At 38.6% G+C, this 245,804-nt stretch overlaps 13 protein-coding genes, 1 long non-coding RNA gene and 1 other non-coding gene across 27 annotated transcripts in view; 6 read left to right on the top strand and 9 right to left on the bottom strand.

Annotated features, from left to right (window-relative positions):
- The window catches only part of LOC125225853 (glycine-rich protein 2-like), an 8,271-nt gene extending 274 nt beyond the window's left edge, over positions 1–7,997 (bottom strand). The window contains exons 1-3 of the mRNA XM_048129723.1: positions 7,856–7,997; positions 3,827–4,019; positions 234–516 (exon numbers count right to left, since the gene is read on the bottom strand). Coding sequence (XP_047985680.1) covers positions 234–516; positions 3,827–4,013 — 470 coding nt within the window. The 5' untranslated portion in view covers positions 4,014–4,019; positions 7,856–7,997. The remainder of the gene's footprint in view (positions 1–233; positions 517–3,826; positions 4,020–7,855) is intronic.
- Positions 7,998–24,385: 16,388 nt separating this feature from the next.
- Positions 24,386–143,950, bottom strand: LOC125225202. Of its 3 annotated transcripts, none has more exons than XM_048128803.1 (4): positions 143,744–143,950; positions 31,938–32,147; positions 30,096–30,240; positions 24,386–25,002 (listed from the first exon to the last, which is right to left on the bottom strand). In XM_048128803.1, exons 2-4 carry the CDS (start codon positions 32,134–32,136, stop codon positions 24,990–24,992), a joined length of 357 nt encoding a protein of 118 aa, XP_047984760.1. In that variant the 5' UTR covers positions 32,137–32,147; positions 143,744–143,950; the 3' UTR covers positions 24,386–24,989. The 3 variants fall into 3 exon arrangements, with proteins under 3 accessions (XP_047984760.1, XP_047984758.1, XP_047984761.1); XM_048128801.1 differs by lacking the exon at positions 143,744–143,950 and adding an exon at positions 34,750–34,906; XM_048128804.1 differs by lacking the exon at positions 143,744–143,950 and adding an exon at positions 34,750–34,905 and having other exon boundaries at positions 30,159–30,240.
- Positions 47,448–55,604, top strand: LOC125225200. Of its 3 annotated transcripts, none has more exons than XM_048128797.1 (4): positions 47,448–47,868; positions 48,989–49,177; positions 50,546–50,684; positions 54,015–55,604. In XM_048128797.1, exon 4 carries the CDS (start codon positions 54,016–54,018, stop codon positions 55,003–55,005), a length of 990 nt encoding a protein of 329 aa, XP_047984754.1. In that variant the 5' UTR covers positions 47,448–47,868; positions 48,989–49,177; positions 50,546–50,684; position 54,015; the 3' UTR covers positions 55,006–55,604. The 3 variants fall into 2 exon arrangements, 2 of the variants coding, with proteins under 2 accessions (XP_047984754.1, XP_047984755.1); XM_048128798.1 differs by lacking the exon at positions 54,015–55,604 and having other exon boundaries at positions 50,546–51,043.
- Trnap-ugg lies at positions 72,456–72,527 on the bottom strand. Its single transcript has one exon. It is a non-coding gene; the product is annotated as a tRNA-Pro (tRNA).
- LOC125225197 (solute carrier organic anion transporter family member 5A1) lies at positions 73,074–170,763 on the top strand. Of its 4 annotated transcripts, XM_048128791.1 has the most exons (20): positions 73,076–73,360; positions 123,894–123,942; positions 139,210–139,335; positions 144,838–145,005; positions 145,519–145,648; positions 146,323–146,539; positions 148,355–148,536; positions 149,220–149,361; positions 155,556–155,663; positions 156,876–157,109; positions 160,624–160,788; positions 162,814–163,015; positions 163,322–163,494; positions 163,984–164,212; positions 164,946–165,137; positions 165,522–165,670; positions 165,976–166,121; positions 166,711–166,932; positions 168,025–168,196; positions 168,378–170,763. In XM_048128791.1, the coding sequence occupies exons 3-20, from the start codon at positions 139,268–139,270 to the stop codon at positions 168,659–168,661; spliced, it is 3,183 nt and encodes a 1,060-aa protein (XP_047984748.1). In that variant the 5' UTR covers positions 73,076–73,360; positions 123,894–123,942; positions 139,210–139,267; the 3' UTR covers positions 168,662–170,763. The 4 variants fall into 4 exon arrangements, with proteins under 4 accessions (XP_047984751.1, XP_047984748.1, XP_047984749.1 ...); XM_048128794.1 differs by lacking the exons at positions 168,025–168,196; positions 168,378–170,763 and adding an exon at positions 166,981–167,537 and having other exon boundaries at positions 73,074–73,360; positions 166,711–166,808; XM_048128792.1 differs by lacking the exon at positions 123,894–123,942.
- Positions 169,156–172,264, bottom strand: LOC125225201 (peptidyl-prolyl cis-trans isomerase-like). 2 transcript variants are annotated; one of them, XM_048128799.1, is made up of 3 exons: positions 172,041–172,264; positions 171,399–171,964; positions 169,156–170,840 (listed from the first exon to the last, which is right to left on the bottom strand). In XM_048128799.1, the coding sequence occupies exons 2-3, from the start codon at positions 171,961–171,963 to the stop codon at positions 170,800–170,802; spliced, it is 606 nt and encodes a 201-aa protein (XP_047984756.1). In that variant the 5' UTR covers position 171,964; positions 172,041–172,264; the 3' UTR covers positions 169,156–170,799. The 2 variants fall into 2 exon arrangements, with proteins under 2 accessions (XP_047984756.1, XP_047984757.1); XM_048128800.1 differs by lacking the exon at positions 169,156–170,840 and having other exon boundaries at positions 171,299–171,964.
- Positions 172,265–172,400: 136 nt separating this feature from the next.
- Positions 172,401–176,825, top strand: LOC125225199 (mitochondrial ribonuclease P protein 1 homolog). The gene is made up of 5 exons (XM_048128796.1): positions 172,401–172,741; positions 172,927–173,147; positions 174,576–174,724; positions 174,831–175,197; positions 175,705–176,825. The coding sequence occupies exons 1-5, from the start codon at positions 172,606–172,608 to the stop codon at positions 176,068–176,070; spliced, it is 1,239 nt and encodes a 412-aa protein (XP_047984753.1). The 5' UTR covers positions 172,401–172,605; the 3' UTR covers positions 176,071–176,825.
- On the bottom strand, positions 176,186–186,967 carry LOC125225196 (death-inducer obliterator 1). Its single transcript, XM_048128790.1, has 15 exons — positions 186,730–186,967; positions 185,307–185,502; positions 184,544–184,789; positions 183,979–184,431; positions 183,370–183,705; positions 183,137–183,289; positions 182,936–183,060; positions 182,362–182,853; positions 181,984–182,270; positions 181,740–181,852; positions 181,122–181,330; positions 180,279–180,492; positions 178,918–179,089; positions 177,842–178,005; positions 176,186–177,385 (listed from the first exon to the last, which is right to left on the bottom strand). The coding sequence occupies exons 1-15, from the start codon at positions 186,777–186,779 to the stop codon at positions 177,209–177,211; spliced, it is 3,387 nt and encodes a 1,128-aa protein (XP_047984747.1). The 5' UTR covers positions 186,780–186,967; the 3' UTR covers positions 176,186–177,208.
- On the top strand, positions 185,938–186,394 carry LOC125225203. Its single transcript, XR_007176965.1, has 2 exons — positions 185,938–186,099; positions 186,343–186,394. It is a non-coding gene; the product is annotated as an uncharacterized LOC125225203 (long non-coding RNA).
- On the bottom strand, positions 186,966–190,269 carry LOC125225198. The gene is made up of 4 exons (XM_048128795.1): positions 190,236–190,269; positions 189,812–190,149; positions 189,086–189,247; positions 186,966–188,576 (listed from the first exon to the last, which is right to left on the bottom strand). Exons 2-4 carry the CDS (start codon positions 189,942–189,944, stop codon positions 187,057–187,059), a joined length of 1,815 nt encoding a protein of 604 aa, XP_047984752.1. The 5' UTR covers positions 189,945–190,149; positions 190,236–190,269; the 3' UTR covers positions 186,966–187,056.
- A 171-nt stretch (positions 190,270–190,440) lies between these two features.
- Positions 190,441–197,403, top strand: LOC125225789 (eukaryotic translation initiation factor 3 subunit E). The gene is made up of 9 exons (XM_048129641.1): positions 190,441–190,646; positions 191,009–191,125; positions 191,327–191,494; positions 192,092–192,214; positions 194,684–194,925; positions 195,512–195,646; positions 196,104–196,298; positions 196,744–196,978; positions 197,261–197,403. Exons 1-9 carry the CDS (start codon positions 190,551–190,553, stop codon positions 197,285–197,287), a joined length of 1,338 nt encoding a protein of 445 aa, XP_047985598.1. The 5' UTR covers positions 190,441–190,550; the 3' UTR covers positions 197,288–197,403.
- A 231-nt stretch (positions 197,404–197,634) lies between these two features.
- On the bottom strand, positions 197,635–197,869 carry LOC125225653. Its single transcript, XM_048129465.1, has one exon. It carries the CDS (start codon positions 197,867–197,869, stop codon positions 197,687–197,689), a length of 183 nt encoding a protein of 60 aa, XP_047985422.1. The 3' UTR covers positions 197,635–197,686.
- On the bottom strand, positions 197,635–199,226 carry LOC125225652 (39S ribosomal protein L53, mitochondrial). The gene is made up of 3 exons (XM_048129464.1): positions 199,038–199,226; positions 198,116–198,243; positions 197,635–198,032 (listed from the first exon to the last, which is right to left on the bottom strand). The coding sequence occupies exons 1-3, from the start codon at positions 199,181–199,183 to the stop codon at positions 197,872–197,874; spliced, it is 435 nt and encodes a 144-aa protein (XP_047985421.1). The 5' UTR covers positions 199,184–199,226; the 3' UTR covers positions 197,635–197,871.
- Positions 199,227–200,240: 1,014 nt separating this feature from the next.
- Positions 200,241–225,350, top strand: LOC125225083 (protein argonaute-2). Of its 3 annotated transcripts, none has more exons than XM_048128612.1 (15): positions 200,241–200,385; positions 200,546–200,901; positions 201,002–201,202; positions 201,579–201,822; positions 202,444–202,666; positions 203,446–203,691; positions 211,134–211,299; positions 212,066–212,187; positions 212,504–212,688; positions 213,134–213,300; positions 213,968–214,143; positions 214,953–215,130; positions 216,969–217,160; positions 218,470–218,658; positions 219,021–225,350. In XM_048128612.1, the coding sequence occupies exons 1-15, from the start codon at positions 200,367–200,369 to the stop codon at positions 219,138–219,140; spliced, it is 2,784 nt and encodes a 927-aa protein (XP_047984569.1). In that variant the 5' UTR covers positions 200,241–200,366; the 3' UTR covers positions 219,141–225,350. The 3 variants fall into 3 exon arrangements, with proteins under 3 accessions (XP_047984569.1, XP_047984571.1, XP_047984570.1); XM_048128613.1 differs by having other exon boundaries at positions 200,242–200,385; positions 213,968–214,116; XM_048128614.1 differs by lacking the exon at positions 214,953–215,130.
- A 698-nt stretch (positions 225,351–226,048) lies between these two features.
- On the bottom strand, positions 226,049–243,543 carry LOC125225378 (tumor protein D54). 3 transcript variants are annotated; one of them, XM_048129066.1, is made up of 6 exons: positions 243,231–243,543; positions 233,980–234,146; positions 229,716–229,819; positions 229,415–229,474; positions 227,501–227,663; positions 226,049–227,385 (listed from the first exon to the last, which is right to left on the bottom strand). In XM_048129066.1, exons 1-6 carry the CDS (start codon positions 243,247–243,249, stop codon positions 227,266–227,268), a joined length of 633 nt encoding a protein of 210 aa, XP_047985023.1. In that variant the 5' UTR covers positions 243,250–243,543; the 3' UTR covers positions 226,049–227,265. The 3 variants fall into 3 exon arrangements, with proteins under 3 accessions (XP_047985023.1, XP_047985021.1, XP_047985022.1); XM_048129064.1 differs by lacking the exon at positions 243,231–243,543 and adding an exon at positions 237,061–237,833; XM_048129065.1 differs by lacking the exons at positions 229,415–229,474; positions 243,231–243,543 and adding an exon at positions 237,061–237,827.
- Positions 243,544–245,804: the final 2,261 nt, after the last annotated feature.

The raw sequence follows: 245,804 nt of genomic DNA on the forward strand, positions 1-245,804 counted from the left end.
AGAGGAAAATTTTGGTTAAGGTGCATTAGGGTAATTCCGAAAGTCGCATAAAAATCACCTTTATTTACATTATATCAAGATTCCCCTTTCGGATTTACCAGAGCATTTCTGTCATTCGGAATTACCCTAATGCACCTTACCTACTACAGCAACTTTACTCATCCAAATGCTGCTGCAGTTACATTGTTGAAGCACACGCACGGCACATATTATTAAGTAAAAAGTGTAGGTACCTGTAGCCTCCATAGCCACCTCCGTATCCACCATAGCCGCCACCGTAGCTGCCTCCATAGCCGCCTCCGTGGTGGTAGCCGCCGCCGTAGCCACCGCCGTAGCCGTAGCCGCCGCCGTAGCCGTAGCCGCCGCCGTAGCCGTAGCCGCCGCCGAAGCCCCTGCCTTGCAGAGCGCCGGCCGCCAGGGCGCCGCCGACGAACCCGGCTTTAGCGCCGATCACACCAACACCGAGAGCACCGGCGCCGAGGAGGGCGAGACCACCGAGACCGGCGGCTCCTCCAGCTGTAAAGACATCATTATTTTAGGATTTATTGTATAACACAAATCACATATTAAAGGGCAGACAAGGCGTTTACGAATAATAAATCAGCCTATAAACAAGTGGTTAGTTGGTTACAGAAAAAGAAGCTCAGAGCCTATATAGAATATAATAGACAAATTTTTAAAAAGTGACATCCGTTTTACAAAGTGATTCATTTCAAAATGTATATAGCGGATTTATATAATATGGACGATTAAATCAATGTAAATACATATTATTATTATTTTAAAATAAATAAGGTAAACCTTACATCTGTCAGGTACCGTATGTTAATCAAAAATTATTAATTACGCATTTAAAACAAAAGGCGAAATTACTCTCATTATGAATGCATCACCCTAGAGCAGTATAAAAATTCACTTTTGTAAGGGAAATTGCTACATATTTGCTCCTTTTTTGCTAAATGACTAAACCTTTGTGTCGATCCGAAGTGCATTTTTTGATATTGAAATTTTTGGAGCGTTAGATAACTAACGAGTTTCCATCCGTTCTGACGTACCGAATATAACCATTCTACTATGCAGTTTTTGACGATCAATTTCTTTTTTTTATTTTGCTTAGTTAAAACTATAGCGTAGGATTATATTAATTACAATTTAAATCAAACAGCCTCATTAACATATTCAATCTTCTTTATCTAAATACCAAGTTCAAGGCTGGAAGCGTTTGGCACATTATGCGTTGGAGCCGAGCCGTGCTGAATTAGCATATTTCATAGTCAAAAACACGCACACGGTCTGATTAGCTCATCTATATTCCCAGTAGATAAAACAATCTACCATCAATCTCTGGGGGTAGAAAGTAAGTCGTCCCCCCGGGATCCTGATCCCACGTAATGTATCCGCGTGGAATGTCGCAGGCCCGCATATCAATGTCGCCATTCCCAAGCGGTAAACCTATTGTAAATACTAAAATGTATGTATGTAATTAATAGACTATTTGATTATTTATTTAGGTGAATTTATATTTGTTCTAAATTAAATCACGTCCTTTGAGGTTACGTAAAAGATACACATGACAAAAATAAATCTCACAGGCTATCGTAACTATAATCTCTATGTTAGCCTCTCATTTATTGGACTTCCTAGTAAAATTATAATTGCAGTAAAATTACGGTAAACTTTTATTTATATTTAGAGTTCAGAGTGCTTTATGAATTAAATCTACGAGGAAGAGTTATGGCAGTTTAGAAAAATTCAGCCATATAAATTACCCACTGCTCTACGCTCGCTCATGCCAGGTTTCGTTTTGATTAAGCGGGTTAAGCAATATGCTTACAGATTTTTTGTTTCATATCGTTAATAACCTACGTGTATAAGCCAGTCATTCCATACGCCTACATATAAGTTATATAGTTTGTACATTATGCTTGCAGCCTTTCATAACGTAATTACTTACTAAAAATTGAAGGCAGTTATGTTTTTACGTCCTGGTTATTGCGTTACGTTTAATAGTTTCATGTTTTCGAAGTAAACGGCTACGGGCTAGTCGTTAACCGTTTGTATTCTTGAATTTCTTTTAGATTTAAATAGTATTACTCGTATTTTCAGTCAGCGAATATACATGGTCGCTTGATTTTACAACTAACTAGAGGAAAATACCCAGAACAGCTCTACAAAAAGATCCGATACTGTTTCATTAAAATGCCACAATTTAGTTGTTTCGAGGATTATGAATGCATTAGTGAAAATATATATTATATTACTAATTTATTTATTTTTTGTTACTATACAATTAAATTACATATATACTTTTGCTAGAATCCGTTACACCACTTGACTAATATCAACATTAGGTACTTTAACTATATATTAGGTAGTTAATGCTAATGCAAAGTATAGAGATAGTTGTAGGGACCACTTTAAAAATCTAGGAATTCTGACATCCGTATCAATATATATCTATGAGGTATTATTATATGTGAGAAGAAACCAAAGTGAATTTGTATGTACTAAGGATATAAGTGCACGCCCAACAAGATATCCAGATGATCTGAGACCAGTAAAATGTAGATTAAATATTACAAAAAAATGTCCTAAGATAATGGCTCAGAAATTATATAATAAGCTACCAAAACGAACTAAAGCCGAAACTAATGTCAACACTTTCAGTCGCCAAGTAAAGAAATTGCTACTAGATAAAACATTGTACAGCATAAAGGAATACTTAAATAATGAATACTAATGCCACTGCAAAAATGTTTAAATTATGTCACATTGATTATATTGTATTGCAAATAAATGATGTCTATTGTATGTATTAATAATAATAATCTTGTTAATTATCAAATATTTAATAATTCTATATTTCTGACGATCTTAATATGTACTCATTTTTATATTCGTTTGTAATAAAAACATGTAATACTTATTAAGAAATAAATAAATCTGAATCTGAATCTGTTAGGTACTTATAGCAAGAACTGGAAACCCCAGAAACCTTGCTAATAACTCTTGTGTGATGTGCTCTTGCTCTTCAAATATTAGTCCCTGAGTCATGGTTATTTTTGTATATTATATCGTTGTCTAAGTACCTACCCACAACACAGCCCTGAGCTTGCTGTATTTCTTAAGACGATACGATACAGGTCAATTCTCCATACAAACGCTCTCGACTATTTCCTCCCTAGTTTTTGAAGATAGAGCAATGATTATTTCAACACAGATTATTATGTACTTATATATTTTTATGTGTCGGACCGTTTTGATTTATTTGCTATTTTTATTTTCAAAGACGCTAGAGCCAATCAAAAATTTCTAAAAACGGCCTTTCTTCAATATGGCTCAAAAAAAAGTGTGATACTCAAGATCGGTAACAATTAGCCAAAAAATCTAAACGGTCCGACACAGATTATTTCATTGTTATTCAGGTTCTCAAATTTCGTTCCGTTTAAAGAAGTTTTGAAGGAGGAAACAGTCGAGAGCGGAAACTCGATTTTAAAGATGTTTTCGCAATATCTTTTAACTGAGTTGTTGTTAATGGACATTTTTTTTTCGATAAATCTAGTTAATAACACTAGTATATTTAACTGAAATTCCCAAATTGAAAGGGGGACTCCTTTCCATTTTAGCATTTTCGCTCCTGTAGCGTCTTAACAAATGTGTGTAAGAATGTTACGGCAGATATCGGTACAGGCCCCGTCGACCTATATGGTGGAAAGTTTCGCTGACTATACATGCTTTTGGTGACTCAGAGGGGTAATCGACTTTTAAATCTATTCTAAGGCTAGTGTGTAAGAATGTCCTATAGATAGAACGTATGGATAGTTACCAAGCAGCAGGGATCTCTTCTGCCTCGGGCCCTGTCCATCAGCGGACTGAACATATACAGGGACTAGCTGTGTGGGTTGTTCCACCACCTCTCCGGGCTGCAGGGCTCGGATGAGCGGGCTGGGCTCCAGCGCCATCGCGGCTGCGCACGCCACCAGCACTCCCAACGCTACTGTGCACACCTTCATTGTGATCTGTTAAAAAACGTTCTGGTTATACTTATATACTAGATTTTGCCCGCGGCTTCGCTCGAATTAGAAATTTTCCATACAAAATTCCACCCCCCATTTTAGGGAAGTGAGGGGTTAGAAAGAGAAGAAATGTAACCTATGTCACTCCATCCTTTCAACTATCTCCTCATAAAAAAATATTTAAATTCGTGTTTCTGTTTTGCCGTAAAAGACGGAAAAAGAAACAGACACACACACTTTTTCATTTATAATATTATTCGTATTATATATAATACGAGTTTTGTGAAAACCCTAAAAAAATCCATATATCAGGGCCCTTAGTGCGTTTTCACATTATCCGATCCGATATCGGATGTAGGACCCCATATATTTAACCCGCGATCTTTGATTTTTGCCTTTGAAATCCTTCCGACATCCGATATCGGATCGGATAATGTGAAAACGCACTTAGACAATTTGTCAACCAATCAAGCTCCGCGCTAAACAATATAATAATCAACTTGAAAAATCCCGGTACTTTCGGTACTTTCGGGAAATACTTTTTAGTGACAGTTTTTGCTACAAAATGTATTTATTTCTGTTTAAATTATTTAAACAGTTAAAAAATAGGCATAGGTACAGTAAAACGCGCTTAATCACTATTTAATAGAGGGTGGCAGTGGCAGCCTGGCAGCCGTGGCCACCGCGATACCCTAGCTAGCCCCACTAGCCAGTTCAGCAGTCGAGTTTTGTATTTTTGGTGAAGGTTTGTTATATTAATTTGTGTATTTATTTTTTCTCTCTCAATGTCATTTCTCATTTGACTCATTTTTCTGCATATTATAAAACTGTGTTCGCGAATTTTGCGATAGACTTAAAAACTACTAAACGGATATTTATGCGTTTTTCACCTATGTATGAATAGAGTGATTCTTGAGGAATGTTTAAGGTTTTGTTATTATAAATTGATTATTAAAACATGACTATATGTGCTAAAAGTCGGTAAAAATCACGCTGCTTAAGAGCTTCAATCCAAAGCCCTGCCCGTAAGTACCGATCGACTTATAACGAAATAATGTATGGTGGAATTGTCGCTCTTATACATAAATTTAGGCCTAGAAAAAAAGTCGGCAATGGCTTATGTCTAACTTTAAAGGATAACTGCTATAAACATGCTTAACTTAAAAAAAAATGTTTACATATAATGTGGTATTACGGTATTCCACGGAAATTTCCAGAAAATGACTAATTTTCTCGAGAACGTTCCCTCTGACTGGCAAAAAAATTGTGCACCATCTTAAATGTTTTGTTTCCTTTAGTTTACATTCTTTGCTTTAAATTACATATTTGGGGAATTTTGTGAGGTTTTACTGCCGGTCTATAATCAATTATTATATTTCTTTAATAGTATTTTGTCTTATTTCTTTTACTAATCCATTAAACATCTCCCAGTAATAGCAGATCGCTTAATCGGGGCAATGTATTGCAACGGTAACCATTAAAGCCTATGGTTGCCAGATAGTCGGGTTAAAGCGGAATTATTCACGATTTTTTGCTTGTTCTCCCGACTCCCGTTTCCTTATAATAAGAAAGACATATAATATAATACGCCCATCGAAGGCGGTACGGTTCGGTTATGGTAATATAATAATAAAAGATGTGAAATGCCAAAAAATATGTTGTTTTATTTGAAAAAGCGAAAAAAATTGACCAGTCCCGAAAGTACCGAAAATCCCGGGAAATCCCGGTTCCATATTGCTTCGGTACCGAAAATCCCGGTTCTTTGAAACAGTACCGGTACTGCAATCCCTAAATATATAATACACTCTTTATAACGCTCATCCGTACTGGCGCGACACAGACAATTGCATAATCGTTTCACAGAACAAGTGGTTAAAATCGACTTATCTACTGCCCCAGAAACCCTACCTAAGTAGATATAATATTTACAATTCCTTGCTGCCAATACCCCCATATTTTAAAAGTCTTTGCTAAAATAAATAATCAATATCAAATGAGGAGGGAATTGTTCTTACGTAATAAGTCAATATTAACAGACCTGTCGTGTAAGGTGTTTAATGATCAAGTTTAATTACTTTACCTACTAATTAAGTCAAACTTTTAGAACTGTATAAACAAGACTGTACCTCTTATGTTGTTTGTGCTCATAATCAATTAGTTAGGTTCGTAAAATGATTTGTACTGGCTTATACGTTATATTAGGTATGCATTACGGATAACCTGTTTCGAACTTGTAACCGTCAGATTAAGGAAATAATATATGTACTTACAAATGATTATCGAGATAATTATATCATTAACGTTGATTCAACTAATGAAATACATAATCTTAATGAACTAATTCTTAACCGCCCAGCAACCTGTCAACCACAAACGAAATAAAATACGGCTAATAGTGGTTCAGGCAGACTCCACGTGTAGCAGGATATCACCCATAGCGCTCGAGTAACTTCTAAAATCCCCTCTTAGGATAGCTCAACTTCCTCAATCTGTAAGGGTGCTTGACACCCTTCTGTCATATTTATTGACAATGACTTGAAATTGGCATTTACTAGTACAGTGCCGAACACTACCAGACAAAAATAGCCATGAATAAATAATTAATTTTTTTTTTAAATTTAACGAAAATATGGACTTCATCCAAATATTTGACGTCATTGAATTTTCATAGAACTATTCTTAATTTTTTAAATCGAATAAAATACGGTACCTATGAGAATCTTTTTGATCACTGATACACTGAAGTTTAATAGTGCGTAATGTTACTCTTTTCGTTTGCTGTGTTTACCGGTTGTGGTTAGCGGGTAAGTTAGAGTCAAAGAAGAGAGGATAAAATATTGTAAAGGCCCCTGTACACACATGGCCAACGGTTCCACCAGCCCTTTGTGAAACCCCTTGGCCAAGATAAGAGCCGCTGTTTACACATTGGCGAACCAATCACTTGGCATTGGCTCTTCATGAAAGATGGACGTGGAATGGAAAGTCTAGGAAATTCTAGATCATAGACATTGACAGAAAAATTTGATTAAAAAATAATAACCCCGTAGTAAAATTTAATTATTTGATATATTAACAATTTTTTTAATATTATGATAAGAACATTTATCTTTTTTAGGAAATACATTAAACATTTGCAAGGTTATTTTATTTCCTAAAATCTACACTATTATTGACATAGATAAACTTATTATTTTCGTAAATATTTCACTACCGTCCTCTCTGACGGCTGACGACCAACTGAATGAAGCGCCAACGTGTAAACGCAGTTGGCAATTGGCGCCAAGATCCTTTGATGTGTGGACAAAAAACCGACACGAATCGGTTGGCCGGCAAGCGCAAGCGCCAACTGCCAACTTACGGCCAAGTAGCCCTCTACACACATGGCCAAGGGGGTTGGTGGAACTGTTGGCCATGTGTGTACAGCGGCCATAAGTCAACACTTTTTCTCTCTAATGAAATTTAAATTTGTATTAGATCACAGAGAAAACTAAAACTTTTTTTCTATATCATTGTTAGTTCACCCCCTATCCCATCAGTATTCTGCTAGCGCTCCTGAGCTCACATCCCTAAGACAATAAATAGGTACAAACATAAATTACATTTTTACTATTATTACCTATATTAAAATGTTTCGATACAAATAAATAAATGATTCGTCTCTATGGGAAATAGTGAGATGTTTACGAGATCCTTCCATCGAAACTTTTCGTTAAAGACACATATTTACACAGTTGCAAAATGGAAATTTGAAATCATCGTAATTTCAAACTTCGGGCACTAAAAAACTTTTTCGTCGCTCCATCTATATCAAAACAATATTAGAAATAAATTTGACGCACCTGTTTCAAAATCTGCGACTAGCACACACTCAAACCGGTACAAATCTTCTGCCCAGTGAGATCCTACCTCCGTCTTATATAGGACGAACCGGCGACCACACATACGGATCGTTGTCCTGCGAAAGATATGTCACCGCGTCACCCCACCTAGCCAAATACCAATATATCAACAAGAAGCCACATGATAATCAGCCAGGTGGAATCCTATATTCAATATTCATTAGGCTATATTACAGACATGATATTGTTGATGGGCATAGTTCCTAACTCGGAACTAGCTTCGCATGCGGCATCGCCACAGGTATTAATCAAAAGCTACTTTCAGTTGTTTGAGCTGGCTTTGCAACTAACTGTTTTGTATTTGTTGTTTCAATAAAACAATTATGCGAACAGTGTACGAGTATGCTCGACTAAATTAATAAGCTCCAGTGCACAATTCGGTATTAAGTGATAATTAGTGAAATTTCCAAATAATGTACCTGACAAATGTTCGGTAAGTCTCACTACGAGGTTATCCCTGAGGCATTTCCGTGACTGCGTCGATCAGAAATCACCACAGTAGCGTTGATCAAACAAGTAATTCGAAATACCTAGTCCTTAAAAATAAATATTTAGTCAACCAGAATTTGAACACCACTAATATTTTACCATAAACAATATTAACATTTCAATCATGATTTTTGTTATAGTCCGTTCTCTATTGGGCATGCTTGTATGGAGAGGTATATATTTTTGAGTACAGCATTGGCATTTGGTATGGGTATTATACACGTCCTCCTGAGTCAAATAAGACCGGTTAAGCAATAAGCGGTATCTCAAAATCAAATGCATTTGAAAACGGAACTGTCATTTAGAAAACTTAAGGTACATGTTTGCATTCAATTTTTATTTGGGATACCGCCAATTGCCTTATGAGGGCAGGGTAGCCACTTTGAACTCCGTGTCCGAAGGGGGGGAGGGGGGGTCAAAATATGGAGCTCCCGGTGCTCAGAAAAAAAAATCTGGCCGATTAGTTTGAACTTTTAAGTTAATTTTGGTGACTTATTTATGTAACTAGATAATGCTCAATTTATTCCCAATACTAGTTTTTTAGGGTTCCATAGCAAAATATTGCGCAATATTTAATATAATGAATTTTTAGTAGCCACGAAATGTAAACAAATCCTCATATTTCCATATTTTTGTACTAAACTTGTTTTACAAAAAATACCGTTAAAAGGTGCATTTTATGAGTAATCTAAAAACATAAACTTTAAATATAAAATGTATTATATTTGATACAAAAAAAAATGAAAGTACTGCAACGATCGCCAGCGCAGCATTATACTGCGCCCCGAGCGTTGCCCACGATGATGAAGAAGCGATGTGTTAACTTAGGGTATATCGTACCTCCTTCATACTTAACTTTATCAATATTTGTTAAGCCATTTGGGCGTGAAAAAGTAACAAATTAACACAGCATGCTCACCAACTTTTGCCTTTATAATATTAATATTTACTGTGACTTTGAATCCTCTTCAATTTAAAAACGAAGCGAGGTAACAGTTAAAAAGAAAAACATACAGTAATAGAATTAATTATCTTATTTACATCCACCTCCACAGTGACATAACTCTGTACATTTGAGCTGGCATTTGATACAATTGCACCTGAAACTGCAAGATTTAAGGCACCGGCATCTTATCAATTTTAGGCATGCTTGAGCAGCCATCGTACCATAGGTATTTGGGTCCACAGTGGCAAACAAGCTTCGTATTCCTTCTGCTAACCCCATTCTGATGGACAAGGGAGATTTTGAGGCATTGTCCCCAAACATAAACCGCCTGTAACACTGACCAGGTATGTTGTTTGAGAGCAGCATCTGTAGGTGGAAAATTTTAAAATTGTCTGTCCTTTTTTGTAAACAAAACCTTTCGGAACTCATTTAGCGCCTCGTAGGGGTATGATATTATAAAAAACATGTATGTTCTGGGTGAGTCTATCTCTTAAATATCGTTATTACCTGTCATACATTCCAGTCACAATTGTGAGATTTTTTTATACGCCTTCCATGCCTCAAATGCGGTTTTTTGCCTCTTCCGTTAAAAGACGAGGTGGTGCAATATCCGCTAAAGGAATAAAATAATGGCAAAACATGTGCTAGAAAAGTATTCAATTCCAGCATATCCTGTGCTGAAAAGGCACTCCAAAATAATGTTAAGAACAGTCGACACAGATGTCGTTATACTAGCCACATCTTATGTTCCAAAGCAAGAAGGCCTAAAAGAACTTTGGGTACACATAGGAACAGTGCGAGATCACCAATACCTGGCATGTCACACTATGGCTTCATGTTTAGGTAACGGACTTATTAGTACCCATATCAATTGTTTGACTCTTGATTTTACATACAGAATTGAATACTTTTCTTATTTCAGGACCTGAAATACACATGTTTTGCCACTGTTTAATTCCTTTACCAGATGTGAGTCAACCTCATCTTTTAACGGAAGTGGCAAAAAACCGCATTCGAGGAATGGAAGGCGTATCAAAATATCACACAGGGGCTTGAAGTACTGTATAGACGGGAAGATGCAAACTCTGAAATTCAAAAATTTGTGATTGCAATGTATGACAGGTAAGGTAACGATATTTTCCCCTTTCAGAAACAGATAGTAAAAACGCATTTCATCCACAGTAAACTGAATAAAGTCAAATTAATGCTTTAAAATTGATAAAAGAGTATGATTGATTTACCACCTTTTCAGTGATCATTTTTTTGCGTTGTAGTTTCCTCGCTGTAGTGAGGGGAAAAAATTTGTATTACACTCGGGTGCAAATGAGGCGCTAAATGAGTGCTCGTGGTTCAACTATAAAGTTTTCAATTTCGGCGTTAAAATACAACTTTGCCCCCTTGTATAACAAATAACTATTAAAATAGACTCATCCAGAACTTACATGTTTTTATGAAATTGTTTTTTTACCCCTACGATAAATGAGTGCCGAAAGTATTTGTTTGACTGACAAATTTAAAACAACATACCTGGTCAGTGTTACAGGCGGTTTATGTTTGGGGACAATGCCTCAAAATCTCCCTTGTCCATCAAAATGGGGTTGGCAGAAGGAATACGAAGCTTGTTTGCCACTGTGGACCCAAATACCTATGGTACGTCGTGGCTGCTCAAGCATGCCTAGAATTGATAAGATTGATAAGATGTTAAATCTTGCAGTTTCAGGTGCTATTGTATCAAATGCCAGCTCAAATGTACAGAGTTATGTCACTGTGGAGGTGGATGTAAATAAGATAATTAATTCTATTACTGTATGTTTTACTTTTTAACTGTTACCTCGCTTCGTTTTTAAATTGAAGAGGATTCAAAGTCACAATAAATATTAATATTATAAAGGCGAAAGTCGGTGAGCATACTTGTGTTACTTTGTTACTTTTTCACGCCCAAGTGGCTTAACAAATATTGATAAAATTAAGAATGGAGGAGGTACAATATACCCAAAGTTAACACATCGCTTCCTCTTCATCGTGGGAAACACTCGGGGCGCAGTATAATCATTATTTAAAAAAAATGTACCGTCCGCTATGCTGCGCTGGCGATCGTTGCAGTACTTTCAAAATTTTTTTTTACATCAAATATAATAAATTTTATGTTTAATGTTAATGTTTTTAGATTACTCATAAAATGCACTTTTTAACACTATTTTTTAAAAAACAAGTTTAGTACAAAAATATGGAAATATAAGGATTTGTTTATTTAGGAAAGACAGATTATCAAAATGACGGTAATCAATTAAATTTTAAAGGGAAATCTAAATTAGCACAACATGTTAATAAAATATTGAAAATTGTAAATGAAAAATATTATAACAGTAGCACTTTTTTATGAATAGTGACAACAAACTAGACCATAATAACATATTAGAACACAATGATAATAATGACATTCTCACTTATAAAAATATTTATGTACTTCATCAAAACATCAATGGATTAATTAATAAAGCTGATTTATTATATGTTAACCTACAAGAACTAAACGATTCTGGCAAACAAGTCGATGTAATATGTATTACTGAACATAACATGAAATGTGGCGATGAAGCTCACATAGCTATTCCAAATTATAAATTAGCAGCATACTTTACGAGAGATAACAGGAATGGAGGGTCTTGTATTTTAGTAAGAAATATTCACAGATTCAACATTATCTCTGAAATCACGAAAACCTCTATTCCTAATATCATAGAATGTACTGGAGTTGAATTGATTGATCATAAAATCATTGTTGTTTGTGTTTATAGAGTACCAAAAAACAACTCAGCTACAGTGTCATTGTTTCTGTGCAAACTGAATGAAATATTAAATAAGTTCTGCCAAAACAGCAAAAAGATAATCATTTGCGGCGATTTCAATATAGATCTACTCAAAACGACTGCTCACTCGGTCGATTTCAAAAGCTTAATAAGTAGTTACAACCTTGTGCCAGGAATATCAAAGCCAACCAGACTGTCCAGTCAAACTTGCATAGACAATATAATCCACAATATTAGAGGTAGTAAAGCTGAGGTTTTAGAACTAGCTTTATCTGACCACACCGCACAGCTGTTAAAGTGTCCAGTGAAGAAAACATGTTCCATTCCATACTGGTATGTAGAACAAATAGATTTATCAGAGCAAAACATTGTCAAATTTATAGATTGCCTTAGTAATATTAGTTTCAATGATGTATTTTTATCAACCAATCCAAACGAAGCATTTGATAATTTCTTTGACATTTTTGACCTATTTTATAAATTATGTTTTCCTAAAAAACGATGTAGATTTAACACCACTACTAAGCCTAGATGGATAACAAATGGTATTAAACATTGTAGTAAACGGAAAAGAGATTTGTTGTGGAAATATAGATTGACGCGAAATCCCGACCTAAAAGACAAATTAAAAAGCTATTCCAGACAACTCAAAGAAATCATAAGCAATGCTCAAAGATCCGAAAATGATAGGTACATTGAAAGTTCAAGAAATAAAACAAAAGCTACATGGAAAATTATTAATGCATCTAAGGCCAGATACCCCATCGAAAACATTAAACAAATTGTATCCAATGGAAAGACATTTACTCATCCTAAAGATATTGCAGAGGAATTTAACAATTATTTCATCGATCAAGTTAGTCCTGTTAATCCTCCTAGTAACACTAACAACAAAACTAACTATAAGAAAACAATGACATACTATGCTAACTCCATATTTATGAAACCGACAAATCCTGATGACATAAGGCTAATCATACACTCTCTAAAAAATACGAATAGTACCGGATACGATAATATACATACAAAAATTATAAAAAGAACATGTAACATCATCTCTCCTGTACTCAGTCATATAATAAATTTATGTATTGAACACGGTGAGTTTCCTACCAAACTAAAGATATCCATTGTTAGACCTCTTTATAAAAAAGAGGATAAAGAAGACATGAAGAACTATAGACCAATTGCGTTGATTTCTGTATTTGCCAAAATTATAGAAAAAGTCATATACAACAGTCTATATAACTACTTTGAAAATAAAAATCTGTTTGCAAAGGAACAAAAAGGATTTCGAAAGGAAAAATCCATAAATCTCGCTATTTTTGACTTAGTACAGCAAGTAATTAATAATATGGACAAAAAATTCCTACGTGTGCCTTGTATATGGACATGTCGAAAGCATTCGATTTCGTTGATCACAATATACTTTTAGACAAACTTTTTGCTTATGGAGTTCGCGGAAATGTTTTCAATCTAATCCGTTCATACTTGACAGATAGGAAACAAATTACACAAATTAAAAGAATATCCTTGACTACGAAGACAGAGGAAATCTACACATCTAGTTTTAGGAATATCTATTATGGGGTACCTCAGGGAAGTGTGTTGGGCCCATTATTATTTCTAATTTATATTAATGATATGCCTAAGGCCACGGTACATCCAATGGTTCTCTTTGCAGATGATAGCACTATTATTTTTTCTGGTCAAAATATAGAATCATATGAAACTGAAATAAATAATACCTTAGATACTATCATAGAATGGCTTGATAATAATAATCTTAGAATAAATCTGGACAAAACCAATATCATGACATTTAAGCAACGAACCAAATCTACTACTTTAAACATAAGTTACAGAGGGCATAAAGTAAATGAAACGGACTTAACAAAATTTCTAGGATTAAGCATAGATAATAAGATGACATGGAAAATACAAACTGACAATATATGTAACAAATTAAGTAAATACTCATACGCTCTATACAATTTAAAAAAAAGAGCAAACAAATCGTCACTATTAACTGCATATCATGCTTATGTAACTTCTAATTTAAGATATGGTGTCCTGTTTTGGGGAAACTCCACCAATAAAGAATGTGTATTTAAGGCTCAGAAGAAATGCATACGAACAATCTGTGGTATCCAAGAAGGAGGCTCATGTAAACCATCTTTTAAAAGCCTTAATATACTTACATTGCCAAGTTTATATATATATGAAATGGCCAATTTTGTAAATACAAACCAAAATCTATTTACTAAATTTAAGAGTGTACGACTTCAAAATAAAATAAAGTCTTCGCAAAAAGTACCAAGTAAGACTGCACTTTTGCAAAAAAGCATTCTAGGAATGGCGCACAAAATATACAACAAGTTACCGCCAAATATAATAGCATATAAGGACAAAAGTAATGTTTTCAAAGAAAAACTTAAAGTATTCCTTATAGAGAAAGCCTATTACACTATAAGAGAATTTTTAACTGAATTGTAAATTAAATTAAATTAAAATGAATTGAGATTATTATAATTACCTATTTATTATTATTATTTTTTTTTTTTTTTTAGAACATTACTTTGACATTATTAAATTATTAGATTGAATTGATTGCATGAGATAACCCTGTTTGAATGTTATTGTTTTGATATTTGACTGTGATATTTTAATTAAGTAGTGTAACTATATTATTAATATATTTGTATGCCAATAGGCACGACATAGTGATACTGAAAACAATTATTGAACATCTTGTAACTTACCTATGTTGAACAAATAAATCTTTGAATCTTTGAATCTTTGAATCTTTGTTCACAGAGATAAGCGTACATCTACATAATTATTGCATTAATGCTATTAATATGTATAAAGCTAATTACAATGCTAATCTGTTCCTTATTTCTATCAGAACGTGTCCCTTCGTCCATAATTCGCTGGCGCGGGTTTTGTTCATGTCTCCATTTGTCCCGTGTCACCATGACACGCGAAAAATAAAGCGAAGCACGCGTCGTAATTTCCTTGCCGCGTACGCCTCGTGCCGATGGCATACGGATTTTTGTCATGATTGGTCGGTCAACAAAATTTAAAATCGTGTTTATGATTATTTAGCTCCACGTATCTTTTGGGAAATACTTGTAGCTAAGTATATGTAAAAAATATCTTATTAAATGAATAACAAAGGTCATCTAACCGACAAACATATATCATCATCAAAATAAAATAATAGTCTTATCATGAAACTAAATACTATGCAAAATTCCAACTCACTCAAGAAACATAAATCACTCTGGTAAAGAATATCAAAATATATTCGCCAGTCGTGAATTCTGTATACTCGTACTCGTTGATAAAAAATTATCATTCAATACGATTGAAAATGAAGCCTCCAGAATATGTCATAAAAATGTCTGTGAGATTGAACCCCGGACAAGTAATGAGGGTGATAAGTATGACGTCTGGCGCCGGATGTCAGGTGTCAATAAATGATACATCGCTGGGGTGATTTTTCGATATTTTTGTCAGCGTATGACAGAACCATACTTGTAGCTCGCATAGCATAAAAATATACAATGCTTTCCTCATGTTATTGTTATTGCATTCAACTACAATAAAAATAAAAATATTTTTTAGAGTAAGTAACGCAGCTCTACAATTTTTTTTATGTTTTCAGGTGTCCAGCGGGCCGATTTTTGAGTCTCACGCGTTCGAATTCAGAAAATTGTCACTGAAAATTATAGGCAAGTCACCGTTTTCAATCGGTATTTTAGTGACAAAATCCCGTATGCGAGATAGACGTGTGCGCCGCGCCGGCGCGCCGCCGCCGCCGGTAATTTTGGCCACGCCGCCGCCGCCGATTATTAATCGGCGTGAAATCGGCGTGACCTTGGTGGTTAATAAATTGCTCAAACTTAGTATTTGATTACATTTTTAGACTTTTTATGCACTTTCCAATACATATAATTTACTTTTATTAAAATATTCCGTATCAAGCACTAAGAAAAATGTGAAAAACCGGATATAGGGGAAGATCTATGATCGTGACGACTTTGATCTGGCATACGACTTGACACAATTGTTTACAGCACTACGAGAATGCCACATCTGGAGAGCCAAGAACTTTCCCTGTTGGATCTTCTGCTATCTTTTCATCTAGATCACCATTGAATCCGTTCAAGATTTCATGGCTCCTCGAAATATTGTCCGTTCCAAAATACCCACGTGCCCACCGCGTCGGCAAATTGCTTGTAGCCGCTGTGTGTAAGACTGTAAATCAGCAAATTGAATAGGAGGCGATTGTTTTTTGCGCTTTACGCCCCCAGGTAACCCAGGTTTGCTTCAATTTGCATGATCCTAATTTCGTTGCTGATCTGGTTCTGCAGGAAATGAAGCTTTTTTTTCCATTCTCTGTGTGGTTCCAATAACTGGCAAGTGTCAAACTTCATTTGATAGAATCGTGTTTTTTTTAAGTAGCCTATTATGTGTCCCACTGCTGGGTAAATGCCTCCTCTTCATTCGTCCACTTATCACGGTTTGATGCCTGCTCCCGCCGTCCGAGTGATATCTCTATTTTTGGTCTGCCTTTCCCCGGCGAAGCTGCGGTAACCAACCATTCAGTTGCTACTTTAGCCCACCGATCAGGTGCAAACATGTCCTGCACGTATCGTATAGCACATGGAAAATTATTCAGTGGTTCCAAGACGCAAAAAACAGAACCGCATTTTCTAATAAACTGTCTGCGCCCAACTCAAAATGCCGAGACCAATATGCTGGACATTCGTTTCCAGCATAGTTCAGCGTGTAAAGCTCTTTTTTTTCCTCGACACAGATACGAGTAACAACGGTATCATTGGAATTTTGCTGGAGTTGTATTCTTTTGAGAGGTCATCGATGTAAATTCAGCTTTTTTACCCTTATGGCGTAGACCCAACCTCATAAAAATCAGCTTTGACGTGACCCGATCTACAAACAAGTCCGTTATCATCATCATCATCATCATCATATCAGCCCTTTTTACACCCACTGCTGAGCATAGGCCTCTTTTCTAGTACGCTACTTGTCCCGATCCTGAACTACTCTTATCCAGTTATGACCCGCAATTTTCCGAATGTCGTCCACCCAGCGAGCCACTGGATGTCAAGCGCTTCTTACATTTGTAAGCCGACACCATTCTGTTAAAATATTAGTCCACCTGCCATCGCTTTGCCTAGCAACATGGGCCCACTCCCAACTCCATTTTAGTTTGGTTTATGAGGAAACCCATGTCTTACACTGGCCTGCTCGGAAGGTTGGCATTCATCAATTCATGTCCGTGTTATACTACTCCTTCTGTACTACTCCTTCTATCTTCTGTCTTTTTAGTACATAAAAAGATTACGAATTGAAAATAAAGTAACCAACAAAACGATTTCTAGTTTATTAGTTTACATGGCACATCTTTGAGCACCGGCGGGCAAGTCAAAGGATGGCCAAATAAGCAAAAGGCATTTCCAAATGAGTTTGATACAGCTATAGCCGACGATCGCGTTTGGCACAAAGTTCTTCTTAAATTTCATCACTAAGCTCATCATAAAGAAAGAGAATGTTGTAGATTCATGATCACTTAGAGAAGGAATCCTTTGATGGAAGCCAACATTGATCAAAAAAGGTTTTGTGTCAGCAAAGGGTAACTATTTGGGTATACTCGAAATTGTTTTTTCCTATCCCGTGTTCACTTATATGTGTTATTTAACTCATATTTTATATAAAAGTGTATATAGTAGACCTGTATTGATCAAATTTTCAAGAATAAAAACAAATAAATGATTTTTTTATATAAGAAACATGAAATCAAGGTCACGCCGAATTCACGCCGAAAATACGCCGCCGCCGCCGATTTTTTGACAAACGCCGCCGCCGATCATTTTTTGATCGGCGCACACGTCTAATGCGAGATTCAAAAACCGCCCTCCAGATTACGAATATATTAGTGAAAGTTATCAATGTGCTCGTAATTTCATGATTATTGCATATCTTATAATATTGTTTCATACATACATACATACAATCACGCCTGTATCCCATAAAAGGGTAGACAGAGCACATGAAACTACTAAAGCTTCAGTGCCACTCTTGGCAAACAAAGGGTTGAAAGAAAACGAAACTGTGACATTGCAGTGACAGGTTGCCAGCCTCTCGCCTACGCCACAATTTAACCCATATCCCATAGTCGCCTTCTACGACACCCACGGGAAGAAAGGGGGTGGTGAAATTCTTAACCCCTCACCACACAGGCTATTGTCTCATGAATTGTGATATACTTATAATTTTGATTCAATAGATGAACTCATAATTTTGTTTCAAAATCATATTCATAGAGAGAGAGTAACAAAACCACTGTGGTAATTAATCTGCAAAAGTAGGTACCTACACGATACTTTTGTACTTAGGAATGTCATGGTCGGGCCATATTGTTTGTTGGATTAGAGATTAGATTTGCAAAACCGTACCGAATACTTGTGCTAATATTATGTTCAAATTAGTTACTCGGCATTCGGTGTAGATCTTGTTTATAAAAAGTCGAATGATACCTCGTGACGTGGATCCTATTCTCACCTCACATGCAATAAAGTGAATGACCTGTCACACGAAGCGATGGGTAGACAGCAGGTTTAGTCAATGTCGCGACCACTTGCGCGGGTCTCGTCGCGAGGGCCGATTCGGTAAAACTGGACAAAAACTTCCGCATTCCATCAAGCGAGACGATAAATTGCCACTTACCTTATTGGGTAGATGCCCTTTTCACTGATTAAAAACCGATGACGAGAGCATCATACTTCGTCAATGAAAATGATTGTATCATGAGATGTTTGACGTATCTCTTTTTTACGATTTACGAGACAATCACTTACTTACACTTTATAATTTTATATGAGGCTACTTTTTTAACGATATCTGAATATTATATGCTTATTAGTGAGGTTTTCTGTATTTAAGCTGATCCTCTATAATTTGCTAGATTTTCCAAGAAGTTTTTGAAGACCTGTATTAGTTTCAGAATAGCATCTACCTACCTAGGCGTGTATACTCTGCTTTTTAGAAACGCGTGCAACAAAACATTCTATTTAAGATAAATACCAATCTTTATTTACAAGATTTCACAAGATAATAGTGTAAATTACTTGATACAACTTTTCTCGTTTTAGTGACATCATCACCTATAAGAAGATAATTATATCAGTTGTTACTATCACATGCACACGAGAATTTAAACAAAATGATTAATTTACCTCAAAGATATTTTTCAGTACAGATGGTGTTTTTTTACGCACTAGTGCGAGAAGTGGTACATTGACGACCGGTCTGGCTCAGTCGGTAGTGACCCTGCCTGCTGAGCGGCGGTCCTGGGTTCGAATCCCGGTAAGGGCATTTATTTGTGTGATGAGCACAGATATTTGTTCCTGAGTCATGGACGTTTTCTATGTATATAAGTATGTATTTATCTATTTAAGTATGTATATCGTCGCTTAGCACCCATAGTACAAGCTTTGCTTAGTTTGGGGCTAAGTTGATCTGTGTAAGATGTCCCCAATATTTATTTATTTATTTATTTATTTATTATATGTCAGGTCGAATTTTCGGAGGGCCATCTGTACTGAAAAACGTCGTACGATACACGTGCGAAAAACTTTTTACGCACTTGTATCGTAATGTACTATTTCAGTACAGATGGTGTTTTTTTACGCACTAGTGCGAGAAGTGGTTCATTATAAGCCAGGTCGAAACTTCGGAGGCTCATCTGTACTGAAAACCGGCCAAGAGCGTGTCGGGCCACGCTCAGTGTAGGGTTCCGTAGTTTTCCGTATTTTTCTCAAAAACTACTGAACCTATCAAGTTCAAAATAATTTTCCTAGAAAGTCTTAATAAAGTTCTACTTTTATGATTTTTTTTATATTTTTTAAACATATGGTTCAAAAGTTAGAGGGGGGGGGACGCACTTTTTTTTCCTTTAGGAGTGATTATTTCCAAAAATATTAATATTATCAAAAAACGATCTTAGTAAACCCTTATTCATTTTTAAATACCTATCCAACAATATATCACACGTTGGGGTTGGAATGAAAAAAAATATCAGCCCCCACTTTACATGTAGGGGGAGGTACCCTAATAAAACATTTTTTTCCATTTTTTATTTTTGCACTTTGTTGGCGTGATTGATATACATATTGGTACCAAAGCTCAGCTTTCTAGTGCTAACGGTTACTGAGATTATCCGCGGACGGACGGACGGACGGACGGACAGACAGACATGGCGAAACTATAAGGGTTCCTAGTTGACTACGGAACCCTAAAAACGTCGTACGATACACGTGCGAAAAGGAAATTCGTAACTCGTGTCGATTTAATTTATCGCCACTCGTTTCGAACTTCCTTTTTTACGCACTTGTATCGTAATGTACTATTTTTGCAGGTGTGCACCTTATTTATTTTTAACCCCCGACGCAAAAACGAAGGGGTGTTATAAGTTTGACGTGTCTGTCTGTGTGTATGTCTGTCTGTCTGTCTGTCTGTCTGTTTGTCTGTTTGTCTGTTTGTCTGTTTGTCTGTTTGTGTGTGTGTCTGTCTGTGTCGTAGCTCTCGAACGGATGAACCTATTTTGATTTAGTTTTTTTTGTCTGAAAGCTGAGTTAGTCGGGAGTGTTCTTAGCCATGTTTCATGAAAATCGGTCCACTAGGTCGCGGTCGGGGGTTTTTTCAAAATTTTAATTATATAGGTACTTACACGTTTAGGTACTCGTAACTAGCAATCATAGAATTAATAGGTATTACCTAACAAAATTGTTTTATTAATGCTGTGTTTCATGACAATTTCCGTATCAAAATATAATAATTCTCAAGATAATGCAAAGAGGTAGGTATGTACTATTATACTATTTTATAAAAACATGTTTATACACCTTTTTGTGGAAAATTCGAGCAAACAGTGCTTTGGTATTCGTAGCTAAGGTCGAAGTGAACAGAGGCAAGAAAAAACTCTTGCGCTAAACTACTACGAGGTAACCCCTGAGGCATTTCAGTGAGTGCTTCGCAAGATTACACGACTCTTTTCAAACTTGTTGGTGCTTCGAAACGGTACTGTGCCAGTAGTGGTGGGCCTTGGGAACATTCCTGGATCACGGGATATTCACGGAGATATTCTCTTGTTCCCTGCTACCAAAGAGGATCGAGTATTATATTATTACGGAGTTATATATGTCTTTGCTGCTACGTATTAGCAAACAGGAATTCGTATTAACTATTTAAGTAATATTCCGTGTCGTGTTAGTTTAAATATTGTAAACAGGGAATCAATGAAAGATGAAGATGTTATGTAAATTGTAATTTTAATCCAAGCTAGTCTTTAGGTACGTTACCTATTGTTATAAAAAAATATTTTAGGTATGGAATCGTAGTCGCTAGGTATGGGAATATTCTAAAACATAATGGGAATTCATCCGTATTTTTTATGAGACAGAGTACTTAACTTAAACTGACATTATCGCTATTTTAAGGTCTTATTAAAAGTTCAGAGGCCCAAGTTTGGACGGAATCCCTAACAAAAAACCAAGTAGATACAACTTACGTATCTTTATAAGAATAATCTCACCTACACAATATTCCCGGGAACATAACATCACTATGTGCTAGTATTTCGTTCTACTAGCATGTTGTGTATTGTACGGATTGTTTTGGGAACACATTTTTATTTCTATTTAATGTCACAAACCGTACCCAAATAATAGATATTAGCGAAACAATAACATGTTGTAATAAATATTTTAAATTACATTTTATTGTACTTACGATGCAATATTTTCGTTATAATTATTTTCTTATATTGAGCCGCTACATAAAGAGGTATACAATACATACCTACTCCAAAACGGTATTTGGAGTCGGTATTGTATAAGAAAGGTCTTTTTCCAGATATTCTTTTGTGTCTGTTTCTGACAACAAAAGAAAAACCTAATTTCTACGAAAACAGTATGTAGTTTACTTCTGACAAATACACAACTTAATATTTGACAAAACCTGTTTGTTGTTTGTTTGTATAGGTTGTTGACATCGTCAGCATGATTACGGAATAAATAACTAATATTCAATATAATAAAAAGAAAATTGATTGCGATAAAAAGGCAGTTTTGACCATCAGCAGCCCATATTTTTAACTGTGTAATATAATTATTAAATAATAATCAGTGTCGCAACACTGTCAGTATGTATTAGCAAAAACATTGCAAAATTTTTGTTTGGGCAGTCGTGTGAAAACAAAGGATGATTCATATAGAATTTACAATCTTCATACTAAGAATCGTACCTCCATTTTTAGCACCACATATTAAATACTATCATAACTACACTGATGATGCCTACAATTTTTTTTTTCAAAATTTGTATTGAAGTGATATTATGATATTAAAATAGAGAAGCATGTAATTATGTTCTTATAAAAAACAAAAACACGCAAAAATATTTGGGAAAAATATGATTTTGGCCACTTCCAAGTTGCGGTCCAGCGCCATCTAGTTTTAAGCCTGAAAGGCTCAAACATTTGTGGGGTGCGCTTTTTTGTATGAGCTTTGTCTGTCCTGGTATTATATCATCCTTGAGCAAAAAACAAAAAATACCAGCAAGAAAGGGTGATCTGAAAGTTCGCATACAATTAGGAAAAAATACTAAATTCCCTTATCATAAGAAATTTAAAAAAAACTATCGGATGGAAGTTACAGTACTTGTTTAAATCACTATTAATAATTATGTATTCAAAAGGCACCCAATCTGTTTAGTCGATTCTCATTAAATTTGTTCCATTGACGATATATCCCTAAATCCCTACGCTAATACGAATAATGTAATAGAATGGAAATTACTGGAACCCACTTAATTTGGTCCAGTGGAATATGGCAAGCGGAAATTACGTGCATAATTGCATTATTTGTTATTTTGTTCGACGTCTGATATTATCTTAAAAACAGGTAGGTATATAAATACCTGCGTCGGCAACACTGAGGAGTCTGAGGACACAGTTTAGTTCTTAATGATTTGGGTTTTTCTTAACGATTATATTTCTATTTATGATAAGGTGTATGGGATATATACTTATGTTTTTTTATTGTTATGATTTCACACTTATTTCTATTAAGGTGCGTTAGTGCGTTTTCACACTATCCGATCCGATATCGGATGTCGGACCTATATCCCATACATTACAGGCGCCATCTTGGATTTTTTCCATTGAAATCCTTCCGACATCCGATATCGGATCGGATAATGTGAAAACGGCTTTAAGTGCGTTTTCACACTATCCGATCCGATATCGGATGTCGGACCTATATCCCATACATTACAGGCACCATCTTGGATTTTTTCCATTGAAATCCTTCCGACATCCGATATCGGATCGGATAATGTGAAAACGGCTTTAGGGTAATTTCGAAAGTCGTCTAATTTCGAAAGTCGCACAAAAATCACCATTATTTCCACCATATCAAGATTCCACTTTCGGAATTACCAGAGCATTTCTGTCATTCGTAATCATCCCAATGCACCTTACCAGTCAACGATTTTTTTAAATATTTTCCCATTCATTCACAATCGGTACAAGTTAAATGACAACATGTTATAGGTATTAATGGCTGAATAAGTTTTACACTATTGTAATTAACGAAAATACAAAGTAAAGTTATTATAAAAGGCTCACTTCAAGGCTGCAGTCGCAACTTACCCCGATTTTCGAATATTATACTTTATATTTGTACCACATTTTGTCTGGAAAATAACGTTAGCCGTGGAAAATCCCTCCACAACGCAAGGTAGAAGAAGAAAGAGGCTCTCTGGTGAAGTTCAATTAGATTTGATGGCACATTTGTTATGTAACCAAGTGGTGACGCTGCCCAAACAACATTATTGTGTTAACTGTGTTAAGGTCGTGTTGAATTGAGAGAGGTACTATCCTATATGTCTATCTATATTAGGAGTTCATTAGAAATTAAAGGAATAAATATATGGCATAGTTATGCTTACTATGTACTATCAGCTGCAAAAATGCATGGCGAAATTATGAATGAATTCACTTTTGCAGCTGATAGTACATAGTAAGCATAACTATGCCATATATTTATTCCTTTAATTTCTAATGAACTAATATAGACGTATTTTGTTTCACTTGTGTATTTTATTTGAGAAATGGAATAAAATAAAACCAACAAATATAATGAAATTATTTATACAAACAAATTGTAACACTAAATTACTAGAAGTAAAAGCTCAGCGTCTTGCTATAAATATTATAGAAAACGCCCAAAACCTTAATTACAAACAGTTGTAGCCTGGTGATAAGTTCGTATCAGTCTGTTCGACCAGCTTTCAAAATTTAAACCTTATTTTCAGATAATATGGCAGAAACAACATTTCAACGAGACTTTCTAAGAACCGTAGTATGTATATTAAGCAAGGGCACTGGTATGATACAGTGTACGAGTTTTCAAAAGAATCTCCTGATTTCAGACGACGGACAAGTCAATGTACGTACATTTATTTTCGATTGAGTCAATTTTCGCCCAAAAACCGAAGGCCCTATTAAAAACTCTGGTGCTGTAATTTGACCAAATATTCGTTACATCGGTTATGATACAACCACGGTTCAACTTTAGAGTATTACAAATCCGCGACAAAACTTAATACTCATTGAAATTACCTATTCATGTTCCAACAAACAACACAAAATGTACACAACTTAGCTAATTACTTAAGATGCTCTTCTCGTTTTTCTGGAGTACGCTTGAGGCGACATCAGAAAACTTGCACGGCGCGACTAACCGGACCAGCTGCGAAATAAAAAACGGTAGTGTTAAATATAAACAAAAACACATGAAAATCGTCACTACTTTTAAAAAATCTCGTATCTCACGCTGTTCCTCAAAGTTAAAACGCAGTAAGTATATATGCATTCCATACATACTTACTACAATTTTCTTTTCATTGACAGACGAAGATACAAGTTTTTTAAAAAGTAGTGACGAAATATACCTATTGTAAATCTGTAAGGGTCACTTTCACCACCGAAAATGGAGGGTTAACCCGAGGTTAACCCACCATTTTATATGGAATTTGACAGTTGACAGCCCACTAACCTTAAGTTAAGCGGGTGGTGCAAGTGGCCCTAACGAGAACATATATTTTATCATACAAAATAACAATGTAGTTGTGTACTTCAGTAATAAAATAAAATAATACTTCAACATTTTTCTAACACCGATTTTTTAATGGAAATGGATAAAATATAATTGTTAATCATTTCTAGTGGATAAGCTCGTCAATAATTTAATGAATTTGAAAAGTAAGTAATACCTTTTTCTAAAAATCTGATATTAGACTGGGAATCACAAAATTCAGTGCTTCTTTAATAGGATTGAAATAAGCGTTACTTATTTGTTTTCAATTTTGACATTTTGAAGTCCGCATTCCTTTAACGAAGCTATAAAATTGGGTTTTACCTAATCGCAACCGCCAGATGTAAGCTGGCTTGCTAAATATTCATATAATATCACCTCATGATATAATATTTAAATAGAATGGGCATTCAAAAGAAACCAGTTCGCTTCACAAATAAAACAAACACTTCAATGCCCTCGAGTGTCCCACCAGACGACATATTGAAAAAAAAACACATAATTGTATTTACTCTATTTTGTATGAGAGTCACGTACGGGAATCACAAACGACTTGTAATTATTTTTTTGCATCGGTTTAACTACCTAGTACATTAGGGTAATATTTTCAAGAATTAAATGTATGACCAAATGGATTATATAATTATATATCACTGCCCCACATCCGCGTTTCGAAGCAATAGCTATTTAACTCAATGATGATGGATGCAACAAAATGTTTTTAATTTTTTTTTTTAGAAAAACCATCAATCAACCCCAAGAGTTCAAACAGGATACAGAGATGTAGTGCGAAAAGGTTTTCCTTCGTATTTTTTCGGAAATGTTCGTAATTATTTGTCATGCTAGTTCAGTCAGTGTCAGTATCAGGGGGCCGATTTTTGAGTCTCACGGCGTTCGAATTCAGAAAATTGTCACTGAAAATAATAGGCAATTCACCGTTTTCAACCGGTATTTTAGTGACAGTGAGACTCAAAAATCGGCCCCCAGTACGTTTTGTACTGACAACATACGAAGGAAAAGCTTTTCACACTACATCTGTTACAACCAAACTAATATCTACCATTTACTAAAGGTTCTATAAAAGTCGTAGATAGTACGTACAACTTCTCAGGTTCACTCTGAAGTACCTAAGGGGCCCACTTTACTCCTTAATTTATGTATAAAAGAAAAAACAGGTTTAGGTGGGTGATAACTTTCCCGGGATTTTTACTTAAGAAGACCTCGGTAATAACTGTCCTTTCCTGAATTCTTGTCGTATAATAAAGTGTAAAGAGGAATATTTATTCGTCGCGGAGAAATGCGCGGGCAGACAATAGACTACTCGCTTGGAGCCGAGATAATAAACAGCATATTTCACACTAAACACTGAAATAAGCTACCAGAAAAAAGTAAGTATATTTTGTTTATTTTTGACCTTACTATAGTTTTAACTAGAAACTTTATTAGTGAATCCAACCATTTAAAAAACATATCATTGGCACTAAACGGAAAGACGGACGGTAGTCTCGTGGAAATGAAAACATACAGAAGTTTTCAGCAATAAGAGCACCATTAATATAATTTTTAAGAAAAAAAAAACCGCCTTCCTTTGGGGTTCTGGTGATAAATACTTTCAAATGTTGGATTATGTTATCAATTCGTCTGTATATTTTTTAATGTTTGTTATTCGATATCTCCGACATTTCTGAACCAATTTTGAAATCTGGATGATTCTGAAGTACTTACAGATGAGAATGATTATCAGAAAGGAACTCTAACCAGGGGCGGCTCACTCTTCATCAGCAGTTCCACTGCACCAAATGTCACTGTTCTGGACGTAAGTGCATGCTGTTCTTATAAAAATACCAAAGTCACTATAAGTGTGCCGTTCAGATTTGAGGAGTTCCGTTCTGACCACCATCAGCAATTCCACTGCACCAAATATCACTGTTCTGGACGTAAGTGCATGCTGTTCTTATAAAAATACCAAAGTCACTATAAGTGTGCCGTTCAGATTTGAGGAGTTCCATTCTGACCATCATCAGGAGTTCCACTGCACCAAATGTCACTGTTCCGTACGTAAATGCATGCTGTTCCTTTAAAAACACAAAAATCACCATATATATGCCTTTCAGATTTGAGGAGTTCCCTCGATTTCTCCAGGATCCCATCATCAGAACTGGGTTCTGAGAAAAATGGAACCAATCTGTATGCATATACATTCAATCAAAAAAAAAAATATTTCAAAATCGGTCTAGTAACGACGGAGATATCGAGGAACAAAAAAAAAACATACAGACGACTTGATAACCCCTTCCTTTGAGATTTGGAAGGCGGTTAAAAATACTAGCATTTGCCCACGGCTTCGCTCGCATTAAATTCATTCGAAAATTGCGGAATGCTCCATACAAACTGGAAAATGGGGGTTGGAAAGAGACAAAAGGTTACGTATGTCACTCTCCATCGATTCAACTATCTCCACTTAAAAAATCACGTCAATTAGTCGCTCCGTTTAGCCGTGAAAGACCGACAAATAAACAGACACACACACTTTCCCCTTTATAAAATGAGTATGGATTATAAAATATTAACATTAAAAATTCAGTTTCTGTTTCCGCTGTTTAAAGCCGATTTACAGCTCACTGTTCAACATGAATATGACAATGCTAAATAAAGAGCTCTTTTCATCTTATTGGTATAAATAACATATCTGTTTTGTTTATAACCTAATGCAATAAATAACAAACGAGATTGCACGTAGCATTCAAGTGACCGACTGTTTACCTTTAAAAGTCGACACACCGTGTGAAAATATTGATTAATGTTTTTTTTAATACCCTCGGCCTTTGTAGACAATAAACGCCTTCGACGGCGGTAATGGTTACAAAATTTGCATGACATTCAATGTAACCATTACTTCATTAACTTCTCTAGTATATGTCAAAGAGCGTGCAATGAAATGCATATATAAATAAAAATACTGAGTCATCCTCAAGATAAATCTCGATGTTTCATCGGTCAAGGTTTCCTAAATTTGAATACCAAATACGGAGGCTTTTTGGCAGATTAACCTTGAACTCAAGATGCAACTGTAATGCATAATTTACGAGTACTAAGTAGAATTTCCTGACTTCTACAGTAATTTAAGCTAAGACCTCATTAACAAGTGGTTAACGCTCACAGTCGCCTTGCTTAGAAGAGCATTAAGAGATTCACAAACTGTGCAAAGAGACATAGAGTTCAAATTAGCAGATAATCCCTTCGACAGTCAGACGCCGCGCCGGAGGATGCGAACGTTAAACCAATTTTAAAAATCGTATTAGCGTTCATGCAGGTGTTCACAGGGTAAGTGCATTAAGCTCAGCGGGCTAACTACGTGGATAAAATAAGGCACTTTGCCACTGCACTCACCTATGTACTTCTACGTCATATGAGGGAGCGCGGCTGGAACATTTAGTGACTATTTAGTACAAATGAATTGTAATAATCAGATTTATTCATTGAATAGTGAGCTAAATACACATTTCATATAGTTATTATGTAATATAAGAATAAAGTCACGGTCGATAGGTAATGTATTCGTTTGTTCAGGTCGTGCAGTATTTCGTGGCATTTACTTATCATATTTCTAATTATGCTGTAAGGTTGTGTAGTTGTTATCCTAAGGCACTCCAAAGGTGAAGAGGGCTTGAGCTTAAGTGCGTTTTCACATTATCCGATACAATATCGGATGTAGGACCGATATCCCGTACATTACAGGCCCCATCTTGGATTTTTTCCATTGAAATCCGACATCCGATATCGGATCGGATAATGTGAAAACAGACTAATAGATTTGCAGTGAGTTTGCTTTTTTTTTAGGTTTGGCTACATGTCATGAAAATGTCATAGGTACCTATTTACTAAGTGAATAGTGCGTAAAATGTTTTTCTATTAACAATCTACTTACTTTGTTGAGTTGACTGTGGTCTCTTTAGAACATTTTTGTTACCGTATAAAGCTATCGTGAACCATTTGCTAGTTATACCTTTGACATATATTATGATAATTTTACTCATATCGTATCGTATACCTACTTTACAAAAGTTGAGTAAACAAATTTTATAACTGACTTAAAATTCCATCGAATCCTTTTTGTATCAAACCCGTTCCCGTTTGATTAACATTTTTAAATTTTTTCGTTTGAAGCATGAATAGTAATTAATTGCGTAAAGCTATGAATGACTGCGCAAAATTAAGATCTGTGAGGTATCGTCGAATCATGATGAACTGTGATGTTTGAATTGAAATATGTGAAGCCTGGAAGTAAGTTCGTCTTAACTTATGACAGCTCGTAATATTATCTAACTAAACATAATAATAGGAAGGACCCACTAATCGGAGACTCCCCAAGTGAGAATCTTCGAGAAAATTCGGGGATAAAGCGATCATGATGCCATCTCTTGTGAAAATTGATAACAAACAGGTATGTCTTGTTGTTCAAATGTTTTTAAAACTTTTTTTCTTCTGAACTAGATTTTGAATAACAAATGGCAATGGGTTAGCTAAAATATTGCGGTACGTGTTCGAGAATAGGTACTATTAGAAGTATACTATCTGAGACAATAGACACTTTGGCATTTTCTTAAGACTTTAATGAAGAAGCAGAAATTGAAGAAGCTGACATTAAATAATATCAAAAAACGAGCTGTCAAAAAACAAAGTCGAACCCCGCTTCCGGATGAGCTGTTATTGTATTAGGCGTAGCGATGCTTGTTAGAACCAGTCACCTGTTATAGGAATACGAATGGCCGTGATGACCGGCGCTGACGACGCTGACGGTGGGTACTGACTTGTGCTTGCTCTTGAGCGCGATGGCGCCGGCCACTCCCGCGCCGACCGCGCCGATCTTGGCCGCCTTCAGCCCAAGGGCACCTGAAACAACGATGTCACAGTAATATTGAAAACTGAAAGTTCAGAGCAGGTAACGCCACTGACGCAAGTTCCCTTAACTGTCACTCTCTTTGGCTTTAGATAACTACGATACCCTACGGAGCGTCAATGATTACTATCTGAGCGTATTAGCCAAATGCACAAACGCTCATGAAACCTTCACGATAATATCTCTTTCGTAGCTATCTATCTCTATCGCTCTTGCGTATTGGCGCGACAGAGCCAGACTACATTTCTGCGGCATTTCCGTGACATTTCGCGTCGCAGAAATGCCATTCGGCTACGGTGCCTGATTAGAGGGCCTGATGATGGAGCTACAAAAGTAAATTGTACTAGAGTAAAGCTAATATTTTATTTGGACGATTTAATGCAAATAAAATACATAGTGGCGGTGGAATTAAATGGGCATAAAGGACATAAGTTCTGGTAGGATGCAGGAATTGCAGGATCTATGGCACTTCACTGTAAGTATGTTAGTTCGGTGTAATAATAAGGCATTTGTGCAGAGCTCAGAAATTCACAAGTCTTATGTTATGCAATCATCCGCATATAAACAAAAAGTTATAATAAAAGTTTTTGTAGTACAAAGATTAAACAATGCCTAATAACAGCTAAATTAAACAGGTACCTAATAGTACCTATTAACAATAATTTGATTCTCCTTAATTATGATTGCAGTCTTACGAGTTAACCTATGATTACAACTATTGGAGGGAATTTCCCGGACGAAGGTATTGAAAATTGAATATAAACGCAGTGACAATGGGTTCCCACACAGCATTACGTCGTAAACCAAATACATAGGTGCTAAATGGCATTGACCCGTACACAAATTCTCTTACCGGATTTCACCTTGATGTTATGTTTAAAGTTGATACCGAGTAATAGTGATGAGGTGACCGAAGACACGAGGCAAGGTCAATTTGCGAAATACCATTCGATGGCAATTAATAATGTCCCCCTATTGACTAGGACAATATTTATATACTTATATATGGAACAGATATTACGTATTCGATGAGTGCAAACAAACGCGACTCCGATATTTGCCTTAAGATTATAGGTCAATACGGATTTAGCAGATAGGGTTACTGTAACCTTGGATTGGTTTACACTGAACTACTGTGTGTAATTTCATGCGTAAACTAGTTACATTATCTGATTCCTGTTCACTGATTTATTATGAAAATAACAAATATAGTAAAATCTCTAGTTACGAACTAACTATAAAAGAGGATTATTTATCGTGCTTTCATCACAATTTACTTTGCATAATATTATGTATTTAGTAGGTATGTCAAACTCAATCTGAATAAAGAGGGTTTATTTATTAAACAGAGCATTTAGAATATTTGTAGATTTTCTATCCGGGGGACAATCATTATTACCTAATAAAGATTAAATTCATTCAAACTTTATGTTGGTATGCGATCACGATAAGTAACTTAAAATTTCTAAAAAGTCTACAAGTTCTCTCCAAACTTTGGCAACCTTTTCCGGTGCACGAACACGGACGCAACACTACAGGTACAGTAGCCATCACTATATCTGAGCGCTCGAGGTAGTCAGAAACATCTAAACAGACACTTAACGCCTTGACAAATAGAAGTGACCACCTTTGGAGCTCCCATATACCTGATGGCGACGAAACCGAATTCAATTCAATTCAAAAGTCATACCAAGCAGCAATTTCTTTTTCAAGAGTAGAAGGCCCCGTTTGGTCCTGTGACTCCTCTCGAGCTCGGGGGTGTCGTAAAGAGCCTCCTGGACCTGTTCGGGTTCTTGTAGCGCCTCCACTGCCGGGTATCGCTCGTAGTGGGCCCCCGCCACCACCACGGCCACCAGGCATGCGAGAACGATGATCGTGGACGACTGCATTTCTCTGGTTTCTGAAAAAGGTAAGGTGGTCGTGTGAATTGAATCATCATCATTGACCGCAGCACTTTTTGCAGATGATAGTTGGCGCAACTAAGGATTGGTCGCACCAAACCGTCTGTTACCTAATTTAGCGTTCACAATTTTTTTTGTAAGGTACAGCGGGGCAAATCTCGACTGGGGGGCAAATATAACTGGTCCATTTTTTCCATGTTTTACAATGTTTGCATTATTAAATAGAGTGTCCACCGGTTATATATGGTAAACGTGTTCAGTGGATACATGTATAACTCAACATCATAGTGTAATAATGGAAACAATTGATTAGTTGCCCCCCAGTCGAGATTTGTCCCGCTGTGCCTTATGGGAATTTCCGTAGACTTCTGCTGCGTGACATTGATGTGTCTGTTAACTGTGGTTGATGCAACTGGTCCTAGGGAGGTATCTTGAGGAGGCGGTCTACAGTTATGCATATACCTGATGGTTAAGGCCCTTTATGTCATAATATAAGGAGATAGTGAAACGCCTTATAGATACCACTTACGGACCGATAACCAGAGAGCTGATCCAATATTTTACCGAGCGATACAAAGGGCCATCCTTCTGGGCACCCTTCAAAACGATTATAGGGTAAAATTGTTATTTGTAAATGTTTTATTTATAATGCCACTGTTCACCAGCCTTTTGTTTTTTTAAATAAATCTCTCCTAAGGATCATTGCATAAAACATTGAAAAAAAAGTAACCATTAGAAAACCACTCTCAAAATTGATTGATGAAGCTAAACACAGAACAGAACCTTTCTTATGGCAACAAGTACATAATAGCGTTGGATACTTTGTACGGAACAATGATCGTGGTCGACTGCATTTGTGCGATTTCTGGGAACACGCGTAATGCCCATTATGGCTAGGGCTGGCACATGCCGGCGCCTGACGAGGAGGTCCATTGGGTGAAATAAGGTTTAGCCCCAGACCCAGTCAAATCAGGTTTAGAAAATTGTAGTGAAGGGATGGGAAAATATGGATTCTTCCGACACAGAGCAGTATGTTTACAAATTGACGTTAAAATGGTAAAAGCTCTATCAAAAATTTCATTCAAAACACATAAATGCGCTTACAGGTAAGTACATTGTACTTTCTACATATAGACGCGACTGAGTGTTCTCAAAAAGGCTTCTTGCAGATACCATACTTTGAAAAATAAATTACAAAAATATGACTCTTTATCAATCTTTAAAAAATGATTTCACAATTTGAATGTTGTATCTCAAACGTTATTCCCAGACCCAGAAAATTGTTGGAGATGTATTCAACAGTTTTAAAGTAAGTAGTATTGGTTACCTATTATATACATAGATCGGCAGCCCTGGTTACGGCTGATCTATTGAAGCGATTTCTGCGATTTAGTTACGTCTGATTGTTATGTTTGAAGTTAACTAATTAGATACTACAATGTGCGCTGAGTTAATTGTGCTGAGTGAAATGTAAAGTCTTCATTAAAGATAGAAATGATCTCGGATATTTTAAAAAGTAATTTGTATGTAAGAACACTAAGAACCCTATTTCTCACCTGATAATTTAGATTAGAATAAAATTGAATGAAAAAAAAGAGTTTCCAGTAAAAAGATTACGGTACCACTTTCTTTGTGTTCGTATTTTAATAGAGGTTCACAACATGAATCAAACCCTAGCTTAGTCCGACATGCTTTGCATTTACAGGCCACAAATTCTCACATATACATATCATTGCACAAATACATATTTGTGGCTACCAGGATTCGAACTCCGAACCTCCTAAGCGCTTGCAACATCATGATAATCCCATAGTCGTAAAGGGCTTACTAGGTAAGTGTGATATTTAACCTAATAATTATAATTTAGAACTAATTATGTCTTTACAATATACAAATGTTCCTTTGAATTATAAAGGTCGACCTAACTACTCAGGTGAACAAAGGGACTCTACTAACTTTTCTAAATCTTTAGTTGATTTTATTTTCCCCTTCATAATACCTATAAAACTACTGTTGGTTTTATAACTTTTGAAAGTTAAATGTACCATGTTCTCAGTATTGCTATAAAAATATTTTGAGTCAAAATATTTCCCAATGATATCTACTAGAATTCAATTTTTTAAATCCGTAAAACGTTCGAACGAACGTAAATACTTTCAGATAAAAAGAACGCTGCAAGGAAGCATACCTCCGGAAATTGAGACATTTCTATTTGGTTTTCGTTGAACATTTCCTAGCCATCTCCTTGGCGATCCGGTTGCGGGTGGCGCGAGGAAACATTTTCTATCAGCACCAATACAAATGTACTAGCGTCTCGCCGATAGGTACCTACACAAAGGTACCCTACGCGGGCTACAAGACTACGACAAACAAACACGAGGTCGACGGCGGCTATGATGCAATGACCTATGAAGATAGCTATCACAACGACCTTGTTTATTTATTATTGACATCAATTCATAATTAATCTATGTATTATAAACTATGCACAACAATTTTTTTTTATAAACCTAATATAGGGCTGAATCCGAAATAGAATAAAACCGTAAAACACTTTTTTCCGCAACAAAGCGACGAATTCTTAATATAGGTAGTAACTACCTTAGCTTGTTTGATTGCCCGGTACACAACACAGCACTGCAGTCACAGACACACAGATGACAAGGAATCGGTGTCGAATTCTTATATAGACTGCAAAAGCGATGTCCGAGGGGAGGGCGCATGGACGATGCATGCCTAATTGCTTATGGCAGAGTGAGCACGGAGGCACTCGCGTTACGTCGGGTTCAAGGAAGCGCTGGGCGGCATTGTGACGCCTGTGGACGCAGATAACTCATCCATTCATTGTCTGTACGCTCGATCACATTCACCAGACGATTTTCGGATTATTAAAGCCCAGCCGGCGTCGTTTATCATCTGTCCCCGGGCTGAATACTTGGTTAGAGTCATCTTCATAGCTAGAATTAAATTAAAGATGATTGATTGCAGTAGGTAATCACCTTGAAACTATCACTTTCTTTCTTTTACTGTGTTGATGGTCACTTAATGACGTGATATGACATTTAAAAAACCTCACTATTTAATTATCTCCGTGGTAAAGATTTTAATGCTTCATAATTACAACTTCCTCGTATATATCGAATCAATAAGAGACCCCAAAAAGGCATACTTGGTCAAGTCAAATTTATCTTAATTTTAATCTTATACCAGATATCAATACATCGTCAATTCATCGTAATATTTTTGTGACAATGAGGCTCAAATGGCTCAATTAAGTTAGACGTGAGACAGACATAATGACGAAAGTCAACTAATTCTCATTTGAAGGGCAATACACACACTCGTCCTAATGTGTGTCGAGACATGTTCAAATATTGACCATAATCTGAAGCTTTGTGGATTGTGTAGGTAACACACGAAATAAACCACGTTAAAAGCTAACTTAACATTAACAGTTTCGGTGCCTAAAGTATACAAACTGATAATATGTTAACGTTTGATGTTAACATTTTTCAATAAAATAAATATGACCAGATATTTTCAAACTTGGAAAACGGAAATAACATAAATCAGCATCAAGTAGCCAATTTAGTTGTCCAAATAACAAATAATTATAGGCACCTATACAAGAAAATTTACGTTTCCACATTTTAAAATGTTTCGAGAGGACGCACGTGCTTGCATCCGTACAATACAAAAAAAGCGATATCTCTACTAGAAAAAGAGTCGTAATATTTCCACGACACTTCCGACGTCTCTTTTATTAAAATAAGAGTTTTGGAAAAAAAATCACTCAAATGGACTGTAAAATAGGTAATTTGCTCAACATGTGTAATTTGTCTTTCCTATTCGAAACTAGAAGTTTCAGTCTCAGACTGTGAATGCCTTTCTGCCTATTAAGTATATTTTATAATATAGAGGAAGTGCGGTAAGAAAACTACAAAAAGAAGGTAGGTACACAGTATCAAAAGACAATTTATGTAAGTAGGTACGCTACAATACAAGCGATCTTTTCCAACAACCATCAGATTTTATCATAATTTTTTATATGATGTATTTCATGAATTATTGAGGATTTGAATGACTTTATTTAAAGTCCCTTAAGTTACTATAAAAGTCCTACACGACTAGAACTTACACTGTTGGAAATATTGCCAAGAGGCCAAGACCACAGTAGGTACACATTAAGCAACAATGGCAAAAGTAAACACGAGAACATTCAAGATAACACATTCTTACCGAAAGTCGTTAATTGTGATCAAACAACCTTCTGTGAACTTGTTCAACTGACGAATCAACTAAGTTTATGGCCTCTCCAGCAACTCAATCATAATAACTTACCTAGAAAAACTTCATGCTTATTTAAACAAAGTTCTATCTAATACAATCTACTTAAATAATTTATTGTAGGTACTTACTTAGTAAGTACATAAGCGAGTTCATAATTACGGAGCCCATCATTCCGTAAAATTCTATCACGCGAGTTATTGGGAACACTTACGTTTTTCGCCTACATACTTACGATTTATGACGTCTATTCATACTCATCACCTTATTGCGTCCTGGCATGATCTAACTCCAATTCAATTTGCGATTGTGTTTGATTGTTGTCGGTCTAGCCGAAGTGACAATCATTGACGCTACATGGCAACCGAAACGCAGTCTAGTTTGTCGCAGCACTACAGAAGAGTGATAGGGCTAGCTAGATACGAAGAGTAACAATTAGGTGTAGGTACCCTGAACTTCCATTTGCTTCAGTGGAAGTGAGCGTACGAATCAGTACAATACCAATCAATACTTGTTAGCTACCTCATGTTTTCATTGAAGAATAAATCATGCAAGACTACATTTATGCCAATACATTATTACGAAGAAGCATTTCGTAAGCAGCTAAACCAAATAATTAACAGTGTTGTAGTTAACGCTTGACCTTTGGCGACGCAAAAACATCCATAGACCTCAAATAAATTATTCAAACCGATGCCGATGTACCGAAATAAACATGTCACTAAGCCGTACATTACGTAACACATTAAAATCTACCAGGTGTGCAAAAAGGTTGACCACTGTGAAAAACAAAAACATATCTCTTTATTGTATATGGATGGTGATAAGCAATAATGTGTCAACCCACAAAAACTAAAAAAATGAGATTTTAATGCCATGTTATAGCTGGATTTTTAAACTTCTATTTGCAAAAATGACCTTTTCATTTTGAACATTTTTACTATGCCAAAAGTAAAAAAATAGGTTAACACAAATCCTTTATCGTGTGTTGCCTGTTTTGCATTAATGTGTCAAGAACCTTAACTTATTATAGTAATTGGCAGAAGACATATTTAAATTACAATAATGTGTTATGAGGGTTGACTCAACGATTTTTTTACACTTGACTCATTCTTGCAAAACGCAAAAAATGACATAGTTACCCACTATGAGACTTGAATGATTATTGCAAAATGATATTTTATTCGTTGTTTTATGCTACGACCCGTGTTATAAAACATAAGTCATTATTGTTAAATTATATTCGGGTCATAAATTGTTCGTTTTTGGTGTAAGTACCATGACACTATATTGTAAAATATAACTGTTCATATTAATTTATGTTTGAATAAGTTATGACTTAGTCCATTAGTATATTTTTTGCACATGAATGGTAAATTCAGTACGAAATTGAACATTTTAAGTCATGAATATACATATTCGTTATTATAATTTGCAAACATTTTTTACAAGTACGTGTTTATATAAAATCTAATATACTTAAGCTACTATTTTTTTATAATTACTAATTACATTAAGACGTGTTAATGAATGCATAAAAATATTGTTTGATTTTTGAATACTTACTGAATGGTAGTTTATTATTTTGTTAAAGATATTTTATGTTTTGTTCTTGTACAAGTCATGAGTTATTCATAATTTAAATGACTTAGTCTATTTCTTAGCGTAAAAAAATATTTTGTTGTATATTTTAGATAAGTAGTTTTTTTTTTTAAAGATGATTATTTGGTTTTTGTAACGATTTTTTGTTGAAAAAGCACAGATAATTTAAATATGTGTCTAGAAATGATCATTACTCTAATAGTTAATTTATAGTTAATTTAAAGGAGGTCAAGAAATATGAGTGGCGTACTTTCCACGAGTATTTTGGAGTCAGTTAAACACCATTGCATACAATACTTTTACAAAGACCATGCACTTAGTTTTTAATAGTTTTTTTTAAACTGTTTCCTGTACTGCAAAGGTTTGCTATTGTTAATCAAATACGTGTAAATGCTCCGAAGATGATTTATTGAGTGACAACTAGAATACAATGTCATGAACATCATGTCATATTTAAAATTATATTTAGAACATTGCATTCCTTATTCAAACATACACTGTAGATGGCGCTGCTGGATATTAAAAAACAACACCCCCACTATATCTAAGCATAGCCATCAGCATCATCAGCATTAAGCGAAACAGGTTTAAAACCAACTAAACATACCTACTACTACTACTTAGGCACAAGTCCTAACTTCTCAAGGAATCTAAAGTGCTTGACAAACCCTAGACCCTTAGTCAGCAAATCGGCTGGCATCTCAGCTGTCGATAAGTATTTTGTTTCTACTAAACCTTTAGCAACTATATCTCTACTAAAGTGATAACGAATGTCAATGTGTTTCGACCTATTGTGAAACACTGGGTTGGCCAATAACTTCAGAGCACCTTGATTATCATTGTATATTCTAATCAATGAAATTTTATTTGTAATTTCATGGTATAATGACCGTAAGTACATAGCTTCTTTAATACATTCAGAAATACTAATGAATTCCGATTCACAACTGCTCAAGGACACGCTAGTCTGTTTCTTACTACACCATGAGATTACACTTCCCGACAAAGTGAAACAATATCCTGAATAGGACCTCCTATCAAGAACATTACTGCCCCAGTCTGCATCAACAAACCCGGTAAGCTTTGAATCAGAATCACTACTATACCTGAGGCAATAGTGTTTTGTTTTCTTAAGATAACGCAAAACACGTTTAGCATGAGCCCAATGTTCTTTACCATGGCATTTATTAAACTGGCTCAGATAACCTACACTAAAAGAAATGTCGGGTCGCGTCAAAACTGCTAAGTACATGAGACTACCAATGAGTTGTTGGTAAGGTAATTCAGTATCACAGCACTCACCCTTATCTAAGTTCAACCTTTCCTCCATAGGAGTCTGAACAGTCTTACAGTCTGTCATATTGAACTTATGCAACAACTTGTCGACATAATCTTCTTGATCTAAAGTTATAACATTGTTTTCTTTATCAACACTAACATTCATGCCTAAACACTGTTTCACTTGACCAAGATCTTTTAATTTAAATTGTGAAGACAGTACCTGTTTCAAGCATTTTGTTTCTTCAGCGTTGTTTGAAAAAACAAAGAAATCATCGACATATAGAGCTACTACAGTCAAACCGTTATCGTTTTTCACATATAAACAAGGTTCTAATTTAGACCTAGTATAACCATGCTCGGTTAAACAATCATCTACCCTCCTGTACCACGCTCTTGAGGATTGTTTGAGCCCATATATGGCTCGCTTCAACTTAAGTACCTGCCCTTTACCTACAGGCGAAGGAAAACCTTCTGGTTTCTCCATATAAATATCCTCCTCAAGGTAGCCGTTCAGGAAAGCAGTGGTCACATCTAAATGACAAATATCTAAGTTCAACTGCACAGAGAGAGCAAATAAAAGTCTTAAAGTTGTATGCCTTACCACTGGCGCGAATGTTTCCTCATAGTCCACTCCATACTTCTGAGTATAGCCCTTGGCTACTAACCTGGCTCTGAACCGCACATTGCCCTCACTATCATACTTCTTTTTAAGCACCCACTTGCACTTTACCACACTAGAGTCTTTTGGAATACTGACAAGCTCCCAGGCCTGGTTTTCTTCAAAGCTATTCAACTCTTCTGCCATAGCTTGTCTCCATTGCTCTTTCTCTGGTCCGCGTAAAGCCTCAGATAGTGACAGACCACTGGCATCGTCCCTCGGGCTAGCATCTGAACAAAGATTTGAAATTCCATACCTTTCAGGAGCTTTTCTTTGTTCTGCTGTTCTCAGGACTGGCCCGGTTCTCTCAGGAGCAGGAACATTATCCGGAACTGAAACACTTTCCGCTGTGGTATCTGGATCCTCATACTCACTAGGATTGATCGAATCATATGATGTATCAGTTAAAGTTCTGGAATTATCTGGACTCTCATCCCCCACTGAACTTTGACATCCTACCTCAGCTTTCTTTTTAAATATGACATGATGTTCATGACATTGTATTCTAGTTGTCACTCAATAAATCATCTTCTGGGCCCATAACCTATTGTTAATCAAATACGTGTAAATGCTCCGAAGATGATTTATTGAGTGACAACTAGAATACAATGTCATGAACATCATGTCATATTTAAAATTATATTTAGAACATTGCATTCCTTATTCAAACATACACTGTAGATGGCGCTGCTGGATATTAAAAAACAACATTTGCACTGTCAGCTCAGCTGCCCAAAGCCTTCCCGCGCACGCACGCAGTGTCGTTAATGCAATGCGTTGCCATGATTACAGAACCAAACAATGCGTTTTCAGTTTTTTCGATACGCACAATCCTGTAAATGACAAATATAACAGTTCGGGAGTAGAAAAATCATTAAAAGGTTTGATTAATAAATAATGTATTGATTCCTACATACCTAATAACATAAGTGACCATGACTGATATGTTACTTAACACTTATAAAGTTAAAAATATGCATAGGTAGAGTATTTTACAACAACAATTTATGTGCTTTAACATGTTTATTTAAGACTCATAGATATTTTTAAACAATTAGCAAAAGTGGGTTAAGTATCATAACACAGTCTTGAAAAAGTTTGACGTCGTCGAACAATACGCAATAAAAGAAAAGGGCATTATTTCGTCAAATTGAAGTTTGTTTTGAAATTAAGCTACAATAATCACTACTACTGAACGTATTATAGCTGAAAATCACAACAATCTATATAAAAACATTTTTTTAAAGAGAAACACAAAAAAATGAGAAAAAATCTTTAGACGCCATTTTCTCAAAATGGTTGGCGTGTGGTTTGACACATTGTTGCTTATCAGCATCCATATATTTCTATGTTTAGTTAGGTACCTACAATCAATGTAAGTAGTATTATATATATATATTGGCCACAGCATCTATTGTAGATGTTTGTTGCGGCGCTTGTAGGTTTACGGGGGCTTGCATCTTTGTTGATGGCTATAGAGTCCTATAGCAGCGCGGCACTTCTTGCCACAACGACCACACACAAAACGTGAGTCTGCAGGGGGTGGTAGCGCTCGACGAATGCTTTTCTGTTTTAGATTTTCTAGCCAGTTACTATCATGTTGCGATATACCGACACTAATGTCATGACGCCATTCAGGTCTCATATCGGCACGTTTCTCCCAACCGTCAATCTGGATACCAAAACTGTTCATGTCTCGCTTACAGGAATCCTTAAAACGTAGGGCAGGACGTCCGACAGGTCTCTTTGCACCCGCTATTTGACCTAACAACACTTTTCGCGGTAGCCTCTCAGGGTTCATACGATATACGTGACCGAGCCAGCGAAGTCTTCTTTGTTTTAACATGGCAAACAAGCTGCAGCTATGCGTCCTCGACAGCACTACCTCATTGCTAACTTTATCTTTCCATGTAACATCGAGTATAGTCCTCAGGCAGCGCATGTGGAAAGCGTTAAGCTTCCGTTCTTGTTTCGCATATGTAGTCCACGTTTTTGATGCGTACAATAATACACTTAGGACGCAAGTCTGGTACACAAGGACTTTGGTGTACGTAGTAAGCATACGGTTTCTCCATACGCGCGCAAAAAGCTTTCCGAAGACAGTTGATGCTCTGCCTATCCGAGTATCTATCTCCTTGTCGTTAGATAATGACTGGGTGGTATTAGAGCCAAGGTAGCAGAAATGATCCACTACATCGAGTGCAACCCCGTCGAGCATGATTTTTGGAGACCTATTTACGCCTTGTACCATAATTACTGTCTTCCGAGTATTCACGCTCATCGAGAACAAATAACAGGCATAACCAAATCGCGTCACCAGCTCCTGAAGTTCCATTTCAGAGTTCGCAACTAGTGCAGCATCATCAGCATACAAGAGTTCTCTAGCAATAACGTCAAGGCGTTTATTTCTTGACTTGAGAAGACTAATATTGTACAGTTTACCGTCCTTTCTGGTATGAAGATGCACTCCAACGTCACAATCACCGAAAGCAGTCAGAAGCAGTGCCGAGAAGAAGATATTAAAGAGGGTAGGTGCTAACACACATCCTTGTCTGACCCCACGATTTACAGAGAAAGGCGCCGACTTTTCACCGTCAAATATAACTGAGGCATTCATACCATCATGAAAGGATCTAATAAGTGTCAAAAGCTTTGGAGGACATCCAATTTTGCGCAGTACTTCGTACAGACCTTCTCTACTCACGGTATCAAATGCCTTATTAAGATCGATAAAAGCCATATAGAGTGGTACATGATGTTCACGACATTTTTCTTGTAATTGCCGAAGAGTGAATATCATATCATTTGTCGAACGACCAGCTCTGAATCCACACTGTGACTCAGGGTAGATATGAGCGGCTAAGGAGTTCAGTCTTCGCAAAACCACTTTCGCAAATGCCTTTCCTGCAATGCTCAACAAGGATATACCCCTGTAATTGTTACAGTCTCCTCTATCTCCTTTACCTTTGTATAGAGTAATAACATCAGCATCCTTCATATCCTGCGGAATAGTACCCTCATCCCAACAGCGCAGCAAAAGAGTGAAAAGGGGGGAAGAAACGCAACCGATCTTCACTAATTCAGCAGGAAGACTGTCGAGACCTGTACTTTTACCCAGTTTCAGACCCTGGAGAGCTTCAACGAATTCTTCGCCCGTGGGGGGGTCGTCAAGCTCAGTCATCATGGGACGAGAACTCCAGTCAGCCAGTGCGGCTGGACGGATAGACACTTCTTGAGAGAACAAGTTTGAGTAGTGCTGTACCCATCTATCAAGTTCCTTTGCTTTCTCAGTAATCGGATTTCCATCAAGGTCCTTGATTGCGGCACGCTTCCGCTTAGTCGGGCCGACTGCACATTTGATTCCCTTGTACATACCCTTGAAGTCACCCACATCCCGACATTGCTGTATAGACTGGCAGAGTTTGACCCAGTACTCATTAGCGCAACTGCGACTGGTGCGCTGCACTTCTGCCTTAGCTGCCTTGTATTCAGCTTGTCTTGCAGGGTCTCTGGGATTGTTCAATATGTTTAAGTGAGCTGCACGTTTCCTCTCAATTAATGGAAGCAGGATGTGTTCATACTCCGTGAACCAGTCACTGGCAATCTTTTCCTTCTTGCCGAACACCTTTTCGGATGCCTGTGTTATTTCCCTCTTTATCAATTGCCACATCTCTTCAGCGTTTATAGTTGACTCCAGAACGTCTTTACTAAGTTTGCTTTCAATTAGCTTCTCTAAGTCTTTGCGTAAGCTCTTGTCCAGCATAGCGGCAGTGTTCAGTACAATTTTACAAGGCGCTTTCTTAGCAGAGTGAATCTTCTTTGGAATCAAACGTGTTTTTGCCATAATCAAGGAGTGGTCTGTGTTGCAGTTAGCACTGTGGTATGTACGGGAGTTAAGAATATGACGCAGGCCTGTCTTCCTTGTGATAATAAAATCAATTTGATGCCAGTGACCTGACCGTGGGTGTTTCCATGATACCTTACGAATAGGTGCATTCTTAAAGTAGGTGTTCGTCACACACAACGACAGAGACGCGCAGAGCTCCAGCAAGCGCTGCCCATTTTCATTGATGTTGCCGATTCCGTGATTACCAATGCATTCCGGCCAGTCTTCAGCTTTATTTCCTATTCTCGCATTAAAATCGCCAAGTAATAGAAGTTTGTCCGCAGCGCGGACTTGTTCCAGGCAATGGCGTAGATCTTCGTAGAAGTTGTCTTTGATATCGGCAGCAGCTTTTAAAGTCGGTGCATAGGCTGAGATTAGAGTAATAGGACCCGTTGCTGACATTAATCTTATCGCCATGATGCGTTCGGATACACAAGTGGGCGTTTCAAAACATCTGAGTAAGGAGTTACGAACAGCGAACCCAACACCATGCTCTCGCCTTTCCCCGTCATTTTTCCCTTTCCAGAAGAAGGTATAATTGTCTTCACAGATACTGCCCTCGTCAAGAAGACGGGTCTCCTGGAGTGCGGCCACATCAATACGGAGGCGGAGAAGCTCTCTATCAATGATGGCAGTCTTCCTGAGTTCCGGTATACCGTCGGCGGGAGATGTATCGTTGGCTCCATCAAGCATAGTTCTCACGTTCCATGTTGCGAATCGCATGATATTAATGGTGTTTATACGGTTGTTTTTTCTTTTAGTTGTTTCTTTGTCAGGTGCATCAGATACCCATCCTGTTTCAGGCACTGTGACATGCCTGCTGCTCCACACACCTATAGAAGCGCAGGATGAGAGGCGGACCAGTACCTTATTGGCCGGGGGCTGCCCAGCTGAGGCAGGCGGTAACTGGTCAATTAGCCGCGATGGACTATCCTACCGTCAGGAGTCACCCCTGGCGCTCGCGCACACGCCTATTAGCGCAAAGCTTATCACCGGTGACTGCGACTCCCCGTGTTGTAATCCGCACCTATATATGCACGGGTGGAGTGTCCTCTCCACAGGCGCCGCATGCCTGGGACATAGTTTGGAGTCACGAACTTGCCCAGCATCCGAAACCCCCTCTCGACCTTGCCAACTTGACCCACAGGAATGAGACTAGTCATTACGTGCAGAGTTGACTCAGCTGCAGGAGTTGCCGACTTGTTCAGGTTGGACCCTACTGTCGCCTACGGTACTCCGGATCCGTTGCCCCGTCCGCCGATGTACACCGTACCAAAGCCCTTCCTCTCCGATGACACCGCCGTTAGGGTCTTCACCCGTAACCCTGGGCAGGGGAAAGTAGTATTAGAAAACCTGAAATAAAGTCACATTATTTATTTACAAAAAACATATCTATAAAACCCCTTAGCCGCCTGATATGACCCACGGGACGAGATAGGGTGGTGCCATTCTTTTCTGCTCGAGTGTTTACTTAATTATAATCATCATCATATCAGCCCTTTGACGCCCAGTGCTTAGCATAGGCCTTCTTCTAGAAGGTACACCACTTCTCCCGGTCCTGAGATAGTCTCATCCAGTTGTGATGTGACCCGCAATTTTGCGGAAGTCGTCGACCCAACGGATGCCAGGCACTTCTTACATTTGTAAGCGGCCACCATTCATTAAAATTTTGGTCCACCTGCCATCACTCTGCCTAGCAACCGAATATGAAAGTGCTATCAAAATCGCTGCCTACTTGTACCTAGCTTGAACTGACTGTACCCGATAGACCTTGGTCCTAATCAATTGGGGTAACCTGTATAACCAAGTTGAACCAACGCCGTTATTCTCATTACCTCAAAAGCCGCGACAGAAAGACCACACAATCGGACTTCCTTGATGCCATACATGGCCGTTATGGGATTGGAAACGTTCAACAGACGCTTTTTATAAACTCTCATTTTAAATGACCATCGCGTGTCCCAAAATGGTATAGGCACTTGCCGTGATGATAGCTTGTACTTATCCATTTTTTCTAGGCATCCAAGCTATTCGTACCTACATACATAATTTCATAAATTTGTAACTAGCGACATGAATAAAATATATATACGCACTGCACACAAACTAAATGACGACTTGGCGAGTGAGTAGGTAACTAGGTTTGTTGTTGAAGATCGTGAATAAAGTACCTACCGACCAATAAAATAAATAGAGTTAGCAAGAGTTACGATTATAATATTATGGCCTATAACGAATTCCTATATAATTCATATTGGATATTTTGACCGTGAACCGGTATTGTGCGAACCGGTAAAAGTAACGGCTAACACTGCTTACGTCAATGGTAGCTTTATATGAAAATTTATTTACACGTAGCATCGTCTGCATTTCCATTAATAAATAAAATAAAAATATTTATGATCGTCCACGAACATATCCACTTGTTTATTATATAATTGTTGGAGGATCCAACAGAAATTAAACCTTATTTTTGTCTATGTAGCGGTTGCTATGGAAACGTTTGGTTACAATATAAAAAAATGTCTTCTTGAATACCTTCTTGATTCATACGTTGATGTGAGTACATAAAATAAATGGTTGTTCACCCGGCCACACATGGAATTATTATTTCTCGCCCACTAGAATCAGCTGCACAGCTCTACAACATTGGTCCTTCGAGAGAGAAAAAGGACGAAGACTTAAAATTCCGTGTTGCTTTTGAAAGGGTCGGCGATCGACGTGTTCAACATTTAAGCGACGCGAATAAATAGGAAATAACATGCCTATTCGTCGCATCACATTCATCGTGCATCAGAAGATCGCGTGCGACGCGAAATTAATATTCGTCGCATCGCGCTAGATCGCTAGCCCTGCGCTTAAATCCTCGCGGGCAGCGAATACCTATTGTTTTATACAAGAAGATCGCGTGCAACGCGAAATATATTCGTTGCATCGCGCTATTTCGTCAGCCCTGCGCTTGAATCCTCGCGGGCGGCGTACTTCTTTACCATAAAAGGAAAATACTTCGCGTGCGACGCGATTCCCATTCGTCGCATCGCGCTTCATCGTCGGTTCTACGCTTTCGACTCATCGTGGACCTACATCTCAAGACACTTCACGGGCGGCGCTAATTCATTCGTCGTATCGTGCAATTTTATAGTGAATTTTTACAGTTTTTATGCGTTTTATGTACTTACTTTATCTTATTTAATTACTCTTGCTAAAAATGTCATACGCCGCGATTTGTGAGCTTTTGTATTCGCCGCCATTGCCGCCATCATCGTGAACTTTGGCGCTGTGATTAGTGGCGCAACTTCAGGGCGCAGCCGCGACGCAAAGCAAGAAGTCGACCAATCAGAGCACCGGTCATCGCAACGTGATTGGAGGACAGCTGATATCGTTCGTTCTTTCCATTCTTCACTTCATTCATTATGCGCAATACTTCATTCTTTTATTCTCTTTGGCTTCGTTATTTTACAAGTTCATTTTAGAAAACGCTTTACGCCATTTTGATAAAATTGTATATTTCGTTTATTAACGCTTGAAAAAGTTTTTGCGCAGATGAAAGTTGTGTTTTTGTATAATTATTAATGTGTGAATCGTTGTTGTATGTGGCTGTTCAAAACCGTAGTCTCATCTAAGTCTGCTACAATGGCTACTCAAGAGCTTAAGAGGTTACGTACAGCGCGAGGCTATACAAAAGCTTCCATTACTCGCCTGTATACATTTTGTAATAATGACAGTGATGTAGCTAGCAGTGCTTTATCGGCGCTCGATGCCAAAAGAGCGAGGGTGACGGAGCTCTTCAATGAATATGACAAATGTAACAAAGAAATTCTGTCTTTGGACGAAGAGGATGCGGAGGATGTCGAAGACTTTGAGGATAAATATTATCATATACTGACAGTCCTCAACGAGGCAATTAATCGTATATCCTCGCCCTCGTCTGAATCTCCTGCCGCCGCATCATGTCAAAATAACTTTAAGGCTAAGTTGCCTACTATAAAGATAGATGTGTTTACGGGTAAGTACAGTGAATACACTGCTTTTATAGTGAGCGTCAGAATGGCGGGTGTACATCAAGCAATCCTGGTGTGGTATACGTCAGGAGTTAGTGCTAGCAATGTGCCAAATGTGCGCTAAAATTCGAGCAATGTGCTCTTTGAACTCCAGAGATATTTAAGAAATTAATGACACCCGCCATTCTGACGTCAGGTTGGCGGGTGTACTTCCAGTTCTAGCTAATGGCTCCTTACTCGAGGGTGAAAGTACTGCCTAAGGTTAGTGCTCGCAATGTGCTTCCACATGTATGAAACACACACTAATTCATAGAGCCGTTGAAGAGTAATATGGGATTGAATAAATATATCTATAACGCCTGCTGAAATAAAATAGCAATGTTCATTGCCTGCAATGCAGCATTAACATGCAGGCGCTTTTCACAAAAAAGTGATACTCATAGATATATTTATTCAATCCCATATTACTCTTCAACGGTTCTCTGAATTAGTTTGTGTTTCATACATGTGGAAGCACATTGCGAGCACTAACCTCAGGCAGTACTTTCACTCTTGAGTAGGCAGCTATTAGCTAGAACTGAAAGTACACCCGCCAACCTGACGTCAGAATGGCGGGTGTCATTAGTTTCTTAAATATCTCTGGAGTTCAAAGAGCACATTGCTCGAATTTTGGCGCACATTTGGCACATTGCTAGCACTAACTCCTGACGTATACCACACCAGGATTGCTTGATGTACACCCGCCATTCTGACGCTCACCTTTTATAAGCTTATTTAGAGCCATAATACACAACGATAAGTCACTTGATAAGGTTCAAAAGTTGTATTATTTGCGCTCATTTGTGACAAACGAACCTTTTGACTTGATTAAGAACCTTCCTCTGGTTGAGGCTAGTTATGACGAAGCTCTTAAGCTTTTAGAGGAAAGGTACAATCATTCTTTCAAAATTATCAATGAGCACATCAATTCCTTGCTTGACATAAATGCCTTGGTCAAATCAAATCCTGTAAATTTGAGACAATTTGTTTCCCAGATAAAACAGTCTTTGTCTGCTTTAAAAAACTTGAATGTTAATACTGAAAACTGGGACCCCATTATGTTAGCGATTTTGTACCGTAAACTAGATTCGTACACGTCGCGGGCGTACCAGTTGGAGCGAGATGACACCAAGGACCCAACTATCACCGAGTTCCTCTTGTACCTGGAGAAGCGAGCTTTGGCACTGGAGAACGCTGAGCCGTCCACGTCGGGGAAGTCTCAACACAAGGCTGTGGTAAATGTGACAGCGACTGCCTCGACTGCCTGCAACTATTGTAAGTCCAATCATAGATTATTTGATTGTAGTAAATTTAAAATGCTAACTAGCACTGAAAGAATAGCTTTCAGCAAGAACAACAGTCTGTGCTCTGTTTGTCTTAACAAACACAAAGGTAAATGCCGCTTTCATTTCCGGTGTAGTACTTGTAAAGAAGCTCATAATAGCTTACTGCATCCGGACTCGGCTAACCAACCCCAAGTTTCTTTGATTTCAAACTTGGGGCAAAATGGAGTGTTGTTACCTACAGTCAAAGTTAAGCTATATTCGCGGACAGGTAGTGAGGTTCATGTGAAAGCTCTCTTAGATTGTTGTTCACAAGGTTCTTTGGTGACCACTAAATTAATAAAGATTTTAGGATTGACCCCAAGCAAGGAAAACACCAATATAATTGTGAGCGTCAGAATGGCGGGTGTACATCAAGCAATCCTGGTGTCGTATACGTCAGGAGTTAGTGCTAGCAATGTGCCAAATGTGCGCCAAAATTTGAGCAATGTGCTCTTTGAACTCCAGAGATATTTAAGAAATTAATGACACCCGCCATTCTGACGTCAGGTTGGCGGGTGTACTTCCAGTTCTAGCTAATGGCTGCTTACTCGAGGGTGAAAGTACTGCCTAAGGTTAGTGCTCGCAATGTGCTTCCACATGTATGAAACACACACTAATTCAGAGAGCCGTTGAAGAGTAATATGGGATTGAATAAATATATCTATAAGTATCACTTTTTTGTGAAAAGCGCCTGAATGTTAATGCTGCATTTCAGGTAATGAACATTGCTATTTTATTTCAGCAGGCGTTATAGACATCTTTATTCAATCCCATATTACTCTTCAACGGCTCTCTGAATTAGTGTGTGTTTCATACATGTGGAAGCACATTGCGAGCACTAACCTTAGGCAGTACTTTCACCCTCAAGTTAACAGCCATTAGCTAGAACTGGAAGTACACCCGCCAACCTGACGTCAGAATGGCGGGTGTCATTAATTTCTTAAATATCTCTGGAGTTCAAAGAGCACATTGCTCGAATTTTGGCGCACATTTGGCACATTGCTAGCACTAACTCCTGACGTATACCACACCAGGATTGCTTGATGTACACCCGCCATTCTGACGCTCACATATAATTGGTGTCAAAGAGTTGACTACTGACACACAGTATTCTATACCTTTAGATGTGTACTCATTGACCAGACCTTACCGAGTCACAGCGAACTGTAATGTCATGGATAAAATTACATGTAAGCTTCCACAAGACAAGCTTAATCTAGACGCTATCAATATACCTGATGGGATCACTTTGTCTGATATTGATTTCCATCAGCCGTCTGAGATCAATTTACTATTAGGCGGGGACATATTTTTCCAGGTCCTGCTTCTGGAGCCGGTCCCTGGGCAGCAGCAGGAGTCAGATGAAGACCCAGCGAGTCCTCATCCTACAATTGTAAATACTAAGCTTGGCTACATCATCGGTGGTGCTTTATCACGACAGCAAACCAGTGACAAAAGTAAGGTAACACTTTTATGTACTCAATGTGACTCAAGTCTTAACGAGAGTTTGCAAAACTTTTGGAAGGCAGAAAGTGTTCCTGAACCCTTCTGTGAAGGCATGTCTGAGCATGAACAGTGTGAACGCTTATTTCAAGACACAACTGTTTTGAAGGACAACAAGTTTCAGGTTGATTTGCCATTAAAAGTCCCTTTGAGTGAAGTCAATGATGTGCTTGGAAGCTCATTTGATATGGCTTATTACAGGTTCATTAGCCTCGAAAAAAGATTGCACAAAAATATAAATTTGCTATCCGATTATGAAAAGTTCATCGATGAATATGTTGACTTGAAGCATGGGCACTATATTGATTTCAATCAATTGGATGTTGAGAATGATCCTCTATACGAGGTGCGGTCCAAATGTCTCCGGCCCGACAAATATGGGGGAAGAGTTTAAAAAAAGTATGGATATCATTGTGTTCGTCATTTATTCCACTTTTTTGGTGTATAGTTTCTTTAGGTGTCTGTTGGCTGTAGGTTTTTTTACGGTGTTTAGTGCTAGGTTAGTGCCCAAACTTTTATCGTGCTTACAGCGAGATGAGTGAAAAACCGTGAGTTCATGAAACTTGAGACCAGCATAGACACCGCGTAGCGAGTTTTTTGAATGCAATTGCTACTGTAGATGAAACCATGGTTATGTAAGACGATACTCTGTACAAAAGAAAATTAATGGAGTGACAACGTCATGGTGAAAAGGCGCCTAGAACAACCTCTGTCACAAAATGCACGAAAAAATAAAGGCTACGGTATTCTAGGGTTGTCACGAAATTCTAACGATTTACATAAAAGAAGGGTAGACTACGGTAAATAGCAGATGCTACGCAATATTTTTTGTCCAATTACGATAGCAGATTATGCAGAATAGTCTTTAAAAACTTAGCAGAGGCACAAGGGCATCTCCGCGACAATTTCCCCGTTCACGCTGCTTCATTTTACAAGGTTGCTATAACGAAATGTGTCTTCAAAAATATTCGGCACCTACCTTATATTCGAGACGTGACCCCAAGTGATTATTATTTGTTCTAAAAACTTAAGGTAGACTGAAGTAGAAAAAAATCTTCGTTTGACGAAGTGACCCGTGCGGTTTAGGGCGATTTTAAGGACAAAAATCTTTATTATTTTTATTAGGTGATGGAGAAGCTTATAAAGAGATTTGAAAAGTGCGTTGTGACAGAGGAAGACTATATTAAAAAATAAAAATAAAATTGTAAAGATATGTAAGCCCTTTCTTTGTTAGGCCGGAAACTTTTGGACCGCACCTCGTATTTTGCATCCCACCATTGTGTAATTAATGACTCAAGCAAAACTACGCGTACTCGTGTGGTTTTTGACTGCTCTTTGCAATCCAACAAAAAGGTGTCTCTAAATGATATTTTGCTAAATGGAGGTCCGGTACAAAAGGAGTTGTTTGACATAATGCTTTTGTTCCGGCTAGGCGACTATACTTTCTCCACAGACATACGGCGCATGTTTAGATGTGTTGATATTAATCCGATGCATGCCAAATTGCAAAATATATTGTGGAGGAGCAATCCTACCCAGCCTCTGAAATGTATACAATTAGATACTGTTACTTACGGGCAAAAAAGTAGTACATATTTAAGCACTCGATGCTTACTTGAGCTTGCAGATAGGTATGGAAGTGAGTATCCACTTGGAGCTTACATACTAAGAAATTGCACCTATGTAGATGATATGTGCTTTTCAAACTCTGATTTGAATGTTATAATTCAAGCAAAATTGCAATTATGTGAGTTGCTAAGTAAGGGTAGCTTCTATACACACAAGTGGGCATCCAATGATCAGCGAGTATTAGAGGGCATTCCTAATGATAAAAGGCAGTTTGATGACTTAGACTTCCAAAAAGATAATTTATATTTAAAGACTTTAGGTTTAAAGTTGAATATGCAAAAGGATTGCTTTGTTTTTTCCTGCCCTGAGGCCTTTAATAAGGAAAAGCCTACCAAAAGAGACATATTAAGTTATATTTCAAAGTTTTATGATCCGCTAGGTTTTATAGCGCCAATTATCATGAAGGCTAAGGCTTTCATGCAAAAAATATACGCTGAGAATATAGGTTGGAACCAGGTTCCTTCAGCTTTGCTGCTTCAGGAGTGGCGTTCATTTGCTTTTAAGTTATCTCAAATGGAGCCCTTCATTATTAAAAGGAACCTGAACATCCCCTCCAAGGCTCAATTGCAATTAATTGGGTTTGCTGACGCATGTAGCACTACGGGTTATGGTTGCTGTGTGTATCTTCGGGTGGTCGACAAACAAGGTAATGCTACGCTATCATTACTTTGTGCTAAGTCTCGCATCAACCCCCGCAATAAGGGTACTCTAAGCATAGCCCGCTTGGAATTGTGTGCTATGTTGCTGTTATCGAAATTAATCACTCGAGTTTATGATACGCTAAAGGCGCAATTAAATATACAAGATGTATATCTGTTTTCTGACTCGCAAATCGCGTTAGCATGGGCAAAAACAGAGCCCTTAAGGCTCCAAGCTTTTGTTGCAAATCGGGTGAGGTTGATTCGAGATCTTACAGATAGATGGCGCTGGCTGTACGTCTCCAGTGAAGAAAATCCTAGCGACTGCCTGAGCAGAGGTACAGATCCAGATGAGCTGCGTCACATACCTATGTGGCTGCATGGACCAAGCTTTCTACAGGACGGTAAATATAATTTTAATGATATAACTAGCCCTCCTGCGATCGATGACCTACCTGAATTGAAAAAGCAGCCCTCCAGTGCTAAGGTGACGCTAGTTACTCAAAAGGGTTCAGATCCTTATGATTTTTTAGAGAAGTTCTCTGATCTGAACAAAATGGTAAGGGTAATGGCTTATATTATGAGGTTTTGCTCTAACTTAAAAATGAAAGACCAGAAAAATCTGAAATATCTCTCCGGTAAGGAGCTTCAAATGGCATTATTTCAGATTATAAAATATGAACAAGGCATTTATTTTAAACACGAAATTGACAGTCTCAAGACTAACTTAGAAAATGTTAAAGGTTCACTCAACTCGTTACATCCATTTCTTGACAATCAAGGGTTGCTGAGGGTAGGAGGTAGAATAAAAAACGCGAGTGTGTCATACTCTCAAAAACATCCTGTCATACTTCCTAGGGAATCTCGCATAACAAAGCTTATTGTAAAGCACGAGCACCTTAGAATGTTACATGCTCCGCCCCAGTTATTGATGTCGAGCTTAAATGAGAAATATTGGATTGTAAATGGTCTTAGCTATGTGAAACATATTGTTAACAAATGTTTACCTTGTTACAGAATGAAGGCTCAGTGTGCGAAACAGCTGATGGGTTCTTTGCCACCTGAAAGGGTCACAGCCTGCCGAGCATTCCAGAAAGTCGGCATCGACTTTGCAGGTCCCATAACAGTGAAGAATTCTCGCGTAAGAAGAGCTCTACAGACAAAAGGCTACATATGCGTTTTTGTTTGTTTTGTGACTAAAGCCATACATCTGGAGCTCTCTTCGGACTTGACCACTGACGCTTTCCTTGCATGTTTCAAGCGATTTATAGCTCGCAGAGGCCTGCCGACCGACGTTTTTTGCGATAATGGTGGATGCTTTAAGGGGGCAAAGAACCAGTTAGTTGAGCTGTACAATTTAAGTTCTTCGCAAAATCATCAGACTCTGGTGCAATCATACGCGGCACAGCAACGTATTAACTTTCATTTCGTGCCAAGCTACTCACCTGTGTTTGCTGGTCTTGCTGAAGCTGCTGTTAAGAGTACCAAGTACCATTTAAAGCGCATATTGCAATCTTATGTACTGACGTATGAACAGATCAATACAATTTTATGTCAGATTGAGTCTACTCTTAATTCTAGGCCACTTTTGCCTGTAAATGCAACTGATATTAATGATTACAGTTATTTGACGCCGGGCCATTTTTTAATTGGCACGTCTATGACATGTCTCCCAGAAGCAGACTTGACCGAGTTACCTAGTAATAGATTAAAGTTCTGGGAAATCTGTAATAAGGTCAAAGGTCACTTTTGGAAGATATGGCATAAGTACTATTTAAATGCATTACAATGTCGTCCTAAGTGGCGTGATAGCCAACCAAACGTCAGGGTTGGATCCTTAGTAATCATGAGGGAGCCTAACGCTCCTCCCATGACGTGGCCTATGGCCAGAATTGTTAAAGTGTATCCTGGTGATGATGATAAGGTGCGCGTGGTAGACCTTTTGGCACCGAATAAAAAGGTGTACAAACGATCATTAAGTGGTTTCGCTGTGTTACCTATAGATTAATTTTGTTGTGTGTATTCTTATGCATTATATTGTAATTGTGCAGGTTAAGTTTAAACCTTAAAAAGGTTATTATTTTTTTCATTACAAACCCTCGAGTTGTAGGTATCTATCTTGTTACAAAACTACTCAGAAGTTATGAGTGTTAATTTATTGCTTTTTCTTGTTTCTCAGCTTATCAGGATTTTGCTGTTATTCTTTTATGGATGATCTTTAACGCTAATAATATCTTCTCTAGTTTGTAATTAACAAAATCATTTTAAGACTACTCTTTATTATTTAGTTTTGATTGTAAACTTGAGATGGATTATGCCATGATGCTGGGTTTACAGTCTATGCCTATTTAAGTAGCATGTTTTGGAAATACTTATAGTTATTTAAGGCGAAGGTTTCGGCCCCGCCCCAGCATGTTGGAGGATCCAACAGAAATTAAACCTTATTTTTGTCTATGTAGCGGTTGCTATGGAAACGTTTGGTTACAATATAAAAAAATGTCTTCTTGAATACCTTCTTGATTCATACGTTGATGTGAGTACATAAAATAAATGGTTGTTCACCCGGCCACACATGGAATTATTATTTCTCGCCCACTAGAATCAGCTGCACAGCTCTACAACAATAATTAACCCTTAGCAAATACCTATTTATGTTACACTGTGCAAAAAATTACAAAAGACAGCGCTTGTATCGAATGCTGATAAATATTTAATACGTACTTACAATAGTTAAGAGGATACGGTAGCGAAAATGCTAAAATGGAAAGGAGCCCCCCTTTCAACTTGGGAATTTTAGTTAAATCAAGTGTTATTAACTAGATTTATCGAAAAAAAATTGTCCATTAAGAACAACTCAGTCAAAAGATATTTCAAAAAATCTTTAAAATCGAGGTTCCGCTCTCGACTCTTTCATTCTTCAAAACTTAATCAATCGGAACGAAATTTGAGAATCTGAATAACAATGAAATAATCTATGTCGGACCGTTTAGCTTTTTTGGTTAATTGTTACCAATCTTGAGTATCACACCTTTTTTTGCGCCTCAATGAAAAAGACCGTCTTTGGAAATTTTTGATTGGCTCTAGAGTCTTTAAAAAGCAGAATATCAAAAATATCGGCCCGACATAGATAAAAACAATAAAAATCTGTGTTGAAAAAATCATTTCTCTATCTTCAAAAACCAGGGAGGAAATAGTCGAGAGCGTTTGTATGGAGAATTGACCCCTACCGTATCGTCTTAATTATGGTATGCATCGTATGCTGAGGCGGGACCATTTCGTGGTAAACGATAATTTTATATTATGTTACAATAATTAAATGTGTTTGTTAGTATTGTAATACCTATTTGTAATGTTACCACGAATAAACGATTTCTATTCTACTCTATTTTATGTTACCTATTTTTTTAAAGCCTGCACCCACTACTCTTTCTGTTTAGCCTGTTGGTTGACTGGTAGAGAATGTCTTTAGTCTTTAGCCATTAAGTCCGCCATTTGTACTTTATTTGTTATATTGTGCAATAAAGTTTAAATAAATAAATAATTAGCAAGTAAAAGTTACAGGGGATTTAATGGTAAGTACATTCACTACCAACGGTTTTATTTATGAGGGACTGGACAACTACCGAGTTAAGAATAAGGAAAATAAGTTGTAGGCCATGGTATTTGGCAAGGACCTTCAGAAAGCTGTTGACTGTTCTTGTTTACGCCTAGCCATAAATAAATAAGCTACATAAATCCATTCAAGGTACTTAAAAGTGCGGTAACTTTATTTAACTCAATTTGCATCATTATATTTCGCTCATTGCAAACCAAAATTACATTTTCACATTGTGCTTAGTTAGTATTTAATTAAGTTCTGAATAAGAAACTATACATGTTTCGGAAGTTTTTTTTTAAATAAAATACATAAATAACAGTAGATAATTATTATGTAGGTACTTACATCGTATTGTAGTAGCAATAGCATGGTGGTAGGTGCATTCACATACCTAGGGTTGCAAATAGAAATAAAACCAAATGTTTTCAGAATTATGAAAAAAAAACACGAAAAAAAACCAAGCACCATGTTTTTTTTTAAATATGGTTTTTTTTTTCAGATGATCAAATAATACGACAATAACGGTTTTTCGTGATTTTTAATGTTTCAATAACAATAAAGTGTATTTTATTTCGATAAACATTCAGTATGCAAACGTTTATTGGGGAATCCCCGATGCGGCGTGGAGCGTGGAGAGGCGGTGGTGTTGCCAACAGTCAATAGCGACAACTACTAACTACAGATTGTGTAAATGTTAGTTTTATAAAACCAGAAATTTTATATTTAACATAAAGTTTAATAGTTAACATAAAGTTAACTACAAAACCGTATAAAAGAATGAACTGTTTTGCAAATTCTGAGATTTCGTCCTTTAGAAGAAAAAAACATACCTACTCCAGAAAAAAAACTGGTTTTTTTTCACGGCTTTTTTCATGTTTTTTTTTTTTTTCAAGCCAGAAAAAAACGTTTTTTTGCAACCCTACACATGCCACGTTAATTTATAGCGTAAACGTCACAGAAAATGCATGTACTTACTTTTTGGTTATGTTTGAGGACGCACGTTTCCGTACAATGAATCTCATTTTACATAAGTACTGTTAACACTATCTAGAGTATCGAGTATCGTATTCTAAAACGTCAAACTCACAGTAAAGACTGGTAATAATAACGATTTCCTATTATTATTTACCTAGTGGAAGTTCTGAATTCAGAGCATACAATATTCAACCACCTGTCTGCCAGTCCTCCGTCAGGTCTTAAGCGTCTATTTCAGAATCCGAGAGTTATCAAGTAAAATATTAATATGTTTGCCAAGTATACCCCAACAGAAAGTAGGTAACAGTTTGGCCAAAAATGGGTTGACAAAACGTAAATTACTTTTTTACAATTGTACAATCGAAACTTTATCATGTTAGTTTTCAAATTGTACATTTTTAGGGTTCCGTAGTCAACTAGGAACCCTTATAGTTTCGCCATGTCTGTGTCTGTCCGTCTGTCCGTCTGTCCGTCCGTCCGTCCATCCGTCCGTGCGCGGATAATCTCAGTGACCGTTAGCACTAAAAAGCTGAAATTTGGTACCAATATGTATATCAATCACGCCGACAAAGTGATAAAATAAAAAGAGGAAAAAAAGTTTTGTTAGGGTACCCCCCCCCCCCCCCCTACATGTAAAGTGGGGACTGATTTTTGTTTTTTTCATTCCAACCCCAACGTGTGATATATTGTTAGATAGGTATTTAAAACTGAATAAGGGTTTACTAAAATCGTTTTTTGATAATATAAATATTTTCGGAAATAATCGCTCCTAAAGGAAAAAAAGAGTGTGTCAAAAGGAAATAGTTATTTGTTATACAAGTTGTATTTTAACGCCGAGTGTGGAATTGAAAATCGAGCAAGTGAAAGGTTTCTATAGTTGAACCACGAGCGAAGCGAGTGGTTCGAGAATAGAATCCTGAACTTGCGAGTTTTTTAACACACGAGAAGTAAAATACATTTGCACCCGAGTGTAACACAAAACTTTTCCCCTCACTATAGCGAAGAAACTACAACGCAAAAAATGCGTTTATCACTGCTTCCAGTAGTTCCACAGGTGGTAAATCATCTTTATTGCTAGATTCACCTACTTTTATCAATTTCAAAGCAGTTAATTTGACTTTATTCAAGGTCAAACTACTTTACCCACTAGTGGATAAAATGCGTTTTTGCCCGCTGGTAAGGACAAAACACCTGTTTCCGAGCTAGTGAGGGGAAAAAATACTTAATACGACTTTAAAGTCGTTAACTCCTCTTTAAGGCCGATCTGGGTGATTCCATAAAAATCGGTTAACTTTTGGACAGATTTTGTCAGAGGTGTTTTTTTAATGCTAATGCAAAAGTTGATCACCCATTGGGTAAGTATGACACCACGTACGATACATCCAAAAGGGCCAGCCGATATTTTTAGTATTTAAGGAGTTATTTACAATTTTCTGATATTAGCTTTCTAGGGACTGACGGCCGAGGATAGGGACTGAGGCTGAGAATATTTTTTTTAAATAAAACCACATATTTTCTGTTTTAAATGATTTTTATTATTACATTTTAACAGCTACAACAGTCCTGTAAATAATTCAGTGTAAAAATTCAGTCAAACGTACATTAATTATATTTTAGCCTTATCTTCTTTCGATGTCGAATTTTTCTTTTTTGGCGACATGTTCTAAAATTAATGTTATATAAATTAGATTTTTTAAATAATTTTGCGCAAATCATAATTATGTCTACCTATTAGAAATATAGTTTAGCCTAAATGCGAAATAAATTGCGTTTTGTTTCCACCTTTATCATACTATCGTCAATCCCTAGCCATAACGTCAGTCCCTAGCCAGTTACATAACCAGGGCCTGACGGTCCAGGGACTGACATATGCAAACATAATCGCTCATAGCTTATTCTCAGATATAAATGCGGAAACCTAAAGCTCACTCTCACAGCAATGCACACATCAGAATAACATACAATTAGGTAACGGGAAAATAACTAATTAATTTTATAGCAAATAACTTACCTAGGGACTGAAAAATCGACTGGCACAGCACGTGTTTACGCTCCAAGGACGCGAATCGCACCGGCGATAAGATGGCCGACGCAGAACACGTCGTGTTTGCGGCTAACTTCACGTTGATACTTTCGAATGATGTAGTGTAACAGAACGGGTTTTGCTCGAGTGCCGCGTATTTTTAAAATTTCTAAGTGGCTAGGTACTGACGCTAATTACGTATAACAATATTATAGAATAAAAATTATTATCATAAACGTAATTTTCTTCCATAAAACTGTTACGGGGTTTTGCATTGTGTAACATTACATTGGTTTAAACACAAAAAATCTAGTGATATCATTAAAACTCATGAATACTGAAGAAACTTAATCTGAAATTTGGAAATGTGACATGGCTAGGGACTGACTTTTAAGACATTTGATAATTATTTTCTATAATAAATAATGCAGTGATCAACACCAAATCGGATGACCTAATCAAACGGCGTTTATATTCAACCCCTATAACATAAGATACCTAATATATTTATTACAAATCTATTAAATTGCACTAAACACAAAGTTAACCGAATTTTATGGAATCACCCATCTACATCATTTGCGTTAACTTCGTTTCAGGGGCGCATATTTCCTTAAATAATTTGTTTACCTAAGTAAACAATACCAGTTACACAATATTTACACTCCATCGATTACCATGATAGTTTGTTGAAGTAACGCAACGCACCCAGCACTTCCTACTTGGGCGATTGGCAGATTCCCAATACTTACAAAGCGATTTAAAGGATCTGTGAAACTTCCAAAATCACATGTATCTGTGGCCGGCAAACGTCCCGGTTCGTCCCTGAGACTTTGACAGCTTATTCGTGTGATGTTACATTAGAAGTAGATTTCCTCCTTTAATACCTAATCGATAACGTGGGACATTAACGGGACGCACGGCGCACATATGATGGTTATACTGGTTGTCCTGAGCGCCCAACGGTTTGATTTTTCAAGCGTTTGTAATACCGCACATGCGTGTGAGCTTCTATGTAATTTATAATTACCAAGCGCATTGCGTGGCCGAAATGATATAAGAGTATTTGTAGTTGGCGTTTAGCAAACTGTGGAACGTGCGGTGCACGCGGAGACTGCGAATAAGGAGGTGGAGGCACAGATTGCATAATCCTTTCGGCGAACCAGACATGCCACTTTTTTGTAGCAGATACTGGAGAAGGAAATATTTTAAAAAATGGTATGAGAGGAATTTACCACATGCGATATTCTTCACAGTCATTATTTCTACACGATCTTGACTCTACCTAGTCGCGATTTCACACAATATTGTTTCCGCACAACTGAAGTTTACCACATTCGCTATTCATCGCAGTTATTACTTCTACACGATCTTGACTCTACCTAGTCGCGGTTTCATACAATATTTATTCCACGCAGCTGAAGTTTACCACATGCGTTATTTTTCACAGTTATTATTTCTACACAATCTTGACTCTACCTAGTCGCGATTCTACGCAATATTGTTTCCACACAACTGAAGATTACCACATTCGTTATTCATCACAGTCATTACTTCTACACGATCTTGACTCTACCTAGTCGTGACTCTACGCAATATTATTTCCACACAACTGAAGATTACCACATTCGTTATTCATCACAGACATTACTTCTACACGATCTTGACTCTACCTAGTCGCGATTTCACACAATATTTATTCCACGCAACTGAAGTTTACCACATTCGTTATTCTTCACACAATTATATTTCTATACAATTGTCGCAACCCTATTAATGTATACAACATCGGTCACATCTCTGATAGAAAGGCACCCAAATATGAGTACAAAGATAATAGAATTTCACTAAATATAGTTTACGGTGAAGGTTTATGGCCCCGCGTTTCCATGACGTCGATTTGTTGTTAAGTACTCTTTCTCTTCGAATAATGCATAATGTTTTCGATCACTTGTGTTGATTTATACTCAATAAAGACAATTATTTGTATATGTCGCAAGGAAATGGCCAAAACGGAGATTTGATCAAATCTCTAAGGGATATGATCAAATCACGCATGATGTCAAAATGGCGAATCCTTTCTCTAGAAAATTTCAGTCATTTGACTAAATCCCTTACACTGTTTAGTCAAATCACAAAATCGCCCAATAGACACGCCGCGTTACGTCATTTCACTAGATTTGTTTAGCGATTTGATAAAATTCCTGAACCACGACAGTAAGTTGACGAAACGAACTTACAAAGTCAATTCGTTTTAACATTTCGATAAACAAAATTAGGGAAATGATAAAGTCTCAACTTGTAAGTGATTTGAACAAATCTCTGAACTTGTTTCATGAAATGACGAAGTTAAGAATCTAATATATCCAATTAGATTTATTAGATTCTTGCCTTTTTCACTTGATTTGATTAAATCTCTTACTGGATTAGTGACATGGTAAAATAAAATGTCAAAATAGGTATCAAAGTTCTTTTTAAAAATTTTAATCAAATATTAGGTGTTTGTAAACTGAATCTTAATTATTTGTATGTCTACCCCAACACGGAAACCATAGGGTTTTCTGGACCTTTGGGCGACGTGCGCGAAGCTGAAGCCAACGATTAGAGTCCCTTTTGACACTTTAATGAAATGTCAAGGGGATTACGAGGAGATGCTGCCCTTGCCCATGTCATGGGACGAACGCAGAGGCAGCACCCGCCATCGTGTAAGGACTATTTGAGAGTTAATGGAATCTAAAATGAACTGGGTTATTGAGTGTGGTGTATGAGTGTATCTATAGATATATATGTCATGTATCATCCTTGTATTGAGTAGTCTGTAAGTTGCGTTTGAACAATAAACACATGTAATCGAGCTCCGTATTTTATTGATATTCCGGCAAGGGCAATACCGGTGTGAGAGCTCAAGGGTATCGAGAGCTGTACTTCGCTTTCTACCCAGTAGCTGTTAAGCCACTGTGCCAACTCGCGTCTTAGGCCATGGAGCAAACGACTTAATGTGCGAGCAAACGACTTAATAATTATAGTGCGTAAGACTAGTATACATCTTGTATATAGTTAGTTAAGTTTTGTTAGTTCATAAGTAAACAATATTTGTACGCCTGTCGGGGCAAAACAAGAATCGTGCTGTGGATATTTTTTTGAACACCTATGTATTGTATATACGCTTGTTTTATGCAAATAAAAAAAAAATCATTCATTCATTCATTCAATGACTCTGGACGGCCAGTACAGGCAAGCCACAGGGTAGAGTGCACTGTCCCATCCACCCACCTCATGGATAACAGAACTCCCCAGGAGCACTTGGGTACGTGAGGTCGCTGTTCCTCAACAGCTCGCCACAAGCTGCCCTGCATTGACATGAGTGACTGCACTGGTAAAATCAGTGGGCGAATTTTCACTGCACTCATTTTAGCTCGCTATCTGATCTGACCCATGAAGACATTATACTCAATTGAATCCGTTTTAAGAGTTTTTTTTTCAATAAATAAGAAAAAAATAGAATAAGTGAAGAAGCAAAACTAAAAATATTTTATTTTAAATTATTATATTATTTATTAAAACATTTTGTCTTTTCACTGAACTTGTTTAGAGAAATGATAAAACTAGTTGACTTTATAAACCCGTTTCGTCAACTTACTGTCGTGGTTCAGGGATTTTATCAAATCGCTACACAAATCTAGGGAAATGACGAAACGCGGCGTATCTATTGGGCGATTTTGTGATTTAACTAAACAGAGTCAGGGATTTAGTCAAATGACTGAAATTTTCTAGAGAAATGATGAAATGGATTCGCCATTTTGACATCATGCGTGATTTGATCATATCCCTTAGAGATTTGATCAAATCTCCGTTTTGGCCATTTCCCTGCGACATATACAAATAATTGTCTTTATTGAGTACTTATAAATCAACACAAGTGAACGAAAACATTATGCATTATTCGAAGAGAAAGAGTACGTAACAACAAATCAACGTCATGGAAACTCGGCCCATAAACCTTCACCGTAAACTATATCTAGTGAAATTCTATTATCTTTGTACTCACATATGGGTGCCTTTCTATCAGAGATGTGACCGATGTTGTACATTAATAGGGTTGCGACAATTGTATAGTAATATAATTGTGTGAAGAATAACGAATGTGGTAAACTTCAGTTGCGTGGAATAAATATTGTGTGAAATCGCGACTAGGTAGAGTCAAGATCGTGTAGAAGTAATGACTGTGATGAATAACGAATGTGGTAATCTTCAGTTGTGCGGAAACAATATTGCGTAGAGTCGCGACTAGGTAGAGTCAAGATCGTGTAGAAGTAATGACTGTGATGAATAAGGAATGTGGTAATCTTCAGTTGTGTGGAAACAATATTGTGTAGAATCGCGACTAGGTAGAGTCACGATTGTGTAGAAATAATGACTGTGAAAAATAACGCATGTGGTAAATTTCAGCTGCGTGGAATAAATATTGTGTGAAACCGCGATTAGGTAGAGTCAAGATCGTGTAGAAGTAATGACTGTGATGAATAGCGAATGTGGTAAACTTCAGTTATGCGGAAACAATATTGTGTGAAATCGCGACTAGGTAGAGTCAAGATCGTGTAGAAATAATGACTGTGAAGAATATCGCATGTGGTAAATTTCAGCTGCGTGGAATAAATATTGTCTAGAATCGCGACTAGGAGGAAACAAAAATGTCCGGAGCCTAGATGTATCCGAGAGATGGTCATGAACTCGCTGCACCTTAAACATTTTAGTTTTTTTTACTATACTTACTTGACTGGTAAAGAATGCTATGTGGCTTCAAGTCTGCCATTTCTACATTCTTGTGTTATGTGTAAGCAATAAAGATTAACGAAATAAAATATTGCACAATAATAGATATCAATTATTAACACTAATTAATGTTATGTACAAACAAGAGTGTTGTATCTGCTCAATTACATAATATAATCAGTGGTAGAGCCACCAGGACAACACGCGCGGAACAAGCGATAAAAGTCTGTTTGTTGATGATATTCGGGCTTTCAAGTGTGCCACAATTCCGTGGTTTCGCTAATAGACCATGGGCAAGGCGTAAAATCCGTCAATCATCGCCTCCCGTGCGAAAAGTTTACTAATGGTTACCGTCTGTGTATGAAATGGTATGACGATCCTCATGGACGTCAGTTGCTGCATCGTTGGTAGGTTGAGGAATGCCACACGTGGCAAACAATAATATGTAATGTGATCACCTCTCACCATTTGAAAAAAAGCGTCATATATCTGTGTCGTGTGGGATGACCATCAGTTACAGAGATCGCCTTATTATATGAATACTGAACCACTATAATAAGTTAATTTTTATTAAGCAGAAACGTCTGCTAACGATTCTAAACATTTCGGGTTCAAGTCCCGCCGGAAGCGTAAATTTTTCCATTTTTTCCTTTAATATAAAAACACTATAATAAGTGTTGTCTTTATCGCTCTAGATTTTATTGATCGTAGTAATTTGTTCGTAGCTCTCGGTCTATATTAGTTTTGAGTAGACTGTAGTTTTGGAAGACGAGCCGACGCACACGTTCCTGTTTTACAAATTAGAACTTACGTTGACAACGGTGAAATAGTACCGCATGCGTAATTTTGGCACGTAAAACAAATGAAATAGTCGCAAGACGTGTGAGCACCGAATCTGTTTAAGTACGGTGAATACGTAATAAAAGTAGCGCAACACTAATGAACTACTAGCACATCATAACTAATAGGTCAGACAAATACAATATTACATCTATACAACAATATAACTTACTAAACTCAATAAAAACAAAATGCAGTATTATGTACAAACTAAAAGTAATTAACTTAAAATATACAAATAAAAAAACCGGCCAAGAGCGTGTCGGGCCACGCTCAGTGTAGGATTCCGTAGTTTTCCGTATTTTTCTCAAAAACGACTGAACCTATCAAGTTCAAAACAATTTTCCTAGAAAGTCTTTATAAAGTTCTACTTTTGTGATTTTTTTCATAATTTTTAAACATATGGTTGAAAAGTTAGAGGGGGGGACGCACTTTTTTTTCCTTTAGGAGCGATTATTTCCGAAAATATTAATATTATCAAAAAACGATCTTACTAAACCCTTATTCATTTTTAAATACCTATCCAACAATATATCACACGTTGGGGTTGGAATAGCAATGCACGGTCGAGAAGTTTCCAAAGTTGCAGAACATTCCTCATGAGAATTTTCGGTAACTTCTGAGAATGTTCTCGAGAACGAGAATTTATCAGAATACTTAGTAACTTCTTAGTTTATACCATAATTTCGTCGAACTCAGCTAGTCAAGACGTAGTCCTGTGGTAGTGCGCTGGCTTCGTATGCCGATGTTCTCAGGTTCGATCCTGACAGCTATCTTTTTGTTTTTATTTTGTTTGTTTTTTTTTTGTATATACATATTGGCATGACCAAAAACAGGCATAAAGAAATAATAGTTCGGTACCTAATTTAAAAAAGTCAGGACTAAAACTGTCTGTCTGAAAGTCGAAATGTTCCCTGAAGTATAGTGATAATTTAAGCAACTTACGAGTATAGTGAGAATTTAGGTAACTTATCACTTATCAACAAAATAGCTAACTGTAATAGACAATATTATACCTATAATAACATATAGTTTTATATTATACCCATTTAAACATTATTTCAAGTATATTCTCTTGTTTAAATAATAAATTGCATGTTGCGGAAATGTTCTGCGAACATTCTCAAGAATGTTTCCGCTTTTTGGGAATGTTCTGCAATTTCTACATTACTAGGTTGGAATGAAAAAAAAATCAGCCCCCACTTTACATGTAGGGGGGGTACCCTAATAAAAAAAATTTTTCAATTTTTTATTTTTGCACTTTGTCGGCGTGATTGATATACATATTGGTACTAAATTTCAGCTTTCTAGTGTTAACGGTTACTGAGATTATCCGCGGACGGACGGACGGACGGACGGACGGACGGACGGACGGACGGACGGACGGACGGACGGACGGACGGACGGACGGACGGACGGACGGACGGACGGACGGACGGACGGACGGACGGACGGACGGACGGACAGACAGACATGGCGAAACTATAAGGGTTCCTAGTTGACTACGGAACCCTAAAAATGCTCCCCAGGTCTTCGTCAGCGGTAATGGTGCACAGTAGGCTGGCAGCGTTGCCTTTTTAAATGATGGCCAAGCTTAATCGCTGGCCAAAGTAGCTGCCAGCCCTCTGGTCACCAGACGCGTCAACCAGGCGTTGGGAAATCTCCTTATGATGAGATCTCTCCTCTCCTAGATGGTTTTAGCACTCTGGCCTCACGGTCCGAATGTCTCTACCCCAAAAGGCGCAAATATGTAGCCGTCGCTAAGTGCGTTTTCACATTATCCGATCCGATATCGGATGTCGGACCGATATCCCATACTTTACAGGCCATCTTGGATTTTTCCATTGAAATCCTTCCGACATCCGATATCGGATAGGATAATGTGAAAACGAAATTTGCACCTTTTGTTCGCCTCCGCTGTTGATATTAGAGGTTATACTAATAGGTTTAATAATTAAACCTATAAGTATAATAAAATTCATAATTATTATGAAGTATTCAAAGTGAAAATTTAATTCGCAGCCTCATTTGAAAGTTTTAGAATCTCTGTTAGTTGTGACGGTGGCTTTAAGAATTAACTACCAAAAGCAATTAACCACCAAATATGTTATTAATAATGCCAAAGGCACTGCATGGTCCCACCGCGAGCTAGCAAGCTATGCTATAACCAACAGCGACTTCATTCATACAGATATCCCCTAGTTGACTAATATAATTATAATATGAAAAATATATATATATATATAATTATATTGCTTACCTTCGATTATTTTTGAGTCAATTACCTATCTAACACCAAAAACATCACAAGTATCACAACAACCAGCTTCATGAAAAATTGCAACCAGGTTAGTTCCATCGGTTTTGTTATGTATGTGTAATTGGTTCTTGGAAAATGTTCGTAATGTTGTAAATTGCTAGCTATAGCTTTATACGGGCGATAAATTAAATCAGACATAGAATTTAAAAGAAATAATAATTAGTGTTATCATGAATTACCTAAGAGGTACTTTTAAGTTACTCTTAATTTTCATCCCATAATTAATTAAAAAAAAATCTCAACAGCAATTTATGTATTGTAATGTACAGTCAACAACACAGCTGTGTATACAGACAAAGTGCCAAAAATATGTATACACACCTTTATGTACAGGTAATAAAGTTCTGTATACATATTTTTGTCACTTTGTCTGTATACACAAGCTGTGTTGTTGACTGTACCTAAACATGATTGCGGTGGCGATGACAGTTAACGACATTACACATACGATAATACGATACAAATGATATGAGCTTTTAAAAGCAACTGTCGATGAGCGTTTAACGCGAGTGTGTTTGCATACTTTGCATTAACTTGCGAGCCGAAATATTTTTTATGATTTAAAAAAAAATCTAAGTACCTACCTAGGTATCTACTTTCCTAAATGTTATCTAATTTCATTCATGTGCTAACCACTGTTAAGAGATTCGCCCGTATAAGATTTACACACTGGATAATTTTACTTATATTATGACACTAATGAGTTATGTTATGACTATTGTGGCTACAAGGCGACCTGTCTGCTCGTTTGCATCCTATCCCATATATATGATCTACCTTTGGTATAGGTACGCTTTGGTACGCTGCGATGGTTAGTGTAGTTTTTTTTTTTTTCTTCTTTTTTTTTAAAATAAATATTATAGGACATTCTTACACAGATTGACTGAGGCCCACGGTAAGCTCAAGAGGGCTTGTGTTGTGGGTACTCAGACAACGATATATATAATATATAAATACTTATATACATAGAAAACATCCATGACTCAGGAACAAATATCTGTGCTCATCACACAAATAAATGCCCTTACCGGGATTCGAACCCGGGACCACGGCGCAGCAGGCAGGGTCACTACCGACTGCGCCAGACCGGTCGTCGAGTTGTTGTTTTTTTTTTTTTCAATATTCTGATGTGCAAGTATTGCCAGGCGATAAATGATAAAACACCAGCCCCTCAAGCACAACTTGCCTTGTCGCGCGCGAGTCCATACTTGAAGTCGCGCTTGATATATGGACTCACGAGCGACAAGGCAAGTTGTGCTAAAGGGTCAGGCCCCGTAGCCGAATGGCATTTCTCCGACGCCAAACGAAAGCGATACGCCGCTGGCTCTGTCGCGCCAATACGCAAGCGCGATAGAGATAGATATCTACTAGCGCTTCGTTTCGTGAGCGTTTCGTGAGCGATTGTGCCATTCGGCTAGCCACCCAGGGTGGCTATATCTATCGCGCTTGCGTATTGGCGCGACAGAGCCAGCGGCGTATCGCTTTCGTTTGGCGTCGGAGAAATGCCATTCGGCTACGGGGCCTGGCCGTCCCTATCGCACTATTTGTAAGTTCGATAGGGACGGCCTGATGTTTTATCATTTATAGCACGACCATGCTTGCCTGCCTGGTCTTCAGCAGCTCACAGAGCTACTAACACCTGTTTGTGTATTATACAGTATGTAAACTAACGAAAACCATTTACTGTAACCCGTAAATGTCCAGGTGATACTGAGAAACTTTTACTACGGGATCAACCCCGAAATCACGAAAATATCTTCTGACAGTTTCATAGGTAGTTTTATTTTTAACCGCCTTCCAAATCTCAAAGGATGGGGTTATCAAGTCGTCTGTAACTGTATGTTTTTTCTTTTTTTTTTTATGTTTGTTCCTCGATATCTCCGTCGTTACTAGACCGATTTTGAAAATTTTTTTTTTGATTGAATGTATATGCATACAGATTGGTCCCATTTTTCTCAGAACCCAGTTCTGATGATGGGATCCTGGAGAAATCGAGGGAACTCCTCAAAACTGAAAGGCATACATATGGTGATTTTTGTGTTTTTAAAGGAACAGCATGCATTTACGTACGGAACAGTGACATTTGGTGCAGTGGAACTCCTGATGATGGTCAGAATGGAACTCCTCAAATCTGAACGGCACACTTATAGTGACTTTGGTATTTTTATAAGAACAGCATGCACTTACGTCCAGAACAGTGATATTTGGTGCAGTGGAATTGCTGATGATGGTCAGAACGGAACTCCTCAAATCTGAACGGCACACTTATAGTGACTTTGGTATTTTTATAAGAACAGCATGCACTTACGCCCAGAACAGTGACATTTGGTGCAGTGGACCTGCTGATGAAGAGTGAGCCGCACCTGGTTAGAGTTCCGTTCTGATAATCATTCTCATCTGTAAGTACTTCAGAATCATCCAGATTTCAAAATTGGTTCAGAAATGACGGAGATATCGAATAACAAACATTAAAAAATATACAGACGAATTGATAACATAATCCAACATTTGAAAGTATTTATCACCAGAACCCCAAAGGAAGGCGGTTTTTTTTTCTTAAAAATTATATAGTAAGTATTTCCTATGGGAGAGTAAATTTTTATTTCGCGTTTTGGGTGTTGGTCCCATAGTAAAAGTTTCTCAGTATCACCTGGACATTTACGGGTTACAGTAAATGGTTTTCGTTAGTTTACATACTGTATACAATATAAAATTATAAAATGTATAAACTGCATACGGGAATGAATTTCCTGGACATCTAATGGACTTCCTTTCTTTATTTATTATTATTTGCAAGTAGATATTGATGCTACATTAATGTGCACTTACCGGTGTTTCATTATTCTAAACAGAGAAAAAACATTGAAACTACTTTTTAAATTTAAATTTTGTACCTATAGAAAATAGAAATATCTTGCACGCTTATTAGGGTTCTGTATTCACGAGACGAGAGACTGATTTTTTTTTTCAAATAGGACATGACATTGACCATCAAATATGTCGATGTTGAATATACTCTGTCAAACAAGTCTGTCACTAAATAAGAACAAAGAAAACTATAGGTATCCTTTTCTCTAGCACCCTAAAGAAAAGGATGCATATAGTTTTCTTTGTTCTTATTTACTGACAGACTTGTTTGACAGAGTATAGAAGATAATTGCTTCAGGAGGATCCTATTAGCGGGACATTTTAAAAATAAATATAATAACAACTTTTTATGAAATAAAGATAAAAAAAAATCTTATTATTTCATTTATTTCGGTTCTGTACTGTTTTTTTGTCAGGGTCCATTTAAGCCTCATTTGATACATTTTATATCTTGTATGCAATATTCGATACATTGTTAACAGTTTATTACTGGCTACAATTAATTGAGTCGTAATTAGTAACGGTTTTATTCAACTTGCCTTGTTAGTATGTTAGTGTGCGTCAAAACGTAGAAATCTAAATTTGACCCACTTCCCGGTTTCCGATTGAGCTGAAATTTTGCACACATGTAAATTACGTGACAGTGCAATATTATGGTTTTCATGGAGCTGATCTGATGATGGAGCAGAAAGGTGGTCATAGGAACTCTGTCAGGAAACGTCGTATCCCCATCGAGTAAAGGGTTTTTAGAAACGTCTCGGAGATCAGTAGATGACTGTTGAAAGAAAGGTACACATATATGTACAAAAAAAAAACATCACAAACAAAGGTATTAAATAACAGCAGGCGAATAAATCACCTAAGATATATTACTATTAGTTAGATTAGATCGGTTGAATTGGCTATACCCGTTTGTAGGGTTCCGTATCCGTACCAAAAAGGTACAACATCGTACATTGTTAAAAAATGTGTTAATGTTGTTACGCATACCCCATTTGGCCGGGGGTTATGTGGGACTGTGGGACTCCCATCTCCCGTGCCGTTCTCTTACTGACAAAGGAGAGAAACATCCTACTCACCACTAGAGATGGGCCGAATACGGACTTTGCCGAATACGAATATTCGGCCGAACATTCGGTTCAGCTGTTACCGAACCGAACATTCGGCCGAATATTCGGTTCCGCCATATTTTAAATCCTGGCTTAGAGTTAAAAACTTTTCAATGATTGGTAAGTAATGGGTACTAATGCTCTTAATGTTCCTATAATTTAATGCATAAGAAAATTTTGGTTTTGTATCCTAAGCTACGTTATTTTAATTTCTGACATAATTAATTAATTATTGTAGGTACTTTTATTTTAACGCATTTTTAACTTCCTTTGGTGGTTTCTAAGAATGCTGAAATAGGATGTCATTATCCGATGAATTACGAAAAAACTTACGCTATTTATTTACTTTGTTTATTCGGTAAATATTCGGCAATATAACCGAACTATTCGGCCGAATACGAACATTGAAAAACTTGCCGAATATGCCGAAAACCGAATATTTACCGAATATTCGGCCCATCTCGACACCAAACCCACATCGGTTTAGACCGCATTGCCGTGTAGGGAACGCCAAACGCCAAGGGATCGCTCGTATTCTCCCATGACTTCCCCCGAGAGTAACTAGGTACACCCTATACATTTACCCCCATATTCATAAACGTACTCAGTTATCAAGCCGATAAAATTCGTTTGTCCCTTTCCGATGTATTGGTGTGATAGAAAAGGACAAACGAACTTTATCGGCTTGATAACTTTAGAGTACGTTTATGAATAAGGGGGATAAACTATAAAAAGCAATAATGTTTTAGACGTAGACCAAAATTGTGGAATGGAACACCATCTACAGTATCCTTATGCTACCAGTGCGATAAGGATGTCCAGTATTCATTAATACCCACAGAAATTCGTCCTTCAAGCTGTACCACAATTAATAATAAAACAATAATAAATACTGAAAACTATAACAGATCACATATTATAATTTTCATTATTCCAAAAACTTCAAAAAAGTGGGCCCCTCCGGGATTTGAACCCGGGACCTCCTGCACCCAAAGCAGGAATCATACCCCTAGACCAAGAGGCCACATGTACAAGAGGACGAAATATCACGTCACTAACTTAGTCAGTATCATAGTATCAGAAAAAGTATGTTTATATTTTTAAACATCTAAACTACATAACACGTTTACATAAAACATGTAATCGCACGTCTCGTGGAGATTTTAAATTGATTATGTTTATCGCTGAAAGTTTGTCACTCCAAAATTACAAAATAAATAGAACTCTCCTAGACAAGGCCCTTTTGTGACCAATCTAAACCAAAATTGACTAAAAATAAAATCTTTTCATTCAATCAAGGAACAGCGCCATCTTGGTGCCAAGTTTAGAATCAAGTACTCATCACATTGCAAACTAGCGCCACCTACATGCTGTGAGCCAGATCGCTTGCTATTGCTACTAAGCTACCTAGTAGTCCACCTGGCCATCTGTGATTTATGTTAGGCACTAATAAATATCTATCAACAACATAGATGCCACTAGTTTTGCTAAATCAGCTGATAGATTGGCGTTTATGGCTCTCGGATAACTTCACACCGCTGACAATATTCTACAAGCCAGCCAACCAAAACTTACGAAACGTCACCTCCACCAGTAGAATTTTGTACTTGCCTGTGCGAGTGTTTCGAGTCGATTCGTTCTAAATATTTTGTTGACAATTTTTATTGACAAGTGAACATAGATTTGTTTATTCTTCTATATTACCTGTGTTTGTGGAAATTGTATTGAAGAATTATTAAAACAGTGCATTTACAGATTTTGTGTGACGTACATTGCCTTTCTCTCACAAAGGAAACACGGGAGTCCTCATCATTGTTTTGTGCTCATTTCACCAGGAGTACATTTACATCATATAACGTAAGTAAAAACCTCTCATTTCTCTTAAATTGGGACATTTTCATAACAAAATTAACTCTAACGTTAAAATTGTTCTTTGAAAGTGTAAGTATTTTGCTGTTGCGTTTATTTTGGGAAGATGTGAAAAATTTGCTGTCTGTTTAGTGTTGTCAAAAACAAAAAGTAATTACGGATAAAGCTTCGGGTAAAACGGGTTTATATAATTACGGGAACGAGTAAAAAATGGTAGGTAACACGCCATCACGTGGGTATTGATTTTGTTATTTTCGTTCTCTGTCCGTGTTTGGCTATCACAGCTGATTTGTCTTATGGTGGAAAAGGAAAACTCTGCGCACCTACGTTAGGTATTTATTAACTGAACATTTTATCAATGTTTTATTGAATAAAGTATACTACTAAAGCAAGTGATACACACAAAGCTATCATTTTATAAAATAATAAGGATAGGATAGTCTGTTATAAGTTGATGAAAGTAGAGCAGCTTCCAATTTAGAACCAAATACTGAATTGTTACTGTTAGTGTGAGCTTATCAGAAGGTATATGCAATGCAATGTAATTATGATACTGATGCTAGCAGGAAAACATGATCACTATATTGATAAATGTAACCCAGCCCAAGGAAAGTGTGAAACAATGTTTTTAATATCTAGTCCCTAGGTAGTTAGTTTCGCAAAACACTATCTATATTTACATTTTGATAAATTTCCTAATGTAAATACTGCTTTTGTTGGCATTCATAATTTAATTTACTGTGATGTCTGTGATTGATAAACTAATACCTACCCTCTTAGTTACTTAGTACCTACTTAAAAATAGTCTGTCATAGTAGACCTGGCAAAGTATTCTCAAAATGTAAAGTTGACTTGATTTTACATATACTCACACCTGTATTCCCAAAAGTGGTAGGCAAAGCACATTAAACTATGCGTTTTAGTGCCTCTGTTAGCAATTACGGGGTTTAAAGGGAACCAATTTGTGGCATTGCAGTGACAGGATGCTAGGCTATCACCCACACCACAGGGGCTGGTGAAATTCTTAACCCGTTACCACACAGGGCTTGATGGGCCTTGACTTAAAATGTATTTACAAGAATGCTTGCATTCAACTAATTGTAATGATCTTGAAACTAACTAAAATGTTCCAACCCACAAGCATAATGTCATTCAAAAACCTTTTATCAAAAATAATAACCATTAATTTCAATAATATTCATGTGGATTAGAATGTTGAGTAACTATGTTCAATTTAAGTTTTTCATAGATGCTGCCAATAGAGATTTTACTCGTAATTTAGTTATGTTCTAAAAAATTTAGGATAAAGAGAGGCCCTAATATTTCAAAATGAATTGAACACTTTCAATGACTGACGGATAAAACCTATGGTGATGCTTTCTGTGAAATACTAAGACGAGCCTATGTCATAATTCTTGTATATATTTGGAAAATAACATCATAGATTGTACTGAAGCATTAACCATCAATAAGTCAAGTAAACAGTTATTTTTGGCGTGTTGGCAGTTATGGCACTGCATATGTTAGGAGTATAATCTCAGAAATAAATTGAATCTGACAGATAACTCCCCAGGAGATAGAACCCAATAATTTCAACAAAATGCTATTAGAATAGGAATCTCTTACTTACACATCTTTATCCACCAAAACTGTTTCTTGGCTGGATTTTGATAAATATTTCAAGCTAAGTTATACTTATTTATGAAGTTTTACAGTTCAGGCTTAAGTAATTAACAGATGTGTGTACTAATTTAGATAGCCATTGCTGTCTGCTGATCTTGTACTTTAGGTAAACATGTGTAACTTTCTGTAATCTTTAATTAGAGTGATTTAATTATGAAATTAGCTTGTGGAAGTCAATTAGGTCATGTTCATGTTTATACCTAGGTATTAATTAGGAAAATGTGTATTAAATAACTTACAGTGAAAATTCTATATGAAATAGGAAGTACAGGTGCATTAGAGTAATTCCGAAACTCACCATTATTTCAAGATTCCCCTCTCGAAATTACCCGAGCATTTCTGTGATTCAGAAATACCCTAATGCACCTTAATTCAGTGCTTAGGTCATACACGTAACGATTATTAGGTTTCTTCCGCGTACGTTGCACCTTTTATTACCAAGGTCAGAGTATTGATTCATTGAATAGGTTAAACTAGTAAACGTCTCAAAGATCGCGATGCAATTGTTACTACCCACAGTGTGGGATCAGACCTCATTTTCGACCATGGTCTTTTTATTGTAAAAACCGGTAGCCTAGACCAAAACAATGCTACGACTAAAATTCCCGAATGTCAAATATGACTAGTTAACGAGAAATTATTTTTTGAAATTTAGGGCAAATGTACCCGAAAATTGACTAAAACTCAAAATATCCTGAGAACGGTATCGATTATCAAAAAACACTTTTGAGAGAACTTATAGAACTACCAATATACTATCTTATGGAATAATCAGCACGGTCCGAGCATCATTCATATCGGTATTAGAACCAAATTAGTAATTTTCGATTTTGATTTTTTTTCTCGAAAGTTCCTGTATATGAGCATTTTTTTTATTTTTTTACTGAAAGGTGATTAGCTTCCCTATATGCTATAATTTTTGCATTAAGCAATTCCATAGGATCTAGAAATTATGGTGCGCTTAATTACTCTATGGGGAAGGTCCAAGCTGGCGGCGTAGGCATAGAGCAGGTAGAGACTACCACATTCCTGGGTTTTGAAGTCGATCGAAAACTTACATGGGCCCCCCATGTAGATAAGCTGTGTAAGAAACTAGGTGGTGCATGCTTCGCGCTGCGTCGCCTCGCTCGAGTCATGCCGACGCATGTAGTGCGGACGTGTTATTTTGCAACCGTCCACTCCCTCTTGCAGTACGGCACAGAGCTGTGGGGGCGTGCCGCAGACTGGCAGCGCGCGTTCAGACTCCAAAAAAGAGCCGTCCGCGCTGTTCTTCAGCTGTCTCAGGATACCTCAGTAAAGCCCTACTTCAAGGAGCTTGGTATTTTGACCATGCCGTCTGTGATCATATTACAAATCGCCACGTATGCCTATAAAAACATGTCCCATTTTAAAAAACGCGCTGATTCGGCCCGCCTTCTTCGACATCCGAACAGGCTGTTACCGATAAAGCGACGACTCGCGAGATCAGACAAAATAACTCACGTTATGTGCCCTACTGTATTAAACAAGTTGCCAGAGTCAATCACCTCCGCTCCTTCTCTCGCTTGCTTTAAGACCCCTTATTCCTTAGAGCGCTCATCAATTTCACGAAACGGCCATCGATAGATGGCGTTGGCGATCGGTACGCGAGCACCGGCAACTCAACGCGCGTTTCAACGCAGACACGAATAATCTTGATAGTTTTGAATTAAATTGCTAATAACATAATTTTCAATTTTATATGGGGACTCTTTATTTAATTTCATATTCATGGTATGGTAGTAGTAAATAAGGTATATGAATGTAGTAAAAGTATAGTATTAGTCTACATGTACATATATAAATTCAGGTTTCCTAATTGATTGATTCAACAACCAACACCGCTGAACCGAAACTACGAAAGCTAGAAAGTCGAAATTTGTATAGATTGCATTAACAAAATTTCGAAGAGATAAGAATCGATTATGAAAATTTACACCGCTAGTAGAGGGAAAAAGGGGGTGAAAGTTTGTAGCGGGATCAATTTATTTTTTTTATTAGGAAAATTTTAGTTAGGAACTTGAAATTAGAGAATAGTTTAATAGTGATTTCTGTTTTTTAGGGTTCCGTAGTCAACTAGGAACTCTTATAGTTTCGCCATGTCTGTCTGTCCATCCGTCCGTCCGTCCGTCCGTCCGCGGATAATCTCAGTAGCCGTAAGCACTAGAAAGCTGAAATTTAGTAACAATATGTATATCAATCACGTCAACAAAGTGCAAAAATAAAAAATGGAAAAAAATGTTTTATTAGGGTACCCCCCCCCCCCCTACATGTAAAGTGGGGGCAGATTTTTTTTTTCATTCCAACCCCAACGTGTGATATATTTTTGGATAGGTATTTAAAAATGAATAAGGGTTTACTAAGAGTTTTGAATGATTCACGGTTATTTTCATTAGACTTATATTGACCGGGATATAGACCGTGATTACCTTTTTGATTTTTGTCGAGCTCCCGATATTTCGACGCAATTGCATGCATCATGATCACGGAAAACTGACGAAGGCGGGTGGATGTTAAAGTTGTATAGACAGCGCGCGATCTATCCTTCGCGCGCGTCGGCTGCGTTCACTTTCAGCGTTACCACTGGTCGCGTTCACACTCGATGGTCTGTCCAAACACACTACACTCACAGTGTCACTACGTTTGTTCAATTCTGACTTCACCGGTTTTTTACACAAACAAATCACTGGATTCCATACATTAGATAGTTTGAAGCCATCCTCACGATTGAAATTTTTATATTTGTGAATCTCAATGGCTTCTCTGAATGGCTTCTTTGGCCGGTGAAGTCAGAATTGAACAAACGTAGTGACACTGTGAGTGTAGTGTGTTTGGACAGACCATCGAGTGTGAACGCGACCAGTGGTAACGCTGAAAGTGAACGCAGCAAACGCGCGCGAAGGAGGGTAGATCGCGCGCTGTCTATACAACTTTAACATCCACCCGCCTTCGTCAGTTTTCCGTGATCATGATGCATGCAACTGCGTCGAAATATCGGGAGCTCGACAAAAATCAAAAAGGTAATCACGGTCTATATCCCGGTCAATATAAGTCTAAGGGTTTACTAAGATCGTTTTTTGATAATATTAATATTTTCGGAAATTATCACAGTTATAGTAACTTTCATATTTTTATAAGAACAGCATGCACTTACGTCCAGAACAGTGACATTTGGTGCATTGGAACTGCTCATGATGTGTCACTTTTTAACTCTCTTCTCAATTCGTCTGTATGTTTATTAATTTTTTTAATTTTTTTATCTTTGTTCCTCGATATCTCCGTTGTTACTGGACCGATTAAAAAAAATTATTGAATGTATATGAATACAGATAAAAAAAAGTAGTAGATAAAAAAAATATCTGTCCCCTCTTTACATGTAGGGGTACCCTAATAAAACATTTATTATTATTAACGACCTTCCACATATTTATAATGAGCCCAAACATGATGGGGTTATGATGAGGAGAATAGCAGTTCTGTTGACCACCTCCTGACTCCATCATGAGAACTTGGACCTCGTCTAGTTCGATGGTGCTCGTCAGCCCAAATGTAATGAGCCCGAACATGATGGGGTTATGATGAGGAGAATAGCAGTTCTGTTGGCCACCTCCTGACTCCATCATGAGACCCTGGACCTCATCTAGTTCGATGGTGCTCGTCAGCCCAAATCTAATGAGCCCAAACATGATGGGGTTATGATGAGGAGAATAGCAGTTCTGTTGACCACCTCCTGACTCCATCATGAGACCTTGGACCTCATCTAGTTCGATGGTGCTCGTCAGCCCAAATCTAATGAGCCCGAACATGATGGGGTTATGATGAGGAGAATAGCAGTTCTGTTGGCCACCTCCTGACCCCGTCATGAGACCTTGGACCTCATCTAGTTCGATGGTGCTCGTCAGCCCAAATCTAATGAGCCCAAACATGATGGGGTTATGATGAGGAGAATAGCAGTTCTGTTGACCACCTCCTGACTCCATCATGAGACCCTGGACCTCATCTAGTTCGATGGTGCTCGTCAGCCCAAATCTAATGAGCCCAAACATGATGGGGTTATGATGAGGAGAATAGCAGTTCTGTTGACCACCTCCTGACTCCATCATGAGACCTTGGACCTCATCTAGTTCGATGGTGCTCGTCAGCCCAAATCTAATGAGCCCGAACATGATGGGGTTATGATGAGGAGAATAGCAGTTCTGTTGGCCACCTCCTGACCCCGTCATGAGACCTTGGACCTCATCTAGTTCGATGGTGCTCGTCAGCCCAAATCTAATGAGCCCAAACATGATGGGGTTATGATGAGGAGAATAGCAGTTCTGTTGACCACCTCCTGACTCCATCATGAGACCTTGGACCTCATCTAGATCGATGGTGCTCATCAGCCCAAATCTAATGAGCCCAAACATGGTGGAGTTATGATAAGTAGAATAGCAGTTCTGTTGAACATCTCCTGCCTGACTCCATCATCATGAGAACCAGAACCTCATCCTGGTCCCAAAATATAATAATAATTCAAACTCTCAACAAACTTCACGTATAACTTAAAATCCAAAATCATATGAAAAGCATGTCGAATGCTAAAATTGCATAAGGTGTAAAAAGGATCAAGATTTGTTTAGTCGCAGTTTACGGCACTTCTCGGAACTATCGCGCTGCTTACGAAAGCTAGGTGCGCCGGACGATCAAACGCAGGTCCGTTGTCTTCGAGCGCTCGGCGCAGACTGAGCGGGCTCGCGTTAACACAGTGTCTTTTATTCGAATTTTAGGTGTTTTAAAAACATATCTATCGACAGAAAGGTATGTCTTATATGTATGATTTTTTTTTATAGGTCAATAAGAAGTTCTAGTTTAGGATAATATTATTTAAGAGTTACAAAAAATGCAGGAATCGCAGGAAAAATACATAATGTAAACCTCTTTTTATCGAAAAAATGGGGAGGATACGGAAGGTTATTTATCCACCATTTCAAGTAAATCTTAAAATGTCAAAGTATTAGCTAACTCGTACAGGATATAACAAATAGGATTGTGATCATTTATTACCCCAAATAACATTTTTAACAGCACAATCACGATTCTAAACGAGCTATTCCACTACGAAATTTGAAAACGTCTTCCGAAAAAACTGATTTTTCGGAAGTATAAAAAGACATATTTTAAAGTAGTACCAATTGACTTTCTAGCTTAAGATATGTACTTTTAGGAACATTATCATTTTTTTAATAATCATTTATAGTTTCTTTATAATTTTGAATGAAAAAGGTTCTATTTTGCAAAAAACGCTCGTCTTTAGGAATAAGGCCTCTTAACAGAAAATTAAAAAGTTGGCTTATCGAGCACACATTTTATAGCATAGACGATTTTTTAAGGCTTTAATATTAAATTTTATTAATCATGTATTTGAGTTAAGTATACCAATTTACTTACCTATGACATTCAGATTTTAAATTTGTACTTTTTGTAAATTGACATGTGATATTTTTTTTATTTTTATTTATTTATTTATTACATACACATAAACTATCAATAACAGGGCATCCTAATACGATAGTATGGAAATTTACACAACATTTTATACACTGCCGTAGCACAAAACATATAGCGTAGCCTTTGTGAATTCGTTCAGAGAACAAGAGAATATATCTAACTCGATCGCTACTCGATTGATGGTCCGGAGTGCGCGCGTGAAAGGGGCCTGGCGAAGGAGTTGCGTTCGAGCGCGCGGCTCGGCCAGCAGAGTCGGCCGCCGCCGCCGCCACACATACCGATCAGGTACGTTTAAACGCACCTCTGCCAGGACTCCAGGATTGCACAACTTGCCTCGTACCAACTTAAATATATACAAAGACAGTCCCAGTTCCCGTCTAACTTCTAGTTTATTGTATCCTACCATGCCTAATACAAACAATGTAGGATAGTTTAACGGGTAAAAAGGGTAAACTCCGTATAACTTTAAGTACACAAATCGAATGAATTTATTCTGGATGCGTTCCAACATTACCCTATACTTAGACTCGTGTGGACTCCAGATGGCCGCATTACCCTCTAAGTGACTCCTGACTATTGCCTCGTACAGGACGCGAATTGCGTTAATGTTGGTAAACGCGTGGGCCTGCCTCATTACAAACCCCAGATTTCGGTAAGCCCTTTTACAAACGCTAACAATATGGTCTCTAAACGTGAGGTCGGACTTCAGCAGCACCCCTAAATCCTTCACTTCTCCGACGCGCTGCATCGGTGTCTCTTTTAACACATACTGGTAGCAAAGTGGGTTCCGAGATCTGGTGAATGAAACGATGGCGCATTTTGACGCGTTAAAATGTAATTTATACGTTTCGCTCCATTTGACCACTCGATGTATGTCCTCTTGTAACTTAATACAATCGGAGCTGTCAATAACTCTGCGGACAAGCTTGAGGTCATCAGCAAAGAGTAGACAAATGGAATTTTTGACAACGTCAGGAAGGTCATTTATCATTAAGATGAACTCTAAAGGACCTAAATTGCTGCCCTGACTAACGCCAGACCTCGTGAAATACGCTTCTGACACGTGACCAGCACAATCCACATACTGTCGCCTATTTTTCATATAGCTGGCGAGGAAAGTTAGAGTATGTGGAGTGAAACCCGCGTCCGCCAGCTTCATAAGCAAGACGTCATGGTCTACGGTATCGAATGCCTTCCGGAAGTCGAAGTATGCCACATCTACTTGGTCTCCTGCATCCACAGCCGGCACTATGTTGACCATGAGATGCAGTAGGTTGCCTGTGGTACTGCGCGCCTTCCGGAAGCCATATTGAGCGTCAGACATTTGGCAGTTTACTTGGGCCTGAACCGATTGGTAAATCGCAGACTCGAATACTTTTGCTACCGTACACAGTACTGCCACCGGTCGATAGTCGCTAGCATTCGGTCCACCGCGACCTTTCGGGACAGGTACCACTCTGGTTAACTTCCACCTGTCAGGAAACACTTTCGATTTCAGACAAGTATTAAAAATATAATGTAATGGTACAGCCAGAACACTACGACAGTCCCTAAAAATGTAAGGCGGGATGCCGTCGGGGCCTGCGGACCTCTTGGGCTGGAGCGCTGCCAGGGACCGCTGCACCTCCGCCAGCTCCAGGCTCTCGACGTGCACCCGCGCGCTGCTTGCCGTCGAGCAGGCATCCGCCACTTCAACATCTAAACGAGCCGAATTTGGGTTGTAAACAGATTCAAAGAATGTCGCAAATTCCTTGGCACATTCTTGGTCCGATAGTTGACGTCCGTTTACTACCAACTTTCTTTTAGTCGTGTTCCCTCTCTTACTCCTTATAAAATCCCAAAAAGCTTTAGGTTCCCGTGATAAGTGCTTCTGTACGCGGTCCATGTATGCATCGTGAGCTGTTTTTATTGCCATCTTTACAGAAGCCCTACACTTAGAAAACATATCATAATTATAGGCGGTCCTGCTCATTTTATATTTTTTATGCAATGTATGTTTACGCTTGATATCGCGAATGAGCTCGGCCGTGTACCATTCAGGGTAAGAGTACCTAACACTTTCATGCCTTCGCTTTTTAATCGGAACAAATTCATTCATAACCTTGTTAATGCTATCATAAAAATAATCAACTACTTCATTAGGGTCGTCTATATAAAATAAATTACTCCATTCTAAACATGCTAACGAATGGTATAGCATAGGGAAATTAGCCTTATAAAAATTCCAATTATTACTAGGTGACTCTAACTCAGAGCCTAAATCTAAGGATTCGGGCTCGGGCGAACGGTCGCCGACGTCGACGCCGACGCCGGCGACAGCCGCCGCGACGCCGACGCACGCGACGAGCGGCGGGTGGTACGCGTCCACTGGTCGCATGCACTCGTCGTCGCCGGCCGCGCGCACGCGCACGGCGCCGCGCACGCCCGGGCCCACGAGCACGAGATCGAGTTGCCTGTCGTTGCAATTAGGTATTAGATTACTCTGTTCGAACTCACAAAAAGCTATTAAATATTCATAATACGATGATACATTATTGTTACAAGAGCACAAGTTAAAATCACCGAGTACGATGAGATTACCTTTATATTTTTTACATATATTTTCTATGAGTCTAAACATTGTAAAATATTCATTTTCATCTGTTTGAGGAGGTATATAAACCACACAACAAGCGAACATAAAATTACATCGCAAATAAACAGTAATACACACCATTTCAAATTGATAATCATTTAAGTTAACATCTGTTTTAACTTCACGTAGTTCATATCGTGGTGTGGCCACGAAAAGCACACCGCCTTGCTTGCGACCATCAGTCCGGTCACATCGCACAACATGAAAAGTAGGTGGAATTAATTCCGCGTCGTAAATCGAATCGTTGCAGCCAGTTTCCGTTATTGCGTAGAAATCAAACATGGAAGATTCCAAGAAACATAGAAAATTTGATGTTTTTGTCCTTAATCCTCTCACATTTTGATAAAAAATATCTAACGATCTACTTTCCTTCCGTTTCATATTTTGATCCGCGAAACCACAACCATTCACTGAACTGGGCTCCTTGAGGCCACACCTTCGGTTGATTTATAACATGGAACATATTCTCCGGCACTCCTATAACAAATGACGCGTAGTCCTTTTCATACTTGTGTTTTATTTTCTGAACTTTAACACAAATTTGTGATCCACACTCATTTAATACATGTGTCTCAACTTGTTCCAATGTTGTGTCGAGTGCTAACCTCCATACATGTAAATGTTTCTTGCGTTCCGAGACTCGAATTCCAGATGATGTGTTTTCACCCGTCATAAAAGACTTTTTCCTGCCAACCACTTTCTTCGACTTATTATCGACACTGTCACCCAACGGTTCAATACTGGTAGGCTGAGAATCCACGATATCCGGCTGAGTATCCACATGACTAATCACGACGAGCGGTGAAACCGCTGATTTCGTGGCCACACTCTTATCGCCGCTGACCGGTGTCGCTGTTGCCGGGGAGACTTTGCGCCGGCTACCTTGTTTTTTGTTGCTCATTACCGCGCCGGCGAATGAGAGTGCATGTTTGTTATTAGTACTTTCCGTGTCTATCGGCGGTTCTGGATGCTGTTGTTCCACAGATTGTGTAGTTGTTTGCAACTTAGAGGTACATATGTTTGAGATTTTTTCCTCAAGCAACTTCATATCTGTGAGTAATTCGTTTTTAGTGTCGATAAAAAGTGATTGAAGTTGTTTAAAATCATTGTCCTGTTTCTCCAGACGCGCCACTATTTCTTGCCTAAGAGCCCGCAATTCTGTAAGTAACTCACTTTTATTGTTTTCAAGTGGCTCAGGACTTAATGTTCGTGATGTCGGACGACTACCGCGCTGTGTGTTTACAAATGAGCTGGTGACATAGGTTTGGTTCATAGCTCCAGGGTTTCGAATAGGGGTGTTGGAATTATCCCCTTTCGGCTTTAAACAAGAACACTCTGGGCAGACCCAGGAATCTTTGTATTCCTCGGTGTAAGCGTCAAAGATCTCCGGCTGAATAGCGAGACATTTCAAGTCATACATTTTTTTACACTTTTGTTTTGAACACTCCATAAACTGTATAGTAAATATAGGTTCACCACAGCCGTTACACTTTGTTGACATTTTTGAGGCTAAATAACAGTAGGTAATTATGAGTCGTAAACCAACTTATGCGCAATAACACGTCCGTCCGCTTCGGCTAGCGCGCGCGTATATACGTTTAAAATATTATACAATAAATGATTATGATTATGATTTTATATGGGACGTTTAAACACACCATAATTTCTAGATCCTATGGAATTGCTTAATGCAAAAATTATAGCATATAGGGAAGCTAATTACCTTTCAGTAAAAAAATAAAAGAAATGCTAATATACAGGAACTTTCGAGAAAAAAAATCAAAATAGAAAATGACTAATTTGGTTCTAATACCGATATGAATGATGTTAGCACCGTGCTGATTATTCCATACGATAGTATATTGGTAGTTCTATAAGTTCTCTTAAAAGTGTTTTTTGATAATCGATACCGTTCTCAGGATATTTTGAGTTTTAGTCAATTTTCGGGTACATTTGCCCTAAATTTCAAAAAATAATTTCTCGTAAACTAGTCATATTTGACATTCGGGAGTTTTAGTCGTAGCATTGTTTTGGTCTAGGCTACCGGTTTTTACAATAAAAAGACCATGGTCAAAAATGAGGTCTGATCCCACACTGTGCTACCTTTACATTCGGCTCGGCATCACCACCACGGAGCGATTTATTAAGGGCCACACACAGCACTTGACATCCCAATACCAAGTTCCTTCCAAAATCGTTGGATCTCGTGCCACAGAATATATAATATACAACTCGTGCCCAGATTTTAATCGACTATCCCGTAGTAGCAGGCAGAATATTACGATACTGGGCCGAGGAATTCGGGTCCGAGATCCAAGTACCCTATCATACGTATCATAAGTATTTTAAATAGCACCATAAAACAACAAAAATAACACAGCAAGGCGCAAAGCTTTAATTGACTCGCACTGCAAAAATCTAACATTTTCTTTACAGTATAACCTTAAGTAGATATACATTTTTCAAAGGGATATTTTAATGTAAGCAAAAGTGGCCGAAGGGTTTTTACCATTTATTAACCATTGTTTGGATAGCGAGTAAAAAGCTGATTTATTTGCTTAATTCAGAACATCTGTCGCTGCCTTTTTTGTAGGCGGCCGAAGTTTCCTTCACCGACTTCCCTTTTGGCTTTTCCGGATTGCTTAATGAAGAATGCGTTGAAGTTTTTGTCCATTTATAAAATGAGACAAGACTTGGCATGAGATTTTTTGTAAATAGAGATACCTAATTACCTACCTAAGGAATGAATAGGCAGTTTGTCTATAAAACTGGCCCGTGCGACATTTTCTGAAGAAAAATATCGCCCCGAAGTCAAAAAAGTTTGGAAGACCCTGCATACACAGCACCCTAAAGCATCTGCTGTCTTGTATAAGGAGTCAATTAAGTTTCCGCAGAAAGGTAAAGACATTGTTGTACTTCCGAAGGCCAAAGATAATAAAATACCTATGTTACAATAATTGTTACAAGCCTATTCAGTCTGTGGAAGGTTGTTAAGACACACATCGCTATACTAGATGACAGGAAACACTAGAGCCTGTATGAAAAGAGTCTTGATAAGGTACTGGCTAGTAGGAAATAAAAATAATTAAACCTGTACAAAAATGTCAGGGTATTTGTGTCTCTGCGAGACACATAAAACAGCTCTAGTTCACAAGTTAGGTCCCGATCGATGATCAAACCAGGTTTTTCACTTGTGATAAAAGTAGAAGTACGTGACCGTTTCCAACACACGCGCCTGTGCTCCCCCACCTGTAAAGATTGTCGTCCCTCTATCATCAGTCATACCACCTATTAAATCAATTCGCACCCATTGAATGTTCATGATAATCTGATCGCCCCTCAACATAGACGGGAGCCAGTCTGCGAACCCCTTCATCGAAATAAATCATTGTTTAGGAAATCTATATCAGTATTGTCAAATTAAACACGAAAATAAACGCTAAATAAACAGGTTTGATAAGTTTTATATTCCTTTTGTCCTTTTATTTTTAAGAAATAATATTTTAAATAAGTATTCGATACTTGTGAGCATTTTATATTGCTCGGTGACGTTTTATTACGTTTTTGGCTATATTGTAAAGCATCCGTCGCTCTCCGTTATACAAAATCAAAATCTTTTCTGTCCATGGCATACTTGGCATAGTGACATTGGTATCATCCGAAACTTGTTATATGCATAATCTTCTAAAAATCGACATTATCGAAAACATTGAGCAATTCAGATTCAAACAATAACTCCGACCGACAGACTAGACAGAATACGGATATAACCAAAGCGCGCGTTCTTACACGTGATTCACGCGCATTACGAACTTGGAATGCATGCTCGCATATGTAAATTTTAACCTAAAATGATTCTATTTCGTAGCATATGACTGCGCACGCCAGCAGAGGAGCATCATCATCATTCGCCTGCCCTTATCCCATTCATTTGGGGTCGGCGCAGCATGTCTTCCGCTTCCATACCTCCCTATCATCCGTCATTTCATCATTCACTTGCTTTCGCTTCATATCATCTCTCACGCAATCCATCCACCTTTTCCTCGGTTTTCCTCTCCCGTTACTTCCTTCCACACTCATTCGCAATGCCTTTCTCGTCACATGACTTTCATCCCTTCGCATCACATGCCCATACCATGCCAGACGATTAGCTCTTACTTTTTCTACTATCGGTGCAACTTTCAGGGTTCCTCTTATATACTCATTTTTTATCTTATCCATCCTTGTCACGCCACACATCCATCTTAACATTCTCATCTCTGTTACATGCAATCTCTTTTCATCCATCACCTTTAGGGCCCAGCACTCTGATCCATACATGACGACAGGTCTGATGATGGATTTATAAATTTTACCCTTCAATCGAAGAGGCATCCGGGCGTCGCAAATAGTTCCCGTAACCTGTCGCCATTTCATCCACCCTGTGCTAAGCAGAGGAGCATGTGGGTCAGTAAAGCGCTTCCGCCTCGGCCGCCGGCGCAGAATGCACAGCGCTTGCCAACTATGCGCTCTTTGCTATAAGTGTTAGGTAAACAATTAATCAAATACTATTGTTCCTATCCCATCACAGCAGAACAACTTTATGTTGCGACGAAACCGAAACGCTTTTGCACTACTCCCGACACAGTCATATCGCTCATGCCGTCATTGTAGGGTGTTAAAACAACACGCTCTGTGTGTAAACAATTTATGTAGCGCGCGTGGATCTTGACCTGCTGAGTCTGCTGACCCGAGGATTCAATTATAATCAATTCATCAACCGAATTATCGTTCCTTATCTGCGCATCACGAGTTAATCCGACTCCTAATGAGGAAATGACTAAATGTCAAGGATTAAAGGGTCCACAACGGAACATGTATGTGCGGTCATGGTATATGTGGTACGGTTCGTTGATAACCTAAAAACCACTGGAAATAAATGGTTCATTTCATACACTACTTTATCGGTTATCGATAACAACTATGTACACTACCGATATAGTTTCACTGCATCTTTACGTCCCTAAAGCCCTCAGGCCAGTAGCCTCTCGACGAACGTCAAAGTGGCTTAGAACGGCTCAAATAAATGCACATAAAGTAGAGAGGCCCAAGTCCAACCGGGGCCGCGCCCTGACGCAAGCTGGTTGCGCAAACGCTCGTTGCCGTTTGGTCTGGCCGTTGCAACTCGAAAGCAGCACTATGTTCCTGCACGATAGTACTGTGGAGGTGGAATCAATTTAGTAACGGTTAGCAGATACCACTTACTACTATTATAATGGTTTTGGTTGTGGTAGTTCAGGTTGAGGGTCTTCAATTTTCTTGAAAGTTCAGAAAGGGTACCTCTGTGATTATACGTTTTTTCTTACGATATATAATTGTTTTCGTTATCTTCTCGACCTGCTGTGTTGATCTGCTTACCTTGAAGCTGGACAACCCGTAAAACATACGTATTTCTAGACACACTAATGCATACGTGATAATACTATAATGTAAGTAGTTCAGTTACTTTCAACTTCTTCCACACTGCATCGGTATAGCCTAGTTAGCCTAACCTAACCTAGGGGGGGCCACGCGGTTTTGCCTTTACGCGATTTGCATGTTTGATACTCGCAAGATTAACTTATACTCTTACTATGACCTTAACATATTCAATTATAGGTTTGAAAGCCTTGCCATTTCTGTTCCGTAACCAATCGTACAATAGTCGCTCTGCTCCATATAATGAAAGTAAATAACAAGGTCGGTTAGAACGAAACGATCTGTGCGGATAACATTGTTAACGCAGCAGAATGGCCTGCACGGCAGTGAAAGACATTCGATCACGAGTTCCGCTCAAAGACTTTTGCAAATGTGTTATTGGCAATAATATATCGTGAAATAAAAGCGCTAATAAGTTTTCCTTTATAGAAGTATGTGATTTGTTACTTGTTCTCTAGTAATTTTAGAGAGAACAGATTCTAAATTAAAGTGCCACTGAGAAAGATTGCCATCACTGCCATCAGTATTATAAAATGATTAAATATATCTCTCACGACAAATATATGCACTTCGTCGCCTTAATATTGGATTGGTAATGGCAAAACAAACCAATCCACTTGATGAGTAACAAATTCAAATATGATTTAAGACTTTTAAGAGACAAGCAAAAAAAAGTATGAACTCACCGGTTATAATGACATAATAACTAAACTACTAAGTAACTCGTCATTACAACGCGGCAATTAATTTCGGATGAATCTTAATTTATTCAGCAAGTTTCGTTTGATGAGTTGTCGCAACAGAACTTACAGTTTGTTAGGTAAGTTGGTCTCCACAGCGGAGGAAGCGGTTAGTTAAGGGCTCGCAATAAACAACGATAACCGCTTCAACGTGGGTAGATCTTAATCGCGGAGGTTACTCTACATTATCATCCTCACTGGTCTTGTTTATAGGTACTCTACTAGTAGATAAGATCAGAGTCTGATATGATATGAAGACTATAGACATAAGACATGAACAAATAAATAACAATGAATTTAGTTTACGGATAAAAAAGATCAACCTGTATCATAGAAGCCGTTATCCATTCACGCCAAATATTCGTTAAGCCTCTGCGAAGGATAGTTGTTGTTGCTACATGCTGATTTCTACAACCTACGAAAACGTTGACCTGAATTTAAATCTCTGTTTATCCAACAAAAAATCGCTATGCTAAACAGTTGCTTGTTTCCATACTGGGCATAGTGGGCATAGCTTTACATTTTAAAAGATCGGTGTTTTGGTTTTTGTTCCATTTCATGCCCTATTTGTAACTATGAAGCATTAGCCTGCTTTATTTAACTGTTTGTACCAGAATATTAGCCATTCTTTCCTAAGATTTTCTATTCATATTCATGTAAACAATGATTAATGCGGCAAAACATCGCGTATCCGTGTCAGAAATCTGAAAACGTCACATCATTCAATTCAAGCTTCAACATACAATGGGTGCGACAAGGACGGAAATACCAAATGCGGAGCTGTTTGCTGTCTAGCATCGCAGAACCGTAACATAACAACAGTTGATTGAATTATAACACCACTTTATTTTGTTGCAGAAGCACTTTGTTAGATTGGAGCTTAGGTGACGTAGTTTCTAGTAGATAATAAAATTGTAGGTAGGTACCTTTAAACAATAGCAAAGCAATCGTGTGCCTGATGGAAGCGTATATATAATTATAGCATTTTTCTAAAAGATGATGTAAGTTAGTCTAATTAATCGCAGTGGGAATATTTATGCAACCTCTTACATACCAAAATTTTAACAAGCCTACGCAGGTTTTTTTTTAAGGTATTGCGGGCCGATTTTTGAGTCTCACGCGTTCGAATTCAGAAAATTGGCACTGAAAATCATAAGCAAGTCACCGTTTTCAACCGGTATTTTAGTGACAAAATCCCGTATGCGAGATTCAAAAATCGCCCCCCTGGCATTGGCACATGCACATTTGACCGTTTGAGCAGCCGGCAACGGGTTTTTTTAATGATATAGGTAAGACTAATCTAATGATCCTACAAATATGAATATAGTATATTATATAACGGTAACGTTATGAAGGCTATAAAAGTTGAGTACCGCGGTTAGGCCACGAAGGCTTGCCGAGTGGCCTAAGTAAGGTACGAGACTTTTATAGCCTTCATAATGTTACGATTGTATACTATACTTTTTCTACGACAGCCACATACATACCTATTCGAGAATAATAAAATGGGTTAGTTACTTACTTCATGTAATGAATGGGAATATTTGGATGCTGATAAGCAACAATGTGTCAACCCACACGCCAACCATTTTGAGTAAATGGCGTCTAAAGATTTTTTCTCATTTTTTTTGTGTTTCTCTTAAAAAAAATTGTTTTTATATAGATTGTTGTGTTTTTCAGCTATAATACGTTCAGTAGTAGTGATTATTGTAGCTTAATTTCAAAACAAACTTCAATTTGACGAAATAATGCCCTTTTCTTTTATTGCGAATTGTTCGACGACGTCAAACTTTTTCAAGACTGTGTTATGATACTTAACCCACTTTTGCTAATTGTTTAAAAATATCTATGAGTCTTAAATAAACATGTTAAAGCACATAAATTGTTGTTGTAAAATACTCTACCTATGCATATTTTTAACTTTATAAGTGTTAAGTAACATATCAGTCATGGCCACTTATGTTATTAGGTATGTACATTATTTATTAATCAAACCTTTTAATGATTTTTCTACTCCCGAACTGTTATTTGTCATTTACAGGATTGTGCGTATCGAAAAAACTGAAAACGCATTGTTTGGTTCTGTAATCATGGCAACGCATTGCATTAACGATACTGCGTGCGTGCGCGGGAAGGCTTTGGGCAGCTGAGCTGACAGTGCAAACCTTTGCAATACAGGAAACAGTATGAATTTCGCGAGAATTATTTAAAAAAAAAATATTAAAAACTAAGTGCATGGTCGTTGTAAAAGTATTGTATGCAATGGTGTTTAACTGACTCCAAAATACTCGTGGAAAGTACGCCACTCATATTTCTTGACCTCCTTTAAACGCCTGTTGAATAAAATACTATAAATTAACTATTAGAGTAATGATCATTTCTAGACACATATTTAAATTATCTGTGCTTTTTCAACAAAAAATCGTTACAAAAACCAAATAATCTTTAAAAAAAATAAACTACTTATCCAAAATATACAACAAAATATTTTTTACGTTAAGAAATAGACTAAGTCATTTAAATTATGAATAACTCATGACTTGTACAAGAACAAAACATAAAACTAGTTTTTTAAAGGTGCGCGGGGCCCGAGGGCCCCGCGGTGTTCTTAATTGTCTTTGTCTTTGTGCCTGTCTTGTGCTTTTGCTGATTAGCTTTTGCTTGAATTGTATGTCTTGCCTTTGTTTGCCTCGTGCACAAACTGTACTTGGTAGTAACCGTGGTAAGAGAAGACTGCACACTGTCTGCCCGCAGCTCGGCCTGCGGCCTCGCGTGCTTGGGAGCCTCTCAGACACGCTCCGGGCCTTCGGCCCTCCGCGTAGTTACTGTGGGCGTTGTAGGGAAGTTGGAGCTTAAACACGACCCAATAGTAAAAGTGTCTTGAGAAGCTCACGACGGGCCTGCGGCCTGCGGCCTCCGGCCCGTCGTTTCGCTTCTCTAAGACACTTTTACTATTGGGTCGTGTTTAAGCTCCAACTTCCCGGTCCGCCAGAGAGCCGATCAGGGACGCTCCGGGCCTTCGGCCCTACGCGGAGCTCGGCCTTCGGCCTTCGCTGGGTTTCGTTTCGAAGCTCCGCGTCGGGCCTTCGGCCCGCCGCGTCGCTTTTTAGACACTTTGATTATCGTTCTGCTTGGGAGCACAGTCTGTACGCAGCTCGGCCTGCGGCCTTCGCGTGCTTGGGAGCACTCTGCCCGCAGCTCGGCCTGCGGCCTTCGCGTGCTTGGAAGCCTCTCAGGCACGCTCCGGGCCTTCGGCCCTCCGCGTAGTTACTGTGAGAGTTGTAGGTAAGTTGGAGCTTAAACACGACCCAATATTAAAAGTGTCTTGAGAAGCTCACGACGGGCCTGCGGCCTGCGGCCTCCGGCCCGTCGTTTCGCTTCTCTAAGACACTTTTACTATTGGGTCGTGTTTAAGCTCCAACTTCCCGGTCCGCCGGCGAGCCGATCAGGGACGCTCCGGGCCTTCGGCCCTACGCGGAGCTCGGCCTTCGGCCTTCGCTGGGTTTCGAAGCTACGCGTCGGGCCTTTGGCCCGCCGCTTCGCTTATTTAGATACTTTTTGTTATTGTTTTCTTGGGAGCACAGTCTGCACGCAGCTCGGCCTGCGGCCTTCGCGTGCTTGGGAGCACTCTGCCCGCAGCTCGGCCTGCGGCCTTCGCGTACTTGGGAGCCTGTCAGACACGCTCCGGGCCTTCGGCCCTCCGCGTAGTTACTGTGGGGATTGTAGGATGTCCGGCCTGCGGCCTCCGGCCCGCCGCGTCGCTTTTTAGACACTTTTACTTATATTTTCTTGCTTGGGAGCACTGTCTGTACGCAGCTCGGAACTTGGACCGGAGCAATGACCGTTGGGCTGTGGAACGCTCCCTCAGTCTGGTAGGGAAATTTGACTTTGTCCCCTCTCGCCGCCGTTTTTGACTTTTCCAAAATTTTTTTTCTCATTTCTATTTTTGGCCCCCGTTCTTTCCACGTGCCAAATTTGAACGCGCTCGGACCGAAAATAAAAAAAAAAAATTTCAAAGTCCGCCATTTTGAAATTTTGTAAATGCCATTCGATGGATCTCAGATAACTGTACAACATTAGTTCAAGCACATTTAACCTTTATCCTACCGTTACGGAGCTATGGGGATTAAAAAAAGGACCTCCATACAAACTGGTAGGGAAATTTGACTTTGTCCCCTCTCGCCACCGTTTTAGACTTTTCCAAATTTTTTTTTCTCATTTCTATTTTTGGCCCCCGTTCTTACCACGTGCCAAATTTGAACGCGCTCGGACCGAAAAAAAAAAAAAAAATTTCAAAGTCGGCCATTTTGAAATTTTGTAAATGCCATTCGATGGACCTCAGATAACTGTACAACATTAGTTCAAGCACTATTAACCTTTTCCCTACCGTTACGGAGCTATGGGGATTTAAAAAAGGACCTCCATACAAATTTCAATTGGCCTTCAAAGGGCGCCATTTTGAATTTTTCAAAATTTTCTTTTTGTATACTAATCTTGGGGTGGCTGTCTACCCGTGTGCAAAATTTCAGCGCGCTCGGACCATTTTGAAATTTTTCAAAAAAAAAAAGTCGGCCATTTTGATTTTTTTTTAATGCCATTCGATGGACCTCGGGTGACTGTATAACATTTGTTTGAGCACTTTTCACTTCTTTGTACCGTTACGGAGCTATGGTAATTAAAAGAAAAACCTCCACTCAAATTTCAATTGGCCCTCAAAGGCCGCCATTTTGAATTTTTCAAAATTTTCTTTTTGATTATAAATCTTGGGGCGACCTTCCAGCCGTGTGACAAATCTCAGCGCGCTAGGCCCATTTTGAAATTTTTCAAAAAAAAAAAGTCGGCCATTTTGAATTTTTTTTAATGCAACTTTTTTCTACTCGGATACCTGTATGACATTTGGTCGAGCACCCCCCGGCTATCTCTTACGGTTTAAAAGTTGCCATACAAAATAAAAGTGGCCAGTTTTCCCACATTTGTAGCACTTTTCAATTTTTTTTTATTTCATTCGAATCAAGGCCACTTGGAGATTCTACGACCAAAATTTGAGCACTCTACGATAAATTTAAAAAATTGTCAAAAAAAAAAGTCGGCCATTTTGAAAAAAAAATGGCGGCGTCAAAAACTGCCCAGGGTCCTCTATGACATTTGGTCGAACACTCCCCGGCTAACTCCAGCCGTTTGGCCAGGCCGTCCGACATTTTTTTACCCGGAACCGGTAGACCGACGGTCTGATCTATCCGGGGTCGCAGGACCAAACTCTATACGACCACACCAAACACTGCCACCTTCAAATCCCCCTTCTGCCTATTTTTTGAAAAATGTCAGTCGGGTTGTAGCTTTATATTATATAGACTAGTTTTTTAAAGGTGCGCGGGGCCCGAGGGCCCCGCGGTGTTCTTTTGTGCTTTGCTTTTTGTGCTTTGCTTATGCTTTTGCTTTTTGTTTTTGAGCTATGCTTATGCTTTTTGTTTTTGAGCTATGCTTTTTTGTTTTTTTGCTTTGCTTGTTTGATTAATTGCTTGGGAGCACTCTCTGCCCGCAGCTCGGCCTGCGGCCTCGCGTGCTTGGGAGCCTATCAGACACGCTCCGGGCCTTCGGCCCTCCGCGTAGTTACTGTGGGGTTGTAGGGAAGTTGGAGCTTAAACACGATCCAATAGTTAAAGTGTCTTGAGAAGCTCACGACGGGCCTGCGGCCTGCGGCCTCCGGCCCATCGTTTTGCTTCTCTAAGACACTTTTACTATTGGGTCGTGTTTAAGCTCCAACTTCCCGGACCGCCGGCGAGTCGATCAGGGACGCTCCGGGCCTTCGGCCCTACGCGGAGCTCGGCCTTCGGCCTTCGCTGGGTTTCGAAGCTCCGCGTCGGGCCTTCGGCCCGCCGCTACGCTTATTATGACACTTTTAATTATTGTTCTGCTTGGGAGCACAGTCTGTACGCAGCTCGGCCTACGGCCTTCGCGTGCTTGGGAGCACTCTGCCCGCAGCTCGGCCTGCGGCCTTCGCGTGCTTGGGAGCCTCTCAGACACGCTCCGGGCCTTCGGCCCTCCGCGTAGTTACTATGGGGGTTGTGGGGAAGTTGGAGCTTAAACACGACCCAATAGTAAAAGTGTCTTGAGAAGCTCACGACGGGCCTACGGCCTGCGGCCTCCGGCCCATCGTTTCGCTTCTCTAAGACACTTTTACTATTGGGTCGTGTTTAAGCTCCAACTTCCCGGACCGCCGGCGAGCCGATCAGGGACGCTCCGGGCCTTCGGCCCTACGCGGAGCTCGGCCTTCGGCCTTCGCTGGGTTTCGAAGCTCCGCGTCGGGCCTTCGGCCCGCCGCTACGCTTATTATGACTCTTTTAATTATTGTTCTGCTTGGGAGCACAGTCTGTACGCAGCTCGGCCTGCGGCCTTCGCGTGCTTGGGAGCACTCTGCCCGCAGCTCGGCCTGCGGCCTTCGCGTGCTTGGGAGTCTCTCAGACACGCTCCGGGCCTTCGGCCCTCCGCGTGGTTACTGGGGGTTGTAGGGAAGTTGGCGTCCCTCCCAGGGACGCTCCGGGCCTTCGGCCCTACGCGGAGCTCGGCCTTCGGCCTTCGCTTGGTTTCGAAGCTCCGCGTCGGGCCTCCGGCCCGCCGCGTCGCTTTTTAGACACTTTCATTATTGTTCTGCTTGGGAGCATTTTCTGCCCGCAGCTCGGCCTGCGGCCTTCGCGTGCTTGATGGGAGCCTCTCAGACACGCTCCGGGCCTTCAGCCCTCCGCATAGTTACTGTGGGGGTTGTAGGGAAGTTGGCGCCCCTCTCAGGGACGCTCCGGGCCTTCGGCCCTACGCGGAGCTCGGCCTTCGGCCTTCGCTTGGTTTCGAAGCTCCGCGTCGGGCCTCCGCGGCACTTTACTTAGATAGATAGATAGATAGATAGATAAATTCTTTATTCAACCACAAACTTACATGCTTTGCAACACAAAACAAAATAAAGAAAGAAAGACGAAATACTAAAAAGTACAATAATTAGGACACTTATTAATTTAACTGAAGTATTGGTCGTGGAATGTCAGTTGTGGTATAGAATAGGCGCTGACTCAGCATACATGCTACGGAAGCCGCAGCGCTGATCTTCCGTCAGAACCTTATAAACTTAAAAAATAAAGAAAGAAAGACGAAATACTAAAAAGTACAATAATTAGGACACTTATTAATTTAACTGAAGTATTGGTCGTGGAATGTGAGTTGTGGTATAGAATAGGCGCTGACTCAGCATACACTGAAGCCGCAGCGCTGATCTTCCGTCAGAACCTTATAAACTTAAAAAATAAAGAAAGAAAGACGAAATACTAAAAAGTACAATAATTAGGACACTTATTAATTTAACTGAAGTATTGGTCGTGGAATGTGAGTTGTGGTATAGAATAGGCGCTGACTCAGCATACATGCTACGGAAGCCGCAGCGCTGATCTTCCGTCAGAACCTTATAAACTTAAAAAATAAAGAAAGAAAGACGAAATACTAAAAAGTACAATAATTAGGACACTTATTAATTTAACTGAAGTATTGGTCGTGGAATGTCAGTTGTGGTATAGAATAGGCGCTGACTCAGCATACATGCTACGGAAGCCGCAGCGCTGATCTTCCGTCAGAACCTTATAAACTTAATACTAAGGGAACGACCTAGTGCAGCGCAAGTCTTAGTAAGTACTTATATTTTTAGACACTTTTACTTATATTTTTTTGCTTGGGAGCACTGTCTGTACGCAGCTCGGACCTCGGACCGGAGCAATGACCGTTGGGCTGTGGAACGCTACCTCAGGCTGGTAGGGAAATTTGACTTTGTCCCCTCTCGCCGCCGTTTTTGACTTTTCCAAAAAATTTTTTTTCTCATTTCTATTTCTGGCCCCCGTTCTTACCACGTGCCAAATTTGAACGCGCTCGGATCGAAAAAAAAAAAAAAAAAATTCAAAGTCGGCCATTTTGAAATTTTGTAAATGCCATTCGATGGATCTCAGATAACTGTACAACATTAGTTCAAGCACTTTTAACCTTTTCCCTACCGTTACGGAGCTATGGGGATTTAAAAAAAAAACCTCCATACAAACTGGTAGGGAAATTTGACTTTGTCCCCTCTCGCCACCGTCTTTGACTTTTCCAAATTTTTTTTCTCATTTCTATTTTTGGCCCCCGTTCTTACCACGTGCCAAATTTGAACGCGCTCGGACCGAAAATAAAAAAAAAAATTTCAAAGTCGGCCATTTTGAAATTTTGTAAATGCCATTCGATGGGTCTCAGATAACTGTACAACATTAGTTCAAGCACTTTTAACCTTTTCTCTACCGTTACGGAGCTATGGGGATTTAAAAAAAAAACCTCCATACAAACTGGTAGGGAAATTTGACTTTGTCCCCTCTCGCCACCGTCTTTGACTTTTCCAAATTTTTTTTCTCATTTCTATTTTTGGCCCCCGTTCTTACCACGTGCCAAATTTGAACGCGCTCGGACCGAAATTAAAAAAAAAAATTTCAAAGTCGGCCATTTTGAAATTTTGTAAATGCCATTCGATGGATCTCAGATAACTGTACAACATTAGTTCAAGCACTTTTAACCTTTTCCCTACCGTTACGGAGCTATGGGGATTAAAAAAAAGACCTCCATACAAATTTCAATTGGCCTTCAAAGGGCGCCATTTTGAATTTTTCAAAATTTTCTTTTTGTATACTAATCTTAGGGTGGCTGTCCACCGTGTGCAAAATTTCAGCGCGCTCGGACCATTTTGAAATTTTTCAAAAAAAAAAAGTCGGCCATTTTGATTTTTTTTTAATGCCATTCGATGGACCTCGGGTGACTGTATAACATTTGTTTGAGCACTTTTCACTTCTTTGTACCGTTACGGAGCTATGGTAATTAAAAGAAAAACCTCCATTCAAATTTCAATTGGCCCTCAAAGGCCGCCATTTTGAATTTTTCAAAATTTTCTTTTTGAATACTAATCTTGGCGCGACCGTCCACCCGTGTGCCAAATCTCAGCGCGCTAGGACCATTTTGAAAATTTTCAAAAAAAAAAAGTCGGCCATTTTGATTTTTTTTTAATGCAACTTTTTTCTACTCGGATACCTGTATGACATTTGGTCGAGCACCCCCGGCTATCTCTTACGGTTTAAAAGTTGCCATACAAAATAAAAGTGGCCAGTTTTCCCACATTTGTAGCACTTTTCAATTTTTTTTTATTTCATTCGAATCGAGGCCGCTTGGAGATTCTATGACCAACATTTGAGCTCTCTACGACAAACTTGAAAAATCGTCAAAAAAAAAGTCGGCCATTTTGAAAAAAAAATGGCGGCGTCAAAAACTGCCCAGGGTCCTCTATGACATTTGGTCGAACACTCCCCGGCTAACTCCAGCCGTTTGGCCAGGCCGTCCAACATTTTTTTACCCGGAACCGGTAGACCGACGGTCTGATCTATCCGGGGTCGCAGGACCAAACTCTATACGACCACACCAAACACTGCCACCTTCAAATCCCCCTTCTGCCTATTTTTGGAAAAATGTCAGTCGGGTTGTAGCTTTATATTATATAGACTAGTTTTTTAAAGGTGCGCGGGGCCCGAGGGCCCCGCGGTCTTTCTTGTTGCTTTTTGTTTTTTTGCTTTGCTTGTTTGTTTTTTTGCTTTGCTTGTTTTATTGCTTTGCTTGTTTGCTTTAGCCTTTGCGTGCTTGGGAGCACTCTCTGCCCGCAGCTCGGCCTACGGCCTCGCGTGTTTGGGAGCCTGTCGGACACGCTCCGGGCCTTCGGCCCTACGCGTAGTTACTGTGGGGGTTGTAGCGAAGTTGGTGCTTAAACACGACCCAATAGTAAAAGTGTCTTGAGAAGCTCACGACGGGCCTGCGGCCTGCGGCCTCCGGCCCGTCGTTTCGCTTCTCTAAGACACTTTTACTATTGGGTCGTGTTTAAACTCCAACTTCCAGGACCGCCGGCGAGTCGATCAGGGACGCTCCGGGCCTTCGGCCCTACGCGGAGCTCGGCCTTCGGCCTTCGCTGGGTTTCGAAGCTCCGCGTCGGGCCTTCGGCCCGCCGCTACGCTTATTATGACACTTTTAATTATTGTTCTGCTTGGGAGCACAGTCTGTACGCAGCTCGGCCTACGGCCTTCGCGTGCTTGGGAGCACTCTGCCCGCAGCTCGGCCTGCGGCCTTCGCGTGCTTGGGAGCCTCTCAGACACGCTCCGGGCCTTCGGCCCTCCGCGTAGTTACTATGGGGGTTGTGGGGAAGTTGGAGCTTAAACACGACCCAATAGTAAAAGTGTCTTGAGAAGTTCACGACGGGCCTACGGCCTGCGGCCTCCGGCCCATCGTTTCGCTTCTCTAAGACACTTTTACTATTGGGTCGTGTTTAAGCTCCAACTTCCCGGACCGCCGGCGAGCCGATCAGGGACGCTCCGGGCCTTCGGCCCTACGCGGAGCTCGGCCTTCGGCCTTCGCTGGGTTTCGAAGCTCCGCGTCGGGCCTTCGGCCCGCCGCTACGCTTATTATGACACTTTTAATTATTGTTCTGCTTGGGAGCACAGTCTGTACGCAGCTCGGCCTGCGGCCTTCGCGTGCTTGGGAGCACTCTGCCCGCAGCTCGGCCTGCGGCCTTCGCGTGCTTGGGAGTCTCTCAGATATGCTCCGGGCCTTCGGCCCTCCGCGTTGTTACTGGGGGTTGTAGGGAAGTTGGCGCCCCTCCCAGGGACGCTCCGGGCCTTCGGCCCTACGCGGAGCTCGGCCTTCGGCCTTCGCTTGGTTTCGAAGCTCTGCGTCGGGCCTCCGGCCCGCCGCGTCGCTTTTTAGACACTTTCGTTATTGTTCTGCTTGGGAGCATTCCCTGCCCGCAGCTCGGCCTGCGGCCTTCGCGTGCTTGGGAGCCTCTCAGACACGCTCCGGGCCTTCGGCCCTCCGCATAGTTACTGTGGGGGTTGTAGGGAAGTTGGCGCCCCTCTCAGGGACGCTCCGGGCCTTCGGCCCTACGCGGAGCTCGGCCTTCGGCCTTCGCTTGGTTTCGAAGCTCCGCGTCGGGCCTTCGGCCCGCCGCGTCGCTTTTTAGACACTTTTATTTATATTTTTTTGCTTGGGAGCACTGTCTGTACGCAGCTCGGACCTCGGACCGGAGCAATGACCGTTGGGCTGTGGAACGCTCCCTCAGGCTGGTAGGGAAATTTGACTTTGTCCCCTCTCGCCGCCGTTTTTGACTTTTTCAAAAATTTTTTTTTCTCATTTCTATTTTTGGCCCCCGTTCTTACCACTTGCCAAATTTGAACGCGCTCGGACCGAAAAAAAAAAATTTTTTTCAAAGTCGGCCATTTTGAAATTTTGTAAATGCCATTCGATGGACCACAAATAACTGTACAACATTAGTTTAAGCACTATTAACCTTTTCCCTATCGTTACGGAGCTATGGGGATTAAAAAAAAAACCTCCATACAAACTGGTAGGGAAATTTGACTTTGTCCCCTCTCGCCACCGTTTTAGACTTTTCCAAATTTTTTTTTCCTATTTATATTTTTGGCCCCCGTTCTTACCACGTGCCAAATTTGAACGCGCTCGGACCGAAAATAAAAAAAAAAAATTTCAAAGTCGGCCATTTTGAAATTTTGTAAATGCCATTCGATGGACCTCAGATAACTGTACAACATTAGTTCAAGCACTTTTAACCTTTTCCCTACCGTTACGGAGCTATGGGGATTAAAAAAAAAAGACCTCCATACAAATTTCAATTGGCCTTCAAAGGGCGCCATTTTGAATTTTTCAAAATTTTCTTTTTGTATACTAATCTTAGGGCGGCTGTCCACCCGTGTGCAAAATTTCAGCGCGCTCGGACCATTTTGAAATTTTTCAAAAAAAAAAGTCGGCCATTTTGATTTTTTTTTAATGCCATTCGATGGACCTCGGGTGACTGTATAACATTTGTTTGAGCACTTTTCACTTCTTTGTACCGTTACGGAGCTATGGTAATTAAAATAAAAACCTCCATTCAAATTTCAATTGGCCCTCAAAGGCCGCCATTTTGAATTTTTCAAAATTTTCTTTTTGAATACAAATCTTGGGGCGACCTTCCACCCATGTGCCAAATTTCAGCGCGCTAAGACCATTTTGAAATTTTTCAAAAAAAAAAGTCGGCCATTTTGAATTTTTTTTAATGCAACTTTTTTCTACTCCGAGACCTGTATGACATTTGGTCGAGCACCCCCCGGCTATCTCTTACGGTTTAAAAGTTGCCATACAAAATAAAAGTGGCCAGTTTTCTCACATTTGTAGCATTTTTCAAATTTTTTTTATTTCATTAGAATCAAGGCCGCTTGGAGATTCTACGACCAAAATTTGAGCACTCCACGATAAATTTGAAAAATTGTCAAAAAAAAAAGTCGGCCATTTTGAAAAAAAAATGGCGGCGTCAAAAACTGCCCAGGGTCCTCTATGACATTTGGTCGAACACTCCCCGGCTAACTCCAGCCGTTTGGCCAGGCCGTCCAATATTTTTTTACCCGGAACCGGTAGACCGACGGTCTGATCTATCCGGGGTCGCAGGACCAAACTCTATACGACCACACCAAACACTGCCACCTGCGAAAACTCCTTCTGCCCATTTTTTGAAAAATGTCAGTCGGGTTGTAGCTTTATATTATATAGATATCTTTAACAAAATAATAAACTACCATTCAGTAAGTATTCAAAAATCAAACAATATTTTTATGCATACATTAACACGTCTTAATGTAATTAGTAATTATAAAAAAATAGTAGCTTATATTAGATTTTTATATAAACACGTACTTGTAAAAAATGTTTGCAAATTATAATAACGAATATGTATATTCATGACTTAAAATGTTCAATTTCGTACTGAATTTACCATTCATGTGCAAAAATATACTAATGGACTAAGTCATAACTTATTCAAACATAAATTAATATGAACAGTTATATTTTACAATATAGTGTCATGGTACTTACACCAAAAACGAACAATTTATGACCCGAATATAATTTAACAATAATGATTTATGTTTTATAACACGGGTCGTAGCATAAAACAACGAATAAAATATCATTTTGCAATAATCATTCAAGTCTCATAGTGGGTAACTATGTCATTTTTTGCGTTTTGCAAGAATGAGTCAAGTGTAAAAAAATCGTTGAGTCAACCCTCATAACACATTATTGTAATTTAAATATGTCTTCTGCCAATTACTATAATAAGTTAAGGTTATTGACACATTAATGCAAAACAGGCAACACACGATAAAGGATTTGTGTTAACCTATTTTTTTACTTTTGGGATAGTGAAAATTTTCAAAATGAAAAGGTCATTTTTGCAAATAGAAGTTTAAAAATCCAGCTATAACATGGCATTAAAATCTCATTTTTTTAGTTTTTGTGGGTTGACACATTATTGCTTATCACCATCCATTTGTGTGGATCGTCGTAGCATTGAGTATTCTGTCCACAATGTTGATGGCGAGAACTTGTTGCACAATTCTTCAAAATATGCCAACAACGCCGTTTCAGAGAAAGTTGAAACATTTTTTTGCAATTTCCATGTCAAAACAATCATAACATTTTTGGTACGCTTTATCTGACTTTTCATGTAACAAATTGTCAGTCACTTTGAGCGCCCATAGCCTTGATTTCTTCGGAAGTGCATTTTTCACCAGAATCACTCATAATTACTTATGTTTTTGCACAATAACGTCGAATTAAAACAAACTACACACCACCGAAATAATTCAAATAGTTTCGTGATAAGTTTACAAATGTCAAACATACCATAGACAAGAGAAATAGAAAATAAGCCGGTTTTCAATTACGAAAAATGTGGTTGCGTTCAAGAATATTTAAATGTCGAATGTAAAATTATTGGATAAACTTATGATTTTTACCTTTGTTTTGCAATATCTAATATGTAAAACGCATTTAAGTTTATTTTTTCATCTTGATTTAAATTATGAACCTAAATATTATATTAATTATTAAAAGTTACTTATTACTGTAAATGAAAACATACCTGATAAATGGAAGTTGTGCTTTTAAAAAAAAATTAACAGAACTCCTATATTCATATGATTACTGCTAGCAGTAATCCTATGAACCTATAGACAAATAGACTTTCTCATCGTTACTCAAATGAACTTAATTTGGATACCGCTGACAATAATCTAATTGACAGATTTAAGTGCTGGAGTAGAAAAAATAAATTATATTACATATTGTGAACATATGCAAATGAACACCAGAATTAATAAGTTGCATTAGGTGCATTCATGCATTAACGCGTTTTGAGATAAGTAGTAGATGTAATTTATTATCAACTTCTTCCACTCTTTTTTTTTATAAATGGGCTTACTCTTGGCCACAGACTAGCCAAAGGCAAAGACGTGGCCTACGATGGAGTGAGCTCACCCAGAAGATGCCTGTTCACTCTTGATTTGAAGGTTGCCGGGTTATATGAGCTCGGAAATATAGCCGCCGGCAAGGAATTCCACTCCTTGGCAGTGCGCATAAGAAAATAAGAAGCAAAGCGCTTCGTGCGGATTCGTGGAATATCTATCAAGTAAGGATGGAGACCGGCCGTGCGTCTAAGAGTCCGATGGTAGAATGGGGACGGTGGAATAAGCTCGTGTAGCTCTTGAGCACACTCCCCGAAGTGCAACCTGTAAAACACCGACAGACTGGCGACTTTCCGCGGATGGGCCAAAGACTGTAGCTTGGCCGTTAGCTTCTTGTCGCCAATCATCCTCCTGGCTCTGCGCTCCACTGAGTCCAAAGCAGCGAGTTGGTATTTGGCTGAGCCGTCCCACAGGTGGCTGCAATACTCCATACAGGATCGGACAGCTTTGTAGACATCAGGAAATAGGTTATTCAAGTTGTGGTAATATGTACCTATTTATGACCAGACACGACGTATAAATGTATATTAGCATAGCCTTTAATGATCTCGTTTATAAAAACGCTCTAGCCTCTAACACAACGTAGCCATGTCAGGCCCTAAACAATTATCCAATTATGGACAGACAGGAATAAAACCTATGATTAAATGCAAACATTATGCAACTATATAGGTACTAGAAAGTTTTAGAGGAAACGACGTCGTAACACTCGTAACCTAACCTCTACACCCTGTTTTTATTGAGTTCTGTTAACTTTAAGGGAAGGTTCTTTAGATCAAATACAATTAATTTCTCTAGTTATCGAGTTATTCAAAAAATAAAGATAATTACTAAACATGTGTCTGTGTGTGACAGCCTTTACCAATTCCTAATGTTATTTGTTTTGACATGTGCCGTCAGTCACTTGACGCTAACTTGAATGTTATTCTTAAGGGTCTCTCACACTAATAAATTCATTTATTATGTATGAAAATGATGATATTTTTTTTTACGAATTTAACTAAAAGTGATATACAGAGTGGTTCCTGATAATGAACCTAGCTACGTGTCGAATTTAACGGAACACAAATAAAACACGGTGTATATAAATTAATGTTGAATTTAATTGACCGAACATCCTCTAAATAGTACTTTGACGGAATATCACCTAAATACAGTTTTATCATAATTGCAATCATGTAATGGCACATCAATGTAATTGCGGATGTTGGGGCCCATCATTGATACGAGCATAGGTATTTACAGGCAAATATATTGAAACTAATGTCAGCTTGGTATAATTTTATTTGAGTTATTGGTTATTTTTGCCTAAGTCGGAATGTTGTTCGGGGAAGCAATTTGCAATGTTCATTTCTAAGTTGTATTTGGCGTTAAAAATTGTGAAAGTGCCATTATAAACATCATAATATTATTATGTTCCGTAATTTGACATTTATGGTGACAGTGACACTTTCACAAGATGCAAAATCTGTGCAAAATCTACAGAGTTAACTTAATCTGACATTTAAATGTTTTACTTTACAAAATGTTGCACATAGGATGGGTTTAAAATTTTCCCATTTCGGTGTTTTGGTAAATACTTTGGTCAGCCATCAGTCTTTTTGTTTGTCGGTGTCGTGTCGTTCTACACGTGACTACTTAACTATCCATATAAAAATAAAATTATACTTACCACAGCTTCATTCCTAAACCCCAAATATTAAAAACTCATTCGTTTCAGTTCAATAATCGAGAAAACCAGAACGTAAACGTAAACAACAATGATAAATCTATTAATTACGTCAACAACACGAAATACCGCAATAAAGTTAATTCGAACGATTCAAATCAGTGTTTTAATAAATGTATTATGTTAGGGTTGTCGCTGTGACCTTGCAAGGTTGTAGCGTTTGTTGCCACAAAGTTGAACCCAGGGCGCATTTCCTCGCGGCTTTTTCCAAGCTTGTGACATGGTTGATTTATTGACATATCGATATCGATTCAAATGTTTGGGTAATGGACAGATTAGGAAAAAAAATCGTTTTATCGAATTTCCATGGAAAGACTGGTAAAGTAGACGGTTTCTACTCGTGCGATGAGCAATACAAAATCCAGTGAGAATAGCGAGAATACGGACTATATCCAGGGTGGATGGACTCTACATACAGCATATTTATGTGCCGTGCCGTAAGCAGCTTATACACCTGTCAATCAGTATTTGCGTTGCGTGCCAGGACTAGACTGTCGACCCCTTGCCAGTGCCGTACAATATTCACCTAGTACATATGCAAATTAGGGTATGCAAAAACCGGTTAACTTAAAAAACCGGTTAATAACCGAGACTTTTCCTTCAAAACCGGTTAACCGGTTATTAACCGGTTTTGAGGATTTTTAGTAAATGGCTGTACTACGCAATAATTACCATTACCTTTAAGAATTCTGATGTTGATGATATCGTAGCAGGTATTACTTGCACGATGAAGATCATTTTTATCCAGTTTTTGGAAATTTGGTAAATGCGGAAATAGCTAAAAAAGGCTTTTGTGGTTTGAATGTGATTCGTCAGTTTTGCGTTTTCTAGGCATGTCGCGAAGGTCTACAGCTCCCAGAGCCCCTAGTAATACAAGCAATTGATGTAAGAAAACCAAGATCTCCATTTTACCTTTCTTTTAAAAAATATAGTTTGAAATATACGGTAGACTTCGGTTACAACGACGCTCAAGGGACCGCTGATATTACGTCGTACTAACCGGATGTCGTACAAAACTGTGCGTACCTACTACCTAATACCTACTTAAATGATTTTCTATATGTCAGAACGGCGTTACAACGATAATTATGAGTATTTAGTTGTTTAAAATATGGTCTATTTATCAACTACGTAATATTTATATATTTCACTATATATTACGAGGGCTGATTGAAAAGTTCGCGGCTTAAGTATGAAATCAAAACCAAAGTTTTTTTATAATATTTTTATTTCTCTACGTAGTCCCCGTTAAGGTCTTTGCACTTATTCCATCTGGATTCCAAAGCCATTATACCACTTTTAAAAAAAAAATCCTCCAGGCCTTCAAAATAGGTATCCACTTCAGCTTGGACCTCGTCGTTGGTCAAAAATTTCTTACCACCCATGTGTTTTTTTAAGTTTGGAAATAAATGGAAGTCCGATGGTGCCAAATCGGGTGAATAAGGCAGATGCGGCAATAATTCAAACCCGCAATTATGAATTTCTGCCATTGACTTTAGTGACGTATGCACGCGTGCATTGTCCTGGTGGAAAAGAACTTTCTTTGTCAGCACTCCAGGTCTTTTTACTTTCAAAGTCGACGTAAAAGTCGACGTAATCGACGTAAAAGTTCGCAATAATAGTCCGAGTTTATAGTCGTACCTTTTTGGAGATAGTCAACCATTATTACACCCTTTGCGTCCCAGAACACTGATGCCATAACTTTATTTGCCGACAAAATGGCCTTTGCCTTTTTGGGTGGCGGAGATCCAACACGAACCCACTGTTTTGATTGCTGTTTAGTCTCGGGCGTATAGTGGTAGACCCATGTCTCATCCATAGTAACATATCTGTCCAAATAGTCTTGAGGGTCAGCTTCATACAGGTCTAGACAGTCGCGTGAAATTGTTAGACGAGTGATTTTTTGTTCCACTGAAAGGAGCTTTGGAACCCATCTCGCCGACACCTTGGAAAACCCTAATTCGTTAACTATAATATTTTGAGTTTTTTCACAGGAGATGCCTACGATGTCGGCTATTTCTCTCACTTTTAACCGTCGGTCTTGGATTATCATTTTGCATACAGTTGCCACATTATTTGGATTGGTCGCAGTAGTTGGCCTCCCGGAGCGAGGGTCATCTGCGATACTGACTCGTCCCCGCTTGAATTCAGCTGCCCACTTTTTTACCATCGTATATGATGGACCGGATTGCCCTAATGTACACTGCATATCTTCATAAATTTGTTTCGCAGTCAATCCTTTTCTATGAAGATATTTAATTACATCACGTTGCTCCAAATTGACCATTGTGAAAAAACTGCTTACACGTATTTTTAAATGAGAGGAAAAACTTATTTTAAAATATTGCATTTAATTAAAATTTCGCGGGATGACAACTAAATAATGACAGTTCAAAATGACGGCAGCATTATAAAAGAAACTAAGCATCTTTTTTTTTTTAATGGTCATGGCCTGTATGATGGTTTCTGCAATAAAAGAACTTTCTAAAACAATCAGCCCTCGTATTACTAAAACATTTCAATCAATAGGTTTATTTACAGGGTATTATTATCATAGTATTAATACCTTATTTTATTGTGACTTGTTTAGTTAGAAAAGTCCTTTTTAGTATGCGTGCTTGCTCATCATTTGTAAGTAAAGCTAGTTTTCCCCTCACTAGCTCGGAAACACGTGTTTTGTCCTTTAATACCAGCGGGTAAAAACGCATTTTATCCACTAGTGGGTAAAGTAATTTGACCTTGAATAAAGTCAAATAAACTGCTTTAAAATTGATAAAAGTAGGTGAATCTAGTAATAAAGATGATTTACCACCTGTGGAACTACTGAAAGCAGTGATAAACTAGGGTGTGCAAACCGGTTAACCGGTTAACCGAAAAACCGGTTAACCGAGACTTTTTGGCCTCTGTTAAAAACCGGTTTTTATAGTCTCTAACCGGTTAATAACCGAAACTGTATTTATTTCTCAAAATTTGGAAAATTAGGCATTAAAAGGTTCAAAAATACGTAATTATTTAATGTTTTGTAATAATAAAGATTTATTCATTACTTTTCATTGACAACATTATTATCTGTAATGATTTTATTTTAAAATTAGTCCCGAGTCTACTCAATTATACATTTTATACAATACAGTAGAGTCCGGTTAGTATAATACGGTTAGTATTTTACACAGAATCCGTCCGTCAAGTCCGGTTGCAACGACGAGCGACAAAGTTTTTAGTTTTACTAGTATATTGAGGAAACAAAGCTACTTCCACCCGAGCACGGCCCCCTGTCTTGCCTACAACAAGTAGCAAGATTTCATTGTGGCCATGTAACTTTTTGGAGTATTGCTTTTAAAATTTTAACAATTTGTTCGCCTCGGGTCTAATCTTATAAGCTAAATAGAACCCAATTTGTATTTTTCGATTGCGTATAATAGTTATTTGTTATACAAGGGGGCAAAGTTGTATTTTAACGCCGAGTGTGGAATTGAAAAACGAGCAAGCGAAAGAATTCTATAGTTGAACCACGAGCGAAGCGAGTGGTTCGAGAATAGAATCCTGAACTTGCGAGTTATTTAACACACGAGAAGTAAAATACATTTGCACCCGAGTGTAACACAAAACTTTTCCCCTCACTATAAGCGAGGAAACTACAACTCAAAAAATGCGTTTATCACTGCTTTCAGTAGTTCCACAGGTGGTAAATCATCTTTATTACTAGATTCACCTACTTTTATCAATTTTAAAGCAGTTTATTTGACTTTATTCAAGGTCAAATTACTTTACCCACTAGTGGATAAAATGCGTTTTTACCCGCTGGTATTAAAGGACAAAACACGTGTTTCCGAGCTAGTGAGGGGAAAACTAGCTTTACTTATGATGCTGCAGATAGAGGCCACAAAAGGACTCCACTCAGGGCTGATTGGAAAGTTCGCGGCCTGACCATTGAAAAAAAAACTTAGTTTCTTTTTCCTGCCGTCATTTTGAACTGTCATTATTTAGTTGTCATCCCGCGAAATTTTAATTAAATGCAATATTTTAAAATAAGTTTTTCCTCTCATTTAAAAATACGTGTAAGCAGTTTTTTCACAATGGTCAATTTGGAGCAACGTGATGTAATTAAATATCTTCATAGAAAAGGATTGACTGCGAAACAAATTTATGAAGATATGCAGTGTACATTAGGGCAATCCGGTCCATCATATACGATGGTAAAAAGTGGGCAGCTGAATTCAAGCGGGGACGAGTCAGTATCGCAGATGACCCTCGCTCCGGGAGGCCAACTACTGCGACCAATCCAAATAATGTGGCAACTGTATGCAAAATGATAATCCAAGACCGACGGTTAAAAGTGAGAGAAATAGCCGACATCGTAGGCATCTCCTGTGAAAAAACTCAAAATATTATAGTTAACGAATTAGGGTTTTCCAAGGTGTCGGCGAGATGGGTTCCAAAGCTCCTTTCAGTGGAACAAAAAATCACTCGTCTAACAATTTCACGCGACTGTCTAGACCTGTATGAAGCTGACCCTCAAGACTATTTGGACAGATATGTTACTATGGATGAGACATGGGTCTACCACTATACGCCCGAGACTAAACAGCAATCAAAACAGTGGGTTCGTGCTGGATCTCCGCCACCCAAAAAGGCAAAGGCCATTTTGTCGGCAAATAAAGTTATGGCATCAGTGTTCTGGGACGCAAAGGGTGTAATAATGGTTGACTATCTCCAAAAAGGTACGACTATAAACTCGGACTATTATTGCGAACTTTTACGTCGATTACGTCGACTTTTACGTCGACTTTGAAAGTAAAAAGACCTGGAGTGCTGACAAAGAAAGTTCTTTTCCACCAGGACAATGCACGCGTGCATACGTCACTAAAGTCAATGGCAGAAATTCATAATTGCGGGTTTGAATTATTGCCGCATCTGCCTTATTCACCCGATTTGGCACCATCGGACTTCCATTTATTTCCAAACTTAAAAAAACACATGGGTGGTAAGAAATTTTTGACCAACGACGAGGTCCAAGCTGAAGTGGATACCTATTTTGAAGGCCTGGAGGATTTTTTTTAAAAGTGGTATAATGGCTTTGGAATCCAGATGGAATAAGTGCAAAGACCTTAACGGGGACTACGTAGAGAAATAAAAATATTATAAAAAAACTTTGGTTTTGATTTCATACTTAAGCCGCGAACTTTTCAATCAGCCCTCGTAATGACGAATCACATTCAAACCACAAAAGCCTTTTTTAGCTATTTCCGCATTTACCAAATTTCCAAAAACTGGATAAAAATGATCTTCATCGTGCAAGTAATACCTGCTACGATATCATCAACATCAGAATTCTTAAAGGTAATGGTAATTATTGCGTAGTACAGCCATTTACTAAAAATCCTCAAAACCGGTTAATAACCGGTTAACCGGTTTTGAAGGAAAAGTCTCGGTTATTAACCGGTTTTTTAAGTTAACCGGTTTTTGCATACCCTACTCGGGACTAATTTTAAAATAAAATCATTACAGATAATAATGTTGTCAATGAAAAGTAATGAATAAATCTTTATTATTACAAAACATTAAATAATTACGTATTTTTGAACCTTTTAATGCCTAATTTTCCAAATTTTGAGAAATAAATACAGTTTCGGTTATTAACCGGTTAGAGACTATAAAAACCGGTTTTTAACAGAGGCCAAAAAGTCTCGGTTAACCGGTTTTTCGGTTAACCGGTTAACCGGTTTGCACACCCTAATGCAAATGCTCTATGTTCGGACTAGCCTATTTATTTACAAAGCCATTTAACCTATATAGCATTTTTTTGCGAATGGATACTTCTATTGTAATTTGATCCATGGATTAGTAAAACGACTGCATACTCTTAGGTCAGAATTATGCTGGATAGCCAATAGAAGAACAGTCCATTACATTCGTGAATATTGTTTCAAAGTAGGGATGTACCGACTAGTCGCCGACTAGTCGGGAAAGCCGACTATCCGGCCACATTTCTAGTCGGCGATTAGTCGGCGACTAGTCGGCAAAAGAGGCCGATTAGTAGGCACTTCATTACTGATAGAAAAACAGTACAAAACTAAATTATCAGCTGAAAATTATGGTTGCATTATGTACCTATTCGTAATTCCTTTCTTTGTCAAAACAACAAATTTCTGTAATCATCACAGAAATAAATTTCCTACCTAGGATTACAGATTTCATAGGCAGGATCATTACCCACTAAGCCAAGCCGCTTGTTAAAAATGGAAAATGTGTATAAATATTAGCATGAACCTTTGAACCTGTAAAAAATCATAAAAAGCGCGAACGTAGAACCAAATATGACATTCAAAATGTGAATTTAGTCGAAAATTATGTTTTGGCCGACTAGCCGACTAGTCGGCCGACTAATCGGCCACTCAAGCGCCGACTAGTCGGTAGTCGGCCTAGTCGGCCAAATCAATAGTCGGTACATCCCTATTTCAAAGGCATTAACGTTTGCAAACATTTGTATTCCAATTTACTTGAAAGGATAAACTTTGCATACCATGTCATACAAAACGCGAAAGTACATGTGGGAGGGGGTGTGGTTGGGTTGTCTATTGTTTGCCCGACAGTCATTTAACATAATATTCATTTGCCCGAATCTAACTTGCCTGAATTTTACCTAACCTAACCTACTTTCTGATAGCAGTTTCATTTTCCAGGGGTCACAGTTCTAACCTAACCTAACCTACTTTTCCAGCAGTTTCATTCTCCAGGGGGTCACAGTTCTAACCTAACCTAACCATACTTTCTGATAGCAGTTTCATTTTCCAGGGGGTCTCAGTTCTAACCTAACCTACTGTCTGATAGTATTTTCATTTTCCGGGGGGTCACAGTTCTAACCTAACCTAACCTACTTTTCAAGCAGTTTCCTTTTCCAGAGGTTCACAGTTCTAACCTAACCTAACCTACTTTCTGATAGCAGTTTCATTTTCCAGGGGGTCACAGTTCTAACCTAACCTAACCTACTTTCTGATAGCAGTTTGATTCTCTAGTCCTTCTAGTACCTATTATAGTAGTTTTCGATTCTGCCAAAGCACATTATGGAAATTGACTTTTCTGGACGCTAATTTGTATGACAAATGATGGTATGGAATGTGGTAATTACGGATTTCGATGATTCTGACAAATGACATTATGGAAACTGACTTTATGGGAAACAAAGTTTCTGGCACTAGATTAATATAGTAAACAATGATTATGGCATAAGATGTTATGAGAAACAATATTATGATTGTTGAATAGGATGGCAAATAAAATTATGGCAAATGAAATTCTGGCAAATGGGGGTATCCCGGTGTGGTTGTGTACTTGTAACCTAGCAAGGTGCCATATTCGACCCTTGTAGTTTGTAGTACAGCCAGCCGTAGGGAAAAGTAGATAAACCCAACTATTAGACAAATTAAACACAGTCAGTGTTACTATTATTTTATTTTAAAATTATAGCCTTTAAAAAGTAGGATGTATCGCTGCCGAAGCTTTACTCAGTCGGTCTACTCGACAGCAATTACATCTTCATGTCCACTTATTTGATGATCAGTCCTCAACTGTGGCCTGCACTGTTTTCGGTCCACTGTGGTCTTCAAATCTTGTATAAAAGAGATGCTGGCAATAATGGCAACGCACTTACCATCCCTCTACTTAAATGCTTACCACCATCGAATTATCTGCTCAGTAGTTTCGTATTATAATTAATCTTTTTATTAGACTTCATCAAGTTACACTTAGGGCCAGTTCCACTACAGTCAACAAATACATCAACGTCACGCAAGAGAAGTCTCTAGAAATTCCCATACAAAAAAACTTTGCAAACGCTAAATTAGATGTGAATCCGGCCTTCACCACTGGTGGTGCTCGTCATTTTTTCTTTAATATATGACATCTTATTTCGATTTTTAATTTATATATAGTAGTGTGACTACATAAAAAACACAAATCAGAATATTTGTTAAAAAATAATTTGATTTGTTCCCATAGTTGCGTATAGATGTGAAACGGTTTGATGCAAGTTGCAACCGACCCCTTTTTGAAAAGAAGGGCACTTTGCGTACAAGTGTACATTTTCTGTGTATTAAGTAGAGATATGCTGCAATAGCTAAGGTTACCGTGACCTTGCTGTACAGCGGGTTATCGATTTCCACAGTTAAATATTCAGCCAATTATTTTGTCAACCTACGTGACCATTGGTTTGATTTATTTTTGTCATTTTTGATGGCCTCCTAAGCTATACTTTGTTTAGCATTCGAAAAAAGGGTAAACAATGTTGACTAGTATTTTTGTTGAAAACGTTTGTTTTTTTTCCTATTAATTTCTTGTGTTCCTGTTGATCAGCAAGATTGTTAGAGCTCAACAAGGGTGCTGTGTATTAAAGGTCGGTAACGCGCATGTTATGAACTTGCAGATGACCATAAGCTACGATTGTTGCATTTGTTGCCAACCATCAGGCAGCCGTAGCATAACAAAAGTATTTTCATACAAAGTCAGCATATTTATTGTATTCATTATATATTTTTTAGTGTTCCTATTTTAGCACGTACACAAATCGTATACCTACGATTCTTGTACGTGTTGAAATAGGAATCCCAAAGATCCTTTTCTCGCTTAAACAAACACGTGAAGGTTCAGCGTCTGGTAATTGTGATACGAACGTAAACATCCCCGCAATCAAATTGAACAACTCCCAATGCGGCTCCGGCAGCTTCCGCAAACAATGACAGAATTACAGGACCGGGAGTTCCAGGCCCTTAGCCATGAAATACAAGGATGCCCAACCTTTTCTAAGAACAGGACAAATTTTGGAAAATGTATTGTGCGCGATTTGGTAACCGTTACGTATGATGTCACCTAATTTTCTTACCAATGAAATTATCACTGTCTTGGGCGAGCGAGACATGTACTCGCGGCACTAACCCTTGCTAGATGGCAGAGAGGTATAGAGACGTCTTACTATAACAGCGAATATATCCACCATATTATGAACTTTAGGTGCACCCTAGCAACATCTATCGTAAAAAAGTGTTTCGCTTGACAGTCTTGACAATTGTGCCAATGCAACTTATGATTTCATCGATCTTGTCAATTTATCTGAATGATTGAAGTTGCATAGTTCGTGGCCGTCGAGAGGTCATAGCGTCGATGTAGAAGAAGAGGAGATGATATTGAACGAAAGCAAGTTAATGATGAGATGACAGGTGAAAGAGATCGATGCATGGAAGAGGAAGACATGCTGCGCCGACCCCAAGTGACTGGGATAACGGCAAGAGAATGACTATTAGTACATTAAGGGTCTACTATATGCCTTCGTGGTATATAGTTGGTGCCGAGGAAGCGAAAACAGCAGCGCACTGCGACGATTCGCCGAGGTCATCGCCTCGCGAACTCGCTTATCAGCACCCGTTTGACCTCTATTAAATGAACCAATATTACGCCATAAATTATTATAAATTCGCACAATGTGTGTCAGTTTAAAGCGATTTTTTGCATCGAGCTAAACTAATCGAATCGTATGTTACCTAATAAAGTACTAATTGTTTTTAAAAAAATGTGGTTGTTTTTAATTACATACAACATATACCTCCAACTCGCACAGCAACAGCATCTAGACATCTCACACTCCGATAAGATTTCAGACCAACAATTTCAGAAGTCACTTTCCAAACATCCTTTGTCTGGCTCGTCTTAACCATTCTCTAATGTACCCAAAGCGATGCACTGCAAATGCGACATTATTCCAACTTGTACAAACGTCTTTTCACAATAGTCCAGAATTCCATTGTTCCTACTAGAAAGTGCAGGGCGAACTCGGATCACGGCTAGCATTCTAATTAAGCTACTCATTTGCTGGAGCCTGCTCCACGAAGGGAACCCTTGTACTCATGCATAAGCAGACGTCATCGTCATACGTAAACTAGTTAAATAAAGCCAATTCATTGGTCGAGTATTACCACGTATTACGTGGGACGGATTTAGTTACGCACGTGCTGTTCGGCTTACATTACTTACTCTGTACTTATGCCAATATATATTGCACTTATATATATATAATGTATAAGAGTACGTTTACTTGAAATAAACGCTCTACTTTCAATGTATCGTCCTAGTGAGTCCTGTCGTAAATATTAGAACGACGTGTATACTTTTAGACATAATCAATAATCCTACACCACTTTTAGTGTACGTATTTTAAATTTTATTGTACACGATAAATCGTGCTTAAGATATATTAGTGTCAAGTTATATTTAATACCCGTGTGGCGACGGGGTAAGAATTTTACCAACCCCTTTCCTACCGTGGGTGTCGTAGAAGTTAACTGTGGGATATGGGTTCCATTGTGGTGTGGACGATGGGCTGGCAACCTGTTATTACAATTTCGTTTTCTTTAAACCCCCTTAGTTGCCTAGAGTGACACTGAAACTTACAGTTTCATTTGCTCTGCCTACCCCGTTTAGGAATACAAGCGTGAATTTATGTATGTTATATTTAATTTATGTTGACTCAGCATACTACACCTATACCACACCTCGAACACTGGTGTTCAAATATATGAAATAGGCCCGTTCCTAACACACAGTCGGAGCTCGTGTAGGTGAACGCGTACTATGCTTGTATGAGTGAAATATGACAGGTCGACTGTTCGCGTTTTTGACATGCAGTAACTATGAGGTAACCAGAGGGGGTGGGCGGCACTTTCAGCGGGGAGCGGAAGCGGCCATACTGTACGATAGTACTCTTTATTAAACTGTGCCTATACTATACATACCCACCCACGTGTTTGAGTAGTAGGTAAATGTGTTAGCTAATGTAATATAACCTAACAATAGAGCTTACGTGTACGAAGTACCTGGTACCCACGTCATTAGCTTAACTGAGTTTGCCATTAACTGATAAAAGCATTATTTAATCTTGCACAACTGCACGTACCTGCTTTCATTAGAAACAAAAACTTTTTAACAAAAAATAAAACCGCCTTCAAAAATAAGCGCGTTACAAAACACGGAGAAACTAAAAAGCCAAAAATAATAAACCTTTCAATTCAGATTTCTTATCGTATTGCAATAAGCTAAACATCCAAATTATAAACAAATCAATTATTTTTGTAGTCGGTACCAGACCTGTTCGTCGCCTTGCTATTGCCTGTTTGCCCCACCCAACCATACACAGGCTGGTACCGACTCCAAAAATAATTGATTTGTTTATAATTTGGATGTTTAGCTTATTGCAATACGATAAGAAATCTGAATTGAAAGGTTTATTATTTTTGGCTTTTTAGTTTCTCCGTGTTTTGTAAGGCGGTTTTATTTTTTGTTAAAAAGTTTATTTATTTGTTGATTTTTAGTGGTTCCTAGTGATATTATATGTATCAGTCCAAATACATGTACAGTAGTGAAAGAATTATCCTTTAACTCCTAACCATTGAGGACTTGACCTTCCATCATCAGCTCAGTTGATTTTTAGTGGTTCCTAGTGATATTATATGTATCAGTCCGACTACATGTAAAGTAGTGAAAGAATTATCCTTTAACTCCTAACCATTGAGGAGTTGACCTTCCATCATCAGCTCAGCCACATAAAATTATTACCATCAGACGTAAATACTGGTGTACCTTTGAAAAATAGACTAAAAACATTACATGTGCCTATAACATTTGAAGAGTTCCCTCGATTTCTCCAAGATCCCATCATCAGACCCTGACTTGGTGCCAATGGGACCATCTCGGGGTTATACCGGTTCGATCAAAAAAAAATTTTGAAAATCGGTCCACGATTCTCGGAGATATTGAGTAACATACATACAAAAAAAAAAAAAAAAAAAAAAACATTCAGTCGAATTGAGAACCTCCTCCTTTTTTGAAGTCGGTTAAAAAATGGCTTGCGTTTCTAATTCGTTTCTCAATTTTATAGTCTTTTCATTTTTTACCTTGATTGTTTACGTTTAATCTGATTGATTACCTAAAGCAAAGAGGATCGAGTATTATAGAGAATTACTGTCAAAGTAAAACGTGTAATCACAGTGCATAGACTGCCATCTCTCGACACAGGCTTAAAACTTTTGAACCTCCGTTTTGACAATTTGGCCCATATTCTTAGCTTGATATGTGTTAAAATGTCAAATATTAATATTAGCGCCATCTAGCCGAGCGTACCCCAAAGGTGTATCGCCATCTAGCTCACCGTACCTTTTTCTGTATGGTTTTGAGGTACGTTTTTTTTCTTAGACTTTATCGGTCTATACGGAGTTATATAAGTCTTTGCCTAAAGCAATTTCGTACTTCTAAAACTAAAACCCTTCAAAAGCAGGATTGTTTGTCAACTTTTCTCTGTTCATATTTTATAATTATAATTGTGAGTTATAATTCTCCATGTATCGAGGTCGAATGTCATTACCGAGTATATTATATGTAAATCGAGGGTCATCGAATAGAAATAATTGCGCAATCCATCTGCGCCAGCGCAGATGAATCAGAGTTACTGCGTGTGCGACGATGACCGGCAAGTCGGTCGCTCACCTCCGCGTCTCCCGCGACGCTAGGCTGTACCCGGCATGTCTGTCCACTAAATATTTTGACTTCACTGTGACTCGTCCCTTTTGTCCTTCCCATAGGAAGGTCGCCGATGAGGAACGCTTAGAAAATAAGCCTTACTGATTCACCTAGGCCAACTTTGGTTGCTATTGTGGGTACTAAATGATATTTTGCTAGATAATTTTAAATGTGGAGACAAACAGCCGTGATATAACTTTTGCCGGACTCGGTAGGTCATCAGAATATAAGAACGTTCATGGAATAAATAGCCTCAAATCGTTTTATAAATTCAAAGTTAGCCATTGCAGCATTAATTACAGACTACGTCAAATTAGGCCAAGCTTCGTATAGTATGAATTTTTTGAAACGAACGTTTCTAAACAAAGGTATTGTTCCTTTTGTGTTGAGCGGGAGCTTCTGTATTTGCACGCGCTAAGACAACAAGAAAAATAATTGTAAGGTTCAAATATAATTTATGTTGGAAAAAGTCACCCATTAAATATTTAAATCTGAAACACGTATATTAACTGCCAACCAACAATATATTGTGGTGTATAAGATAAAGTCACCCTGCCAACTGCCAACCAACTTGTCGTGTATAAGATGTCCTTTCGTTTCACTAGCGGGATATTTTTTCGCAGGACACATGAATCGATGTCGTCGTGACTTTGAAATTGAAAACGCTTGATTATTCTTAAGATTTCTGTTATAGTATGAATTTTTTGAAACGAACGTTTCTAAACAAAGGTATTGTTCCTTTTGTGTTGAGCGGGAGCTTCTGTATTTGCACGCGCTAAGACAACAAGAAGCAACTGTATCCTGATAATTGTAAGGTTCAAATCTGTACAGCAGCAAATTTGAGATAGATTATTTTGGAAATGCGAAGCGATAGACCACACCGCTATAGGTGCGAAAATACAGCGCTTCTAATACTTTGATACTTGATGGTGTAAGTATAGTACATATAGTTATAATAATCATCGGTAATATGTCAGTCTGTATAATAAAAATAACACGTTTAAACAGCGAAACTGCCAGATTAAAAGGTTGATAAGCACCTGGCACCTTAAGATGTCATCGCAAAGTGACAATAAACACTGATAAGGTTTTTCAATCTGACCGCCATTATTGTTATGTTTTGTTATAAATACGGTTTACGGTTTGTTTAGTTATTTATGTTATTTTATATATCAAGACTTGTACCTAATATTTATGTAATTACTATTTATATATTGATATATACAATTGGTGATTGTTAACAAAATCATTAATATAGTACTGTACTATATTTTGGCCCAGCGTACTATATTCTATATGAAGCATATATAGTACGCAAAAGTACTATATTTTTGGGGTCCATGCCAGTGGCGAATTTACACTAGGGTCAAACCGCCAGGAGCGGCGTTTTGATAATGAAAAAAATTTCGCGCTCGCTCCGCTCGCGCTTTTATTCATATTTAACCTTCACTATACATTTCATTACTTCGTTCTGACCTGCAAATATTGCAGTTACGTATAAAGCCACCGTTGTTTGCAAACATTTGTATTTTTCCCATGATACATGAAATAACTACATTTCTTAAGGGGATTCTCCACTCCGATGAGCTTCAATTTGAATCCATTGGTATTATGAATATTACGATAGTTTCTAAAGCATATCATATTAACAGAATCGTCTTTAAACAAACTAGCATCCCATAATTAGGTACTTACTTCACAGCTCATTGATTCTGTGATATTTATCATCAAAGTTGAACTATTTTAGGACCGAAACTGGTTCTTTGGTCAAATTTTTTGCCTTAATTAGTTTTAAATTAAAATCGCTTTTGCATTTTTATAAAAGTCTAGATTTCATTGAAGTAAAAATGTTTTTAAAACTTCATAAAAAATATAAGTACTTATAATATGGTTATTTTTTTAAAATATGGGTCTTGTAAAAAAAGTAAGTAGGTAACTATTGAAATTAATAGTACATTGTGCAACAAGGGAGGTAAGGGGGACATTATAGACGTGTGTGCCGCAGGCAGGAGTGAATAATAGACACGTCTTTAATGTCCTTACCTCCTAAATTACACACAATGCTTTTCATCACATTTGAGAGAAAAATACAGAGGAAACAGTCAAAAGGCAAAACCTTCAACCAGCGGCGTTGCGACCAGTAGTGTATCTTGATCTACATCAGATTATTCATGTTAAATCCATTGTTTTTGATAACAAACACTTTTTGAACGAAAACAAACATGAAAATACTGCATATAAATTAAATGTAACGTTCAAAAAAGCATATAAATCATATAATTGAACTAAAATTTTACTTATTTTTCATTCATTTAAATATTTTGATCTGTTGTACTATCCGCTGCCAGGCAACGGTGGGTGTCTCGCGTATGCACGCGGTCAAGCGCGAGTAGAGAGCATATTGTCAGATTGTAAATTATAACAATTTATCTGAGTTAAATTTACTAAATAAATGCGAAACACACTGAAATAATCGTAAAAGATAAATAAAATGCATTTTTCATACCGTATAATATCTTTTAATTATAGCTTAATAGTAAAATTCTGGTTGTGCAATAAAAATCCTAGGTAGATTGAAATATCCTTTGCCTGAAGTATTGTACTGATTGTATTCATTTTTAAAACTAAATCCATTATTCCCTTGGGAATAAAATAGTACATTATGCTTCAGTACCTACACGTAGACGCAATGATACCTTTAAACAGCAAATGTGATGAAAATAGTTATTTGTTATACAAGGGGGCAAAGTTGTATTTTAACGCCGAGTGTGGAATTGAAAAACGAGCAAGTGAAAGGATTCTATAGTTGAACCACGAGCGAAGCGAGTGGTTCGAGAATAGAATCCTGAACTTGCGAGTTTTTTAACACACGAGAAGTAAAATACATTTGCACGCGTGTGTAACACAAAACTTTTCCCCTCACTACAGCGAGGAAACTATAATGCAAAAAATGCGTTTATCACTGCTTCCAGTAGTTCCACAGGTGGTAAATCATCTTTATTACTAGATTCACCTACTTTTATCAATTTTAAAGCAGTTAATTTGACTTTATTCAAGGTCAAATTACTTTACCCACTAGTGGATAAAATGCGTTTTTACCCGCTGGTATTAAAGGACAAAACACGTGTTTCCGAGCTAGTGAGGGGAAAAGAATATTAATAGGTATGTAAGTAAAAATTGCATACCCGACAATAAATTTAGAAAGTGATAGAAGACTCAATATTGCATATTTTTCGAAATACGCCATATATATTGTTGGTGTTCAATAAAACATTTGGTACATTACATACAATAAACAACTAGTTATATATTACGCTAAGTAAAACATTCGACAACATGAAAGTTTGCTTTTTTTAAAAAGGCCAAATGTTAAGTTGGTAAATGTGAGCTTGGCAAATAAAACAATAAGTTGGGAAATGAACATTCGGCGGAATAAATTGCGCGAAACGTGAGTTGGTAAGTGATATTCGGCCATACAACTTTCGACGATACTTAAATAAGAGAACCAATGCAACACAAAACTTGTCAAAAATCGATGAAAACCGAATGGAGCCCCTTAGTGTGGACAGAAAGCACGATCTCTACGACTTGGTTATCGATTATCTGTACCGTACTATATTTTATTTCGGTGTACTATATTTTTTAGATGGAATTTTCTAAAATACTATATTTCCCTAAAAAAAAGTTGGCAACCCTAGTGACGAGTGAATGTTTCGTTTCGTCGTTCATCAATTGGACGGTGTTATGGAATAGCGAACTAAGCGCCAAAATCCGAAAAAAAAGTTATGAATGCAGTTCGGATATAAATGTGATAATCTATAGTATTGATTATTTCTTTGTTGAAAAATCATGCTTACAGCCTTATTTTAAGGGGTAGAATCAAGCGACACGTTAAAATTTGTATGGCCCTGTGTACTAAGTCGTTACGTAAAAACGAATTGAACGCCAAATTTACTTTTACAAATTATAATAAGCGTATATTCTAAATCGCAAAATCGAGTTAAACGCCATAAAGATGTTATTAATTCGTTTTGGTTTAAAGTTTTGATGATTTATAAACGCAATATCGATTTAACCGCCCTGTTGGTGTCGTTTAATTCGTTGTTACATATTTGAAATTGCAGGATATTTCGCTTGATGAGAACTAAGTATCAAGAGATTTTGTTATATCATAATATCTTGTGTGTGTAATCCTGGCTAGTACTAATGAATTATTATTAGTTACAATGCCAATTTTGCCATATATGCTGATTTTTTTGACATTTATTAAAAAAAGTTGATTGCAGAACAAAACTAAATTGTTAGACGGATTAGTCCTAATCATTGTGGAGGAAAACATTGTTGTTATTTTATTTACAATAGCACTATTTACTCAAATATATGCAATTTTATTTTATTCCAGTATTCACTTTACCTCTAACAATTTGCATTAAAGAATCAAGCGACAAAATATGTCTCATAGTACGCTACGGCGAAATAAATTAACCTCATCGCAGTATTAGTTCAATAAAGAATCAAGCGGAAAAACGTTAATAACTTCGAAACTTGAATAGGTATGGTGTTATTTTTTTTATCAATTTAAATTATGAACACTTTTATAGGTTCAGTGTCAAAATTAACTTTTTTGCTTTATAAATGAACTTACAACAACAGATTCAAATTTCAAATCTTTCTAGCTCATTTTCTCGATTTCAACTAACTGTCGCTTGATCGCTTATTCCATAACACTGTCCAATTTCATCATCATCAAGTTATAATTCTAATATCACTTGTAGACAATAGTTTAAAGTTTTTTGTGGTAAATGCCCGCCAACATGGCATACTTGTAGTTTGTTTGTCTGTGATAGTGGAATCCAAAGCGTATATTGCGATAAGCCTGTTTCGTTTAGGCGTCACGGCAAATGTTTACACGAACTGTTTGTTTGAACGGCGATAACTGCGAGGCACTTTACGGGAGTCAAGTACGTGACTACTAGATGTGAACTATTCTTTCAATAACTTCACAATAATTGTACTTTTTCTTATCAGAACAATCATCACAAACTTATAAATAGGTGTGAAACACTACAATATTGGGAAATATACAAGATCAAACATAGGTACATATTAAGATTATGGTAAGTAATTACGTATCGCCAACACTAGGGAGTTTTAAAATACACACAAAGACTTCAAGATGATAATATAAAACCCAACTCCAACTTTATGTTAGATTGCGACTTTTTAGACATTAGCGTGACATGTGACCCTCTAAGCCCTCTACGTAAGATAAGTCAGAGTATCTAATACATAAATGTCACTATAATTGCTTTATCTCCCACTAGATAAAAAAATAAAGACAAGTTATTTCTTTGGATTCACAAATATACCCTTTACTTGGGTCAGTGTTATTTATTGGCGATGTGGGCCGACTTGTATTAGGGTATAGATGGGCCTTATCGATTTACAGTGACATGACGTAGTGTAGTGGCCCATATTTGAATCGGATGGCGACACGGGTCAGGAACTTTACCCGATTTATTACGCATTGTTCAACATCTATAAGATTTATCAGTCTGATTGCACCAATACCTATATTCTAGTATTGTGTAGTCTGCAACTTAATTCACCCAAATCCACTGATGCATACATGTAAGTAGCGTCATGAAAAATTCGCAATTGAAAAAAATGAGCGTAAATCTTTCACAACTCACAATATTGTCAACAATGGCGTTGTTATAACTTTTTTTAGCTTGTTATTCCTTCCTCTTCGGAATAAACTAAAGTTTCCGAATGTTACATAAATACATCAAGTTTTAAGTTTGGTTTTATTCTGTTCCAGGTTTTGGAATGAGAGTGAAACACCTGATACACAAGACGTCGCCGTAAAGGTATTGTTACCCATTTTTCTATGTCAATGTATAGCTATTTTTAAGGCACGTGTAGTACTTAAGTCATTTTTATGATTATTCACGCGACATGTTTTATTACCTGAGCCGATCCTAATCGTGACTAGAAACGTAGCTTGCACGACCTGATTGTTACATTAAAATCCCGGACCACAGGGTATCGACCTCGTTCCCGTTTCAAACACGGCGGCGTTAGTTGCAACGTGATGCATGCAATCATGTGTTGATTAGCTGCAGCGATACTTCGGCCGTGACAGCACGTCGCGTCGAGGCTTAGCGGTGTAGCGGAGAGGTGTCCCGAGAGGCCTTGAATCCAATTCGTCCTGTCATAGATACACGTGTAATTTATTCAGAGCAACAGACATGTTCTCTGATCCTCTCGTTGATTGATCCTTTTGAATGATTTGCGTTTCAAACGTTTTCTAGTACCAATGCCGTACCGTCCGAAACTATTTTTTGACAAGATTGAGGAGTATGATTATGTCTATATGATTTCCGCTGTTCCCGCTTCCGTCTATTCATCTTATTCCTCCCGTTATACCAGGAACGATTATCTCGCGTGCCGCTCAGCAAGTCTGGAGCTGTATGCAAACAATAGAGCACTTACAGGGACGTGGAGGGACAAACACTCCAGAGCTTTGCCATTAGCTATTTATAGTTCGCTTTCCACCCGCGACGTTGAATATTCTTTAAAGAAACTAAAAGCTCATCGTAAAGCTGATAAAGCAGCAGGTCTTTATTATTCTTGTTTTACCTTCCCCATACCAGGAATAGACAATAATGCCGAAGAGATCATGAAGTTTTTATTTAGTTAGTAAATCTGAATGGTAATCCATATCCCATATCATAACCAAAACAAAATAGAGTAAATGGTTATCAGTTAAATAGAGAGTTTTCGCAACCGCGTTCCAACGTGCTTTCGGCCTGTTTGAACACAACAGGAATCCTCTACAAATATTCCCGTGTTGGCCTTTACCAAACTGCCGCCGCATACCTGTGACTCAGCCATTAAAGCCTTCAAATTACAGACCTATTTTTTATGTATGGGTCATTCCAGAATGATTCATCCTTCCTTCGATTGAGCTGTTGCTCTTAGCGATCTCTGAGAACAATAATTTGACACGTATCATTCTCACGCACTGTTTAATGATACTGCTTCGTCTCAAACACGGCTCATAAAGAATCTGACATATTTTCTTATAATTGTTGTTCCGAATATCCTTTCCCCTCTTTATTGTAACACTGTTTTGTAATCGGGTATCCGTGTGTATATGACTGTATAAGACAGTGATATAAATTTGTAGACGTTTTAATACACCGCGCATACAACATACAACACATGCAGTTGATGTTGACCGACTAGGTAATGATTCACGCTTGTGCGGCTGCGACCGAACCGGTCCTGCCCGATCTGTATTCGTCCAGTCTCCGATTGACATTAGTCCACATGCGACATTCACTTCTATGTATACATATTTGTATGTACACATTAAATAGAAACAAGACATTGGCTTAATGGTAATGCTAATATCAAATTACTTGCGTTGTTTTAGCAACTTCCTGCTCAGTTTTTGTACTTTTTTTTTGGTTAATAATGTGCGAATGTTGTAAGCTCTTTTATTAAAATGAGATCCGTAGTATGTTTTCGCAATTATTTGATTATCTGCTCACATAACAATGGCTGTCCTTCACCCGGTTCTCGATAAACAGAACACACGTCGACTGCACTTCGGCAGCAGTAGGTAGGTTAATTGTTTACGTCAGCCATCTTGCTTCCTGTTTCTTGCTTGTTATTTATAATCGTGACCACTCCGTTTATTGATCTAGTGCACTGTTTCCCAAACTAGATATCGTAAAGATAGTCTAATACGGTAATACGATGAGGGAGTCTCTGTTAGTATTGTTATTGTTTGGCTCCTGAGTCAACAGTGACAGAAGTCAGTGGAACACCCGTTTCTTCGAGTCAATTGAGTTTTTAGTCCTCGTTTATGCTAAAGATCATAGTTCAGATAGGTTTTAAAACAAAACACGATATTAAGCAACCAGTGAATGTTAACCGTTATCTAACTTTTTAGCTCCTTTTTGTGATACATACATAATTAAACTTGACTACAATTTTGTAAGCTAAACTACCGCCCAGGATAAAACGACTAAACGTTCTACTTTCCTAATGGAGCTGTATCATAATTCATAATCATGATCACAAATCTCGAGTGACACACTAAAGAAGATTATTATGCGTTCCCTGTGATGAGCATTATGCAATGCTTCGATGCTAACCTAACGTTAAAGTTATAAATCCAAGCTAGACGATTACCAAAAGCTCTAACTTTAATACGATTAGATCACCCGAACAAACGTTAATAACAGCTTAGCCAGTCTGACCTTGATGTTAATATTGATTGTGAAGATCCTGTTAGTGAGGTTGGTATCGAAATGTGGTGTTTGGATCGATCCTAAGCTGCGGCCAGCGTCGCCCACTCGCGGCCTCATGCCTTTCCCTCCGTGACGGAGCTCGGAGGCCGTGCCGCGGACACCGCCACTCTTTTTGAAACAATGTATTAAGGACAGAATGTTTAGGTGACCTTACATTTTTGATACGTTGCGAATTTATTCTTGCTCGCTTTAGTTTAAACAAGATTTCATTCATTGCACTGGTTAACATTTGAAATTGTTGAATGACAGACAAATTCGACCGCAAAAGCAATTTTTCTAAGTATCACATTGAAACTCGTCGGAGCGTAAACACATTACTAATATAATATCCTCAAACAGCAACACCATTATGTTATAGACTGCTGATCGTTGTTGTATACATTTAAAATCGAATGTCACAGAATAATTATAACGAGAGGAGAGCTTTACTGCTCACTTATATTGATACCGCAAAAGTAAGACAATGCCACAGATGCGCCGACTCGGAAACACCAAACGTGACGCAACGGCGACGCAATCGCATCTGAAATCGCAGAACCTAACTGATTGGAAACAGGCAACAAGCGTTATGCTTTTTAAGGCGACTGAGCCAATTTTCCTGTCGTAATGTGAAGAGGTAAAAACTAGCAAATCTAGTAAAGACGTAGAAAGTATCGATCGCACGCATGGTTAATGCCTAAGTTAACCTTGAACGCACACCCTGCTTCACATAAATCTTGGCTTCGCATTCACTGCTCTAATAGACGCTGTCAGCCTAACGACTAGGTACGCCAGTGTTGTCACATCTACCTATTAATAGGTAGATCTACCTATTTTGCCTCCCGTCTACCTGTCTACCTATTTCGGTCCTAAATCTACCTATTTTCTAAAATATTACTATTGTAGAAAATTCTCCATGCGTGTTACGAAATTAAGTTTTACCTGTCTTATAATTACAGCATTTTACTTAAATCGGAACGTGTTTAGTGAATAATCTGTGGATGTCAGCTTGAAAATCTTGATGTTTGACAGTTTTGACACTGACAGCCTGGTAGTGACAGTGACAGTGTCATTTGACAATGACATGACACTGACACTTCTGACAGCCTGACAGTGGCAGCTCTCGGAGACGCTAGCTTGTGTTTAAAATATTTTAACAAAAACATGTATAAACACCATAAAGAACTCACCAAGTAAACCAATAAATATATTTTTAATAGTTTAGAAGCATTTTTAATCATTAAAACTGGACTTACCTTAGATGGTATTAAAACAGGTAGATCTACCTATTTTTCGTTTCTAAGTCTACCAGTTTCTACCTATTTTTTCACCCTGGTCTACCATTTTGTTCAAATTGTATGTGACAACACTGAGGTACGCCTTTAATGTCCTGTTTGATCGACAAGAAGCACGCTCTATCGAAATTTTCTTCAAATCACAGTAGATAACTAATTGGTATCCTACACTTAATACGGTCAGAACACTATCCATTGTCATGCCTTTCATTAAAATGTTTTTAGATATTTTATGTATATTTAGTAAGCTTTCCGTAAAACATAAACATTCTTTATCGTTTTACACTTTGCTTTGACGACTTTGATATGCGCTTAGATCTTTCGAGTCATTATATAAACATTGTTAATCGACGTGTTTTTACGTTGCTCAAATATGTTTGGCAGCGAGACATCTGACGTCTAGTTTATTTACCAAAAGTAGTAGGTATCTTTAAATATGCTTTTAGGTACTAAATTATTGCCATATAATCATAGCTGGGCACCGTTAATCAAATAGTTAACTTCGTTAATCGCTAATCCGTTACTAAAAAAGTTAACTTCGTTAATCGTTAAAACGATACATTTCAACCAATTTAACGTAAGTTAAAGTTAATCGTTAATCCGTTAACACGTGAAAAAAAAATGTTTTTCTTTAAATATTTTTCTCAAACATGGTATGAAATATTGATGTTATGTGCCTTATAATTGGCAGCGAAGTATGACGTTGCAGGTGCGGCTAGGACGATTGATAGATAATGGAATTTCATACAAACCTTGCAGGCCAAGGCCGGCAAAGTCTTCTTTTTTAATTTCCAAACACAGATAATTGTGACATAACATCCAGGTATTTAGCCAATTAAAAAAAAAACTATAAGGGGCTTTATAGACTTGCCGACTGCAACTGGTACGGGCCCTAGACAATATTTGATTTTGGGTGCGTTTTCATACAAAAAAAAATTTTTTCGTTTTTTTTTTAATTTTTTTTTTAACTCTTTGTTTTTTTATAGGCGTATACGGGGTATTAAAGGGGAACGAAAATTCGATTATTTTTGCGCAACGACGCACCGTTTAGGAGATACAGCCATCCAAAGTTACTATTTTCAGTAGACTTTATTTATTTCATACCATGTTTGAGAAAAGCACTATACATACCTCGGCGGGAAATGGGGTTGCCGGCCGAAGACATATAGACTGTCTGAGACGGTCTGAGGTCATTTGTCCCGGCCTCTGTAGTAATGTACTATAGTTGCATCAGTATCCACTATAACGTATTATATTTCTGTAAAAGGCCGAAGTACAGCTAGCCTATTGAACTCTAGGCTGCACGTGGAAGGCAGTGATCGCCTGAGCTACTGCCAAGAGCTGTGTCAGGAGAGATGCTGGCGGTGACGGGACTGTTGTGGCACTTTGGGCGGTAGAGGCTAGGGAAGCGAATGTGGTCGTAAATAGGGCTCGAATTTGCTGCCCTATCACTACAACAGTCGCCATGGTAAAGCTTAGGATTCACCGAATCAAAGTTAGTAAAAGCAAATCCACGTGAAGAATACTTTTTTAGGTAATATTTCGGACTTTTAGCAATCGACATCGGTAAAACCTAGGATTTACCGGCAAATCATAGGATTTGCCGTTCTTCGGGCTTTTATAGTAGCATTCAGAACGTGTTTTTCACAGTGCAGATGGCGCCTGTGCCCTACTAGATTAGCGATTAACGGACTCGGAGAAATTTAACGGAAGTTAACGTGTCCGTTAACATTTTTTCAAGTTAACTTAAAAGTTAATCCGTTAATCGAAATGTTAACTTCGTTAATTAACGATTAACGGATTAACGAGTTAATGCCCAGCTATGCATATAATGCGTTACGCCTATTTGCTAATCTTTTATAGCTAGCATTAAAACTTGTAGTTGTGGGAAAAAACTTGAAACATATACCTGTCATAAAATCATTAAGTCGCTTTCGTTGTTTAATTAACCAGATTCATTAAGATAAGGCTGCAAACATAGAAGCTAAACGGTTTAATGGTTTCCCGTAGTCACGTTCAGTCCGCAGCGGAGTTCGCCATTCACCCTGAGAAAATGTGCGGGAGTGAAATTTTGGCAACAGATCTACTCTGCAAGGTTACGCAATGTTGCAGGTCCGAGAGGAACGGATATTTGTCAGTAATAAGTGTTATAACTGTTCCTAATAACGTACCTAATGTTAGGTACAGTGAGCTGCGAAATTGCATGGCGAAATTATGAACCATCGCCATGCACTTTTGCAGCTCATTGTATGTAGAGTTTATTAAATTTAGTTCATAAATCTATCTGCGCAACTTCGTCAATATCGTCAAAGACATATGTAACTCCGTATAGACGGATAAAGTCTAAGAAAAAAATGTACCTCAAAGCCCTAGAGAAAAAGGCACGGTGGCCTAGATGGCGATACACCTTTGGGGTACGCTCAGCTAGATGGCGCTAATATTAACATTTGACATTTTAACACAAATATCAAGCTAAGAATATGGGTCAAATTGTAAAAACTGAGGTCCAAAAGTTTTAAGCCTGTGTCGAGAGATGGCAGTCTATGCACTGTGATTATACATTTTACTTTGACAGTAACTCTCTATAATACTCGATCCTCTTTGATATCGTTTAAGACCTCATTGATAAAAATCGCCTGCGTAAATGAATAACTATTATACAGGCGTCTAAAAGTTTCGTTGTGTTTAATAAATGTTATGTCCCTTGTCACCAACAATGTAGCATCATTCACACATGTTGCTAACGTTCGTTCTACTTCGTACCTTGTACGTGCAAAAAATGCCCTCTGGAACATGCCATTTAGTCCCGTTATTATGGGAGCATGACATGACTTCTAGGTACGAGTGCTAGGCAAGGTGTAACACAGGTGCTGCAGTTGACAGCTATGTTGGGGCACATTCTTGTCACGCTATGCGGAATGCACGATAGCGTCTTCTGTTGTTACGATTTTTAGTTATGATGACATTATCTTAGGTCTGATAACGGTGACCAAGCGGTAATCTGATTTTTAGGTTTAGACGGTTTAAGAACTTGTACTGTAAATATAATGAACGAGACCTAAAACTTAAAAGGGACGAGTTTTATTAAGTATACCATTTTTTGTCTTACTTATTCAATTATGTTAATTAATCAAATGTCAATTCAAAGTAAACTGTATGAACTAAATGTTAATTAATTTTATTATCATTCTTAACCTCACAACGCTGAGAAAAATATAATTTTGTAACTAAAACCTACTTTTTTAATTCAAGGCAACGTAAAAATTGCCAAACGAGAAATTGCTGAAATAAATCCGACCACGAAAAAGGCGCATTCTATTTTTATCTTTCGATTTTCCCTCTCCATAATCTGAAATTTCTCAAGATATTGTCAAGTGTAACTCAATAACAAATATAGACTGACACCGCGTGGGTTCGCAGTCGAAGACTAAATCTGCCTACGGAGTTTACACATGATTGACCCCCCGCTGTCGTTCACCCGTTCTAATTTTATCAATTGGTTTTATTGATAGGTTGTTGCTATACTTCTGTGATCCCAATTACACTCATATTGGCAGAATAATTCTTACCTATAATTATTTTTAAAATCGGGACTTAATCGCGTATAACTACATATTAAACTGACCTCCTAATAATAATAATTATGTGTAATAATCGTGAAAGTTTAAATCAGTGTAATTCTTACCTATTTACTGACGATGAGAACTTATTAACTCATTGGACCTTTACTTATACCTATACCTATTATTTTTCTGGCACGAACGAAGTGACACTAGTGACTTCCTTCCGATATTTAGTTCATCGATAACTTACATTAATTATTATAATTATGTCATTAATTAATTATTGACGTGGCACTGAATCTTGAGTAGTTTCTTGTGCTCTGCCTACCCCGTTTAAGGAATATAGGCGTGAATTTATGTGTATATAACATTAATGTTTTATACAAATGTCACATGTTTCAAAACAAATCGACAATAATAATAAAACGAACCATATTTTAATAGTTTACATAATTCCTTACGTGATTATTCTAGATTTTGGAGATTATTATTAAAGGTAAGTAATAATAACCGGGTCTATATTAATTCGCATAACTGAATACTCCTAATATGAATTGGCATACCGTTTATTACGCATAACGTTTAATACGCATATCATTATTTCGCATAACAGATTACGTATAATGCTAATGCGCATAATGTAAATTGGTATAACGATGAATTGGTATAAGTATAATAAGCATAACTTTGTTTCGTAGAATTATTAAATGGCATACAAGAAAAATATATTTTCACCACACTAACGGGTAAAGGCTTACTTTGCTGTTCGAAAACAGATATCAAATTTTCATTTTAGCCACAAGAGTGCAAAGTAATTTCATACAAATTTTAACTTGATATCTTAAGCTAGTTGTTTAGTATACAACCTTTTTATTTATATCGCTGTACTACCTCATTGGATTTAGTCAGGCTACTGGCCTGTTAACTTACCCCTGTGACCAAATATTAAAATTTTGAGGCCTCGATTTCGTCGCTCGAAAATCTGAACGATGAAATAATATTATTTAAATACTATCCATTTTCAATTTCTTTAGTAAGGTACAGCGGGGAAAATCCTAGACTGGGAGGCAATTGTAACTAATCCATTTTTTCCATTATTACACTATTTTCATTATTCCATTATTACATGTATCCACTATCCACTGAACACGCCTACCATATATAACCGGTGGACACTCTATTTAATAATGCAAACATTGTAAAACATGGGAGAAATGGACCAGTTACATCTGCCCCCCACTCGAGATATGCCCCGCTGTACCTTACTTGCCCCTATTTTTTTCATCCTTAGTAAGCGAGACAGTATAAAATTAAACACTCAAAATCGAGCGCTCGAAATTGGAAAATCAGCCCCTGATTGATCCAATCGCTTGCTCCATACAGTTAGTACCTAAGTATGGCAATTCATTTTAGGATAATTAAAGTTATACGTAATAGTAGTATGCAAATTTGAATTATGCAGATTCATTGTTATGCGAAATAAGAATTATGCATTTTTAATATTATGCCAAATCTGTTATGCGAATTCAAATTATGCGAATTAATGATAGGCGAAATAGAGGGCACCCGTAATAACCTTAAGTAAGGCTATTTATCGATAAAACGATTGTCGATGTTTTTATTCTGTCAAGCACTACAACCTGACGTTCGTGCCAGAAAAATATCTAGGTATACTTATACCATAGACTAAGCTGAGCTAATTTCTTAATCTTAACAACCTTAAAAACGCCGTAAATCTTAGAAACTGAACGTAAAAGCAATGAAAAATAAACAAAGGTGAGCTGTCAAATATCTTGGAAAGAATACTTGTAAATCGTTTTTTTTAGAAAAGCTCAGTCATGTTATTGTAATCAATTCGCCGGCTTTTGCCATGTCTTCGGTCATAATCTGCAGCGCCTACTTTGCGGTCTATCATCACTTCATCACGATTCATAAAGTTAACGGGGGATATGTTTAATCGACATACACACCTCACATGTTACGCGGTCATTGCTTCATGTAATTCGCGAAACTTTGACCACGCTCAACGACCGTTACTAAAACCCGTCTATACGCAGGTATTTTTGAACCAGAATTCATGGTGGATAGTTAACGGAATTTTCAGTGATAATAGTAGCCATGTCATGGATTCATGTGACAATAATTTAGTAATTTGAAAGCCCTCATTCTGGAGATAATAGCAAACTATTGTGTTATTCTATTCAACTAGTATCTGGGTTGCTGATGTAGCGAGTAGGTATCTAATCAACAAAAGGTCAGTCAGAGTAATGTAAGCAAATATGGGAAACATTGTACCTACACAAATAATAGGCGTGAAGAGGCAATTGTGTCAGATACCTATGACCAGCTTTATCTCATATTAATTTAAAGTGACACGACCATCAATCAATATCATCACTCATTATTGGAACTGAAACGGGACCTTATTTTAAATAACGACTTTGTTTTATTATCCAATCAATATTGCAATAGCACGAAAAATGTTATCCGTCCGTTTTTAAGACCAGACCCAGACCTTCCTCATTTTCTCAAGGATGAAACTTTGGGATAATGTAGAGTTCGTATCGACGTTTATTGTTTGCAGATATACCTAGTTCAGCCCGTCGGCCATTTTTTTTCTATAAGCTTTTTTTATACAAAACATTAACTTTCCTTAAATTCTCAAGGCTGATTTTTATATATGTAGGTATATGTTAGAAATTACGGTTAGGAATTGATAATCATCATTTCCTAACCATTTGCGACCGACAGTTCGACAGTAATCTCTTCAGACAGCAGTCGCGGTACACGTGAGTATCTTTGGTTTTACACAAAATAAAATATCTCTGTTTAATATCGTCCTTCCAGGCCATTATAGGAGATATACGAATCTCATTGTAGCGTTCCACCAAGGCGCATCAAACGAAAACGATCAGTCAAAATTATATGAATTGCCCTACCTTAGAAATCTTTGTAGTGTGTGCACTTTAATTTCCCCTTAGAAGCCAATTCAACTGTATTTGGAGGTCACGCGTGCCTCGTCTTGAATTAACACATATAGGTCGTATAGTGACGTCTTTATACGGAAAGCTGCATCATCGATAAGGATACTTCGATTTGTGTATGTGTTACTTAATTTACATACATATTGTATACACGTTATTAAATGAGTTATTACTATTGCCTCGTCTGGTACGTATGACAGCAGAGGTTAAGTAAACATAATTTTGTAAAGGCCAATTCTCATATTAATAATACGATACAGTAAAAACAGTAAACTGCATTATATGTAACAGAAATACTCAATTAAAAAAAAAAGTTAGTGCCAGTAACTTACTTTATAAATAACTAGCGACCCGCCCCGGCTTAGCACGGGTACTATACCTACATGTAAACCTTCCTCTACAATCACTCTATCTATTAAAAACAACCGCATCAAAATCCGTTGCGTAGTTTTAAAGATTTAAGCATTACATAGGGACATAGGGACAGAAAAAGCGACTTTGTTTTATACTATGTAGTGATAACGACTGCATATTTCCCAGTTATGTGTAAATATCTAATAAAAAGGCCAGACGTTATAACATTACACTCCATGCAAGTAAAATAATAACTCAATTGCGTGGTACCAATTTACATGTATCTAAATATATAAAAGAAGAAGCTGACTGACTGACATATCAACGCACAGCCGAAACCGCTGGTCCTAGAGATTCCAAATTTGGCACGTAGGTTCCTTATGTAGTGTAGAGGAGCACTAAGAAAGGATTTTCCAAAATTCACCTTCTAAGGGGGTCAAATGGGGGTTCAAAGTTTGTATGGGGAAACAAGATTAGTTTGACTATTTTATTCGAAACTTCACAGGAAGATTCCTTAAGACATATGACTGAATACGTGTTTCAGGTTTTTTGAAAATTTTACCCCTAAAAGGGTGAAAAGGGGGTGATAAAGTCAAAAAATCAATATGGGTATCGTTTTTATGGTTTATCGGGTCGCTGATCACGATAAATACAACGTTTTTAAAATCTAACGAGGCGGAAGTGAAATACCTTCTCTCCTGTTGTGGTGCAATGGGGTTTAAATATCAAAAATATATATAAAAGAAGATATTGACTGACTGACTGACATATCAACGCACAGCCGAAATCGCTGGTCCTAGAGATGTCAAATTTTGCACGTAGGTTCCTTATATAGTGTAGAGGAGCACTAAGAAAGGATTTTTCAAAATTCGCCTCCTAAGGGACTCAAATGGGGGTTCAAAGTTTGTATGGGGAAAGAAGATTAGTTTGACTATTTTATACGGAACTTCACAGGAGGATTCCTAAAGACATAATTATGACTAAATACATGTTTCTGGTTTTTTGAAAATTTGACTCCTAAAGGGGTGCAAAGGGGGTAAAGTCAAAAACACAATATGGGTATCGTTTTTATGGTTTATCGGGTCGCTGATCACGATAAATACAACGATCTTAAAATCTAATGAGGTGGAAAAGAAATTTTCTCCCCTGTTGTAGTGCAATAGGGTTAAAATATCCAAAATAGCCATAAGAGGAGCACTAAGAAAGGATTTTTCAAAGTTCACCTCCTAGCCTGATAATTTGACAGGGACATGGACAGGGACAGGGACAGGGACAGGGACAGGGACGTGTGTGTGTGGATTGAGTGAGCACCTTCCGAAAATAAAAATAAATATGCTGATCATTTAGTAAAAGTTCTAAAACAATTGTAAAACGAATCTCTGAATTTGTAAAAAGATAAATCAAAAGATACAGGATTAACATGTGCTCACTCAGTTCTCACAAAATACCAACGAAAACAGTGAATATATTCATTTAACATATAATATTTATATACTAACATTTAGTAAAAAATAGGCCAACCTACCTCTATAAATATTAGATCACCTAGTGACGTATTAAATTTTTTACAAATAGTTTTTTATGCTCACTCAATCCACACACTTTTGAAAAGCCGAATTTTGATGAAAAACATAAGATTTAGACCGCTATTATATATGTATAGTTTAGTAAAAGTGAAATGGGAATTTGTAAAATACAAAACGAACCACTAACGTGTCAGGTTTTTTTATAATAAATTTTTGTAAGTGCTCACTCAGTCCACACGTTTTGAGAAAGTTAAAAATGTAAATATCTTACGATTTGTAGCACCTAAGACACTCGAAAGTACTTCAACATTTAGTAAAAATTTTTACTAAATATCCACCATCTAATATTTTATATTCGTTGTCTGGTTTTAAAGATATTCAGACATAACTTTTCTCATACAAATGTATCAAGTAGGGTGACCACACTATGTCGGCTCCTGATTTTCCCCACCTTCCCATTGTCATATTGAGATTGGGGAGTTTCGTTCAATTTTGATAATAGTTTACCGGATTTGTAAGTGGGAGCGAGAAAAGAATAACTATTTCTCGCTCCCACTTACAAATCCGGTACGCTCATCTGTTAGCGCGATTAGATTACCAGGTTCTGGTTTCTTACTAGTGAAGTATTATATTCTTTGTTTCTTACCAATTATCATTCATGTCCTTTTTAATGCATGCATGTCGATATGGTTATTATCCTGACGTCGATAAAAATTACACAATACACATCATCACTAGGCCAAGATAATAACCTAAAAACAGTTTGCAGATGGATAATTAGTATGGTATTAGTTTAATATTATCAAAATTGAACGAACGAAACTCCCCAATCTCAATAAGACAATGGGAAGGTGGGGAAAATCAGGAGCCGACATAGTGTAGTCACCCTACTTGATACATTTGTATGAGAAAAGTTATGTCTGAATATCTTTAAAACCAGACAACGAATATAAAATATTAGATGGTGGATATTTAGTAAAAATTTTTACTAAATGTTGAAGTACTTTCGAGTGTCTTAGGTGCTACAAATCGTAAGATATTTACATTTTTAACTTTCTCAAAACGTGTGGACTGAGTGAGCACTTACAAAAATTTATTATAAAAAAACCTGACACGTTAGTGGTTCGTTTTGTATTTTACAAATTCCCATTTCACTTTTACTAAACTATACACATATAATAGCGGTCTAAATCTTATGTTTTTCATCAAAATTCGGCTTTTCAAAAGTGTGTGGATTGAGTGAGCATAAGAAACTATTTGTAAAAAATTTAATACGTCACTAGGTGATCTAATATTTATAGAGGTAGGTTGGCCTATTTTTTACTAAATGTTAGTATATAAATATTATATGTTAAATGAATATATTCACTGTTTTCGTTGGTAGTTTGTGAGAACTGAGTGAGCACATGTTAATGGCTGTATCTTTTGATTTATCTTTTTACAAATTCAGAGATTCGTTTTACAATTGTTTTAGAACTTTTACTAAATGATCAGCATATTTTTTTTTATTTTCGGAAGGTGCTCACTCAATCCACACACACACGACAGGGACAGGGACAGGGACAGGGACAGGGACAGGGACAGGGACAGGGACAGGGACAGGGACAGGGACAGGGATAGGGATAGGGATAGGGATAGAGATAGGGACAGGGATAGGGATAGAGATAGGAATAGGGATAGGGGTAGGGATAGATAGGATAGGGATAGAAATAGGGTTAGGAATAGGGGACGGGGACGGGGATAGAGATAGGGGAGGGACGGGGATAGGGATAGGGATAGGGATAGGTATAGGGATAGGGATAGGGATAGATAGGGATAGGGAGAGGGATAGGGATAGGTATAAGTATAGGGATAGGGATAGGGATATGGGTAGGGATAGATAGGGATAGGGATAGAAATAGGGATAGGGGACGGGGACAGGGATAGGGGAGGGACAGGGATAGGGATAGGGATAGGGATAGGTATAGGTATAGGGATAAGGATAGGGATAGGTATAGGGGTAGGGGTAGGGGTAGGGATAGGGATAGGGATAGGGGAGGGACGGGGACAGGGACGGGACGGGACGGGGACGGGGACAAGAATAGGGATTGGGGTCGGAATAATCGGTCGGCAATCGATATCTAGGCAGTGTAAAATGCAGGTGGCTCAGTGGGAAGGGATTAGTAAGTAGGCATCGGCGAGTATCCTGCATCCGTGATAACTATTATATTCAATGTGCTGTAAGAAGGTCGTTGTTTGCTTGCTTTTTATATGTTTACGTTTGCAATAAGTACAAGCAAAATGGAAAAAATTGTAAGCGATAATGCAAGGAAGTACTTTTTACCCTACCGACCATAGCGTCGAGATACTGGCTATGTGGGTTGTATGAAGTTTCCCCAGTATAAATATTTATATAGGTAAAATACATACATATTCGTACCTACCTACCTACGCTGTGGTCGCTGTGTAACAATTCTACAATCATTGCAAGAATTTCTTTTAAAACAATAGTACCTAATATGTGTAAGGTTACAGTCAGCCAGTCGAGAATTGCCCCGCTTTACCTTAATCGAAATAATCGCGGACAGATGTACCTACAAAGAAACCTACGGATCCAAATGAAAATCTTATTTTTTGTAAACGTTTCAATAAGAATACTTTTATTACGCGGGCGAAGCCGCGGGTAAAAGCTAGTGTACAATAAATATAAATTATAATACTTTATTTTAATTGGTATAGTTCATAATCCTCATTATTTAAACATGCGATTCCACGAGATTTCATCGTTAATCAATTCAGAAATAGCGTAGCAATAAAATCGACATTAACTATTAATTTAGTGAGAGTAATTACTAATTACCACGTAGGTAAAGGACTAAAACTAAAACATAATTCATATGTGGGTAACTGTAATTTTCCTTCTGTTTATGCTGCCATTAGCACAAACACGGTAAAAGAAACTATAATGTTGAGCATTGTAATCAATCAAAAATATAACCATTGAAACTCGTTTCACCTTGCATCCTTATCCGAGGCATCCTCAGACTGATGATGTTGACGGACAGCACCAACAGAATCAGACCTATTCTTGTTTTGGAATTTATTTGTTTATCTATATATTTTTGTTGTACAGGTGGAGCAGTTGATTGCAGTCGGTAATGGGCACGCGGTGAGCCTCGCGGGACTCCAGCATGACAGACGAACGGGCAGTGAGCGCGGGCGGCGCCAACGCCGCGCCGCAGCACAGGAAGGGCCACAGGTCTGTCCACCATTCATTACATCAAGGGATACATGAAGCTGTGGGGCACAGACAGCGATGAAAGACCGTTCACAGCACTAGCGGCAGACGTCTGGTTCTTCTGGAAGTCATCTATGGACCTTTAACCACATGTAATGTGCATGACGGACGAGCGGGTTAGGAATGGTCACATCACAGGTCTGTCAACATTTACGTATTACGTCGATATCATGCGGCATCCAACACGAATGACAGGATTTTAGATGCAAGTAATTTGCATCTGTTTGGTTGCACGAATCCTTTAAGGAGATGCCATGTGTTTTAGTTTAGACCTAGAACTGTTTCTGCCACAAACGAGAAATAGATAAATGGAGCGAGAGAGATCTAGATGATTTCAGTCGATTCTCGTAATTGAACCGTAAATTAAGCAATTTTTATGAAATGTAGCTCTAGGTAATTTAATTGTACTTTATCATACTGTACTCCTTAATAGGTGGTCCTGTCAATTAAGCGTTGGCTTGACTTCAAGCGTCGAGTACTCTTTCAAGTTTCAAGTGTCAAGTACTCGTAAGTAGCAAAATACGTAATATCGTCACTACTTTAAATAAATCTCGTATCTCATGCTGTTCCTCAAAGTTAAAATGCAGTAAGTCTATATGCATTCCATACATACTTACTACAATTTTCTTTTCATTTACAGACGAAGGTACAAGTTTTAAAAAAAGTAGTGTTGATATGCTTATGGCTATACACTTAGCTACTTCGTCTAAGTAAATACATTGAGATGCTTGAGATTCACATTTAAGTCTAGGTAAACAATGGAGTTCTCCGAAATCTTAGCATTTGTTTAGATAGGTACTTTAGATTTGTGATTATTATGATACACCTTTCAACTTCAACTATTCCATCAAATTAAACCGGTTAGCTCACATTTTAAATGTTAATACGAATTTAGATTGGCCTGTTTCAAAGTCAACTAGCTCCTAATATAATCATGAGATTGTTCCCTCGTGAGATGTGAGAGTGGTATTTGTCGTTTAATTATTCGAGTATCGGTTAACATAAGTAGTTCATGTTGTATCAAATTGGCACACTCATGAATATATCATACCTATTATGTATCGGTATAGCATATCTAATTGTCGGAATGTTGACAGTATTATTATGATATTTTTCCCCTCACTAGCTCGGAAACACGTGTTTTGTCCTTTAATACCAGCGGGTAAAAACGCATTTTATCCACTAGTGGGTAAAGTAATTTGACCTTGAATAAAGTCAAATTAACTGCTTTAAAATTGATAAAAGTAGGTGAATCTAGTAATAAAGATGATTTACCACCTGTGGAACTACTGGAAGCAGTGATAAATGCATTTTTTGCGTTGTAGTTTCCTCGCTATAGTGAGAGGAAAAGTTTTGTGTTACACTCGGGTGCAAATGTATTTTACTTCTCGTGTGTTAAAAAAACTCGCAAGTTCAGGATTCTATTCTCGAACCACTCGCTTCGCTCGTGGTTCAACTATAGAATCCTTTCACTTGCTCGTTTTTCAATTCCACACTCGGCGTTAAAATACAACTTTGCCCCCTTGTATAACAAATAACTATTACTGCTTGGCGTACTAACGTTGTCAATGTGTTTCAATTTCAATATGTATTCATATTTATTTACTGTTTTGTTTATTGTTGTTTACATACCCAATAATTAAGTTAATTGATTAATTTGTTACAAGACTATAATGACTACAATGCGCTCCTCAAAATTTACATCAATATAATTACAATGAAATTGATTGTTGTGACCTGCATTGATTTTAATGAACTGACGGCAGACTCCCGAGCTATCCAAATAAAATAAATATAGGATTTCTCTAAGCACTGAAGTAAGCTCCTGCCTCCTATCAGCTTTCTATTGACAAAAACCTATTTTCTTGACAGAGCAGACCTAATCAGCCTAATGTAACTAGGCCTCGCGATCTTCTACTGGTTTTGTCAGATTCGAAAGGGCTCGCGAGGCGTTTGTGACTTGTGGAGCAACTCAGGACCGTCATCTCGTTAATCTTGACATCGACATCTGGTCTCTGATAATGTTTAACGGTTCCTGACTTCAGCGATTTTACAGCGGTCGCAATCTCTGTTATCTGACCTTGTCGTCAACGCCGGTCTTATATATTTTTAGATAATTTACAGATATTTACCGACACTTCAAAATAACTCTTACCTTTTAAATAAAATTAAGTAATGTTATTCATAACGGCGCTACAAACAAACATAAGTAATTTTTGTCGGCCTTCAAACTTCAAAATTCGTTATTTTGTCTTAGGTATGTGTTAGTAAGAAAGGGATACAACAACCCCAAAATTTGTAACGTTTTAATCATAATCTATAATCAATGTACGACATTATTCTGATATGCTTTAAACTGTGCGTAAAATTTACGTGACATATTAACTTAATGATATGATATACATGGGGCCAAATGAGGTGGGTGCTCATAAGTTTCAGCTTCCGCTTGGCTTGGTTTTTCGGGGGATATCCGGTTGAAGTTAGTAAAAATTATATCATAATGATTTTTTTATTATTATCTATGTAAAACAGTGCGGTTTGTTAAATCTAATCAGTAAGGGTAATATAAAAACAGTCGTAAGTTACCTATCCTTCAGTATAAACCCTAAATTTAATCCAATAAGTATTATGTAGTATTCCGTGCCTAAAGTGCGGATCTGCAAAGTACGGATCATCTACTACTGATGGAATTTTTGATGAAAACGTCTTTATTGCACTAGGAGCTCTCTTGTTTTCAATGTAGGTACTTTATTAGATTCATGTCATTACATATAATCGTATAACGTATATGATATGATTGATATATCGGCGATCAAAACGAACGCCTTCAGCATAATACTCATCTTTATGCTGACTTCGTTAAATATTTCATTCCGTGGAAAATGTTTAATGTGCCGACGCTAAACGTTTACTGCGTGTCATTGATTGGGTTTCATTTCATGGCTAAAGTTCTAACATATTCATGGTTTTCTATGCTCGTGTAAGTAATACCTTACCCGACCGTACACATTTGCATTTTATTGGCCAACTAGGAGAAAAGTAGCCACATTTTACACATAATTTAAAATACATTTTGTAAAAGGATTAATTCTGGTTTCCGTGATGCCACAATAATACAATATAATAAAACTTACGTATTCTATCGTAGAAATATGCCGCCATTTACGTTGAAACACATTAAAAAAAGTGTAAATATGCACTTCTGTTATTTGTGAGTGTTTGTCCTCAGTGCTTATCTTATATAAGTATCACTATGATGCAACCAATCTTATCATTCTCAAATGTATTATTGAAGAAAGCCAAAGCTTCAGAAGACGAGATAGTGACAGCATCAATTGCTCGTTGACAAATTCCACACGGCCGTTTACCTCTGCTCCGAGCTTTCCAAACGTAATTTCAGCCTCTCCAAGAATATAGGTGAATGCAAAACGGTCATAACGAAGACAATAATACTTACTGTGATACTAGAGACCGCTTTATACATTATGTAATCTATGTATAACTGCAGCACACTTACGTCACTTACGTTTGTGTTTATTATAAAATACGTACCCCCCCTTATTCATAAACGTTCACTAAAGTTATCAAGCCGATAAAGTTCGTTTATCCCTTTCTATCACACCAATACGTCGGAAAGAGACAAACGAACTTTATCGGCTTGATAACTTTAGTGAACGTTTATGAATAAGGGGGTTAGTTTGTTACCTATATTATATAAGTATAATTGTACGTGATTTGAAATGGTTTGCTGTTGATGCTGATATGCATAATGCGTAAGAAATAATACGCTGTTTCCACGTGAGCATGTTATCGTATTCTTATTACGATGTTGATGCCACCCAGTGAGTCACCAATGTCATCAAATCAATTGATGGCCTAGTATAGGCTTACAATAGAATTATCAAATCTAATCTGCGCATGTCTATCTAAGTGTCAATCCTATTTATTTGTTCAGGAAAAGATAAGATATTGTTTTTAGAGCTCGATTTCTTAAGCTTTTCGGAACATATGTATTGTAGACCTTAAGATTAAGACACTCCTTCGACCAAGCCCACACTTCAGCAAAACAACTCGTAAAGTTTTATTAGGACATACCTACATAGCTGTATTTGTCGCACCTGTAACAATTTATTAGAGCCAATTACACCGCCAAACGTCTCTAGCTCTCCGTATTACTTTAATTTAATGTTTTATGTATGGAGTGACTAAGATTAAGGAAGTCGTGACTAGAGTCGTGTTTATTTAGGTAAAGTGTAACAATACGATGTAATAATGAGCTGTTTTTCGTTTGGATGTAACCTTAATTTTGTTCTTAGCAGTGAGAATTTGAAGCTGAGAAAGCGTATTGAAGGACAAACCCTATACTTACATTGGAACATGAGATCCATGACGATGACGCTACCGCCACGTGTGTCACCGCAGCACCCGAGCCTCCGGCCCCTTACCCGATAACTCATCGCCGTATCTTTGCGACACCTGGCCCACATTCACATCTTAATCGGGCGATATCACTTCTGACAACAAAACACCAGCTTTACTCATTCTCACATGGTTAGTAGGTTCGCTCCTCGAGCACGCGCGATACGCCTTCCAGACAAGTACTAAATTTGTAGGAACGACGCGCTCAATTATGTGCTCCAAAAGTATAAAACCTGTGTAAATAAGAGTGCCCCATTGTGCTTCGTTATTACAATTCTATTCGTTCGTTCTCCTTTGTTGTTGAAGCAGCTCGTTCATTGGCAATGACGGAAAAAACAGCGGATCAACTGCGTTGTTTGTTACACAGGTACTCATCTCCTGGGGCTTAACTGTATCATTAGTTCGTTTTTAATACGGAGCATGTTGAGGAAATGGTTCGATGTCAACGCTAATGTTTGCAGTTTAGCTAATGTCATTGTGCTAAGGCGAAACATGTGTACATAATTTTGACTTCGACAATACGATTGTTTGTCGTACGCGCTGATTAACAGAAGCTTCCCACAGTTATCTACCTACTTTCCACCATTAGGTTACAGTTAAATATGTGTATTGTAAAATTCTAAATGTTACGATAACTTGGAAGCAATATGGTTTGAAATTGGGTGTTATGAACAATAAAAACTTTGAGTGTGTCATAAAATTGCTATTCGATAAAACATAATGTCAGTTTCATACATTTTAACTTTTTGCAAACAAAATGTCAACTAGTATTTTCTGAGTTTTCTGACACAAAAATTGTAGGACTACTTAAACGTAGACTTTAGTCAGAGAATGCTTCATGGCATTAAGTACGCTTATTGTACATCGAGTGTTTCTTATATGAAATAAATAAAATAAATAGCCGCTTCCCTACAGTATGAACAATAATTTTAAATCCGGAGAAAACCTAATGATGGCTCAGAGCTTCATAAGTACCTGTACAAGCGTCGAAAGATCGATGGCACACAGTCCAAAACGCGTATTAACGTTATTCTGTTTGTTCAGGAGGCAAGAGTCAATGTACGCGATGACGGGACTGTACGCGGAGTCAGGAGGCGCGGAGGCCGAGGACGGGCCCGGGCCGAGCGCGCCGCTGCCCCCGCCGCCCGCGCACCCCCTGCGGGACCCAGTCAAGTGCCACAGCCGGAACCCCTCGGCCGGCATATGCGACAGGTATGCACTTCAAACACATTCTTCAAATCTTCACCCCAAACCTCGACGGATACAAAGCAGATTTTCATAACTGGGTCTGGGAGGCACAAATGTCAAGAACATTGAACCCTAATATTCACTCGCTTTTATAATATGATACAAGTGTGCTCCGCCAAACAAATGTGTAGTTTTCAATGAAAACGGTAACGGCACGGGATCTCGGCAAGTCGTCAAGTGCCACAGACGGAACCCCTTGACGACAGGTATGCACTTCAAACACATTCTTCTAATCTTCATTTCGAGGCTCGACAGATTCATAACTGGGAGCCACAAACGTCAAGGACATTTTAATCGCATTTCAATCTATCGCTTGAGTCGCTTCACATCGGTCCCGTTCTATGTAAAATTCAACCGCAGAGATTTTTATAACCACACTTTATATTAAGTTAAGGAACATAATAAACGATCTTCAATTACCGCTTCTTGCATGGTTCCCAGAAAATACAATGTGTTAAACATGTGGTTTGCTTACAGAGAACGCGAGAGAGAAAGAGAGAAGCCTCACCAGTTATTCCCAGAAATTTTGGACATTCCTCATGATGCGCGCGACTGCGGTATCTTGTCATGGAGACCGCTATTTATCCAGAGATTTTCTAGTATTAAAGTAAGTGTGTCTTTTACTTAATATTAAAATTTAGAGCATGTTTAGTTTAGTATCGTAAAATGTTAAAGCTACATACTTATATACCTAAATACAAAGTCGATGTGGGTAAAAAGTCGATAGACTTGGTATTTACAAAGTTTATAATTCGGTCGAAGTTATTCTTCGACGAAATTTTCAGTCATTATTTAATCAAATATTAAACAAGACTTATAACATGGCTTGAAATTTATGACTTACAAACTTGACTCATTATTTACTGCAAATATAAACAGTCGATATCAATTTGACTTTATTTTGACTCATGACTTGACCTAACTTCAATACGAGAAACTCGTCGAAATCAGTATAAACAGTTCTTTGAAGCAATGTTCCTTAGAGTACAACTGATATGATAAGATCGATCACACATAAGGCTACAACTGTTTGATAAGTCACAAACTGCTAGAAGTGACTAATACCACCGACACGCCTATCTTAAAATACCCAATGGACATACTTAGTTGTTGCAATCATTTGAATCTTTCGTTAACCAAAGAGAGTAGCTTTTCTTTTGGATCATCGCTTTTTGAAGCCAACGAAATTCTTACCAATTATAGGTTCAAATCCAAAATAGGCTAACTATGGTGGGTCTTACGAGGGTAAAGGTTGCTTCTTTAATAGCGTTCTATTTGCAGGTATTTGTATTTTTCCTCTCCATCCTCGTGACGCTGCAACAAGCGCTCAGCTCCGGCTACATAAACTCCGTGATCACGACCATCGAGAAGCGTTTCGAGATCCCGTCGAGCCTCTCGGGGCTCATCGCGAGCAGTTACGAGATCGGCAACGTTATTACCGTAATCTTCGTCTCGTATCTCGGCAGCCGACGGCACATTCCTGTTTGGATCGCAGTCGGTATGAAATTCTATGAACCTATTATCCCATTGAGTCTCGCCAATAGGGTGTTAATAGGCTGTTTTTGCTGTCATATTTTTATTACGTCATGCATTTTGATCAGACCTAACGCAGCTAGATTCGGTTTAGAAAATAAGTACCGTATGAAATAATTGAAATGCATACTCATCATAGTTTCTACTCATAGTTTTTACACATATCGTCTAGATTTTGTAAAAGTTTGACCATTTTGAAGCCTCGGTATTTGCTTACTATGGCAGTAGTATGGTGGCACCCGCGTGCACTTACTGTATGCAGCCGCGCTTGCTGACGGACGCCCTCAAACATATGTTGAGTAGTTTTAAAAAATCCCTGATACTTAATGACAATTTGATTGTCTAATCTATTATAATCTAGTAAGTTTTTTGACTAAAATGAAAGTTGGATTGAGCGGAAATTAGATAGATTTAGATAAGCACGTTACTTAGGTAAATAGATGAATCACGTAATTATTTTTAAAATCGGGACTTAATCGCGTATAACTACATATTAAACTGACCTCCAACGTTTCAAGGACGGCGTTGTCCCCGTGGTCTCGGAGAAGACTGGCTTGAAATGACATCAACACCTTCTGACAGCCGCGCGAGTATTTCGAACTACCCGCACTTGGTTTTGATTATCAACTTGAACTGTTTGCGCACTAGGGATGTTACTCTGTCGACATACAACACTGACGATATTCGATTTAACGACTGTCGATATTATCACACTGTTTACAGAAAGCCTACGCACACTGGCAGGTATTTGAATGCCCTTTCTCACCACCACCCGCGCCACCTGCAGTCAGTTGTCTCATCGCTGGTGAATAGAGCGTATGATCTGTGTGACCCTGAATATTTGAAGGATGAGTTGTCACATATTCAGGAGGTCCTTAGAAGGAACGGGTACAAGAATAAAAAGTGGCAACCTAGACGGAAGGCAAGGGGGAAACGTCCTGAGGTGTCCAGACAACCGGCATTTCTGCCGTATGTTAAAGGTGTGACGGATAAGGTTGGTACAGTACTTGGAAAGTACTCTAATATATAAAGACGGTATACACGCCATTATCCAAAGTTGCAGGAAGCCTAAGATCACCTAAGGACGTTATACCGTTTCAATCACCTGGCGTTTATAAAATTGATTGCAGTTGTGGTAGCTCCTACATTGGAGAAACTAAGCGCACCATAGAAGAAAGGGTAAAGGAGCACATTGCGGCTGTGAAAAATCGTCAGGTCAACAAGTCTGCCGTGGCTGAACATTTGTTAGAGTCAGGGCCAAACCACTGGATCGAACTACATGACCCTAAAGTCCTTTCCACGGAACGCCATTTCTACAGTAGAAAAGTGCGTGAAGCCATTGAAATCAAAAAACATCGCAATTTCAATCGGGACGAAGGTTTTAGGATCTCATCCACATGAAATCCTGTCATTAATAAGTGTAAGCCGAAAATAATATCGACAGTCGTTAAATCGAATATCGTCAGTGTTGTATGTCGACAGAGTAACATCCCTAGTGCGCAAACAGTTCAAGTTGATAATCAAAACCAAGTGCGGGTAGTTCGAAAAACTCGCGCGGCTGTCAGAAGGTGTTGATGTCATTTCAAGCCAGTCTTCTCCGAGACCACGGGGACAACGCCGTCCTTGAAACGTTGGAGGTCAGTTTAATATGTAGTTATACGCGATTAAGTCCCGATTTTAAAAATAATTATGTGTAATAATCGTGAAAGTTTAAATCAGTGAGATGAATCACGATCGAAAATCCATGAACTTTTATACTTAGGTTGTGTTTTTTCTGCAGGTGCTGTAATAATGGGCATCGGTTCGTTAGTATTCGTGGTGCCTCACTTCATAGCAGAAATTAATAGCGAAATGACAGTAAACAATAAGTCGGCCGATAATATTTGTTACCGACCACCGGAGAAGAACATTCTAGCTCAAGGCCTGTCTCCTAATAACTTGAGGCCGGAAAATTGTATTAAGGTAAGAACTATATTTAAGTCACTTTTACGAGTACAAGCCTCATAATCTCATTATTTCAAAGCAAGGCATTATTTTCCTTTTTAACGTTTGTGAATTCAAGCCCTTGTTACTACAGTAAAGTAGAGAACTGGGTTACAATAATTTACGAAATAAGTTTTCTAAATAAGATGAAGTATCGGACTGCTAAGGAAGAGAAAGTAAATAAAAGAAAATACCTTTATACCTATTAGGCATCCTGTCCTTTTAGGTGTCGATAGATTTGTCTCAATTTAGGAAGTGACATTGGATAAAGGAAAGGCCTCCTACCTATCTAATAAATCAGAAATCAAATGTACCTAAACAACTGACGCCACTATCCAAATACTTAATGTCTGTATCGCATATAGATCGCCTTACGGCTTATTTTGAGCGCTGCTGCTATCTAGCCTTAGTACATTTTCACATTATCCGATCCGATATCGGATGTAGGACCGATATTCCATATATTTAAGCCGCCATCTTTGATTTTTGCCTTTGATATCCTTCCTGCACCCGATATCAGATCGGATAATACAAAACGCACTTATTAAGTTTGGCTAGTCGCTCGAGAGAAACGCTATTCCTGTTGGTCCCATACGTATATATGCGATCGGGTTCAAAGAAACCTTTTAGTTCAGAAACTCATAACAAAATTTTGTAAACAGAGCTCCCCGAGCACGTTCCTGCCAGTGATGGTGTTCGTGGTGGCACAACTCCTGCTCGGCTGCGGCGGGTCGCCGCTGCTCACGCTCGGCACCACCTACGTCGACGACCACGTGCGCCCGGAGTCCTCCAGCATGTATATAGGTACATTGGCATAGGTTTAGTAATAAGGAAATATTGGAAACAGAGCTTGTCGAGCACATTCCTGCCGGTGGCGGTATTTGTGGCTCTTCGCTGCTCACGCTCGGCACCACCTACGCCGACGACCACGTGCGCCCAGTCCTCCAGCATGTATATAGGTACGTTGGCATAGGTTTATAGTAATAAGGAAATATTGTAAACGAAGCTTGTCGAGCACATTCCTGCCGGTGGCGGTGTTTGTGGCTCTTCGCTGCTCACGCTCGGCACCACCTGCGTCGACGACCACGTGCGCCCAGTCGTCCAGCATGTATATAATAGGTACGTTGGCATAGGTTTAGTAATAAGGAAATATTGTAAACAGAGCTTGTCGCGCACATTCCTGCCGGTGGCGGTGTTTGTGGCTCTTCGCTGCTCACGCTCGGCACCACCTACGCCGACGACCACGTGTGCCCAGTCCTCCAGCATGTATATAGGTACGTTGGCATAGGTTTAGTAATAAGGAAATATTGGAAACAGAGCTTGTCGAGCACATTCCTGCCAGTGGCGGTGTTTGTGGCTCTTCGCTGCTCACGCTCGGCACCACCTGCGGCGACGACCACGTGTGCCCAGTCCTCCAGCATGTATATAGGTACGTTGTCGCGGGTTTGGAAAACTAGATGCCACATATGCCTTGTCATAAGCGACGCTCTTGAATAGCTTCAACTGTGTTAAATAACTCGATCGATCACTCACGATTATCCACCGATATGAGGGTACAAGGCGGCGTGGGTTTAGTTACCGATTGTAGTCGAGTGAAATGCCATCGACAGTAGTAATTAACATATCTTTAACCTCAATACAAAGAGATATTTTATAATAAAAAAATATTTCATCATTGATGTGGAAGATTAATTATTGACTCAGGTAACAATTTAATTAAGTAGGATGATCATTAATATATTGTAACACAAGCCAAAAACCGTTTAAACAAAAAAAATGTCCTATAATATTTACTTTATTTTTATTTATCTATTTATTTATTTAATGTGGATGTTAGTGTAACCTTTACGTCAAAATATATTCTGTCTGCTACGAATGGATGTCGCAACGGTTTAAGTAGGTACAATACAGACAAACAGATCAGAGACCAAAATATCTGATTCTGTACACCTGGTTTCATAACGTCATTGCGACGCGTTCATCCTACATGTTATATTATGTTACGAGCGAGTCCGAATACTTTGACCGTGTTGTAAATACGAGTTCGGACTTCTGAGTCCGCCGTGGCTCATGTTACTCTGTATAAATCTTAGTTCGCGAACAAATTACAGCAAACTTCGCCATTTAACCGCTGCTATAAATCGTTGACCTTCTGTTCCTTTCGACCTTAGGGAGGTGGCACTATATTCCACGGCTTTATTGTCATGCCTTGACTTGTGCCGTGCGCTCGTATAACCGCGCTGCTCTGCCATTTACTAGAAGACATAAAGAAGTTCGTCGAACCTTGTAACCAGATTTATTTTATTAATCTATTCTATCTTACCCCGAAACGCATAAACCACTCAATAGCGATCATCGGTAAATTTGAATCTGTACACTATTAAATTATCCGATTGCGTGTACTTTTACGAAGATCTCTGTTTTAGCACTATTAATATTACTTTCACGTCCCACACGCCCATTACATCCATAACGGCAATATAAAACAAGCACCCGTCAAATTAGTTTATTGCTTCAGTACCTTCTTACTTACACTAATTTGCCGCATGAAACTGTCGCAGTATTATTCCTACTACTAAAGTACTAAAATAATATGATAAATTGACGTTGTCCCTATTGCATTTATTTTCTATGAATTATACTTGCAGATTCAATTTGCTATTGAAGAGTTTTAGTGTCTATCTGTCTATTGTTTATGTGAGTAGGTTTTATTTGTATAACAAGGCTATAAATAACTACTTAATTAGAAATGCAGTAAGGCTTGTAAGTTACTTCCATTAGTCACAATATATTGAGAAAATAAATATATTTACACAACTCACTGAAAAAGTTCTTAATACTAGACATGAGTTCAAATCGAAATTTCATTGGCATGATTAATAACACTCGTATAAAGGATCTCCATAATTCGCTGAAGAAAAAACTGATATCGTAAAAAGTACCCAGGTCGGAGAAGGTACATCAAATCTTGGATTCTTGCTAGGGTCGTTACTTAAATACGCTACCGCTGAATCATGGATGCGGGGCGTCGTAACTCGTAAAACTGCAGGATACATTTAATAAATGAAGACTGTTGAACCCGCACGTGTTTCTCGCGTGTCTTGTCAATATTGTCGTGTGTAATAAACAAATTATTACTTGTCATAAGATATAAAAGCAGCAGATTCCTCCCTATTAAATACACTGTATGTATAATTCTTGTTAATACCGCGAAAATGAAAATGGAATACAATTCCTACTAGCTTGACAGGTTTAATACTGAAGAAATTATTAAAGGCAAGGCAACCCTAACAACTACATACCTCGTTCAATAATCGTTCAACTTTTATGTCGAGCTTACCTGTAGAACTATGAAGACATGCATCGTTTAATGAGTATGAGGTGACCTAACCTTCAATCCAGGCGGCGTAATTTAAGCTTCAACTTCCGTTATCTATCAAGACCTTGAAAAACCTTACTGCAATACCCCAATCGATATGTTATGTCACTTATTGTAAAGAACCATGGAATTTTTGTCGCTGTCCGATGAAAAATGCAAATAAATATGTCTTACAATATGCATTAATCAGCGTCCATTAAAATACGTTAGCTGTTCAAATAAATGCCAAATATTGTAGGCTAAGGTGAGGTGCAATATGTCATGTCGTGAATGAAGCGCCCCACGGCCGTGACGAACAAACTTCAGGCGCCCTTGACCTACCCACCACTGCCATCAGTCGCCGGAACAAACTTAGGCCTTTACGTGTACAAAAGTGGAACCATCTAGCATTACTCACTTTTTAAAACAAATTGACATTTTGGTCAATAAATGTAGCCAAAATTTTAGTATTGTTCCGAAGCAATGTTGGTTATGATTGCGTATTTGTTTTGTTTTAATAAAACCTTGTAGCAAAAAAATGGCCGTCGGGCCGAACTAGCTAATATACAGACATTAAACTTCTATACGAACTCTACATTATCCCAAAGTTTCATTCTTGTTAAAATTAGGATGGTCTGGCGGTTCTGGGCTCTTAGTCTATTACGAGACATCCGTCGATCACTATAAAACCTTTCATATTCAACCCAAATCCATTTTTAGTCCGTCGATGTATTGCGTTGCGGCTTTGCAATAGCACCGAAGCGAAGGGTTTTAATAAGGCCCTACAGGTGCGGGGCGCTCAAGAGACGCTTGAACCGTCTGGAATGATCCATTCCCGTTTTCTTTCTCCATGCCTTTCCGCCCCACTTTTAATGTGAAGGACACTTACCTAATCTTAGACGCTCCCAAGGGTCATTTATATTATAAAAGTAATTATTCAAAGACCTTTCTGACTTGTTTAGAGCAGACCTACCTAATTGCCATGTGAATGGAATATGAAGCGAAAACTAGAAGCCGAACACGCGATGTCAGAGCTATTACTTTGAAAAACATTCCTAGCGTCGAGGACAGGGTGCGGCTAAGATCTATTAGGATATTAACGTTTTTCCTTTAGAATTCTGTCTGTCCTTAGACTTTATTAATAGCGTTATTATATTAATGGCTTTATTTTTTAGTAGGTACCGATACCTATCCTAAACAAACTATCTTATCGTATTGCTATATAAAAATCGGTTCTTGACTTTCGTACAAAAAATGTATATTCAGTTTGACTCTTATAGAGTTCTGAAAGGCGCATTAAAGATTTTAAAGTGTAATTACCTGAACTTCGAAAGAGTACGTACTTTTGTTGTTCAACTTGGCATTTAGAAAAGCTCACTCTACCTAGAGCCCGCCGACCCCATCTTAAAGCTTTCAAGTGCCTCGGCAGTCGAGATGAAATGTTACACTTCCTGGTATTATGGCAATATTTTTATACATATTGACGTCATTTGACGTCACCCATAGAATGTAACGGCTAATAGAACTGCTATTAACTAAATTAGGTTTGGCACAATAGGGGCAGCTTTTTGTCACGGAGAAGCAAGTGTAAGAAACAGCGTGTAATTGGTTCCAACATCAAAATATAGAGATTTAGGGCCGGTTGCATCAAATCGTCTGTCACCGTTAAATCGTTCGTTAAATTTTATTGTATGGGAAGTTCCATAGACGTCTACTACGTGACGATGATGTGTCTGTCAAAGGTGGTTGATGCAACTGGCCCTTAATTTAGCTATACAAATTATACAAAGCTGTATTTTATATTTTTCTCAATCTAAAAACCTTCACTTCGCTCAATTATATGTTCAGTTCTTCGAGTATTCACCTATAAGTTTCCTAAATGTCAGCTCAAAATATACATACCAAGTACGACAACGACTCTAAATAAAATCCATAAAACTGCAATATTTAAATCTAGCCCGAAGTTCAAGGTCCACAGTGAAATAACAAACAGGGCGATTGCAGCGGAGCGCTCACGCGACGCGACGCCGCGCCCGGGTTCGGCCCATCAGTCATAGATATTTGTTACCAAAGCCTGCCGCAACGGCGAGCAACACTGACCTAGTTTCAGCGTAATGTCTACAAGCGAATCGCAACGCTGCTGGCCTACCTATTCAAATCGCTCATTACCCGCATTATGTCTAGGAAATCAACATAAGCATGATCTTTTTAGTAACAGATACATAGGCCAACTTATAGTAGAAACAAATTACAGCCGAGACGACATGTTATTTTAAAGTAGCTGGCTAGCTGCATACACGCTCCCTCGTGCCGCCGTCTTTGCTTCATAAGCTTCGTTTTGTGCATTCGCCGCGTCGGCTTCCTTTCAGCGCACCTGCTTCAATGATTTGGAACTTGTTTACGCTATTATGAATGCGGTTTTATAACATTTAAATCAAAACACGCTGTTGAACTGATGTACGAGTACACAATAAACATGTGTTATCGCGTTTTATTGATGTTTTACCAGGAAAGGGAATAATTTATTAAACCAACACGCCGTCATGCATTGAACTTTTGCCTTGTTTAAAAGCCTGAGTATAATGGAAGAATTTCTTTTCAGTGTATCATTTATGTAAGGTCAGTGTGGGGAAGACTACTATTTTACGGCTACCCGACCGTTAATTGACATTGCTGGCTGTCACTTTGACAAAAAGTCGTCATGGGTGTCGTCAATAGGTTTTCGGGGGTGGTAGCTCAGGTAGGTGGTAACTCTGGTAGTAACTATAGAAAAACCAAGCATTGCTAAGAAATGTTACCAAACCAATTCACGACATCTTAATATCCTATTACCTTTTCTTAATAAAAAAGTTTCAAAAACAGATAAGTAGTTGGATTTATATGAGTCTGTAATATCGTGACTAAATTGTATCGCAGGTGTTCGTTGTAAAAACAGTATTATGCAATATCTGGACCTGAAAAGAAAAGGTTATGAACCCCATCTACGGGACTTATGCCGGTCTTGCCTTATAAATAGAAAAATGCTTATATGTTCAAAATTTTAACATTATTTTATTAATTATCTAGCACATTCTGCCCTGTTATTACGTAAAATAACAATGATCATGATTTTGGAACCAAGTCTCATAGGAAAATACGCGACAACAAGCACTAGACGGTCTTTCTGTACTCATCGCGGGAGGACGGTCAACCCGCCGAGCCTTATAAAATGTGATTTTTATGACTTAAAAGTACCTAATTTCACCAAAATATTATAAAAGCTTTGTAAAATATAATATTTGCTATCTCATAGGACCATGCGCATTACTCCAGACTACATTAATTATAGAGTTTTATCCACTCAAACTTTATTTCAAATAAACTATGCCGGTCTTGCCCGCACTGACCTTAATGATTATATAGGTTTATATCGTTTTTGGGTCCATGGATTTTAATGATAATGATTTTGAGTTAGATTCACTCACGCCCCATGGGTGTGACGCATTGCCTAAATAATAAGTACCTAATGCAAAGAGAGAACCTATCTGTATGATTGACTTAATATAACAGTCGTTATGCCAAAAATATGGCGTTTATTTCACCTGCAGTCATTTACGTTTACATTTCAATATATTTGTTAACCCTACTTATTCTCTTGCAGGATGCATGTACAGTATGGCAGCCTTCGGCCCCGTGCTTGGATTTCTTCTCGGCGCCTATCTACTCTCTTTTCACATGGATTCCTTTTCGGGACAAATTATAGAAATAGGTAAGAAAAAACATACCAAGAATAGCGGTACCTACTAGGTTTTCATGATTATTTTATGCAAATCTTGTAATGTTAAACATTTATTCATAAACTGTACCTACAAACCTCAATTATTTAATATTTACGAAGAAAATGTCGGAATGATGGATTATTTTAGGTTATTAGGACTTTCCTAAACTTACGTATTTACCTACACAATTTTATACCTATGCCAGATAGAGACATGTTCAGTTATCAAAAAATGCTGCATAAAAAGTAAATATTTACGCGGCCCGTGTATGTGTCGTGTTTGGTTGCGTGAAACGAAATACTTTTTATTCAGATTTTAGTCACGGAAAATTTAATTAAACGCTTTGAATATTTTGTAACAATTTGGTCTTACGTTGAAATAGAAACTAACGCAAGTATTATAACCCGATTTACGATAAGATTTCTGCGATGTACCTACATTATACGATGAGAAAGTTGAACGTCTCAAATTAAATTACTCGGCTATATTGGCTAACATGTATGTTTTGTGTTGCTGCTAAATTGAATTTGACTGAACATAATCCTTTTAGATACATACGAACTGTTATAATTATGATTTAATAGGTAGTTTACCACATGCTCAATTTTATTAAATAGGATAGAAAATATGCAACTCAGTTGAATAGTCTGTAATGTACATCATCAGCTGCAAAAGTGCATGGAGAAATTGTGAATGAATTCATTGATAAATTCGCCATAACTGTTCTAACTGTTCTAACTACTAAAATCTTCCGTGCGACGCATTAAATATATTAATCTGGCCACTCAAACATAAAAAGTCGAAGACTGCTCGCTCGACATATTTCGCTCCATAACGAGGAGCATTTTTAACAAGCGCGCGCGAAGGTATCCCAACGCAGACTTGATAACCATTTCTGCTGACTCTTTGCTAAAATGTGACAAAATTTGACGGAGGTTTGAGTTACAAATGACTACAACTCATTTGGGTTTCTAATTTTATTTTTAATGTGTCAAAATATCATTCAGGTGTGCCATTTGCCAGCACCTCGGACGCTTTGATATATTTGTTGGCGAACGTATTTAAACTGCATATTAGACAAACAAAAAAACATTAGACAAATATACATAATTAATTATGTATATCTTAGCGCTCGACGGACCGGTTTTATTGTACCAGTAGTCAATTTCTGAAAAAAATAATGAATGTGAATTTTTTTTTAGATCAATACGACCACCGATGGGTCGGCATGTGGTGGGGCGGATTCCTGCTCTGCGGGTTCCTCCTGATCCTGGTCGCCGTCCCTTTCTTCTCATTCCCGAAGGTGCTGGTGCGAGAGAAAGAAAAGATCCGCCTCGTGGAGAAAGCGGCTGCGGCTAGCGGATCGGGCGCGGCTAAGCCTCCAGTGAAACCGCCGTCCGATATAAAGGACACAGGCTATGGAAAGGATATCAAAGGTAACCAAAATCAGAGGATAATCACCATAGGTACAGTTTGAACCTATTGCCAATCTAAAGGTACAGTTCATGTGTACTCGTCTCATACAAAACAAAGCGGTTTTTTTTTATAATTAATAACATAAATCGTTATTCATTCGTCATTCACCATAAATAACATGGATATTCTCATGACAAAATGAATGAAACGATCTCCGCCTGATGTTGACAACTGTCTCTCAAATGTTTACAAACAGCGATTGCTTACGCATCCTAGAATAGCTCGTCTAAGCAAACAAATGCACCGGTCCGAGATTACTAACAATCCGATTGTCTCGAGACAGTAGTTCCACGTCGTAAATTTTCTAATGCACTTATTGTTACATACAAAAGGTAGGTCATCAGTTGGTTTGTTATAGTATAAAAATAAATGGAATCGTTTATCATAAAACCACCTACTTGTTGTCGCTAATTTGAACAGCTGGTCCGCGGCCGTCGAACTGCGGTGAACAAATATTATATGTGTATTTAGAACCTACGACACGTACCTAACTGGAATTATCACTTTTATAGGCGACACCGGTCCTGTTATTTTTATTGGAGGGTAATTCCATGATAACTTGCGTTACATTTAGAAAGTTACAGAAGTAAAAAAATACAGGATTCCTTGAATTTTAGGGATATGAGGGAAGGTTTTATTTCCCCCAAAAAAGATATTCAGTTTTTAAATTTTTTTTTTTTTTTGAATATTATGTTATTTTAGTATTTTTCTAAAAATGTCGGCTACTTTTTATAATTAGAATAATCCCTTGAATATAATAATCTGCTCGCATCGGTGAACTGGTTACGATTCGGGGACCTCTTCGGAGAAACCGAGGGTTTTGCCTGTGCAATTGCGGACGAAGTTATGATGACGAACAACTACCGGAAATATATCCTGAAGGACGGTACGGTCGACATTTGTCGGGCATGCCGCCGTCCCGGAGAGTCACTCAGGCATATTATTTCCGGTTGTTCTCATCTTGCTAACGGCGAGTACTTGCACAGACATAATCTCGTAGCCAGGATTATTCACCAGCAACTTGCTCTTCAATACGGCCTTGTGGACCGCGAAGTACCGTACTACAAGTACTTACCTGCGCCAGTTCTCGAAAATGGTCGTGCCACGCTCTATTGGGATCGATCTATTATCACTGACAGGACTATTGTAGCCAATAAGCCTGACATTGTGATAATAGATCGACTGCAACGCCGGGCAGTGCTCGTTGACATCACCATCCCCCATGATGAGAATCTCGTGAAAGCCGAGAAGGACAAGTCCAGTAAGTACCTAGACTTGGCTCACGAGATAACCGCCATGTGGGATGTTGAATCAACGATCATTGTTCCGATAGTCGTTTCAGCGAACGGTCTCATAGCGAAGAGTCTCGACCAACATCTTAAGAGACTCTCGCTAGGTGGCTGGATCAAGGGCCAGATGCAGAAGGCGGTGATCTTGGACACAGCGCGGATAGTTCGACGGTTCCTCTCTCTGCAGCCCTAACCACCGGCAGCTTGGGCCCTGCCCCGCTGCTGGCGGCACCCTAGGTTAGGTTTTTTATAATGTGTTTATATGTGTTTTATATTGTTTTGTAAGTGGTTTTGTATTTTACTTTTATATTCATATTATAAACAGCCTAGCCTAAGATTTGAAAGAAATAAAGAGAATAATAATAATAATGCTTTATTTCAGGCCAATTTGCCCATAGAGTGTTAATTACAGACTTACATGACTAGTGTTAGTACATTCTAACCTAATTAACCTATTGACAAACTATTACCTACTACTTTGGGTCTTGGTATACAGGTCAGGTTGGTTGGTCTTGGTAATATAATGTGAGTCTTAATTAGTTAAGTTTTCGCACGTATCTTAAAAAGCACGCATTTTAAACTTTTAAAAAATTGGCATACTTATTTAAACTCAGTTTATTAAAAAGAAAAACAGTTCAAGTAAGGTCTAGAGCCAAAGAACATTACCCCATAACCAGATTTTAAAAATTCTGACCTCAAAAAATTGATTTTTTTCGCTCTCTCTGCCATGGAATTACCCTGGACATAATTATGTATATTTTAACATAATTATGTATTTTTTTGTATATGTATGGCTGGACTGGTGGCCTAACGGTAAGAGCGTGCGACTTACGATGCGGAGGTCGCGGGTTCGAACCCCGGCTCGTACTAATGAGTTTTTCGAAACTTATGTGCGAAATTTCTTTTGAGACAAAATAAATATCTTTAAACCGAAATGTCATTTGATATTTGCCAGTCGCTTTTCGGTGAAGGAAAACATCGTGAGGAAACCGGACTAATTCCAATAAGTCCTAGTTACCCTTCGAGTTGGAAGGTCAGATGGCAGTCGCGTTCGTAAAAACTAGTGCCTACGCCAAATCTTGGGATTAGTTGTCAAAGCGGACCTCAGGCTCCCATGAGCCGTAGTAAATGCCGGGATAACGCAAGGAGGATAATGATTTTTTTTTATTGTATTTCAAATACGTTACACAGTATGACAGTAAAAACCAAAGCACTGAGTAACTAAAAATACATAAAAGCATAACAAATAAACACATAAAAGTAAGAAAAAATCAACACATCACAAATTATCTATAATTTTGTATATTTTATGTATAAGTTAAGAGGGCTTTCGTGTTAAAAATAGTGAAATCGCAACCAAGCGCTCGATCATACCGTGTGTGGTATCAAATTAAAGGGCTTTGCGAGCAGTTTATAAATATATATCACATTATAGGACTTTTTCGACTTGGTCTAACAAAATATGAGAAAATGTCCAAAAGTGGTAATAATTGTACCGGTGAAGGCTCGTTTTAAAAAAATTGGCAAAAATCAATAATAGCAATTTATAATCACTAAGGTATAACAGCAATTTAAGTAAGCGTTGCAGATTAATTTAGTACAAAACTTACTTCGATGTGATGCAGATTTTCAAAGAAATTGTCACTTAATTTTAGGTAATTTCTGAAAAAAATTGAATTTGCCTTAGGCTAGTTTACTCTTTTTCAAAAACTTAAAATAAAAATCTAGTCTGAAATGATTGTGGTACAGGATATATGAATTATAAATTTACCCGTTTTAATATTCAAAATTGTCCAAATTTTACAAATAAGATCGACTGATTCAGCTCTATACGTGCGTTTTTCTAAACGTGCATTAGAGAAAAATTCATAATTAATTTAGTGAGTTAGTTTTCAAAAATCCAGTCTTATAAAAATCAAGACAATAAGATGCTCTAACTGGAACTTGAATTAAATAAATCTATTGGATAACGGAAAGTGTAGTATTTCACCGACTAAAACTATCAATTTTACATTCTATTGACGTTTTTTTTTGAAAGCAGCCTTAAATTGCAATTGATTATCGAAATAGCTGACATGAAAATGTTAGTCTGGAGTAATTTTCATTATGAATATATCATTTGTTATTTTCCCCAGGAATGTACCAACAGTATGTTGTAAAAATCATTCTTACAATTTCCTTACAGACATCCCAGTGTCAATGTGGAGACTGCTCAAGAACCCAGTGTACGTGGTGACGTGCCTCGGCGCTTGCATGGAGCTCATGATCGTGTCCGGGTTCGTCGTGTTCCTGCCCAAGTACTTGGAGACGCAGTTCAGCCTCGGCAAGAGTCAGGCCAGTGTGTTCACGGGTGAGTCCGGATCCGGAACATTATATTTAACCTGCTTCGGTTTCCTGTTCATAAACCTAGAGTTAATAACCATAATCCAAGCACGACAACGCCTGGTTCTCCTCCTTGAATGATAAACGCATGAGGCGTCACGAGCAGGCCTCTAACCCCCGCCCATCTGGGGGTGCATACACCTGCCATGTGTGCGGACGAGGGATCCTCTCTCGAATTGGGCTATACAGCCACGAACGTAAGTGTCGCAAGGATGCTGCTTGAATCATCTGTTATAGATACAAAGGCCTGTTATTATAGGATCAGATACATGTCTTGAAGCCTGAAAATTTTATTTGTACTGATCTCTCGTTTATGGTATCGTTTTACAACCAAAATACATGCGTAGGTAATGGCGGCATAAACCAGTGTCCTATAAAAATACGTTCTGCAAAACGGTCAGAGTTGTTTGTTGGCCAACGATCTAAATCTGATTAAATAAACATTGACCATTGACCGAGCTGCATTGTAAATAAATTTGTTGCAAAGAAACGCGTGCTATTTCTTATCTAGACGTTCGTGTTTTGAATAAAAATAAGTATTCAATAAGAAACATACGTCAACATTTCATTCCATTTTGATACAAAGAATCAAACTTTTGATATAAACTCAAATTTTGCTACAATGAATCGCTGAACAAAAAAAACCGGCCAAGAGCGTGTCGGGCCACGCTCAGTGTAGGGTTCCGTAGTTTTCAGTATTTTTCTCAAAAACTACTGAACCTATCAAGTTCAAAATAATTTTCCTAGAAAGTATTTATAAAGTTCTACTTTTGTGATTTTTTTCATATTTTTTAAACATATGGTTCAAAAGCTAGAAGCACTTTTTTTCCTTTAGGAGCGATTACCGAAAATATTAATATTATCAAAAAACGATTTTAGGAAACCCTTGTTCATTAATACCTATCCAACAACATATCACACGTTGGGGGGACAGCCCCCACTTTACATGTAGGGGGTACCCTAATAAAACATTTTTTTCCATTTTTTATTTTTTTTTCCGTGATTGATATTATTGGTACCAAATTTCAGCTTTCTAGTGCTAACGGTTACTGAGATTACAGACAGACATGGTGAAACTAAAAGTTATTACTATTGGTTAAGTTTTATCATTAACCTTGGTCCTTAAAAACGATTTTAAGGCCTCGCTGTTAGCCCCAAATCCATGTGCTTTATATGAACTATCTATCAATCATGTCCTATTGTTTATCAATCATTGCTGTATTTAATATAGAAATTGCTTCATAGCAACTGCAAATATGTATATCAACTCAGATAAGAATGTAATCCAAACCGCTTGAACTTAAATGCGTCATTGCGCCTCTTTTCAGAGTATGGAATACATTAATCATTTAGATTACTTTTAAGGGGTCAGTTCTAGTTTTTAATCACGGAACATAAACCAACAGTTTGGTTGACCGTGTTAGATTCCCAATTGTCCATCATGCTAGTAGGAAGTTTGCCGGGTTATTATGGCACAGAATTATACTTGCTTCCTAACCTAAGACTATTTCTGTCCAACAACAAGGAGGTATTAATAACAGGTTTATTATATTGATGCGAGACAAGTGAATTATTCAGTTCCCTTGTCCTACTGACTTTCATTTGTGTTTATTGATTGATCGGCATTCGGTTTGAATACCTATGCTGAAACATTTCATTGGTGGCTGGGACATTCCGTGGCCGACTTATGGCCACTCTCGCTCTGAAAGTGGACATACCTGAGTTACCGCCTGTTGAACAAAACATATTTCATATCAATCAATACTAATACCTAAGCTTTTTGTAAACCAATAAGGTTACCAGAACTTTATCGCCTTAAAAATCGATTGTGCCTTATAAAAAAAAGACATTCAAAGAAGTAACTAAATAAGTCGCAAACCCGATTTGAAAGTGTGGCTATTCCAAATCTCCTCTGAGAATAGATACTATTTGCAACATATTAATGAGTTCCTATTAAACCCTATACCTGATGTGTTGACCCCACTTTTTTCAGGATCCATTGCTATCCCCGGAGCATGCATCGGCATCTTCATGGGCGGCTGCCTGCTGAAGCGGCTAGAGCTGCGGCCCAAGGGCGCCGTGCAGTTCGTGCTCATCTCCAACACCGTCTGCCTCTCCTGCTACGCTCTGCTGTTCTTCCTCGGCTGCGACAACATACAGATGGCCGGGACTACTATTCCTTACACGAATGCTAGGTGAGTTATTACTATCTAGGTAGCATTCATTCAATACAGTTGGGGGGTCAGTGTATTTCCATGGTCGGTACAAAAGTGAATGATTATATACTGCCAATTTCCATCTGTGAGTAATTAAGTTGCAGCGTAGTAGTAATATCATAGTTGTAAATTATTTTTCAATGACTTGAAGAGCCACAATCTTACCTACGAATCGAACCTGTGCCCTGGCTACTAATTTAACAGTTTGCTTTCTATCCGCGCTATTTGAGTCGATTAGTTTGTGGTTGATCATATTTTACTCAATAGATTTATCTATGTTTGCAGTAACCTGGAGCCGTTCAAAGTGAACCTGACAGCGGCGTGCAACTTCAACTGCCTATGTACGGAGACAGACATGGAGCCAGTTTGCGGCAACAACGGTCTCACATACTTCTCGCCCTGCCACGCGGGCTGTTCCGACTCCTTCTCTTCGCGGTCTAACTTCGCTAACTGTGCCTGTAAGTGACTCGCCCATCACTTTGTACTTCTGTATCATTTTTCTATATTATTACATACAATTGCGACAGTTACGTTCCGACCGCCATAGAGCATAAGCAATTGGCCTTTTGTCTGTAGGTCCTGGATAGAGTAAATCAAAACCTTTCACTCCTTTCATGAGTGTTCGGTACTCGATTGCAATCCTTACAGCATGCTCATGAAGACGGACACAAAGACGCATACAAACTTTCACAAACCGAGACAAAAAGTAACCTATGTCACTCTCCATTCCTTCAACTATCTCCACTTAAAAAATCACGTCAATACATCGCTCCGTTTTGCCGCTTAGCTTTATTTATATCGATATCGTATTCAGCTGTCTCTTTCCTTACAGTTTTACTTATCATTTGGAATCGTCCAAAGCTTAATATAATCACGTCATAGTACCGGTTGAACGGTGGCTTCGATTTTCAAGCAAGTTTATTTAAGTGAGACATGGTTCTCCTCAGGTGTGGCGGGCAACGCGCGCGGCCTGCCCGGCGTGCTGAGCGGCGCGTCGGCGGCCGCGCTCACGGCGGCGGGCGCGCGCGAGTACAGCGAGGTGACGGTGGTGCCGGTGGCCACGGCGGGCGCCTGCAACCCGCCCTGCAACACCATCTTCCCCTTCCTAGTGCTACTGTTCTTCATGACCTTTGTGGTCGCCGTCACGCAGATGCCGCTGCTCATGATTGTGCTCCGGTAAGTACCTACTGAGAGACAGGATTGTGCCTACTAGGACGGTGGTGCCGGTGGCGACGGCGGGCGCCTGCAACGCCATCTTCCCCTTCCTCGTGCTGCTGTTCTTCATAAACCTTCGTGGTTGCTGTCACTCAGATGCTGCTACTCAGGATTGTGCTCCGGTGAGTACCTACTGTGAGAAAGGATTGTGCCTACTAGAGAGGTGGTGCCGGTGGACACTGGCCACGGCGGGCGCGTGCAACCCGCCCTGCAACACCATCTTCTCCTTAGTGCTGTTATTCTTCATAACCTTCGTCGTGGCTGGTCACGCAGATGCCGCTGCGCAAGATTGTGCTTCAGTGAATGAGCGGCGAGACTACGGCCTAATTTAGACGGCGTGCGAACTCGCATGCGATTTTAGTTACATTGCGGGCTGTTGAGGGTACATACAATTTTGCACAGCCATCAAATACCGCAATGTAATAAAACTCGTATGCGAGTTCTCGTACCGTCTAAATGGGCCCGATAAGTCGATAACAGATCAATTCGAGATCTTTACCATCACTCAATTCTAAACCAGTGCCAGATGACACATTCCTTGGTCGACAAATCTAATTTTTGGTGCAGTTCGAAGTATTTAACGAGTCTCGCTTACTACTTCTTAGACTTTTTGCACAAACTTAAGCTGCAGTTAGTCCTTTGCAAGTGAAACGCAGCAAATATCACTTTATCTAAATAATGCTATATTTTCCAGGTCTGTGAGTGAGGAAGAGCGATCGTTCGCGCTCGGCATGCAGTTCGTGATATTCCGGCTGTTCGGGTACATCCCCGCGCCCATCGTGTTTGGGAACCTCATCGACTCCACCTGCATCCTGTGGAACAAGTCATGCAGCGGCGAGACTGGCGGCCGCTGCTTGCTGTACGATATAGAGCAGTTCCGGTTCAGGTATGTGTTCTGTTCTGTTTTGTAATTTTTTTTATTATTTTAACAATGGTTCAAGTCTCCCGGGCCTCTTACATTATGTGTTATATTAAGTTATGTTTGAAACGGATTGGAAGGTCACATGGCAGTCGCTTTCGTAAAACTAGTGAGCCGTGTCAAATGCCGTTATCCCGCAAGGCGGATGATGAAGTTACATTTGTTGAAGGCTGTGCACTGGGCAGCTGTCCGCACTGTTTATTTTATAAGCGACACGCTAGCTGCCATCTATTGGCCTGGGTTGGATACTATGATACTAAACATAACAAGTGGCTCCCCCAATTTTCTGTAGGGTCCATAAGCTAAATTTGTATAGAATTCAAAAATTGTAAAGAATAAACTGTGTTACAGATACGTGGGTCTCTGCGGCGGCATCAAGATCGTGGCGCTCGGCATCTTCCTCGCGGACTGGTGGCTCGTGCGCCGCCGCCGCCACCTCGAGCAGGCGCCGCCCGTCGACGCGCGCGACCTGGCCGGCTCCATCATCAGCCTCGACAAACGTAACTAACACATACAGCCTACTAACTATAGATAACGGAATTTGCATGTGTGTCTGCCAGTCACTGCTAAACCCAGATATTCTAGTATTAACATTAGGGATTGACACGATCTAGTCGATCTACCACAGACCAGAAGATACGGCGTTCCTTATAACCAGTGATTGGACTCTTGGCGTCATGTCTAACAACAATGAGATTTATTATTCCGAAACTATCAAATAAAGGACGGCCAATTGTCCGATACCTGCTTAAACCCCTAATATATATTTGTATCACCGTACTAACGTACTGAATTATGATTTCAGTATTCGAAGAGTTGCCATCAGCGGACAACGCGAGCGGGTTCCGCTCAGGCTTGACGTCGGGGCTGAGCTCAGCGGCCACGTCCCCGCTAGAAGCCGACGCAGAACCGAGGTCCTCTATACAACGCACCGACTCTCAGTACTCGCAGGTACGTTTCCTTAACAGATTTTCGGAAGATTATCATTTTTATACACGGTGTAACATGAGGAAACCGAATAACGCGCTGAGAACAAAACGCTATTTGATGGCGATGATGCCGTTATCGGACATAATCTAACTGGGTATCCTCGTTGATAGATATCAAAAAGTAACTAGTGACAGTAGTAACTCGATGCAAAAAAAGTATTTTTTTAGAAAAAAATATTTTTTATTTATTTTAAGTGTCAGTTTTACGAATAACATTTACTTTTTATGTTAAAATACATCCAAAAAAATTACACAAAAAAAAATTCTTGGCGAAATTTACTTGACGTCATATAACATTTTATCTTAAAAAAGCAAAAGCCCTCAGAAACGCGTAGTTAAAATCTTTCGGTTTATTCATGTTACATGGTGTATATTAATACTCTTAGGTCCTCAGGGTCTCAACGAAAATGGAGGGTTAACCCACCATTTTATATGGAATTTGGCAGATCCTGACCTTGAGTTAATTGGTTGGTGCAAGTGAGCCTTAATAGGTTCTCTTCAATATACCAAAGTAGTATAACTAATTAAGTCATTAAATTGATCACTCGCAGGAATCGCAAACAGCGCGCAAGAGCTCACGCGTGCTGGTGGCGTCCCGGCACCTCCGCAACGACTCCAAGACCATCCAGCTCGAGAACACCAACTACAAGTCTCACTCGCGGTCGGGCTCGCGCGACCTCAGCCTCGAGCAGCTCAAGCAGCTCGCGCTCAAGAGCGTCGAGAACCTCGACCTCAGCGTGCTGCCGCTGGCGCCGCACCTGTGTGGAGACGAGGTAAACTACAACAGTAGACACCATCCAGCTCCAGAACACCAACTACAAGTCTCACTCGCGGTCGGGCTCGCGCGACCTCAGCCTCGAGCAGCTCAAGCAGCTCGCGCTCAAGAGCGTCGAGAACCTCGACCTCAGCGTGCTGCCGCTGGCGCCGCACCTGTGTGGAGACGAGGTAAACTACAACAGTAGACACCATCCAGCTCCAGAACACCAACTACAAGTCTCACTCGCGGTCGGGCTCGCGCGACCTCAGCCTCGAGCAGCTCAAGCAGCTCGCGCTCAAGAGCGTCGAGAACCTCGACCTCAGCGTGCTGCCGCTGGCGCCGCACCTGTGTGGAGACGAGGTAAACTACAACAGTAGACACCATCCAGCTCCAGAACACCAACTACAAGTCTCACTCGCGGTCGGGCTCGCGCGACCTCAGCCTCGAGCAGCTCAAGCAGCTCGCGCTCAAGAGCGTCGAGAACCTCGACCTCAGCGTGCTGCCGCTGGCGCCGCACCTGTGTGGAGACGAGGTAAACTACAACAGTAGACACCATCCAGCTCCAGAACACCAACTACAAGTCTCACTCGCGGTCGGGCTCGCGCGACCTCAGCCTCGAGCAGCTCAAGCAGCTCGCGTTCAAGAGCGTCGAGAACCTCGACCTCAGCGTGCTGCCGCTGGCGCCGCACCTGTGTGGAGACGAGGTAAACTACAACAGTAGACATCATCCAGCTCCAGAACACCAACTACAAGTCTCACTCGCGGTCGGGCTCGCGCGACCTCAGCCTCGAGCAGCTCAAGCAGCTCGCGCTCAAGAGCGTCGAGAACCTCGACCTCAGCGTGCTGCCGCTGGCGCCGCACCTGTGCGGAGATGAGGTAAACTACAACAGTAGACACCATCCAGCTCCAGAACACCAACTACAAGTCTCACTCGCGGTCGGGCTCGCGCGACCTCAGCCTCGAGCAGCTCAAGCAGCTCGCGCTCAAGAGCGTCGAGAACCTCGACCTCAGCGTGCTGCCGCTGGCGCCGCACCTGTGTGGAGTCGGGCTCGCGCGACCTCAGCCTCGAGCAGCTCAAAGCGTGCTGCCGCTGGCGCCGCACGGAGAGGTAAACTACAACAGTAGACACCATCCAGCTCCAGAACACCAACTACAAGTCTCACTCGCGGTCGGGCTCGCGCGACCTCAGCCTCGAGCAGCTCAAGCAGCTCGCGCTCAAGAGCGTCGAGAACCTCGACCTCAGCGTGCTGCCGCTGGCGCCGCACCTGTGTGGAGACGAGGTAAACTACAACAGTAGACACCATCCAGCTCCAGAACACCAACTACACATTGCATTCACGTATTAATTTGTTATTTTGTAGATGTCGATTCTCGTTTGCCAGTCACGTCGAGCCAGCATTAGCGGACTCTAATCCATCTCAAAATTGGTTCAATAGTAAACGTGTACATTTATTTTTATAGGAGAGCAAACGGTTGCTGGAGTCCGGCGCGCTCCGGCACCGGCGCACGGGGTCGCGCGACCTGCGGCCGGCCGGTGGAGCGAGTGCGCAGGCGCGGCACAAGCGCACGTCGTCGCACCACATCACGCTGGAGCCGCACGAGCTGAGCCTGCAGCTGCAGAAGGGCCGCAGCGTGGACCAGCTCGCGATGCCTCCGCCCAGGCCGCCGCCGCACGACCCCTGCGTCTGAGACTCCCTATCTTAACCACCGAAAACTCATTTATCCTGACGTGTTCCGACCCCTGAAAACTATTTTCTGTCTTAGATGTTATATTACAAAAAAAACTTATATTTACTTCTAGCGGTAGTCGTTCCCTTCGGCAGGAAATAGCTCTCGATCGTCAGCGTTAGACGTAGCGAGTTTTCGGTGGTCCCGCTTCCGAGCGTTTAGTGATATTTAGTGAAATTTGGGCTCCGCTCGAGCTCGTATCCTGTCGAATAGTAGCGATAGTACCGAATGAGTGATTTGGATCATATCTATGTAGTTGCGACGCTTTAAAGAGATCTATCTCCGTAGAGAACCCCGTAAAACTAAAGTGTGCTCGATCGATCCCTGGCCGCCGTGATGAAATTCGAAGAGAATATATATACCGCAGTTTTATTCTACGCATTCTCTTAGCGAACGGTAGCATTTTAATGTAAACTCATAAAGTGTTACGGTAGGCGTTTACATCATATCCGTTAAGAAATAAAACCCCCTTAGGAATGGTAAATTTGAACTGCGATATAAACTTTCCTCATGTGCTTGTGTTAGATATAAATACTCAGTATATTTACACTCGGGTTTTTATCGTAGCTGTTCTTATAAAGCTAAGGATTCACTAGCTTGGAAATAATTTGTCGATCTCTTGCGACACGACCCAGTTTTGCCAGGAAAAATATTGCCAAGTTACTGACGTCCCATAAGTCTCCACGCACATTGCTTAGCACGACACATTGGTCCCCTAGTGAGTCCTTGGCTTAATAGTTTTAATTAATTAACGACCTCGTTTATAGATTATTGTTGATAAAAATAAGAAATATTTCAGATGAATTCATGTAAGTTACATTTACAGATACAAGTGATTGATCTTTAAAATCGTATACAGTAATAAGAATACTTTATTTAATCGGTATTGTATTATTAAATTGTAAATATCATTTTCTGCATTATTGCAATGCACTATATATTTACAGACTATTTAGATATGTTTTGTACTTAATTTTATCACCTTTTAACTTTTTCTAAAGCGAGACAAGCCTAAAATGAGATAATATAGCACATAGATGGCTTCATGCTCAATCATATTAATTAGTAACACATTTTTCTTCAATGAGTAAAATATTTAATACACTATCTATTTGCAACAGTTTTTTATTGCTAAATTATTGCAATTAGCATGATTGTGCTTTGGACCATCTAATTTCTGTTGTGATATAGCCACGCAAAACTGCCATTTTTGTTATCCAAAAATTAACATTACATTCACCAAGTGCCACATAACTCAAAGTTCAAGTTCTGTTTTAATTGCTGGCCTACAGCTTTTGTACAAAGAAAATCTATCCTGCCTTCTTCTATAATTAAATCTTCATGTTGCACAAATACACTACCTTCCTTTTAAACTTGTAAAGCACAATATTTTAAACCTAAACTGATGTCATAACATTACTTTAAAACTTGTAATAAAAAACCTTCGCAACATTTTCACTGCAATAGGCACCAATCACAAGCTATGTAAAAAGATATACTGTATATGTAAATTTTATATTTATTTATTATGATCTCAAGATGGGTGATGAGTTGATTGATGACTGCTGGTTATAATTTTGGTTTTATAACTTGATGTACATTTGTTTATTTTTTTACATTTAAGTTGTAAATATTATTTTTATATTTAGATAATGTTATTTTAATGTTTTAAAGTAGTTTTATCATGGCTCACTTCCTGTAAATTGTATATGATAATAAATCTGATTTAGACTCGAAATATACGTTCTACAAATTTTCTTTTGTGAGTTAATAAAAATGTCAATTCTTGGGCTGATGTGTTGAAACAAGTAAATCAATTATTATGGTAGAGTATTATTTTTATTATGGAACAAGTATTTTAAAGCAATATATATATTTATCGCGGAAAAGACAAAGGAAATTAGTAAGTCATCCATGTAATATATTTGTTAAAAGAGATAAATAGTTTGATATGAAAGAGTGTTTTATCTAAAAATGCCTTATTACAATAGATGTAAGACTTGATACTGACTTAGTTGTATTTGGAAAGTTGTTATCTAAATTTCGGAAGAATGATTGATAGCAACTCCAAAACTAATTTGTTGCATTTAGTGAATAAAATTGCATACTTATTTTAAAATATTGTTTAATTTAAATCCTTGAAGACTTGGACAAATCACTGAGCCTTCTCCACAGCAATCTCTTCTTCCATCATTCCTGATGGAAAGAAAAGGGAGAACAGATTAATTCTAAATTCATACTATTTACAGTCTAATTTGCCTAAGTAGCTCTACCAAAAGAAACCTAACATAATTATTTATTTTTACAACAAAATTTAGAGAAAGCATGAATATTAGTTTCTAGATGGTTACAGATCTAATTTCTCTCCCAAACACTAGACTCTAGAGCAATGGACAAGTGTGGTCTGGACATTTGAGGTTAGCATGGAAGCAATGAAGGTGATATGTATAATTACGTTTTGACCTATGAATATTTTAATGAAATACAAGGGGTACACCAAGTGATTATGTCTATCACATGGAGAGAAAACTACAAGTTGTAAACCTTGAGGGTTTACGGAATATACTTACCTGGTTTATAGAGTACAAGAATGAACTAAACTAAATACTGGACTATTTGATGGAAATCAACACCTTGTAATAAAAACAACATTCTACAAGATCTACAATTTACTCAACAGTATACCTATTCTAGACTATTAACAAGAAATGCCATCATAATTAATCTACATCTGTAACACTTAATCTAACTCACCGCAATCTTTGATAACAACTTTCTTGGATACTTGGCCAGCCTTGGAACCCAACTTCTCCATTTTTTGTACAGTATCCAAGCCTTCAACTACTGCACCAAAAACAACGTGCCTGCGATCCAGCCAGGGAGTGGCAGCAGTGGTGATAAAGAACTGAGAACCGTTAGTATCGGGGCCGGCGTTAGCCATGGACAGGATTCCAGGGCCAGTGTGCTTCAGTTTGAAGTTCTCGTCCTTGAAGGTGCGGCCGTAAATTGATTTGCCACCAGTACCGTTATGGTTAGTGAAATCGCCACCCTGGCACATAAAACTGGGAATTATTCTGTGAAACGAAGAACCTTTGTAGCCGAATCCTTTTTCTCCTGTGCAAAGTGCTCTAAAGTTTTCTGCCGTTTTCGGCACCTCTTCAGTATGAAGTTTCATCACAATTCGGCCAAGGGGCTCGCCGTCCGCCGTGATATCAAAGAAAACCTTCTTTTCCTGTTGAGTTGAAGCATAACGCAGGGCAGCAGCTGAATACACTGTGCCATTAATGACCGAACGCCGTAACATAGTCGCGACCGACATCCTGAAATTTAATATTCATTTTAACATACTGTAATTCGTTTGTGGTATAGAAACATGTTCACCATGAATGGTTTTACCTTGAACAAGTTATGTTCGGGTCACTATAGCAAAAAGTACCAGGAAACTCCTATAGGAATATAATTCCAAATTATTTTGTAACCTAAAAGAATCCTCCTCAAATCACGCTTGAATTGACATTTCAAGGTCTTTGACAACTTGGCAAGTGACTGACCATCGAATGTTAAACTAAGCAAAAATTTTAAAATTCGAATTACAATTAATTGTATATACAGGAGCACATTGATTAGTCTATTTTCAAAGACATTGCTTATTTTGATTACACCTATAATAGCTTTTTTAAATCCTATTGTTCGTGATAGCTACCGTCTGAATGATCTAAGTGCACAGGACCTGTAACAAAAGGTTAATTAAATTAAAAGTAAAAATCTAACCTTAAAATGTTGACAGCTAGCTTTAATTAGTTCGGTTAGCTAGTGTTTATATCTTTGAAATTTTATGAATTTCTATTATATTAGTTACATTATAAAATTTATAAAACATAAGCACATGGTATCTAGTTAAATGTGTCCTAAAATAACGGATAAATAATTATAAAATAGAAAACTTTAAGGGATTTTTAAAATGTACTGTATAAGGTCAATTTTTAATCATATTCGACAACCTATCCGGCAACTGCATCCTAAAAATGTTATTCACATCAAGCAAACATTCTTCCGACCAGCTAGTCAATTATCACAGCAGGCAGATGACTACTCTGGTAAGATTTATTATATTACATTTATTTATATTTCTTAACAATCTACTTATATATCTGCTTATTATGCATGTGTCTGATATAATGTATACTCTACTTAATTCCTAAGCGTAAAAAATTAGAAGATCTAACGTCAAAAAGTGTTTTGCAGGTATTAGTTTGATAACAAAATAAAAAATTGTTCACAGAAGATATTATTAACGAAATATGCAAAGGTGATCAAGAGCTGGAAAAGAAATTGCGCATTCTCATGTTAGAGGTAGAAGTCATGCGACAAGACGGCCGCCAAGCTCCTGACCAGCTACGGGGCCACCACTGGAAACATCTAATGGAACTACCTAGTAGAAATCAGAGAAACTCATACCTTTTGTATTTGTTTAAAACTGAAAGAGCAAAGGAAAACCAAAAAGTAAGTGTTTAGAATAAGCTTATTTTATGTCCCATGGTAAGCTTTTGTGTTCTTTCTCAATTATACAGTATAGTATGTAATACATAAACCTCCACTCAAATACAATAAGAACTCTACACCGTGTTTTGTTAGTTTTCCGTTAAATTCGACACATCATTAGGTTTATTATCAGGAACCACCCTATATATCACTTTTAGTTAAATTAGCAAAAAAAATGTTTCATTGTTTTCATACATAATAAATTAATTTATTAGTGTGAGAGACCCTTAAGAATAACATTTAAGTTAGTGTCAAGTGATTGACGGCACATGTCAAAACAAATAACATTAGGAATTGGTAAAGGCTGTCACACACATGTTCAGTAATTATCTTTATTTTTTTAATAACTCAATAACCATACGAGTTAAGACACTAGTTTCTTAGAGAAATTAATTGCATTTGATCTGATGAACCTTCCCTTAAAGTTAACGGAATTCAATAAAAACAAGGTGTATAGAGTTGATTAAGGGTGCTTTCAAAAAAAACGTCAAAAGAATGTAAAATTGATAGTTTTAGTCGGTGAAATACTACACTTTCCGTTATCCAATAGATTTATTTAATTCAAGTTTCAATTAGAGCATCTTATTATCTTGATTTATAACCGACTTCAAAAAAAGGAGGAGGTTCTCAATTCACAGATTTTTTTTTTTTTATAAGACTGGAACTTAGAAAACTAACTCACTAAATTAATTATGAATTTTTCTCTAATGCATGTTTAGAAAAACTCACGTATAGAGCTGAATTAGTCAAACTTATTTGTAAAATTTGGACAATTTTGAATACTAAAACAGGTAAATTTATAATTCGTATATCCTGTACTACAATCTTCTCAGACTACATTTTTATTATAAGGTTTTGAAAAAGAGTAAACAAGGCTAAGACAAATTCAATTTTTTTCAGAAATTACCTAAAATTAAGTGACAATTTCTTTTAAAATCTACATCACATCAAAGTAATTTTTGTACTTAATTAATCTGCAACGTTTACTTAAATTGCTGTTATGACTTAGTGATTCTAAATTGCTATTATTTATTTTTGGCAATTTTTTGAAAACCAGCCTTCTCGGTACAATTATTATTATTACCACTTTTGGACATTTTCTCATATTTTGTTAGACCAAGTAGAAAAAGTCCTATAATGTGATATACATTTGTAAACTACTCGCAAAGCCCTTTAATTTGATACCACACTTGATGATCAAGCGCTCGGTTGCGATTTCACTGTTTTTCACACGAAAGCCCTCTTAAAGCATGTATATAACTGAACTTGGTTTATCTACTTTATATTGCTCTTTATAAAATTCTAATATGATTTTATGTTATGGTTTTATCCAGGTCACATTTAATGAATGTTCCTTACCATGAAGGGTAAATATTTTTTATATTCCAGGCAAAAAAAGAAGCCCGGAGACAAGCATTTTTGGAATCAGAACCTGAAGACACTAGAGAATTTCCAGATGATATGGTGTATGGTATTCAACATCAATCACTGTTTTTACGTATCCGGGACCAGTCCATGAACAACTTTGACAACTACAGGTGAATAAAAAAAGATATGGCACAATGTTATTGACCAAATGATTATTTTATTTAAGTGTCTATGTATGTTGTGATCCATTCTTATAAATACAATTTATAATTTCAGAGCTTTGCAAGCTATAATGCATGGTCAAAAAGTAGTTATAGATTGCTCGTATGAGAACAACATGATATATAGAGAGGCAGTAAATGCTGCTAAACAAATGACCTTTGTCTTTGGTGACAATAGAATTCATAAAGACCCATTCGATGTGCACATGTGTAATGTGAATTTAAAAGGACACTTTTATAAACAACTGGTGAAGAATATTCCTTCTATTGAAGAGCCATGGATACCTCTGAATATCCATACTGAGAGTTATTTGAATGTGTTCCCAAAAGAGAAATTAGTCTACCTCACCCCACATTGCAGAAATGAACTAACGGAGTATGATCATGATGCTATTTACATCATTGGCTGTATGGTCGATAAGGTATGTAGGAGGGTTTTACTAGAGCATTACAAGCATTTAACTTTAAAGCATCTACAAGGTATTAAAATTTCCGAATCCATCTTTTATAATTAATTAACCTAATTTGAACCGTAAGTCAGAGTGCTAAGGTTAAAATTCTATTGTAGCTTGTTCTATGTAGATAAATTATGCTATATAACCTAACCTAACCACAAAATTAAAATTTTGAAAAAACCCCCGACCGCGACATAGTGGACCGATTTTCATGAAACATGGCTAAGAACACTCCCGACTAACTCAGCTTTCAAACAAAAAAAACTAAATCGAAATCGGTTCACTCGTTCGGGAGCTACGGTGCCACAGACAGACACACACACAGACAAACAGACAGACACGTCAAACTTATAACACCCCGTCGTTTTTGCGTCGGGGGTTAAAAAAGGGTTAATATTCCTACTTCTGTGTCAAACAGCATTGCCTAAAAATAACAAAACAGACATGCAACTCACATGTATACATTTATTTCAGGTAAATAATGAGCCCCTCTCCCTGGCTAAAGCCAAGAGAGATGGAATTAAAATGGCAAAATTACCTCTTGACAGATATCTCGAATGGGCTCCAGGTTCTAAAAAGAACCTGAACATAAACCACATGGTACCAATACTGCTAGATCTAAAAACAACAGGAGACTGGGAGTATGCATTAAGACATGTTCCAAGAAGAAAACTTATGGAGACTAAAGTGTTAGCCATGGAAAACAAGTTGAAACGTACCCCAGGACTGCGCAAACATGTGTTCCAGAATTTAAAACTACATTCTGAAGAGCTTACACAATCTTATAGTGAGAAGAGAAGAAGATCAAAAAAGTCATTGTATGATAATGACAGTATATAATTGTATGAATAATTAGAAAGTATACCTTTTGTTTTAATTCAGTAAAACTTAATTTCAGAAAACAAAATCTATGCAAGGGTCATACAAGAGTAGGTCAGTGTAAAATAAAACAGTATTTCGAGTCTATGTGCCATATATGTTTAATTTTGTACACAGCATTAAAGATTTCATAACTATATTTAGGTTTAAACTATTTACAGTCTGATGTTGATCAGTGATCACTGAAGTATAAGATTGTGATAGACACTTAATATTATTGAATCAATACAAATATTGACCATTCTTATACAATCTATTGCACATATAGATTCTCAAAAAGATTACATGCTAAGCATGCATGCATTTCCGTGTTTTACATTTAAAGTAATAACTAGTCCATTGAAGTAATAAAAAAGTAAGTCTAAATTAGTCTACAAAAGTAGAAATATACACATAACATACTCTCTACATAACCACTACACAGTAGATGGACTCTCTATGCACTCGCAGGCGGATTAAACCATAATCATTTATACATTCCTTTCTCTACAAGTACAGAATAAGTAAATTACTTGCTGCAATTATACAACACTATTTATAAATAATCTTGTACTACATCCTACTATAAAACAATCAGCTTTAAAACTACACCAATGGCAGAAGACAATGTTTAAACGTGTTCATTATAGTTATCTATAGATCATAGCAATATCTTTTACAGTTCATTAAATCAGACTAAACTTCACTGTGAATTAACAATTTCAATCTCGAAATATGTAAAAAGTAACACTGATTCACCGCTCAACATTGACCTAAATATACGCAAACATTTTAGTAAAAAAAATACACATATAATTTCCAAATGATTCTCCACGGGATTTTAAAAACACTACACTCTGATTTTAGTTCAGTTCTACACGACCAAAAATAGCAATGTCCTTTTGTAATAAAAAAAAGCACTGACGCAAAAAACAGGAGTCACAGGCCGCACTGTTTAATTTTAGAAATCACCAGCATCATAAACTTAACGCAGGGCAATCCAACTCAAAAGTACGTTCAAAAGTTAAGAGTCTAGTGGTCGTTCCGACCGCTATCTTCAACGCTCGTGAGGCGTAAATGTTTAACATCTTGTTACGGAACGTTTGATCGAGTCCGGGGGCTAAGGCAGCTGCTGGGGCAGGCGCATGTCCACGTCGGCGGCGGCGGGCTCGGAGCGCTGCTTGATGGTGGCGAGGATCTCCTGCAGGTTGGAGGGCAGCGCGATGTCTGCCAGCGGCACGACGCCCGCGCTCGCGCCCGGCGGCGTCATCGGCCGCGACGGCGAGTACGCCTCGTCCTGGAATACCAATACGATACTTCTATACTACACACAAGGTCATTTGAAAAAGTAGGCAAATTAAACAAATAATGATGCACACTGGGTTGGTCTTATCTATTAGAAAAACTTGTGAGAGACGTAAAGCAGCACATGTCATGACCGCACTGAAAATGTTTCATGAAAAAACAACTCTTTCTCGTCCTCACTTAGGGCCAGTTGCATCGACCATATTTGACAGACACATCATCGTCACGCAGCAGACGTCTATGGAACTCACCATTCAATAAAATTTAACGAACGCTTTAACAGTGACAGATGGTTTGACGCAACCGGCCCTTACAGGATAGTATGTGGATGATCTTGGTGCGGTGCGGTCATGTGCTGCCTTTACGACTGGTCAAATCAAACCCCCGCCCCGGTTCCGTCGTCGTCCGCTGTCGCTGTACAAGTACAAGTACAAGCGTGTTGACTTACCTCGCCAGCAGCTGCGGAGTCGGCCTGCGTCATCTTGCGTATCTGCTGCTTCTGCTCCTCGATCTGGCGGTTGAGCTCCTCCATCTTACAGCGCAGTGACGAGGGCGCGCTGCCGCTGCTGGTCGACGAGCCCGGGCTGTACGCCTCGTCGTCGTCCGCTGACGCTGTTAATGGCAAACATAACACAGTTAAAATTTACGAATTATTAAATGAGTGTATCTTGACTTTTCGTTAACAGGCCATAATTAGCAATTTCCTGAGGGATTTGACTTTCAGCCAAAATAAAATTAGTAGTTTCTAAAACCCAAAGTTTTTACTTTTAAACACAGGTTTTCTTCAATTCGATTGAAGACACCGTTGAATACTGCACGACTTTCAGGCGAATTCTACTTAAATTTGAAGGCTTCATTGAAAGGTTTCTTTATCGCGAATTATTTCCCAGGAATGACAATTTTTGGGTTTCTTTTGGTGAGCTTTCACCGAGTGTAAAGTCACCGTCAATATAATTTATTAATTGTAGTCAAAATGTCTTTAATTTCCATTCTAACTCATCAGATACTGACTAAATCCATGTGTTATTTAATCAATTCATCTCACATTATGATCCTCAACCTTTAATAAAATTGTGCTAGAATACCTATTGATATTTTATAGAATGGTTTGTTTACATTGTTGACAATTTCTATTGAATTGACGGCGATTTTAGCGGCTACCTTATCTTGATACTTATGTCATTTACCAAGTGTAATAGGTACACAGAACTGAAGTATAGATGGAGCTTAGGCAAGATTTAGGCGGTAGGGATAAGCAACCGCTGCTTGGCTGTAGTTGAAATCAGTGGTATCGGCCGAAATAGATAATTTTAATCTTAAAAGCGTCGGTAGGAATAAGCAACGCGCGGCTGTAGTTGTACAGTCAGCGTCAAATACATTGTGACGACCAGAGCGCCAAATATATCGTAACACATCTTTGTTAGCATAATGTTCCGGTATATTTAGCGCTTTGACCGTCACAGTGTAGACGCTTAATGTACGCTATCGGAACAAAGAGCCAGGGCTGTCATAAGAATCACTTACCAAGTGTAGCGGCTATCTTGTCCTTGACTGAAGTAGACAGCTTGGGCGAGGTGTAGGCGGTGGGCAGCGGCAGCGCGCGGCGCCGCGGCGACGCCGGCGGCGTGTAGGACGCGGCCGCCGCCGCGAGAACCGGTGGCGTGTACGAGCGCTTGCGCGATGAACGCCGGACTTGCTGCAAGCGAATAAAAATTTTGTGGTTTGTACCTTTTATGAACTAATATACGAACGCGGATACGTATGTAACGAATGTGTAGATCTGGACAGGAATCGTAATAAGTAATAATGTGGCAGGTGGCGGTCTGTTTTTCGGTAATCCACTACAATTAACCATCCTAATATAAAAATGAACATATCCAATATTCGTGGCACTTCATACTTCAGGTACATTACACTGTCAGTGCTGTAACACAAACAAAACTTTCGTAATTATTAGATGAATGAATGAACGCATAAATAAATCTTAAGCTTGTTTTCCAACTCCGATCCCAATAACGTTTAAATCTACCAGGAAACTCATTAGTAAATATACTTAGCTATTACAAAACAAATGTAAACAAAGTCTGTTGACACAGATATTTTTTCTTTATATAAATTAGACGAGGGTAGAATGAATATCTACTTACTACACAAATTGAATAATTTAAAACTTATTGTAATTAGTACTTCGTGCCTAATAGACATTAAACCAGTGACTGAACAAATAAAATAAAACTGTTACTAAATGGTCTCATTTCTAAATACGTTGATGTTGCTCGCGAATTTAGGTGCTGAAATTCCAAGTCAATGTCATGTCAAGCGTTCTCAGTTTTTGTTTTTCCAAAAGAAGAAATCTGTTTATGTCAATACATAAGTTATCTAATAACTGCTAATGAGAACGAGCTCATCCCCTTCGTTTGCGGTAGCATATTTTTTTCCTTATTTACTGCCTTTTGTTAATCTATCTTCTAATCTAATCTATCGATCTAAGTTAGTCAGTGGCAAACCTATCCATTTTGCTAATTTAATTACTGGAGATCATTTACGTTCTCGTTTTTCTCATTCGTCATCGTCATTTACCTCACTACAACCGGGAAAATAGATAAATACATAAGGATATACAAAGCAATGAAACCACGAGACAAAATTCCACTTAGGTATATTTGTCGTCAAACCGTTCACATGCATTCAAGCTTAAAATAAATGTAGGTATAGCTGGCGATTTTAATTTACAAACTTAGCCTAAATTTTAAAATATTATCACATTCAGGGAAATATACAAATAAATAAAAAGGGTCACAAAGCAATGAAACCACTCGGCGAAATCTCAGTTATATTTATGGTTACTATGTACATACACGGTGGTCTTAAATGGTGTGACGTACCTTGGCTGGGAGCGGCGCGGCGGGCGGCGCGGCGGCGACGCGCTTCTTGCGCTGGCGGATGACGATGGCCACCAGCAGGTGCGTGCGCGTCTCCAGCGCCGGCTCCGGCCCGTCCAGCGGCAGCAGCACCGCCGGCAGCGCCGTGTGCGCCGGCAGCGGCACGATGTAGAAGTCCTTCACCAGCGTCGTGTTCAGCACGCGCACCACGCCCAGCCTACAACAACCGCACGCTCAATCCGATCTCCGCTACTCTCATTACTCCCCTAATACTTTGTTTTAATCGATGAGATCGAGTATTACGAAAAACCATAACATCAATAAAGCATCGTACTGAACGGCTGAAACTAAGTTCATACTATTATTTATTTTGCTTCGACGTACGATATCGGTTCGGGTCGATTTCACTATGTGAATCTACTCGATCGACGTCCGATTATGTTTACATGTTTCACCTTATTACGAAGGAATAAGGTGCATAAATGTAAACAAATTTTGCATCGATTTAGAACATGCGGCATATCTCGCTCGGGTCATGTGTCATTTATAGAAACACTAAGATTTTACTTCCGAATACTTTGATGTCGTTTTAGATCGTCACTCGTTTTTTGTCAAGATGAACTTTCATTGATGAACATTCATTCCATCCTGTCTTCATCACTCATTTTTCATTCGTGACTTTCGTCAGTAGTGGACAGCGGCAAACTGATGAAAGTAACAAAAGAAGAATGGGTGACAAAACCAGAATGGGACGAATTATGAAAAAAATGTCAATAAATGAATGGGCGATAAGATGATACCAATGCTTTTGATAGTGGAATAAGGTAAGGGTAAATAAAGACACACCTATTCCTACTACTGAGATAGCTGTATAGCGCTATGTACTGCATTTTTTCCTCGTCGTTCGCAGCCTGCAACTTTAATATGATAATGTCTTTATTGCTAGCTCTCTTCATCTTGCTGATGTAGTCCCACACCGTGTCCGGGTTTATCCTGCCCACAATATCCAGTTCCGTGCTGAGATCTTCTTCTATATCCGCCGCTGTTCCGGATACCTGAGGAACAAAAATATTTGAGAAGTTTTATATGGTGAATAGTCAATCCCAAACTAAAATACAGGAATTAAAAAACAGGCATCTATTTATCATAAAAACTTTATACCAGAGATCAATGTATTGGTATAAAACTGATCATTAGTTGCATCCACCATGAACAAGCAGCGTCGCAAGACAATTTTTCCGCCGCCCGAGGCTGCGTGCGTCTCTTCGGCCGAGGCACGTCTCCGTTGGGCGTTTGCCGCGCAAACACATTGCCTCGCGACGAGTCTCACTGTGTGGACCGGCTATTGATAACATAACATATCATGCCCTCGAGTCCAGTGTAGGGCTCTTTAGCCTATCGTTCGATACATTCAACTAACAGACATTTGCAGGGAAATAAAGTAGTAGCAAATGACAACATTACCTCATGTGCGGCAACGTAGAAACGCGCCACGTCCACCATGTTGATGCAGCCGTTCCACACCGGCGCCGAAGAATGCTCCACCGTGCTGCTGGGCTCCTGGTCGCTCTCCGCCTCTGTAAACGATACTTATTCCATTATTTTTATAGAAAGCATATCGTTAATATTGCACATCGCGACAAAATAAGTCGCCAATAACAATCATTTTGATTGACCCATAACTTTTTATTTGTTAGATCTTACTAACCTGCAACTTTCTCCAGTTTTTCAGAACTAGGTTTTGGTGAAGCAAAAGTAGAGCCGGGTAATAAACTTGCATCCACTGCGAAAGTTTTCGACGGATCGTATTCCGTGCCACTGTAGTCCCCGATCTCATTCTTGTTATAGCTATCTTCATACACATCGTCCCTCGATTTCCTCAGGTCTTCTTCGGAGAACGCGGAAGTGATCATGGGTTCGTGGGGATCGTATTCGGGATGAGCTTCCTTTAGCATCGCAGACTTTGGCCTCTCCAATGAATCGGAATCTGTAGATCTGGAGGAGAGTAAATAGTGTTAGTTTACTAGTGAAGATTATGTCAATACACGCGATTAAAACAGCAAATTAATATGTAATAAATACTTACTCATTCTTGCTCTTAGTGTAAACCACTTCTTGAGATCTAGAGCGATGTTTGGCCTTGTCGTCCGTGCTGCTTCTGTGCTTGGAGCGCGAGCTGTTCCTGCGCCGCGAGGGCTCCTTAGACTTGGAGCGGCGCGAGTGCCTGCGCAAGCGCGACTCGTCCCGACTCTGCGACAACGATCTGGAATGTTCTCGAGACTTCGACCGCTTTTTAGATTTAGTTCTCGACCGCGATCTTCGTCTGCTGCGTTCGCTTTCTTTCTCCTTCGAAGAGTCTCTCCTAGACCTATCTTTGGATGCGGCTCTCGTTCTTTTTTCCGATCGTCTTGTATGTCTCTCATCTTTATCTTTAATGTCCGACTTTCTTCTTGACGATCGTGATTTTCTGCTTTCCGAGTCACGTTTTGATTCTCGACTACTCATTTTGGAATGGGAATCTTTTGCGCTTTTCTTACTACTATGCTTTTTAGAGTCTGCCTTCACTGGACTTTCGGCGCTGAAAAGGAAAAAATACTCGTTAATATTGCATACATGAAAAAGGCTGTTGAGTGTGAATCACTAAATATATCGACACTTACGTTTCAGAGGAGTTGTCTTTTGAAGGTTCTTCAGTAGCAGTTGAGTCGTTCAAAGCAGAGACCAAATCTTCTACTGGCACATTTGGGTCTAACTCGGTGGAAACCGATTCTTTTGTCTCCATTACCTAAAATAAAGTAAAAATTGAATAGATTAATCGTATCCAAATGTCGGAGAGAATAAAACAGGTGTGAAATAAGTACCTCTTCTCCCTTATGTGTCTTGAGAACATATGTTTTACTGGCAGCTAACAGATCGAGTTCAGATTTCTTTATCAACTCCAACTGATATTTAGCTTCCTTGTCTCTCCATTGCGCTAACTCCTGACTAGCTAATTCCTCTGGCGACAATCGTACCTAAAACACGAATTAATTCAAATATATTGAATACAAATCAATTTAATAATCAAGTAAACAATAATAAAAGGACTACATACCAATTGCTTAGGTGTTATAGTTTTATCACAGATTTTCTGCCACAGCGAAAGATTTTTCCGATCTTTGATGTTGAACATTAGCGATCTGTACTTCGCCTTATACTTCATGCCGACGTCCCGGAACAACTCGTGCAGTTCGAACTCTGTGTCGTAGGCGAACTGTCTGATCTCGTTTTCACTGAACTTGGGCCCGGTGTTCTCGGCCATGCGAGCAGTCATCTGCTCCTGCAGGGCTTTCCTCACGTTGTCCCGGATGGGCTCCGCGGACTTCATTTTGCTCTTAGTGTCGGGCGGAGTGTCCTTCTTGCGCGCTGCAGCCGGCGAGACTGACGGTGCCTGTAACGTAATGTTATGAGCGTGCCGAGTTATAATCAACGTGCAAACACGATCAAGGTTATTGCCGTTACGTATAAGGCATGGAACAATATCTTCCGTACACACATAAATATTTTACGAGCAAAGTTTTAACTTTATCAGATTGGATACCAATTTAAACCTTTAGAGTTAAGTACACTTAAGTTTGTCATGCGTTTATTTATAGCGCCGTGATATTGTAACGTGTAGTATACAAATGGCGGTTGAAAACTACTAATGAAATTAAAATATTACCTTAGGCGTTTTCTCGTTGACCGACCGGTTAGCGGTGCGAACGAGTTTCCTGGGTTCAGGGATAGTTCGTAACCCGGAAGTGCTGGCTCTTGGAGTGTCGGGGAATTGCGGCTGCTGTGATTTCGGCGTCACTGGAGTTTTAGGTGACGTCATAGTCTTCGGCTCTTCTCTTGAATACATCAGTTTAGGAGGAATCTCTTTAAGTTCCTTAGTTTGCAACCCTTGTTTTTTCGGAATCCGCTCAAAGTTAAGTGTTGTTTGAATTCTTGTTGGTTCCTTGGTTGCTGCCGCTGCCGCTTTCTTCTTCATTACATTCGGTTTAATAGCACTTAGGGCTCCAGGGCGTACAACTTCAAAAGTAGGATTCTTTTGTAGCCAAACTTTCAAGTTTTCAGGTGTGGGCGCATTCGGTCCAGCGAGTACTCTGCCAGACTTTCTTTCGTACACAATAACCTGAAATAATGAAATTTAAAATCAAGCATGCTTACCACATTAAAATTTTATGGCAATTTTAATATGCAGGATAGTATTATTAGATTGATTTGTATGAGAGGTTGTTACTTACCCTGGAATCAGATTTCGATTTATCGTGATGAGTGTCCCCATCTCCTTTCCCTGGCGTCTGATTGCCCAGCGAGTCCTGCGCATGTTTGAGAATACAAGCGTCACTACAGTAAATGCTGCTGGCGCGGGCAGGCTTCTTGCACACAATGCAACTTGTCTTCGACGACAACACTTTGCTCGCAGGCGGCGACACAAGGAGTGGTGGGGACTGATCACTCTCTACTTCTTGTTTCTTCTGAATTGTCATCTAAAATAGAATAAAAGTTAGAGTGACTAGAACATACACGTTGATGAGTGCTGATAATAATAACCTAATAAAATGTCAAAATATTAATCTTAAAAAAATGTCCTTCAAAACTTTACAATCTAAAAATTTTCTAAATCATATAGTAGCCAATCATTCTTTCGTTTTCAATATGTTCCTACATTTTTGAGTTATTTCGATATTTTCCAAATTCTTAGTAATAAATTTATAAGAATTCCTTTTGCGCAATTATAAATGTTATTTTATTTGCGCGTAATACGAAATCTAAAAAATATTTCTAAGAAACTGCCAAGGTGCATTAGGGTCATGACGAAAGTCGTCTCATTTCGAAAGTCACATAAAATCACCATTATTTCCATCATATCAAGATTCCCTTTTCGAAATCACCCGACCATATCTGTGATTCGAAATTACCCTAATGCACCTTACCTACTAATAAACATAATATGAAAACCAGAAAAACCTAATACACAGCTAGTATAAATTAGTTTTTACTCACTTTATTAGTAATAGTTTTAGGAGTAGGCTTCGTCTTCTTGACGCAGTTGGGGCACCGCCACTCGATGCCGTCCTCCTCCATCTGCTGGCCCATCGCTTTGGTAATGTTGACGCACTTGCCGTGGAACCAGTCCTCGCAGCTGTCGCAACATATCATGAAGCGATTGTTGTGGGGCTGTTTACATATACACCACAATCTGAAAAAACCACGGTTTAAGTAGTTGCGTAAAGAAGTCGACTTCAATGTAACTTTGTTTTCGGCCTTATTCATAATATTCATATTGGAGAATTTAAATAAAGACAGTTTCATATATGATATCATCAATATTGTCGCTGCATTTTTAATCGCGAATAAACACGTGTGATTGACATAACATAATATTTAAGATTCAAAAAAGGTTGTCATTTATAAAGAGGTTTGAGTATTAGCTGTCTGATTTTTTTTATTGTAATTGCTTAAAACCTCTTTCAAAGTATATCAAACTTATTCTCAAAATATCGGTCTCTGTCACAATTTTAGGTTTTATTTGATTATGTTTTGCTTCACGCCAACTTTTTTATATTTAGCTAATGATGTTAAAATTGTGGAACAAGCGGGAACACAATTTTATTGAATTACACAGAGATGAATTAAGATTATTAAGCCGCGTATCGACTGCGCGCGGCTGCCGCGCGAGCCATGTTCGACCGCGCCAAACCTGCGTTTTGGTGCGCGAGCCAATTTAAAGCTCAACATTTTCATATAGCGCGGCAGCGGCGCGCGGCAGGCGATCCGTGAACAAACATTCATTTAGGTCCGTCCCAATTGCGCACGCACAACACACTGACGCTCCTTTGCCGCGCCACCAAAAACCGACACGAACTGGTTCGCCGCGCGGCACGTTCGAGCGCGCCAATGTTCAAGCTGCCGCGCGCGGCGGACCCGTCCCCATATTGCGCGGCCGCCGCGCGAGCCAATGTTCGATGGTTTGCCGCGCGCAGTCGATACGCGGCGCAGCGGCGCGCGGCAGGCGATCCGTGACCAAACATTCATTTAGGTCCGTCCCAATTGCGCACGCACAACACACTGACGCTCCTTTGCCGCGCCACCAAAAACCGACACGAACTGGTTCGCCGCGCGGCACGTTCGAGCGCGCCAATGTTCAAGCTGCCGCGCGCGGCAGACCCGTCCCCATATTGCGCGGCCGCCGCGCGAGCCAATGTTCGATGGTTTGCCGCGCGCAGTCGATACGCGGCTTTAGAAAACACAATCCCTCCAAAATGAGAGTCCCACCGGACGGTCGTCGATCGTTATGTCGCGAATTTGGTAAAAATTTGAGGGATACAAGAACACATATATGGAGTTTTATGAATGATAGCATGTTTTTATAATGTTATAAAACTTTATGAATAAAGCCTCTCGATTTATACAGTATTTTATATACCTATAAGGATCATCTTCCGAATTCCAGCTCTCCTGAGATTCGGTAAACATCTTGTCGGCGGCGGGCGGCGGCGGCGGCGGCGCGGCCGGCTCCGGCTTCTTGGCCGGCAGCTTCCTGTTCACGTACGGCCTCGACGTGTGCGCACCCGCCGGCTCCGGCCCCGGCTCCGGCGTGGCCAGCGGCGCGGGCGCGGGCGGCAGCGGCGCCGGAGCGGGCGCGGGGCCGCTACCGGCGCGGGCGCGGGCGCGGGCGCGGGCGCGGGCGCGGGGGCGACGTCCTGGCCCGTCATTTGACTCTTCCGTTTCGATGACCTCGTGGCGGGCGCCTCTATCGGGGCAGTGTGATAACGCGACCGTCGCGTCGCACTATCTCGATCGGGTTCTTCTGCGGCGGCAGGGTCTTGGCCGTCTTGGTGGGCGTTTGCTGGTATAGGAGACTCCTCGACGCGGGCGTCTGCGGCGTCGGCGGCCGCGCGGCCGGCGCGAGCGCGGCGGCGGCGGACGAGGCGTCCACTTTCCCGAGAACCTGCTTGTCGAGCACCTCCTGGAGGTTCTCGGAGCTCTCGACCAGCTGCGCGACGTGCATCAGGAAGTCCTCGCTCAAACCTTCCTCCTCGGACGGCAGGGCGCCGAGGAGGTCGAGTGTGGGAGATAGTGGGCCAGCGAGACTGGGGCTGTTCATGGTGTGGATGGTTGAAATGTTCGGCTGAGTTTTGTTTAAAGTCGTCACAGGGGTGTCTTGCAATATCTGCGCCAGGCTGGCGTCATCGATTTGCGGAATGAGATCGTAGCCTTTAGATACCTTATCGGTGGGATTGATCGCCTTATCTTTCTGTTTGGAATATGTTTTCTGTGGAATGACACTTTTCGTTTTGTCGATGACTCCGAGAGGTTTGGCCACATCTGACAGCTTCTCTTCTCCCTCCTGTGGTTTAGCGAGATCTTGTTTCTTTATGCCGACAACTTGGTCCTTCTCACCTTTTGTGAGCGGTTTGTTTTCAGTTGAAACCCTTCTGATTACATCAGGTGTGGAGAACAGTGATGTCATGTCAGTTAATAATGCGGAAACGTGAGCAGGTGTTTTCTTTTCTTTTTTGACCGGTTTCAAAGATGGTTTCACTACCACTCTGCTAAGTTCATGGCCACTAAGACTGACTTCTGGTACAACAGGACTTTCCTTCTGCAATACATCTGAAGAAATCTGCTTCTTTTCTGGTACATTTTTACTGATGATCTTTTCTTTAATTTCTCGTTTAACAAGACTCTTGTTAGCCTTCAATCTGGCAGCTACTTTGGGGCTAACTTTGGCTTTAGCAGCCTGGGCATTCTTTAGAATTCTAGGTTTTAATTTTGGTTTACGTAACTTGGGAGGTCCCGACCTGTCTTTTGTATCTTTATAGTCCGAATCAGAGTCTCTATCAGAAATTGCTCCAGGAGAAGAGCTTGCAGATGATGATTCATTTTCTTCCTCACTTTTCGGTTGAATTGCTGTACTCTTCTCTGGTTCAGTGGCATATTTTGATTTTGTCAATACTGGCAATGGTTTCGTTAATACATCATTTCCCTTCAAGATAATACCTTCCTGAGGATTTATAGCAATTTTTCTGCCTTTGGGTATGATTTGCTGTTCCAGTATTGTGATTTTCTTTGCACTTGGGACTGGTTTTGGAGGTGGAGTGTGAGTGATCTCAATAACAGGATCATCATAGCCGGCAAAGTTGTCAGTTCTCTGAGGGAGAGACTGGCTGGGAGACAAGAGAGGTGTGTAACAGTGGTCATTTTGAAACCCAATCAGACTGTTCTCTCTTGTTTCGATTCTTAATGATTGTAACATCTCAGCTCCACTATCTGTAAGTAGGAAATTATTTAAATTAGGGCAATAAAAAATTAAAAAAGAAACATGAGGAAATCAAACTATAGACAACATAAGAGATATTATGGTAAAGATATGTAATTCCATTTGTGCTCTTTTTTATTGTAAATGGGCTTACTCTTGGCCACAGACTAGCCAAAGGCAAAGACGTGGCCTATTATGGAATAAGCTTGCCCAGAAGATGCCTGTTCACCCTTGATTTGAAGGTTGCCAGGTTATATGAGATCTATATTGGTGATTGTATATTGTAATCGTTTCTTAGTCATTAATGAAATTTCTAGGACTGTAAAAATATATGGGCATCATCCCAGTATTGCTGTGACACTATGTTTCAAACTAGGATATGTTACCACAAACAATGAGGTAAACAATGAGGTTGAGGTTTCCAATGAAGCCAAGCTTCTACCTTCATTTTCTCTATAAATATTAATCAGAGACAGCACAAAGAAAAATACATGCTTTTATGATTTAATTAAGAACTCACCATACTTTATGATGCTATTAGGTTCATCATAATAACTGTCAACTGAAAGAGTTACATGCGGTATTTTGTCATCCTCTCCCTCTGAGTCAGTAGCATCATCAGGCTTGCCTTCATGTCCCACTCGAACTACACTTATTCCAGCAGCTTGTGATCCATCAGTTCCTTAAAATATACACATAATGAAATTAAAAGGTTTAAAAAATTAGCAATAGTGCTTTATAGTTATTTATGACATAAAATGAATACTTTTGTGTTTTCAATCAAATATACGGTAGATATAAAAATTGGCGCCAAAACTACGTACAGTAAAATAAGCATAAATATTGATCATTTTCAATGTTAAATTATAGTCGTTCTAATAAAAATAGCAGAAAACAAGAGGCAAACCTAATAAGAATCGTCATGTCTCGTAGAAAATCGCATTTTTTCCGGAAAAATATTTATACTTTATAGCAGTAATTTAAGATTGTTTTTAAAAAAATCCGATAATAAATCGATTTATATGGCTGTACTACCATAATACCTGATAAAATATAACCGATAAGCATACAAATATAATGAAAACATCGATGTTTTTAAAAATTTGAGGGGTAAATGAGAAGCGTCACAGCGAGCGTCGCTTGGGTGTCGTACCGTTTGTTAGCGAGGCTGCCCGCACCGAGGTGCCATTTATTAGAAACATGTACAAAACGTATTCATTACATACTAATGTTATCAAACTCTTACCCATTAACGTTCCAAGTAAGTTTTGATCCACAGAAAGAGATCCATCCTTGTTTACAATAACAACAACAGAACTATCAGCCTTTGTGGAAGGCCCATTTAGGTCCGTATAGTTCGTTATCACTGTATTCGACATTTTTCATTGTAATCCATGCAACTGCCTTATGCAAGTCCTCTATTTTTAAACCATTGTAGAAATACACATGCACCGCTTCTATAAATGACGCATTCTAGCAAGCAACGCGCTTGACGCCATTTTGAAATCAATCCACAGCAAGGGTCGCGGCCACAGAGCTTTTACACGTTTAATTGTCCCAACGATGCATGAATTTTCATTATAGCTGTAAATTTAAACAAATTAAGAATTTTAGGAACCTTTAGGTACTGTCATTAGGTATGTAACAAGAAAAACAAATTAAATTATAACCTCGCAAATGCCTAGTCGCCTCTATTTTTTTTTGGCATGTGACAGATAACAAATAAAAAAAAAACTTATCGATCTTTGTCTATGGTTAAGGCGTCTTTAAACTCTCGAACATGTCACACATCGTGTGTTTTGTATTTTCAGTGGGCAATACTTTTTACTCTTTTTTTTTTAATGAACGCAGCTTTTCATTCGTCAGCCAAGCAATTTTGAGGTTATCCGAGGCCTCTTAACTTCAACGGGCTAAAAGAAGTGTTGTTGGATTTACTTTTATAAGAAGTGAAGGCTTAAAACTTAGTGAAAGTGAAAGAGTTCATCATGAGTTATTCAAAGTTTGACTTGACTTTTAAGATAGGTCAATATTTAGACCGTCACCTTGTGTTTCCCTTACTGGAATTCTTGGCTGCTAAAGAGGTTGGTTGTCGTCACCAAAACAGCTTAAGAAGTTTTCCTCGAAAACGCTTATTATGTTTAATTATGCAATAATTTCGAGTAATCTTCCTAAAGCTGAATAAAAAGCACAGTGGACAGATCAACACAACATACTACAACAACCAGATGAGGAACACTATAATGTTTTATATTTGCTGAAAGAGAACCCATAAGCTCACCTATATCTTATGAGTATATTGTGTACACTACATTGACATTAAACAACTATATGTGAAATTTACGGATTGGTGTAAAGTCTGTACACAATACAAAACATACTTAATCATGCATAGTATTTTACTTACTGAGAAAAACTGTTACATCCCATTTAATATTTATTTCAGACCTATGACCAGTCAGAGCTATTGCAAGCTAAATTGGAGATCCTGAGCAAAACTAACATGATTGATTATGTCATAGACATCAGAAGAATGCTTTATCCAGATGAAGAAACACCAGAGGTAAATAGAATCATAATATCTAATAATGTTGGCTTAGTGAAACATTTTGGTACTGCTTAGATTTTAATTAAACTCATATCTTCCAGAGTTTGTACCAATTTAAGGGTTGAATGTGGCAAACAGCACTCAAAATTTTAAAGCATTTTGCCAACCACTTTTTGTAAACAGAAATATGCTTTTATGGAATTTTACCTGTTTTAGGAGATTAAATCCCGCAGAGGTGTAGTGCTGTCACAACTTCAAGAGCTGCAAGATGCCGTGGAGCCAGTTCTCAGATTGATGCAGAGAGATGATGTCATGAAGACCGTGGAGACCATGAGGGACCCCAAAACTCTTATAAACTACCTTACCACCAATAAGGAGTTTGAGGTTTGTTATCTTCATTTCATGCGATTGCCAAGGCAGTCCGTTTTCTTTAAAACATGAAATATTTTTCATATTGATATGGTTGCTATAAGTAATATGTTATTAGGTTTAGCTATAGGTAAACAAAGTTAGAAGGTCCTTTAAGTAGGGACTGAATAAATGAACCAACTTGGTATTACAGGGATCTCTACTCTTTTTACAGCAGAAGAACTGAGTTGCGAAGACTTGGTGTTTTTACAAGTTTTGTTTTTGATGGGATCTTTAGTTTTATTTGTAATAAATCAATAGATTTAGCACAATTGAATATCATTTTAAACCACGGCTACCAAACTTTTTGTCCTTGCAGCACAGTTGCAAGTTTAAAACCCCACCGCACCATTTGAGAACCTTTAATTAAACCATTTTCATGTAGTTACTTAATTTGTACAAAATGAAGACATTTTTTCTTTTTTATGAAGGCTTCCAGCTATTCCTCAAACCCTTACAGAAACTTCGCAAACCCCAAGAGTAGTATGTAGTGCTGCAGAGGCATAAATAGAATAAAGAAAATAGATTGCTAATTGCAAACATCCTCATAATATTGTAATTTTTCTTTTCCAGTTCAAAATTCAGATGATTGACAGCATGTACCAGCTTGCCAAATACCGCTATGAGTGTGGTAACTATGTGGAGTCTGCTTCTTACTTGTATTTCTGCCAGCTGGTCATGAATCCTACTGATAAGGTAATAGATTGATAATTTTTTTTTCAATTGTTGCTTTTGTTATCCAACCTTACAAGGCTGATTTCTTTTTGATAGTTCTTGCCACACCTTGACAATTAGTATGACTAACCATACTTCATGTATATGGACTTTCAACGCAGTTCATGTTATGTTAAGGTATTGGCAAGTTGCTTTCAGTTTAATTACCAAATGTGTAATGAATATGCTTCACTCAGTATTCCTCCTAGATCAGCTATTCTATCATTTTATTTGTAACTTTTTAAGAAGTAAAAAGGTATAAAAAAAAGAACATATAATTCCATTGTATTATTATTTATTCAAGCAAAACAATAACTAATCTTACTACATATACTTCAAGATCACCCTAGTATTGTTGATCTTTCAGGGCTTCAAATTCTTGAATATCATTTTCACTGGTTACACTGTAGGCATGATTTTCTGTGTAATTCATATCCTGTAAATAAAAAGTGTACATTGATACATTGCCTAACAAAATTATTTGACACATATTATAAGGCAGCAGATTCAAAACAAGGCCATTCAAAAATATTTGTTAGAGCACAATATATGAAAGACCTTGATTTCCCTCAGCCTAGAAGTAAACTTACACTAGTGGCCATTGTGTTGTCATAGCGAGGATGGTACTGGCCCCTATGGCTCAGAAGAAGAGCAACTGAAGGAAACCATAGACCACACAGTTCACACTGATACACTAATATCCCAAGAGCATTGATGTGGTTTTGGTGTGTTTTTGTTATGAAATGTTCAGCTTTGTACCTGAAACAACAATGAGTTATGTATCAAATTTATAAGCTAAAATTACGGACACTATTTTGTGAAGGGAAATGTGCAAACAACCCTCACCTGTGATTATACAACTGCTCGTAGTTTCTGAACTTACGGTCACAGGCATTACAGAGCAATAGTTTGCCCAAATGAAAATTGTAGCATGTTCTCAACCATGGACATGAGTGCCAATGCGCTTCTGCAGTTTTGTAACACGAAAAAGCTAATTCACAAGCATTGCACGCGTAGTTGCTGGCGGTGGTGTGCGTCTTCGCATGCCGCAGTAGTCGGGGAATGCTTGTGAAAACTTTCTCACAGAATTCGCATTGTAAAAGCGACGATGTCTTGATTTCACGAACGCAATCCAGATTGTCCGCTTGGCCGCAGCGGGTCGCGTGTTGCATGGCCACGTCCTGCCGTGGCCACACCTGGAAGCATTCTATGCAAGTCCACACCACCTGCCACCGTGGTTGAATATCCAGTATAGCATGCCGTGTTGAGTAGTGCCTCCTCAGGCCAGTTTCGTACACGAAACATTTCCCGCACGTGCTACACGTATACGATCGCACGGGTTTCGAGCAGCTCACGTCGAGGCTTTCTTTCTTTTTCGTATAGTTCAAGGCCCTATTCAACATATGTATATTTTCCATTATACGAGCATTGTTTTCCTTAACTCTCTCCAGACTGTACTCTAAAGGACAAATCGAATTTTCGAAACTATTTGCACCCGTGTTATTTTGATCATACAAGTGTTTATTTACATAAATATTTGGTAAAGCATTGGGGTTTTTAAAGGTTTGTTTTATACCCTGCTGTAAGGTTAAAAAAATCTGGTTATCAATCTGGTTGGCTTCGTAATTTCGCAAGTATTGCGGTCCAGAAGCAGTTGTAGAATCTACATTATTCATTTCCGTCTCATTAACCTGTTTCGCGCAGGAATCAAGATTGAAATGTTCATACTCGGTCCCCGACACTATTTTTACTACTAAATGCGACGATTTCTCTGTCGCTTTTCTAGAATTATGCGTCTTGCCTTCCAACCACTCGCTGAATCTCGTTTCTTCATTTTCAGCATCGATCGTAACGTTCAAATATTTAAAATTAACGTCCGACTCAAATCGCTCAACCACTAGTTTAGCTGACATCTTGGCGAATGTGTCGATACGTTTTGACAGACGCTATGATTCATTTTCATTATATTATTTTTATAAAAAATATTGACTCGGTAACGTTCAAATATTTAAAATTAACGTCCGACTCAAATCGCTCAACCACTAGTTTAGCTGACATCTTGGCGAATGTGTCGATACATTTTGACAGACGCTATGATTCATTTTCATTATATTATTTTTATAAAAAATAACATTGACTGGAAAAAGTTTGTATACCTATTTTCTTACTAAACTCTTTTAACAAAACAAAGTGTATATCTATATGTACCTAAGATTTGATATCTAAATACGGTCGATGTTGTACACGTTTACCGGTGCGGGTTTGCGAAATGCAATGATAATGCAGCAAATTTTGTTAAGCAGGCATCACTTAGAGAATTGCAGGTCCCTCCTAAACCAAGTATAGGTACCTAAAGCTCCAGCATGAGAGTAAAACTTCGCCTTATCTTTTTTCGTCATCTTACAAAAATCTGATAGTTCAACATTTATATATGCAACACTATTGTTTTAGAACTACCTGTCAGTATTATGGGGCAAGCTGGCCAGCGAGATCCTCGTACAGAACTGGGACGGCGCACTCGATGATCTGACGAAGTTACGCGAGTTCATCGACAACGGCGCGGCCGGCGCCGCCGCCACCAACATGCAGGCGCTGCAGCAGCGCACGTGGCTCGTCCACTGGTCGCTGTTCGTCTTCTTCAACCATGTGAAGGGACGCGACCTTATCATAGAGATGTTCCTGTACAAGCCACTGTAAGTACATTAATATAGAAAGATGTTATAGCTTGACTAATTCGAACTTGACTCCTATGGTCCGCGGCGAGACGGAGAGGAAGACAGTGCGGATGCGAAGTGCTAGTAACAGGGACTGACGGCCTCTCAGCCCGCATAGTAGATTGGGTTCCCTCATACTCATCAGAATTATTTCAATGGCTTTAGAATCTTTACATCATTTTGACTGTAGAATGAGACGCTGCCGCGATCTACGTATTCGTTTATTGTCCGAGCGCCAGCGAAGGTCTGTTCGAGTTTTCCAATGTTAGATATACCTACGATAATTACCCAGTTATGCTATAAACTTTAATAGATAATTAGATATCATACCTACACTAAAGAATAAGTTTAACCGCGGCCGAGGCGGGAAACGAACCCGCGTCTTCAGCTTACACGTTGAACCTTCAGCCAATGTGTAGTGCCACTTGCCCTGATTTATTACTGTGTGTTGCAGCAGCCTACCCATCGCGGAAGCAAATGGCCACAACTCCTCTATTAAATGTATCATGTATCTTATCATTCCTATCTATAGGAAACGTTGTAGTGATTTGTATATTGTTTGCAGGTACTTGAACGCTATCCAGACGATGTGCCCGCATATCCTGCGGTACCTGGCCACGGCCGTCATCATCAACAGGTCGCGGAGGAACGCCCTTAAAGATCTTGTAAAAGTAATCCAACAGGAAGCCTATACGTACAGGTAATTTACCCTTTGCTGCTAAAAATATTACTCTCGCGGCTACAGCACAATATTTGCATTGCGATAAGGTCCAAGATGATTGATAACGACAAACACCACATATGTAGGAAACACTTATCCGAGCTACAATACAACATAAAACGTAATGCAAAGTGTCTTTGGCGACATCCTAAATGCTGTTTTTTTTTTAAAGAATAGATGGTTAAAAAAATGTACTATTGTCAGAGTCCACACAGAGTAAGCAGCGTCGCGAGGCAATTCTCTCGCGCGACAAAGGACCAATATAAACGTCTCAGTCGAGGCCGCGCGCTTATTCCAATTATCCTCGGCCGAAGCAGGTTGCTTGCCCTGCGTGAACCCGGCTATTTACGAAATTATTTAAAAATATTGTAACAGGTAAGTACTAAGTACTTATGAGTGTGATTTATATTCAATTTGCGTTTTACGTTTGTCACAGGGACCCTATCACCGAGTTCATTGAGCATCTGTACGTGAACTTTGACTTCGAGGCGGCGCGCCGGAAATTAAATCAATGCCAAGCCGTGTTGTTGACCGACTTCTTCCTCATCGCCTGCCTCGAGGAGTTTGTGGAGAACGCGCGTCTCATGATCTTCGAGACCTTCTGTCGCATTCATCAAGTCATCAGCATTGGGTAAATTTATATTTATGTTAAAACTGGAATAGTTGCTGATTAGTAAATTATCATCAGGTAATTTTAATGCTTCTACTGTGTTTTGAGGTCAATCTTCTTATATACTAATTCTGTAGCTAACAAGCATACGACTCGCCTGGTGATAAGCTATCTGCATGCATATGGATGCCTGCAACTCCCAACAACCATAAAAGGCATAAGGGCCAAATGGAGCCTTTGGCCCAAGAGCCTGTAGAGAGACAAAATCTTTGAAATATTTTTTTATTTATCTGACCATTCAGTCTAAACTAAATAATGTTTCATTAATGGGCAACCATAAGGTTACTTACTTATACTTTAAAATAAATATTATGTGTTCGACGAAATATTCCAAAGTTTTATTGTACTGTTGGATGCAGGTCCTCTCAAATTCCGATTACTAACAATGTAATTTTTTTTTCTCTAGAATGTTGGCCGAAAACCTGAATATGCAGCCAGACGAGGCCGAATGCTGGATCGTGAACCTGATCCGCAACGCCCGTCTGGACGCCAAGATCGACTCGAAGCTGGGCCACGTGGTGATGGGCGCGCAGCCGCTCTCCCCATACCAGCAACTCGTCGAGCGTATCGACTCGCTCGCAGTACGCTCGGAGGCTCTCACCTCGCTCGTTGAACGCAAACATAAAGCCCGCAATCAAGATGTAAGTTTTGTAAAGCTCATACACCCTCAATGCTAGGCTACGTGATGGTCGCGCAGCCGCTCTCCCCGTACCAGCAGTTTTGGATGTGGAATTATCAACTTTGTGTTTACTGTTAAACAATAGCTACCCAACTATGAATGAATACTCCAATTTTTTTTTAACATTCCAAATAAGGTTGTTTTGTAAAGTTTTCACCTACATGGTTCATTACTTACAGGTTGTGAATAATAGTATAAAACATATTTTCAAGATCCCTATAATACTATAGATGTTTATTTACAGATCCGTTGGGGAGCCCAAGAATTCTAAGTCAAGAAGAAGGTTTAGTTTCTCAACAGATATTGTTGACCACAGGACAAAAGTTTACTACAGCTCATGTTGTGGATGATGCGATTTGTATTAAATATACTTATTATTAACTACAATCTTTTTCATGTTTCATTTCATAAACAACCCCATTGCTTGACAAGCCTATGCCCATAGATAACACCCTACTGTATCCTTTATTGACTTGAGTTTTATTGAGTTTTTTGTTAGTGTTTAATTTTTTGATGTCATCATCTTGTGATATTGGTGAGAAATAAAGAATATTTGTATTGTATTGTTTCAAGATAAAGTGTAAACAGACTATAGGATAGTAACAAATAAAATAGAAATAATTATATATGTATATATTTAAACATGTTTGTACATTGAATATTAGGCTAACTAATCCACTGGTTTAATTGTAACAAATCGAGATAGAATAAAAGCAACCAAGATTGTTGACATGACAAAGATTACAACAAACACATAGAATGTGTCCTCAGAGAACACATCAGTGAATGCCGGTATGTGACTATAGAACTCCTCCACTACCTGAAGGAACCCTCCTTTGGTGTTGCGCCCCATCTTCACTTCTTCTTAGTCTTTTTCTTTTCTGATTTGGTCTGTATTGTTGAAACTGGTTGCTCTACAGGTGCTAGAGCCGAAATGTGTTTATTTAATAACTGTAGCAGCTCCAAACAAGTTAGGTTACCACTCTTAAGAGTGACTTTTTTGTAACTAGCAGTTTCTGGAAATAAAATCAACTGTTACAAAACTGTCAATATACAATTTAGTTGCAACACAATCATAATAATATATTTCTTATCTTACCAGCTATTGAAGGTGTAAGGAGGATATCTATGGTAGGTTCGCTGCGGTCACAAATAATGTCAGTTTTCAGAGCACAATTAGGATTTGTTAAGGCGATTTTTGGTGAGCTTATGTAGTGCAGGAAATTTCTGAAAATATAATTAATATGTAATTCTATTATATCCCTTAAATGCATGAATTTTTCTTTTAACGAGATATTAATATATGTGATAGAGAACGGTTTTCTGACTCTGGGAAAAATAATGAAAAAAATATTTAATACAGATTTTAATACTAAATCAGTGTTAGAAGTTAAATAGGCCAAAACTTATTTATATAAATATATAATTATTGGTAAGTTTTATTTGTAAAGTTTTACTACTATTAGAAAGGTCCACTATTTGTGAAACCCGCATGATAAAATGTTTAAACATAAACTAATTACTAACTCCGAAAAAATCTGCCTAAGTCACATACTAAAAATCGCCATCATCCTGTTTTTTCACACTTTTCCGTCATTTCATCTTTATCCTTAAATAATAAATAGTAAATCATTATATTATTTAATTTATTTAATTATTTATTAAATTATAATAAATACTGAATAATATTAAGCTATAAATGTGATTTTGGATAGCTACATATTGAGCCACACGCCATCAAATATATGCATATATTATACATCACCATGCATTTTGCATTTAAGGGATATGATTTCAGCTACGTATACACAAACTTATATACGACATAGTTATATGAAATGAGTCCAAACTAGCCTAGCTAAATCAAACTAATATAAATAGGTTAGTGCATTCCTTAAGTGTCAATAGTTTCACAAAATTGAACCAGTAGAAATATAAATTAAACCAAATAAAAAAGATACACTACGAGATGCAATGAATATAAACAATTGCCATAATACATTTTAGTTTTATGTGTCTACCTTGTTTCAGTAACGTTGTTGCCAAAAGGGTCGAACTTAACAGTAATTCTCTTTGCAGCTTTCAAATTCACAGCTCTTAGTTGTTTTCCAATTGCAGAAACCACTCCTCCAGACCTTCGTAATGTTCCGCTGAAAGGAATCGACATATTATAGATCTTTCGAATTTTCAGGAAGAAAATATATATTTATATTCTAACCTAGCTATAAATACTGAAATATGTTTATAAAGATAGCTAATCAAAAAATACTATAGTGTAAAAGTTTGAAAAATATCATATAATAGCAAATATTAAAAAAAAATATCATTAAATTTTGAAATGTCTTATTGTAATTGATTATTACAAGTATTTATTTGGATATAAAAACAATATTTATCTCTTTGTTTATATGTTATTTAAATGAGCAACTATCTTCGTAAACGACAGCTTTTTCACACGATCGGATGAAGCTAGGAACACACTACGCGGACGTCCGTTGTAAATCGACCGCGGACGGGAATCTGGACAATGGAAATACACATAACCGTGCAAACTATCGGTCGACGGACGCGGACGTGGCCTTGAGCGCACGGACGTCCGATCGAAATCTGGCTCTCTGGATGTTTTGTTCCGTGCACACTGATAGGTCGCGGTCGCGGTCGTTTTACGACGGACGTCCGCGTAGTATGTTCCTAGCTTGAAGATAGTTTGCACGGTTATGTGTATTTCCATTGTCCAGATTCCCGTCCGCGGTCGATTTACGACGGACGTCCGCGTAGTGTGTTCCTTGTGGACAATGGAAATACATATACCGTGCAAACTATCGGTCGACGGACGTGGACGTGGCCTTGTACGTCCGCGTAGTATGTTCCTAGCTTAAGCTAGGAACACACTACGCGGACGTCCGTCGTAAATCGACCGCGGACGGGAATCTGGACAATGGAAATACACGTAGCCGTGCAAACTATCGGTCGACGGACGTGGACGTGGCCTTGAGCGCGTGGACGTCCGATCGAAATCTGGCTCGCCGGATGTTTTGTTCCGTGCACACTGATCGGTCGCGGTCGCGGTCGTTTTACGACGGACGTCCGCGTAGTATGTTCCTAGCTTGAATCAATAGTCGTGTTGTTGGACGGTGTGCAGGTACCTTAACATAGCATCGAGTATCAAAGAGAAGAAGAGATTAGCTGAATTTGCTCTATGGTTTCGTAATTGTCAAATCAACGCAGAGACGTCAATTTGTAGCAGACATTATCCACATCGTTAATTGATCACATTATAGCAAATTCAGCACGAGGAGCTTGTACATTTGTTAATTTTAAACTTTTCGTTAATTTAATCAGTAAACAAGATGTACCCCGTTGGTCAACGTTAGTATACACATGTTTAAGTGATCGCTTCTCGAGCTTGTGAAGAAGCACGTCCTTTGTTTGATTGCCCTAAATATTACCATTATGTAGCATAAACCTTTACATATTATAATTGTGTATCTTTGGTGTATGGTGTTGAAATCTGAATTATTTGGTGTAGCTCCAGCGGGGGAAACGAGTGGTGGTGCAGTGGGTGTGTCGGGAGGAGTGAGCACGGCGGCGGGCACGACGGGCACAGCGGCCGGGGCCGCGGGCACGGCGGCCAGCACGGGCACGGGCACGCCGGGCGCCGCCGGGACGCCGAGCGCGGGCGCGGGCGCGGGCACCATGGCGCTCGTGTCGCCCGTCGCCGCGCCGCCGCCCGACCTGCCCGTGCTCACATGCCCGAGGCGACCCAATCTCGGCCACGAGGGGAGACCCATCATGCTTAGAGCTAATCACTTTCAAATATCCATGCCGAGAGGATATGTCCATCATTATGATGTTAATATACAGCCAGATAAGTGCCCACGAAAGGTAATAAATGAGTCCGTTCAACTATTTATAATATCTTGAGATTAATTGAAATATTATGTAAACAATGTTGTAATCATAACAAAATATGTATATCTTTTAGGTGAATAGAGAAATTGTAGAGACTATGGTTCATTGTTATAATAAGATATTTGGTGCCCTCAAGCCAGTATTTGATGGCAGGAATAACCTTTACACGAGAGATCCTCTGCCCATTGGCAATGATAGAGTGGAATTGGAAGTCATATTGCCTGGAGAAGGGAAAGACAGAGTTTTTCGTGTGACAATCAAATGGGTAGCTCAGGTAATTGTTAACATACTAATTTTTATTTTGATTCTTATAAATAAACAAATATATCGACGACAACAAGGTATAGGGTACAATCTGCAATTATTTTTTTCAGAAAATTGCACCTTACCCACAACATACAAGGTGCTATCTGCTACAAAAAGATATTGCAGACTTCGCCTTGTACGTTGTTGTCATCGCTATAATGGTCAAATTTATATTACTATATTATATTATGTATAGTGTTTAATCTTCTAATCACTTTCTGATTAAAATTACAAAAATAGTGATTTGGTTTAATAATTCATTATTACGGTTACATAAATAATCACAAATCTTTTTATTCATTTGTGTGACTGGATGTCAACAACTTCACTAATATTTCTTTCAGGTGTCACTGTTTGCATTAGAAGAGGCTTTAGAAGGTCGAACAAGACAGATACCATATGATGCTATTTTGGCATTGGATGTGGTAATGAGGCACCTGCCATCAATGATGTACACCCCAGTAGGGCGCTCATTCTTCTCATCCCCCGAAGGCTATTACCATCCTCTGGGTGGTGGCCGAGAAGTCTGGTTTGGTTTTCATCAGTCAGTGAGACCAAGCCAATGGAAAATGATGCTTAATATTGATGGTGAGATATTAAACTCTCTATTATTATTAACTAATACTTTATTAAATGTATAACTATGAACACATTGGACAGGTCATTGAACTTTAACAATACAGCTATCACTGTATACAAGTACTGCTACCAAGTGTTAACTTACCTTTAATCATAAACTGATACTTTGCATGATAGGCTCTCATTCACCATTCACTGGAGACAGGTTAAGGAGGGGTTGTTTTGCATGGTTATGAATAGAAACCTAAAAATGCCTAAGAAACCAATTTCTGAGATTGTCTTCTAGATTTCTTGATGCTAGAGTGTGTTTCTTCTACTAAGTAGGAAGCGGTTCTTCCATAGTTTATAAGGTCGCTTTTTAGCGATAAGACCGCCTGTTGTTACCTAGTTATACTCTCACTTAATATTCTGTATAATTTTACATGTAAAATGGTGCAAAAAAAATATTTACTTAAGGTGCATTAGGGTAATTTCGAAAATCGTATAAAAACCATCATTATTTCCATCATATCAAGATTCCCCTTTCGAAATTACCCTAATGCACCTTACTCTTTTATAACAATTATAACATGCCAACAATAGAAAAAAAGTGTTGGCAAAACAGAGTTAAAAACTTAATTCTATTTTCAGTATCTGCCACCGCATTTTACAAGGCCCAACCAGTTATAGAGTTTATGTGTGAAGTATTAGACATTCGGGACATTAATGACCAAAGAAAACCATTGACTGATTCACAAAGAGTCAAGTTTACGAAAGAGATAAAGGGTTTGAAAATCGAGATCACTCACTGCGGTACCATGAAGAGGAAGTACCGCGTGTGCAACGTCACGCGGCGGCCCGCGCAGATGCAATCGTAAGTATATACGAATTATACGAGCTTTTCCTTGTTGTTGAAGTTCTTTTATTACCAAAAATTTGGTGTTACTGTTCTATAGATTACGAAATGTTAATACTTATTGTACTTGATAAGAATTGTATATTGCATCATAATAGTTAGTCCTTGATTTCTATGACTGGTTAACTGTTCTGGTTAGTTCCTTTTAATATGCAGATGATGCTATTCTCTTGACTTTGATCGACTTTTATTGTATGATGATAATAAAATTATTGTGCCAGAGGTATGCTATGACATAAACTGTTGGTAGGTAGATAGATGTAGATGTAGTGTAGGGACGCCCGGCCGAAGGCAGGCGGGCTGTTGATCACTTGCTGTGTTCATTCAGCCCGATTCCCTGGAGTTGGAGCTGCAGGTTACTGTTCCGGCAGCATTCCCACACTTCCATCTTCAAATCTTCTTGTTTTCCTGCCGTTGGTAGGTAGGCAACCTAACCCAAAATTTGGCAGACTGATGAAAACCATAAACTTGTGATAAAATAAATACCTACATCCTCTAGTTAGCTGCCAGGTAACTGAAAAGTACATTTAGTGATAAAAACATATGTATTTTTAGAAAACCTTTTTCCTCTTAATATAAGGAAAGTTTAAGACAGGATTACATGTAAACATTATTTATATAACAACATAACATTTTAAAGCACTGGTTTTTGTGGATTGTAGTTAGTAGTTGTTAGATGGCTCTATCAATATATTAATTTGTGTTTTGAATTGAAATAACATTCCTTATTTCCACAGATTCCCATTGCAACTAGAAAACGGACAAACTGTCGAATGCACAGTTGCGAAATATTTCCTAGACAAATACAAAATGAAGTTAAGGTATCCACATTTACCGTGTTTACAAGTCGGGCAAGAACACAAGCACACATACTTGCCCCTAGAGGTGTGTAACATCGTGCCCGGACAGAGATGTATCAAGAAACTGACGGACATGCAAACATCGACCATGATCAAAGCCACGGCCCGCTCGGCACCCGATAGGTATGTTTTGAGGAAATTTTTGGACTCATTAAGGAAAAGATTAAAAGGAAATGAAGTACTATTGATAACATTAGCAGGAAACAAAACTCGCAGAAATATAATTGTTTTTATCCTAATGAGTAATTAACTAATTATCCTTTTTAACTTAATACCAGTGATTTTTGAATAAATTACCAAAAAAAAAAGCTCCATTAAGGAAAAGATTAAAAGGAAATGAAGTACTATTGATAACATTAGCAGGAAACAAAACTCGCAGAAATATAATTGTTTTTATCCTAATGGGTAATTAACTAATTATCCTTTTTAACTTAAGAGCGTTATAACATTTCGGCGTCGGGCGAAATTAGGTATTTTACCCGCCGCGCGAGCCCAATATGCCGACCCTTTCTAGCACGTCTTATCACTCGCTCGCACTACAATAATGGACAAAACAATCTTGATCCTTTCTATGGAATTTTGATAACAACCACAATCTACTATCTCGATATAAACTTTTGGTTTCTAATAAACATTATTTTGTACGAAAATACGAGAATATAGCGCGAAATAATATCAATTATAAAAGTAGATCCCATCCCAAATATTTGCTTTTGTTATATGATAAGTATTAGAGTAAAGTATATATTAATATGATGATACAATAAGACAAATACAATTCTAATTACTTCAAGATGGTGCTCAGGGTCTGATGATGGAGCCAGATGGTGGTCACCAATACCAATGAATAATATGACTATACAACTTCGTGGTTTACATGTCATTCTAGCATTTTCACTTTCACATTTCAAGTGCATATACCACGAGTATAGGTTTTCGGGTGTGCTGATTTAAAAATTAATGACCGATTTGGAATCTGACATTGCTGACTGTCACTTTGACACAAAAGTCATCATGGGTGTCGTAAAATAGGTTTTAGGGGGTGCTGATTCCAAAATTAATGACCAATGTGGAATCTGACATTGCTGACTGTCACTTTGACACAAAAGTCGTCATGGGTGTCGTCAAATAGGTTTGCGGGGGTGCTGATTCCAAAATTAATGAACAATGTGGAATCTGACATTGCTGACTGTCACTTTGACACAAAAGTCGTCATGGGTGTCGTAAAATTGGTTTTAGGGGGTGCTGATTCCAAAATTAATGACCAATGTGGAATCTGACATTGCTGACTGTCACTTTGACACAAAAGTCGCCATGGGTGTCGTCAAATAGGTTTGCGGAGGTGCTGATTCCAAAATTAATGAACAATGTGGAATCTGACATTGCTGACTGTCACTTTGACACAAAAGTCGTCATGGGTGTCGTAAAATAGGTTTTAGGGGGTGCTGATTCCAAAATTAATGACCAATGTGGAATCTGACATTGCTGACTATCACTTTGACACAAAAGTCGTCATGGGTGTCGTCAAATAGGTTTGCGGGGGTGCTGATTCCAAAATTAATGAACAATGTGGAATCTGACATTGCTGACTGTCACTTTGATACAAAAGTCGTCATGGGTGTCGTAAAATTGGTTTTAGGGGGTGCTGATTCCAAAATTAATGACCAATGTGGAATCTGACATTGCTGACTGTCACTTTGACACAAAAGTCGTCATGGGTGTCGTCAAATAGGTTTGCGGGGGTGCTGATTCCAAAATTAATGAACAATGTGGAATCTGACATTGCTGACTGTCACTTTGACACAAAAGTCGTCATGGGTGTCGTAAAATTGGTTTTTTGGGGTGCTGATTCCAAAATTAATGACCAATGTTCAATCTGACATTGCTGACTGTCACTCTGACACAAAAGTCGTCATGGGTGTCGTAAAATAGGTTTTAGGGGGTGCTGATTCCAAAATTAATGACCAATGTTCAATCTGACATTTCTGACTGTCACTTTGACACAAAAGTCGTCATGGGTGTCGTAAAATAGGTTTTAGGGGGTGCTGATTCCAAAATTAATGACCAATGTTCAATCTGACATTTCTGACTGTCACAAAATCAATAAAAGTGTTACGCACGAAATGTTTTTATAAGACGCGCGTGTAGACTATTTAATGATAATGTAAAACTTCAAGAAATTGATATATTCAATTGTAATGTTGTCTCCCTTAAACGTGCTTTCAGATAATGTTATAAAAAATAATTGACTTATATGATATTCCTTTATGCTACTGATTTCCTTTAAAGCACATTTATTTTAGACAAGTAAATGAATTGGATAAGCATCACTAAAGTTATTGTTATCTTAGTGTAAATTTATAAGGTAAAATGTGTTGCTCACTGTTTTGCACTGCATTATATTTCAAACATAAATGAAACTCCAGGTTTAGATTTTAGAAATACTATGTACTAATATTTTTGTAAAAGACCGTTTGTTTCTTTCTTAAATAAATAAATAAAAAAATAAAAAAAAAGTAATCGTGTAATCCGGAATCGATTACGATTTCCCCATCTCTGGGTTTAGTTATATGGTTCATTGGTACTGGTGACCACCATCTGGCTCCATCATCAGACCCTGAGTACCACCTCTTGTCAAAGGTCTTGTTGAGACGAACCCAACGAGCCTAAACACGAAGTCGTTTACTTACATGGTTCACTGGTACTGGTGACCACCTTCTGGCTCCATCATCAGATCCCGAGTACCATCTTGATGTGTCTTATCATCTTGACCGTATTGTAATTTTCACATTTTTATCATCACAACGTTGTAATACTTTAACATTCAAACATAACAAAGTATTACAAAAGCAAATATTTACGGGTCTAGGATCAAATTCGTTGGTCGCTGTTTACACACACACAATGCGAGGATAGCCCGTGTAGAAACAAGGCGTCCGACCCACACAACAATAAATATTCTCGACGTTTGCGATGAAAACTCGGAGACCAAAGCGACATACGTCTTACCTGCTCGAGCTCCGGCGCGGCACTGAAATCGCAGGCGTCCGTCGCCGGTAAAATAGCGACAGGAAGGCTAGTTTTCAAAAAATTGGCAAAAAATCATGATAAAATATTATAACGACAAATGGATAACAGCAGTTTAAGCACATTGTGCAGATTATTTATATACTAAAATAACTTCGATAACATGTAGATTTTCGGAGAAATGATCACTTGTTTCGATGTATTTTCAAGACAAAATTGAGTTCGTTTTACTTTCAATTTCTCAATTTCAAAGGATTAAATGATAAATATTGTTTAATGGGCCTTAAGTACAAGATATTTGGAACTTAAATTTACCTCATTTATGAGAGTGATCTTATCAAATTGTACATAATAAGAGCTCCGAATTCTGTGCTTCACGCGGTTTTTCCTAAACGAGCATCAGAAAAACAATTATTACTAATTGAAAAAGCTTTTTTTTTCATATGTTTTTTATTTAACCGACAGTTAATAAGATGTTCTAACTGAAACAAGTACTTTCACTGTCTTTTAGTATGAGTAAAGTGTACAATTTTGTCGATAAATATTGTGCATTTTACAATATATCGCCTTTTTTTGTCATAGCGCTCTTAATACCAGTGATTTTTGAATATATTACCAAAAAAAAAAAGCTCCAAGTTATCTTAGTAGCTACAAATTTGAGTACCTATAACACTCTAAATGTGAGTGCGTCAAATTAGGTACCTATTTCTAAAAGCGGGTTTTGTACGTTTGTGCAGAAAAAAGTATAAACGTTAAACAAATTCTACAAACACATCTTTCATGACACTCGATTTTTTAACCGCCTTCCAAATCTCAAGGAAGGGGTTCTCAAATTTCAATAGGCTACTAGACTCGTATCGAATTTAGCACATCAAGTTATTGTTTTCTGTAGTATTTGACTTAAGAAATCAATATTTATAGCTTGAGGGCATTAAAAGTGCGTGATGACTGCGTATTTTTAACCGACTTCAAAAAAGGAGGAGGTTCTCAATTCGACTGAATGTTTTTTTTTTTTTGTTTTTTTTTTTATGTTTTTTTCCTCGATATGTTATTCGTTATCTGGACCGATTTTCAAAATTTTTTTTTTGATTGAATGTATAACATACGAGATTGGTCCCATTGGCACAGAAGTCAGTTCTGATGATGGGATCCTGGAGAAATCGAGGGAACTCTTCAAATGTTATAGGCACATGTAATGTTTTAGTCTATTTTTCAAAGGTACACCAGTATTTACGTCTGATGGTAATAATTTTATGTGGCTGAGCTGATGATGGAAGGTCAACTCCTCAATGGTTAGGAGTTAAAGGATAATTCTTTCACTACTGTACATGTATTCGGACTGATACATATAATATCACTAGGAACCACTAAAAATCAACAAATAAATAAACTTTTTAACAAAAAATAAAACCGCCTTCAAAAATAAGCGCGTTACAAAACACGGAGAAACTAAAAAGCCAAAAACTTTTTAACAAAAAATAAAACCGCCTTCAAAAATAAGCGCGTTACAAAACACGGAGAAACTAAAAAGCCAAAAATAATAAACCTTTCAATTCAGATTTCTTATCGTATTGCAATAAGCTAAACATCCAAATTATAAACAAATCGATTATTTTTGTAGTCGGTACCAGACCTGTTCGTCGCCTTGCTATTGCCTGTTTGCCCCACCCAACCATACACAGGCTGGTACCGACTCCAAAAATAATTGATTTGTTTATAATTTGGATGTTTAGCTTATTGCAATACGATAAGAAATCTGAATTGAAAGGTTTATTATTTTTGGCTTTTTAGTTTCTCCGTGTTTTGTAACGCGCTTATTTTTGAAGGCGGTTTTATTTTTTGTTAAAAAGTTTTTGGCTTTTTAGTTTCTCCGTGTTTTGTAACGCGCTTATTTTTGAAGGCGGTTTTATTTTTTGTTAAAAAGTTTATTAACCGTCGCCTCATATCTCAAGAAGGACGGTTATCAAGTCGTCTGTATGTTTTTTTTTTTTTTTTTTTTTAATGTTTGTTCCTCGATATCTCCGTCGTTACTGGACCGATTTTGAAAAATTTTTTTTTTATTGAATGTATATGCATACAGATTGGTCCCATTTTTCTCAGAACCCAGTTCTGATGATGGGATCCTGGAGAAATCGAGGGAACTCCTCGAATCTGAAAGGCATACATATGGTGATTTTTGTGTTTTTAAAGGAACAGCATGCATTTAGGTATGGAACAGTGACATTTGGTACAGTGGAACTGCTGATGATGGTCAGAACCGAACTCCTCAAATCTGAACGGCACGCTTATAGTGACTTTGGTATTTTTATAAGAACAGCATGCACTTACGTCCAGGACAGTGACATTTGGTGCAGTGGAACTGCTGATGATAGTCAGAACCGAACTCCTCAAATCTGAACGGCACACTCATAGTGACTTTGGTATTTTTGGAAGAAAAGCATGCATTTAGTTCAGAACAGTGGCATTTATTTAGTTATGTTTTTAAGCATATTGAGTTTTCAAGTCAAAGTTTGTCAAGCTTCGATTTCTTATAAATTTATAATATAATCGGATTCATGAGGAATTGAGGAAACTCCTCAAACCTTAACGTTATACGTATATTCATTTGTGTTGTCATCTAATAATTAAAGCATTAAAAGCAGTTTTAAGAAATACTTACACATTTCTACATAATCCAACATTCGTAAGTAGCTTTAACCAGAACCCGAAAGGCGACGGTTTTTTTTTCTTAAAAATTATTAATTAAAGATGTGTGTATATTTTTTTTAAATTATGGACTCCGAAAACGGTGTTGGCCGATGGAGTGACGTCACATAATTCAGATCAACTATGGAAATTAGAGGTAGTAATCTGATCTCCATAGAAGCAACCTCTATTGTACAGTGAAACCTGGATAAGTGAGACTTCAAGGGACGACAAAATTTATCTCACTTAAAGAGGTATTCCACTTATTCAGGGTCTCAGTTAGACAGGCATAATAAAATGTTTGTCTCATTTACAGAGGGTGTCACTAATAGAGGCCAGAATAGAGGGTATGCCAGTTATAGAGGTGATAAATAAGGTGTTTTGCATATAGTTATTATTAATTACATACTACTTAAAATAAAAGAAAAGGTAAATAAGCCTTGTATTTAAATAAAATATAAGACTAACGTCATTGTGTCTTAAAACTTTTATAGGTATATTATGAAAGTATTTTTTTTTATATTTTTATGTAAATTATCGAGATTTTAGTTTTAATTACTTAAAATAACCACGAAAACCCTTAAACTCATCTGAACACAAAAAGGATCAATCGCGTAATTTAAAGATAGGCTAAGAATTATTAAAAATATGGAAGTAGATTTTCAATGAAGTCCAAGTTACAGAGGTCATAGATTGACTGTGTCTCAAATTAAGTTCATATACATTTCAAATATAGTCTCAGTAACAGAGGTAAAATTCAAGATTCAAAGATTCAAAGATTTATTGAACATAAAAAGCATACATAACACAAAATCAACAAGATCGTAAGCAGCTGCATTAGTGTAAAACTGTGTCGCAGCTCTTACGCCCACCTCGGGACAAGAGGTCACTGTATTAAAATTCATAGTCGTTGACGGGTGTGACGTGTGACAATGTGAAATATTTTTTCTAAATATACTGACGTCATGTCATAGATATTCTATAGATTAATATGGCTGATGTTGTTTTTGCCTGATGAAGTAAAAGTAAACTTTAAATATTTTTTTTGCGGGTTTTTAAGTCGTAATAAAATATGGTACTATTTTTTTTCGTTTAATTAGACAGTAATTAATAATATAAGACATACTTTGAAAAAGAGTCAAGTAGCCTATTAGTCTGTATTTTTTTTTTAATGTTTGTTCCTCGATATCTCCGTCGTTACTGGACCGATTTTGAAAAATTTTTTTTTGATTGAATGTATATGCATAAAGATTGGTCCCATTTTTCTCAGAACCCAGTTCTGATGATGGGATCCTGGAGAAATCGAGGGAACTCCTCGAATCTGAAAGGCATACATATGGTGATTTTTGTGTTTTTAAAGGAACAGCATGCATTTAGGTACGGAACAGTGACATTTGGTGCAGTGGAACTGCTGATGATGGTCAGAACGGAACTCCTCAAATCTGAACGGCACACTTATAGTGACTTTGGTATTTTTATAAGAACAGCATGCACTTACGTCCAGAACAGTGACATTTGGTGCAGTGGAACTGCTGATGATGAGTGAGCCGCCCCTGGTTAGAGTTCCGTTCTGATAATCATTCTCATCTGTAAGTACTTCAGAATCATCCAAATTTCAAAATTGGTTCAGAAATGACGGAGATATCGAATAACAAACATTAAAAAATATACAGACGAATTGTCCATAATCCAACATTTGAAAGTATTTATCACCAGAACCCCAGAGGAAGGCGGTTTTTTTTTCTTAAAAATTATTGTATGTATAAACACAGGCATTATTTTAGAATCTCCTTCCTGTAGTTGGTCAATCTGTGATCATATTCAAACTACTAGAATGCTATAAATGTGTACAGGGAGCGTGAGATCAACAACCTGGTGCGGCGCGCGAACTTCAACACGGACCTGTACGTGAAGGAGTTCGGGCTGACCATCTCCAACAACATGATGGAGGTGCGCGGGCGCGTGCTGCCGCCGCCTAAGCTGCAGTACGGCGGCCGCGTGTCCTCGCTCGGAGGCCAGGTGCGTGCGATACCGAGCTGTAATTAATCCTACAAAGCTCACTCAGGTGCAACTTGAGATCTACAACCTGGTTTTTAAGCAGTGTTCGTATACTAGGGACTAATCTCGCTCGTTCTACGGGTTTTTCAATGCGAGACCGGTGTTTGCGGCAGCTGAAATAAGAAACGAACTGCAGGTGGACTTTGCCTCTTTGCAGTTTTCTTGAAAGGTCCTAAATCCTTGTATTTTCGTGTCTATGCAAACGATTGTATGGCAGTCGACGATTGCGTCGAGCGTAGTTATCTAGCGAACTTACGGCTCAGCCACGACATTTGTCTAAGCGCGACAGCGGTGAGCGGCGGCCATACATTGGAGCGAGACACAGCGATGGGACTTTTCATTCGCACGTATGGCTGCCGCTCACCGCTGTCGCGCTTAGACCAATGTCGTGGCCGGGCCGTTAGAGAGATTTTATTTTTCACTGGAGAGTGAAGGAGATGAAATTTAGTTGAATTTAGTATGCGTCAACTGAATGAATACATTATGAATCAATTCACTCATTTAATGATCACGATCTTCAGTGTACTATCAGCTGCAAAAGTGCATGGCGAATCTATCAATGAATTAATTCATAATTTCGCCGTGCAATTTTGCAGCTGATAGTACAAGACTATCTTAGTAATTGCGTGCATATATTTTCTAGTCACTTAGTATGAGTTTCTAGGACTTTTCTTTGATTTCAATGTACATGTTGGCTAACTGGTGTGCGTTCGTTCCTGTTTAGCAGGCGCTACCCAACCAGGGTGTGTGGGACATGCGCGGCAAGCAATTCTTCATGGGCGTGGAGATCCGCGTGTGGGCCATCGCCTGCTTCGCGCCACAGCGGACCGTGCGGGAAGACGCGCTCAAGTATGTATTTTGAAAATGTTTTAAGTCACAGTACGAATCGTCTCGGGAAAGAAGTGAGCCCCTATACGCAGCATAGTCTCTGAATATGTGACTCGGTCTGAGTAATGACCATAGCTGTAGAAACGTGATTTTACTTTTTATCAGAACATATGGGCAAAAATGGAGCTGTTGTTCGTTCTACGTAACTACGGTCGATTAGCTATGTATGTAGTAAATATGGATCTCTTTGTCGCGTTTGCGCTTAATACCGAACTGAATTTTACAAAACCTAACTAATAACAATTTTCTAAAAGCTAATTAATATGTTTTTGTCTAGAAACTTCACCCAGCAACTGCAAAAGATCTCAAACGACGCGGGCATGCCGATCATCGGGCAGCCTTGCTTCTGCAAGTACGCGACGGGGCCCGATCAAGTGGAGCCTATGTTCAAGTACCTCAAGTCTACCTTCGTGCAGCTACAGCTCGTCGTCGTGGTATTACCCGGCAAGACGCCAGTTTATGGTATGAAATATTCTTATAATATATATTTACCGCCTTATTCATAAACGTTCACTAAAGTTAACACGCCGATAGATATCATTTGTCCTTTTCTATCACACCAATACGTCGGAAAGGGACAAACGATTTTTTTCGGCTTGATAACTTTAGTGAACGTTTATAAATAAGGGGGTTAATCAAGAAACTTCACCCATTTGCTGAGAATGATTTCAAATATTTACGATGTAAAACATTGTTACTTTCTCTTCTACTCAGCAGTGTAAAGCTCTCTTCAGATACTCTTTTTGTATTTATCCGAATCAGAACCATTAGAACTATTGATCGCCGAGGAGGCTTGCATTCACGATCATGATATGTTTTTGCCAAGTTAAAGGTTAAGCGGTCCAGTTTTAAAAAGCGCCCTATTGTCACACCAGGATCTTATTACTAATAATCTATTTTTCCATAGCGGAAGTAAAGCGAGTCGGCGACACAGTGCTCGGCATGGCGACGCAGTGCGTGCAGGCGAAGAATGTGAACAAGACGTCACCACAAACTCTTAGCAACCTGTGCCTCAAGATCAACGTCAAACTCGGCGGCATCAACTCCATCCTAGTGCCGTCGCTGCGTCCCAAGGTGAAAGCTGTCTCCTAGTAGCTAGATTACATACATATAGTGGAAGTACAGTAAACGGCGATAAAGAATGCACATGGGTCTTTGCAAAGAGACAACGTCTCATAAACAAGAATGAGACAACGCTCTACGAAGACGAAAAACCAATGTGCAATCATTATCGCCGGGTACTGTAAAGCGTGTAGCAATCTGTTCCTGAATACAAGATCAACGTAAAGCTAGGTATCAAAAAGGGTAATAATTATTGTCTATCAGAGACTACCTCTTGTCCTTTTTATACGAGTCCTAAAATCTCACTTGATAGATTCCACAAGTAAACTCTCTCGCCGAGCGTGAGAGCCGAAAATGAAGAATGGACTGAGCGTATATAATTTGTGGCATTATTCTTATTCGTCAATTTGATATTTCTGTCATCAATGAGTACAAAATGCAATTAGCGGCTTGTAAAATATACTATTATGAACTATGTTACACTGAGAGAAAAAACAACCAGTTTTCATGTTCGTTCAACAAGTTTTTTGGTTAAAATAGCGCCTACGTACTCTTTGGTTCAAACAAGTTAGATTTTGTTAAGTGTAACTAGTACATTCTGCAAGTAACTTCTTCTCCGGCATCTGAGCAAAGGCGTGTTGTTGGTTAGCAAAGTGTTTAGATATTGTTGTGTGGTCAGGTGTTCAACGAGCCGGTGATCTTCCTGGGCGTGGACGTGACGCACCCGCCGGCGGGCGACAACAAGAAGCCGTCGATCGCGGCGGTGGTGGGCAGCATGGACGCGCACCCGTCGCGGTACGCCGCCACGGTGCGCGTGCAGCAACACAGGTCATTCAATTACGAAGATCGGGAATCGTAAGCTTGAACCCCGGGCCTGGCCGGCTAACGCGTTAACCCGCCAAGCCCGGGTTTTACCGCTTATGGCTTTTGATGGACTATTATGTATATCTCGCGATACCGATGAGCGGCGCTTGTGGCTTTTTCAAATTTTATTACGGTAGTTTCATTTGATTGGTTTGTAAACTCGCATCGCTTTATCCGGTTTCTGAACGAAGTCTTTTCTTTCTTAGATTAGTTAATCTTCTGTTTATTTTATTTTTATATCATGATACAGGATTTTGATTGTCAAAAATGCATGCTATAACTACTGTCATATTTATGAAAATTACTTCAAGGGGTACTTACTACTTTCGAGTAGTTACGAGTTTCGATAAAATTATGCTGTTTTGCAATTACCTGTCAAAGCTAATAGTGGGATGTCCCTATAACTTATTTCACACTGGCTTACTAGGATTGAGATATTTGAGATCTAAGTAGAATAAGGACCCTGCTTTATACAACCAGTGTCTGACATTCCGCCATCTTCTAAACCCAAAAATTAATGATTTCGGTAAAGGCGGGATCTTCGTTAAATCAAAACAACTTGTGATTAATTATCTCACAAAGATTAATAATTTACCTAATTAGAACAGAAAGAATCGACTTTAGCAAAATTTTTATGATAGAAATTAATTGGCATTTAAAATTCGCGAGAACCTGAATTTTTACCATTCATCAGTATTTATCATCAATATATATCATCATGATTCATTAAATTCGCTTGCCATCAGCTGTTGTGATACGTCTCCCGTGTACGACTTATGCATGTGAAGGTTCCATTGCAGACAAGAGATAGTTCACGAGATGAGCAGCATGGTGCAAGAGTTGCTGATCATGTTTTACAAGAGCACGGGCGGGTTCAAGCCGCACCGGATCATCATGTACCGTGACGGCATCTCCGAGGGGCAGTTCATACACGTGTTGCAGCACGAGCTGACCGCCGTGCGAGAGGCGTGCATCAAGGTGGGTGTAGTGACGTCACAGCGGATGATCCACAAGAGCGCGGGGTCAAGCCGCACCGGATCATCATGTACCGCGACGGCATCTCCGAGGGGCAGTTCATACACGAGCTGACCGCCGTGCGAGAGGCGTGCATCAAGGTGGGTGTAGTGACGTCACAGCGGATTATCCACAAGAGCGCGGGGTCAAGCCGCACTGGATCATGATGTACCGCGACGGCATCTCCGAGGAGCTGTTCATACACGTGCTGCAGCACGAGCTGACCGCCGTGCGAGAGGCGTGCATCAAGGTGGGTGTAGTGCCGTCACAGCTGCTGTTCCACAAGAGCGCGGGGTCAAGCCGCACCGGATCATCATGTACCGCGACGGCATCTCCGAGGGGCAGTTCATACACGAGCTGACCGCCGTGCGAGAGGCGTGCATCAAGGTGGGTGTAGTACCGTCACAGCTGATGTTCCACAAGAGCGCGGGGTCAAGCCGCACCGGATCATCATGTACCGCGACGGCATCTCCGAGCGGCAGTTCATGCACGAGCTGACCGCCGTGCGAAAGGCGTGCATCAAGGTGGGTGTAGTGCCGTCACAGCTGCTGTTCCACAAGAGCGCGGGGTCAAGCCGCACCGGATCATCATGTACCGCGACGGCATCTCCGAGGGGCAGTTCATACACGAGCTGACCGCCGTGCGAGAGTCGTGCATCAAGGTGGGTGTAGTGCCGTCACAGCTGCTGTTCCACAAGAGCGCGGGGTCAAGCCGCACCGGATCATCATGTACCGCGACGGCATCTCCGAGGGGCAGTTCATACACGAGCTGACCGCCGTGCGAGAGGCGTGCATCAAGGTGGGTGTAGTGCCGTCACAGCTGCTGTTCTACAAGAGCGCGGGGTCAAGCCGCACCGGATCATCATGTACCGCGACGGCATCTCCGAGGGGCAGTTCATACACGAGCTGACCGCCGTGCGAGAGGCGTGCATCAAGGTGGGTGTAGTGCCGTCACAGCTGCTGTTCCACAAGAGCGCGGGGTCAAGCCGCACCGGATCATCATGTACCGCGACGGCATCTCCGAGGGGCAGTTCATACACGAGCTGACCGCCGTGCGAGAGGCGTGCATCAAGGTGGGTGTAGTGCCGTCACAGCTGCTGTTCCACAAGAGCGCGGGGTCAAGCCGCACCGGATCATCATGTACCGCGACGGCATCTCCGAGGGGCAGTTCATACACGAGCTGACCGCCGTGCGAGAGGCGTGCATCAAGGTGGGTGTAGTGCCGTCACAGCTGCTGTTCCACAAGAGCCGCACCGGATTGTCATGTACCGCAACGGCATCTATGATGAATGATGGGACAGGTCATACTAGTGCAACATGAGCTGACGTCATTACAAGAGGATTTTGGAGGACAATAATTACTAGTTATGGTTAACGGTTTAATTAGCTACAACTGAATTTATAAAAAGGCGATATTATGATCGATCTTGCCAAAGCGTTTGATTCAGTTGAGTTTAGGATATAATGAAATAAACTAAAAAGTTCTTATTTATTGAAATGATAGTAAAATGAGGTTGGTTCAGAAGTTAGCCTAAAAATGCTAAAACCTGTGGAAGCTGATTTGGTAGCATGTAGTGATCCGTGCATTTCGGTGTTCCACAAGGCAACTTATTGGACCCACTTTTTTAATGCAATAATGTGATTTGGTTCATTTGGTGTTCTGGCCAACAAACATAATAACTGAAGCATCAATGGCTTATAGCTAAGGAATATACAGAGCCGAGAGAGTAATACTAAGTAGAATTTCTGGTTGGTGACTTATTCAAATAAGCAATGTTACATAAAATATTTGTCTGTACACAGTTGGAGGCGGAATACAAGCCGGGCATCACGTTCATCGTGGTCCAGAAGCGGCACCACACGCGGCTGTTCTGCGCAGACAAGAAGGAGCAGTCCGGCAAGTCGGGCAACATCCCCGCCGGCACCACGGTCGACCTCGGCATCACGCACCCCACCGAGTTCGACTTCTACCTCTGCTCGCACCAGGGCATCCAGGTACGATGGGGCTAGTGGGCAAGTCGGGCAACAGTGGCGATATCTCTGCCGGCACCACCGTGGACCTCGGCATCACGCACCCCACCGAGTTCGATTTCTACCTCTGCTCGCACCAGGGCATCCAGGTACGATGGGGCTAGTGGGCAAGTCGGGCAACAGTGGCAATATCTCTGCCGGCACCACGGTCGACCTCGGCATCACGCACCCCACCGAGTTCGACTTCTACCTCTGCTCGCACCAGGGCATCCAGGTACGATGGGGCTAGTGGGCAAGTCGGGCAACAGTGGCAATATCTCTGCCGGCGCCACGGTCGACCTCGGCATCACGCACCCCACCGAGTTCGACTTCTACCTCTGCTCGCACCAGGGCATTCAGGTACGATGGGGCTAGTGGGCAAGTCGGACAACAGTGGCGATACTCTACCGGCACCACCGTGGACCTCGGCATCACGCACCCCACCGAGTTCGACTTCTACCTCTGCTCGCACCAGGGCATCCAGGTACGATGGGGCAAGTCGGGCAACAGTGGCGATAACTCTGCCGGCAAGTCGGGCAACAGTGGCGATATCTCTGCCGGCGCCACCGTGGACCTCGGCATCACGCACCCCACCGAGTTCGACTTCTACCTCTGCTCGCACCAGGGCATCCAGGTACGATGGGGCTAGTGGGCAAGTCGGGCAACAATGGCGATATCTCTGCCGGCACCACCGTGGACCTCGGCATCACGCACCCCACCGAGTTCGACTTCTACCTCTGCTCGCACCAGGGCATCCAGGTACGATGGGGCTAGTAGGCAAGTCGGGCAACAGTGGCGATATCTCTGCCGGCGCCACCGTGGACCTCGGCATCACGCACCCCATCGAGTTCGACTTCTACCTCTGCTCGCACCAGGGCATCCAGGTACGATGGGGCTAGTAGGAAAGTCTGGCAACATATCTACCGATACTACTGTGGATCTCGGCATCACGGCACTGGGGTACGACAAAGATCTACTTTAGCTTCGCTCGTACCAGGGCATTTAGATACAATGGGGCTCGTGAGGTGTGCAACATGCCTATAGACACCATTGTCGGCCTTGCGAATTAACTCTTTTTTTTTTTTTTTAATACCACGTCGGTGGCAAACAGGTATACGGCCCGCCTGATGGAAAGCGGTCACCGTAACCTATGGACGCCCGCAACTCCCGCTCCCGCTCCCGCTCTGCATAAGGTTGTCACAAATTGTGCTTAGTCGAATTCAAAGTTGAATATGTATTCAGTTTGTGATTTTGTGGCACACAATTATGAAATGCTCATTTTATTCGCTTACAGGGAACGTCTCGACCGTCCCACTACCACGTGCTGTGGGACGACAACCACTTCGGGTCGGACGAGCTGCAGTGCCTCACGTACCAGCTGTGCCACACGTACGTGCGCTGCACGCGCTCCGTGTCCATCCCCGCGCCCGCCTACTACGCGCACCTGGTCGCCTTCCGCGCGCGCTACCATCTCGTCGAGAAGGTACACCTAGTAACATACACATAACCCCTCTAACACTTACTGGTACGGCCAGCTAAGGCCGGTGAATTCGGTGCTAGAGGCGCTAGTGTAGATGATACAGATAGCTATCAAATGACTGACTTATTGTTGATGCTGATGTGATGCTAGTGACTTTAGCAAGATCGCAGTTTTAGGCCTGCAGCAGTGATTTAGGATCAGTTGGTGTAGTGTGGTGTGGTTTAATAATATCCTCAACCATCACAAAGGTGTTGAATGTGATATCGCAGCTTATCAGCTCCTGATTATATGTCATATTTATATAAAGGTACTTGTTTAAATTTTCACACACTCGTCGCCTGAAACAATGAATGAATTGATTACAGGAACACGACTCGGGAGAAGGCTCCCACCAATCCGCCTGCAGCGAGGACCGCACGCCCGGCGCCATGGCGCGTGCCATCACCGTCCACGCCGTCACCAAGAAGGTCATGTACTTCGCTTAGATTACAGTCTACACCCCGTACTGCGCGAATACTGGGGTAAAGCGACGTGGGCCCACGCTAACTATAGCTACACTTATTAAATGAACTAATATATAAATCTTACGGCTCATTTCGCAAAACGGAAACCCTCAGCGGCGCACATTACGCACAATAAATGAAGTATGCGTAGGACCCGCTGTTCCAAACTCGTTTGTTTGTGCGCCGCTGTGGTCTTCGTTGACTTCGAGCTCCTCAATTAAGTTGCTTTAATATGACCAATCAGCGAATCAGCGAAAATAACAAAAATATAAAATGACTCGTAGTGCTACGTCGAAACAAATATTTTATGGGAGCTAATAAGGCAAACAATCGTTACGTGATGTGAGGTTACACTCAAGAACAACATAAAAGGGTCCACATAGTAGTTTTTATAAAGAGACCCCTTTTCACTGTTCTTCATTATGACTCACAACGTTGTATGCCGAAATTTCAAATAAGCTCTTAATGTAAACGCTAAAGTGGACACCCTAGGTTATATTTAAATAAATAGTATAATGGCGAGCTGGATAAGGTCGTACAATCGACGTCAAAGATATTATGTTACTTTATAGCTTTCTAATAAGATCCAAAATTTACAGAAATGTTTGGCGTCGACCGTACAGTAGAGTGCAATGTAACCTGGTCGAGGCGTGATCTAGGCAGCCGGCCCATATCAGCTATTTTTGTACTTTTGATTGTTGTTCAAGGGTCATTTTAGAGATTGTACGCGTAGTGCCCTTACTGTACCGTTCTTTTAAAGTTATTGATTCCACAAATCGTTTCTCTCTGCAGTTATCGTGTGCCTTTAAAGACGAGTCAAACTAGATAATCATTAATCAGCCTTAATGTAACCAATCAACTTATAATTTTGAAATGAGTCGGCGTACTTTCAATTCAAGTTATGGAATTAGTACTATAAGTAATATAATGTGTTATGTATCTATACTAGAAATTTCACTGTGAATTAGGGTGACTTGGTTTAATACAAAATACAAAATACCCAAAAAGATTAGGCACCTGTAGACGTCAATATAACCTTAGAGGTTCAACAGTGAAATCCTTAACAAGGCAATTCTCAAGTTCAGTATGAATCGTTTACAGTCAATAAGTATAAGTATTATTGTCGGTAGGCAGGCGGAAAACCTCATTTAGATGGTTAATATCGGCATGCGATTTGGTTACTTTAGGTACATAGCAATCAATTCGATTCGGATGTAGTTTCGAAGTTTGACCGGGATAACGCTGCTCGTATTATACATTATCGATATGCTGCTCAAACATCGGAACTATTTAATACGAATCGGATGATGTCTGTCTAATACGTCTTGTGGTTCCCTGTAGTTGACTAATATTGCATACAAGCTCTTCAATCGTCTAAATGGGGCTGTCTGTCGTGATGCTTGCTCGCTAGTTACGTTCCATATGTATTCGTATCTTTTACATACAAAGTAATAAGCCTTATTTAGATACTGACTTCCCCATTTAATTTGTCACAAATTCATTATATCTGAATCTCGGTTTATTCTAAAATAAATTTTCCTTTCTCCCCTCCGAATTTGCCTCCTTTAGTAAAATAGAATGGGAAATACTTTCTTTGTCTTCCCATTCCTTTTGTTTTTGGTCATAATAATATCTATATGATATGTACGATAGTAAAATACAGTTGTTGCTAAAAATATGGCAGTTAATGTCATCATGTTTTTGAGTTGAATGCATCTTTTAGCAGCTGTTATAAATAGTATGCTCTGGCCTACGACTATTCGATCTCAAACGCCCACAATAGTTTCATACTGTCCAAATAATGTAAGTTAAATCGTATCCAAGTATATTTCCAAAAAAAGTTATATCGAATTATAAGTTGTACTCATTGCGAGCCACTTTCTATTTTATTTAGTCGTAAGTAGCAAACTATGTTGTGGAAATGGCATCTCGCTTTATTTTTTTAATACATATGACTTATAAACAGGTTCTCCGCTTGTTTAGTGACTGCAGCAACATCGTTGACGATTCTTGAATGTGCCAGCGATGTTTCATAGCGCCCTACAATAATCGCACCGAAATCTTGCCCAATAAAACCTTCCTAAGTTTGACATGTCGATTTGGCAGTGAATTTTGAACCTAATTAAGTATTTTTTTTAGGAAATAGAGGTGATATTGTTGTGTTTAAAATTGGGCGAGCTCACTACATCGTAGGCCACGTCTTTGCCTTTGGCTAGTCTGTGGTCAAGGGTAAGCCCATTCATAATAATAAAAAAAATAATTGTACCGCACAAAACAAATGCAACTCTATTCCGATTGGAGCTAGTAAGTAGTAAGTGCTATCTTAGGTAATGACGTGAGTCTTTAGGAGGATATAAATGGAATAATATATTTATGTGGGTTCAGACATCGGATGGGTTATTGTAGCATCGCGCTTGCACTTGTCGTCGCCGTATGCTGTAGTTGCCATCTTTATTTTACGACTGTTCGTAAAGGAGCTGCTGTGCTATTCTTGTTACTTAATGCCTGCCAAATGTAGTGTAGGAGTGGTTGCACTCTCGATTCAATATTCTTCAATTAGATATATTTTAATAAGTTATTATTAATGTAATTATGAATCTAAACAAGGGAAATGATTTATTAGACATAAGTGCACTTCAAAAGACCTTCACTTGTAACGTGCCGGAATCACTGTCGTTCAAATATTATTCTTAATAGATAATGAACTATTTTCTAACATTGTAATAATAATCATATAATAACGCCAATAAAAACATCTGAGGGTATCTCGATTAAGGAATAGTGTAAGAACGTTTTAACTTATCAAATCATTGTACCCCTCGTTTTGAGCTTCGAGTTAACATAAAGATTAGATTAAGATTATTAATTTTAATATGTCGGCCGAACTAATTTTAATTGTGACAATGATTGAAATATGATTGCTTTAAGTTAACATATCCAGTTTTATCAAAGGAGCATTGATAAAATCACTATTTAAATCAGGCTCAAGATGCCCTCTTTCTTTTTACTAGGATTAGCAATATTGTTAATTATTCTACGAAGTGTAGTTTTTATACGCGGTGAAAATTCTTTAACCAAAAACTTTGCCGCTGAATTAGGTACTTACCTAATATTGAAAGCAGACCGCGAGAATCACCGAGTTTTATTATTTAAGTATGTTGTTAGCTGTAGGCGCTCGAACATCTATATTATAGACGTAAATGTTAAGATATAGCTCCGACAGAAACCGCAATCCCCCTCGAGGCCAAAAATAAGGTTGTTATACCGCCTTTTTAGTTATAAGCTTTTTCTATCTTATTTTTATTTTGCGGATATCTAATATCGATCATAGCGACTTATGCCTCTTAAATGTATTATGAACTTTTAAATTGATTTTGGGAATCAACTTTTATATTGTGTTATTTTGCGTATTTTCTGCTGATATCCTGAGGCAATCTCGCAATTCAAGGGAATCCCCTGAAAACTTTTTAAGAGATACACGAGCAAGTTGCGGGCCCTCAGACCAATGATGTAAAAGTTAAGTTTCTGGTATATGTCTTGAATGAATTGCGACTTTGTATGTAGAATGATAGAGGAGTAGCAGACATGACATGGGATGTATGTTAACTCTCCTACTCTATTATCTATAGTAGACTCTGTTGCCTAAGTAATAAGGGTAATAATTTGATTAAAATATCGATATCTCAGTTCTGCAATGGAATTCCGCTTAGTGCCCACACAATGATATGTAGAAAACCCATCTAATGACCTAGCTCTCGGTTCTGTTGGTATTGAACCAGACTCTATACAAAGTTGCTTTTATATGGTACATCAAATATTAGTAAAAATATATTCCCCAACAACAGTTATTCTTATTATTAAGGAACAAATAACCTAAGTAAATTTTGTAAAATCAACGTGGATAAAAGGAAACTAGATGTATTTTTACTAGGTATTTGTTTCTTATTCAATATTATTTTATTTTATAACTGCTGTGTTCGTGAATCTATGAGGAACAGCCTGATATAATTGGATGAAGTTTAAAGAAAAGTATCCAATCCACAAAAAAATATGAGTATAATTATGTGAAAATGAAGTCATTAATGCAATGGTAATTTTTAGTGGACGGATCCTTTTTGCGTAACTTTGTCCAATTAAATTATGAGCGCTCGTAACTGTTTCCGCATATGTTGCTATTTTTATTCTATGGCTAATATTATGTTACATGTATTTGACACACCATATCTACTGGACCTACATGATTCTACTTAATCACGTGACACGAATATTTCCGTGTATAGTCCACATAGTAAAGTGTTAGATTAGTCTTCAGATTTCGTCGTGCAGGGTAATTTCACGGGGTTTTTGAGGTGGTTAGCCGTGGCGAATATTGTTCTAGTAGCGCTCAATCCGCGTATCGATGTCGTCCTTATATTTAAACATGTTTAAGCCGGTATTGTCGTGTATAGTCAATTCAAGGTAAAATCGCCGTATTTCCATATTATTAGGGTAAGTCTAGATTTTAATTGTCTACCTTTCAATCAAGCACTGTAACTTGTTTCTGATAAGACTCCTATTTTTATAAAGCATCAATATCTCCGCCTGATTGTTAACTAAATTTTGAAACATAATGCACACTATTAAGTCCACTGTTTTGTAATTCAATGTAGAATAATAGATCTAATCTATTACCGCAACATTATATGTATCGTGAAACATAGTAGTAACGATGAACAGTCAGATTGCCTTAGTGAACGTGTCATGTCATGAGTCATAAGATGAGAACTTAGCAATAGTAAAATCAAGAGTCATCAATTGCCTTAGAAGGGGTTATTAACATATAGTAATTAACTATAGTGCTTATACTCATGTTTATTAGGCCTTAAAACAAGATATAAATAGCGATGTAAAATGAAATGATAACTCCGAAATGTCTATATTTGTAGTCGTAGTCTGCACTTTCTGCCTTTATTAATTGTTAGTTAACTAATTTCGAAAAATATGTTTTTTTTTTATTTGAATAACTCTGCCATTAGGTAGTTCTGCATTTCCATAAATCCGCTTGTTGCACTTGGGCCTTCGAAGAATAGAATAGACAAGTTCTAGATTCAGAATAAGGCGCTTGCGGGAATATATTAGTTATATAAACATCTCTCCTTTTGTATGACAGAGAGGTAGATAACGTTCGAACTTTAGAAGTATTTCTCCCGATCAACAAACGCAGTTACGCTACGCGATATGTGACTTTGTTACTCTATCAAATCCTGCTGCGAAAAATCCATAACGCACAAAGAGCCATTTTTTCATTCTCCCGATCAACAAACGCAGTTACGCTACGCGATATGTGACTTTGTTACTTTATCAAATCCTGCTGCGAAAAATCCATAACGCACAAAGAGCCATTTTTTCAAGCCCCGATTTTTTGCACTATAGTGTTCAGAATGACACGGTAGAATCCGACCGTAATAATGTGATATGAATCTACTTACTTCTTCCTTACCTTACCTCCTGAACTTTTTTTTAATCTGATTTTGATATCACCATTTACTAGAGAGTTTATGTTTAGGTATATACTTTATATTATATGTACAGTCATACACAAGTACACACGCTTGTCGCTCGAGTGACAACAAAGTCACATTCTCATCTTTTGAAAGCTTCATTTTCTGTTGCAAGCTAGTTTCAACCTTACTTAAAAGTATCGAAGTTATTGTGACAATGTCCGCCATGGGCACGAAACTGAGGTGTTCTTGGCGATCAAAAGGCAGATGGCAGAGTTTTTAATTTTTTACGGTTATTATTTTGAATGGAGGCAATTTTCTTCTTACATACAAAGAACCTTACCAAGGACTATTATTTCTTAATATTAAAAACGACAAAGCTAAGAAACTTTTCACTGGATCAAAGTAGTTAATATTAATATATGTACCTAGTATTTATATTTTTACAGATTCTGGTTTATATTAGATAAGAAGTGGACGGATTCGGTAGTAAACGTGTAATTGTATAGGTAACGACAGTGCAAAACATGAAAACAACCCTGGCGAAAATGCAATAAGTGAATCAAAATATCTACTTTATTAGTCTTAATTATGAATGTCATATATTGATCATATTTCTGTGGATGTAATTATTACATTAACGTAGTAGTAATAATACAGTTAATGAATTGCGAAATATGTGTATGGGTTGTAATACAATCTGTTTATTAAACTTGAAGTTTTATTTTTGAAACGAGGTCCGAGGTACGAAGATTAACCCCTTTGCGGACCGAAGGCCCGACGCGGAGCTTCGGAGCCCAGCGAAGGCCGAAGGCCGAGCTCCGCGTAGGGCCGAAGGCCCGGAGCGTCCCTGATCGACTCGCCGGCGGTCCGGGAAGTTGGAGCTTAAACACGACCCAATAGTAAAAGTGTCTTGAGAAGCTCACGACGGGCCTGCGGCCGCATGTGTTTGTGTTTACTTACTTACTTAATTATGGATCACACAGACAAGATACTTTCTTTCAGCTTCATCAATTTCATCATTCCGATTCGTCTTTGGGAAATGTGACTTTTCTTCAAATGCATCAACAATTCATCAAAGCTGGAATAAATAGAATAGAGGTACTATTTGGGAAAACTTTGTAGATAGGTGTAGCCTAGGAAAGGGTTATTTTGCACCACACCAGTTCTCTTGTTGAAACACTGATGAGATATTTGTATTTTTTTGCCACATGGTGAAAAGGACCCCCACTTTGAAGTTATTCGCTGGCTCGGGTACCAATTATGGTACGAGCTGTTATGCAACAACATTGCCCCCATTATAAGACGACGTGCAGACACCATTTACAAAACAATGTTCATGTCGTTAGGAAACAGGAAAGACATTACCCTACCCAAAAATGGATGTGGTTATCAAAATTCAAACTAGACTTTTATACATAATTTTTATTTACCATTCATAAGGTATTTGATGTAAATAGTGAAAATATTTTATAAGTAAAGGAAAGCTAAGCATCTTACAAAAATATTTTATTCAATATCAACAGGACCTAAGAGACATCGGCGAGGTCGTGTTGTAGTTCAACAGGCATTATTATTTATTATACTATTGTGATCCTTCATTAGCGTACCAACGTTTATTGAATTAGTTTACATCGTCACACCCCAAATTTTAACATTAAAAACATTAAATAGACACTTTATAAATGAGTAACTTTCAGTGGAATGCATTTTAGACACAAATATATAGTGAAGTTCCCTTTTAAGTGCTTAGAGGCCATCAAGCAGTCTTGACGAGTCCAACGTTCACTCACTACATGCATATGCCCAACTTATTGTAATCCAATCCGACATAAACTTGCAAGGAGGGAACATCTAGAAAGCACGTAATAAATTGGTGAAACAGACGTTAAAAGAGCATACGTTCCCCTAACTGATAATATTTCCTAATCATTGATACAACTATTAGTCATGGGCTAAAAGATTACTAACAAAACTAAATAGTACTCGACGTCTATCACTTTAATAAAACACCTCGTAGCGTAACACTGATCCCCCATTAAGTACGTACAATAATTCTAATATAAATAACGTAACACGAGTAATAATGGGGTTCGAAATAATCAAATAAGTTTCGCTACTGCCCATCCGGCGGCGACACAATAAATAATGCACAAATATTAGAATACTCGATTGCCAATTATCATAAAATACTCAAAAATGTCATAAAGCCAATGACTTACTTAAGTGTTAACTTAAAGTGCAAGCATTTTAAGAAAGATTACGTGAAGCGTGTCCGGACTACCCCGAGTGTCAACTAACTGCAAAAACAAATCACACTTGCTGAGACAACGTACAGGTATAATATTCAATATTTATAAACTTTTCCGTAACTAAGGGGCCGATGCCGTAATTTTAGAGCTGGGGTCCAAAGAATCCAAAACGGTTAAAATGCGTCTATGCAGTTCAACATTCCAATCGCGTCGCTGAACGTGGTCGAGTAAGGTCAGTACACTGAGCGTTCGATCGTTCTCTGGAAGGTTTGATAGTTGACTGTTGAGGGACGTCGATCAGTTCGCTAGTGGTCGGTGCACCCGGCCCTCGGTGAGTCGCCTGTAGTCGGTAGGAGCGGTCCCCGGTGTGGTGCACTAGGGCAGCGGCTTGTTCTCGGGGATGGTCGGCGAGGTGGCGCCGCTGGCCGCGCGGCTGGCGTCGCGCAGCGCCTCGTCGAAGCTCTGCGTCGAGTTCGACCGGGACGCTACCTTGCCCTGTAAGTAGGTACAAATATACGTAGTTAGAGTTGTGCCTGACTGGTCTATGATCAAGCGGTTGATTATCACAGAGCGATTACGAGCCAAGTCTTTCTTGAGGTGAGCGATGTACCTTAACGTTCTCGTAGGCGGAGCCGACGCGCTCCTCGATGGAGCGGAAGGACTCGGAGTTGCGCATCTGGCCGAGCTTGGTGGACACGCCGGCGGTGATGCCGCCCAGGATCGAGGTCGTCTTCTCCGCCGTCGATTTTATCACAGATTCCGTTTTTTGGTATCTGCGGATTGAAAACGTGTTGGTAAATTACATAGTTGCAACAGTACACGAATGCGTCAAAAGGCAGCCCATTAAAGAATGATATTGGCTTGTTATAAGTCTCTTCACCACTTACTAAAGCAATGACCTTGGCCAATTGCCTTGACAACATTATCAAGAGTGAAACGAAGAAAAAAAAAAGAAAAATACATAAGTAAGTTTTACTAAAGTGCCAAGCACCCAATTTTCAATCAAATAGAAAAAATAAGTCACCTATAGTGTGGTCTTTGTAGTGAATATGTGAAACCCGGAAAAAGATAATCGAAATTACCTAAGATTTGATTGTACCTATTATAAATCGAAACGACAGGCCCTAAAAGCAATTTGTATCGTAACCAACTTCTAAACATTTCACATGATAATGGCCGCCTGTTGTTTACCTCTATAATAAAATAAATTTATTCTATGTGCGTGTTCCTATATACATTTCTGAGGTTGTGCAATAAAGTGAATTTGTATTTGTATGATTATAAATTATAAGTTTTCCAAAACGATGCAAATCATTTTTCGACAACTTCTTATTTAAGCTATCTATCGCACGAAGGACGCTTCAGCAGTGGCAACAATAACTACAATCGTAACAATCGTTATTGTAGCTTTAAGGTCAAATGATTAATATATGACTCATTGTTGATATCCTTTGATACTACTTTTATTTAATCTTGCCTATTCTAGACGTTAGATATATTATGGCAAAGGATGGCTGATAACACATGTTGACTCAAGTGTGAATAAACTTTCCTAACTGAAAAGATAGTCCTAGATTAGAGTAAAATCGATGTGACTGACATATCATAAAGTAGTATGTGTACTATGATGTGTCATAGTCATTGGAATACCTATATCAAGTGATATCCGCCATTATTTTGCAAGGAAAGGTATTAGGTAACTGTGTCATCAGACATATGAATAGAGATGGGATGACACAGTTCATGAAAATATAAGTGGTAGAAATCTTCATCATTAAAACATGAGTACACACCTTAACAACCAACGGTGATAAAAAATCTGTTATCAGATCAACAGTCATTTTCAATTATATATAACTCAGCAATCTCAGCATACTATTCATATGAAGAATCACGCACAGAAAAAAATATAAGAGTCTCGAGTAAAGATCAAGTGATATTATACGGTCATTTACTTTCCATTCGTTTCTTATCATTTTTTAACGTAGTTTCCAATACAGTATATCATGTAAACAAGTCACTATACTAACTAATATTCATAGTTCAAAAATACCAACTTATAAAAGACAGAGACTACCATTAAATTAGTTTACTTGTTAAGTAAATAAATGCTCGTTAGTAACACATTATACACAATGTACTTACGAATAGCAAATATATTAATTAGAGTCACACATCAACATCACGATAGTTAATTCATACATCTAGTAGGATACAAGTTCTTTTGGGTTAGAACATTTATTTGTTACTCAAAAACCATGCCAAAGTACTAGTTTACTATCTACTTCTAAGAAGCGCTCTCACCACTAACCATAATAAAAAAAGAAGGTTGTTTGGTATATGTAAACCATTCTACTAAGTAGGGCAAACAATCTATTTTCGCCAATAAAAATAAGAAAAGAAACACGCATCTACTGATTCTTTTTGTGTTGTATTGTACATTACGTCGTTACGATTTACAAAATACGGCGCCATCAACGATGGGATTGTTTGCCCTAATTGTAAGACATCAAAATGTACTTACATTGGTGCTTCAGTCACAGCCTGAGTAAGCGCTGCCACGCGAGTTTCTATTGATTGATAGCTGTTGTGCAACAAACCAAGAGTGAATAAAAGAAAATTTTAAAATACCGCCACATTTTCTACTTACATATACTAGTATACAAAGCAAAACAAAAAGCAAGCAATGCACCCAAGCTTCACTAATGCATGTTTACGCTCTAACCCTCAAGAATTGTTTTAACATTGCACCGATAATGAAACGTGTAATGCGATGCGCCTATCGGTGTTAACGCTGAACTGTTAAAATAACTCGTGCTACTTACACTTGGCTTTCTTTCACATTTTTAAAACCCTGATTGACGTCTTCAGTGATCTCCTTCCACACTGTGATGCCGAGCTTTCTTTTAAGTTCGGAACTTTGACGCATCTGGAAAAATAATAATACATTTTTATTAAAACCTGTACCACATGTTAAATGCCGTGTCCTATAGTGCATACATCTATATATATAAAAATGAAATGCGTTTGTTAGTTACCTATAAACTCGAGAACGGCTGGACCGATTTACGTAATTTTGGTATTGAAATGTTTGTATTAGACCGCAGAAGGTTTAGGCAGTGTAAAAACACGTAAATATTGTGATGATAATTAGAAAACAGTGATTCTTTTTTCCCATACAAATTGTTCCTACCTGACAACTTGACAATGACGTGACGTTAATGACAGGTGCGTTCCAAAATTACATTAATGACGGATGCGTTCCAAACGCATTGTGATTTTATTAATTTATCTTGGCAAAATAATGTGAAAATTAGTAATTATTCCGTTAAAGAAATAAGGAATGGCAAAATAATGTGAAAATTAGTAATTATTCCGTTAAAGAAATAAGGAATGGCAAAATAATGTGAAAATTAGTAATTATTCCGTTAAAGAAATAAGAAATAATACTAAATCGGAACGCACACGTCTGTTACAGCTATTTTAAGGCTTCCCACAGACAGTCTTAAAAATTCATAATCTTAAAAAAAAATTGTATGCAATCTGACAGTTCAAACTGACACTGACAAGACACTGACAGATCTGTCAGTGTTAATTTGCATACAATTTTTTTTTAAGATCCCGGGTCCCGGGTTCGAATCCCGGTAAGGGCATTTATTTGTGTGATGAGCACAGATATTTGTTCCTGAGTCATGGATGTTTTCTATGTATATAAGTATTTATATATTATATATATCGTTGTCTGAGTACCCACAACACAAGCCTTCTTGAGCTTACCGTGGGCCTCAGTCAATCTGTGTAAGAATGTCCTATAATATTTATTTATTTATTTATTTATTTATTATTTATTTATTTATTTATTATGAATTTTTAAGACTGTCTGTGGGAAGCCTAAGTAGTCTATGAAGTTGTCATTGTCAAATTGCTTGCCAGATTTATAAATTTTCTCTAATAGCTGTAACAGACGGTTAGATTTGGTTCTGGCCGGACCGGTCGGATTTGGTCCGCGTGCTCTACAGACGGCTGGATATGGTTCGGAGCGAATTAAATCCGCTGTCCGACTCGAACCAAATCTGACAGTTTGTTACAGCTATTAATTTTATACTTCACAAAAGTAGTGATGAACCGGTACCATCGCAAATAAATAGTTACATTCGCTCCGTGCAAAACTTAGGCGAAGGAAACCAAAACGATCACAATCCTCAAGATCTCTACACACATGGCGATCGGTTGCTCGATTAGAGTGAGATAGAGCGATAGAGTGAGGCAATACATGTTTGTCCTTCTCTACCTATTGCTCCATCTCACTCTAATCGTGCAACAAGTAGTTGATTAGGTGGATGTCACACTGGCTCCGATTCGCATCGCACAACCGGAGCCAGTGTATCATCCACCTTAATATGTAGCGGTCAGGTAATGCGGCTAAAAAATATTGCTTGAAATGAAATGAATGAGAATGAGCTGTCATAACAGAAAAAATCTGTTAGACGTTGTCAACTGTTATTGCTGTGATTTGTGTTTTGAGATAAAATAAAAATAGTATATTTTTGTAGTTGGAATAAACTAGCTTAAATGGTGTATTTTAAATGAATGGTAAAAAAAACTCCAAATTGATTTCAAAAGCAATTTAAAGTATTACAGTTAGTAACTAAAACAACGCAATAACCGGATGATTGCCACAAGAGGAAAAAGGTAAGTCATCTTATCTCTTCAATAGGTACGTGCATAGCCGGGCACCGTTAATCAAATATTTAACTTCGATAATCGTTAATCCGTTACTAAAAAAGTTAACTTCGTTAATCGTTAATGCGATACATTTCAACAAATTTAACGTAAGTTAAAGTTAATCGATAATCCGTTAACGCGTGACAAAAAAATATTTTTTCTCAAACATGGTATGAAATATTGATGTTATGTGCCTTATAATTGGCAGCGAAGTATGACGTTGCAGGTACGGCTAGGACGATTGATAGATAATGGAATTTCATACAAACCTTGCAGGCCAAGGCCGGCAAAGTCCTCTTTTTTAATTTCCAAACACAGATAATTGTGACATAACATCCAGGTATTTAGCCAATTAAAAAAAAAACTATAAGGGGCTTTATAGACGTGCCGACTGCAACTGGTACGGGCCCTAGACAATATTTGATTTTGGGTGCGTTTTCATACAAAAAAAAATTTTTTCGTTTTTTTTAAAAAAAATTTTTAACTTTTTGTTTTTTTTATAAGCGTATACGGGACATCAAAGGGGAACGAAAATTCGATTATTTTTGCGCTACGACGCACCGTTTAGGAGATACAGCCATCCAAAGTTACTATTTTCAGTAGACTTTATTTATTTCATACCATGTTTGAGAAAAGCACTATACATACCTCGGCGGGAAATGGGGTTGCCCGCCTCAGACCTATCCGGCCTCGCTTCGCTCGGCCGTCTATATGTCTTCGGCCGGCAACCCCCTTTGTCCCGGCCTCTGTAGTAATGTACTATTACTGTAGGTATATATTTAGTTGTATCAGTAATCCACTATAATGTATTATATTACTGTAAAAGCCCAAATTACAGCAAGCCTATTGAACTCTAGGCTACATGTGGAAGGCAGTGATTGCCTGAGCTACTGCCAAGAACTGTGTCAGGAGAGCTGCAAGATCACAGCAGGCGGAAGCCGGGTAGAAGCTAGGGAAGAGAATGTGGTCTTTAATTGGGCTCGAATTGCTGCCCTGTCACTAGAACCACAGTATAATCTAGAACAGTTGCCATGGTAAAACTTAGGATTCATCGAATCAACGTTGGTAAAAGCGAACCCATCTTTGCCTTGCCCCATGTTTTGCGCCTCCAAGTATAAGGCGATACGAAGTACGCCGGGCAGCTAGTAATACATAAATATGAACTTATTTCTAATGATAATTTTGACAACCGATAATAAACCTTTTTCTAAGAAAGGACAATTCAAGAAGTCTTAGGACTCTTAGGAGTCTGTGCGGAAAAAGCCATACTAATATTATAAATAGGAAAGTGTGTGTGTCTGTTTGTTTGTCCGTCTTTCACGGCGAAACGAAGCGACGAATTGACGTCATATTTTAAGTGGAGATAGTTGAAGGATGAAGAGTGACATAGGCTACGTTTTGTCTCTTTCTTAACCCCCACTTCCCTATAATTGGAAGTGGAAGTTTGAACGCGAGCGAAGCCGCGGGCAAAAGCTAGTAGTTGTATAAATTGTTAATGTATGGGTTCCAATACTTTATACAGCTGTTCTCTCGCCGCACAGGCTCTAACAAAGTAGAAAACGTTTTAGTCGAAAAGTATCCTCAATATGAGCCATTACTAATACGTTAAAAACCACTACACACTATAAAAGGAGCAAAAATAATAAGGAAACCCATTCCTTTTCAACATGAAAAAGTAGCTGTTGTGTCCCAGATTTCGTATTAATTGTCGACTTGTATCGTAAATCGTAATCTTCTTTTCGGTGATCTTAATGCTGACTGTAGGTACCATCGATTAAACTCACATAAGTATAAAAGATAAATGGGACAAGGACGTCTCATACGAGATCTCGTGATCAAAGAACAAAAGTAGGTAGTCGCAGATTCATTCAGTTCAGTAGCTATTAATAGGTTCTGTCAAGAATCCATCAGGGTAAGTTTTAGTCGATCCAGCAACACTTTTCGCCACGAACTAAATGTGACTCTCGACATAGTGCGGAGGTCTGTTTTTCTATGTTAACTTTTTATGGGGTTGACAATGGAGATGGCGTAGCTCCAATGTACGAAAGTGACAGGTCGCCTCGTTATCAAACCGCACCAGCTACATGATGCCCTACGCGTTTTCGCGATGTTACCCTCTCTGCCAAAAAACTAACAAATTATTGAACTGTGGCATGAAAAGTAACGTGTAACTAACGATATCAAGATCATCTTGCTGTTGAGTACGGTGCGTAAGATAGGGATGTCATCGTTGACGCGCGCCAGCTCGCGGCTCCATTCCGCGCAGAGCTGCTAGGCTTTCTCGGGCCTCAGCGCGGTCAGAGCTCCAGACATCAGCGTGTCTTAATATCAGCTGAGGGTGTGATAGCGAGATGTTAAGATTACCTTGCTGTTGAGCACGGTGCGCAGGGTGGCGATCTCATCGTCAACACGCGCGAGCTCGCGGCTCCACTCCGCGCGGAGCTGCTCGGCCTGCTCGGGCGTGAGCCCGGCCAGCTCGTCGGGAGTCTGCGTGTCGCCGCCGGCGCCCGCGCCGGGTACCGCTTCTTCAGCTGGAACAAACCACATCCACGGTCAGGCATATTTACAAGCTTCTAAATATACAATCTTGCAAGTTAAAACCACTTTCCGGCTTTCTATGAAGCTTGCATACAGCTGCATGCCGGATGACAACGCAATATTATATGTAAGTAATACCTTCAAGTTGCTCTGATGATCATAGGTAGGACAGTGTGAGGCGTTTACCCATAATACGACATATCTTACGTCGACTCTATGATAAAACAGCACAACTTATGGGGACCAAAAACCTAATCCGTTTGAGTATTGATATAGGTAAGCCTCCGAAGGCTTCATCAGCGTAACTTTAAAAGTTTTCGTGAAATACTAGTTTGATAGTCTCAGGCTAAACATAAAGCGTGACGTCAATAATGTTATTTGCATGTTTCTCACATTTAAGTAGGAAAATTGCTTACACACGATAAATTCCAAATGACAATTTTATAGCAGCGATTTGCATGTTCATTTAAGCGTTAAGTCGAGGAAGAAAACATGTTCATTGTCATTTTTTACTAGTTGCGTGTAAGTTGTTAATCATTATCGTTCAAATAAATGAGTAACGAATTTGTATTTTTTACTAATTTCCTCATACATTATTTTGTATGAAGCCTTCATAATGTAGAAGTGCCGTGTTAATAGTTTTGCTGACTTTACGAACTTTAAAATTTATTTTTTAATAAGTGTCTATTTTACAAATAATAAAATGCTAGAAGTTGAGAAATTTATCTTTTAGCTTAACGTACTCTCATATAATATAAGTTAACTAAAAAAAACTAAAAATATCAATGTAAAAATATATGCGGAAATGCTTACAAGTCTAGCGAGAACTTAATGAGTGTTATTAACATAATGTTGAAGCGCGGTATCGTATTTTTAATCGATTTTGCGTTAAAATTACGCACTGCGTACTATTGAGGGCACAGAAGCACAAATACGGATTTTAACAATATAAAAATATTAAGAATACCTGTTATTATGAATATAAGTATTTGTTTCAAACCCAACAATGGATTCAATTTATCGCAAACACCTGCGTGTGATTCAGTAGGTATCAGTGGCGGCGCGCTCATACAATCCAATTCCCACCGAGTTGCCCTTAGATGTTCCGCAACAAATACCAAAGTTACAAACCACCATTGAAATAAAAAAATATACTTATAATAGTTATAATTAAAACATTACGTATTGCCTCACAAATAATCGCTCAACTAAACTCCAAAGCAACTCGGCTTCTTATCGAGTTATTCATTTGAATAAAAACCGTAAACAATGCGTTATAAGGTTTATATTTGAAAACATGCACATACACATTCACAAAGTCCGCGCGTGTGAGTGTTTGCCTATCGCGAACTCCTATGTACGTAATTTGGGCGCAACTATCTCTTTTACTCTACTCATAGCAGGATTGAGATGACAGAGAAGGGTGACCGCCATTTGCGAACACATAAACAGCCAAGCGCACAACATTCGATGGCTCGCACTTGTTCATTTGAATTTAAAGCTTCGAGTGAAACAAATAAGATTGATATCACAGTGTAATAACTTCATGCTAAATATTGCCATACTAAAATTATAAATGTATTAATGGGTAAAATTTTATTGTGTTTTGTTATCGCACATATATTTATTTTGAATAAAAGCCTTTAAATATTGATAGTTTCTATAAAAAAAACCGAGAATCTTATTTAATTTAAGTTTAGTAATGTGATAATGAACGTTTCTTCATCAGATATACTTTGTATGAAAAGGTTTTTAAATTCGTGGGTGAAAATGGAATAATATCACTGCAACACTTGCGTCCCGCTTGTTAAGTACCGAGGCTTCGTGTGCTTTCAAATGTTTTGTGTTATTCTCTCAGTTTTTTTTATTAAGTTGCTCATTACGTGCAATATACATATCAGTGAAATTTAAATGATTTTGAGGGGTTCGTTGTCCTGTTACTCGTGTTTTGGTGACAGTGCAAGCCAGAGTTTCAAGGTTAGATACTACCTGTTTTTAAGAGATAGTTAGGATTTTCTTTGGTTTGTTTAGTAATGGCAGCGTTAATTCATTTTGACTGTTGTATAATAGATTACTTACTAAATGAATCAACACGTTTTTCGACGCAAACATTCGAAATAAAGAAATGTATTGTCACGCGAGGCCGTGATCGTCCAGAGTTAAATATAAGTTATAAGCGGAGAGATGGCTTTTTTAAGCGCTTTCATAGCGGACTGTATGATAAATGCACTTGGATGGGCGCCTATGGTACCTAATATTAAGGTAGGTTGCGTTTTTTAGGGTTCCGTAGTCAACTAGGAACCCTTATAGTTTCGCCATGTCTGTCTGTCCGTCCGTCCGTCCGTCCGCGGATAATCTCAGTAACCGTTAGCACTAGAAAGCTGAAATTTGATACCAATATGTATATCAATCACGCCAACAAAGTGCAAAAATAAAAAATTGAAAAAAATGTTTTATTAGGGTACCCCCCCTACATGTAAAGTGGGGGCTGATATTTTTTTTCATTCCAACCCCGACGTGTGATATATTGTTGGATAGGTATTTAAAAATGAATAAGGGTTTACTAAGATCGTTTTTTGATAATATTAATATTTTCTGAAATAATCGCTCCTAAAGGAAAAAAATGTGCGCCCCCCCCCCCCTCTAACTTTTGAACCATATGTTTAAAAAATATAAAAAAAATCATAAAAGTAGAACTTTATAAAGACTTTCTAGGAAGATTGTTTTGAACTTGATAGATTCAGTAGTTTTTGAGAAAAATACGGAAAACTACGGAACCCTACACTGAGCGTGGCCCGACACGCTCTTGGCCGGTTTAAATTTTTTGCTCTGTGTTGCCTTCCAAATATATTCACGCGCCGCCACTGGTAGGTATTCAAGATCTGTATGTATTCAACGTTTACTGACCTCCCGGTGTGATACCTAAAAACTTTTTATAATTCGTGTGGCTGGACACTTTGGCAAGATATGGCTTAGATAAATCTTGGAAGGTGACTCTAACTTCACGCATTTTCTTCTTAAATATGCGAAGCCTTCTGCGTCGATTGTCCATATAGAATTCAGTTTCAATGCAGAGTGCTGCGTCGGCGAGGTCCGGGAGCGCGCGCCAGGACGCGTCCAGGTCGTCCTGCGGCCAGGCGCGCTCCTCCAGCTCGTCCAGCTCGTCCACGGCCACGTCGAAGCTCGGCGTCGAGTCGTCGTCCGGCGGCAAGAAGTACGGGTCCTCCATGTACTCCAGGCTCGCCGGCTCAACTCCTCCGCTGCTAGCCATCACTATTTCCTACCTATTGCGTCCGTCTTTACTATTTAACATGTTTGATAAAAACAAAACACGACCGGATTCGACACTAAGAGCACGAAGCGTTTATTTACGGTAGTTTCATGTCACTGTGATCGCGCTGCGCGGACCGCGAATGCAACATATGCGACCCGTATTGCAACCACAGCGAGATATTTTTCAATTCGCTTCCGCCACGTCGGGCCCGCTAGCACGCCCGCGTCCGTCTCGCGCCGCTGCCCGAGTGCTCGTATTCGCCACTTTCACCGCCGGTCGCATGAGCTCCAAACTTGGAAAATTATATTAAATGATCTTGACCTCTGACGCATAAAACAGTATTGTTAACCTATTTTATGTTGCTTCAACATATGTTGGAAATGTGTCACGTGGCTGCAGACAGCGCGCTTACTGGTATCTGTTCGAGTACGAACACGAACAAAACAACAGACACGATTCGAGCTCACCTTGTGCGGCCAAAGTTTATTGACAGTGCCTCGAGCGAGCGGCGACCGGACCCACAGCGCTGGACCATCTTTTTGTTACGTCATTTTTGCTACTCAAATCGAGAATAAATAAAAAACTGAATAGGTACCTATTATACGACTAGTTTGTATGGTAGTGAGTCATGCAGCGCGTCGGGTTTTGTAACGCCTTCGTGTCAGAGACTTCTAACTTAACCAGCACTAAACTTCTAATTTTTAATACACCATACACCATAAAGAATGTTGAGTTCAATAGACCCAATTACATTAAACACCTATGTGGACCTGCACGGGAAGCATGGTCGCGCGATAGACGATAAAATATCAGTCCGTCCCTATCGCACTTACAAATAGTGCGATAGGGACGGGACGGCCTGCTATTTTATCATCTATCGCGTGACCATGCTTCCCGATGTCAGACAATAAAGCTAAAGTTTTTTTGCTTTAATCTAGGACCAGTTAGAAAGATAACAAAAAATACACAGACCACGAAGAATAAAAAATGTTGCTTTGAATGCTTGCATCATCAGTCGTCTATTTTCTGTCCGTATTTCGGCATTCGCTTGCTGTGCAAGAGAATGTAATTACATTTTGCATTGCCGTCATTGCTCAATATAATAATTTCAAGATAGCTGTCGAGAAAAACGTCGACCGTTCTAATTTATATATGTATTGTATTTATCTTGAGGAATTTTAATTAAATAACGACAATACATAAGTAATAATAAGTGAGTAGGTAACTCTTTATAATTTACCGCCAAGAAAAGGTGTGTTTGACAAATAAAAAAATTACGTTATCCCATTGCCATTACGCCCCATATCATGGTGGCATATATTTATCAATATCCATAATATTAGATAGTTAGAGTCTGTTCGGAAAGCGAAATGTCGTGGAATGGACCTCATACTAAAGATTTCCCGACTCTCCACTTTCCGAACAGGGGGCGTCCATTAATCACGTCATACTGTATAGGGGGGGAGGGGGTCATGAAAAAATCACCAAATATCACCATGGGGGGTGGGGGGGTTAGGAACATATCACGTGTATTGATTTGTTACACTAACGTAAAGAAAAAATCATATTTCTGAGCTATTTTTACATCAACTTTTACAGTCAGAACTTGCGTTGTGCAGTGCAAAGAGAACAGAATAGAATAGAATATAATACAATGTATTCGTGAACACAGTCAAGATTTATTACACATTACAATACAAACAGAAAGGACTGAAGTGCTACGAAATGGCCTCATCTCAGCGTGTTGCTGGTGACTTCCAGCGCTGATCTTCCGATGAGACCATAAAGTAAGAAAAAAAAAGCTGTGTGCAGTCGGTTATTTTTAATTTTCAAAAATTTTTTTTAGTTTGCTCTCATCACGTGTACACGGGCAGTCAGCTATAGACGGTCAACCTAATCATGGCACTGAAAAAAGGCGGCAAATTTGACAAATGTAGAGCTCACCGGCCAACTGTCTCCATAAAACGCGTGCCTTCCTAAACCTTGACGTTGGCGGAATCATCGACGAGTCATGTCATAACACTTAAAAATCGGCCTTACATCACAAGAAGAGCTTAAGTGCCTTCTGGAGGTGCTTAAGTCATTTTTGAAAATAATCGATATTTTGAACAATTTCTAAAAAAGACGAAACAAAAATGAATGTACATGTAATATTTACTCAACATTTTTAAAGGATTTGGTAACTCCTTGCAGCCCCAGTAAGTGAAATTCGTAATTTGAGTTTTTTCTTTTAAGTCCGATTTAGGCTTGACTATATATTTCTAATGGGTTTTCCTGTAATTTATACATTAAAGGCTATCTCGGGTATTTTTTGAAAATTTTACGGTAAGTAGTTTCGGAGATAAGGGAATGGTCATTTTTTGCCTGTTTTCTTATATTACTTGAAAATTACTTGACTGAAAATTATTAAAAAAATATATTTTAGAAATACGTATAAGGGCCATTTTTTTCAAAGTTGTCCACCATCCGAGTGTCCACCCCACTTCTTTTGTAACATGGGTATTTTTTACGCGATTCATATTCAGAATCGCGAGGTCCTTTGATCCTGATAGGAGAAAAAAAATGTCCCAAGATTTCCATTAATTTTTTAGGCCTTCCATTCCGTTACCGCCATACAAAATGTATGAAAAAATGGTAACGGAATAGGAAAAAACCTTGGGACACTTTTTTTCTCCTATTAGTATTGAAAGAGCTCGCGAGTCTGAGTGGAAAGCACATAAAAATTTCCAAATCCCAAAAATGTGGGGTGGACAACTTTGAAAAAAATGGCCCATGAAACGCTCTTTCATTTGTTATGTAATGTTTTGAAAAGAAGTTGCCCGCCGAGTTTCTTGCCGGTCCCATAGTGGATACCCCCCTCCCAACTGAGGGGGGACTGAAATCTTCTCGAGGCTGAGGCGTAGGGCGTAGCTTTATTTGACGTTCATATGCGCATTGTAATATGCCTACTTGAAAAATAAATATTTCATTTTCATTTCATTTCATTTTCATTATGTAACACGCTAAAAAACTATTTCAAAAAACTTTGATTTTAAATTTTCACTTTTACCCTCCAAAAGTGGCCCCTATAGTTGTTTTTTTATTTTATTTAAATGACATGACCGTCTTTGGGTCACAAGTTTACATATGTGTGCCAATGCCAAACAATGCGAAGGTTTAATTCTCATAGAAAATTTGAATTTGGTTGGTTCGAAAAAAGTCTACTTAAGTTGCCAAAAAATTACACGTCATATTGGCCAGGGGGGGAGGGGGTCCTGAAAATATCACCAAAGATCACCATGGGGGAGGGGGGGGAGTCTAAAATAAGCCAAAAACGTATGACGCGATTAATGGACGCCCCCACAGACTACCGTTGAACATGACGTTGTAACATATAGGAAGATTAGGAAGAGAGCAGTTAGCGGATGAAATAACGAACCTAAAGTACCTCCCACTATTGAAAACTCCGAAATTTAAATCAATCACTACATTTTCCACTCAATTATAACTTTAGTCTTTTTTTTGTCTCTTTCAAGCGCGGATCTTATATCAACTTCGATGCGAGAGCGTTCTTGGTTCTGGGGCTTTTCAGGGTCTTGAAAAAACTTATATACTCTTTTTTGAAGAACCTAATATAACTCGGCAGGAAATACAAAGTCGCGTTCGCGGGAGGAAATGCAAAGTCTCTTCTTAGATTTAACAGTTCAAGGTCTCTAGTGAGTTTGCTTCAATGATTCGTAAACATCGCCATTTGACTGAATTCAAGCTGGCATCCAAAAATTACTTACGATGAAGTGGGTCACTTTTGACCCCCACGTTGACCCCCCTGGATCCACGCCAAACATCAAGGGTAGTCTCGTTATTAGTCTTTTTTCGATAATGTTATTTATTACGGAACTGACAAAACTAAAATAATAGATAATATAGACCAATGAACATAAACCAAAAACTGCTGTGTTAATCACAAAATCTTCGTAAAAGAAAAAGGTTAGATTAGATCTCAGATCACTGGTGGGCAAAGTATGGCCCGCGGGCCATTTACGGTCCTTGAAAGGATCTGTCACAGCTCTCTACCTGGTTATAATAGTGTGTCATATGGCCAGCCCTATAGCAAAAATGCTTTATCTGTGTAAACTTGGCTCTCCTCTAAAATTTCTTCAAATTTTTGCCCTGAATGGATAAAATTGTCCACCACTGTCTTACACATAGGATGTATAAAAACCTATTGTTATGCCTCTCATTCATACAGAAATATCTATGAAATATTTAATAATAAAAATATGCTTTCCTCTTTTTTCTGATAAGAATGCAATCAAAACACATATCAGACTTCTAAACATTCAGTACAGCATAAACTTATTAAAAGTGACAAGGTTTAAAAATCATCACTTATAGCTGGTGACAGTACTATAAAAAAGGATATTAATATTTTCATAGCTAACATTGTATATTGCGATGTCAACTTTCCGAGTTTTTCCTAAACAATTTTTTTACGACTATTTAGTAGTGAGGCTTTTTACGACAATGAATTTTAGTGACAAATAAAAGGATAAAGAGATTAAAAAGATAATCTTGCAGTTTTAAGAAAATATATTAACCATCTTGTCTGCATGTGTACTGTAAGAGAGACAGCCTATCGGTGAAGGGCATCCATTAAAACACTTCAAATGGGATTATTAAACTATATCTATTTTATTCCATGGGAGCTAAATTACAATCAACTACTCTCAATCACTGCTTCTATTTGAATGCCCCATCAAGTGTTTGTTCTCCTTGACATTTATCTATTAATATAAATTCAAATCTGAGACTGCAAGATGAACATCAAATCCTGTAAAGGGTTTCATTTCGTATATGAAACCTCTTACAGTACTATTGAACCTAGACTTGATTTGAACAGAGGAAAATGGCTATTGTTTGCTGTTAGTTGATGTCATGAGCATGAACTGCTTGAGTATACAATCATAAATACACAAATAGGTTTGCTGTGCAAATAGTTGAGTACAAAATAAATCTACATAGTAAAAGAAATTTCAAGGTAAAATTGACATTTAAAGATAAATGTTCTTAAATATGAGTAGATAATTTGTTTGTCAATACTCTTTATTTTTTGGGACAATTGTAACAAACACAAGAGACACGGAGACTGAGAATCTTTAACCACCTACAATACTTTAGCTATTACATGGCAATATTGACAATATTACAGCAACAAAAAAATTAAATTTTATTTTTTAATGCTGACTTTGTCTAAAAGTGGCTTGGCACGAGTAAGCAGGATGGGAGGTAACAACCAACTCCATCAATTTTATATCCTTGTAAGTTTAAAGATACCATAATATTGCATGTTCTCCCAATTTACAAAATTATGTGTAGCTTTGGATCAATGGCAAGTGGGTCTCAGGACAATGGCACAGGAAAAAGTAAATCATTACCTTAAAAAACATAAAAAGAGATGATTATTATCATATTCACATGTTTTAAGTGCCCCAAAAACAATCAAACAAAATGTGCCAATGAGTCATAATCACATCCTTTGTTATCTCTAAAACTTGTTAAAAAAACACTCCTATTAATAAACATGTTATTATATGCATAAAGGCTAAATTGAACAATCTAGCTAAAAAAATAATCTAATTAATGGCTTGCAATAATTGTCTCTTCTTTCGTACTTGTAGACTGTATCTCAAATGCCTATACTATTAAACAGGAACGCAAATATTGCTTCGCTGTTGTAAATGGAAACTTACGCCGGCAATACCAATGCATTCCTGAGTATTAAAAACCATAATGAAGTGTATGATTTATATCAATTGTTACGTACCTGTCTGAACTCCGCTCATTTTGCTTGGAAAATACTGCTACTACCTTTTCAGTCTTGATGTTGTAGAACTATTCACATAGGCGAATTCAGAATACGACAGCAATAGAAATTGTAGAATTGATGTAAAAAAAATTAACAGGTGTCTACGTTGAAAATTTTTAACAATCCACAGAAAGCTTGACTTGCTTTCGTGCGCAATCGAACTTAACTCAAATTAATTTACACAACCTCAACTTGTAACTCGTCTTGTGTGTAGTGCACCGTCCACGTAAATTTTCAGTGATAACGATAAATAGCACAAGATGGCGATAGCACCACTCAAACATCAATTTGACAGATCGAGCCATGACAAATCAAGTTGTAATTTTTTCCACATGGCAACTATGATTTTACGGCATAATCACACGTTCCAACCGAGTGTCCAACAACTCGTCATTCGACAAAAAAATTGGTTGTCTGTAAAGTCGGTTTACGGACGGTAGTTTAACGTGATAACGTCAAACATTACAGTAGTATAGACAGGGGCGGTCAGAGTATAGCAAAAGGGGCCCGATTCTGGGACTTTTTTCACGTTTTTGACGTGATAACGTCTAATAACTCGTTACTACGGGCAGCATGCACGAAAAAGATGACGTCATTGTCCCGTTTCGCAATATAGCTTTAGCGCCATCTATAAAAAATCTCACAGTACGTAACTTGATAATATCAGAACTTATAATATCAATACGTATTAAAAATATATATCACTATTATAATGGCTTTTTATGAAATATATTGGCGCGCGTTGGAACTAAGCGGCTGATCGATGCGCTCGGTATGGTTATAGCGTGTGGCCTGAGAAGCACCACAGCTGGGACAGATGGCACGCCCGTGTGTTGTTCTCGTTAAGCTGAGTTTAGACCAGCAAGTTATTGCTGTAAGTTTTGAGACGCAACTATAGGTAAGAGTGAGTGGCAAATATCTGCATCTCTTTCTAGCATATACTTCTGTCTGTACAAAACTTGCAGCAATAACTTGCATGTCTAAACTCAGCTTTACAAAATTAATTATTTTAATTTATACGACTTTTTACAGAACATATCCCGTCTGAACTCATCATAGATTTAGAATTATTAAACTAGATTGTGTAGTTAGGTCAAAAAGTGTGTCCACATGAGAGGTCATTGTTTGGGCTGGTGTCCCTCTCGCACTTACTGACAATGTCAACATTATTCAGTGAACGTCGTTTTTAATTATACAAATCTTTGATTTATTGGCATCAAAATAATTACATTGTAATTACATTGTAATTATTTTCCAATTCTTTGAAATATATCGAAACCCTAGTTAGAATATAACACTAAAATAATATAAGAAGTTATAAAGTCAGGTAATATATATATATATAAAAATACTACTATTATGGCTCATTAACACTGGCCACACGTGCGAGAGGGACACCAGCCCAAACAATGCCCTCTCATGTGGACCGTTTTCGATAGTTCAGAATAGTGAAAACGGTCACCTTTTTGTCTCAGTAATAAGGTTCAATATAGTATGGCAAAAAATGTGATTCCGCTGTCCCCTGTCTTTGGAACTCACTGACAATGACATTTGGGCCGCTAAACATGGTACAATAGGGACTGAGCTCACACTTTTTTGCCATACTAAATTGAACTTTATCACCGGTGCAGAAAGGCGTTCTTGTCAGACTAGTAAAAGTTTTTGGCTTAACAACTCAATCTAGCTTAATATATAATATCTGGGCGACCGAGCTTCGCTCGGTTCTATTTTAATATATCACGTCTTTAGATAAAAAAAAACTCTTATAAATACAAAAACAAAAAAAAGACAAAAAACAAAAACTTAATTTCTGGCCGGGATTCGAAACCCGATCTATCTGCGTACATTAGACCGACCTCGTACGACTGAGCTAAGCGGAATCGATGCGCGCGCGGCGAAATTAACGACCATATTTTACGTTTACTAACGCGAATTTATTAAAAATACACAAAAGTTAACAGTATTTCACCAAAGCACTTATGTGGTAATATAATTATGTACATGTTAAATTGACATAAATAAAAGCAAACACACTTAAAAGTTAAACTATGGTTATTACATTAATCACCTAAGGAGTGTAGAGTCTATGAACCTTAAGAGTTTTCTGTAAAACACACCAACACTATCAGCAAATATGTCAATATCGTCTGTCTCCAACATGATGCGGTTAAGAGCAGCTCGGGCTCGAGCGGTGCGCCGGCCGCCGCGAACAGATGCGTCATCTACTCTATGGTGAAACAGTTGGCGGTAATGCATAATATGCAGCAGTTTCCGTCTGGTTTCTAGAGTTTAAAGACCAACCATTCCTGTTACGAATAGAGATGGATACATATATGGGTAATATCCGTACAGTCGTTTGTAAATGTGCCTACAGAACTTCCTCTGCACTCTTTCTAGCATAGTTCTATATGATTTATATTGGTAAAAAATAGGTTATATTGGTAAAAAAAATCAATAGACAGGACAAAGAAGTCGAAAGACGAATCCAAAATGCATGGAGGAGCTATTGGTCCATGAAGGAACTGATGAAGG

The sequence above is a fragment of the Leguminivora glycinivorella genome, chromosome 4, assembly GCF_023078275.1.
Source record: "Leguminivora glycinivorella isolate SPB_JAAS2020 chromosome 4, LegGlyc_1.1, whole genome shotgun sequence".
NCBI lineage: Eukaryota > Metazoa > Arthropoda > Insecta > Lepidoptera > Tortricidae > Leguminivora > Leguminivora glycinivorella.

Excerpts from the sequence above, each read along its gene's own strand:
- LOC125225201 (XM_048128799.1), bottom strand. The coding sequence starts at position 171,963 with ATGTCGGTCGCGACTATGTTACGGCGTTCGGTCATTAATGGCACAGTG. Across the intron at positions 170,841-171,398 it reads AGTTGTTATCAAAGATTGCG|GAATGATGGAAGAAGAGATT; the intron begins GTGAGTTAGATT and ends TCTTTCCATCAG.
- LOC125225200 (XM_048128797.1), top strand. The coding sequence starts at position 54,016 with ATGAAGGCTCAGTGTGCGAAACAGCTGATGGGTTCTTTGCCACCTGAA.
- LOC125225789 (XM_048129641.1), top strand. The coding sequence starts at position 190,551 with ATGAGTTATTCAAAGTTTGACTTGACTTTTAAGATAGGTCAATATTTA. Across the intron at positions 195,647-196,103 it reads CAGGAAGCCTATACGTACAG|GGACCCTATCACCGAGTTCA; the intron begins GTAATTTACCCT and ends CGTTTGTCACAG. Across the intron at positions 196,979-197,260 it reads ATAAAGCCCGCAATCAAGAT|ATCCGTTGGGGAGCCCAAGA; the intron begins GTAAGTTTTGTA and ends GTTTATTTACAG.
- LOC125225197 (XM_048128791.1), top strand. The coding sequence starts at position 139,268 with ATGACAGACGAACGGGCAGTGAGCGCGGGCGGCGCCAACGCCGCGCCG. Across the intron at positions 139,336-144,837 it reads CAGCACAGGAAGGGCCACAG|GAGGCAAGAGTCAATGTACG; the intron begins GTCTGTCCACCA and ends CTGTTTGTTCAG. Across the intron at positions 146,540-148,354 it reads TCCTGTTTGGATCGCAGTCG|GTGCTGTAATAATGGGCATC; the intron begins GTATGAAATTCT and ends TTTTTTCTGCAG.
- LOC125225202 (XM_048128803.1), bottom strand. The coding sequence starts at position 32,136 with ATGCAGTCGTCCACGATCATCGTTCTCGCATGCCTGGTGGCCGTGGTG. Across the intron at positions 30,241-31,937 it reads GAAAAAGAAATTGCTGCTTG|GTGCCCTTGGGCTGAAGGCG; the intron begins GTATGACTTTTG and ends TCGTTGTTTCAG.
- LOC125225083 (XM_048128612.1), top strand. Across the intron at positions 202,667-203,445 it reads CGGCCCGCGCAGATGCAATC|ATTCCCATTGCAACTAGAAA; the intron begins GTAAGTATATAC and ends TTATTTCCACAG. Across the intron at positions 213,301-213,967 it reads TGCCGTCGCTGCGTCCCAAG|GTGTTCAACGAGCCGGTGAT; the intron begins GTGAAAGCTGTC and ends TTGTGTGGTCAG.
- LOC125225653 (XM_048129465.1), bottom strand. The coding sequence starts at position 197,869 with ATGGGGCGCAACACCAAAGGAGGGTTCCTTCAGGTAGTGGAGGAGTTC.
- LOC125225199 (XM_048128796.1), top strand. The coding sequence starts at position 172,606 with ATGTACTGTATAAGGTCAATTTTTAATCATATTCGACAACCTATCCGG. Across the intron at positions 172,742-172,926 it reads GCAGGCAGATGACTACTCTG|AAGATATTATTAACGAAATA; the intron begins GTAAGATTTATT and ends AATTGTTCACAG. Across the intron at positions 173,148-174,575 it reads GAGCAAAGGAAAACCAAAAA|GCAAAAAAAGAAGCCCGGAG; the intron begins GTAAGTGTTTAG and ends TTTATATTCCAG.
- LOC125225198 (XM_048128795.1), bottom strand. The coding sequence starts at position 189,944 with ATGTCGAATACAGTGATAACGAACTATACGGACCTAAATGGGCCTTCC. Across the intron at positions 189,248-189,811 it reads CTTACTTGGAACGTTAATGG|GAACTGATGGATCACAAGCT; the intron begins GTAAGAGTTTGA and ends GTATATTTTAAG. Across the intron at positions 188,577-189,085 it reads TAATAGCATCATAAAGTATG|ATAGTGGAGCTGAGATGTTA; the intron begins GTGAGTTCTTAA and ends TCCTACTTACAG.
- LOC125225652 (XM_048129464.1), bottom strand. The coding sequence starts at position 199,183 with ATGTCGATTCCTTTCAGCGGAACATTACGAAGGTCTGGAGGAGTGGTT. Across the intron at positions 198,244-199,037 it reads AACAACGTTACTGAAACAAG|AAATTTCCTGCACTACATAA; the intron begins GTAGACACATAA and ends TTATATTTTCAG. Across the intron at positions 198,033-198,115 it reads CCTTACACCTTCAATAGCTG|AAACTGCTAGTTACAAAAAA; the intron begins GTAAGATAAGAA and ends TTTTATTTCCAG.
- LOC125225378 (XM_048129064.1), bottom strand. The coding sequence starts at position 237,424 with ATGGCTAGCAGCGGAGGAGTTGAGCCGGCGAGCCTGGAGTACATGGAG. Across the intron at positions 234,147-237,060 it reads TTTAGGTATCACACCGGGAG|CTGAAGAAGCGGTACCCGGC; the intron begins GTCAGTAAACGT and ends GGTTTGTTCCAG. Across the intron at positions 229,820-233,979 it reads GCACCGTGCTCAACAGCAAG|ATGCGTCAAAGTTCCGAACT; the intron begins GTAATCTTAACA and ends TTATTTTTCCAG.
- LOC125225196 (XM_048128790.1), bottom strand. The coding sequence starts at position 186,779 with ATGTTTACCGAATCTCAGGAGAGCTGGAATTCGGAAGATGATCCTTAT. Across the intron at positions 184,432-184,543 it reads AATCGAAATCTGATTCCAGG|GTTATTGTGTACGAAAGAAA; the intron begins GTAAGTAACAAC and ends TCATTATTTCAG. Across the intron at positions 181,331-181,739 it reads TCTACGTTGCCGCACATGAG|GTATCCGGAACAGCGGCGGA; the intron begins GTAATGTTGTCA and ends TTTGTTCCTCAG.